This window comes from Vidua chalybeata, chromosome 3, assembly GCF_026979565.1.
Source record: "Vidua chalybeata isolate OUT-0048 chromosome 3, bVidCha1 merged haplotype, whole genome shotgun sequence".
Lineage (NCBI taxonomy): Eukaryota > Metazoa > Chordata > Aves > Passeriformes > Viduidae > Vidua > Vidua chalybeata.
In genome coordinates this window covers 3,104,238-3,337,420 of record NC_071532.1, presented here as the reverse complement: position 1 = coordinate 3,337,420, position 233,183 = coordinate 3,104,238, and the positions used below count along the sequence as shown (strand labels likewise).

General features: G+C 44.8%; 10 protein-coding genes and 1 long non-coding RNA gene across 32 annotated transcripts; 5 read left to right on the top strand and 6 right to left on the bottom strand.

Annotated features, from left to right (window-relative positions):
• Nucleotides 1-399: 399 nt before the first annotated feature.
• Nucleotides 400-1,236, bottom strand: LOC128785815 (uncharacterized). Its single transcript, XR_008430044.1, has 2 exons — nt 1,004-1,236; nt 400-717 (listed from the first exon to the last, which is right to left on the bottom strand). It is a non-coding gene; the product is annotated as an uncharacterized LOC128785815 (long non-coding RNA).
• Nucleotides 1,237-1,476: 240 nt separating this feature from the next.
• Nucleotides 1,477-8,005, top strand: EIF4A3 (eukaryotic translation initiation factor 4A3). Its single transcript, XM_053938973.1, has 12 exons — nt 1,477-1,679; nt 1,889-1,961; nt 2,764-2,830; nt 3,700-3,762; nt 4,203-4,335; nt 5,001-5,081; nt 5,366-5,507; nt 6,276-6,414; nt 6,879-6,994; nt 7,370-7,477; nt 7,564-7,691; nt 7,807-8,005. The coding sequence occupies exons 1-12, from the start codon at nt 1,514-1,516 to the stop codon at nt 7,821-7,823; spliced, it is 1,233 nt and encodes a 410-aa protein (XP_053794948.1). The 5' UTR covers nt 1,477-1,513; the 3' UTR covers nt 7,824-8,005.
• A 2,430-nt stretch (nt 8,006-10,435) lies between these two features.
• Nucleotides 10,436-53,510, bottom strand: ATL2 (atlastin GTPase 2). 4 transcript variants are annotated; one of them, XM_053939244.1, is made up of 15 exons: nt 49,910-53,510; nt 30,230-30,507; nt 25,598-25,732; nt 23,892-23,996; nt 23,104-23,154; nt 20,954-21,010; nt 20,262-20,354; nt 19,862-20,000; nt 18,895-19,022; nt 16,679-16,735; nt 15,825-15,896; nt 13,732-14,163; nt 12,433-12,447; nt 12,206-12,316; nt 11,706-11,796 (listed from the first exon to the last, which is right to left on the bottom strand). In XM_053939244.1, the coding sequence occupies exons 1-14, from the start codon at nt 50,037-50,039 to the stop codon at nt 12,209-12,211; spliced, it is 1,800 nt and encodes a 599-aa protein (XP_053795219.1). In that variant the 5' UTR covers nt 50,040-53,510; the 3' UTR covers nt 11,706-11,796; nt 12,206-12,208. The 4 variants fall into 4 exon arrangements, with proteins under 4 accessions (XP_053795220.1, XP_053795219.1, XP_053795221.1 ...); XM_053939246.1 differs by lacking the exon at nt 12,433-12,447; XM_053939247.1 differs by lacking the exon at nt 11,706-11,796 and having other exon boundaries at nt 12,212-12,316; nt 12,411-12,447; nt 49,910-53,509.
• A 13,884-nt stretch (nt 53,511-67,394) lies between these two features.
• On the bottom strand, nt 67,395-91,751 carry HNRNPLL (heterogeneous nuclear ribonucleoprotein L like). The gene is made up of 13 exons (XM_053939249.1): nt 91,445-91,751; nt 83,064-83,182; nt 82,713-82,950; nt 79,447-79,532; nt 77,494-77,590; nt 77,321-77,393; nt 73,301-73,372; nt 71,589-71,806; nt 71,302-71,423; nt 70,469-70,670; nt 69,537-69,594; nt 69,332-69,430; nt 67,395-68,178 (listed from the first exon to the last, which is right to left on the bottom strand). Exons 1-13 carry the CDS (start codon nt 91,649-91,651, stop codon nt 68,123-68,125), a joined length of 1,647 nt encoding a protein of 548 aa, XP_053795224.1. The 5' UTR covers nt 91,652-91,751; the 3' UTR covers nt 67,395-68,122.
• Nucleotides 91,752-91,906: 155 nt separating this feature from the next.
• On the top strand, nt 91,907-115,499 carry GALM (galactose mutarotase). 7 transcript variants are annotated; one of them, XM_053938181.1, is made up of 15 exons: nt 91,908-92,346; nt 96,323-96,525; nt 97,122-97,217; nt 99,274-99,441; nt 99,785-99,888; nt 103,232-103,390; nt 103,533-103,799; nt 104,187-104,957; nt 105,450-105,604; nt 108,338-108,544; nt 109,905-109,986; nt 110,914-111,055; nt 111,149-111,323; nt 111,801-111,912; nt 114,093-114,158. In XM_053938181.1, the coding sequence occupies exons 8-14, from the start codon at nt 104,762-104,764 to the stop codon at nt 111,876-111,878; spliced, it is 1,035 nt and encodes a 344-aa protein (XP_053794156.1). In that variant the 5' UTR covers nt 91,908-92,346; nt 96,323-96,525; nt 97,122-97,217; nt 99,274-99,441; nt 99,785-99,888; nt 103,232-103,390; nt 103,533-103,799; nt 104,187-104,761; the 3' UTR covers nt 111,879-111,912; nt 114,093-114,158. The 7 variants fall into 7 exon arrangements, with proteins under 7 accessions (XP_053794157.1, XP_053794156.1, XP_053794155.1 ...); XM_053938180.1 differs by lacking the exon at nt 114,093-114,158 and adding an exon at nt 115,073-115,499 and having other exon boundaries at nt 91,909-92,346; nt 104,732-104,957; XM_053938176.1 differs by lacking the exon at nt 114,093-114,158 and adding an exon at nt 115,073-115,499 and having other exon boundaries at nt 91,909-92,346.
• Nucleotides 114,797-121,430, bottom strand: LOC128785511 (serine/arginine-rich splicing factor 7). 2 transcript variants are annotated; one of them, XM_053938174.1, is made up of 9 exons: nt 121,112-121,430; nt 120,599-120,779; nt 120,290-120,466; nt 119,327-119,401; nt 119,142-119,243; nt 118,723-118,776; nt 116,633-116,677; nt 116,018-116,053; nt 114,797-115,110 (listed from the first exon to the last, which is right to left on the bottom strand). In XM_053938174.1, exons 1-9 carry the CDS (start codon nt 121,428-121,430, stop codon nt 115,056-115,058), a joined length of 1,044 nt encoding a protein of 347 aa, XP_053794149.1. In that variant the 3' UTR covers nt 114,797-115,055. The 2 variants fall into 2 exon arrangements, with proteins under 2 accessions (XP_053794149.1, XP_053794150.1); XM_053938175.1 differs by lacking the exons at nt 116,018-116,053; nt 116,633-116,677.
• On the top strand, nt 120,919-126,142 carry GEMIN6 (gem nuclear organelle associated protein 6). Of its 6 annotated transcripts, none has more exons than XM_053938185.1 (3): nt 120,919-121,030; nt 122,877-123,022; nt 124,841-126,142. In XM_053938185.1, the coding sequence occupies exons 1-3, from the start codon at nt 120,947-120,949 to the stop codon at nt 125,217-125,219; spliced, it is 609 nt and encodes a 202-aa protein (XP_053794160.1). In that variant the 5' UTR covers nt 120,919-120,946; the 3' UTR covers nt 125,220-126,142. The 6 variants fall into 6 exon arrangements, with proteins under 6 accessions (XP_053794160.1, XP_053794164.1, XP_053794161.1 ...); XM_053938189.1 differs by lacking the exon at nt 120,919-121,030 and adding an exon at nt 121,272-121,461; XM_053938186.1 differs by lacking the exon at nt 120,919-121,030 and adding an exon at nt 121,404-121,486.
• A 474-nt stretch (nt 126,143-126,616) lies between these two features.
• LOC128785514 (serine/arginine-rich splicing factor 7-like) lies at nt 126,617-132,288 on the top strand. Of its 2 annotated transcripts, XM_053938183.1 has the most exons (9): nt 126,617-126,712; nt 127,043-127,223; nt 127,364-127,540; nt 128,502-128,576; nt 128,699-128,800; nt 129,315-129,368; nt 130,633-130,677; nt 131,302-131,337; nt 131,985-132,288. In XM_053938183.1, exons 1-9 carry the CDS (start codon nt 126,691-126,693, stop codon nt 132,007-132,009), a joined length of 717 nt encoding a protein of 238 aa, XP_053794158.1. In that variant the 5' UTR covers nt 126,617-126,690; the 3' UTR covers nt 132,010-132,288. The 2 variants fall into 2 exon arrangements, with proteins under 2 accessions (XP_053794158.1, XP_053794159.1); XM_053938184.1 differs by lacking the exon at nt 130,633-130,677.
• Nucleotides 132,289-133,283: 995 nt separating this feature from the next.
• On the bottom strand, nt 133,284-150,163 carry DHX57 (DExH-box helicase 57). Its single transcript, XM_053938172.1, has 24 exons — nt 150,148-150,163; nt 148,722-148,920; nt 147,858-148,010; nt 147,414-147,578; nt 146,263-147,065; nt 144,718-144,914; nt 144,465-144,586; nt 144,009-144,204; nt 143,152-143,276; nt 141,901-142,034; nt 140,654-140,708; nt 140,158-140,354; nt 139,593-139,709; nt 139,157-139,253; nt 138,548-138,721; nt 137,817-138,017; nt 137,070-137,346; nt 136,419-136,514; nt 136,236-136,319; nt 136,008-136,145; nt 135,491-135,565; nt 134,953-135,087; nt 134,420-134,620; nt 133,284-134,329 (listed from the first exon to the last, which is right to left on the bottom strand). The coding sequence occupies exons 2-24, from the start codon at nt 148,913-148,915 to the stop codon at nt 134,186-134,188; spliced, it is 4,080 nt and encodes a 1,359-aa protein (XP_053794147.1). The 5' UTR covers nt 148,916-148,920; nt 150,148-150,163; the 3' UTR covers nt 133,284-134,185.
• Nucleotides 150,164-159,614: 9,451 nt separating this feature from the next.
• On the top strand, nt 159,615-185,057 carry ARHGEF33 (Rho guanine nucleotide exchange factor 33). Its single transcript, XM_053939738.1, has 15 exons — nt 159,615-159,636; nt 162,881-162,930; nt 168,365-168,529; nt 170,093-170,214; nt 171,054-171,196; nt 172,219-172,278; nt 172,893-173,108; nt 173,735-173,864; nt 174,585-174,717; nt 175,422-175,505; nt 176,262-176,345; nt 177,083-177,231; nt 178,113-178,271; nt 179,925-180,686; nt 182,297-185,057. The coding sequence occupies exons 1-15, from the start codon at nt 159,615-159,617 to the stop codon at nt 182,433-182,435; spliced, it is 2,418 nt and encodes an 805-aa protein (XP_053795713.1). The 3' UTR covers nt 182,436-185,057.
• A 106-nt stretch (nt 185,058-185,163) lies between these two features.
• On the bottom strand, nt 185,164-231,832 carry SOS1 (SOS Ras/Rac guanine nucleotide exchange factor 1). 6 transcript variants are annotated; one of them, XR_008429703.1, is made up of 24 exons: nt 231,746-231,832; nt 222,907-223,032; nt 220,594-220,725; nt 219,877-220,041; nt 218,243-218,452; nt 217,649-217,792; nt 215,760-215,870; nt 215,552-215,650; nt 204,619-204,746; nt 203,202-203,857; nt 198,788-198,869; nt 198,441-198,563; nt 198,193-198,296; nt 196,830-197,052; nt 196,059-196,178; nt 195,582-195,744; nt 195,126-195,243; nt 193,709-193,881; nt 192,692-192,808; nt 192,263-192,527; nt 191,097-191,215; nt 187,826-187,986; nt 186,051-186,287; nt 185,164-185,374 (listed from the first exon to the last, which is right to left on the bottom strand). XR_008429703.1 is itself a non-coding variant. In XM_053936935.1 (22 exons), exons 1-22 carry the CDS (start codon nt 231,830-231,832, stop codon nt 189,351-189,353), a joined length of 3,969 nt encoding a protein of 1,322 aa, XP_053792910.1. In that variant the 3' UTR covers nt 188,269-189,350. The 6 variants fall into 6 exon arrangements, 1 of the variants encoding a protein (XP_053792910.1); XR_008429702.1 differs by having other exon boundaries at nt 185,164-185,369; XR_008429705.1 differs by lacking the exon at nt 185,164-185,374 and adding an exon at nt 185,531-185,598.
• Nucleotides 231,833-233,183: the final 1,351 nt, after the last annotated feature.

Sequence of the window (233,183 nt, the reverse complement as noted above, 5' to 3'; positions counted from 1 at the left end):
CATGCGCAGTCCCCGTGCAGCGCCCTGGCTGCGTCTCCCTGAATTGGGAAGGGAGGCGGCGGGAGCTGATGCCGCCTCTTTGCTCAGCTCCTTCCGCACCGCTGTGTCCAGCACTGGGCTCCTCAGGGCGACAAAGGCAAGGAGAGGGTCCATGGGAGGGCGACAGAGGTGACGATGGGACTGGCGCACCCCTCATGAGGAAAGGTTGAGGGGGCTGGGCCTGTTTAGTGTGGAGAGGGAAGCTCCTCAGTACATACAAAAACCTCAAAGGCAGGTGCCAAGAGGATGGTGCCGGGCTCTTTCCAGTGGCGCCCAGCCGCAGGACGAGGAGCGGTGGCCATAAACTAAAACACAAAGTCCCACCTTGTGAAAAACGCCAATCACTTGGTTTTTAAATCGTTTAAAGTTTAGTAATAATAAGATGGTTGTAAAAATAGTAATACAATTAGAGTAATAAAAATTTAGAGTTAGGACAATTACAAGACAATAAAAAGCAAAGAATTACGGACGTCCAGATGCTCTTGGGCACTTAAGCCACGACAAGCATGCCTTGTGAACAAAGCAATAACCTTAAAAGCAATAGCCTGTTGCATATACAAAACACTTCATGATTATGCATATATTTTATTTAAAACAAGAAATTCGTCTGGTACTTGTCAAAAAGTTTCTGTTTCCCAGGCGCCTTCGAGTCTAAATCAGGCTTGAAGAATTTCGTTTCTGTTGATAAGGAAAGCCATAAATTCCTCTCCTCTGGAAAATTTAGGGGTTTCTGTAATTGTTATCTTTGTGCAAATAATTCCTTGATTATCCCATCTCTTTCTTGAGCTAGTTAAAAAGTATCTTACATAGCATAGTTTCTATTTTAACATTGTGTTATAACCTAAAAATACATTCAACACACTACTTGAGAGAATTAACACAGCATAACTTTCCAACATTACACATATAATATTCCTTGTAACTACTGCGAAAAGCCAATCATAAAATAGGCATTTTTCACAACCTCAAGCACGCACTTCAAGAACAGCTTCTTTGCCTGGAGCGGGCTGCTCGGGGAAGGGAGGTGAAGGATCCTCCCTCTCCGGAGACGTCCCGGCTCCGGGCCGGGCCGATCCCCACGGGCCCCGCCCGGGCTAATCCCCACAGGGCCCCGCTGGGCCGATCCCCACGGGGCCCCGGGCCGGGCCGATCCCCACGGGGCCCCGGGCCGGGCCGATCCCCACGGGGCCCCGGGCCGGGCCGATCCCCGCCGGTCCCCGGGCCGGGCCGATCCCCACGGGGCCCCGGGCCGGGCCGATCCCCGCCGGTCCCCGGGCCGGGCCGATCCCCACAGGGCCCCGCCGGGCCCCGGCCGTCCCGCGCTGCCGGGCGCGCTCCCCGTGGCCTCGCGCATGCGCCCCGTGGCCCCCCCGCGCCTCTCCCGCGCAGGCGCGCGCCGCTCCCGCGCAGGCGCAGTGGCGCAGCGGGGCGCGCGCGGCGGGCGTTGTGCGGCGGCGGCGGCGGCGGCGCGGCCATGGCGGGGTCCGCGGGGTCCGCGGGCGGCTCGGCGCGGAAGCGCCTCATGAAGGAGGAGGACATGACCAAGGTGGAGTTCGAGACGAGCGAGGAGGTGGACGTGACGCCCACCTTCGACACCATGGGCCTGCGGGAGGACCTGCTGCGCGGCATCTACGCCTACGGTGGGCGGCGGGGACGGAGGGGGAAGGGGCGCGGGGCCAGGGGCGCGGGGCCGGGGGGACAAGCTGAGGGCCGGGGGGACAAGCTGAGGGCCGGGAGGGCTTCGTGGGCCGGGGCAGGGCCCGGATGCGGGCCCAGCCGCGCCTGCGCTCTGCGGGTGCCGCCGGCCGGCGGCGGGGCCTGCCCTGACGGTGTCCCTTGGCCCCCGCAGGGTTCGAGAAGCCGTCGGCCATCCAGCAGCGAGCCATCAAGCAGATCATCAAGGGCAGGGACGTGATCGCCCAGTGAGTGCGGCCGGGCTGGGGCGGGGGATGCCGGGCACGTTCCGTGCCTTGAGGCTGGAAGCGGGATCGGCCACCCGCGGGCCTGGGCTGGTGCCTGGCGGGGCGTGGGGAATGGCCTGAAATTGGTGGGACGCGGGGACAGGTTGGCCAGAGCAGCTGTGGATGTCCCATCCCTGGAAGGGCCCAAGGCCAGAGCACTTCACTTTCTGTGAAGTGCTGGATGGGGCTCTGGGCAACCTGGTCTGGCGGGAGGTGTCCCTTCCCATGGCAGGGTGGTGTACGGAGCTGGATGTTGTTTAATTCCCTTCCAATTCAAACCGTTCTGTGGTTTTATGATGTGACAAGCAAAACAGTGAAATTGCCTAACTTGTTGCGATCCTGTGCCAGTTAATCCCAAAGTTTATTAGGTTTAGTTACTGTAAAAAATATCTCTTAGAGACAAAGAAGGATATGCATCCCACTGAAAAAAAGTCCTTTCTTGGTCACTAGTGCAAGTTACTAGCCTTGCAAATTGCATTGGCTTATCTGTCATTTACTTGTAAAAAAGTGTATGTGTGGCAGATGGCAGAAAGTTAAAATGCTGGTCTGATAAGGAGTGAAGGTGCCAAAGCCGGGGACCCTGGAGTGTTCTGTCCCCTGGTGTTGCAGTTCTCAAAGCTGCCTGACAGCAGGTCACACTCTGATCATAGCAAGCCTTTGTTGGCACCGTTGAGTTCTTTGCAGTGGAGGGGTGGAATGTGCTGAAATTGCCCGTGCTGTTTGTCCACACACGCAGAGTGTTCACCAAACATGTGTTTCTCAGGTCACAGTCGGGAACAGGGAAGACAGCAACATTCTCCATATCTGTTCTACAATGCCTGGATATACAGGTAAGCTCATAGCAGCACATGCTAAAAACAATTCTTACTAGATCACTGGTCTTCATCATGAAAGTGTGTTCTTTAAGAGTGAAGCTTTAAGAATGAAGCTTTACTCTGAAATCTTTTAATTACGGGCAATGAACCTCAGACAGAATTCTGACTGAGAACTTCACTGGACTCTGTAACAATTTAACTGTTAAAGCCAGTCTGGCAAAATAAGTTTAGATGATATCTTGTAATGATAAAGTTGTCTTTATCAGCTGACCTCTTTCAGCTGTTAGGGCTAAGTTAAGCTCTCAGCAAGCAGAATTGTCTTCAGACAGTCCTAACAGCATCATCAGCCTGTCTGGACAAGTGGCACACGTTGCACAGAATCAAACCTAGATTTTTGACTGACAGCTGTTTGTTTTTGTTCTGCTCAGGGGCATCATGTCCATCCAATAGTTTTGGGGTATAAGTTGGATGTACAGATGCAATTGAATAAAAAGGTTTCAGTGGGCTGGGATGGTTACTCATCTGTCACTGTCTGGGGATGTAAGAATTAAGGGTTGCATGTTCTAAGTGGAAAGGACAGCTTTTGCTTTACTTCTGTAAAGTGCTCATAATACTTTTAGGGGTAACACTTCAAAACTTTGTGTTGGAGTCCTTGAGCAGTGCAAAGTGTTTATCTGAACCAAACACACAGAACTGAAGGACTTGACATTGGTTCTATTTTGCAAGAAATGTACACACCTTTTTTTTTTCTTAGCACAAAATTCTGTGCTAAGTCCTTCAGCTGTGACATCTCACAGCTCTTGATTCTGTGAAATCCATCACCTCTTGCATGCCAGGCTCTCTGGCCTGTGATTAACTTCCTTGTGATTCCTTGCTTTAACCAGGTTCGTGAGACCCAAGCCTTGATCCTGGCACCAACTCGGGAGCTGGCTGTGCAGATCCAGAAGGTAGGAGCATTTCCATCCTTGTCTGGAAAGCACTGGCAAGGCCTGGGGCCAGTGCTCTGGTGTTTCTCTAGCAGAGCTCAAAGCACAGCTTCCACTTTTTCTTTCTGTTCCTGAGAGAAATAACAAAGTATCATCTGATACGGGCCGTTTGCTCCTCGGCATTGTATTCATTACTTTTGCAGTCTGAGGTTTTGCACAGCCCTGAGTTTTTAAGGCCAGAGATTCTAAAGCAGCTGTGATCCCTGAGGAACTGAGTTCCCAGTGGTTTAAGGCCTGCTGTTGTGCCGATTTGGGTACCAGACATTACAAAAACCCTTCTAACTCCTTGTGCTGACATCTCTGTAGAAAACCCACAGGGCGGCTGCACAGACCAGCGTCTCCTCACAAGTGCAGCCTGGGGAGAGCCGGGGCAGTGAATCCATTTCTTTGTACCCACACAGGGGCTTCTGGCCCTGGGAGACTACATGAACGTGCAGTGCCACGCCTGCATCGGGGGCACCAACGTGGGCGAGGATATCCGCAAGCTGGATTACGGGCAGCACGTGGTGGCTGGCACGCCAGGCCGCGTGTTCGGTAAGGGAATCCTGACATTTATTGTAACACCGAGGTGAAGTGGAACAAAGTAACAACTTACTGCTGTTGTGCCTGAAAAAAACTGGAGGGGAATCAGTGGGGATGGGATTTTTATTTTCTCTGTTTATGCTTCGCTTTCCATTGTTGAGGTGACTTTTCTCCTTTGGAAAAAGGAGAAAGTGCTACAGTCCCTGAATCTTCAAGGGGATAGGAGCCAGGCCTATGTGAATGCCAAAATTAAGCCCGCATTTTCTGTGTGCTGGTGGTTGCTCCATCTTTGTTAAATCAGGTGCACTTGCAGCTGGTACCTTCTGGTTCCACTGCATGAAGAGTTTAACATTTACTCTTCGTGGCAGTTACCACAGGGGTAATGTTGGCCTTCAAGCTCCCATCTTCTGTGTGTCTGAGAAACACCCAGCACTTACACAAGTCCCTGTCACTGGGAGAACGTGAACTGATCCCCACAAGTGAATAAAAAAACACCAAAAATTGGCAGCTGCCAAACTGGGCTGACTCTCAAAAAGGATTTGTGGATTCTGCTGATATAAAGTTCACCTGGCATTTTGTGTTTCTCACATCTGTCCCTCCTCCACCAAAATGCCCTGACAGTGGTGGGGCTCACTTGCTTTCAGAGCATTCTCATCTCACAAAATGAAATCTTACAGATATGATTCGTCGCAGAAGTCTAAGAACCCGTGCCATCAAAATGCTGGTTTTGGATGAAGCAGATGAAATGCTCAATAAAGGTAAATCATTTGTCTCCCTTCTACTTTTTTTCTCCTTCTTTGAGATTCTAGGGTGTCCCAGCTGGCAGGCCCAGTTCTAAAAAGTTAAAGTTTAAAAAGTCAGACTATTACAGTTAGCTGTAGGCTGTAGTAGGTTAAGCTACACAACATGCCTTGTCTGATGTTACTGATTCACACATTTATGCTCATGACCCAGTACTGAATTCCAGATCAGACTATGGAAGAGGAGGATATTTGGGAGAAGGATGTGCTAACTGTTCTGTCTGGTTTGACTTGCACTGCAGGCTTCAAGGAGCAGATTTATGATGTGTACAGATACCTGCCTCCAGCCACACAGGTGGTTCTGATCAGCGCCACTTTGCCACATGAGATCTTGGAAATGACCAACAAATTCATGACAGACCCCATCCGCATCCTGGTGAAACGGTCAGTGAGTTTCCTTGGAGAGAACAGGGACTCTGAGTTGGTCCATCCCTGGGCAGTTCACAGTGTTAACTGATTTAAATGTACAGAGAGTCTCTTGTGTTCCTTCTCACTGTTCCTGCATGTCTGCAGATGTGCTCATGTCCTGCTTTCCAGCAGGGGCTGACTTATCTCCCTGACTTTATCCTTGTCGAGTTCTGTGTGCTGCTGCTCAGCCTGCCTGTCCCCTCATTCTCCCCATGGATAGCAGTCTCTCCTCGTGGAAATCTATCCTTCACACTTAGCCAATTCCTGGGCTCCCCCAGAGGATTTTTTTAAGCTTCCTGTTAAAATTTCCTATTACATAGCAGGCAAAAAAAAAAACTTTAGCCAACTGATCCTAGGTGTTCCACAGTTTACATCTGGTGGTGTCACGGGTCCTTGTGTGCACTGGGACTTGGGAGGAGTCTCCCTCTTGCCTGAGCTCTTGCACTGCCCCATTTAGTACATTCGAGCTTCTTGAGACTTTCTTCAGGCTCTCTTGTCAAGAAGCTGGAATGTAAAAATGATGAGAACAGAAGTGTTCCCCTTTGGAGCTGGCTGGAGCAGAGCAGTTCCAGTCTGCTGAATGGGTCACGTTCAGGGCCCTTCTTAAAGCTGAGTTTTCCCAGGACTTTTTAGAACAACTCGGACTCCATCTGGACCCAGCAAGCCACAGCACACGGGCAGAGGGATGGTCTCTGGTGAAGCACACCCAGCCCTTCTAACTGCTTGTGGTTTTCTTCCCTGCAGTGATGAGTTGACCCTCGAAGGAATCAAGCAGTTTTTCGTGGCTGTGGAGAGGGAAGAGTGGAAGTTTGACACCCTGTGTGATCTCTACGACACGCTGACCATCACCCAGGCTGTCATCTTTTGTAACACCAAGAGAAAGGTACTGGGGCCATCAGAGGGGCTCGGTGCTTCCTGAGGGTGACTCGAACAATGCTGGGTTAGTTAAGAGGTCTGGTTGCTCCCTCATTTGGAAATAGTTCTGTAGGAACATAGGTTAAACTTTTGGGATGTGTCTAAGTTAAAACAACAGAGGCAGACCTGATACAGCTGACAGGAATTGCTTTTTTAGAGACGTAAGTAAGAATGTGCTCAATCTAACAGCTTATAATTCCTGGAGCAAACCCACACTTCCTGAATAAATGCTCTTAATTTCTTTACTTTCAGGGCTTGTGGAGCCCTGTATCATACAGCTGATGCTTTGTAAGGATTATTTACTTCCCTTAGTCTCAGAATGCTTGTGGAAGTGTCTCTCAGTCCCTACCAGCTCATCTTGGCAAACGTTCAGGAGCTCATCTGCTGTGTTTGGCTGTCTGAGCAAAGAGCTAACCCAGGCTGTGTTCACAGGTCGACTGGCTCACAGAGAAGATGAGGGAAGCCAACTTCACAGTTTCCTCCATGCATGGAGACATGCCCCAAAAGGAGAGAGAGTCCATCATGAAAGAGTTCAGATCTGGTGCAAGGTAAATGCCCCAAATAGCATTGCTTACATCAGTGCTGCCTCAGGGCAGGGAAACCATAATACCTCTGTGTCAAGGCTTTGTTCAGAACTCTGTTTTCCATCTATGTTGGGAGTTGCTGGTTTAAAATTCAAGGAAAAGCTCCATCCTCAGTATTTGAAGCACTTGGGAACATTATTCCTTCTGAAAGACCCAAGCTGTGTTGGTCCTGTCTTGGCTGAAGTTTGGTGATAGTGCAAGGGACAGCTCTCTGTGCAGCAGAAGTGTGGATGCTGCTGGTGTGCTGTGGGCAGGGGGAAGCTTGGAATAGCAGGGGATGCTCTGTGCTGGAGGCTGGGGGTTCCCAGAAGAGTCCTAACTGTGCCCTTCTCTTTGCAGCCGAGTTCTTATTTCCACAGACGTTTGGGCTCGAGGCCTGGATGTGCCTCAGGTGTCGCTGATCATTAACTACGACCTGCCCAACAACAGAGAACTCTACATACACAGGTAGGCTTGGGGCTTGCCACAGCCACTGGGGCTGAGGGAAGTCTTCCCACAGCAGCTCCATTCCCTCTTCCCTCGTGCCTCCGCAGAATCGGCCGCTCGGGCAGGTACGGCCGGAAAGGCGTCGCCATCAACTTTGTGAAGAACGACGACATCCGCATCCTGCGGGACATCGAGCAGTACTACTCCACCCAGATCGACGAGATGCCCATGAACGGTGCGTGCTGCCTGACCCACCTTCTGGGAAGAGCCTGGGAGCAGCAGCCTTGTGCTGTCCCGCTCTCCACACACTCAGGTCTTACTTTTAATTCTTTCATTTTCTCTCGTTTCAGTTGCTGATCTTATCTGAAGGTCTGTGGTGAGCAGGAAGTTGTACCATTTGGTACCCTCCATAATTCGGTTTTGGACCCACATCCTTTTTATCGTATTTTTGGTCATATGTTCTTGAGTTGAGCTACGCTTGGGAACTTGTGTAAATATTGTCTGTACTCCCACCCATGTTTTTCAATTAAAAAGGAAGTTTTACCATAACCTGTGCTTAATTACTTTAACCCACCACAGTAACAGGCAGGGAGTTTTGAGATAACTGCCATACTTGGCTAGCATAATGAAACAGAACACTGGACACTCCCCATATCTGGGTTTGTAGAATACAGGGCTTCCTGTTCTCTACCCTTTTGTTATTGCTGTGCCACGCCACCTGATGTACTTTTAGTTTCCTTAACTTAACCTTCAAGGATCAGACATCTACAGGAAAAATCTGTGGCCTGGCCCTAGCCTGCTGTAGGAAAATTGAGTTATGAGATAGCCAGAAATTTCCTGCTGGTTACGTCTTTCCAGAGCCAGAAATTACCACACATAACTGCTCCAGATGAGGATTTCCCATCCCAAAGAACTTGGGCATGCACTTCCAGAACAGAAGGAGCAAGTATCCTGTCTTGTCACCTTCTCTACCTCTTTCTGCTGCTGTACCTCATTACATCTGCCCTGTCACCTCTCTCTCTGTCACGATGCTGTACTTTGCCAGCTGTAGGATCTTCCATGTAGCTTTCCTACCTCGCTCTGCTGTGTCCCTGTGTGAGGCAGGAGTTGGCCAGGGGTCAGTTACCATCTTCTGCTCCGTGCTTTTCCTGCTATAATTGGCTTTTTGCATGCTCAGGGAGGACAGGGGAAGCAAGGCCTGAGTACACAACCCAGTTTGCACAGAATTGGATCAGCTCTCAGAACTTCTTTCCTGAGTAGTAGTGGAATAGCCCAGGGTGTAGAGGAAGTAGCTGAGTAGTAGTAGGAATAGCCCAGGGTAGAGGAAGTAGCTGCCACCTCCTCTAAAGCCCTGTGAAACTCCTCAGTTCCCTGAGGAACCCACTCTGTGCAGCAACCTGATGTTCTTAACAGCACACAGAAGTTGAGAAATGCTAAGCTTGTTCTACTAGGAATACTAATTTTCAGGAGTTGCCCATGGAGGTGAGGCCACTACAGCTTCACGCCTCCATGTGCCACCAGCAGCAAGGTGGAGCCAGCATTCCCACTGGGCACACACATGGAATGTGCTCACGCCATCCATCCCCTCCAGTGTTCAGCACTGGGATCATCAGTCTGCTCCAGTAACCAGCACAGGGACGTGGCCCAAGCTGCACAGCCCTTGCTGGTTCAGCCCACCCTTGCACATCCCCACTGCCTGCCCTCAGTAGCTGGCCTTGAGACACAAGTCTGTCCTTAATTGGCCCTTGCAGAGCCTCTCTTGCCTCCACAGAGGGAGTCACACATGAAAATGGAACCCCTCACCCTCCAGCCCAGACCTTGTCCCACATCAAAATGGATGTGTCCAGCCCAGACCTAGAATTGCTCCCACACCTGGCTCCCAGGCCCCTTATCCTACTTGCTGGCTAAATCCAGCTCGCTGTCAAGTGACACTACCTCACTCCAGGCTGCTGCCACTCCAAACATGCAGCCCATGGGACCCCAGGTGCCATTCCAGTCCCTGGCACTTTGACCTCTGTGCTCACAGAATGGAAGGGCAGAGCGAGGTGGGGTTAACAAGTCAACACAGCCAAACAAAGGACACAAACCAGCTGCTTCCCACACCTGATTAAAAGTCATCTTGACCCCTCCCCTTCCCTACCTTCGATCCCTCCCACAAGCTGGAGATTTTGCATTCATGCTGCTCCTTCGTGGCGCAGTGTTCAGGAACTCTGCCCCCCACAAACCCAGAAGAGTCCATATGAAGCCTCCCAACTCCTTGTCCACGTGCTGGGCAGAGTTTTGCTTTTGCCATCTCCGCAGGGCACAGCCTCAAATCTGACTTGCACCTTCCTGGAGCCCACGAGCAGCGAGGGCAGGCCCTGGGAGCCCCCGTGTGACTCATTTGGTTAATAAGAGATTAATCACCAAAGCACTGGCTTGTTTGAATAACAGTATTTAATCTGTACAGGTTGAGATATCATAAAATGCGACATTCCTACCTCATCTTTAGCATCATTCCCCTGGAGCTGAGCCCTCACCTGCAGAGGGCAGGTAACCACCACTCCCCAGCAGTTCTTTGCAGTGCAAAAGTCACAGTGCAATTGCTTTAGTCCTAGACAGATGATTTCCCTCACTCAAGAGAGGGGAGATGTTAAAGCTCAAATGTTGATGAAAATTGTTACCATTTAGGAATGCAAAAAACCCAGCTATTGCACACAGCCATTTCCAGCTGAAACTACAGCAGTTAATTGTTTAGCTGCCTTTACACTCCACACAGTTGATACTGTTTTAGCCAAGAATGAAAGTAAAGCCAGTAACAAGATTTCAGAGTGATACAATTGTTGGAGGGCAGAATCTGACAAGCAACTCCACAAGTCAAAAGCGTGCTTAAGAACAGCAGGAGGTTTTCCTATACAGGGAGGGGGTATGAGCTGGACAGAGGTCACCTTCCGGAGACAAGCATGAGAGGAACATCGGCTTCAATAGAAAGCTATGAAGTACAATAGAACAAATCTGTCCATATAATTGTCAGGATAAGTATTTGACATAGTTTATGTAGTAGAATACAATACTTGAACATCTTTTAAAAATAAGCACGGATTTCATTTCATATATACACAACTGATTTTAATCATGTACTGAAAATAAATTACAGGAAATAACTTTAAAATGCAACAGAAGACAAGAGTTTCACAACAAACATTCCCATTGATTTTTCCAAGGGGGTGAGAGATTGCAGTGCTCAAGGCAGGTAAATATCACAAATATATCAAAAAACTTCAAATTGTTGATGCATTCACACATTTACATGAGCCACAAACATTCCTTTACAGGAACTGCACTTAGCTACCACAGAACCAGGTTTTGCCATAAACTACAAAACTTTGATACAAAATCGTATTTATATATTTATATTTCATATACATGCCCTATCTGTGATTTCTTAAAAAATAAAAACTAAACACACTGTACAGACAATCCTAACTCATTGCTTGGTAGCTGTAGGCAACATTTTTGGATGGAATTTCTTCCCCAGTAGAATTAATGGCAATATTATATACACGAAGGCTAAACTGCAGAAAAAGACAGCTCAGTTCCGATATGCACCTCCCTCGGGACCAGGTCTGCGAGTTCAAGGCAAGACACCCTCTGTGCTGAGCCACTGCCTCCCTGACAGCCCAGTTCTGCGTGAGGAACCAGCACATGCACCTGTGTAACACTGGTAAAAGGCAAGAAAGCAAGAGACGCTGCAATGGAGTGGCTGCTCCGATGGCTCCGGCGCACAGAAACACTCGCTGGAGCTGGCGAGGGCGGTGCCGAGCTGGGGACATCGGGTGAGAGCACAGCTGGCGTGGGGCTGATCATGACACTTCCCTGAAGTCAGCTGCTGCAGGGGACAGGCTCCCCCTGTAAGCCAGAGCCTCACGGACTCACAAGGCTGGGGAAGTTCCCCCTCCCTCCCCCAAGCACGGGGCACCAGGACCATGTAAAACTGAGCCACTCCCTCCCACCCCAGCGGGCTCTCCATGGCACCAGTTTGTCTGAGAAGCTGAGCACTGAGAAACTTAACTCTTCCCCGGTGATGGCAGCAATCTGTGAAGCCAATCACACTAAACTACTTCTACAGTTGATTGTAAACTTTGGTTTATTTTTATTTATTTTTTTTTTTATTATTGAGTTCTCATGGTACAGCAAGCATGTCTAGGATGAGAGGGCAGAGTTGAAGAGGAGACGAACTGTCAGTCTGTCTTTAGTCTGGCATGGTGAGCCACCTGCTCGGTCAGGCCTGCTTTGATAGAGTTTTTTACAGACTGCCTCATATGATCCTCCATCAAATTATCACTCATGGGCTTCAACACCTGTGGAATGAGAAATGTGCAAAAGAAACAAGAAAATGAGGTAACCAAGGAAAATAAGATATAAAATCATATAAAGAGATGAGACTTGAAATCATGAAAAAACTTAGAATGATGAAGTCTGACACAAAGTGGCATGAACTGAAAGAGAAATGAATTTTGCTGCTAGAGTAATGAGGTTAAAGCAGTCACATGCTATGGACACAAGTGATACCCCTCCTACACAGCAGTATTTCACTGAATTCAAACCACTTTACAGTTCCTAGAAGATGGATGTGCAATTCCATACCCCATATGCAGCATCAGTCTGGTATGGTTACAGCATTTATGCAGACCGGCCCAGACGGTCCAGCTTATTGTCCTATATGTGTAAGTGTGAACACTTCAGATACAGAAAGAAAGTTAAAAATACTGGCTAGTTTTTCTTCTTGTTATTGTTGGATGAGAGTCGCTGTCGCGGCACTGATGTAAGAGCACGACGAACCGTTCGGCGTCTAAGGACTTCAAAGAGTTTGGAAAACACCTAAAACACGAAGTCAGCTGTTAGGAAAAAGGGCTCTCACAACACAGCAGAAACTCAATCAAGTTCAGAAAAACAAACAAAAAAAAAAAAAAACCTGATTGCCAGTAACTTCTCACCTTCCTGGGATTCCTCTGAAGCAAGGAGGGAAAAGAAAGGCAGAGATTCAGAAAAATCAACAGCAAGAATGAGTATTTAATCAAGAGTGACTCAGACAGCACCTGCAGTGCTTTGCATATTACTGGTGATGTGCAGCTCTAACAGCAACACTACTGATGGCTTCTGGAGACCACCTTCCCCCAGCCCACAAATGGCAAGCTCCTGCCAGCACAAGCCAAGCTCTCCCCCTCGCAGGGAAGGCAGCAGCCAAACCAAGCCTTCAGTACTTCGTATCCTGCAGTAGCAGCTCCAGTAGTACTGGAGAGCCTCAATTTTAATCACTAGCTAGTGGTGCTAACTCAAGATTTAGTTACTGATTTATTTACTGATGCTCATTTCATCTCTATTTTTAAGAACCCACTTTTTCTGCTCCAGTGTAACTCAAAACCTGACTGGGACCCTCAGCAGGTTGTTCAGATAGGCCTAGGTGTACCAGTGCCTAGGATCAGTGCCTAGGATCAGCCTTGAACATGGGAATTTTCCAGCTGTGGAAGCAAGCATGTGGGCAGAAGGCTCCAGTTAGTTACCTGTTCACGCCTCACAGGACACACTTTAATGTCACACCAGATAAGCTCAGTGCACCCTTTATTTCCAGTAACAATAGCAGGAAAGTGCTTCCCTTCTGCTGGCACTGGATAGAGCTAGTCAGAATGCTCCAAAAACTACTGGTCAGGAATTCTCTACATTGACCTTACTGGCACAGCTGTGTCAACTGAGTTCAGGCAGCAAAACCTGTATGCAGAAAGTTTTCTCCTCCACCTCTATTGTCCTTACACTTACATCTTTCCTTTGAGGAATTTGCTGAGTATTCCTTGCAAACAGCAGTTGCACCCACTGAAGCTGTCACAGACAGCACAAGTCTCCTTTGTGCTCCCTTGGACAAAACCTGCTGGGCACCCTCTGGTAGCAGCTGCTGAAAGCCATTGCTCAGCCAGTTCTTGCCACAGACTAATCAGTTCCTTGCTCTGAATAAGGAAAAAGAGTTTTGAAGAGTCCCCTCAACTCTTTACCATCAAAGCACTAAGTAACCTTCTGCACCTTAAGTAGCACTTTGATAATATCCTATGCTTATTTAGCATTCCTTGTGTGCAGCATCTGTTCCTGAAGAGAGCAGTCACACTACTGAGCAGATTTTCCCTTTGGCAGCACGAGCATTCTCTATTAGGTCTAGACCAGCTTTTCCCTCTCAGCACTGAACAGAAACTGTTTGATATGTCTGCTCAAGACAGCAAGATTTTGCAATAAAAACAGATACCAACCTGTTCCCATATAGCTTCAGCGATCTGATCAATGGCTGTTCCAACTTCTCTGAATTCCCCAGAGTACTTAACGTATGCCCAAGTACAAAACGATATAAGAGCCATCCCCAGCACGAGATTACACAGGGCAGCTATGGAGTTCATGCCAAGGAACCCAGTCAGTCCTGAGATTATGTACATGGCAAACATGACTGCAAACAGAGTGGCAGGGGTACGAGCAGCATAAAAGATGTTTTTGCCATCGTTGTGCTTCACGAAGTTTGCATAGATCTCTTCGATTTCCACTTCCAGTTGCTCCTGGTAGCGCCGGCAGAACTCCTCCCCTCCCATCTTCTTGACGGAGCGGAACTGCCGGATGGCGCTCTCTCGGAAATCCTGGTGCTTCCGCTCGAGGTCCGACGGGGCAATGTAAGGCTTATCTCCCCCACACACCTGTGGGAGCAGCAGACATCACACAATCACACCCTGAGCATCTGCTGCTGCACAGAGAGCACCTGCCCCTCGCTGCCCCCCGGGCTCCGTGAGCCCCAGGCCCGTCCAGCAAAGCAGTCAAATATTTTGGATCCTGGCAGGGCAGGAGCCTCACCTGTCCAACCACACAGCACAGGATGAGCTTCATACTTCTCTTCAGGCAAGCCCAGAAGGACAGGACAACAGCCACATGCACATCCCTGCCTTTTCCCAGAATGAAGTCCTCCACACCCTGGAAAATGCCTACCAATCTCATCCTTCCAAACGGTTTTTTCACATTGCCCAGAGCATGTTAAACACCAGGAGCTACTGAGGGACCAAGAGGCCACCACACAAACAACTGCCACTGTTTTCTTACTCTCTGTGACACTGCACCTGTTGTTTCTTACATTTCAAGTCATTAGGGGGACAGTATTTTGGTTGTGCACACTCAGCAAAAGAGGGCTTTGGTTCACGAGGACAACTCAGAAGCTGCAGCAACCTTTACATAATAGAGTTTTAAATCCAAAGAGTTCCCACTTCTGTTCTTAAAAATAGAAGTTTCAGAGCTGTGTCAGATCAAGAACATCATATGAGACATCTGGATAAAAAACTATTCCATAATTTGTGCATATCTCTACAGTGATATAAAAATACACAGTACTGGGGAACATTACTATGGAAACAAAGTCTGTTTAAAAGAACATCTGTTTCTGTTTATTCCCTGCTCCAATCTAGAAACCTTACAGCTACAGTATCTCAACAACCATTGAACATTCAAGTTTGGAAGGCAGCCTTGGCACTTATTATAAACAACACATTTACTATTTCAAGACATTTTCCAAAATGGAAATAGAGGAGTTCCCTTAAACCAGCAGAACATTCTCCAAACAGCCGGCTAACAAATGGAACTGGCTTGTCTGCCACTAGCACTAGGTTTTACTTTAATTTCAAAACAGCTACTTCAGCAATTAAGACCACAATTAGCCTAATTAATGGGGGGCTATGTTTGTAGCATGTTCTCACACCTACTGGTCTTTCTGGTTGTACAGTTTCACAATAAGCACAGTTCTCTTATGCTTTACAAGACATGTAATGGTTTTCAGAATTTCCTATGATAAAACCTTGCATACCACTACATTGAAGTATGAAATCCATCCAGCATTCAGCTTAGAATCATATAAGAGCACTATCTTCAAGAGAAGAAGCAAGTGGGAAATTATAACAGATTTTTCAAAGTAATTCTTGGATTCCAAGGGGTTTCTTTAAATTTTTTAATCACTTCAATCCTTGCATTGTACGGCCACAATTCAGAAGCATGAGACTACAGAACTAGAATTCCACTCCTGTGCAACCCTGACACAACAGATGTCTGCTCACCTGCTTGTGCATTTCATGCCACAGGATTTTGAGATGCCTGTCAAGAGCCATAGAGGGAACTAACAGGTGGCAATCCTGCAAACACACCCATTTTCACACCTCCCCAGCATCACACACCCAAGCTCAGAGCAGAGTTCAGAAAACACACAAGTCCTGGCCCTGAGTTACCTTCCCCCACTGGAGTGCTCACCCACAGAGGACAACATGGAAGCTCAAGGTCTGTATTTGCATGTAGGTGTTTAGGAAAGGTTGTGCCATCATACCTGCTCCATGCCTTTGCTGTACAAGTCTTTTGCTCCTGCCACAGCAGCAAGATTGTTCGCTTCAGCTGTTGCCTAGAAAACATGGAGCATGTGTGTCATTCACAGCATTCCCAGGTTTTACACAGCACTGCACTCCAAACATACCCACAAAACCTCCAGAGCTCCTGACGGCCAGGAAAAGGCCACACAAAAATAAGGGAAGTTTAGCAATATACATAATAAAACATATTGCTGTCTTTCTTCAGCTTTCTAGCACAGCTACAAATAAACCTCAGCCTGCTTGTACAGATGCTTTGCATCATGAGCAATCTCCTCTCAATGCTCTACTGTTAATAAGCACATAAGGGTCACTAAACTATTTTAATTCTGGTACTGGATTACTTCCAGTACCTGAGAGGCAAGAAGGAAGCTGGTATTATTTCTACATCATAGATGAACAGTTTTGCTGTCAATTGTAATTGTCAAGTTTGTTAAGAATTTTAGACTTATTTTCTACCTGTGTCATGTCAGGGACAATTATTGTAGTTATAGCTGCAAGATGTCATTTTCTGGACATCTCTCAGCCAAACAGCAAGTTACAGGATACCAATGCTTAGAGAGTAAAGCAGTTAAAAAACCCAACCAACCAGACAGACCCCAGCTCTATTTGGCTGATTTAATTTCATTTGGTTGATGAAACTGAGGGAAAAGTACCCAACCATCACAGTTCAGGTGGCTTTCAAAGTACACAGATCCTTCAAGAACTACAGCTGTGAAGGGGAGCTTCAGGCCCACAGCAGTCATGATTCTTCAGCTGCAAAGAACTTATAAAGTACCCATCATCTAATCAGATTATTTGAAAGAAAATAAAATACCTGCAGCATAGATTTTGGATGAGGTAGCTCCTCTCCTTGATAGATTTTAATGTAAGCCTAAATGGGAAGGAAAAAACAAAAGGTTTATTTTTCTAAACATTCATGTTTAAGGAGAATAAGAAATGAGGGATGACAAAAAGATAGAGCTGATTATTTCTCTGTAATAGTGCTAAATACTAAATTATGTAATTTTCTTCATAAAAGTCTGGCATTTTTTTCCCCTTCTCTTTCCTATGCTTGAGACTGGGGCCCAGCAGGGCAGCAGAGCACTCTGAGGAGACATCACCACTGCCCCAAGATGTGACAGGTTTTGACAGCAGGTTTCTATTCCCTCAAATGCGTAAGGTCCTGGTTAAACAGGGAATCTTCACCCATAACAAAAGAGTGGAGATGACAATCCCAGCCTTTCTGGCAAGAGTTCTGCCCAAACTTACCCCAGTGCTGGGAGAACCAATACTTACATTTCTCCACATGCCTTGATCTACTGAAGTGTAGGAGTTAAAAAAAAAAAAACAGATCAAGGCACTTACTACACACAGAGCTGAGCAGACAAAACACTTCCAGAAGCTAAGCAGGCACCAATCCCACTGTGCCCCACCCCACTTATCCTCAGGTGTCCTTTCTTTCCCCAGGGTTTCAGGGGGCTGGAAGAGAACACACCCTTCCATTCTTGTCCAGCCCCCACAAGCTGGCCCATGCACAGCTCCTGGGGACAGGGAAGTGGGGCACAGCAGGCAGCAGCAGCCAATTCAGTGCCTTGGACAAGCTGTGCAAGTTACACCAGCAAGGCCACTCTCAGCCCCTTGAGGGGGGTCTGTCCTCACTCTCTGCACACCACTGCTGCCTTCCCTCCCTGCCCTGCCTGCAAGCCTCAGGCCTGAGGATTTTTTGCTCCAAGGGAGGAGAGAACAAGGTTATCAGGGTCCCCATGTACTCAATGCTCTAGGTTGTAGAACAACCTACAAAAACATATAGAGTCATACAGGTCTCCGTTCCCTTGACACCCTCCTTGCTTCTGTAGCTATTTCCTCCAAGTAAAAGCCCTACAGTTTCCAACTCAGGCCTCACAAGCTCAGCTGCAGATGCACAGTCCCAGGGGAGCAGTCCTCTTTAGTTACATAAGCATGGCATTTCTGCAGCACCCCACAGCACTGCACCCTGACTGGATACAGGATGTGAATCAGCTTTCCAGTAGAGCCTTTACACTTGGGTTTTTAGGATGCAGTCCTTTGTAAACTGCTGTTGAACATGCACTCCCCTGCACTGTACTTGAGGGGGTCCTACTAGAGAAAAACTGGAGCAAAAAGCAGCGTGCAACCATGTAAACAGAGAGAGTGAAGCTCTGTGCTCCCGTGCTGGTTTTACACTTGTCAGAACAGCCAACACTTCTGCAGCCCATACTATGTCTTTCCTTCAAAAAGTTACTTTGTTTTACAAGTGAAGTTAAATGAGCTCTAGTCTCAAATTCCTTCATTGCATCGTTTGTTTCTTAACATCAGCCTAACTTTTCTACCCCAAAATTAGCAATGCAAAATTCCTGTCTTCAGGAGACAGTGGCATCATTCCCACCAAACCAACTAAGTTGTTCCAATTCAAAAAAAAAAAAAAAAAAAAAAAAGCTACACACACCAGGCCAATCCCTGGTGATGTAGAGATTATGTTATCACATTTCTGCTGGTGTCACCATGATACCAAAAAAGCTCAAGACTAACAGCTGTGAGTATCATACATAAATATTTCAGAGCACAGTGGTGCTACACATGCAAGTGTTTAGAAAGCACCTTCCTTGCATGTTAAAAATCCAGAGGGGAGTATCTGAAATTTTCACTGCATAGCTAGCAGTTTAAGAGCTGTTTTTCTATCTGTAAAAACTACATAAGACCTACTTTAATTAAAAAAAAAAAAAAAAAACAAACTGGGATTTCAAAGTAGGAAAAAAAAAATCTAATAAAGCTTGAGCTATTTCAGCCTATTCACAGAGAGGAAAACAAAAGCCACCAAACTACAAATTTTGCTATCAGTAGCTTGCCAAGAGCTGTACTGTTAGGAAGTAGTGTGCCAGTTCTGAAAAGTCAGAGTAATGAAATGAAAATAAAAGTGAGCTGATCAGTGAGTGTCAGCCTAGATATCTTATCTTCTCTGGGAACACCATGGCCTAAATTTAGAACACTGTCTTTTAAGCTATTAACAGAAATAATTAGTATGAGTTTGCTTACCTTGAAGTATTCTACAAGATCTCTACAGGTCACCTTGGATCCACTAATCTCTTTTTCTACCAGGTTTTCAGGGGCAAGCAGTAATGGTACCAAATTCCGCAGCTCATTCTTAAAATCCTCGTCTATATCTAGTAAAATTCAATCAATTCCAAGAAAAAGGTGGTTAGTTTTCAATCTTGTATCTCCTAAAGGAACACTGATAGGCCACAATCCTTCTAAATCCACAGCATCACAACTCTGAACTGCATTTTTAAGGTATTTAAAGGCTTACATATATAATTTTAGTAAGTTCTACCCACTCTTAATCTACCAATCTTAACTCCAGACTGGGAGAACAAAGTTCCACTGTCCTTTCAATACTTTAAGTGCATTTCCCCAGTTACACCAATGCACAATGACCTCACAGGTGTGTGTCCTCAGCACAGCAGGGGCTGGCATCCCACCACTGCAACTCACTTTTATAGCTTTTGCCATTCTGATGCATTCCCTCCATCAGGGGACACACGTCCCTGGGAGGAAACCTGACTGCCTCTCCTTCTGCAGTAGCAGAACCCTGTGGCTTCTATTTCAGCCATTTCAGAGCTGACCTGTGGCTCAGCAAGTTCTTAGAGAAAAGCCTTTCCAGAAAGTAAAGTCTTTAATCTTGGGAATTCTGCCCTCTGGAGCCCTTAGTTATCTTTGGAATCGCTATTTAATGACCTTTAAGCATGTCTCAAGTTATCAGATTACAATGAACAGCTAGACACAAAGATATCCATTCCCTCTCCTCCCTGCTTAATTCCTCTACTTTTAAACCACTAAAAAGAGCACACAATGCACATTTCTAAATTCTGCAGCTTCACCTTTTAGCCTTATATTTTCCAGCCAGGCATTTCAATAGCTAACCATTACAGTGCTTAACTTCCATCATATAAGAAAACAAACTCAGTGATCTGAATCAAGAAACACAAAACAAAAAGCTTCCTACCATTCAATCTCCCATCAAAATTTGGATTTGTTGCAACTTTAAGACCAGGGTGGGGCAACAGGAAACACCCAAGATTACTGAAACAGGAGTGAATATGCTTCCTTACATTCTGTAGCTCTTCATGTTGGTTTTGCTTTACCTGAAGGAAAAAAAAGGCATTAAGAACTGCTACCAGTTTTACAGCACTGCAATCAAGATTAACCATCATCTTAGAAGCAGTAAGAGCACAGAAATGTGTTTAAGCTTTTATTCCTGAACCTAATGATGTCAACTTTGCCTATGAGTGGAAACACCACAAATGTATTTTATTAGCACAAGGAGCCAGCTCATGATGCATCATTGTCTTGACAGCAAGGTGTCACTCAGAAGCTCAGAACAGGACTACTGGAGATAAACTTACCTGCAATCTTTTCTCTAGGAACTTTTTTCCTCCCTCCAAGCCATATGCATGCTCATAAGGATAACTCCAATCTCTAATTAAGAACATTAATGTCTGCAACAGGAAGAACAGCAGCAGTGAATGGTTTGCATCATTCCTGAGGTTGAAAATTCGATCACATGTGTAATTATTTTAAGTATTTGGCTGCTCTAAAATGAAATATATTATAGATTACAAGCAAGGATACTATGTAAGTTTTTTGGTATATATGGCTGTTCTAAATGTAGCAGCCTTGTAGTTCTGTGGTGCAAGTGTTTTGCTTGTTAAAAAAAAAAAAAAGACAACTAAACAGAACACCCACCAAACAGAACCTTTTCTCAGAACCATCTACCATCAGCAAAGACCAACCATATCTCAGAGTAATAAAGAAGAAAGCAGCACAATTTTTTTTCCTCCTTAACACATGCACATCACTTGACATTTTGATTCCTTTTATGCCTTATAACTCAAGCACAAAGCTATATTTGCCCAAAATGTTATCCCCTTCAGCATTTTTTTCCATTGGGTTTTTGCAAAGCCATGTGGCAATAGTGAAGGAAAATTAGTCTTGCAAAGAACTGGTTACCTTCAGCTCAACTAATTTATCTGCAGAAATTATCCTGAGCTCATTTTCTACACATTCAACTGCTTAAATCCATTTAACACATAGTTACCTGAAACGGCTTTTGGTAAATTTCTTCCATAGCTAGTCTTCCATACTCTGTAAACAACTGAGAGAAAGAGCAGTGTAAGGATGTGCCACATAGAAAAAAACATCTTTCTGCTGTGAAATATTCTGTCACTAAAAAATAAAGCATTCAATCTTATATTTTACTATAGGTTTCAATCTTATATCTTACTATAGGTTGAGAATGGCACACCAACCTCAATAATGAGTATACCAACCCTCAGTAAGATTCAGGTAGGAGACATGATTCCCACAGGCTTCACAGTGCCATTCCTGAACTGTCAACACACTGCAGTTTTAAGTGGGTGGCTTGTGGGCTATTCTCAGAGAAAAGCTGGCTGCATTTCTCACCAAGCCAGCTTCCAACACTTGCTTCCTAGCCTGTCTAACATTTGCCCCTTACTTCCCACAAAAGGTTTATTCCTGGAAATCCCAGGGAACTTGGCTCTGGCCAGTATATCAGACATTTATATACAAGCCAAGTTCAGCAGCTTCTCAGATCTCTGCTTCAGCTCATGACCTTAACTAACAATTGCTCCTTCCTTGCAGTATAAAGGCAAGTATAAGCTGTCTTCCTCTGACTGCTTTCACCATCTTTAATACCAGCAGCAGCATTATGTGCTGGTCTGAGCAGGCCAAACCACCCACAGGAACAGGAATTGAGGACTGTGCTGGCTAGTTCAGCACAGGTCAATACTGGCAGGGGTCGACCCATGCCAGCCTCCTTACAGATACTGCAGGTCGAGGTGATGGAAGCACACCAGAACTCTCCAGTACCAGGCAATCATTATTCTGCATTAAACTAACTCCTCGAGTGTCTCAGGTAAATGATGGCCCAAAGGACAGTTCTGGTGTTGATCACAAGAGCACCTGGAACTTACAAGACTAATTCAACACAGCTTAATTCCAAGCCCTTGTCACCCTGAGCAAAAGCAGCTGTGAAGCGGCCAAGCACCCACAAGAGTCTGGTTTCTTTGGCCCAAACTCTTTACCTCGTTCACTTCCCTGCTAAATGCAAAAGGCAGTCAGAGACTAACAGTATTTCACAATTACATAAATTCCTGTTAAAACAGAAATTTGGAATTTCCTTCCCTCAGATCATGATTCCCTGCTGCAACTTTAAATGCATGGGTGTCCCCTACCCCTACAAGTGCTTGTATTTATCATCCTTCTCTTCCCTTCCTTCCAATCTCACCCTCCAGTAGAACAGAGATAGATTGTTTCATTTAGATTACACCAAGCCTGTTAAAGGACCAAAGTCTGGAGGGAAGCCTGGCTTTCAAATAATTACCAACAGATTTGTTTTCACTGCTTGGTTGGGTTTTTTTGGGGGTGTGGGGGTTATGGGCCCAGTGATACAACCCTGCTAATTGAGAACAGCTTCATAAGACTACTTTTAGTTAGTGCTCTTCTACTTCCAGCATTGGCAGCCAGTCTGTTGTAGCACTGAAGACACACAGAAGAGTTTTAAGCTGTGACAAGGTCACGGCCTTGGCATTTGGTAATACACAAGCTATTCTCTAAAGCTACAGGTTTTAAGTTAAGGAGATAAGGTTCTTGCACCATTCACATGAAGCCACAACCACGATGCTGCATTAGAGGATAAAAACCCCATGGTGAAGAGAAGACATCCTCCTGCTTTTATTTCTAAGCAGAAATAAAACTCTGCAGAAGTTTCTCAGCTGAAAAAACAGAGATGGCTTCTGGGCAGAAGACTCCTCCTGACCTGGCCCTAACTCCAAGACTTCCTTACAAACTGGTTATGAAATAACATCCATTTTCCTGTTTTAGGAAAAAAGTGCAACACTGGAATTTCACCATTAAGTATTCCCATAAATAATTTTCCTTTCTCTTTTTTTCAGGAATTTCAGAACTTGCAATACAGAGAACAGACTTTAAAAGAATCAGCCAGATGAGAAGCCCATACTATTTTACCTCTTGGCACAGTAGAAGCATCATGGAGTTGATGCAAACACGGTTTTTACAGACTGTACCAGTTTTAGTATCAGGTCAAATTCAGTGTTTTACATGAAGCAGCAAACAGCTCCCAAGTCAGTTAAATGAATAGTAACTTCTAGAACATTGTCAAGACTATCAGCTCAGAAGCAGTTTCACATAAATTCACCATATTCCTACCTGCAAGTGTTGAAGGTCATCTTCCTGAATATTCTGAGACAAGTTGTATACCTGCAAGAGACAGTCAGAGAATTACAGTGTCACATGAAACCACTGTCTTACATTCATGTAGTCTCTTTCACACACTGAGTGTTTTTGCTCCCTCCAGAAAAAGTGTAACTACCCAAAAGTCAGCAAGTAGAAAGGTGTCACAGAACACATCTCAAACAAAAGTCACCTCCTTATTCAAAAATTATTCACCAGAACCAACTCCACAGGACAGAAGTAATGCTCTACATACTCCTGTTCCTTTTAGGTTGTGTCATGTCTGATCTAAAGTCACTTGTCACCCCTCAAAACCTGCTCACTTTTGGCACTTTTAAGGCACAAGCTTAGAAGTAGTTTTGAGTATAGCACAATTCTCAGGAGTTTAAATGACACTTGAACGGAATAAGCAATTTTAAGTTTGGCTGATCTTAGCATAATGTCACCCCAAACTGTATCTACAGCCTTAAAAAAGATTCTGTAATACATCTGTAAAGAAGCAGTTGCTACTCTGACATCTTGGGGGGAGGGGGATTTCCCAGTTCTGTCAGCAATTTAACTCAGCCTGGCCTTGCATAACCTTGATTCCACCAAGCAACTTGGGTAGTTTATGCACTACACTGAAAATAAGACAAAGTATGGAATTTTAAATCAGAGTTGGAGAAAGATACACAGGTGAACTTTCCAAGTGTGGCTCAAGAGAGATTCTTTGCACGTTCAGGATAGAGGGTTCTGCCATTATTTGCCATTGTGGATATTCTCACCTGGACAGAGCTCGTCATGGTGCTCAGGGCAAAAACTGTTGCACAGTCTTTGATAGTGGATTGGCTATCAAAGGCACCTTGGGTATCCATGAGTAGTACAGCAACCTGCAGAGTTGGAAAGAACAGCAGCAGTTAACCAGATCATGGACACTTTCACGCTCCAGGCCACTGGGGTCAGTTCTGTTTCAAGCAGAGCAAGTCTCTGCCCCGTGCCTGTTGATGAAACCTCAGCCAGCTCCCTGCACACTCACCCACAGCTGAGTGAGCAGCAGCCAGAGGGCTCTGCCATCAGCCTCAAGGCTCTGGCCTTGCCTGGCTACCTTCTCCCAGAGAAACAGCCCTCCTGGGCCCAGTGGGACAGTAACTGACAGCTCTCCTTCACTGGAAGAACATCAGCCTCAGCTGCAGATCTAGCATAGTTCTTTAGAGCTAACAGGAAGATGGTTACTTATAAATACATATATATCTCTTAAAATAATCATTTTCAGCAGAAAACAAGATAATTGATACTGTCTGCTGGAACAACAAGGAAGGAAGTGATAGTAATGAAAAAAGTTTATCAGTTCAACTCCCATCTTTGGGATCTACTACACTTCCCTTCTCTTTCCCACTGATAAGCAAGAACAAGTGAGTGGTTTGTTCCCAAAGCATAAGCAGATTCACACAACATAACTGGTTTTTAACCAGAGAAATGTTTGGTTAGCTGTGAAATTTGTTAAACACCACCAAGCCACTATTTTTATAATCTATGTCCCACAGACTGGGCATCAGACGTTTTCTTTGCAAATGCAAAGGGTATGAAATTTAAATAATCTAAAACCGATGGTTCAGAACACAAGTAGTTCAAGATCACCACCACTATTGTGGAGTAAATATTTATTAATGACATTAACACTTCATTTCAGCATAAACACCTTCAAGTAAACTTTGCAGTTAAACTGACTTGAGAGTTAAAAAATAATCAAGTTAGTGCTTTTTCCCCCACTGTCAGACTTAGTCCTCCTTTATAGACTGCTTGCTAAAATTATATGGAATTATACACTTCCAGACCCTGAAGTACTTACAGCTAGGCACTACATTTCACTAGAACACAGCTAGAAGCTACAACATATTCTCACCCTCCAAAGAACAGTGCGTGTTACAGAGCTTTTCCCCCCAGCATTTGTCTGTAGATGGTATTTACAGCCATTACAGCTTTACAACATTCCCAGGATAACCCACCCATCAGCCTGGACGGGGTAGACTTTGCCAAAACAAAGTACTCTCAGAATGAGACTATTGTGGAATTTTTCTGCTGGGTTGTAAGAATCAATCTCCATCCTTACACTGATATATGGTTTCCAGATATGTTACACAGCTGCTCAGTGCAAAGGAAAGCAACCAATGTTCAAACAACCACCATGAAATCCATGACACTAAAAGTGTACACAGAGACCTCTAAGGATCATCTTGTCCCAATCCCTCTGCCAAAGGCAGGGACACCTTCCACTAGACCAGGTTGCTTGGAGCCCACTGAACCTGACCAGGAATATCTCCTGGATGGGGCACCCACAGCCTCTCAGTTTTATTTTTTAAAAAACCCAAAAAATAACAAATCAAAAAAAAAAAAAAAAAAAAAAAAACCAACCCACTATACAACCTAACCAGAAAGCCTACAACTCCTACAAGGGAGACCTTGAGTAAATCAAGGTAAGATAAGCACTCACCTTTGTTCCATTAGGTTTCTCAATTACAAACACTTCACTCCAAATCTGAATGCCAGTGGTTTCCCGTTCACATCCACCTCTCCATGTAAACCCAGTCAATGGCTCGGTGTTTCCACCTATCCAGCAAGGAGAAGTCTACAAAACAAAAGGAAAAACTTATGTAAAACCAAGGAGGCTATCTCTATTTTTTTTTTTAACATGCTATGTTTTAGCAGACTTCCACACTGTTATTACATTTTCCTCAGAGCCAGATGACAACACTACACAAAATATTAAAGCACATTGCTACTCTTCTGTGTTTCAAGATCATCCACAAAGCAACCCCATGGTATTTGAGTGGCTGCACAACTTTTCAGTCACTGAAATGTAAGTGCACAGTTTTTGAGTCTCCACACTCAGAGGTATTGAGAACAGCCCTGTTTTGTCCACCAGTTCCACTCTCACAGTTGAGGAAACTCTGCTCAAACACAATAGCAGATATTTCAACCCAGGAACAGCTGCAGGAACCTCTGCAAGGGACAAAGCACCTGATCTTAACTTAATCCTCTCCCTTCCCCCTCACTAACAGCTGGCTAAGCATTTGAGTCCCTGCACTAACAGAAGCCAATACCAGACTCTCAATGCCATCTTGCAGGAGCCACAGAGAATAGACAACGACCAGTAAATTTACAATCTATACTTGCCAGTTACAGAGAGAAAAGGTCAGTTTAAGAGTTTGATACATGCCAATCAACCCACCCATAATAGAGCTGAGAAGCTATCTGAGAGGTGAGTACAGGTGGCAGCTAACATTCCTGGCTGATGGAATTGTAATGAGGTCTTCAAGGACAGGCAACGTAGAGCAGCAGCTCACCCACAAGAATCCAGCCATTGTATGAGCACATCTAACCCAGAAATGTAACTCATGCACTGGCAAGTAAGGAGGATGAGCAGGCACCCCAAGGAAGTTTCACTTTGATAGGTTTTTCTGTAGCCCCCTCATCAGTTAAACTGTTGTCTGCCTGCCACTTCTTTCATGGAGGATTTCAGAGTATACAAAGCTTTCTTTCACAGGCTAGAGCACAGCAAGCTGGCATAAGAGACATTTAATGAATTGCCTTGAACTACCCAGAGGAGATTACCAGCCAGGGAAGAGTCCATTGAGAAGGTCAAAGTGGAGATTTCTCAATTCACTTCTGGGCTCTACCTTGCTGACTCCACACTGGCAGTTTTCAGAAAAGGGCTCAAGACATCTCTTCACATTTCAGAACACAGCATGAGTACCCAGAGACTGTACAGAATAAAAATACTTGAAACAACTAAGTGAAACTGCTTATTTCTAAAGGGGGATAGGAAAAAAACCTGCACATTTTCCTCATGCCTAGCAGCATGCAGGCAATCCAGCAGTTCTGCACCAGCATTCTCCCAAATACTAACAGTGCAGCACTCAACTCTGCTACCTGGATCAGACAAAGGTGAGATAAGCAGATAGAAATTCACAAAATGAACACAGGTATGCAAGTAAAGAGTTCTACAGGTCTTTACAGATAGGTTGTGTGGGTTTGGTTGGTTGGGGTTTTTTCCCTTCTGGTTTTTTTTTTGATAGACACATACAACTCTATCAGAGACACTACACAAAACCTGAACAGCTTTTCCCTGTAGTTTTTTCTATCCCAGAAGATGCTTATGCTTCTAGAGACCACTCTAGAAATGAAAGCTCCAAGCCTGCTTTGTGCTGCAGCACACTCCAGGATACAGTTTGACAATGCTGTATCATATCTCACAGGTATGTGTCAATGGACTGTAGCTTCTTAATTTTCAAAAAGGATCTGTTATTCAGCATGCTCCATTTTTCTTTCCTACAAGAATACTTTAGCCCATTTTGGTCCAGACATTCCTATTTGTATTCCTCCTATTTGTAACAAATCAGATCAAAACTACACGAACAGTTTGACAAGTCCCTCAATGAGCACTAGATATGACCTCATTTGATTTCACAAGTGATTCATATCACAGGAGACTGTGGTGTTTTAACAGGCTCAACTTCACCTGAAGTTGCTTCATCTTATGCATGATGTATTTCAGCCTGCCTCTGACTGACCTCTGCATCACTCTGAAACACTCCTAGCTTGTTACCTACATCCTTCCTTAGCTCAAGCTCAGTATTTTAAGTATCCATCCATCAAGCTGGCTTGAAGTTGATGGGAGGAGGAAAAAAAGGCTCCTACCTGGAATCAAGCTAGAAGTTGCTCTACAATTTTATCTCAGTCACCTAAAGGGTAATTTCTTTAACTTTACTCCACTCTAAGGAAAAGCCCAATGCAGCTTTATTTGCCTAGTGCATTAATACACAGTACACCTTGAGGATTAATTCAAAATGACAAGGTGACACTCCTGTAAAAAAATAAGCCTTTATAGCTAAACTTACAGATGCTGCTGCACCCAACTCTTACTAAAGCTTAAGACCACAGGATCCTTGCAGCAGCTTGCTGAGTACACACCTGCTGCTGCTCCATTTCAAAAGAGCAATCATAACACTAAGGATCAGTGCTTGAAAGGAGATGTCCACCTCCCTGAAGGCAGTGATCAACCTCTGCCATGCCAAAATCCTACCTGTGACTTCAGCTGGCACCAGTGAGATTTTTTACAATGGCAACTTTCCACACGACCTCTGGCACTCAGCTTAAGACAAGAAAATGAGATTCTCAAGGTTTTATTGGCAAGTCTTTCATTATGCATGTTAATGTCCACATAAAAGGACACTCCAAAATTGCTTGATTGGCACATGATCTGAATGCAGTCGCTTTAGTATTCTGTGCAGTATTTAGTTCACAGAAAATACAGACTTGCAATTGAGCCTGACTAAAGATGGAGGGCTCAGACTAAGTACTACAGAACTATACCAAGATCTCTCCTCCTGTACTAAATTTGGATAAGCAGAGGATATCATTTGACTTCATACAACTCAAGAGTGCTCCAAAGAGGAGGCGTTGCATTTATCCTCCATCACCCCCAGTTCCCATCAATCAGTTTGCAGCACTTCTGATGCTTGTCAAACTCCTTCCCTAAGCCAATTTACGTCACTGAGCTGGCAGAAAAACAATTCAGCAAAGTGCAGTTTCTTCTGATGCATCAGTGAGTTGGATCAGCTCAACTAAGGGTCTGCAAACAATACATCTTCAGAATGGAAATACCTGGCCAGAAGCAGCACATGGAAAGCAAGACTGCTCTTGTTAAGAAACAGTTGTTAGAGTAGATGGCCAAGCTTGCTTTCACCTTCAGTTTAAGAGAAACAAATGCTATTTTGAAGGACATTTATAGAAAACTGACAAAAGTGACTGCACAATAAAGGAAACAGAGAGGCCTGATACAATAAGGCTGAAATAGCATTTCAATCTGTTTTGCTATATGACTGTTTTATTTCACAGTCTGAAAACTAAAAGTATTTGTTTAAAGCCCAGCCCTTCCGTTTTCAAAAGGAACTCACACTACCTCTACCCAGCCCAGCACCTTGCTCAGATCATTGTACGTAGGAGTTTGTGTTTTTCTTTGTTTGCAGGGACTGCTGGGGGTTTAATTGTTTGGTTAATTTTGAACACCATCCATAATAAATGAAACCTTTTTCCTCCCTACATTAAAAGAGTCTCAAGAAGCTAGGAGTACCAGCTTGCTACTCTGTATTCCTCCTACCCTGAGACCCTATCCTCACAGTCTTTCCTCCAGAGCTCTTGCAAAATGAGGGAGAGGAACTCAATAGCAGGCACCACTGGGACTGAGAGAAGGAAGTCTTAATTTGCCAACTATCAGCAGCTTTTCTGCTGTACTCCCATATTTCCTGTAACTGCAGAGTTTATCTTGATTTTCCCTCAAGCCAGCTAGCACAAATTCACTCCAAAGAACAGTGAACAAAAAAGGAATCAGTTCTGGGTTTCTAAGAGCTTCAAAAGGCAACAAAACACTGACCTGTCAATATATTCATAATGCAGACTAAAAGAAACACCTCACAACCTGTGACAGACAGATGTGCATCCGTCACAGAAGACCCTATTCCACCATCTCCATATAAGCCAAGGGTTCAAAACAAGACAACGTTAGCCAAAAGCTAAGGAAGGAATTAAATTTTGGACCAGGCTTTAATCAATCAGTAACTTAAAAGGATTTTAAGAGTTCCTGGACTGCATTCAGAAATGCATTCCAAGCAGCAAAAAGGAAACTTTCTCCTTTTTGCCATACATCATATTTAAGCAGATTTAGCTATCTGGCAAGACTTTTATTTTTACAACAATGGGCAAGTGAGTGCTATAGTATGATTTCAGCAGATAAAGTCAAAGCAAGGCTCCTCCAAGTCACCACCTGGAAAAGCCCTTCCCCAAAGCTCAACTAGAAGGCCATCCCACTTCATCATTCAAGTTCTTCTTGTGTCCACTTACACTGGGACACCAATAAATCCCCTTGATAACTGCAAGATACATTGAAAAACTGTCACTTAAATAGCCTTCTTCACAGTGCAGAAGCAGAGTAGCTGACTTCCCCTCCCCCAATATATCAGAAAATTATGACCTGCTGTATTTATGCTCAATTTAACAAACACAAAGAGAAATTACTAAAATACCAAAGTACTTTTCTCCTGCAGGAAAAATCCAAACTACTCACCCTGTTATACATGTATCTAAGCATGAAGTCCAGCAGAAAAGATTTTCCTTTGCGGAAAGCTCCTGCTACAGACACAACTACTATGTTAAGATCTTTAATATGTTCCTGAAGCAAGATTTTTTCCAATGCTGATTCATCTAATTCAAAGTTATGGTCATCTTCATGAGCAAGGACAATCTGTATGGGGCGCGGCTTATCCAGTTCCACCTCGTCATCCGAGTCCGGCAGGGCATCTGAGTCTGGCAGGGCATCGTCCTCTTCTTCTTCATAAAGCTTACCTGCAAATTGACAGGTGAGAACACATTAGTAAGTCACAGCTTAGGCCAAGAAACACTTTTTCTTTTATTGTGAAGCCTTTAGCTGGGCTTACATCTCCAGCAGCGAGGGTGATGTTCTTGGGAATGCAAAGAGGTCAACAGCAGCTCCCTTGTCCATTTTCATCAGCTTTGTATCTAGCCTATATTTCAGATCTTCTCTCTTTCTGATATTCTTTGTGTATTAAGGAATCACCAAAAAAACCCCAACCCTGATTTTCAGCTTTAAAGCCCCCTTTAAAGGCATTTTAAGTCAAGGGCCTTTTATCTGGAAAAAAAATGAATCGTATCAAACAAGCTCCAAAGAGGACCAAAAAAGGGCATTTTTATATCACCACCTTCTTGTTGTAAGGGTGGCAGGAGAAATGAATGTTTTCTGTCAAAAGGTCTGTTTGCCAACAGGTACAAGCAAGACTATGGATCTAGTATGGAAGCCCAGGATAACAAACACCAGATGAATAAGCTCCTCTCTAATTCCAACACTGTTTCAAGTCTTAGTACAGGACAGACTTTAGAACACCTAGTCCCTGTTTGCAAGACAATAAACTACTGAATGTGTGCATGCCCTAACACTTCTGGGATAAGAAAAGAAAAAAAAAAAACATTGAAGTACTTTCTGGCTTTATATTCTTCCTACAATTCACTATTAAGTAAGATCTAGTAAGTATCAACTCTTTCAAAACAGTTAAGAGACTATTTTATACACAATTTAAGAATCAATACTCTTTCAGGATAAAACAGCAGCTGGAAAAACTATAACTCAGATTAAAGTCCCTAATGAATGACAAGGTAACACAGCCCTTGAGGCACACACTATACCAGTACCAATATCCTATATTCCTGACTTCTAGAATTCAGGAGTTAATTGGATTAGAGGCCTAAAAAAAACCAAACTACCCTATTCAAGGTGAAGTCTCCTCTCTTGTTCAGGCACCACAACACTGAAGTTTGTCCCCCAGCAGAAATCAACTCCACCATTCCTGACTGTACTTTTCCTGGCAAGCATCTGGAAAGCTTCTTTGTGCTTACTGAATTGCCTCCCATTCCCAATTTACATTTTGCCATGTTCTAGTGGAAGCCCATGTGCACAGACCTGACCAAGGCACCTTCCTACCAGTTACTTATTTGGGATTATCACGTCTGATTTTCAGTACACTGTCCCTTCCAGTCATGTTTCCACTTCCAAGACAAGGCAGCAGCCACTCCCAATCCCTTGATGTGCTGCTCACAGAGAGGTTTCCTGTGGAAGCAGCCCAGGAGGAGTGTTCTGCAGGAAGGATCCATGAGGCACCATGGAACACACAGTTTTCATTCATTCATGGCAGAGAACCTGCCAATGCTCACAGGAGTTGCCAAGTCATTCCTGCCAGACTTTGCATGTGAGATACCATTCTCAGCAAAAGATTTATGAACAGGGCTCCCGTTTTGGGGATGTAATGAGACACTGTAGCTATTACCATAAATTTGAAAAACTGGTAACACAGTGATCCTGAAGTTTCTCCAGCAATTTTCTCCTTACCCAGCTCTGACAACACTTCATTTAATTGCAAAATGAGAGGTTGTTTCCACTTCCAAGCATCAAATCTTGTGCTGTTCCAAAGCTGAATGGCATTAAATCTTAAAAAAATTTGAATATATTAGGCTTGCATGGTACTTGGTTTGAACAGGAAGTACACTTAAGTGCTTAAATCCTAAGCAGCTAGAACTAAACACCAACATTACCCAAGTGAGTGTGCAAAACAGTCCCTAGCATCACCCTAACTCAAAGTGATTAACACAGCAGGCCAAAACATTGATTATACTAGCAGGCCTGACAACTGGAAGGAGTAACTTTTAAAAGAAAATCCATCAGCAGGACACCAAACTACATTGACACTGACTGGTCACCACTTCAGAGGAAAGTCTCTCACCTTTGGCCTAAAGCTCTTGTACTCCCAGATATTAAACAAGCCCTCTCCTCTTTTTTTGAAAGAGTTTCTAAACAGGCTTTGCCCCATATAGGCAGGATCCTTTGGAGGCCAGAAAACTTGGGAGGATAGCTCAGGGATGGAGGGATGAAGATTTTGAGTGTCAGAAAGAAAGCTTCCAGCATCACAGCCTAGAAACATAAAGGGAATATTCTATTGATAAAAATATTGAAGTCAGACAGTTCCAAGAAGAGGTGTCTGTGTTTTAGCAAACACATTCACACAATGTTTCAAAGCCTCTGGTTCAAGGTATGTCCCTGGTAATAACTTGGTTACTTGGAACAGCCTCCTATTCTTTTATCTAAATACATACTTCATTTAAATACACAGCTGCAGTAAGGGATTGGGTCTGTAAACTAGGGCAAAAAAAAAAGGTTTGAAGCCACACCTGCAGCTTCTCTTTGTTCACCTGGAGACTGACATTAACCATCCTGTCCTACCTGGAAGTCATCAAAACTCGTCAGACCTCAAGGTGCAGCAGCATCCTTGTGCCAGTGCAGAGCAGAGCCACACAAAACCTCTTCAGGCCAAGGAGATTTCAGAACAAACAAGTGGAATGGTCCTTTATCATTAGTTATTTACAAACAAGCAGATTCTCCCTATCACAAGGAGATAGTATTACCAAGAGCTTACAGAAAATATGCCCATTAAAAGCTTGTATCTTGTTAACAGCATTCTGCACCACTGAAGCTCATTAGTGCCGAGGGAACAGGAGAGAAGATTCATCCTAGACCCTACTCAACTCCTATAGATTTCACTTACCAGCAGAAATTGGAAGTCAAGTCCAGAGCACCAAGTTGAGTTTATTTGGTTGGTTTGGGTCAAGTTGGTTTATTGGCTTTTTTTTTTTTTTTCCTTTGACTAACCAGCTAAATATATCTAAGTTCCCAACCTACCTACAAAAAAGACCATCATGGCCATCAGTCAAGCACTTTAGAGGGTGGAGACCTACAGTGCTGACAGCTGTGAAAGCAACTTGATCCATCCAGAAGAGCTGGTTTGATAACTTTGTGCTTGAGTGGCAGAGAACAGCCCTCCTTTCAAGATTTTGAACTAGTTGGCAATTACCACCACAGAGATTGCACAGGTCAAGCATGTTAACTATAGAACAAGTGCTACTGCTTGTCCCAGCAGCATAATCAGCATATGCTACCCTGTCAGGTGTCCTAGGCAGATGTCACACCCTTTTTTGATCCTTTATCCTGCCTTCTGGCTGCTCACCCTGTCACTCTGGCTAGTCACTGTCTCAGGCAGCACTTAGGGAGCCTTTCTAGAAGGCTTCAGTCTCATGGCCAGAAAGGTCACATTACACTTCCAAGTCTCTGGAAACAAAGGTCAGGACAAGAAGCACGCCCCTTCACAGTCCAGTTTTCTGCAAAAGCACTGCAGAAGTTCTCAAAGTAGCTCATAAAATAAACATGCTGACAGCACTGTCCGGTCAACTCAGGCCAGACGTTTATGCAATTCAGAATTCAAAGCCCTGTCCCTTGGCGGTCCCCCATTCCTCACCTGCTCCAGCACAGTCACAGTGTACTACTTAAAACTCAGAATTTAATCTGATTTGTTCCAAATCCCACAGACTGCTCTAGGTTTTTGCAATAGTCCAGTCCCAGCAAATCAAGTATAAAAGAGAGGAGTACTAACTTTAGAAGAGGTGGCATTTACAGAATGGCCACTTCTACTGCTACACTACTTCTACTTCCTAGCCCCCTGGACAGTGCTTTGGACTTGCAAAGTTCATGGCGGCATCCCTTTGTAGGTCTCTATAACAATAAATTTCAGTACTGCTACAGAGGCAACCAAAACAACAGACTTTTGTTGGTTTGGGGGTTTTGTTTGTTTTTTACAGTGTATTTTAACACTTTGCTATGCCCAGTTTTGTCCCAGTAATGGAGTTACCAACCCAATACATTCACAGGGAGTGGTTGTTTCAGAGGAATGTTCCATGCTCTGCACACACAACAGAGAGGCAATGCTGCCTCCTGCCACAGGATTAAAGACTGATAGATTCAACCAACTCACTCATGGGGTTGGAAATCACAACTATGCTGTTGGAAATTCCCATGTGCACAGAAGATCTGAACCTCAGGCTTTTAGTACATACACAAGAGTTCTCATCTGTCAAACCATAAGGCACTAGACCTTGTAGCACAGTGCTGCAGGCCCAGGAAGTCACAGCTATATTTTTCTTTTTTCAAGATGTTCACCTGACCTTTGAAGTTTCTGTAGTACTGAACAGACTCCAGACTAAGGTCATATGTGCTGTTCTGTCTGGAGCTGATGCAAAAAGATCATCAACTGGACTCGCCCCTGAAATCTGCCATCCATTCACACCTATTACTGTGGCTGTTCACCAACCAGTCCCTACATCATTTTGGCTTCTCCCAACCTGAATTATTCCATTAGAACCTGTGGGCTAATGCACAGTTCTGACTGACACAATCACTTCCTAACCCAGGTCATACAGGCATAAGAGAAGCAACATTGTGCAGCAAGACACAGAAGCAGACAGATTTGAATGGGAGCAAATATAGCCAAGGGAAGATACTACCACTCAGTTTCCCTATAAACTCCTCACTCCACTCAGTAACAACTACAGCAGGGCTGCTATTTATTCTCACCATCTTAAGTACCCAGAACAAGCACCATTTGTTGAAATACTAAGCCAGATTTTGAGAACAGTAGCTTCTTGTATATGCAGACAGTATTTCAACTGAACAAACCCCACTAAATAACCCATTTCTTAAAGCATGAGGTAAAATGAAAAGCCAATTCCTGCTTCCCCTAAGTACACAGCCAGCAGCTGATGACCTACTTGTCCTGCAGTGTAAGAACACGAGAGTGAAAACACTCAGACACCTGCATGCTATGAAAATAAGAGACAGCCTGCTTTAAATGCAAGTTCTTCCCTTTAGGCACATTAATTGACAGAAAATACAAACAGTTACCTTTAAGTTTCAACCTAAATACAACTTTAACTTTTTGAACACATTATCCACATCCTTTCATTTAAAAAAAAAAAGCACATACTAATTGCTAAACTCAGTTTCAGATACAGTAAATGTTTTTATCAACAGGCATTGAATCACAATCAATAACTGCTTCTGTGGACAGTGAGTTGAACACAATTGCCCACAAATGCAGCAGAACATTAAAGTATTTTAAATCCCATTGGCTTTTTAGTTTTAAGTCACTTTCATTAGTGTAGCTGTCCCTCATCAATACTTCCATTTGCTCTAGGAGTTTAAAGAGCATAAAGCCGTAAATCTTCAAGCTGGCAGTCTTAACATCCTGTTTGCACAGAAACCTGCGCTTTGCTGGAAGTCAACTTCATATCAAGACCTCCAGCACCCCTCGACACTTCAGCTTTCAGCATCCCTGAACTCTTTTTCCTGGTGCTCTACAGCACCACACATTTGCCTCCATACGCCAGCAGTTCAAGTCCCCTGCTCACATTTCAGTACAGATGCTTGACAGGCTCCCCCACCATCAACCTGAACGGTGAAAAGCAAACTGAGGTGAGCTACACTAAGCTCAAGCCATCTCACTTGAAATTTTGTTCAACCTCCACACATTGAGGGAGTTTGTGGCTTGAATCGAAAGCTTGAAATAATTTATCATGAGGAAAACTACTGCACTGCACTTCAACGTAAGGCATTCTCTCAGGGCTTCATGTAGGAAATTCTCCTTGCAGAGAAGGGAGACAAAGTGCTTAAACATTTCTTGTTTTGGTGTAGTGAATGAAGGAAAGTGCAGGCATGTGTGAAGTGAGTTCCAGAGCACAGAAAGAAATTATGTTAACCTTCAAACCTTATTTGGACACATCTTCTGGGGGGGGGGGGGGGGGGAATCACTAAATTTAAGCCACAAAATTGTCCTCCCCTTTTTCCAGCAGTCCTACTCCATGCAATAAGCTCACACAAAACTATGGGGCTGCCACAGACCTTAATGCATCGCTGCTTTCCTATTGCTGACTAGTAAACAGTGCCAAGTAGCTCATTTTAAGGCCAGAAATAATTAAATGTTTCAAATATTTCAGCTATAAATAGGACTGCTGAGCTAAGTTCCAAAGACTTGTTAAGACCAATAGTAGGGGCAGGGTAGAGGGGGAAAGACACATTTAACTCTGTGTTCCTTCAGGGCAATGGGATGTTAAAGGAACACATTTAGAACTGTTACATAAACTGCGAGCTTAAGCAAGAAGCACCTGAAGCTACAATTCTGTCAGGAAAGAGGAAAAAGATGATGTTCTGATGACCTAGATACCTCTGAAGCACCACAACTAATCAAACAATAGGCTTGTCTACTCCTAAGTGCTTTAAATTGCTTCTCTGCTGAACGGTCTGCATGCATGCAGGAGCAGACAGCTCTCCCCTACATAAAATACTGATAAGCTGGCATTTTGTGTTCTCCCTTTACGAGGACAAAAAAGCAAGAGGGAAACTTCACATAATGAGAAAGTGTAGCAAAAAAAAGTCAACCCTCAAATTCAGCTCTTCTCAACCAATACAAGTAAGAGAATGTCAATAAGCAAAGACTAAGACAGAAGCAGTACAAACCCAGTAAGTTGAACAAAAAATTAAATGACTGCTTTTTAAAAAGCACATTATGAACTCGGTAAGAAAGATGTTTCTCCATAGCTACAAGAAAAATCGTGCAGGGTAAGGATAGTGGCAAAGCATGCTTCTCATCCTTCTTCACCTCTGCCCAAAAATCACAGCTATTAATAGCACACTCACTGAAGGACCCAACAGGATCTCTACCTACAGTAAGATTCACCAGTACTTTTCCAGCCCCCTCAAAGAAAGCTGTATTAAAACACTAAGAGCAGATTAAAGCATTAAAAGGTCTCTTGCTCACTTTTTCTCCCCTTTCTTACCCATCAGGCAGACTCTTGAGGATGGGAATGAGAGTACTCCAGATCTGACAGTGCCCTAGTTCACCATGAACTCTGGAAATGGCAAGTGACAGCTCCTCATGAACACTGAAAATCAAGTGGATCCGTGCAGGCCACTCACATTTAAACCAGACTTTGGCTTGTATTCCAGGCAGACTTCTGCCTGATTTCAGAGTGATTTTATTTAAGGTTGTTGCTCACTCAAGGAGTCAGTATTTTCTAATTGGTTTAGATCATAACTGTGTATTATGCACCTTGTATGTATCCTCATGTCAACAGCCAGTAATTTAAACAATAAGCAGCTAACCTAAATTGGTATTTTGAGCGAGAATAGGGAGAAAAGAATGAAGTGAGAGATGCCAACTGCAATTACCCCATGTTTGGTCTTTTGATTGCCAGTCAGAGGTGGTTTAGTTACCGAGGTGCATCGGCACCACGGCCACAGAGGGGCTCAGCAGAACGCAAAGCGAGCGCTTCCTTTGGCTCTACAGAAGGTGTGCCAAAGGGTCAGCTTTCCTACTCATTTCCAGCACAAACAAGTTGTCAGTCACAAACACCCATGTAAGGAAACAGTACACCAAAGAGGCTCAAACCTTTCATTTTTTGCTTTCAGCAAGCTGAATGGCAGCAGCAGTGTGACCAGCAGGATGAGGGTGGCAATCAACCTCCTGTACTCAGCACTGGTGAGGCCACACCTCAACTACTGGGTTCAGCTTTGAGCCCCTCGCTGCAAGGAAGACCCCGAGGTGCTGGGGAAGGGTCTGCAGCACAGCTCTGATCAGGAGCAGCTGAGGGAGCTGGGGGAGTCTAGCCTGGAGAAAAGGAGGCACAGGGCAACCTCAGCAGTCTCTACAACTCCCTTGAAGGAGGCTGTAGTGAGGTGAGGGGTGGCCTCTTCTCCCAGGTAACAAGTGACAAGATGAGAAGAAATGGCCTCAAATGGTGCCAAGGAATGTTTAGGTTGGATATTAGGAAACAGTTCTTCATGGGAAGGGTGGTCAGGCATTGGAACAGGCTGACCCAGAAAGTGGTGGAATCACCATACCTGGAAGTGTTCAAAAAACAAGTGGATGTGGCACTTGGGGACATGCTGTTAAGTGGTGAACACGGCAGCACCAGGATAACAGCTGGACTCTGATCTTACAGATATTTTCCAACCTTAACACTTCAATGCAGCTTCCAACTAAAAGTGCTCTTTCAACCCAACCTCAGTTCATACTCAGCTTCCCATCTCTCAGTTCCTGCAGCTAAGAGAGCCTTCTAGCCAGTTTTTCCAGCACTGAACTCCAGAATTCTACATTTCCTTTCAAAGAATAAACGGCAGTACAGAGTGTAGGTTTCTTTAAAAAACTGTCTTCTCTAGATCACACAGTTTGCAAAACTGATACAGTAACTACCTGCAGACAACTCCATGAAGTATTTCAGCTTCTTCTCCTTCTCCCTTCTTAATTGTTCTTAACTTGGTAGGGTCACTGACACCCACCAGATGAAAGGGAAGCATAACAGGGGAAACACAACATGCGTCAGCACAATTAACACCCAGATCAACAATGGGAATCAAAACAGGGAAAAAAGTTAAACACAAGGCACAGTTAAAGAGAATTGAAGCAAAAAAAAAAAAAAAAACTTAAAAATCACATTTTGCAGGTCTTCACTTTATTTTCACTGGAGGAAGAGATTTTTCTCACACAGCTACAACAAAAATAGTTTTTATCAGGGTCCCTTCTGCTAAGCATCTAGAGAAACAGGCCTGGGCTGCCATATCCCTTTCCTGCAATTAACCCATAATAATTTAGTAATTGATACAGTACCTAAGTCCATACACTTCAAAGCCCCACACCTACTGCCACATGTCCTGAGTCTCTGCCAGGCATCATTGCTGCTGCTACACACAAATCCCTTGTTAAGGCAACAGCTCAAAGTACATTAATTCTGCCAACAGGACAGTGCCAGTAACTGCCTCCTCCCCTCTCCCCGTTGCCTCTTCAAGCCTGTTTCAATAGCACAGCTGAGTCTTAACTACCCACTCATAAGGGCTCTCCCACTCTTTCCCATTTCCAGCACCATGCAGCACCACACTGCCTTTCCTGCTAATTCTGCCACATATCCAACACTGCTTAGAGTCAAGTCAGCTACCGAAGCCAAACCAGCAGAAAAAGCAATCCAATACAAGCAGTTTCCTACAAACTGTATCACCTCAAATAGAAATCCAACAAGCACTAGAACTGAAGACAAACAAACAGCAGAGCCACACTGTCTCACTGCAGGGCACAGTTCAGCTGTACTGTTGAACAGTCCAGGGCTGCTGCCCTCTGTGCTGGCACTGCCATCCCAGGTCCAGCACCAATTTATCTTGGACACCAAGCGATGTGCTCTGCACTGTACAGCCTCTGAAACAGCCGCACCAGCACCGCTGAGGGGGAGGCACAGACTGCTTCACTGGGCACTGGTGCCAAAAGAAAAGTTCAGCTCTGTAACTGCAACCCAGCTGGAAAAATCTCTCCAGACTCCCAAAACTCACAAGTACAGTTAAGAAGCATATTCATGTAGGAACTGACTTGGTGATATGTGATAACACTGCAAAGATGGGTAGACAACTGGGCCGTAATGGGATCTGACTGTGTGTTGCCAAAGATTTGTCTCTATCTGAAAGTCCAGATTTAGGCTGGGGTAGCCAACACATTTGTTAACCTTCACTTAAGAACAAGGTTTCCTTCCCTTAAAAATGGAGGCTGCCAGAGGTTTCAGTTTGTCAGTGTTACAGGCCAGGACGTGTGACTGGTGGGAAGAGCTCGAGCTTGGCACAGTCCTTCCTGCACTGGAGCAGCATTCCCTTGAACACACCTACTGACCACTCTGCACCTGCTGAGAGCTGGGCCTACTGCAGAGCAGAGTAGAACAACACTGATTTCAAATCACTAGTTAAGTTGTCCCAAGGACATAACACACACTTCAGCAGCTCAGCTCCATACAAGCACCTTCCTCTGTTCAAAGGGCTCAAGGCTCACCCACTTACATAAGGATTTTTGACATCATTCACAACTCTTGTCACCACAGAAAATCATCAGCCACTGCTACAAAACAAGTCTCAACAACTAGAGAGTTGACTTTTAAACACATTTTGACTTTTAAACTCATTTTCCTGAGACAGGAAATTATCATGTATACACCGATGGGTGCTGGCCAGGCAAGCCTAGAGGCATAGAATTGAAAGAAGTCAGTAATCTCAGATGTAAGGCAAGCCACACTTATCATCCCAACAAGAACAAACACAGAGGGGGCTGCTTACTACTTCTCTTCACATCAAGTTCTCAAACTTGTCTAAATACACCTGGACAGTCGAACTGCTTTTCTGCAGGACTACCCCCTATGTTGAGACCACAATGGTTTAATATACAACTTTCACTTAGGTGAAGACGAAAGAGGCAAATACAACTCTTCAAAGTCTGTATGCTTTAGCACAACCCTCCAACCAACAGTGTAGTCTCTGTAGATCACACTGAATGGCCTCATTTGGTGGATCCATGAAATCTTTCCTTACAGTACACAGAGTAAGCTCTGGGGAGAAAAGGCTAGGATTATAAGATGAACTGAAACAGAGAAAGATAGCAATGTGCTCCTCTTCAAAGCTCACTAAAGCTTAATCTAGTCCTAATGCACCACAGAAATAAATCAACAAAACAATAGACTACAGAACAGTTTGATATTTGATTAATGACACAGTGATATGTCTGCAACTCAAAGTACTTAAAACAAGACTTTAAGAATAATATTCAGTCTTTCACAAGCCAACTCCCAACTTCTTCAAAAGCATCAAATTGCATTTTGAGGGTCTTCTAAAACAAGCAAGATTTCTCATAGCACCTAAAGGTTCTACAAGCATTTAATCACATTTGCTACCCAAATGTTCACAGTAGATACCATGTTCGTTTTTCTATTGAAAAAAAAAAGTTTAAAAGCAGAAGTCATATTTCTGAATATTTGTACCAGCAGTATTTTATTTTGAAAGGTTTTTTGCCTTTTAAATCTCAACACATAACATGTAGGTCTTCAGCAGCTATTTCTATAATACTATCTGCTTTAGAAAATACTCCAGTTCTATGTCCTAACCCTCAAAGTCCTTACTTACTACATTTTTCCAAACAATTTATTAGCAACAAGCCTGACATATCAGCAGTTCAAAAGACTTCCTTTTAAGAATTTTGAACTGCATTCCCTTCCTATCCTAATGACAAGCTGAAGACTTTGCTCCCTGAAAGATAACTGTTAACTGCTTTGAGGGCAGCTTCAAGGCAATGTTTAAAATCTTAAACACAGTTCCTTAGTTAAGGATTACAAAGTATTTAAGAAACTTAATTTTCTTAATTTTCAAGATGACTTCTTGCTTTAAGAAAGTGCTTTGATTATATCAAGAGCCTTAACCTCATTTTCTACAGCCGTTATTTTCACTATTATTTTATGTCTAAGCAACACATTAAAGGAGGCCAAGCTTCTGTCTCCATGCCTAGGAGTTCACATACTTCAAGTGACTGTTCCTCCCCTGAAATCAGGGCTGTGATAATTCCCATATTAGGCAAAGGATTGACAGATTGAATCTTTTATTTCCCAAAAGTTTACAGTTCCCCAAGTAGATCACACCACATGGACCAAGGCAAACGAACACCTACAAGTAAAAGCCACAAGACCCTTTCTTTCATGCAGAAGAGGTCAAGGAGAGGAGGGGAACAAGACAGCAAGTTTGCAGGCAGTATTATCACAGGATTGGGTTTAAAGAAACAACTAAAATAACTGCACTTAGTTTTCCACTCAGCAGTACCACCCTGCTGGAGGAGATAAGAGGTGAGAACAACTTTTCCAAGTATGCACAACATAGGGAAAGCAGTCCTAACACATCAGTACAATCAGTTGACACATGCTCTCCAACAAGCTTCTGTTATTTTCAATCCAAGTGAAGAAAAAAAAAAAGCCACCTTGTTATCCTGGAGGCATTATCCAATACATTGCTCAAAAAGACATTCCAAATATTTTACTGAGACCAATAAGAACTTGTAAATTCAACACACTTATCTCTGAGGTGACAGTGGGAAAATAAATGCATTATAATTTGACACAAACTACAGACTGGAACCTGATTCTGATGTCACTGGAAAAACAACTGCATAAGAGCAAATTAGGTTCTACTCTCAAATATCAATTCACTGGAAATTGCATTCTACATTCCATGTCTACAATCTGTACAACATCTTATCAGTTCACGTCTTCAACATTTTGGCTTCTATTCCAGTCCTTTAAGAGAAACCTGCCATGACCTGCAGTAGCAAATCCCACCTTGCCACGCAAAAATCACCAATATACAGGGCTGGAAATGCAATCATCATTTGCTCATCAACTGCACTGAAAAAAAAGCTGAAAATACACTTAGGAAAAAAAAAACCCAAAACAAACTACATGAGACATCTTCCCTCCTAGTAAAGCATATCAGAATTTCCCTCATACAAAGCATAAATAGAGGCCAAGTAATCAAGCTGTGAACAAAAAATCCTTCCCCAAAAGACACTTTATGAAGTCTTAGACTTTTGCCAGTCCTCTCACCTATTCTTCCATGACAGACAAGAGCAGGGCCACTCTTAAAATAAGCTGTATTTTCATAAATCATTTCTGCAAAGGCCCAAATGGACTTCTTTTTTACCTTACACTTGACTTCCTATCAGTCCTGCTCATAAGTTCATCAAGTGGGCATCAAACAGGAATTCCACCATCCAGCTTAGCTGCATTTACTCATGGAAGTTCCTCTGGACCGCCTTGAATGCTCAGTAGTGCCATCTTTGGTGACAAACATTCTACTTTAAGTTTTTCCAACCTTAAAGAGAAGCCAGCTACTAACTACTAAATCAGCATAGCTTTTCTCTTTTTTTTTTTTTCCCCTGTTTAGTTAATTGAAGGAGATACTCACATAGCTTCCTCAAAGATCACACTCAGCACAAAGATCTATTAGTCTCACACTGAGATATAAAGCACTCCTGTTTCTTCAAGGAGTAACATCCCTGTGGAATGCCAAAAATTCTCAGTGACAGATTCCAGACAAACTGCATAGATACCTTTAGGAGGATGTTCACATGCTTACACATCCTGTAGAGATAATTATGGCCCTAGACCAGGGATGTGGACTCCCTCCCAGACACAAAGGGGGGACAATGAGCTCCTTGCTTTGCTGCAGAGCAAGAACACCAGTTAAACACCAACTTGGGGAGCTGAAGCAGGGAACTTCAAAAGTCTTTCCAACTTTTATATTCAAAGTGTTTCAAAAAGCTTGGCAAACAAACAAAGTCTTGTTTTCCTGGAAATGAACACTACACAGAATATATTATTTCAGAAATAAAGAGAAGCTAAAGGTCAGGCAAGTTAGTTACCAATGCTCTCAGAACATAAGTTTCTATTATGTATTAATTTGCTCCTAGAAATGCCTTGATTACAATTCTTATCCTTAAAGACATAATTTATTTCTTATCAGTCATTTCTTTGCAGCTAACTGAAACAGCAGACATCAATGTGAGCCATAATATTTCACATATATCTTGTTCATTTGCTTGTTCTGGTCTTTCAGACACACATCCCAACCCCAGAAACGTATTCATGTAAATCAGCTCCCTACACAGCACCACGACAGGACGAGATAACAATTTGTATATATCAAGAACAACTTTCCAAAACCAAGGAAAGCTACTTCTATCTTTCCTCCAGGACATCTCAGGAAGTTCAGGTTGCTGAAAATGTTTTTAAAAAAGGAAACTCAGTCATACTTCAGCAAGAGTAAAGTCTAAAGAACCACCATAGAGAAGTATTTCTGATTTTTTTCAGTTGTTGACCAATGGCAAGTACAGCACATGTGTGCTATACATCTGCTATGCAGATGTGCTTAGAACTTAGAAAATATTAAATAGAAAATATTAAATAAAACTTAGAAACTATTTTTATGCCTTGCTCACCTTAGATAGTTGAGGTTAAAGATAAAACCTAAAATACTAACAACTTGTATAGTAAGTTTAAGAAGTAAATGCAGCCTTTAGCAAAAAGTTGAGAAAATGCACTCAGGCAGCTCACAGATCACATTGTAGGCACAGCATGCAGCAACAGTAGAAAAAGAAATTAAGTAAATTAAAAAACAAGGCAACTACTCAGCCTGATTTTAAAGTTTAAAACTTCCCAGTCAAAGACTGCCTTGAATATCAAAAATCATCCTAGGGATGGGGTTTGTTCATAACCACAATACAAGAACAAAAGCAAATTCAAACCTAGCTTACGTAAGGTGGCATTTGACTGAAATTTGGTAGTTTTCCTTATGAATGTCCTTGAAACTCCCATGGACTGTGATAAGATGTACAACAGTCTACCAGCAACAGGCACAAAGTTAAAAGTACTTTCATTACAGCGCTGAAGTGAAGCCTGTGATCGTGCTGGCACTGGAGACCAGCACCACTGTGGTTCACTACCCAACCAACAAGGACACAGAAACCACACCAGCATTTCCATCTGCCTGTTTCATCTGGTTTGGAATTTGGGAAACTCAAAGTTGGGGACGATATGATGAGGCCACCAGGAAATAAGTGCTCCTCTATTACACTGGAGAAAAACCCCCAGCCCTTCTCCCCCCAACAGACCTGCTCCTGTCCAGGCTAGCCAGCATGAGGTGCTGCACCTTCCATGATTAGGGCAGGAAGAGAAAACAACTCCTCATCTATCCCAGCACCTCGCTCCACTCAGTGCTGCTTCATTAGTACCGTCAGTAAGCAAACATTAATCACTGATATTTAAGCAAAGCACGGGGACTGCAGTTGACACAAGGTACCTAAGAAGTATTAGGACTTTTGGCTCAAACATTCCTGTGCATCCAGCACGAACAAGAGCTGCCCAGCCTCCTAAACTAGGACAGACTGTCGTGTTTAAAACAATGCTTTCACAACAATTCAAGTAAAACTGTTCTGTGCTGGAACTATTTCTCTGTTAGGTTTTAAGCTGCAGGCAAGTGAACGTGAAAAGGAAAGAAGACAGTCTTCCTCAACTCCACTCCCTGCTTTCAAAATAATTCCAGCTGAAAAAACAAAAAAACTAGTGCTATTGTTTGAGGAGGTGCTGTAACACGGTTATTGGTTTTAGGGTAAGCTAGGAGGTAACAGCTGTTAAGCAGCACTCAGTAATGGTACAGGAGGAGTTAAAGGCCTCTCCTGTTTCACTGCTGCTCTTGTAACTATTCCAAGCAATCCCTCTGCTTTATTTCACTGTACAGAAAGCTCTTCTGCAGGCAGGCACAGACCATCCACACAGACCCTATCACCTAAGTTGTTCCATGACTGAAGTTCAGGAGCAACTCAGAGTGACATGTGCATGTTTCTACTGCTAATGATGACACAGCTAATTAAAGGCCATTTATTACAGGTGTGCTGGCACTTTTATGACCTTGAGAAAAACTATGCAATAATCTAATGCTTTGAGATTATTAAATGGCACAGTGGCAAAAACACAGAAAACTGAAATCAAAGAAAACTGAGCAGTGCTGGGAGGGAGAGAGACCAGTCCTTGAGCAGCAAAGCAGTATCATATCCTCAACTTCAATCTCTGGGCTCTTTTAAATTATTCAAATTGCAATGCTGCCAAACACAATCAAACTTTTCCTGATGCTCAGAAGCACTGCCTTTTCCTCCCTGTAAATCAAGCCAGGTGAGTTGTCATTCCGTATCTCCCAGTTTACAGTGCAGCGAGATTTCCCTATCTCTAGCTGGCTTGCAAATCAAGCAATTGAAACCAATCGCGGCACATGGCATCTGCTAGGTTTTGTTTAACTGTGCCCAGTCCAATCGTTCTGCTTCCAAATTAAGTGAGAGTTACACAACAAAGATGTTAAAATAGTTCAGTGTTCCAGTGCAGTGCTAAAAACCTCACATGATCCAACTCAGCGTTCGAGGCAGTACAACCCTCACGAGTCCCAGGTGCCCCCTCGCCAAGCGTACGGCAGGGAGACCGCTACGAGCTCCCAGCTTTTAAGCCGCTCCTGAGAAATAACCACACTTTAGGAAGCACACTGCGCAGACTCCAGCACACCCGAGGCTAAACACCCAGCCAAAGCCGTGTCCCATCCCCACCAGGGGATAGATTACAGGCGGCAGCAGCGCTGACAGCGGAGCGCACCCGCTCCATGTGGGGGACGGGCCGACAGGGATCAGTCACCTCCTTCCCCGAGCTGCTCCCTCCGCCAGCGGACGCGGCCCCGGCAAAGTCGGCGCCCTCCGGGCTACCTGGCTCCGGTCCCGGCACTGTGCAACGCTAGCGCCCCGCGGCCCCCGGGCCCCTCGGGGCCGCAGCCCCCGGGGCTGAGGCACACACGGCGAGGCCCGGCCGCACCGCAGCGGGGAATAAGGTCACCGACAGCGGCCCCCGGCCCGCCTCCGCTCCGGCACGGGCCGCCGACCGCAGCGGGGGAGGCCCCGGCAGCAGAGCGGGCAAAGCGGGGCGACCCCGCCGGGGAGCGACCGCGATTTCCCCGCCGCCCCTCGGGGGCGGGCGGCCGCCCACGCCATTTTGAGGAGGGGGGAGACACGGGGGCCTCTCCCCCGGCGCCGCCAGGCCGCCCGGCCCCGCGCTCCGGGCCGACCTCGCGAGCACAGCCCCGCCGCCGCCCCCGGTGCCGCCGCCGGGCCTCGTTACCTGCCGGGGCGGGCCGGTGGCGGGCCGGGCCCGCGCGCCGCGCCGCGTCCCTCGCCGCCATCTTGTCCGGGTTTAAAATTAACTCCCCGTGACGTCAGAGCTCCGCCGCGAGACCTTTATCGCCCGCCGGCGGCGCGCGGGGCGGGGCCTCGCGGCCTCGCGCGCGGAGGGGCGGGGCCGGAGCCCCCGGGGGCTGCGGCGGGAAGCGCTGAGGGGCCGGGCGGCGTGAGGGCAGCGAGACAGACACACGGACAGACACACACACACACACAGAGACAGACACGCACACAGAGACACAGACATACACACAGACACACATGCACAGACCCAGCTGCCCGGCCCGGCCCGGCCCCCGGGCTGAGGTGTGCCGTGAGTGCCTCCCTCACGGCTCCCCGCGTGCGCTGAGATGGAGCAGCGGGGCTCCAGCGGGGCACAGGGTGAGGGAGGCGCCCCCCAGGCCATTCAAAACGCCTCCTCGGGCCGCGCATCCTTCAGGGGTCCCTCCCTCCCTCGGCCACAGCTCGCCCATGTAGAGCTCACAGCCGGACCGTCACCCGTGTGCTGGTGTCCACCTGCAGCCTCACCCTGCTGGGCCCTCGCGTCCCATTTCCACCTCTGCTGGGCCCTGGGGACAGCCAGGAGAGCGACCGGACCGCTCTGCATGTCCAGCCGTAAGTCCAGCTCCTCGCTCCTCGCTTCAGCGCTGCTGCTGCACTGGGGCTGGGAACACGCAGGACAGCTCGCAATCAGAACAAGCCACACAAGTTTCCAAGGAACCAAACGTTCCTGCTGTTTCTGGGGTTTGCAAGAGTCTTGTTTCTCTCCATCCGAACTGACCTTGCTTCATCCTTTTAAAAGGCCAGCTGTGAAAGCAAGCTGCCCTTACTGCATGAAGTTTTTAAGTCTGTGAGGTTTCCTATTGCTAGAGGTTGTGTAAACCGTCACAGGCAAATTGGTCAGTATGACCTTGTCACTTGTTAAAAGAACACAATGTCCAATAGATCATCATGTGAAGTGAGCAACAGGCTTGCAAAACCCCACTTTGCCGTGGCAATGCTCTCTGTAGAAACCATTTTTCTCAGTTTTTAGCTATGCTAACTTACTTAGTCCTGGAGAGGCAGCGTGTGAGTGACAGCAATCTTAAAAGCAAATGGTTTGGTTCTGCCAAACTGGAGGTGGAGGGAAAGCTCAGAAGAGATTTTCAAAGTAAAAACCAGCTATCACAGAAGCACCTACAACTGCTTTCCAAACCTTGTTTTCCTTTACCATCAAAGTAGCCCATAAGGGGTTTCTTAACACAGGGGTTCATGACTCCTCCTGCTGTGCTTACACTGGCAGCCCTTATGTGAGAAAGTTTAATACCTACAACATGTGAAAAAGAAATTAAAATGTCTAAAAGATGCTGCAGTCACAGGAAGTGAGAAGTGCAGAAGGATACAATGATTAAACTATTATCATATATTCAATTCTATTTAGTTCCATTAAAGAACTTTATTATTGTAGATTTACCTCAGCATAAATGGAAGCAGGATTCAACCCCTTTGTACAAAAGTGTTCATATGAAGGCTAGGGAAAAACCCAAAAATGTTGCCATTTGCCTTTTGTGGTTTAATATCCTCTATTAATTTGCTGAAAATGAGCATACCATTGCTTGTCCTTCTGACCTCATACCAAGTGAAGGAAAACCTTTCCATCGGAAGGAAGGCAGAGCACTCTCTGTACACAGAGGTATTGCAGATACCTCAGCAACTGGGTGAAGGGAAATAACTTGAAGTAAAATACATTGAAAGCTAGAAACGCTGTTAGCTGGCAAATTTAAGCTTCAGCAGCTCAATATGCAAACTAAAAAAAAACCAGGGGGAAAAACACCACAGTACTAAAGAAGTTTCCTATTTCTGCTGTTAGTAATCAGCCTTGCTCCTGGTCAAGTCTGGAACAGTTTACGCAGAGAAGAGTTTGAAGTAGTGCGTGTTCATACAGATAGATTTCTGCTTCATGCAACAGGATTTGCTGCTGCTGTAACGTGAGAGCAGAAGTCAAGAACTTGGAGGTCAGAAAGCTCAGCCTTAATTCTGTCTCCTTATATTTGCAGGAAGGAAGGAGACATTTTCTGAGCTGAGGATTTTGCTATCAGCATGTCTTCTCCTGGTTGCAAAGGTCCCCATTTCCACTGCACTCCCAGCTACATTCCTCTGAGCCAGGCTAGAAAAGCAGTTAGGACTGAAGTTAGCAGTTAGGACTGCTTAAGCTGGCTGTGGATGTGGCCTGGAAGGAGCTTGGGAACAACTGTGCAAACCATAGGCAGGCTGTGCTGGGAAGGGATTGCTGGAGCAGAAGGATGCCTGACCCACGAGTGCTGGCTGGGCCAGTAGTCCCTTCAGCCACCAGAGTCACAGTTTGTACTACAGGCAGCATCTTCTGCATTTGGCCATGCTGTTCTGAAAGCTCTGCTGTCCCAAGCTTGTCCCAAACCCACTTTGGGCCAGCCACTAAACACCACCAGTGTCACCCATGCAGAGAAACAAAGGCTGCTTGGAGAGCTGTCCCTGCAGCTGGAAGGGAAACAGAGCCACCACGATGTCTCCTGGCCTTCAGACACCACAGCGTGGCAGGGGACTGGCCAGTTCCTGACCCATGCAGGCAGAGGCACCCACTGGACATTAGGAAAGGCTGAATCACACTTGGGTCCTTTATGCCTTTCCGTATAAAGTGTTCCTCAATCCTCATCAGCCAGCCTGCGCAATGCAGTTGGGTTTGTTTAAAGTAATCCGTATGATGACAAATCCTTAAGCCAAACACCTACCTGAAGCATGCTGAGCACCGCTGCTGGGCTGGGGAACAGAGCCATGTCCCACCTTGGAGGCCTGAGGGTCCTGGGATGAGCTGGAGACGTCTCCATTGGTGCTTCTGCGCTTACCAACCTCTCTCCTCATCTGCTTCAGGCTGTCGAGTCCAAACTAGTGACCAGGTGATTCCCACTCCTCCTTCCAGACTGTGCAGTGCTGCAGGCAGTCAGGAGCTGAGGGCAGACAGCTGTGAGATACAGGTGGCTCTGCTGAAAACCACCCTGTCCACAGCAATAAGGCACCTCCAACCCTCTGGCTGAAGCTGCTAGGACCACTCAGGGCTTCCCGAGGAATAAAACTGGGGAGGCAAGGAGAGGTCAGCTCTGCAGTGGTGAACCAGACCCCACCAAGGGGGCTGTGTCACTCAGGCAAGTCTGAGATGTCCTAACAGACTCCCACTGGGAAATCTGTATGGCTCTCGGGCTTGCTCCTGGAGGCAAACACGTGCCCTCCCAGAGTTTGGAAATGCCCTACAAGGCACCTCGTCTTGCTTTTCTCTGAAAGACACCCAGGCTGCCGTACCACAGCCCTACTACTTATGGACTTCATCTACTCACAGCTTCCCAACTCTTCCAGCTGGAGCGCTCCTCCCTCTGCACCGTGCCAGCAGGCGCTGGAGGATGTGCTGCTCCCCGAGCCTCTGCCCACTCTGCAGCTGGATCCTCCCTTTGGCTCCCTCTTCCCGGCGCCCATTCCTGTGCCCTGCCCACATGCAGGAACAGGCTGCTCGGTCCTGCCCAGGCTGGCTGATGTTTGCCTCACTACCTCGGCAAACATCTCAGCTCCGTAAACAGGCAATCTTGGTTTCCGATGCTTTTTTTTTTTTTTTCTGGTGCTCGCCGTTTCCCAAGGGCATCTCTCTCAGATTCGGGGCTGCCTTCATTTGTCACACAGGTGATCTAAAAGTTGCTGTGCGTCATTAGAGAGTGCTCAGCACAGCCCCGGGCTTGTAACTACCTGTGTGTGTTGGCATAACCTGCGGCTCACCCAAGCAAAGCCAAGGTGAGACACAGCATGAATCCAAGCCTGGTTCTTCTGCAGAGAACTGCGAGAAAGCAGAGGCATTTGGGAGCAGAAAACAAATTGGGAAGGAGGGAAAAAAAAATTTTACTTAATCTCTTCAACCTGAAGCTGTCCCACATGCTGAGAGGAGATGTCTTTTTAGCTGGCTGCAGGACACACGCTCGAGAGAGAAAGCAGCCCCTCCCATACCACTAATTTATAGCAAGCTGAGTGGGAAACATCTTCTTCCCTGATGCTGACCCAGGAGCTGCTCCTCTGGGGAGGAAGGTGGAAATAAAATTGAATTTTAGCTATGAGAGCAGCTCAGAGCAAGTTGCTAGGCACCAGCTGCAAGAATTGCCTGCAGGTGCTCTTGCAGGAGAGGTTGGGCCGGTTGATTGGGCTCTGCCGGTGCTGCCAGAGTGCCAAATACCTTTGAAACGGGCATAATCCGTTCTCAGCCTGAAGGAGCTATTGCACAATCTTCCCAGGATTAAGGGTTTAAATCGAGGGACTGTGTCACAGCGGGGGAAAGGGCAGTGGGCAGGCTCAGGAGCCATGCTGCCTGTGTGGCTCTCTGGGGTGGTGGGACACAGCCTGTCCAGGGAGGTGACAGTCTTGCAGGGGCACGTGAAAGCCATCTCCCTTGTCCTGCCCTGTCTACATCTTATCAGGGTGACTGAAGTCTTCAAAGGATTAAATGGCTACGTGGTTTTCTTCTGCTTCTGGAAGCAAAGCTCCACAGCCAGCTGAGTCTTTCATTGCAAGCATTTGCTCAAGCGGAGTCCTGTCATTTCTGTATAAACACAGTGAGATTTCCATCTCGCTCTTATGCAACAGCACAAGACGAGGTTGTTTTTAAAGTCTGGATAGATACTGACTCCTGTGAAGGCTGCAGTGCTGCTTGGAGTGCCCAGGCTGCCCCACTGCAGAGATGCCCCTGTCTACAGCCAGCACGCTGCTTCCAGCCTCACCTGGGGGCCAGCTCTGCTTACCCACCTGCTGCCTGCTCTGCACCTCTAAAAATGAGAAGCATCTCTCAGGTTTGGATCCCCTTGGTGTCATTTCCCAATGATCCTTTAGGCCATCAAGGACAGCACAGAGAAAGAGCTTTCCCACGCCCCCGGACTCTTATTTTCTAACCTCTCATCCTAGAAAAAGAAGCATTGCTCCGGCTGTCACTGTGGCACCCATCAAATGTCTTGCAGAGACAATCACACCAGCCCCTGAAGTCACACGGCCTCCTTCCAAGGAGCTGCGTCTGTTTTTCTGGTACAAACAGCAAGGCTCAAGGGAGGAGGAGTCCCCATATGATCAGTGACTGTGCTTCAGCCCGTACTACCAGTGCTTTGTCTGCATGGTGCAGAATGCAAAAATCAGGCTACCAGGAACAGTTTGGGATGGAAAGTACTCCACCATCACAGAGGCCTCAGTGGCAGTTCAGAGTCTTATCAGGAAAAATGCTATGTAGACATTCTTTAATGTAATAAAATCAGACTAATTTAGCTCAGCGTGCTGCAGGTATTTACCAGCAAACACTCCTATCAGCACTGGCTGTGGGTTTTAGAAGAGGATATTTGTCCTTGCAGCATGACTGATCTCTCATATCACAAGCCAGCTCCTCCCATAAGGGGCAAAGCATCACCATGTGATCCTGATTTGAGGAAAGCAGTGCAGCTTTACACCTGGGAAGGGTGTTAGGAATTGAGCCCCGTGCAGGCAGACCTGGCTCCTGGTTGCATGTGGGGTTAGGAATGATTGCTCTGGCACACAAAGGGTGCTAATTACACAGCAGAGTTTATTTGCATCCTTTGCAGCTACATGACTGGCTTGCCCGGTGAGACTTACAGGTCCTCAGGAGGAAGTAGGTGATTTATTCCTAGGGTTTCATATGCTTGTTTTCCAGGCAAGTCCAGACTGGCTGCATAGAGATGAGTTGTGCTTAAGAGAGTCCTGCTGAATTCCCACAGCAGAATCTTTCCTGCAGCTCTCATTGTCCTTTTCTGGAAGGCAAATCCCTCCAGCACAGGGTCATGCACACACCCTTGGATGAGGCTCTGTCAGGACAGGATGGGTTTGAATGTAATTAAGCCACATGGTCACAGCTCACTGTACCCAGCTCAGGAGAAGTTTTGGACTAGCACAGGCTGCCTTGCCAAGGACTTGGGTACCTCAAAGACAGGATAGCTGGCAGCAGGAGCTGGCATAAGACCCAGTGATGGCAGCACCCAGGAAAGCCGGGTGAGGTGGGCACCTGAGATTCCCCCAGCAGCACCCTGGGCTTACGAGAGGGCACCTGGGGCAGCAGCACCCTTCAGGGCTGGGATCACTCCTGTGCTCCCAGTCAGGCCTGGATATAGGTTGTGATCCTTTACACACCGATGAAACTGTCTGGATCTAGTCTCTGGTATTGAAGCAAAGTCTGGGTCTGAGTCTAGACATGAAGGGCAAGACCAGTTCTGTGGTCTGTGTTTGTAGGTTCAGTCTGGCCCCTGGGCCAAGCTAAGGACACAAAGTAGAATGTGTCATTTAATCTGGCTGGATTAACGTGTGAATTTAATTAGATCTCATTTTGTCTCAATAAAATCTGGAATATGCTGTTGAAAAAATGTATTTAATCCTCCTCCAAGACTTTATGCATACATTGGAGCAAGAAACTTGCAGCACAGGGCAATTGCAATGGAATGAGAAACCAAGTTTTAGCAAAACCCAGAGGGTGCGGCTGAGATCAGCATCCTGTCATCTTTGGATTTGTGAATCTGATTCAGAGGCTGTCCTGCCCCCTCTCCTCCAGGAAGACTCTAAAACTGATTTAGGTGTTGTCCTGTAGGATCATTCCATGGCAGCTGTTTCTGTACCCTGTCAGCCACAAAAAGCACAGTATTGCACTGGCTATGATCACGTTTAGGTAGTTTGACAAAAAAGGCTCCAGGCACTCATCACAAGGAAAGACATGAAATTGTTTGGAAATATTAATCAGGGGGATATCACCAGTTTTGTTCTTCTCAAGTAATACTAACTTGCAAGAAACAGAGAAACAATGAGAGGAGGAGAAGGGGACAGCAAGCCTGACTGTAGCAGAGGGCTGGAAACCAAAAGGCAAACTCATTTGACATCCAGGGATTAAGATCCAATCATTTGACCTCAGATTAAAAACTGGATAAGCACAACAAAGAACAGCTTAAAACATTTGGGAAAGTGTAAAGGAAAATCAAGTGGCATTAAATAACAAAACAGCTGCATTAAGCCAGAATGGCTCCCTGATCACAGGCAGCAAATCCAAGTAAGGGATACCTAAAGTTTCCTCAGTGTCATCCAGTCATCCCCCAGCATTTCTATTTCACTGCCACCCTCTGAGTTAAATCAAAAAGAACTCACCCTGTTCCACACCCGTTTGTTGCTTGTATTGAGCTGCTCTTCCTCACCCTCAGGGGAGCACAGCCACCTGCCAAAACCCCTTATTAGGAAGAAATTACCCAGCAGAAGTAGGCTAGCTAGCTGTAAATGCATGCTGGAGGACAGGAATCCCAGGACAGCGATGCTCAGGCTCTGAGTGCAGTGTGGCTGCTTCCCAGATTTGCTTTGTGAGCTTCCCCCACCAGCGTGGTTTCTTTTCTGGACCTGGCCTGTATCTCCTTGGGAAAATCATCCAGCTCCCTTGAGTGACTGCTCATTTGCAGCCAACACAGTGCATCAGTAGCCATTCCCACGGGTTCCCTGATGTCCTCCAAGTGTCCAGTTTGGCTACTTTCTTCTGCAGCACCTTTGAAATCATTAACACAGCGCTGTTAAATGGGTGTCAGTCCCAGGTGGGCAGCACAACCTGGCACTGTGGCACTGGCCCAGCCCCTGCGTGCCAGTTGGCAGCTCATGGCAGGCCATGGCTCTGCCCCAGCCTTGGCTCCACTGCAGCTTTAGGAAATGCAGAGAGCAGTCATGGGCTGCGCTGGGTGGATGCTGGGTGTTCCCCCTGCCCAAATTCAGTGGAGAACCAGTGTCCCTGTGACAGGCACAGTTCCCTGCTTGCACACCTCCAGTCACAGCATCCCACGGACAAACACCAGCCTTTCGTCACCGTGGCCACAGCCACCTCCCCACTGCCACCATCCTACAAACAGGCTGTGTCCTTGCGAGCGCCTCTGCCACTGAAAAGCACCTTGGAACCCCAAGGCTGGGAAGGGTCTGAGCATGGGACTGCCCAGAAGTGTGTTACTGCTTTTCCTCCTCCTCCTTGTCCACTGGACAGTGATCCTATTTTTCCAGCAGCCCCACTGCCAGCTGCAGTGGCCTGGCAGGCGCAGTGACCCCGAGTGATTATTTAATAGCGGATTGTATAACAGAGCAGGGCAGACATTACATTTCTGTCTCTGACCTCAGCCCTGGGACATCTCCCACCCATAAAACTTCCAGTCTAATCTTTCAGACCTCAGAGGAGCAGCCTTAGGCATGTGACACCATCCTTCAGAGAGGAGTGACCAGTGGGGACCGGGTAGCTCTGGGCAGGAATGGGGTGCCCAGTACATCTCAGTCCCACAGAAGGGAAAAGAGAAGGGAGCCTAATGCTCCACAAAGGCTCAGGTTTGGAGCCCAGACCCTGCTGAAGCACCCAAGATGACCCTGCAAAGTCCCTCTGCTCCCTGCTATCCATCTAAATGAAGCACTACACTCGCCTCTCCATTCATAGTGAGCTGTTTCAGCAAGGTGAAGATGGATGAGCTGGCCTGGAGCAGGGCAAGCCAGCTCCACCACTCCCCTGGGTTCCAGCCACACAGCCTCTGGAATTTGGGAGCAGCTGAACCCCTTGGATCTACTCCAGTAGGGGTGGACAGTGCCCAGGAGCCAGTGGAGAGGTGCCTGCTGCTCTGAATAGTCCAGAACTCAGGACATGCCAGCCTGGTGCTGATGATATCCCCAGACTCTGTTGCTCTTCCATGGGGCTCAGGAGACAGTTCAAGGCAGTAGCCTGCAGCCCTCAGTGGTCAGGAGGATGCTGTGGTGTTGCAAGGAGACAGGCACAGGCAGGCCTTGCTTATCAGTGCTGGGCACGTGCCAGGTGGCTCAGACCCATCTCATCCAGAAATCCATCAAAACCAGTTTCTCCTGAAGCCTTACTGGAGCAGACACAACAAGGAGCTGGTTTCTGAGCTTGACTTCAGCATGTTCCAGCTCTAAGCATTCCCTTTCAGCAGGACTTGGGGGGTGTGAACAGCCCCTCCAGGATGAGCATGGATCTGCTGGAAGCTGGAGAGGACTAGCAGGGCCACCAGGCTGGTTGAGGTCTGGGAACATTGCCTACAGGGAGAGGTGGAAGCAGCTGGCTTGGTCAGTTGGGTAGGAGGTTGGGGTGGTTTAGCAGAAGCCTACAGTGACTTGGCAGCTAGAAGGGAGGATGAAGCTGAAGCCTTTCCAGGAGGTAAGCAGCCTGGCTGGTTCAGGGTGTTAGGAAAAGCTCCTTCCCTGGAAGGGTGGTGCAGCCCTGGGACATGGACCCAGAGTGGAGGGGTTTCCATCCTTTCAAATTATCCAGCCTTAGCTGCTCTGAGCCAGCTTTGGAAACAATCCTGCTCCAAAGGCTGGCTGAATCTGAGACTGCCACAGGCTCCTTCTCACCAGCACTTTCTCTGAGAGGCAATTCTACACCAAACTGAGCCAAAATCAGCCTCCTGCCTTGAGCCATTTGTGCCAACTTCCATCAGACACTGCTCCTGTACAACTTACCAAAATGTACCTGCTCAGGGGTGCAGCAGTGCAGAGAGGATTTCACAGCAGCCTGAGCTTAGAAGCACACAGTTTACCAACAGCCACAGCAAAAATAAGTCCGAAGGGCAAGATCAGAAAATCCAATATTTAAAATCTCTGACTCGTTCTACAGCTGGGCTGGGGAGACAGCTGCTGCAATGTGGGTCTAACCATTAACTAGGAGCCTAGAGAGGTGAGATGCTCTCTGAAAAACAGGGTGCTGTGCCTGAGGCCTGTGTGTGCCAGCACTGGGAGAGGGTGTGCAGCAAGGCACAGGGATGCTCCTGCAGAGCCCACACTGAGTCTGGAAACTGCTACCACGTCTGACCCCTCTGCACCCTTCAGCAGGAACCAGCTCTCAGAGCTCACCTGAAGCCGTGTCTGACCAGCTCCTTGGCAGGGAAGAAAAGAATAAGAAGGCACATTAATGTATTTTTAACAGGTTACATAAACAGTTAGGTTAAAAGCTGCCTTACAAACAGGTGACACAAGATACCAGTGCTTCCATGGAGAGGTGAGCCGGGCCTTTCATGCAGAAAATATTTTGGCCTTCTCAAAGGCAAATTGTCCTCCCCTTGGAGGAGACAAATATCAGCTGGAAGCAGCAGCTTCCATTTGCTAGGAGTATTTTTATTTTTCAAAGCTAGTCTGTTTCATTTACAGGCAACGGGGAACTGGATGGGAGCAGGTCTGTGGATCTTTAAAGCCTCCTGTGCCTGCCTGGTGCCTGCAGTGGTGCTGCTGGCAGGGACAGCCCTGCCTGGCCCTCAGCCCCCTGGAGTGATGCAAGAAGTGCCTTTGCACTTTGCCTTAGTAGGAAAGCAGAGCTGGCAGCAAACCCGCCCGGGAGGCAGCGCAGGAGGCCAGGGCTGAGGGACCACAGCTCGCTCCCCGTGAGGCAGGGTGGGTGACAGCTCTGGGCAAAGGGCTTGCCCAAGGAGCGTGTCCGGGGGCAAGCGCTCCCTTATCACACACTCACGGGGCTGTGTTTACCAGGCTGCTCCTCCAGCTGCCTGTCAGCTGGAGTTTCTACCCTGCTCAAAGGGCAGGGGCTCACAGTGGCTTTTGCCATCTGATCACATGGATCCAGCAGTGCCCGAGGACAGCCGGCCACGCTGCGTGTTCCCCATGTCACAAGGATCAGGGGTGTCCTGGCATGGAACAGGATGAGATCCCGGGCCCCGGGTCTCTCCCAGGCCAGCAGGACAAGTACCATGGAGTTCACTGCCTGACACAGCTGTGGGAGTGGGAATGCCAGCAGCTGCCCTGCAGTTCAGGCTACTCCTGTCCCCAGCAAGGCAGCAGGGACAGCACAGAGAGCAGCCTGGAGTCTGGAGACCAAGGGCTGCCAGAAATGCCAAACCAAGGCTGGTTCTTCTCCCCACAGGTGTTACAAAATCCATGGCTGAGTTTAAACACTGAATAGACTGGGCCTCTGGCTCTAGGAACCAGACCCTTGGAAACATGTGCCCCAGCCTGAAAGAAAGGAGCATGAACAAAAGGAGAACCCAAAAGGAGGAAATCCAGAAGGAAAGCATGGCAGGAACAAGCCAAGCTGAAGCCAAGAGGGGAGGGCAAAGGAACATCTTTCCAACAGGCACAACTACGCAGCTGCTCTACGACTGTTGCAACATTCCTGTTCTGAAACACCATCTAAAGCCAATTTTTCTTACATGTAATGAGGACAGAAAACAAAAAGAAGGTGGAAAATTCCCAAAATAACCAGCATGGTTAATGTGGTATCAAAACAACTGTTTTGCTCTGGGTAGAAGTGCACCATCTCCAAGTTTGAAGCTGCCCCCACCCTCTCCCAGGAGTGAAGATAACACTAGGGAGTCCAGAGAACAGCCAGAGCTCGACAGCACACAGCTGGCAGGATCAAGACTTTGCCCAGCTCCTGCTCTGGCCCAAGGCAGCCTCCACCAGTGTTAGGGGCTCTCCTTCACCTATGTCTTCCTTCTGCAGCTCATCATTATGGGAATATGTGCCCACAGCCTCTCCCTCCCACCCCAGTCTCCCTTTTCAATCTCCCACTTGTTTTGCCAATGTGTCAGTGGCACCCTCTGGTCTCAGCATCCTTCCAACCCAGCTCTCACCTCCTACTTTGTGCGTGGTGAGAGGGGGTGTCTGTACAGGCTCCTCCTTGAAAAAAGCCACCAGAGAGCTCGTCAGGTAGGCCGGGCTTGCTGCTCCCTGCTGGGGGTGAGCCCCAGACAGAGCCCGCGGGGCATGGCTCAGGAGTGGCACCATGCAGCAGCCAGGCAGGAGCCAGGGAGACAGACACAGCCCCACCTCTGCCATTATTTCCCTGATGCCCCCACTGTGAGAAGTGGGGCAAGCAGAGCCCAAAGGAAAATCAGGAGGAAAGGGACTGGGACCCAGTCCCACCCTCTCCCTGCATCTCTTTTGTGAGCCCTTTGAGGCAGATGTCTCACCCCACAGGGGACCCTCTGAGCTCCACCTCTGCTGCTGGGGCTTTTTCAAGCCTTTCACTGCCTCATTGCATTTATTTAATTACTACTCCTGAGGAGTAGCATTGCTCACATCTTTGGCTGCTGGATCCTTTTGCATTCTGTCCCCAGTGGAAGGAATCACACTTGTCTTGCAAGATCTGTTCTTGCTAAGCCAGGCTGCCATTTATCCATTATTATTGAAGTATCAAAGGCATTTGCACATGTTCAGAAGCACACCAGCTCCCTCAAGGAGGAGGGATGAAATATCACCTCTTGCCTGGTAAACTGCTTACACAAGTGGAACCAAACCCAGGTGTCTGGATTATCCAGTGGGGCTCTTTTGCAATGCTGCTCTTAGGAACAGGGTTGTGGAGATGTCTTAGCTCACACCCCAGAGCTGGTAAGACTGCAGAAGAGATTCAGACATTGAGTTTTCCACCTTGGATGCCTCCTGGTCACCCAGAGGAGATTCCGAAGTCAAGGATGGGTTTCTGCAGAAACAATCTTACATGCTGCCCTCTCCAAAGCACAGCTGTTTTCAGCCACATATGTGCTTGCTGCCCTTGGCTGTGCCCTACACAGTCTCCCTCCTCACTCACAGATAGCTCAGCAAATTCTGGAGTGGCCATTCTGGTGAATGAGAGTCCAAACTCAAGCACCTGGGAGTCTTTCTGCATGTCTTGGCAGGTCCTTGAGGGTGATCCAGTGCAGATGCTGCAGGACAGCATCCCATGACCTCAAACAGCTCCTCGAGCACGTGTCAGATCTACTTCAGAGGGTTTGTCTAAGATTTCACTGTCCCCGGTTCAGCAGAAGCCAGCAGAGGGACGAGTTCAGCAGCTGCCACCTGCTGTCCCCTGTCAGCAGGGCAGGCCCTGCCCTGCTCCCTGCCAGCTCTGCCCCAGAGCCCTGCCTGGATGCAGGGGAGGAATGAGCAGCACCCACTGACCCTGTTCCCCAGCCCCTGTTCCCTGTGAAGCACTAGACAGACCCAAAGCCTGGACATGAACAGAAACACAAAAGCAGTGGTCTCTGTGTCCTGATTCTCCTGGTTACAAGGACACCCCAAAACTACAGTTGTGCCTGATTTTCCCCCTGGAGGACACAGCCCTGGGGACTAGTGGCCCACCTTTGCTGTTAGCCAGGACAGGCCCAGAGGGGAGCTTCCTCCCTGCTAACTCAGCCCATCACAGGGAGGGAGGGAAGGCGACAGCCGCACACATGGAAGAAATAAATAATAATAAGAAGAACATCATCATCTATGCCTGCTGATTTGAGATAGTTTCCTGCTTCAATTGACAGAAAAGTAAGTTGAGTGGATGCCAGGACGCACTTCAGATGATCAGGTGTCTGGTGCAGAGATGCAAATCAGGTGAAATGCTGCAGAAACCTGACAACAGCAGAGCTGCAGGTGCCTGGTCCTGAAGGACCCTGCCCTTTCCTCCATGGCAGCCTTCCATATTTCAGATAAACAGGGCAACCCAGGATTTTATCACCTGGGCTGTGCCTGGCATAAAAGGAATTTGTGACTATACATCATCTAAGGCCATTTTTTTCATTCTTTTTAAAAATATTGTATCATTTATTTCTAGGCAGAACTATAGACCATGAAAGGAACCAGGAGAGGGAGGAGAGGCAGAAGTCTGTTGTGAAAGGTCTGCGGAGACGTAGCTGATCTTTGTGGCAACAGCTGCCTTATGCTTCACTGAGCTCATCTCCTCACTCTCACCAGATTCCTGGCAGACACTGGCACCCCTTGGCCTTACAAAGCCCTCCAGGCAAAACCCAGGCACAGGTAGGTTATTCAGTGTCATCTCCACACGATGCATAACCAGCCTGGTGACATTCCCCAGCAAAGTCTGGACTTGTGGGAGGACAAGGACAGGCAGCTGGCTGTGTACCTGTGAGGACCAATGCAATCTCCAAGGTCAAGCAAGCTGCATGGGCATGCTGCAGGGGCAAGCTGCTCCATTTCATTAGGAAACCAGGAGGCACTGGCAAGCAAAAAGGGAGCTCAAAGATCCTGGGCCTCATGTATTCATCATGTGCAAGCCAGGTGCCACACAGCTATCTTGTACTGAGCCCAAAGCTATCTAAACTGCATAAATAAAATCCATTTTGCCACAATCAATCTACCAGACACCTGTGTTTAAACTCAACCAGCCTGGCTCTGAAAGCTTCTCTGCTTTACAGGCCAGCAGCAGACACTGGTGTCTCTTCTGTGCTGCTGCCACAACCAAGAGCCAAAGGTGTGCTCATGTTCCCCCTGCTCCTTTGCTCAGCTCTTTTCACAGAGCAGATAAAAACAGGATCTCCCAGGTGAACACAGCTCAGCTCCTCCACCCACCCTTCTCCCAGATCTCAGCAGGGGAACTTGGTCTGCGCTTGGAAAGGACACAAAGTAAAATGCAGTTGTTATCAGCTTGGCCTTTGTGTTGCACAGCCCTGGGCACAAGGCTGGTTCAGGGTTATTGGCAGGGTGTTTGGCTAAAGGTAAACAACTCCTCAGCAAGCTGCAGGACAAGTGTGGACAAGTGTCTGAGCTCCCAGTGAAACCAGAAGCAATTTTGCTTTTAGGGTTCTTTTGCCCTAAAAAGTCAGGGCAGTCTCCCAGTCTCCTTGGCTCGGGAGCCAGCCTCACAGCTGGCAGGCCTAAACTCAAACCACACACACAGCTCAAAGCAGCACTCAGGTGAGTGCCTCTTGGCAATACAGATCTACAGAGTCTTTAACAGGAACCAGGCTAATGCAAGGTACAGGCAGTCACACAGTGACTGGGGAAATGGGGAATATCAGCATCTCAAGAGGACTACAAGATAGAAGCAGCTTAAGTGCTTGCAAAATGGCTTAAGAGCAGCTTCACATGGAAAGTGACTGCTGCTTAAGCAGTTTAAAGACGAGCCCCGCTCAAACATTGGTCAGCTATGAGCAGCTTAGTGCAGGAAGGGCTCCTGCCAAGGCTGATGGGGTGGCAGCATGCCACAGGAGAGAAACAAGTGTCCCCTTGGAGCAGGGAGCCTCACCCCACACACATTCTGCCCAGGAACCTGTGCCATCCTGCCTCGGAGCCGCTCTGTCCTCCCCGTGAAAGGAGCCTTGTCCTTGGCCGGATGTTCTCCGGAAAGGTCCACAAAGCAGAGCTCCTGGAAAGCTGGGGCTGCTTGCAGCAAGAAAATAAAATGGAGGCTGTGCTGGCAGTCTCAGGCCAGGAGCTCCGACTCTTTTCTTCCTGCCAGTTTCCAAGAGTAAGATTAGCTTCTGTTGTCCTTGCATCCTTGAATATCCCTGCCCTATTTCTTGGGAATTTTCCAGTTGTGCAGAAGGCAGAAGAACAAGCTTCATTTGGAAGCTATGGGAGATAAGAAGGAAAAACCTCCATTTCCTTTTTTTTTTTTTTTTTCTTTTCCTCTGCAATGCCAGGGTCATCAAAGGTGGGAGCACTGGAGGTAACGGCAGGGGCAGATTGAAGCAGCACTCAAACATGAATGATGTGTTATTTGCCTGTGGTGAAGAAAGCAAGAAGAGAAGGGTTGCACTCAGCTGTGAACCTGGGGTCCATATACTTGAAGTGAAGTGTTATCACCTTTTTTCTCTTCATGAGAGAAAACCTGCCCTTCAGACAACTTCAGGTAGGGTTGTTTTTATTATTATTATTATTACACGAAAGAGCTGAAAAAAGCAAGACTAGAAAACATGTTACTTTGAAATAAAGAAATAGCTCAGTCCTAATCTGGAATCATCTGGTTAGCTCTCATTGCTTCATGTTAAAAGGACACAAAAAGAAGGAATTAGGAGCATATAAAGGATCCCTACGAAGGTACAAACAGGTCTTTGCCCATACAGCAATAAAGAGATGGAAAAAACACCACAGAAATCTTGGGCAAGGGGAACATATTTAAACGTAACTAAAATACTCCAGTTTGAGCTCTATCCTCAGAACTCAGGAGTTTGTTTCAGATTTAAAGTGCACCCCAAGAAGATAAGAGAACTAAAAGTTCAGTAAGTAGGATTCCCACGTTCAGCTACTGAAGTTTTAGGTTACTGTGGTTCAATCAGAAGCCATGCAGCAACTTCAGAAAAAGATTACCAGATCACTGTCTGACCAGGGTATTTCTTAGACACTTCTGAAGCCTTTTGACAGGATGCTTATCTAAAGCTCACTGATTTAATCTGATTTAGCAGTTACAGTGCTGTGGTTAACAGAAGAGAAAATAGAAGTATAATCTATTACATGCAAATCCCTGCATCCATGCCATTCAGTTTAAAATGTCCAGGAGTTTGCACTTTGCTGACAGAGAAAGCATCACCAAAATACAAACTGTGCTTCCCGAAATATCCGAAGTTTATTTTATTAACAGCCTAAGAGACAGAAAATTTAGGATTTTCAGGAAGAAGCACACTAATAACTTCTGAAGGCTTATTTGACTTCTACCCACTTGAATTTTGAATGGAGCACAAGCAATTTAATTTTTTTAGTAGCTTGAAGAAAGATGAAACCACAAATGGAAATAAAAGATGGCAAGAGAAAACAAACAGATAACGGCTTATATGAAATTGAGTAATTACATCCTGCACTGTGCTTCAACTGCCAACCTCAGCCATCCCCCACCCTACAATCCCACTCCAGTGTTTAATTCTGAATACTGCTATACTGCCCTGCCAGGATTAATTTGTTTTCCTGGATCCCAGATGCTTTGGAAAAGAGGGTTAATTATCTTGCCATAGCTGCTGGCTTCCTGGCACATTCCTGCAGGACTCACTCCCTTGCATGAAGACCCACTCAGGCTGCAGCTGCTCCATGAACACCAGAGAAGGAAAAGTTAAATAAATCATGCCAGAAATTAAGCTGCTTCAGCAGCTGCAACAGTGAGGAGGAAGAGCAGGGAACCCATCTGAATTTGTGTATGGCTCCAACCCAGGGAGCTGGCTGGGAAAGGCCAGGACAGGAAGGCTTGGCACAGGGTAGATAATGCTTAGAAAGCTTTATCTGAATACAAGAAAAGGGACTGAGGTTACTTCCTTCAGAGAGCCATGGTCAAAGCACAGAAAAAGTAATTGCATTAGGTTCCTCCACATCCTGTGAGAATTGCAGTCCTTGGAAGAAGAAATCCTCTATTTTTAACAGGGAAAGACTATTAAGCATTAGGAGACTAAACAGAACACAAGTGTGTTCCTCTTTTAACTTGATAATGCAGCTGTCAAGAAATGGATTGACCCTTTATCAAATCAGATGCTTTAGCAGTAGAATTTGGGAGTCTCATCATCCCAAAAACCCTGAACACCTATTTGGTTCAGGTTATTTTTATCTGACTCTGGTTCTAAGGAACTCAAATGGCACCCAAGAAACATCCCATTATCACAGGAGTGAGCACATCTGATCACCCCTCCCCACAAGTGTCAATATTAATGGTGCAACTGAGAAGGTACTTGAATTTCACAACAAATCAGTCATGCAGCATACTTCTCTCTGACTGGTTCGACATAAAAATAGACATAAAGTAGACACAGAACCCTGGAATGGCTAAAAAACCCACCAGTAGCTACAGATGTGGGAATGCAAGGTATTTCCAAAAAAAGGAGCACACAAAAGAATCCCAAATATGTTTAAACACATCCCTGAGATGAAAAAAATAACTGAGCAAAAAGCGTTCATGTTCTCAGACCTCAATGCACTATTTAACAGAAGAGACTGAATGTCTCCTGCTAAGCCACCAGCACATTCAAACAAGTTCAAGAGCTGTTCACAAGAAAACACACAGCAGGAAAAGGAGCAAGTTGCATTTAATAACAACAAAAGGGTTGCAGCCAGTAACAAGCCAGCTTGCCTCAAACATTATCCCTTTCTAAAAGACAGACTTAGTGACACCACGTCCAGTTATATCATTCCTTTCACAAAGCAGAACACCCAAATATGACCTCCATGGTTTCTTTTACCTCTTCTCTTTCCTCACCCTATCAATACACTCTATCTTGCTGTGGTGGTATAGAAAGTCAAAAAACAACTCTTCACACTTCTTGCATATAAGGAAAAATAAATATGAACAAGAATTAAGAGTATCATGAGAAGAGGAGCATAATTCCACCTCAACACGTCTTTACCCCCAATGAAAGGTGATCAATTAGAAAAACAAACAAAACATCACTAACAAACAAAACCCAACAAAACAAACAGTGGGACAGATATGAAGATATTACATTGGGAATGACAGCTGCTTACAAACAGGGAATGTGCACAGCAATGTTCAATGTTTTGCTTGTGTGACTTAGGGAAAAAACCCTACATTAAAAGACCTTGAAGGTTTAATTTTAATCTAACAAGAATGGTAATACCACTGCCAAATGAGTGACAAACTTCACTCCCTCTGGAGCAACTGATTCCCCACTTGCCCCACTGTTTGGGCTCTGTTCTAAAGAGCAAGATTAAAGGTGAACACAGACCTCATGTGTGGAAGAAGACCAACCTCATTCTTTCCCGAGGACAAGCATCCACTCTTGTAGGCCCAAGAGAAAACATTATTTTCTTTTAACAGCAAAAGACCAACAAGAAATCTTTCCTGTTCTCATGAAGACATGAATAAGATGATTATTTTGTGGAGAAAGAAGATTGCACAGTTCTTCAGTCTTCTCTCTTTTCTGCTTTACATGGCACAGGATACTCATTTTGGACATGGGCCTTCCAGCTGCTATCAAGTCCTCTATGACACACCCAGAACCATGCTCCATTTGACCTGGGAAGACACAGGAAAGATGCCTTTCTCCTGAACATCTTAGGCACTGAATGCTGTGATCCACTGAGGACACCAAAACATTAAAGTGCATTTCTTTTCTCTTTTTTTTTGTTTTGTTTTGTTTAATGAAACCAGAATGTTTTACACTCGTCCCACACTGCAATTTGAAAACAGACTGTTTTTAATGCTCAACTACAAACGACTTTTGGAACTACATTAACACAACCAGCAATGGAAATTATGGAAATTGTGACAGAAGAAACAGGCTTCCACAGAACTTTCAAGTTGATTAAAGAGAAATGAGAGGTTGGGAGAGACTTTTTACAGTCAAAACACTAAGCAGCACAGAGCATTTCACCAGCAGCAAGATATGGCATGTGGACTTCTATGCTGGAGCTGTCTGGAAGCAATTTCTGGGGAGAGAGCACTGAGGCTGAAAGAGTCTCAGCAGTGCCCCTTAAATGAAAGTCTCGTTGCCACCTCACAGACAGGAGGCTGGGATTATTCCAAACCCTGTGCTCAAAGACCTGCCAAAGAACAGCTGGTTTTCAGTTCCCAGTTCAGACATATTAAAAGCCTGATGTGAATATCTAAAACACTTGTTACCTGAAGCACTTCTTACTTGAAGCATGAACAAAACGGAGGTAGACAGGGCAAAAATTAATCACTGTTGATGAGAAAACCTGAAGGACATCTGACACGTTTTCCCTTGTATGATGAGGAATATTGGCCTTGAAATTAAAATGGGGAAAATCCAGTCTCTATTGATAAAGATGTGCAATGCCCACAGCCTGTAAACATCCTACAACACAAGCACTCTGCACAAATCATCTTGCTTAAAGGATGGATATTGATAAAATCCATAAAGACAGAACAAAGAACTTGTAGGAGAAAGCATAAAATAGCTGATAAAGTAACTTCTCTGCAATGACTAAGAACAGAACTGAAAGAAGCCCTCAGCAGTGCACTGCAAATTCAGGAAGGGGAACACACACAGAGCCTAGGACAGCTCCCAGGCTCCACTGCTTGGATTCCTCTTTCTGGGGGCTTAGCCCAAACAAGACACAACTCCAGTTCCAGAAGACAGGTTTCAAAGTACTGGGACAGAACAAGTTATCTTCTCCAAAGTGAAAGATTTCTCACCTCATTAATTTCACATCACACAGTCAGTTGCTTTACCTGAATCCCACTGAGATTACCTCAACTTAAGCTACAGACAAGCCAAGACTATTCACTCAATGAATTCTATCATGGTCATAATAGATGTTTAAGATAAATCAGACAGAAGAAAACATTGAATTAACTGCCCAGGTATGAAAGGATATGATGAGGGGGTGCTTTCTTTTTGTTTTAACTATTTTTACCACCTTGGTTTTTATTGTGATCCATGTTGTCACCCCCCCACGACTTTTACCATTTAGTATTTATCATAACCACTGCTTTAAAAAAAGAGTCAAAAGGATATGTTAAACACCAAAGATTTAAGTTTAAATCATGGAAAATGAGGATGAACACATTGATACAGGCTTGCAATTTTAATTTTTAAAAGGCCCCTATGGTGGGACTAGCTGCAGATGGCATCATGCTAATGCAAATGGAAAAGAGGGTTTAAAAAAAAAAAAAAAAACAAAATCACTTTAAATAAGTATGAATTCTTACCATACACATGTACATACTTAATAATTTTCTACGTTAGCTCTGTTTGAAATTATAAATCAATTCTGTACTACTAAAAGTTCAGTATGTGCAACATTAACCCGATCAAAGCATTTTATAAATACAAGCTTCTTTTTAGTATTGCAACATACTTCACTACTTAACATAATGAAAAACAAGTTCTACATTTAAAATTCTGCTGTAATAGTTCTATCTGCCAATTAAGACTACAAATGGAAAAATACTTGCTAATCTTTAATGTTTTGAAAATGCAAATATATTTCATTTTTTGAAAAGAAACAATCTTGTTTATCCTACTGGTGCTTCTTTAGACATTTGAAGATACTACACTAACAAAATACAAACTTTGTAGTAAGCTTACAACATGTACTTCTCAGAGGCAAAAATAAAAAAAAAATCTGGTTTGTATTTATGAAGGAACATCCATTTATTATAAAACAAGATAAAAGATATTAGAATTGAGTTGAAACAAGGCAACATTAGAACAACCACTTTAGAGCTTTGTGAACGAAGTGTAGTTTTTAACTTGCAAATCCGGGTGAACGTAGCTCTTAACATGCTGTCCTCTTCTCTATAAATGGGATGAAGTAGAAAAGCAAAGCTTCAAGGTGTAAGGGTTGGAGCCATCTGTGAGGAGACAACACAGAACACACCGTGGGCACAGCTCTCCTGCTGATCCACCTTCCACAGCCTGGCAGTTCATCAGTTCTGTGTGTTGCACACTCACACCCCCACTGGGGTTTGCCCTTTTTACATTGAAAGGGAAAGCTTTTCTGCTGTTACCAACTCTCCAAACTGAGATAAAGCTGAAACTGTGAACAGTGTGTTATCCTTACTATCTGCAAAAGTACCCTGCCCCTAAGGTCCATTATTAAGAAGGTGGACCAAAGGTGTGGGGGAATAGAAAAGATTTAACCTGTTAACACTTCACAGGGAGACAAACTTGTAACAGTTAGGAAGAGGTAGTTTAAAATAATATTAGACACTGGCCTGGATTCAATATTATGTCTGGGAACACCTGGAAAAATTACATTTAATTCAGTAAACTGTCTTTAATTGTTCAGTGCAGATCTGGCCTATTGTGTACTTGTTTAGCAGGTGAACTCACACCACTCTATTCTTGCTAGTTTGGAGCTAAATTCAGCTTGGCTTCACAATTTCTGGTTTCAAAGGAAATGTGCTACAGCAGCAGTAAATTGAGAGCAATGAGCTGAGTAACTTAAAGAATCTTCTGTTCAAGACATTGCAGATTTCTCTATATTTATTGTGAAAGAATCACAGAAGGGTTTGGTTGGAAGGGATCATCTCATTGGATCATCCAGTTCCCACCTCCTGCCATGGGCAGGGATGCCACACACTAGACCAGGTTGCTCAGAGCCCCATCCAGCCTGGCCTTGAACACTTCCAGGGATGGGGCATCCACAGCTTCTCTGGACAACCTGTGCCAGTGCCTCACCAGCCTCAGGGTCAAGAACATCTTCCTAACATCTAAAGCCTAAATCTCTCTGAGTTTAAAACCCTTACCCCTTCTCCTATCACGATCTGCCCATGTCAAAAGTCACTCTCCCTCTTTTTACAGGCCCACTTTTAAAGCACTGAAAGGCCACCATAAGGTCATCCTGGAGCCTTCTCTTCTCCAACCTGACCAACCCCAGCTCTCTCAGCCTTTCCTCACAGGAGAGGTGCTGCAGCCCTCTGATCATGGTCGTGGCTACCAGAACCCTCAACTTCTCCACAGAAAAAAAAAATTCCAGCAGTAAGATCAGGAAAATTTACTTACTTGGGACTCTTATCTGGTAGTGATTAAGTACAGTGAGAGCTTCCACTGCATCTGTCTTACATTCCCATTCCAGCAGACCAGACAGTGTTTTGGCAGAAGCTGTCAAAATGAGAAATAAAAGGGGATCAGTAATGTCTCCTGACAGTGGATACTCAGATCAAAACTGGAATCAAGGAACTTCCCAAACAGGTCAAGTTTTACTTACGTTTTGGGTCAAACACTTTGTATTTAATAAAGCTGAGAACTTCATGATCCTCACATAACTGTCACAAAAATAAAATAAGAGGTAAAACTCCAGCAAAAGTGCACATAAACAAGTTAGCAAAAATTCCAAGTTCCTGGAAGAGACACACAAAAAGGAAGACTCTGACTTTTTAAGAGAGTTTGTAAGAATTTACAGCAAATCATTTAAAAACATGTTTAGACTGGTAACTCTTTGGAATACCATTCTGTAGTATGTAAAACAAGGCTCCTGTATCTGTGATATCACTGCTATCTCCAGAAATGTATTTAAATAATAACAAGTTCTACTTTTTGACATTGCTACTCCAATACAGTAGCTGTGAAGTTGTTCATACAAGGACACCACTTGGGAACCAGAGTTCACTTTCAGACAGAGTTGGAAAAATATATTTTATTGAACTGAAAAAGAACTCACTGAACTGTCAGCAATCTTGCCCCTGCCTCCACTTAAAAGAGACCCAGTATTGCATGTTTTGAGCATCCAGAGTTCATTTAGGATAAAACTGTGCCAAGGGTCCCAGGTGCATGCTTGTCTCCATTCCAAAACATTCTAGCAGGCATTAGAGGGAGTCAGTAAATCCTTTGTGAGTTGTAGTCCTAACTTTCATGTATTTGGCTTTGTGCCTTTTCCTCCAAAACCCACCCAAATTAAGCTCCTCAACTTTATTTTCAAGATTTTGTTTCTCACATTAAAAAAATATAAACAAATAAAATTGAGACAGGAACTCCAGAATTGTAAACATATCCAGATGGGCTAGAAATATATTTTAAGGAACAGCTCTCTTCCAGTGGCTCTGCTACAAACCTCCCAGTTACTTGTTTTTAAAAGCAGCACCATGAAAAGCCAGGACAGAGCCCAGAGAGCAGTGGATGTCAGTCACTCCAAGTGCTTACCTTTACAAACGTTTCCTCAGTCACACACAGGGGAACATTGTAATAGTGCAGCACACAGGAGGGTGGCTGGATGATGTTCTTGGATGCTTGGCCAGCACTGGTGAAGCGATTGTTCTTACTCATGGCAAAATCCTTGTAACTACTCGTGCCGTCCTCCAGTTCAAATATCTGGCTTGGAACTACTGAGTGCTGCTTGGAAACACTGGAATTTAGGGATAAAGTTTCTAAATAATTACAGCTATCATACTTTGCAGATTATTGTCTAACTAGAAAAGAGCTGATGTTTCTTTATAATAATTTGAAATAAATACAGTAAGAATAGGATGGGTTGGATTTGATACCTTCCTTGAAAAATGCAGAAAGAATGGCTAAGACACATTAGGGAATACAGTTTATCAGTGGCCAATTCATGTAATGCCAATATGCTTTATGAATGCAAATAAATAAAATTAAAAATAATAATAAATCTTAGAGTGGTTGGGGTTGAAAGGGACCTTAACCTTAATCCTTAACTCTTCCAACCTCCCTGCCATGGGCAGGAACAGCTTCTACTAGAGCAGGTTGCTCAAATCCCCATCCAGCCTGGCCTTGAACACTTCCAGGGATGGTGTATCCTCAACTCTCTGGGCAACCTGTGCCAGTGCCTCACCAGCCTCACAGTAAAGAATTTCTTCCTCATATCTAACCTAAATTCACCCTCCTTCAGCTGAAAGCCAAAATAAACAGTTGCAAATTGGAAATCATAAGGATAACAGAGAAATGTGATATTGTCCCTTTGAAATCTCATTCCATCTGCCCACTGGTGGACTATTAATCTGATAAAACATATTTACCAGACATTGAGTCTCTTTCCAAATAGCTTGACATTATTGAGATGTGTGACCGCTCTTTCTACAGCGTATTCATCACCCATTTCAACCAGTGCTGTGCCTGGAATAGTCTTCATAAATTTCACCTAAGACAGATAAGGTAAAAAAAACCATATACATTGCAACAAAGAGCTCAACCAATAGTTTTATAAAACATTAGGATATATTTTTAGACAATCTCAGACAGGCTTTTTCCAAAGCATTTGAAAGAAGTACAGCAGTTTCCAAGTTTCTACTCAGTTATGCCTTACCTTCTCAATGTTTCCATACAAGCAGAACAGGTTGAATACCCTTGAGCAGTTCATCTTGAGCTGATGCAACCCACTAACCATGACAACTGACCCAGAAGGATTCCCACCGTGCATGTAAGAGGAGGATGCCTGAGGCAAGGGATAAGCAACGAGTTCTGGAGTGTCCCGAGATCCCATGCGGTACCGGCTTGGCAAGGGCAACAAAGGACCATGGGAGCCTAAGGAGATGAAAGACCATGTTTTTATGTTGTTTGAAATAATTTTCACTGCTTAATCATGCATCAAAGCCCACATACATCATGTATATTTAAAGGAAGGGTAGAAGGTTACAGCAATTGCTGAAAAGTAGATATTCCAGTATTTACATAAATCATTCTCTTCCCTGCAGTGTGCAAAATATTTGAACAAAAACATATTAGAGGAAATAATTAGAATCAACATTCAGAAATATTCCCATCTAGTTGCAGAGCTACATGACACCAAGAAAGAATATTACAATGTCGGGAAAACAAACCAAAAGGAGTGAGACAGAGGTCAGGAGATGATGCAGCTCTTTTTCCCAGAGACATGAGATTAAGTCAGAAGCCTGCCTTTCTACAAAATGCTCCTTTGGAAGAAACAGGAATACTTAAACCCCCACAGTAATGCAAAATTAAGTGATCCTATTTTCCACTATAGATCAAGTTACAAGTTGAAATAGACAATTTCTTTTTTTTTTTTTTCCTTTCAGTGATGAGACACTACTAGTAAGCAATACCTCTGTTCACAGAAAATGTCAGTATTACAGACCAAGGGGAGGATCCCTGTTTTTCTGAGACAAAAATAATGTGAAACTCACATAGCCAAGTATAAAAGGAACCTTCTGTCTTTTTTTTCCCAGCAAAAAGCAGTAATGACAGGCAAAGAATAGTATAGGAAGAGATGGACACATTACTTAAGGTAGAAAGATGTATCAGAAGAGTGAAAAAAGAATATCACTGAATCAAGATGGGACTTGGAAATGCTGGAGATTTGAAGAACCTTTGGAAGGGGTAGGTAGGATGTTAACCTACATTGTAAAATACCATAAATACCTTTGAAAAGAAAGAGGCAAGACAAATCACATTGCACCTGACAGCTGAGAGAGTAAATAACTAGAAAAGTCACATGTGAGTGGGGACATTTGTTTCTTCACCCTGAGGTCTTCGCTCAGCACATGAAAGTGACAGCAGGTCTTGCCTTACAGAAAGCACTGGTAACAAACACAGTACTTTATAGCACTGATTCCAAAACAACATTCCTCTACAGTCACATAGCTGTACCTTTTCTGAATCACCTAAATCAGAAGTGCAAATGCCAACAATTCATAGCTTTGCACGCAAAAACATCAGAGCTCTCTGTTGTACCAAACCACTGATCACGCTATGTTGCCATCTTCTAGAAGAAAACTGCTTTCCCAATCCAGATATCTTTTTCTACCCATTGCCAGGGTGATGGCCACTGAAAGGAAACTTTCTTCCAAGGAATAAACCAGGTTTATTGGGTGACAGGAAGAGGTGAGGCAATGAGTGCACACGGTTTCACTGAACCAGCAGTGTTTCAGAAGACAGACTGACAGCACTGGAGGTGAACTGCTCATGCTGAAGGGAACCACAGCCAAGCATTGATTAAATATTTAGAATTCCACAGAGCATGTAAGAAATCATTACCAGCTGTCATCCCATGTTACTTACCATAGCCATCATGTCTAAAGGATGATGGGTGCTCTCCCAAAATAGCTTGTCTCTGCCGGCCCTTCCCTCTGTCTAACGTGGGAAGGGAAAGAAATCAGTTTAGTATGCACAACCAGGCACTTGATTTCTCCAGTTAAGACACAAAGCTTCTAGTTAAGAAGTGAAAAAGTAATTTGAGTCCTTGTTAATTTTATAAACGATTTCTCATTCACTCTATGTCTAAAAACACAAGCTGTAGCCCTGGGACACCAAAATTAAAAGACTGCCATCTGTATAACAAATTGCTCTTAAGTTGATTGGGGGCAGTGGCCAATGAGGAGATGCAGACATTTAAAGTTTATGGAGATACCCAATAGTTCTCCTAAACAGACACCACACATTAGTATAGAAAACACCATACAGCAGGATTTACCCATGTGTCTCTTAAAACAAATTTGAAATGCAGTACTTTTGAAAGACAGTACCTGAATCATAATATTAGCTTCAACAGCAACACATTTTCAAAGTGGGCTTCTTTCAAGAAGTTTCAGCATAAGCCAACAACAACCTGTATTACATGGTTTCATAATCAGTAAACAGAGAGCATTACATATGTGTACATATATATTTACAGAACACCTACTGATTTATGGGCATGCTGAAAGGATTGTACATTGTGGCATTATCAGCAGCACATAGCAGTTCAACTGAGGGAAAGTATCACTGAGTAATGCACTTAAACAACAGTCAATCCTTTAAGAAAACCCAGTTCTCTAGGATATAAAGTTAAGCAAGGGGTCTACATTAATGGAGGGAAGCAATGCCTCACAGCCAAAGCTGTATTTTCCAATCAGATCCATGATGCATGACAAAAAAAAAAAAAAATCTAAGCTTCCAGATTTCTTTGTGGTAAGCAATAATTCTTTTCTTACAATTAAAAAAAAAAAAAGCCACATTGAGAAGATGGGGCAAGGCATTTATCAGTTTACAACAATTCTCAGGAAATTTAAGTATGACTGCTGAAAAGAGTAACTCCAGCCCAATGCAGTTGGAGGTATTTTCCCCAAAAAAACAGGAACTATTTGATTACATAACAGTGGTAGATGAAAACACATGTGGCACCTTCTGCTCAGGATTTTGAGGCCAGGTTCCAAGTCAGATATTTACTTTGGCAGTAAAATCTGAAGAGAGAGCAGTCCTGAACGCTTTCAAATATATAGAAGAAAGATTACTGTCAAGTTTACTTTTCCACTCCCTTTTCAGGGTAACAGCTCTGGTTCTTGGCTCTAGAAAGCAAATGAGCAGTCAGATCAAGCATTTTGAGCATTTAAACTGTACACAGTAATCATCTTTCAGAAAAATCAGTTTTGTAATTCCATTCTGTGGAACTAATGCTTTGAAACTGCTCACAGTAAAATATAGTCAAGAATCATGTTCTTCAAATAAAGAATTCTGTGAAAAAAAGTTTGACAAATAAGTTTGACAAAGGAGACTTGCACCACCATGAGGAGGTGCAAGTCTCTCCTTGCCCCATGCTTATTCCTTCCTTGTACAAAGCCCCTGGATTGTGCCAGTACAAATACCTGTGTAAACAAGCACTGAAACACGAGAACAGATCTGTGTTTAAAACAATTCTGAAAGGAAAGGTTCTTTATGATCTTGTTTAAGCTTGGGTTCCTTGATTTTTAGTTTTGTTTGTACATCAGGTCCTTGAGTCACTGAGCAAGCTGGTATTACCACCAAAAGAAATGCTCCAAATGACAGTTTGAAATTTCTGAATACTAAGTCAGGTGGGTTTATTTCATTCAATCTAATGCAATATGAGTTTATAGCAGCAAACACTTGTTAGGAAGTTTACTTTAGTGGAGAAAGACTATGAGCAATTTATTACCATAAAGAACTACAAACAGTTCTTAAAAGAAATCATTAGTAAAATGCATTTCCTTCCTAACATTTGAAGGGCAGGTGTGAAATTCTGAAAGGATTTATTGGCATGTCTGTCCTTGGAATGAAATTCCTCTGGGGTAAGATCGTTGCTGCAGTGAGAGCCCTGCAGCTCAGGTCACGCTCTGTTTAAAACCCAAAGAGTGTTGTTGCAAGAGTGAGTTGAAGGACAAATACATAAACTCTTTCAAAGAAAACCCCAACTCCTGGATTACTTTATGAGCAAAACTGCTCTAGATGCCTGTTTTCTCAAGTACATTTTACTGTTCATTCAACCATTTATATTCCCATTGTCCATATAAATGGATGTGGATGATAGTAAACGAAAAATCATACTACATACAATATGTAATGATTGACATAGATATATATATATATATATAAAATACAAGTCTAATTTTTTCCTCTTATGTGTAGTAGGGTGCTTATGTATAGAGAATAGAGACAGTAATAAAAGAAAAACAAAAGAGCAGAGTTCTTGAAAAGAGCAAGCCACACCTATCCCTAAGTTTTTCATTTTCCACTGTTTGCTCAAGTTTGGGGAAGTTTCTGTTCATACAGTCATACGTATCTTCAGACCAATTACATAATGCATTTAGATGCACAGTGTTACAAGTCAGCCTCCAAACACTGCAATGATCAAAAGATACAAGGGTCAAATTAATCCTTTCCATTTTTCAAATTCAAACCTTTAGATTTTTTTCTTGTCCTTGAGTTTCTTCAGAATCCCTTTTCTTTGACTCAAGAATTTGAGAAAAAAATTGAATCCCAATACAAATAGTCATAATCTACAAGCTGCAACCAATACTGTAGCTCCCTTGTTAACTTTTTACAAGAACTTCATTATGAAAAGCCAAGCCCTAAGTTTTTAGTTGTACAACAGTTTCACAAGCCCAGTGTCTCTGCAGAGTTACTCTGAAAGTGCAAATCTCTTGAAACAGCCAAAGCCCTGGTTCTCACGTAGCCTTTGATAAGTAGATACTCTATCTTGGTCACATTGTCTTCACTTTTCTAACTTTACATTGAACATATTATTGTACATAGGTTACTGAACACTGCACTCAGTAGTTACAGATTTTTGGTTATTTTAAAATAAACGCTTAACAGGAGTTAGGCTAGACAGCAGTTTGACTGTACATATATAATCATCGTTTCCACTGACATGAGTTAAGCTCTGAGAATTTTTACAGCTGAGTACTTAAGAGACAAGTATGCCTGTACCAATTATGAATCTCCCTATTTTATTACTTAAGTATAGCTGAGGGGTATTATTATTATTATTTGTATTGCACTGCTCAGTTCCAACTATCTGCATATAAGGATTGAACTTCCCTACTACTAAACAATATTTACATTGTTAAGTCTGAATGCAACTCTCACATACAGCAAGTAATAAAAAGATTACAAAGTCAATGATATCAACAAGAGGTTCTTAATTTTGTAGGATCTCGATTTTTCGGTGGTAATTTTAAGGGAAATAAAACCAGCATACATACAAACTTGAACAGAATGGGTACAGTCTATCATGTTATTCATCCCACACAAATCTGAAGTACTGAAAATGTCCTCCTTTAAAAACTTGTGGTGGTGGTGCATGCAGTATGCAGACAAGGTAAACTGCAAGTCTGAGGTTTTTCAGAGGGTTTTTTTTTTGTTTGGGGTTTTTTATTTGCTGATGCCGATGTGGTGCATGATGAAGTGTAGAGTCAGCCTGCTGAAGTCCTCTATCCTTCTTAATGCCTTGTCCAACATAGGGGAAAAGAGTCCTTTCGAAGGAGAAGCAGTGTGCAAGTTTGTAGTTTATAAGGAATAGTCTGTGCCAGGTTTCCTCTCCTCCAAAGAGAGAGAGCTGCTTGGAGAAATGCAAGTCCTTGAGAACTGCGAAGGTGCTTGGAGGTGTGGGCTCCTTGTTGCACTAAGTGGCTCAAGCACACGGCAGTAGGGGGCACTAGGGCTCAGGGTTAATTCCCTGCGCTGGCACAGCCTCCAGCAGCACTGGCCTGCTTTGGAAGGACTGCTGCCACACAGCCTGACCACGTGTGAAGGGCTGGCATTAGTACAGTCAAACAGCTACAGTGAGAATGGATCACAACCTACCTCGGCGGCCCAGATATGGCTTAGTGTAGTCCCAGCTATCGTTGTCGTTCCTAATGACATTAAGTCGAGTTGGCTGTTCAAATAAAGTAAAAGTGAAAGAGGTTAAGCCTTGACTATATGCTTTTTTTTTTTTTTTTTTGGAGTAAAATTAAAAGAGAAGGTCCAAGCATTACCCTTGCATATTCAATTTTTAGTGTGCAGCATCCTGCATAGATATCCGCTCCATTGAGTGCAGCCTTCGCCTTCTGGGCACAAAACACTGATTCAAACATACACATCATGTTAAGGATCTTTTTCCCCAGGTGTCTCAATTCACATCCCTTTTATCTGATAGGGCCTTTTTACTTTTGTAGCCTGCAGGTATTTCACTATTGTATGTACTACAAGAACTCCACAGACACTTATCACAGTAGTTACTTTACATCAAAAAGGATTAAGTGTACACCCTTTTTAGCTCATTAGACAAAAAAACCCCACATAACTAAAAGAGAGACTTGGAGTGAACAAATACTCATCTTGCCTCAAAAAAATGCAACAGGCAGATGCATGTACCAGGCTCCAAGTTATTTCATATGCTACTCATACTCCAAGATAAGTTTTGTGATTAGCAGAAAAATGTGCCTGAGCCTTGGCACATCACAACCCATGACCTCACCCATACTCAGTAATATATGGTGTCAGAAAGCCTGAACTTTGCAGCAGAACAGACCTTTTGCACCATGGCTTGATATAATTTCATGACATTTTAGAAGAAGTCCAAAACAACAGAATGTGCCTTGGTTTTACCACATTCCTGCAGCCCAGCCTCTTCCAAAGTGACACAGGTTCACTGTGGAACTTAAAAATTAGAAAAGTTAAGCTTCCCAGACCTATGAGAAACTGACACTGGCCAGAATTGCACAAGTAATGGGTACTTCAAGTAGCATCTAAATATGAGCAAATTTTCAAAGTTTTCAGGTAAGGCTTTTATTGAAGCTCACTTTCCTTACCACCCCCAACTGTTCACATTGCTGCTGCATTACTTCACTCACATTTGTGAGTTTTCTTTCAATTGCTGGCTGGTTTCATTTTCAATAAAAGGCATGCTGCAGAATTTAATTCAAAGGACATAACTATGGTCGTTTCTGAGTGTGTGCAGGACCCTCCCCACAACTTCCCAAATCTCTCATAAGATGAAGAATAATCCCCAATTGTGCAAGTCATCTGATCTGACAATTCCATTTATGACAAACTTAACACATACAGTAAGTCAAATTATTGTCTGTTAGGACACACAGTTTAAGTTTTCTACATAGATAAATAGCAATTTAACTTTAGCAAAGTTCGATTTAATAGAAGTTAGGTAGTTCCCTTTGCCTGGAAAATCATCAAGGCAGCCATCACATTGGCAGCATCTGAAATCACAAAGTAATGCAAAATAATTTGGCAAATTTTGCCCAGATAACAGCTAAAAAAAATTCATGTAAATAAAGCTTTAGAAGAGGGCTGTCAGAGTTTCATTAATTAAGGCCTAATCATATCAGACTTTGGACTTCACAAACCACAGCAACACACAACAATTCTGAACATTCACCCCAAGAACAACTTAAGACTGCAAATAGAGTAAACAGCAGGATAATAGAGCAGGGAATTTCTTCAACACATAACGCCCAAGAATCAAGGTCAAGGATGCCTAAGTTGGTCTTTGCTTTATAAAGTCAAAATAATAAGATAAGCAGAACATACTGGGACTATTTTAGAAGAGTCTGAAGAAGACAAACTGCACCTCTGCAATCCTTTACCCATTTCTTGAGTATCAACACAGGCAGAAGCCATGAGACTTTTGTGTATAAAGGTGCATGTAAGGGGTTGTCAAATCTATGATATAATTCATGTCTGCAATTATTAGGCCTGAGGGACTATAAACATGGCTATCAACCACTCTTGATAATGCCATTTTCCTAATAAGATGAAATGTGCAAGTACTACTTTGTCTTATAGACAAAAATTAGAAGTTACCATGTCTTAGACAGAAATGAAGAAATCATTTGGTCTCAAAATCACACAGACTTTTTCTGACATTTCCATGTTAAACCCATTTGGAGTCAAGAACCTACAGAAAAAAAAATCACACTCAAAAAGGATATTCAACCATGGCTTGTATTCCATTTCTCTTGAATATAACAATGCGCTGAACTTTTCCAACAGGGTTGCACACAGTGTACAAAACATCCTAAGGAAGAAGAAAAAAAAAATTTTAGTCAGATGTGAAATTCCAATCACTTTTGGTCAACAGAACATTTTCTTGCAGTGGCATTTAAATGTCAAAGAGCAAAAACAAAAGGCTTGTTAACTTTCAATTTCTTATTTTCCCCTCTATAATTAATACAGCCATGATTGGATTTTTCAGTCAGATCAGTAATGATGTTGTTTTACAGATCAGGATACTACAGGCAATGAAATCTGAAATACAGGAAAAGACTTCCATAGGAAGTACTCATGCAAATACTGGTTTAACAAGTATCTTCAACTGTGTTAAAACCCAGTAACTGCATCCATGTCTCAAGCTCAGCTACCTTTGAAGCATTGCCCTGCAGCAGTTCAACCACAGCTGAGAGACAAAGTGACACTTGTAACACATTTCATAGGTTTCCAGCAGCTGAGCTCCTGTTCTTAGAGAGACTAACCAGGAATAGTTCAAAATGTAAACTTAGCTTGTCAAAATGAGAATTTCAACAGTTTTCATTCACCTGAAGCAAGTCGGTGCTATGCTCCTTCCTTTCTTTTTATCTAAACCAAATACCTCCAAAATGGTCATTCCAAGATCTTGGTGGACATCCTCAGGTTTATTTGGGGGTCAAGAGGGAGAAGTGGCAAAGGAAGTAGGTATAATATTTATTATACCTACAATACCATCTATAAATATTATGTTTTGCAGAGTGGAGGAGCAATTGGGAGGCAAAGGAGTAGGGGACATGTGGATTTCTTAAAAACTAAAACAGACACAGCCCACACAGCCTGAACCCATAAAAAATAAGACCTGTGAGATTTACAGCACACTTGGCAGCACAAAAGGCTTCCCACATCTCTCCTGTTTCAGAGAAAAGCTTCCTAGAAACTTTCTAGCTCCAGGTAACATTAATTTTCATAGGACTTTCCTTCACAGCGACTTAATTAAAACCAAAAAAACTGTCTTTCAAAATGTAAGGTCTACTCAAAATCCTACCAGTGTCATTAACCAGCAGTCACACACAGAGCTGGTTTTTTTCATTGTCTTTCATAATTCAGCTATTTTATATTACCAAATCAATCAAGTGGTTCCCAGACACAGTAATGAGGGCTATTTATTAAGAATTTAAGGACTTATATTATATACATATTAGAATATCATAATTCAGTTACCAAGGTACACCTCACCTTCCTCATGCATGTGGGAAAGTCTCTTTGAACACACAAATCCCTGAAAAAGTTCTGCCCACAGGTAAGGAAACAAGGAAACTGAACTTCAAAGACCTGTACATGACATCTTGGGCAAAACTTTTCAAAACACCAATGCCCCTATCACATAGGGAAGAAAAGCAATTAGGAATTAAATACAGTTAATTTGCTCTTCTTGCCCTTTGCTGTTACATCCCACAAAAAAGCAAAAAATGTTCTGTGAGAGAAGCTGATCACAACTGTAATTTTAGAACAATTCTGCTTCTGTCACAAGATGCCTTTGAACAGACCAATGTCTCCCCAAAAACTCTTAAAACTTTACAATAGTTTACTGCAGATATTCAGACTTGCCACTTAAAACTGGTTGCAATTTTTCATCTCTTTTTTCTAACTGTAGTTCAAATTTAAGAAGAGTATTGAAGAGGAAGAAGTAGTATTGGGCTTTGTGCCTTTTTTTTTGAGGGGGAAGGATTTTTTTTTTTTTTTTTCCTTTTGTTGGGGGTGGGTTTGTTAAATAATGCAGACTTGGCCTGAGGCATTCTTAAATTAACTGGTTTTTAACCCACAGGACAAGTGCAAAATTTGTATTTTTCTCACCACATTTTTAGCTGTTAAGGGCACAGCTGCTCTCCCCAGTTGCTGTGACCACACTGCCTTCAATGAGCTGTGCTGCTTGCCAGAAATGCTGGAAATGTGCCTGCTCCTAGCACTCATTTGTATATTCTAAAGAAACAGCTGGGGGCAGAGGGAAGGAAGAGGTTAGGGGTGGGTTGTTTGTTTTTAAAAGGGAGCTACTGTGCCAGAGGCTTCATCCTCAGAATTCCCATGGAATTCTCCTAGCCCAGAACCAGGCTTCTGCTCCCACTTTCTTCAAGCATCCACCTTCAACGCAGCAGCTCATGCAAGGCAAATTTAAAATGCATGAATGAAACAGAGTTTCCAAAATATGTATTACAGTCACGTGCAAAGAATACTTTAATTCAGTCAGTGGATTGTTCACACAGCTCAGAGCAGGTTTGTTTTTAAACACTAAAAAGCAACTCATACCATGGCATGCTTTTCTATAAAGAAAACTAACAGGAAAAACAAAATTCATCACTCACTGATGAATCAACAGACAAAAAGCTATCCATACTCTTCAAGACAGTGAAGCAGAAAGCATGATGTGGAACAGACTACTTGAGGTAATTTCAAGAATACTAAGTTGCAGTCAATTTGCTCTCATAATGTACAGAACATTAAATAAAGCTTAATGCTTGCATTAAGTTACTTGGTTCCACACACCCCAAACACTTTGACTGATCCATACCATTCTACATCCCTAAGAAAAGGGACTCATACTTGTATCATAGTCCACAATTTTAGATTTTTTTCCTGAAATAGTTCTGTGCAATTTAACATCTATTATAAAATCTCCTATGAAAAATAAAAGCATTTAATGCATGATAAAACATAAATGCTTAAATAACAACAACAACAAAAAACCCGTGTCTTAAAAAACCATGTATGTGTGCCATTAATAAATGGCAATAAATGAGGATGCAACTGTATAAATGGTACAACTTGAAATACTAAAAAGGAAAATATGTTGGCCCAAATAAAAGTGAGGAAGATTCCGTCAAACTGGAGTTGATCATCAGAAGATAAAGGTTTCACCTTTCCACAAAGGAAATACTTAAGAAGGACTGCAATAAAATAACCCTTCCCTACTGGAAAAAGTCCTTGCTCTTTAAACATACACCACTCAGAGCCTAAAGGCTCAATAACAATCTTGATGTTGTGGCAACACATTTGGAAATACTCCAGAAGCATGCAGCAACTTAAGCATTTCAAAATCCTCACTTCCGAAGTCTCCAAATGTATTGCAAAATATCTGTATGAGACTGAATCATCTTGAAAAACCTTTATTTAAGAACATGTGTGTTACCTACGTGAATATACAAAAAAATAAACAAAAGAAGAAGACGAAACATACCACTGTAATTGGGTAGAGAGGATTCTGAATTGACAACAGGAGAACTTTATTCCCACCGGATGGGTCATCAGTGTTCCCCGGCCGGGTGATCCTCTTGCTTGTGGAGTAGTTGAAGAAGGCCTGCTGCCCAGCAATGTACACAGGTTCATCTGCTGCAAATGTCACACATTTCTTTGCACTCTCCACGTTTTCAAACTCCACCAGAGCCTGGCGCTTGAACGGCATCATCATGACGTAGCTGGTGAGGGAAACGGCACACTAAGGTTTCCTGCTCACTCAAAGCAACACCCAGGGCCCATGATGGTCATTCATGGCGTGTTTTTCTCCAAACAATTCCTAACAAAGACATACCATATGGTTCCAAACTTCTCAAGAGCTTCCACGAGATCTGCTTCCACGACAGATTCACACAGCCCTCGGACGTGGACGACAGGAGAAACGGAGACTTTGTGATGACTTCCCCCAGCATCCTAGCAACAAAATGACATTTTAAAATTCAACACAGAGCAAGGAACACTCCTATCATTAATTAAAATTAAATACTTGGTAGACACTACACTGGATCCAGAAGCAGCCATCTAAATGAACAAGCTAAGCATGTGTTAAATAATTTAACTTTTCTTTCCAAACGGATTGCCAAGTTCAGTTGCTGAAGTCTACTTAAAATAAAAAGCTTTTCAGATTTAATTAATTTGTTTGCACACACAGGATTTTTCTTGTATTAAAAAAAAAAAAAGCAGCCATTTAACACTGATTGAATTGCAGGAGGTCTTACACACACCTAATTCATTAGGAGCATAAAAAAAAATTAGGACATATCCAACAGCTAAAATATTTCTGACACTCTGCTTGCTGATGCCGTTTTTTTTTTTTGAGACAGGCTGGGAGAATAAAAAAGCAAGAACAAATGAGGGCCATCCCTCCTTGTAAACTGAACACAAATTGAGAATTTTTCCAACACTCCACAATGCAAGAAAATGCCAGCTCTGGATTATGGTTGAAATAAACCCAACCTGCCTTCTAATTCTGAACACACATGTTTTTAAAACCTCACAATTTCTGTACATATGGGGCTCTTTTCACCCCAAGGCTGACTACCATTAATGGATCCAGACATCACACATTAGCACACAGAATTCCCACCATATTTTTCAGAGCTACTTTCAGACAGGCTCAATTCTGTGCAACTGAAGAACTGGGATTGGAATCAGCTCATCTTTCCATGAAAACCCTGAAGTAAGGCTGAAATTTACCTTAAATATTCTAGGACATGGAGGGTAAAAAAAAAGAAAAAAAAAGGTAATCCAAAAATGAGAGATGATAAAAAAATATTAGAGATAATAAATAAAGGGCACACTAAAATATACTGCAAATACCCAGCATCCAAATTTCGTATTTGTAACAGCAGTGTGAAGTTGATGTACTCAAATTTAGTGACAACATCAATGTGTTCCATCTAACAGATCAAGTCTTGTTGATTTTTCACTTAAGCAGCAGCACAACATCTTCTGGAACTTGAGAGAGATTCTCATTTGTAGCACAAAGGAGCATTGAGCTCCAATAGTAACCACAATGATTGCTACTACTGTTAGACATTCCTCTCTTCTCTGTCCATTTGAACTACAGATGCCAGGAAAAAACACATTCCAGATAACTACAAATTGAGTCTTGTGTGTTTAACTCCTGTGGTTCCATGTACAGTTCTCACTGAGCAATTACAGATTTTTTTTTTTCTTTACATCAAGGAATTGACCACTGAATCAAAAGCCAGCACTTCAGGCTTCCTCAGATGTCAGAACAATCAGCTGTGTAATATTTTAAGCTTACCTTACATTTTGTGTGTTTGCAGTACAAAAGCATTTTAAGAGGCAACACATTTCTTTGAATAAGAACTGTGGCAATGCTGGGAAAACACCTCTGGTGATATTTGTGTAAGTTACCTTGTATCCTGAATCAATCAGCTCCGGTGTACAGCAGGAGCAGTGATCAAAGTAGTCACAAAAGGTTAATACTTTGAACTGCAAATGCTTAGGCAATTGCAGAAGGAACAGAACTACAGGAAGATTTTATTTTCAGCTTACATGTTATTTTATTTTCAGCTTACATGTTCTTAACCCACATGCACACTTTTCAAAGCTGAAAAAAGCACCTGAGGAAATCTTCAAGAGAAAACTAACTTTTTCCTGCAAACCCTATTACTCTAAGATGTTGAAATAACAGGCACCTTTACTTTATTTACAGTCTACAGAACAATCAAAAATGATTACATCAATTATTCATTGCCCTGCATACTTGCTACTATATTAAGACCCCAGTTAGTGCCACGGGGATGCATTTCCCTTTAGGTTTCTTTAATTCACTCAAGAAATCCTGTCTAATATTATTTCTGTCTAATCTCATGGTGAATACAAGCAATGATTTGCTCACTGAAGCAGACTCACCACAAGGAATAGTTAGTAGCAACTTAGTACTTGCTACTCACTACCTTTTTGAACTAATACCTCCATAAATCACATCAAGCTTTTCAGAGAATGGATACTCAGAAGAATATTTTGCTCTCCCTCCCCTTCCCAGCTCAAACTTCTGGTTTAGTTTCAGTTCATGCTTCTTTGTTATGCACATTCCTTTGTATTTTTATCTACTAGCAGGTACTAGTAGATACAAATCTTTCCAATAGTGCAAATTGTCTCGAAAACTAAGACTTTTGCATCTTCAAATCCGTTATCCATGAGTTACATGAACACATACAGGTGTCTGCAATTCTGCAGAGTATCAACAAATACAAATTTTGATTTCTGTTATCATTAAAGCAATGTTTGGCTTTCCAATCCCAATTTCCTTCTCCCAAAACATCATACAGAAGGTGTTCTTTTAGCAAGACTTAGCAAGAGATTTAGAAAGAACAAAAAATTGCCATTATAGCAACCTGCACAGAAGTTTGAGAAGCATGGAATTAAAAAAAAACCAAAAAACTCCCCTAAAACAAAGACAGAAAAACAACCCACCCACCCCCAAAAAAATCCCAAACACAAACAAGTGATATCTCAGCCACCTGCCATGAAGAACTTAAGGACATACCTACAGAGAATTTCAGAACCACTTTTATTCATATAAAACCACTAATTTTGGTGGCCAAATCAGAGGGTCTCTGCTTTACTCCAAATAGTTTCTGGCCAGCAGCAGTGAATGGTAGCACAAGAACCAAGCACAAATCAGTGCCAAGCCAGGCAGCCTCAAACTGATGCTCACAGAGCACAAGGGTTGGTGAAGGATGGGGACACGTGCCACAGGTAGATATTTGGGTGCAAGGAAAGTCTTCAAAAAGGGCAGACACACATACTATTGTCAAACAAGTTTTGCAGCCACAGAGCTGCAGTATCAAGCAAATCTGGAATGACCCTGGACTTCAGGAGAACTAAAACCATGAGACCACATGAAAAATCAGACGTGTCTGCAGAGTGTAAAGTATGCAGCTAAGGTCAGAACATTCACAGCTCATCCAACTGCTGCTGGAATTTCTCCCCAGACAAGAACAATGCAGGATTTTGACCAAGATCTCACAGCTACTGTATCTTGAAAGCTACATGTGCTACAGTTGGCACGCAGACAAAGGTTACATCAAAGCATCTGCTCACACACTGACTAACAACCACCAGTATTTCTCTGCCTACAAAGGAGTCTTTCAGTAATTCAGCTCCCAGGAGAGCACAAAAGCCCCATGCAAAACTCCAACACCACACTTGCACTCGACCAAAGCCAGGAGAACAGAGTAGCCAATGTACTGTACCATTAATATATATACATATATATATATATGTATATCTTAAGGGGATTTGAAAGCTCAATAATGATTTCTTGAAGAATCACTAGGCTGGACAGAAAATGCAGTTAATTTAAATAGATAATGGAACAGGCTTCCTGCTCAAGACCAGTAACAAGGACAGAAAAGGTTGTCCTCAAGAAAGAAACCAGGAGCATAAAAATCCTTACCCTGAAACAAAGCTGAGGCACAAAGGGAAGCACTGACATATCCAAGCAGATGAAGTACAAACAAGTGACTTCACATACCTAAGACTGCAACAGAAGCAGCTTCAAAGAACAGCTGTGGCATTTTAACATCCATTTTTTGGTGACCTACATACCTCTAGACAACATTTGAAACATATCAATGATTTCTTGCCAACTAATTACAGTTTGCCACTCCAAAGAGAAAGAAAGTCATCATGGGCTGTAGGATGATGCCTGTCTTGCTCATCAACTCCAGATTAGAATTTTCTCACCAACTGTTTGCACAAAAATGTGTCCTTTATCCTTTCTCCAGTCAGACACTTTCCAGTCAGTAAACTCATATTAGACCTATTAATTTGTACTACCTTTTTTTGAGCACCTCTTTCTTTGTCTTTTCACTAATTACCTCCTCCATCTCTCTTTTTCCCCCCCTCACTCTAAAAGGATGGCACCACTTCTTATTCCCTCTGCCAAGTACCTAAATATACTCTTATTTAGCTTCTCACCTTATTCACTCTCAACTTTCTCCTCTCTCTGCATCCCTCTTAACTGGTCTGAAATTTGTTTTACAGATACAACAGGACTGGTGGTGGGTGGGGGGAAGTGTCTCAGAAGAATCAAGCAGACAAGACTAAGTTAAGGATCCACAGCAGTGGAAGAATGTATCAGTTTTGTACAGCCTGGATTTGTGATTTTTTAATTGTTGTTGGTTGGTTTAGGGGCCTGGGGGGCAGGGCTACAAAGAAGAAGGGGGTTAAGATTATTCACACCCCATACTCTGGAAGGTTTTGTATTGGATGAGGACTTTAGGTATCATTTCTCACTGTTTAATGCATCTCTACCACTGTGTCCTTTCAATGATTTCAACTGCTACAGAAAGAAATACCTGCACCATGACCCCTTCTGCTAACCCTGAACTTGACCTGAAATTGTCAGGTATTTGGAACATATCATTGTCCCAAGTCCCTTTCAACTGAAACAGTCTATTCTATTTTCCTCTCTGCTCATGGCAATCTGAATATCCTTAAAAATATGTAAATAAATAAATAAATAAACAAAACCAAGCAAACACCATCCCAAAAGAAAACCCTACACAACACAACATCATCAGATCAGCCTGGGATACTGGAAGGAGAACCAGCCTGAAGGTAATATTTTGGATTTTTTTTTTTTTTTTTTGAAGGAGAACAAAGGAGGGAAGATGATTTACATTTACTCAAAAAACAGCTTCTAGGATGGAGTTCATTTAAAAAATGGACTGCAAAATAGGTGATCTGAACTCGTTGCATTTAGGTGCTGTTACCACACTGCCTGTGTTAGACACGAAGCAACTGAGTTGCAAGGAGAGCTGCTTTCCTTTTAGCACCCAGGAGGTTTCAGCAGGGTGGCTGAGAAGGTGCAAGATCACATCCCTGTTTTACCTTGCAGCAGCTGATAGCTCTGTTTGTGTATTTAGACACCACATCTCACTTCCCCAACTGTAAGAACAGGGATAACAGATCTTCCTGACTTCACAAGAATGCTTAGGAGTAGGTATGTCAGAGACAGCGAGGGAAGTGAATGCTACAGGTGGTATAAATATGACATTAATCCATAAAACCAGCATTTAAGGGAGGGACAGGGGGTGGAGCTGAAAGGCCCTCAAAATTCCCTTAAACACAGCTCTCAGCCCACATTTATCCCAGTGTCCTGACCCTCTGCTACACTGCAATTCTGATTCCTCTGACAGGGCTTCACCACCACTCAACACTGCTTCTGCAAAGGTCATTCTTCCAAATCACACTCTCTCCCACCGAATACTTCTGCAGGAACACATCCTGCTCCTTCCATGGTCAACATCCTGGTCTGTTCCTGGCTCCTCAGCCTGGAGATGAGCCATGAAGGAGAGGATAAACCTCTGGCTTACGAGAAGTGTCCCCACAAGTGGGAAACAGAGGAAAATAAAGAGCAAAATAAATGCTGGATTCCTTCTGGCTCTCACATAGAGATTTCTAGGCACCCTTTTCAAAAAATCAAACTAAAACAAACCCCACAACAACAAAAGACACAAAACAAAAAAATAGAGGCATGAAGGGCTTCTTCAGCCAAATGCAACAATCCCAGAACAGGAAACTGCCACAATAATAAATACAGCCCAGGAGGGTGACCCCACCAACCTGCCAGAGGAGTCCTAGCACAAAAGAGCTTTTTAAACAAGGGCATAAAACCCATATGAGTGTACAGTTCCCTGATATTTCAGTGCATATGTGAAGGAAAAATAAATAAAAATTTTAAATAATTTAAAAATAATTTTAAAAAACCCAAACACCCAACAAATCATAAGAGTGCCAGACTCCTATCACTCTTTACCCTGATCATCCATTTCTTATCATCATGTCACCATCATTTCCCATTTCTCCTCCTAATTACCCATTTGCTATAGTTCCTCCTACTTATTTTTCTGCTCTCTTCTAAGGAATCCAGGACACTTACACTTCTTCCCTCCTCTCAGCCTACCTTCATCTTGTATGTCTCAACCACATACAACTTTTATAAGCTGAGAGCATTTCCCTGCAGAGGAACGAGTAAGATACGTCACAGAATACGTAAGTTTCCTGCACATTTCTGTAGCTGTTAGAGAGAAAAAAACATGAAAATTCACATTAACTAACTCAACAGAAGTGGGCATTTTGCTATTAAAAGCTTCACATAAAATTACTAACAACAGCACTTGTTCATTCACTTTTCATAACCCCTTTGATACTACAGCTTATGCTTAAGAAAGCAGTTTCATTTCCAACATCACGACAACTCCTGCCTCTCCAACACTGAATCTGTGAATAGTTTTACTAATAAATTGTCAATGACACAACCAGGTGCTGAAAACCCCCCATGTTCTGGACTTGCTACACATTTGTTTCAGTTTCTTTACTCACAAGCCTCACCACATGCCATACTTGAGATCCAAAAGGTGAAGTTACGTACGCCATGCTCTCATTACCATGAAGGGTAAACTTGGATAAACTGAGACATCATGAAGACACTCTGAGCCAGAGCCCAGAAAGAAGGAAAAACAGAAATATAATAACTAGTTGATTGCATAAAAGTGCAGAAAAGAGGAAAGGCAAAAGCAGAATCTCCTTTCTACTTGAAACACTCACTGCATGGCGTTCAGCTCTCCTACATGACAGACTTTCCAGATAATTTAAGTAAGTATAAGGATTTCTTTCAGCACTGGCCTTTAAGACAGAGCACATTACTAAGTCTTGACTGCAACAGAGATGCTCTGTCACAAGTAACTTGAGAGTTAAAACAGTTCTCTCTGGAAATTTATTTTGTTACTGTTTATCAGGAAACTTTTGTAATAATGTGCTGCTTTGGGCTGGGGTAAGATTAATTTTCTCCACAGTAGCACGGGCTGTATTTTGGATATGTACTCGAAACAGTGTTGATAATACAGAGGTTTTCCTTGGTGCTGAACAAGAATCAAGGCTTTCTCTGCTTCTCCTGCAGCTCCACACGTGAGCACAGCCAGGACAGTGACCCCAAGTGACCTAAGGGATATCCCAGACCCTATGAAATCCTGCTCAGCATATAAAGTGGGGAAAGAAGAAAGGAGAGGAGGATTTTCCTCACTTGTACCCTTTTGATTCCCTCCCCCATCAGCCCAGGCAGGAGGCAGCTGTGCAGTGCTTGGTTGCTGGAGAGGGTTAAACCACGACAAATTTACCAGGCACCTTCTCTTGCAATAGATTTAACTGATGGAGAAATGGTAACAGCAAATGCTCCCTCATTAACTCATCCCAGTGACAAGCAATTTCATTTTAACAAATCACAAAACGGGTATTCCAAATTTCAAGCTTTGACATGAAATCAATGTTTTCTTGATTTGGCTTGTTCAAGTAAGAAACAGAAAGAGCCATCAAGGAGAAAAATGGTTGCAATCAGATGGACAATTAGTTAGATAAGGAATCAAACAGGAGACAGAAAAGTCTCGTTAGCTCAAATTTATGGGTCAAGGACTACCTTGATACTCAGATGCAAATTCACGAGAAAAAGGTACACAGCAGAAGAAAAAAAAAAAAAAAAAAAGCGAACCATGGTCGTGTGGTCGTGTCCGTGAGGTAGGGAGAAAGCAGAATTAGAAATTAATTTTTAAAGGAGGCAATGGTTAAAGATCAGCCTTATCGCCGTACGGCGCCAGACACAAAGGTAGAAGGGAGGATGAAAGAAACCCTCGGCCGCGGTTCCAGCCCCCGCCGCCGCCCCCCCGCTCGGTGTTTCTATAGTTACGCTCAGCAACAGGGCCGGCACAAAACTTGCAATGGCGACACCCCGAAAGGCACCCAGCTGCCCGCGGAGCAGCGGCGATCCCGGAGCTCCCAAAGCCACATCCCTCACACCCATCCACCCCTCAGGCTGCCGGCTCGGCCCACGCCCGGGGGCGCTGAGGAACGAGCGCACGCCGGCGGCGGGCAGCGCGGAGCGGCGCAGGGACCCGGCCCGGAGCCCCCGCCATCCCCACCCCGCCGGAAGCGCCTCCATGCCTGGGAAGCGGGCAGAGGGCCCCGACCCCGGGAAGGCCGCACGGCCGTGGGCAGCCCCCGACCCTGCCCGCGGGGCAGCGCCGGCGGCGGTCGCGGCCTCGCCCGCGGTAGGGGCGGGGCGGGGCGGGGACGGGTCCCCTCCCCCTGCCGGCAGCCTGAGGGGAGCCGCCCCCTGCCCGCCGGCCCCGCGTCCCTCACCCCGCCCGAGAAGCCTCCGCCGCCGCCGCGCGATGCGGGGGGCTTGTCCCGCCGGCCGTCGCTCTCCTCCGCGCCGCTGTACTCGATCTCGCCTTCCTCGGCAGCGGCGCTGGGCTTCAGCCGCTTGGCCTGGCTCTCGTAGGCGCCGTCTTCCTCCTCCTCCTCCTCTTCCTCCTCGTACCGCTCTCCGGACGACGGCGACGACATGTCCGCGGGAGGGAAGGGGCGGCCGGCGGGGGAGACGACGCGGGGACGGAGCCGGCGGCGGCACCGAGCCCGAGCGATGCTCTGTGTCCCGGCCCCCGCACACGGCCCCGCCTCCCCGCCCGCCGCAGGCGCCGCGATTGGCTCCAAGCCGAGGAGGGAACGGGCGCGCCGCGGCGATTGGTCGGTACGCGTGTCCGTCAGGAAACAGCGCAGTTCGATTGGACAGGGAGCGCGCCCGTCACCGCGCTGTGGGGCCGCCTCGGCCCCGCCCCCTCGCTGCCGTGCCTGAGGGCTCGGTCGGGGGGAGGCGGCGGGAGGCGAACCGAGGGTCCCCCAGTGCCCGCCCTGCGCCCCCGGCCCGGGGCCTCTTCCTTGCCGATCACCGCCTCCGGCTGTCCCCGCCGCCTTTGTCTCCTTCCTAAAGCCACCGGCTGATGGGGCAGCGCGGGACGCGGATCCCGGCGCTGCGGTCCGCCCCGAGCGGCGCGGCCGGTGCGTCCCGGCTGCGAGGGCCACGGCAGCCGGGGGTTAGCAAGGTCACAGAGGCCTCGGTGAGCCGTGAGACCGCTCCTCGCCACCCACACCTGGCCCTCGGCCCCGAGCAAGAAGTTGGTGCTGGTTCGCGTGGGCCGATGGGGTCCGGTGTCCAGCGGGTGAGACACAGCAGCGCCCTTGGCGTGGTCCCTGCGAGCTCGGTGAGCTGGAGACCTGTCTGGGCAGCTGGCCCTGTACTACATGCGGGTCTGCTTGCTGGCAAATGGTGGGGCTGGTCTGGTTCCTTCTTGAGAGCGATGTTGGTGAAGATGGCTACAGGAGCCCCTGCCTGTCTGCACAGAATCATAGAACCATGGAACAGCCCAGGCTGGAAGGGAGCTGGAAATCATTGATCCAATGATCTAGGCTCCCTTTTGTGGGATGGAGCCTAGATGAGATTGTAGAGCACCTTGGCAGCTTGGAAACCTCCCGTGACAGGGACTCTACCCCCACATCCCTGCGTTTCAGCCATTTTTACGTCGTGCCTTGTTTTCTCCACGTGGTCCTTTGTGAGGAGAGCCTCCACCTTCTTTGTAGCACTCTGGTATATTGAGATTAGCCTCCTGCCTCCAAGCCTTCTCTCCTTCAGGGAGATAAGATGTAACTCCTTCTGTCTTTCCTCACAGGGCAGGTTGTCCTCACCACCCCGTTTAGTGGTATCAGGAACCTGGGTGAAGGTGCTTTCAAATCCATCACCCAAGTCCTTGTGAAGATGGACAGCGTGGAGCCCAGTGGCAATCTCAGGGAGACCCCACTTGCAACAGGCTGCCACCCTGAGTTAAAAACATTGGTCAGGACCCTCTGAGTGCAGCCTCTTGGCCCATTTTCTTGCAAACCACCCTGCAAAACACAGTCTGTGTCTCGCCACTTAGTCCAAGAGAAGGCTTCCTCATCGGTGGAAGCAGAGTGAGAAGACTCCCAGTGTAGTAAGTGGCTTACAGGACTTGCTAGCTGAATTTGTTTCTGTGGCTGCCAAACCCAGAGGGATGCAGAGTGCAACCCTGCTGGAAGTAGATCAATGGAGAATGGGTATAGGATTGCTTTTGCAGTTGAGCAGCCAAATAAGAGGGAGGGAAATAATTCAGAAGGCAGCCAAAATAAATATTATTTTCTTCTTCCTTTGCTCCGTGTGTGGGGAAGAAAGTAAACCCTCCCCAGCTGTATCAGACAAAGCGTTGTTCAATCTGAAATGGTGCTTGTAAGCTTTCTGAGCTAGGAAGGAAAGCAAATGGTGTGCTGTTTACTCATTTTCAGTTATCCTGAAACACAGTAATAAAGGCTCTCCTCCAAGAAGTTGGAGGAGGTTCAGTTTCCCAATTCTGCCTGGCATGATGTGAATTTGCATCTCTCAGATAGCTCATCTCCTCTGTGAGCACATACATCTGATTTAACTCAGCTTGCTGTGTTTCTCACCTTCTTGGTTTCTCTTTGGTCTTTGTTTTTTAGTTTGTGTTTTCCTTTCAGTATTTCTTATACTTGTACCTATTTTTATTTTTAACCAAAAAAACCCCAAACAAAATGCTCCCCCTCCCAAAAACAAAAAAAAAAAAAAAAAAAAACCAAAAAAAAAAACCTTGCAACTCTGAGAGCACACAGCCCACAGGGCTGGAGCTGTGCACAGATCTCTTGTGGTTGAAACAGTCAATGAGGAACATGCCATCTGTGAACACCAAGCTTTCTTTTCTTGGCACTTTTTTTCCAAATACACCACTGAAATTTCTGCTATGGACAAATGTCATACTTGCCAGATGACATTTCTAGTAAATTAGTCTTGTGTGATAGGGCCCTGGGATTTTAGCAGACAGTTTCACCATAACACTGCAAAAAATAACAGCCTGAGAAATCACGGAATGTACCAGATTCAGAAAATCGCATTGGAACACTGCAGTAATCAGATTTTCTTTAATAATTAAATTTTCTTTCCTGTGTGTTTTTAGAACTGCCTTTCTGCAAATGTGGAAATGACATACTGTTTGACCAAATTCTTATTTACCACTTTTATTTACTCAGTGTTCCCTGAAACAGAATATTTCACCCTGCTTCTGTGCAGCATATGGGCTCCAGTGTCACCAGGCAGCAGACCCTGCTTTGCTGACTTAGTGCAGTATTTCATTATCACACTGTGGGGATGTTAGGATATTCTAAATATTTAAATTGCAACATTGAGGCTTCCCCTCTCAGCTACTGTGAGCAGCCTTGGAGCAGACATTCCCTCTGTCTGTGCCTCGAGCACAGGAAAGGAGGGAAGGATTATGGAAATACACCCCAATTATGTAAGTTTGAGCAGCAGACTCAGCAGAAGGATTTCACTGTCATGTTGCTTGTCAGACTTGCTTCTTTTGTATAAAAAGAGAGAGAGAAAAAAGATGCTAAAGCTGCCTGAAATAGATCTTTTCATACAATTTTTATTACCTGGAGCTGATAAACAGAATTAATGGTTTCAGTCCACTACCCTCCAATTAGAATAACAATTAGTGTTATTTGCTTACTACCACACAGTCAAAGACAACCACATAATTGCAGAAAGAGGAGAACAATGACATGAAAAAAAAATCCCCAAATCTGGTAGACATTTAAATCACATGATTATGCTCATAGTTTGGAAGAACATGTTGTTACTAGGACATTTTTATCTCCTCTTCCTTTTGTGCCTTGTCTTTCTTACATCCTTTACTGTAATTTACATTGCATTATTAGTTCACTGTGGCAAGGAATGTGTCTTACAATGCTAAAGCGTTACACTTGCAGAGTTTTTGTTCCTTCTTTGGAATTTAGTCTCAGCAGTCAAAGAAAGTAGTGCACTGATCACCCTCCTGTTGGAAGGTAACACTACCTCGGTTGCAGAGGGATGGTGAAAACACCAGCATACCTGGACAAACTGATCTAGATTTTTTTTCTCACTTTTAACTTTTCCTTTATTTTCTTTTCAGTTTGTCCATGCTCTCCTCTAGGCTGGACAGCACTTACTGCCACTTGCTACTTGGGATCAGATTCCAAATAACTCTTGAGTTTAATTTTCTAAGAAAACTTGGTCTAGTGAGTACTTCTGAGAAAAAAAAATCCTTTGATTGCAACTGAAAAACATTTTTAAATGCTCCCATGCCAGGGGAAACCCAACTGCAGTCAGTCCAAATACACAATCCATAAATTCCCAAAACCAGAACCGAGTGCCAAATAAAACTGCATTATCTGTGAAATCAGGTCGTAAGCATTCTAAATGGTCCCTACAAAAGTACACGGCTGGAACATATCTGGCCAAAAGCCGTCTGCACATCACTGCTCTGCCCCTGCAGCACGGCACAGCAGCTGCTCACCTCACATGGCAGCGCTGCACTGTCCCTGAGGCAATGAAAAATACTCAGAAGAAAACAAGGCAGCTTTACCAGAGGAAGGAAGAGCTGAGGAGCTGCTCTGGGCACGGCCTGGGCTCCCTGGCTGAGTGGGAGGAGGGCAGAGCCTGAGCTCCTCTTTGCTACCTGGGCTCAGCCTGCTCACTACACCAAGGGAGGCTGAGGCCCCACGAGAGAATGAATCAATGGCTGTAAAATAAAAGTCCTTAGCACAACAAGTGAGGCACGAGGGGACAAAATCAATCTGCTTTTGCAACTTTCATATTAGCATTTTCCATTATGTATATTTTTTGACTTTGCATACTGTGTTCTTTTTCTTTGTTATATACAGGGTGTATGATTAACCTCTGTTAAAAGGATAAAAGGGCAACCTGAGGGGTTATCCTGTGGGATTTTTCAGATGTGAACGCAGCAGAGATACAGCAGATAAAAGCCACTACACTTGCTTGCACTAGTGCAGCCACAGCAGAGATAAAAGTCCCAGTGTCACAGCTTTTACCCAGGCATGGGCCCCTCGGTGGGTGGTGGTTGTTTTTTTACCTTTATGGTTTCTCTGGTTACCGGCATTCCTGCTTGGATGGACAGTGTAACCACTCCCACCACTCCTTCTACTCAGTACTTCCTCTCTCTGGTTCATACCACTTTTCTCTGCATAAACACTAGACACCATTTGTTGCTCAAGACACTGCAATAGCACTTTCACTTCCCCACCCAGGGATGGCTTTTCTTCTTTGGAGCTGTAGAATAAAATTACTGCAGTTGTGAAATGCCTTCCTTTTGCTGGCAGGTGGCTGAATTGTCGGCATCTTTGTAAGAGCTGGATGCCTCCAGTGACATATGGATGTGCTGCACACGTTGCCTGTGCCCTGTGCAAGGTCAAGTGCTTGGAAAGAAGCCCAGACAGCTTCCTGGCTCAGGAAATGTGGACACAGTGAGCAGGACATTGGGGTGATGGAGAGAAAAGAGGACTGACCCATGCGGTGTGCAGGGGTAAGAGGCCCTGGCTACCTGTCAGTGTAAAGCTCTCAGGACTGCTCACACAAAATAACCCTGGGGCCGCTTGTCTGGCTGAGGAAGCCAAAAGCCTTCCTGTCCCATGGACACAAACCATGCCCTCAGCCACCTCTGACCTTTGCTTACACCCTGAACTGCCATCTGTGGGGACAGTTTTATCCAGACACCCAGACTGTCCTCCCTATCTTAAAATAGCTGCTCCATTTTAATGAGATTTTGGAGGCATTTTTTTGTTCCTGAATGTTGCATTCCCAGAGGAGAAAGGAGTCACAGTTCTGTACTTACATTAGGCAACAGTTCTTAAAAATCATCAGTGCTCAATTAGTGAAGCAGGGGTTGCTTCTCAGAATCACCATTTGGTAAGCACCTGTGAAGAGCTACCAGAAAGAATATGATTGACTAAAATAGTAAAGTAACTGGTGTCTGGTGGTGTGTATTTTGCTCTTGGATGGTGAAAATTTAACTGATGCATAAAGCTCAGTCTCAAAGCAAGATAATTTCTGGGAGCCAGGTGCTTTCCTATGAGTTTTTCCCATTTCTAATCTTGATTTCCTTTGTCTCTTTCCATTCAGGATGAAGCAGCAGCACTGGACTACTTTGCTTGCTGTGGTAGGAATGCAAACTGGTGATGGATTTTGATCTGACTGGTACACTAGGATGTCTGCAGGGTGAGGCTGGGTACAGTACAGAGGTTTCCCCACTTTTGTGCTGGCTGGAGATGCACCACCCCAGAGCACAACTTTGTCTTTGCTTGGGTTCCCAGAGTGGTTTAATGCACATTACACAGCATGAATACTTTCTAAGTATTTTACAGCATGAATACTTTGTAAGACCAAAGCAGCTCTGCTTACTGATGTCCTTGTGCTTGATGTGCTACATGAGGATTGGTTCTATTGATTAGCACTAAAATGTTGTCTCTGCCTATTTTTGCCTATTCCAAAGAAGGTTCTGCTGGCTAAAGCCAAACAAAACATTTGTACCATTCCACCCAGCTAGCTGCAATAGCTGCAATAGCCTTGTGATTTCCCTATGGCATTACTTTTGCCACCTTCCTGAGCCTGACACTAAGCACAAGGATTCTGACTCTAACAAAAGGGGTGAGTTCACCAAATATTGTTTCACAAGAAAAAAAGAGGGAAAGGAAAGGAAAGGAAAGGAAAGGAAAGGAAAGGAAAGGAAAGGAAAGGAAAGGAAAGGAAAGGAAAGGAAAGGAAAGGAAAGGAAAGGAAAGGAAAGGAAAGGAAAGGAAAGGAAAGGAAAGGAAAGGAAAGGAAAGGAAAAGGAAAGGAAAGGAAAAGGAAAGGAAAGGAAAGGAAAAGGAAAGGAAAGGAAAGGAAAGAAAGGAAAGGAAAAGGAAAGGAAAGGAAAGGAAAGGAAAGAAAGGAAAGGAAAGGAAAGGAAAGGAAAGGAAGAAAAGTATAATTCCCACTTGTGCTTTGCCCTAACTGACAGTGTCTAAACCTGTGACAATGACGTGGCTGCTGCTGGCAGCCACAGCTGAGAACGCTGTGGTGGGGGTGGAGGATCAGGCTCAGTGAATTCATGGTAGGTATCTCTGTTCACTCAGCTTTTTCTTGTGCAATTGCAACAAAATTCACCACCTGAGCTATGCAGGACTACTCATTCAGCGGGCACAACCTCCCTGCCTGAGGAAGTGCTGTTTATACAAATAAGGGCTGTGGAGCATCTTTGCTGCCCCTTCAGAGCTCCAGTGACTTGGCTAGGAAGTTGCACTTGAAGGATGTCCCTAAGGTGCCATTGACACACTTTCCTGGGTGACACTTCAGCTTTTCACACTCCAGGAGCGTTCATGCGTTGTCCAGCTGTTGCCACATATTTAGACAGGCTACCTGCCATATGGTGATGTAAGATAAGTCATTTTAATGATACATGGGAGAGCAAACTTTTGAGATTTTATTTATTTTTTCATCTTATGATGTCTTTGCTGGAGAAGAGTTGCTGCTGAGAAGAAATCATTATTATGCCAGCAGGAATACTTGTCTAGCACAAACAGTTTCTCCAGTAGAGAAAAGTTTATGCAGCCTCCGTGAATTTTTAACGTAGCTGCAGCTTTTGCTCTTAATATAACAAGGCTTCCTGAAATACATGCTCTAAGTCACTAGCAGCCCATTGCACATGCCAAATATCAAATAATTAATAACAAAATTGACTCCCAAATTAAAGAAAAATGTAATGGTCCAGAAATACTGTCATTTATCATTCTGTAGACCAGTAGAAATCAAGAGTCATGAATTAGGCCTGTCCTGTTCCTCCCCTAAGGCACAGCTTAAAAATCAGGAGTCATATTTTTGTGGTTAAATCAATCTGAACTATTTTGTTCACTTTGTGGTAACTTGAATCTGTATCTCATAGTTGGATCATGTTTTCAATTACGATTTGAAGTTCCCACAACAGCTGCAGATTTCCTGTTTAAGGAAAGCCAAGATTCTCCCACACCTGACCCATTGTGGGTAAAGAAATGAATTTTGTTACTTTGCTAAAAGTGCAGGTGTTGGCCACTGTGAATACAGGTGGTATGTTTCAAAGACAGACAATAATCTACAGAATCAAGTAATACACTGGACTGATTGTGAAATTTTATCTCCACATGCTTTTGAGTTACTTTTTTGTATCCTAAAGCATTTTGCCAGATAAATACTCTCTTTTCCTCCTTTGCATTTCAAATTTTGCATCTTAAATATTGTTTCTACTGCTGTGTTTCAGGGACAATTTTAAGTCCTTGTATGCCACAATCCACCAGGACTAAAGATGAAGGTAAAATTTCTGATACAAAAGCAGAAAACAGCCTGAGAGGTTCATAAAAAGGCCATAGAAAACCCAACTTTAGTTGCAGCAGTATTGTTGAATTCAAGCCTCAAACAGAAGAAACAGGTGGGCATGGCAAAGGGTCCTTTATCCAGCATTCCCTGGGGGGAGTGAGGATGCTCATGTAGCCTCTGCTGCTTGAGCTCTTTTGGTACAGCACTGTGCTTCAGCTGCAGAGCTGTGCAGGCACAAAATCTGTGTGTATGCTATGCCTAAATTGGGGAGGGGGTGGGGGGTAGATCTGCACATCTGCATGTGGGAAGCAAGTTCTTATCACCTGCTGCCTGCAAGCCAAGCACATCCCCCTCCCACATGAAGGCCCAGTTTTGCCCTGTGGTTTCCCCAGAAACCCTCCTCCCTGCATCTCTATGTAGCTGTTGCTCAAACAGGAACTGTTTTGCCTTTGCAGCCTTTAGCAGATGATGCTTTAATCTCCCTTTGGCATCTCCCTGCCAGTTGCCAATGCAGCCATGTGCACATCTGAGAGCAAATTTTCTAGATCAGCACTGGGAGGTAAAATGCTTTCCCTATTTTTGTTTTCTCTCTGCTTCATCCTAGCTCCTCCTGCTTCCTTCTCTGGCCCCTTTTTATATCCTCCCCACCTTTTGCTGGACTCTGACTGCAAAAGCAAACTGGTTCTTGTTGCTGGTGCTGGGACCCTTATATAGGTCAACCCCTGTGAGCCAAGAGTCTGAGCTGCAGTCAACCTGCAGCTGCTTCATGATGCAGGAGGGTAATCGGGCTGACCACTTCTTGTGCCACTTGCCCCTGCCTCTCTTCTGCTTCCTTGGCAGATCCAGAAGGGCCATGCTGTGCCAGCCCACCTGGCTGCAAGCTGCACAGAAATCCCTGGTTTGTCAGTCCAGGAGCCCAAAGCAACTGAAAGATCTTCCCAGAGCCACGAGCTTGTCCTGCTGCTGGGAAATGCTTCTGTGTCCTTTCAAGCAGACATCCAGAGCTGCAGTTTAAAATGTCACTCAGAAATGTTCTGTGCCTGCAGGTGGAAGGGGGGAGGTGGCATCTGCCAGCTGTTGGGTTGTCCTGAAAGGCTGTTTTGTCCACTGTGAGACCCCCTTGCTCTCTCCAGAGATGCAGGTCCATAGAGGAGTTACCTCACCGGAGAGAAAAACGTTGAATGATGCAGAGCTGCCCTCCTTGTCATGTGTCTGCTTGGCTTGCTTAGGCATTTTTGAAAATCCTCTGAGCCCCCCACCCAGTGTTTTGTAGGGTCCTTAGCACTGAAAATCAGTCTCAGCATGAGCCTCCGTCCCTCTCCTATCAGCTTTCAGTAACAATAAATGGAAAGCAAATCCAAATCTTCGCCCCATCAGAAACCGGAGCTGCAAAGCTGTCCTATTGTTTCATAAGCTACTTTTATTTTTGAGCCTTCAGACCTGTGGCACATCCTCTGCAAAGGTTAAATTCAAAATTTGCTGCATAAGCTAGGGAGGAAAGTCTGTCTCTCAGCACACTTAAGAGTCCCCTAACCCCCTCCAAAACAAAATGGAAGTTCTCTGGTTCAAGGCAGCCTACACGGCAGCGAGCTGCAGGAACTGTAAGCTATTATTTCAGTTCCCAAGAAAAGTAATTACTATAGCAACCAACACATCCGAATGGCTCTTTGGCTGCTGCCGAGACACAAACAACTTGCACACAAAGGCACATCAGAAACATGCTGTGTAAAATGTTCTCGGGAAGCTCTGTGTTTTCCAGAGCTCTATAAAATGTGCGTAACAGGCTTCTGAGAAATGACTGCCAGAATAACAGCAAGCAATTGTGCCATGCCATGATCCCAAAATAACCTAATCAATGGCTCAGTATATTTGCCCATGAAGAGATGAAGAAAAAAAAAAAAAAAAAAAGAGCAGAGGCTCCATTTTAAGCCTACGTGCCGGGAAGTTCCCAGCAGAGCTGAAGATACATTCTACAGACAATAAAATGGTGGGGGAATGTCTCCGCTTTTGTTCTGCCCGCTGATTCCAACTCCCTGCAGGCTTCACGTGCCAGCTCATCCCCTCGGGCTTATACAGAGAGCGTTGGGGAAAGGGATTTAATTACAGCCTTGTAATGCTGGAGGGTGTAAGAAGCAATGTCTGTGTTCTTTTCTGTGTCTGTGCAGCAACCAGCCCCCACAGATCGCATCTCCAGCTGCAGTGCTGGGCACATCACTGCTGCTCTTACTGAACAAGGAAGTTTCTTGAGCAACAGCAAGCTGTGACCATTGGCCATTGCTTAAGTATTACAGCGTTTGGAGTGTCTCTGTCACATTTCAAATCAAAATGCCACTGGTGTGTAACAGCTTGAGAGCTCCTGGCCTCTGCCTGCAAAGCTGCACCACTTGGTGGTGCCAAGAAAAACACCCTGGGTTCCCCCAAAACAAGAGATCTGGTCCAAGCAACCTGGTCCAGGAGTATTGTCCAAAGTTTCCTCACAGGGCACACACCATGTCAGCTGTCTCAAGGATGGTGAGCAGCATTAACATCACTCTCCTGTTCCATTGCAGAAGGCAGCTGTGATGAAAATGGAGTTTATGGATCTGTTCTGGGAACTCAGAACAGAGTTGGATCCTATAAGTGAGCACAACACATCAGAAACTTGAATTGCCCTTTAAAATTATTTTCTTAACCAGCTGAGTCTTCAAGTCTTGCTCTGTGTCCAGAATAAACTGCAAATCACAGCTGGATTTAACATAAAGACAAAATAAAGGAAGGAAATGTAGTGATGTAATTTATTACAGAACTGCCTGCTGACCAAAAAACCAAGATCCTCTCATAGAGACAGAGTTTTGGTTGACTGTTGTCTTTTAAGCAAAGTTACTTTATTTTGGATTAAAGAAAAGCATGGGGAAAAAAGCAAAGTATTTTGAAAAATATATTGAAAAAGTAAAGTATTCCTACAAAAACAGCATAAGCATGTATAATATCCAATGCTTCACTTCTGTTGTGCAAAATTGGTAGCTGCCCTGCAGGCACCTGGAATTTCCAAGCTTCTGATCCCAGGGAAGTAAATTCTCCTCTGTAATTTTTCTCATAACAATTATGTGATAAGAGTTGATCATATGTTAAATGGCTCCCCTAAAACAAACAAACAAACAAACAAATTTCTTTTTCACAGTGTACCTTTTACCAGCTTTGTGGTGGAGGAAAGACAGGACCACTCACAGGCTGACTTTCCAGTTTGCCTTTTGTACTAAACAGAAATGTCTTTCCTGGTGTTGAGGAGCTGGGACCAGTGGGACCAGGCACACAACCTGCCTTCATGTCACACTTTTTCTATACCTGCTGTGATAGAGCAGATAAATCCCTGCTCCTCACCTGCATTTTGGCTTGGGAAAGGCTGCTGCATTTTCCAAATGTGAGAGAGGGCAGATAAGGACTAGAGAGCTGGTGAGCTCTGCCCAGCTGCTCGTGCGGAGCTGCAAGGCAGAGAAGTGAAACCAAAGTCTCAGAGACAATAGCGAGCTCTTCTGAGCTGTGGAAGTGCCCTGCTGCCAATGCCAGGTGTGTTCAGGTCCAGTACTGCAGTTTTCTTCTGGAAAGAAAGAGGAGAACATGAAAGGAGCTTGCATTTGACCATCAGTCTAAGTAAAACTCAGTGCCACAGTGAACAAGGCCCCAAAACCCCACTTTCTTAAAAATAGGAATGACTAAAAAGAAAATCCATTGTGGTGAGATGCTGATCATGACTTGCTTGTATCCTGCCCTCCCCCTTGTTCACCTCCCCCATTCACCAACGGCAGAGGAGCAGGATGCATTCAAAGGTGAGCCATGAGTAATCCTCAAAGTCATGAAGCAGGATTCTTAGAATAGCTTGCTCAGATCCTGAAGCTGACATTGCTCCTTACTGTTCCCTACAGGATTCAGGCTTGTGCAATCTGGTTTCTTCTCTAGTTTATCTGCCTGCTTGAAAATCACGTGGCTGGTTCATGAACAGATTTGTCTCTGGTATTGCTTTTGCAAGCACACAGCCTTAGATGGCCACTGGGGCTCGAGTGGTCTTGCATCTGCAAAGGGAGGTGAGAAAATCAGTGTTCATGACTTACATCTGACTGAGAGTTGGATCTGGACCTTTTCTGGTGTGAATCAGAAAAGTAAATCAAAATGGCAGCTCCTCTTACGTTAAAAACCCCACAGCTTAATGAAATCTTGTCTTTGCAGAGCAGAAATGCTTCCTGTGTCTGGAGAAGTACATGAAGAGAGAGGTGTTGAGGGAGCTGAAGTGCTAAGGAGCAAACTTCTGGGAATGCTCTGCACATGAAAACACTCCATGAATCAGTTATAAATGAGACTGACCTCTCATCCATCCGTCCGTCCATCCATCCATCCATCCATCCATCCATCCATCCATTGCCTTCCTTATTCCAAAAATTGGGCTGCTCCCTATCCTGTCTCACGTGGGAGGTGATACTGATGAGCAGAAAAAAGGTATGTTTGCTTCAAATGTTGTTTGTGGATAGAGAGCACGGGTTGTGAAGGTGCAGAAGGAAACACAGGAACTGCCGTCGCTAACAAAGAAATGCAGATTTCCAAACCATCTCTGCCCAGCCCCAGGTGGGAGGTTTGGTTTCTGTGTTCACTTGGAATTTGTAGTTGGTCTCGTCAAAAGATGATGGATGTGTTGGAAATTAATATTTAGCAACCTCTGGTTGACCGATTCAGGTTTTTTGATGGTAGTTATTGGTTCTTTGAACAAATTTTGAAAATGGGCCCTCATAGAAATACAAATTGCAGTGAGGTGCTCTTGTGCTTTGCGCTAGAGAGGTCAAAAATGTGCACATACATACTTAAATGTTGCCGGGGTTTTCCCCACAGACTGAAAATACCTGCAAAGACAGGCAGAAATCGGTATTTCAGAAGATGACGACTTTTAATGGAGTCTGTGTCAGAGCCACAGCTTTGATGATAACAGCACCCCGGCCAGCAAATGCTCTGAGCCTGATTTACAGCACCATCAGCAAGGCGCTGCCTTGTGCCGCTTGTGGAGGGGCTAAGGGAGGGCACAAGGGGAGCAAACAGCATTTTGCCATGCCACGCTTTGCACGGGCCGTGAGAGTCGCGTCGGTGTGATGGAAGTGGGCGAGAGGAGCTGCTGGAGGCGATGCTTCGGCCCCCGGAACGGGCCGGGCAGCGCAGCCGCCGCCTCGCTCCCTCCCCTCGGCATCCTTCCCGCTGCCCCCCGGGCACCTCCCGGAGGCTGCTGCCCCTCGGTGACAGCCCCGGGATGCCCGGCGGGCGCGGCGCGGCTCCGCCCCGCGCGGGAGGCGAACGAGGGTTGTTCTGGCTGCCCTTTGGAGCTGGGAGTGCTCCGCTCCCGCCGCCATTGCTTCTTCCTCCCCAGCGTCCTTCCTTCCCGGCAGGAGGTGCCGGTGGCCGGGTTTTAGGGAGCGATGACAGCGGTGCGGAGAGAGGCGTTCGGGCGGATGCCCCCGGAGGAGGGAGGCGGAGAGGTGGAGAAGTTCGTCTTACAGTCGGACAGCGTGAGAGTGGAGATCCTGTCTTTTGGGTGCATCATCGCCACTCTGGAGACAAAAGACAGGGATGGGCAGTTTTCAGATGTTGTCCTAGGATTTGACACTTTAGAAGGTGGGTCTTAATACGTTTCTTAAAAAAGAAAAAAAATTAAAAGCCCACAATCGGGCAGTTTAACCAGCACTTACTGGTTTATTGCCACACTGCGTGATCTGCTTGTAAGGCCCCCTCCCCCCCAAAATTATGGGCTGAAGAGATACAGTTAGATACAGTTCCTGCTGCCTCTCCTGGGCTCTGTGGTGGATGTGGACCAGGGACACCGGTGGCAGCGTGCCTCTCTGTTGTGGCAGCTCTGAGTCATTCCTTAACTGGCAGTGACGGAGGCCTTTTCTTCAAATCTGCAAATACAAGATCCCATCAGGCTGTGTTAATCAAAGATGCAGGACTAATGAGCTGTGTGTCCTGTGAAACGCTGGGATTGCAGTCACCTATTTAGCCCTGGAGGGAAGCAGGGAGAGACACCTCTGAGTCCATAAGCACTTCTGGAGACTGCCCATCCTGTTCCAATGGTTCTATTTAACAACTGTGTGCTGTTTCTCTGGCCAGGTTACACGAGGAAGCACCCGTTCTTCGGTGCTGTCGTGGGCCGTGTTGCCAACAGGATTGCAAACGGGAGGTTCAGCCTGGACGGGAAGGAGTATCAGCTGTTCCTCAACAACGGGCCCAACAGCCTGCACGGAGGAGCCAAGGGGTTTGACAAGGTGAAAATCCCAGTGTCCTGTCAGCATGCAACCTGTGGGGTTGTGGCAAGAGCGTGTGATGTCTACACCCCTGAACCCTGTAGCATTTTCTGGTGGTTACTGAGTTGAAACAGCTCAGAAAGTGCTGTGAGTGCACAAACGGGGAAGTGAGACAGATCCTGCAAGCTGCTGGGTTGGCTTGTCTTTGCCTGAGTTTGCAGGGCTCACTTATGTCATCCTTGGATGCCGAGCAGAGGGTTGCTGTGCTTCCTCTGTGTGACTGCAGCCCTGAGCCTCATGAGCCCCTGAGTTCTGACAGGGTTGCTCTGGGCAAGGGTTGTTCTGGGCTGCTTCTGCACAGCCTAGGTTGGGACATGGCAGTGAGGACCCAGCCTCAGGAGCAATGGAGGCTCCCCAGGCACCAGCTGCACCACCCTGGAGTGTGACATGGAGTTGTGCAAGTGCCCAAAGAAAACCTCCTGGGGAACAGTGGTCTGTCCGTGGAGACTCATTTCCACCGGCAGTCTCACGGCTGCTACCTGCCCATAGCTCCTCCCAGAGTCAGAAGGACATGAGTTTGCAAACTTATCATTGTTGCTTGCCTGTGACAGCACTCCCCAGTAAGGGAAGAGCAGGGTGGTGCTGCAGGTTCAGTCATTGCATTGCCCCCTTTGGTGCAGCTTCCATCCTGCAACAGCATCCCCCAGGCTCTCACTCTGACTCACAGCAGAGGGGGATTAGATCAGGCCTGCAGAATGCCCCAGTGTTCAGGATCACTGTCTCTCCTTCCTAGCCCTCCCCTATGACCTCCTGAGATGAAACACCCTTTCCCTGGCCCCAGGGCACGCAGCTTTTTCTCTCTCCTCCCAAGAGCTGCTGCTCAAGCCAGGTATTTGTGTACTGATGGTAAGAGCAGTGGAGGACCCTTCTCTTGAAAGCCTTGCTGATAACCCTGCTCCATTGCAGAGCAGGCTCAGAAGTCTCTGCTTTCCTGAAGCCTTGGGGTTTTTTTGATCAAGTGCATTTGCAACCAGCAAGTAACTGATCCACCATTTCCCCCAAAGAGCACATGAATGTGCAGGTGCAGCTGCTTTCATGGGGTTAATGCAGTTTTTTTGTGAAAGGAATCCAGGCTGATGGGAAAAAAACAGGGTGCCTGAAAAAAAAAATCACAGTGCAAACTGGCATGAGGTTGGGATGAAATGCTCCTCAGCAGCCTTAGAAAAAAGGGAATACTGGGGATAGCTTGGCTGTTGTACCTCCAAAGAGGACAGTTTGGTTGGTTTAAAGTCTCTTTATACACCCTGACACCTGTGATCTGCAGCTGAAAACATGCATTTCTTCACACCCAGGGCTTCCAGGCTGTTTTTTGCAGGCAGGGGATGTGGTCTCTTCTTCTGCTTCTTTACCTCTCTTGCTTGCTGATGTCTCACCAGTTTGCTGGGGACAAGATAGTGACATCTCCCAGCCAGAGCTTTGTGTCTGGCCCACAGGGCACGCTTGGACACTTGCCCAAGACCCCCTCCAGCCAGGAAACAGTCACTGTTCAGAGACAGTGAGCCCTAACTGGTCAACCCTAACAAAAAACACACATTAGCATTTGGCTGTGATTATCTTGGTCATCTTCTGAGCTTTTCCTGATTTTGCAGACATCAGTGCTGCGGTCAGCGTGTGGTCTGATGAGAGCATCTTGCAGCTGCACTTACAAGGCTGCCGTGTGTGACTACACTGCTGGGGGATTTTTGAAAATAACTCTCTTATCTTAGGAAAAAATAGTGATACCTGTACGTTTCCTGGACTTTAATAGTTTTTTTTTTCAAAGAACTTAAATAGAAACTCATATTTAAAAGCCGCAGCATCCTTACTGTAGCTGTGGGAGCTGCAGTCAAACTGCACACTGTGTAGGATGGCCTACTCTGCAGCCAGTGTATTTGTCACCCTCAGGTTCTGTGTTTGGTGAAAATGCTGGCTTTTGACCATGCCCCATGTTGGTGATCTCTGTGTAGGTCACGAGAGGGGTCAACTCAACAGCGCTACCTGGCCCTTGTTCCTAAATCTGTTCACTTTGGTTAGACAGTAACTATTCCTCAGGGAAATGTGAAGCTTCAGAGAGCCTCTTGTTGCACATCCATTCTCCCAGCATGAGGCCCATGGCCAGGGCCAAACAGGCTGTCAGGGCAGCAGTGTGCTGGCTTGCTTCCCTTGCCAGCATGTTTGGCTCCAAGCTGAGTACTGGTGCTGGTCTCTGGCAGGGACAAGAACCGGAGAGGTCCCAGCTCTCTGGATGTGTCTGACAGCACATCTGGTACCATTTAACCCAACCCCAGCCCCTGGGCAGGAGCCCCCGCTGTGTTCTTACACTGTCCTAGAAGCCAGTGCCTGGGTGGCAGCTTGTTGAAGAGGTGTTGCACATGAGAAAATCCATGGAAAGGGGGTAAGTCCAGCTGCAGGGCAAAAATCAAACGTGTGGACTCTCAGGCATGGCATAACACAGGCTGGAACAGACCCTTGTCACACTGCCAAATTGCCTCCTTTCTTTGGCTGCTCAGTGGAAACCTTGTTCCCTGCTGGCGGTCCTGGCTGACCAAGAGCAGGCTGGTGCTTGTGTTTTCCTTGGAAAGGTGTTTGTAAAAGCCTTTGTTTCAGTGTAACATCCCTTGTGTGCCTTTTGTCCCTATTTTTAGCCCAGCCTGGGGCAGGAGGGAAGGGCACTGTGTTCCCATTCCTGTCCCACCAAGGCCGTGCTCCGTGCAGGTTCTCTGGAGTGCCCAGGTGCTCCCAAATGGCGTCCGCTTCTTCCGGCTCAGCCCCGATGGCGAGGAAGGCTACCCTGGTGACCTGAAGGTCTGGGTGACCTACACCCTTAGTGGCAGGGAGCTGGCCATCAACTACCAGGCCCAGACCAGCAAGACAACCCCCATCAGCCTGACAAACCACGCGTACTTCAACCTGGCGGGGCAGGTAAGTGTGGGCAGATGGGCCCCGTGGAGACACACTGTGCAGGGGAGGAAAGCCTGGGGACCCGTGGGATGGTCATTGGCACCAACGTGCTGGTCTGGGGACACATCATGGTTTTGGGGACACAGCAGTGAAAATTGTCTCTGTGCATCATGGGCTGCATGCAGGAACAGGACTGAATCATGTGGGTCTCAGCTGAGGACACGTTGTCTGCATCCAGCTGAGCATGATGGTTCTCCTTTTGTGTGTAACTGGGGAGTTTCACTCTCTCCCGGTCCTTTGGGAAGATTAAGGAGGAGGTGCAGAGCTGGCATGCCCTGGTGGTGGCCTGGCATTTCTTAGTTGTATTCTGTTGGCATTTCTGAGAGGGTGATGCAGGTTGAAATCAGGGCCTGGAGTGGCAGCACCAAAACGCCCAGGTCAAAATGGGCAGAAGAGACATCCCAGAAAGGGGATGTGAGATAGCCAGGATTGCAGATTAGCAAGGTTGCAGCAGCAGGATGCAGAGGGCTCCTACACACCTGTACAGGGTCTTGTCAACCACATGGACAGTGAATTGCAGCTGTGTCTTAATCTCACAGTTTATAACTGTGCTTGGAGGAAAAGGATCTGAGAAATAAAGTGTTGCTGGGCAGAGCCATAGGATAATACAGTGCAGTCACATTTGGATATGAGACAAAGGCCCTTAAAAGTGTTTGTGAGAGACAGCCCAGCCCCTCTGAGCAGGAGCTGTGCCCAGGCTGCTGCCCTGAGAATGGCTGTGCAGTTGTTGGTGCTGGTGCTCCCAGAGGTGAATAATACCAGCACCTGCAGCGTGCAACTCAGGTGTGCTCCAGAGGAACAGGAGACCTTTGGGCATGAAATTGCTGCTCAGATTAGATAGTGACCTGAAGGCTCAGCTTTGAGCCTGCTCCCCGTCCAGCCCAGCAGGTTCCCTGCCCACATTCCTGAGGCTGTGGAAGAGGAGGAGGAACACACCCCCGCAGCGATGCAGATGAGACAAGAGGATGGGTTGCATTTCCCCTTGCTTGCTTCCTTCCCCTTCTTCCCTGCTGCTGTGTGCTCAGTACCCAGCATGTTTTGGCTAGTCAGTCTGCAGGGTGGTAGCCCTCAGTGAGGTACCAGTACAGACTGATGGCCCCATCCCTGTGGGATTTACAGCTCCTATGGCCCATGAAAGTTTTTGCCCGGGCTAGTACCTTTGTCCTGTGCCCAAGATCAAGGTGGAATGAGGGCCAGGAGGTGCTCCAGGCACTACCAAATCATCTGGGGCAGCACTGTGGACTATGATTTCACAACTCTGCTTAGGGCTGCTTGAACAGTGGCTGCAACAGGAATCCCAGCATTTCCCATCCTCCTGCAGGGCTCCCGGGATGTCTATGACCACGAGGTCTCCATTGAAGCAGATTCCTACCTGCCTGTGGACGACACCAAGATCCCTACGGGTAGGCGGTGCCAGGCTTGCGCCACCAGGTGGAAGTGATTTTTCTGAGCAATGTTGGTGGGTGTGGGCAGCAGCACTGCCTGGCAAGGGGGACACACCAGCACCCAGGAGACCCCAGGCACAGCGGGGCCCTCACCTTTGGGTGCAGTGCCACTGCACATGAGCAGGGTGGGCAGCACCAGGTGCTGGTCACCAGCCCCAGGGAGCAGGCAGGAGCAGCAGGAGATGGGGCCAGAGGCACATGGGATGTGAGGTTGTTATGTGAGTCCATCCAGGAGACAAGCTCCCTGTGGCACCTGGAGGAGTGGACTCTTTGGTCCAGGTGGCTTCTGCTCAGCTTGGTGTGCCATGCTTGTGGACAAATAGGGGAAGAGCTTAAGGCCATATCCAATCCAGTGCCCCACTTCTCCCTTATTCTTTCACCGTGGAGCTGTTTCACATCTTAATTGTGGCCAGCTTGCTACCCCTGCCTTTTGCAGTTCCTTCTTGTGTGGGTAGTCTTAGTCTTGGGGTGAAAATAAGATTTGTGCAATTATTAAAGACAGACCCCTTGTGTGCAATGCCTGCTGTATTTTATGTAAGTGCCTGAATTGGAGCAGTTTCATTTTTTTTTTCAAGGCATTTACTCTGCCCCCCCCATGCAAAACCCCTCACCTTTGGGTTGGGGTGACTGTGTTTAGTATGTTCTGGGGTTGTTTGTGCTGCTTTATCACAGGACACTGTATGTCCACAGCAGTCTTAAAAAGGCAAGGGAGAAAATGCTGGGTTTGTACATATACAATCTTTCATGTGTTTTCTTGCTCCTTGTCTGTGCTTTGTCCCTGCTAAGAACAGCAGTGTCCCCAGGAGCTGCCAGCTGTGCTGGGGGACAAGGTAGGGTTTGCTGGCATGCAGCTGAGTGGCTGAGCCTGCTGTTCCCCTTGCTTAGGGGAGGTGGCCGCCGTGCAGGGCACTGGCTTTGATCTCCGGCAGCCTGTGGAGCTGGGCAAGCACTTGCAGAAGTTTCACCTGGATGGCTTTGACCACAACTTCTGCCTGCATCAGGGGCAGGATCGACGCCTTGTGGCCAGGTAGGCTGGGACCTTGGCAGGAGTCTCCACCCCTGGAGCCAGGGGGTGCCCGTTCAGCCAGGCCCACGTCATCCTCCACTGGCATCTCTGCAGGGTTTTCCACCCGCCCACCGGCAGGACCATGGAGGTTCACACCACCCAGCCTGGCATCCAGTTTTACACCGGGGACAACCTGGATGGCTCCCTGAAGGGCAAAGGTGCTGCCATGTACCCCAAGCACTCGGCTTTCTGCCTGGAAACCCAGAACTGGCCTGATGCCATTAACAAGGTGAGCTGTCCATTCCCCTCCCATGGGTTACTTGGGTCCTGTGGCAGGGGACATACCCCCACCACCCTCCATGCCTCTGGGGCACTAAATGGAGGAACAGAGTCTGCTTGACAAGGGGACACTGCAGGCGCCAGAAGTGAGGCAGGCACAGGTCACAGTGGCTTTAGACAGGGGTCAGTCAGCGCAGCAGGGACTGGCCCTGTGCAGCCCAACTTCCCAAAGGTGTGGGACCTAGAGCAGACGGCCCCACTGGGGCCTTGCCACATTCCTCTCATATCTGAATTGTTCCTCATGGCCTGGATTCAACCAGCGGTGGGACGCACCCACTCAGCCCACTGGTTACACAGTGCTGCTGGAAATGGCTGGGGGGAGCTGTGGGAATATGCCTTGGGAAGAACAAAGGCATGCAGCCATGCTTTCTGGTCCCACGGAATGGAATGTGTTCACAGTCACTGATGTGCTGCTGCTTCTCCCCAGCCTCACTTCCCCAATGTCCTGCTCCATCCGGGTGAGGAATACAACCACACCACGTGGCTCGTGTTCAGCACTGCTTGAGGAGAAGGGCTGCTGACTCCCAGCACTGAGAGGGGTAAGTGCCTCCAGCAGCTGAGCCAGAAATCCTGCCAGGTGCCAAACAGAGCTTTCCAACTACCCTGGGTGATGCACCTGATCTGGGAGCCTTTATCTTCTGTGGTTTTCACATGTGGTTTCTGCTGGCTTTAGCTCCTGTCACCACCTCTGCTGCTGTCTGGTCTGTGCAAAAGTCTCACGCTCTGTCCAGCCTCTCACCCTGGGCATTGGGTTTTGTTTTGCAGTAAAAATGCACTGAAAACACTTTGTTTAGGGGCATGACATCACAGCTCCAACTACAGCAGGGGCAATATCCAGTAATATTAATGTGGAGCATGTGGGAAGGCTGATGCAGTTGTGGTTGTTTGTTACATCATCTGCTCCTTCTGTCAAAGTGCTCTAAGTGGTGTGCAGTGCTCATGCAGGACAGCTTTGAGGAGGACAGTGTGCTGGGATTATCCCAGCTGGCTGCCCTGGATGCTCTGGTTAAACTCCTATGCTCTGTCTTGGCTGCTGAAGTGAACTGGGCACACCCATTTAGTCCTGAATGTACAACTGCAGGAGAAAACCCATCACATCCTAACACTGTTTCCACGTGAAATCTCCAAATCCCTGTATCAGGGAACTATCTGAGGAAAACCTCCATGTTTCTGAGGGTTCAGAAAAATTGGCACAAGCCAGGGGATAACAGCACCATCCTATGAGGGAGCTGGTAGCCCACTCTGCAGGGAAACAGGCTGACAGTCCTTGCATTAGGCACGGGGTCCCACCTTCTCCTGCCATGCTGCTGCACCCAGGGCCTGCAGCACTTCACCATGCTTCCTCAGCTGCAGAGATGCAGGGGAAGTGCCTGGCCACTGGGCTTGCAAATGGGGCAGCTCTGTCACACTCAGTTCTGCCACCCTGACAGCCCCACTCCTCTCCTGCTGTGCACAGCAGTGGTCATATCGTCTGTGAGGGCTGGTACCCCTTGGAGAACAAAGCCCACCCATAGGGAACACCAGGTTGGAAACCAGGGGAACCCCATTTTCCCTGAGAGTGGGGTTTGCCCACCACACTGGAGACCTCAGATACACTTTCCTTGCCCCCCCCAGCCCCAGCCAGCCTGTGTGGGGTGTGCACATCCTGCCCAGAGGCACAGGGCCACAGCAGCACCAATCCCACAACGCACCCCTGTGTCTTTTCCAACTGCTCAAAAACACTGCATGGAAGTTGTGGTGAAATCCTACCAAACTCAGGCCAGAGCTGAATTTTGGACAGCACAGCTGCACAAAAGCACAGATGTCACATTTGTCACTGCTCCCTTTCTGCACTTTACAAAGTGCTGGCTGTCCTTTGGAGTGACTGTCTGCACCACCACAGCCCCACTCCTTGCTCAGGTTCTCATGTCTGGGTTTAGAGGAACCCCAGCCCCCCTAGAGACACCCCAGGCTCTTCTGCTCGGTCTTCCAGTGTCTCTGGGTACTGAAAAACAGGTACCAGTAGAGCTGTCGTGTCAGTCTGCAGGTTTATTGTGGAGCAGAGCAGGTTTGCCTTGAGAGTACAGAAAAGAAAAGGTGATGAAATTCCAGAGCAGTGGCGTACGTGTGCCTCTCACCAGGTACACAATGCACAACCAGTAAAATATTCCAAACACGTTATCACAGGCTTCAGGCATTTGGGCTGCAGGGAACATTTGTGTCAGCCCTGCCACAGTGGGATTTGGTATGGCAAGAATCCACCTGGAACACCAATGGCCATGGTGAGCCCCAGAGAGGATCCAGGCACAGCCAGGACCAGGAATAAAGGCCAGAGGATGCTGCAGCAAACAGCACCTTTAGGATCTGGACTGTTGAGTCATCCACCAGAAAAGCTCCATGCAGTCATTATTAACAGGAAATCTGTTTCTTGGAAACCACGCGTTACCCCAGGTGTAACAAATTCATCTTGTAACTTTATTTAAGCTGTTCTGCTGTGGTTTACACAGTGGAAGCAAACTGCTATGATAGATTTCATTGGAAGCCCAAACAGGCCTGGCTTTCCATTTCAGTGCTTACTTGCTGCTGAAACTGGCCTTTATTTCTGCTAGGTAGCCAATCCCAGCAAAAAGATGGTTTTCACCCCTCTGCCTACCAGGTTTTTGTTCACAGTCCAACATTGTTGCCAGACCCTTGCTGTGATCTGTATTGAAGTGCTGTATCATGCAATTCCTTCATACAGAATGAGGACAACTGGACACACCTATACACAAATAATGGCTCCTGCAGGTTGTGTATTTGCTGTAAGAAATTGGGATCATTCAACAAAGCCATCTCCAGGATATGGGCTGCTTGACAACCATACCAGTTTCTGTGAAGCCAGTTAGAACTCCTGAGGGCAGCTGAGAATCTTTCATTTTAAGGACCTTCCCTCAAAAAAGGAAAACACACCTTGAGATATTTTAAAAAGTTTTCTTTACATCAATTACTAAAAAATGCAACAAGTGAAAGTAGCAATTGTCAAGTTATTAATTATTTCTATTACCTTTAGAGGTTTCTGCTTAAAATATGTGTTTTGGAGGAAAGTTTATCCTTAGATTTTTGGGCCATGTGGTATCAACAGTCAAACACCAGAGAATTAACTTTGCAGAATAAGCAGATCAGGCAGAAAAATGAATGCCCTCTAAATATCAAGGAATGAAAAGGGCATATGCAAATTTTTATCCATCTGCAGACAGAGATGGATTCTAAATTCCATTTCAAAGAGAATAGGAATCCTTTCACCAAAGACCATTCAACAGTAGATGTGAATGAAAAGTGACTACCTTGAGAAGACACCAGCTGGGATTAGTGATTCCCATGTTTGACATTTTTCATCCACGTTACATGGCACACAGCTAAAATTACCCAAACGTTAACAGAAGCAGCAGGGTTACTACAGAGAAGTTTTAGTTAAAAATACACATTTTATTTCAATGTGCCAATAAAAAAGTCCCATATTTTTGTATCACAGGAAGTTAATTCATACAATAAAAAGAGACCTGTGCTAGTCTATTGGTGTGACTAACTCAGAAGACCCAGATCATGCCAAATTTTAGTTGATATACTCTTCTATCTACATTCTTACATTTACAAAGACACCACAAAATCCCTTATAATAATGTAAGCAAAATAACTTTCTTCCTAAAAGATTAACTTCATAACTTTAATCCATTCTTTCAGGACTTGCACTTCGTTGAGGGCTTCCTGATGGTGAACGGCTGAAAGGAAAACAATCCACAATTAACATTTCATTACTTGGGAATCACAAATACAGGAAAAAGCAACAGGAGTATACCAGACTCTGGCTCTCTTTAAGAACTTTTTAAACAAAATAACCAATCACTACCGACAAAAGCTGACAGGTTGATAATCTGGAGATAACACTTTTTTTCTTTACTGTTATTTTTAAAATGAGATCATTGTAAGGCCATCTAAAGGGTATTACTTATAGTGATCTCCAAAGGAGCAAGATACTTCTTCACTGTTCTGATACAGCAGCTTGTCAAAACCTATCACGGTGATCACTCAGCATTTATGAGTATTCTTTGATGCCCTTGTGATTGTTTGACACTGACGTTGTAAAAATGATCTATTAAAGAATTCTAATTAGGGAAAAAAATGCTGCTGATTCTATCACTCCACATATTCTACACATTAGTCTGTGCATATACACAGAGAGAGAAAACTATTTACTGACTTAATTAACAGCAGTGAACGTAACAGGCCTGATCTTCCATTCCTGGCTGATGTGCCAGGGTACTCCACTCTACCTTCCCCAATGTCAGTGTAGCTTTTAATGAGACTGAAAGCTGATTTCCTACATTTATTCTATGCTTTAAGCTCATCAGTCTCTGTGCAATAAAACTATCAGTTTTATTGGAACAAAGCAGAACAAAAGGAACAGGGGAGCAGACAAGACACTGCTACATAACCCTGAGCATTTATTACATATACATATTGCCATATAGAAAGCCACAACCACAACATTATTGCTGTGAAAGAGATCTCAGCAAAATACCTTTCCAGTACTTTCCTACAAGCAGCAAACTCTTCAGCAGAGATCAGTGCAGACACTAAAATGCCAGCTCTATGGAGTCTATGCTATTAGTAGGGAGACCAACGTACCTTCTCTTTGGAGACGGTGACCGGGACTTCGACCGGCTGCCAAAACAAAACAGCATCAATGCAGCTTCAGTGTCAAAAGCAACTGTTATGTTTAAAAAAAACCCAACCTATCAGAAAGCAAATCATAAGGAATCTAGCCAGAAGGTCTTTCCCATGGTAGTTTTCAGATCAACTTTTACTCTGACAGGGATTCTCCATTTATTTAGTGTGGAGATGCATTTTAAGCAACTTTCTTCAGCAGACAAACAGAAAAACAAGGGGTGGTACTAAGGTGAGGCTTTGAGAAAAGCAACATCACCAGATTGCTGTTTTAAGAGAAGCATTAACACAGCTCAAGCTCTTTGTCTGATGGATAGAAAAATTTAACAGGACTGAGCACAAAGGCACAAAAAATTAGTACTGTGTTGGAAACCACAAAGAGTTAAAGAAAACCCAGAGACAGGTAAGGAACACATTCCCAAGAGCTGCAGAGGAAATGCTGTAATTTCTGTCATATCATGAAGATATTAGCTGGGGACCCATGCTAGGGGGATATTTTTCTAAAGGACCAGGCTCTGTTAATCATGCAAACCTAAATTTGAGATGCTGCTTCAGGCTCTATGTGTGTGTGCTCACCTCTTGGCTGGCGAGCCAGACTTTGATCTGCCATGAGACCTAGACCTGCAAGAAAAAAACCAGAGCTCAGCAGGGAAACAGAGCCTGCAAGTTCCCACATTTAGGACAGCAGGATTCACACTCAGTGGATAAGCACTGTCATGCTGAATACACAGAATCCTGCAAGTTTCCAGGGTTTTGCCTGTTAAGTTTCCAAAGAAGTCTTTTTACATGGATGCTGCACATGCTGCTCTGTACTTTGGTCCCTAGCTGATGACCCCTGTTTGCTGATGCAGGTGGCAGGAACACAGGAACAACCCAATTCCTGACCAGTATTTTCAGAAAGCTAATAAAAAGCCATGCTCTAAACTTGCAGGTTTTATTAGACTTGAGTGGCACCTGCCACTGCAGTTGCAGACAGCTCATTCCTAGAAGTATCTTCTCTGTGAAGTTCATCTTATATATCCACTTACTTCAAGTATTTTTTTTAAATGTTTGAACTTAATCCTTATGAAAAAAATGTGGGAAATGTCCACCTTTGAGGCTGCTGCACCAGAGGAACACTAATACTGCCTGAAAGCCTCAATGAAATTTTGAGGTCGCCCAAGAAGTGCTCTACATTCCACATCCAAGGCTTTCCACAACAATTTCCAGATGTGTGTTGTGACACTGTCAAACCAGCCAATGTAATTACTCATTTAGTCAGTCTCCCTCATGAACCCAGAGCCTGTCTCTAAGTGCAATGCATTCCTTGGACTCTTCTGTAAAGAAATAATCTTTCAATTATATAAACACAATTCTTTTGCCACTTCTGTCTAGTTGTACATCTGTAACTTCCTATGCCTCAGTCGCTTAATCCCTACTTACAATGCCAAGTGTCACACAATAGTCCAGAAGTGTCACTACAAGTATCCTTCACCCTGCAGAAAACCAGCATGGTACCAAAAAGAGAAAACAGTGGTGGTAAAATCAAGATGTTTTCCTCTTTGAGAGTCTGCTGATTGTATCTGTTTCTGGCTCACCCTTGACAGTGGACAGTGATAAGCCATGATTAAGTCACGGTGGAACAATCAGCACTAAGATTGAACGTGGTTTAGCCACAGGTGTACCCAGCCAGAGAAATGCACTGCTCTACTGCTTTGGGCAACCTTCTCTCTCTTTACCAGCTTCTGGACTGTGTGAGTTTCTGCACTTAATGAAGCCATCTGGTCTTCATCTTTCCCTTAAAACTCCCATCATTGCTTGCTGTCCATCCTCAGAAAATGCCACCTTCAGCTGTGGGCTTTTCCACCTGCTCCCTTTAGCTGAAGCCATCCTGTATTTTCCTGTGTTTCCTCATGGTTGACTGTTCCCTGTTTCCAAGAGCAGCCATTAAAACCAGCACAGCGGGCACAGGGATAGGTTGGGCCATAAGCAATTCCATATCCAGAGCAGAATTTCCATTTACTCTTGTTCTTGTCTAGGGCACCCAGTCAGCCCTGCTGCCAGGACAAAGCTCCATGAAGCACAGGCTGCACTTACTTACTATCAAGTAAAGTTTAAGGGAACAAATAGCATCCTGTGTTCCTTTAAAGTATGACTGTTACTCTTGTGACACATTTATCGGTACACAGTAATTCTGACAGGTGTTTATCTCAAATCAAAATCAGCTCCTGCAGACTGACACTGATATTCAACAGAGCTGGAACTGCAGCTGTAACACTCAGGACACCAGCAAGCCCTTCAAGACTTGCCTGGCTGCAGACAATAAAGCATTAACACACTACTGGAAGGGCATCCCGCTTTCTTGGAAAAATAATGGGAAGAATCCACAATCTTCTGTGTGCTACACAAAGAAAAATAAACTTTTGAGATTAATTCTACATTTGTTAGCTGTTAATGCAACCTGATCAAACCAGTATTTCTGATGACTGTGGTGACCTAGAAGTTACTGGTGTGCAAAAGAAAAAAAAGAAGGAAGAACAATCTTCTACACTGCATTTTAAAACTACAGACTCCTAGATTAGTAGTGGAGGGAGAACACATCTTTTCCTGGAAAAAAACCTTAACAGTTGTTAGAGAGCCTAACGAGACTTTTAAGCAACTTTTACCAACTACCTATAGTCACATACCTGCTTCGGGGCCATGTAACAGATCTGGATCTAGATCTCGATCGTGATCTAGACCTGAAATTAAAACATTGAGATAAATTAAAATTAAACCAACTCAAGAAGAAGTGATGACAATTACAGCACTATATAAATTGTCTACTTGTGAACTTAAGACTTACATGATCATACACCTACATGATCATTAGACATTTTAGACAAAGAAATTCAGTCATGGGAGATGCCACTGTCTCAAGGTAAGGTCTCAAAACTCATTAGTACGCCTGTAAATTTAACTAGGATTATCAGAAACTTTTTAAAGCATGCTGACTTCTAGAGGTCAGCATCTTTTGAAATCTATTATTCAATACCTTTTGGAGTCTGATTAAAACAAGAAAACACCAACAAAAATAAACCACACAGTAAAAATTAGTCCTAATTACCTTGATCTCTTCAAGGAAGCCGACCGCGACCGGCGGGGAGACACAGACCTGGACCTACGAGGAGACACGGACCTGGACCTACGATAGGAAGCTGACCTGGACCTGCAAAGAAACCAGAGTTGCTCAAGTGTAGGCTTTTCTGGGCAGAAGAAGGCAACAGGAATAAAAGACAAACTCAAACACACCTCCTACCACGGCTGCGGCTGCGTGACCGGGAATATCTTCTTCCTCGGGACCTCGAGCGGGATCTGGACCGGGACCTGGGTTTAGGTTAGAAAAAACAGGTATCAGCAGACAGCTGCAGCAACCCGCACGTGTGAGGCCCTGCTGAAGTCAAAACTTTTTTCAGACAACTAAAGAACTAGCATCTGTCAGTTGGAAAAATGTCTGGGCCTACTTGTCTTGAGCATTTTTACTACCTAGAAAAATGTTAAAAGCTGAATTACATTGCAGAATTACATTAGAATAGAAAACACTGTAATGCGTATTTAAAATAAACCTTGCAAGTTTGCAGGTCGACCCTCTTTGGCCCAAGGTCTAGCAGATCTAGACGATCTAGAAGTATCTATAGGCGAGCGCTGCATCTAGGTAGGTGTTCTCTTCAATCTAACGACGATCAAACTGACAGCCCAATGAGCCAGGGTGAGGCTTGATTGACGCAAGAAGATTTTTCTAGGTGGGAATGTGGTCAATCTGGTGTTCCTCTTTCTAAACCGGAGGGGGGCCCCAATTGAAAGCCAAATTTACTGTTACGGCGGTCACCGTCTCAAATTTTCTGCCCTTAAAGAATAAGGTGAAGCTACGTGTAGATGGCTCGAGGGGATCTGGCCTCTTATGCTGATCACCTCAAGGTCTAGGAGGATCTTAAGTGTCGGATTTGCAAGGCGCCTCAGCATGAAATCTTAAGGCTCGTGACATTCTGAATCAAGGCGACTGACTCAAACGAAGAAACCTGAAAGGTTTTGACCAGGTTGATTATTAAGATATTAACATTTGATAGAAATAGCAACAAATTGTAATATACACCTATACATTTATTCTAGCGTTAAAGTTTAAAGAAAACTGGTGTAACATTGTGTTCTTTGCTAACAAGAACTACACAAAAGCGAGCTGGCGAAGCAACGCGGCCGCCCCGGCCCCGCACGTACCTGCTCCTCCTTCGCCGGCTATAGCGGTGACAGTCATAGGCATAGTGGCCTTTCTCACCACACTCGTAGCATCTGTCGTTGGGGTCGAAGGGGCGCCGGGCAGGCGGCCGGTCGTAGCGGGAGCGGCGCGGCATCCCTGTGGATACTTCCACTCGGACCCTGGAGCCGCAGATCACCCTGGAACGAGTCCACGAAGGGTCTGGGTTAAACCTTTCAGTCCGTGACAGAGCTACAAGAGCACGGGGACCAGCGTGACAAACCCCGATTCTCTGTCAGCTGCCTCGGCAAACACGCGAAACGGACACGTACTTCCCGTCAAGTCCGCGGACAGCATCTTCAGCATCCCGGGGGTCTTCGAACTCCACGAAGGCGAACCCCGGCGGGTTCCTGGCGATCCACACGGTTCTCAGCGGTCCGTAGTAGCTGAAGGCTCTCTCCAGCTCGCCTTTGCCGGCGCCCGTGCCCAGGTTCCCCACGTACACCTTGGTCTCTGCGGGAGCGGACCGGGGCTCAGCGCGGGGCCGGGAGCGGGCGCGGCCTCAGCCCCTCCCCGCCCTCCCCCGGCCGCCGCCATCTTGTCCGCGCGGCCCCTTCCCGCCTTCACCGCGAGCGCCGCGCGCCCGGCCGCGCGCCCTCCCCCACGGCCGCTGACGCAAAATGGCGGCGGCGACAACGGCGGCGGCGGCCGCATCGCCTTCCTCCCCTCCCCGCCGGCGCCCGCCGGCCGCCGAGCTCCCCGCGGTAATCGCCTCTCTCCCAGAGCCCTCTCCCCTTCCCGCCCGCGCAGCCGCCCGCCGCCCGCGGCCCCCGGGGAGTCCTCACCGCCTCCATAGCGGCCGTAACGCGACATCCCGACGGCTCCGCCGCCCGCGCGCACGCGCCGCCGCACGCGCCTGCCCCCTGGCCGGCTCCCCCGCCCCTCCCGCGCCGCGCGGAGGCGCGCATGCGCGCGGGGGCGGGCTCCCGAACGGGAACTGGGGCCTGAAATAGGAATTGGGGGAGTCAGCGGGAACGGGAGAGCCTTTCCCTGGGAAAGCGGGCTCCCCGTCCTGCTGCTGGTGGTCATCTGCCCGATGGGAGTAAAGGCAGCAGGGCCTTTCTGTCCTGGCATCTCCTGAGTGGGAGCGATCCTTGGACGCATCCCGTATTGGAGGTGATATCCCCATCAGCTGGTGCGGAGCCGCCTCTGGAGTGCAGGCCAGTGCTTGTTCTTAGAGCGAAAACAATTAGATTTGCTCTCCCCGCTTTCTAATAGATGAGATGTGGCTGAAAGGAGGCAGTAGCAGTGGCACAAGCCATTCATACACAATCCCTGTAGTGCTGGAGAGGCTGAATTGAGACTCTCAAAGGGAAAAAAAGGAAATAGCTCCTTTAAGCCTGCAAAATATGACGGTCTCATTTTATACCCTTTATATTTTTCTGTGTTAGCGCTTTCAAAACCGTTGCATGCTCTTGTTCACAAATTCCTAACGAATCGCCGAATCAAGGGCCAGCAGCTTGTTCGGTGCATCCACAGGAAACTCTGTGTGAGTGCTGCTGGAACAGAGCAGGTGTGGGCTGGGAGTGGGTTTTGGAATCAAGCTTCTCACCTTCACGGCAGAGCTTGCTAAACGCGACTCAACAACCAGGCAGCAAAAATACCTTATTTTTACGTAGCAGATGCACAGAGCGCGCATCTACCCCTATTAACGCACACGGACGAGGCACGGCCCGGCATGCGCCAGCAGGAGCATCCCAGGAGCAAATCCGGCTCCAGAGGGGCAGAAGGCAGCGGCATTGAAATGCCACACGGCCCCCGACTCCCTGTTTTGCGACCTGGCCCGAGGCGTGCAAACCTCTGTGTCATTGATGTGCCCCCCTCCCCGCAGCTGTAAAACTCCCCACGGGAGCATTTGGTGCGGAACCCGGGCCGGGGGAAGGCGCTCGGTGCCGCCCGGGGCAGCTCCAGGGGCCCGCAGCGGCAACGGGAACCGGGGCCGGTGAGCGGGAAAGCGGGATGGGGAACGGGGGGCCCGCGGCTCCCAGCTGGGCTGTGCAGGCTCTTCCTGCCGGGAAGGCATTCCCGAGGAACAAAGCGCCCTCCCAGCCATCGCTCTGCGGCCCCGCTCGCGGGGGAGTGCTGGGCTGGGAATGCTGGACGGGGGAAAAGAGTGGAACAGCAGCTGCTGGTGCTCCAGCGGGGGGGATGAGGAGAGAGCCGGGTGGATAACGCTTATCCACAGGCGGTGGAAGGGCTCGGGCACCCGTGATGCGCCAGGGCACAAAACAAAGGCGCTGAACTTCCACCTCCAAGGTTTTGTAAGAAGGCACAGCGATAGGTGGAGTGTTGGATGCAACGGGAAAGCGTAAGGTTACCACAACAGTGGGGTTTGAGGCTTTGCTGTGTGCCTTTAAAAACAAGTGGACTCCGTGGGGAATTACAGAAGTGCAGCTTTATGCAAACTGCTTGTGTGAATGTCTGCTTTAAAAAAAAAAAGGGCAAATTTTGCTAAAGACAAATCTTTACACGGAGACAAACACAGTTCTGACGTGAAGAGCAAAGCAAAAAGATTGACTGCATCTGCTGATTGATCTGGTTGTTTTCTAGGTCCTGGATGTAGGAAATATGAATGACTGGCAGAGAAAAAGCCCTCTAGATTGGGAAACATATGTGAACAAATTGGTGAAAGTTGTTGCAGTTGAGAAACATGAATATGAAGGATGGGTTTTAACAGTTGACCCAGTTTCTGCCACGTAAGTACCAAAGCTTTTATGAAAACAAGATTTTTAGGAGGAGAAAAGATTCCAAGGCTGAAGCAAACTTATTTGGAGCAAAAATGGCATGTTATCTTGTTAAGTTGCAGCTTCTGCTGATGGCTGCAGCAACCTCCTTATCTTCTGTTTTGTACTTCCTGTGCACCTCATCTCTGGCTGAGCATGGCAAACTAAAAAGTCCTTGATTTAGAATAAGCACTGCTTAGCAACAACCAAAATATCAGTGTGCTAGGAATGTTATTCTCACTGTAAATTCAAAACTCAGCACTGTGCCAGCTTGTAGGAGAATTGCTAAAAAATCAGCTCTCTACCAGCTGATGTGTTCTGCATGTGTTCAAGGTGAAGGTTCACAGCTTGCAGCCAAGGCTTCAGCAAACCCAGCTCCTCATGCTAAGCAAGTAAAGCTAAGTGAGCAGCATATTAAATCACACAGGATTATAATTCCAAGTGACTTACTCTCTTATTTAAAACTTACACTATTACCTCTCAGCAATCCGTGTGCTAAAGATTGCTTTTGGTAATATACCAAACCCTGCTTTACGAAGAGTGCTGGAGTGCTTTCAGTGCTTTAGGTGTTGAAATCCTTAGCCTTTGTCCAGAGTTCTTGCATTGGTGCCTGGCTTTCCACTCCAGCCAGACACCCAGGAAGGTGTCAAGGCTTCTTTGGAGAGCAAGCAGGGAAAATCAGGGGCACTGGACAGAAAGTGGTACCACACATCTCTGGTATCCCAAGTGAGTAACTTGAAAAGAGGGTTTGAAAGGCAAAATGCACCAGGGAATGAGCAGAAATCTGTCTCCTTGCTGCCAGAGCTCTTTCATACCTTACTGGATGTGAGCTTGTCCCACATGAACACAGGCTGGAGGCTGAAAACTAAAACAGTCAGCTTCTGATGTGTTTCAGAAGAATTGGTTGTTGCTTCAGCTCTGAAGTAGCTCCAGTAATCTCCTGAAGTTTCCTATCATTTTGGTAAGGAAGGAGCATGCAGCTGTGAGTGACTCTGGTGATGCTCCAGGCTGAAATCAAGGCACCTCTCACTGGACACATCCCAAAAAGTCATTACTTCCACTAATAGTGACAATAATAGGCTAGCGAAGTGCTGGCATCAGTTTCTGGAATTTTGCTTCCCACAAGAGGAATAACATGGTTTCTGATGCTGTTTATTGATATATGAGGGAGAGATCCTAGAAATATAACCAGCTGTCTTCCTACTTGCATTTAGGGACTTCTGGGATGCAAATGCCCCTGGGAGAACACCAGGCTTCTACAATGTGAGCCTGAGCCTTCTGTGGTGTGTTCTGTTGTATTTTCATTTCATAAACTGGCAACAGGCATTTAAAAAAGTATTATTTTGGCAATGATCAATAAATATTACTGTTTTTTCATTAAAAGGTTCTGGTGTTGTTAGCTGTCTTCAGCATTCAAAGTGCTGTATGTATGAAGGTATCACTGTTTCTGAATGTTGAAACGTTTTAGGTTCTTCAGCAGTGTTGGGAAAGCTGCACAAAAATATTTAGATTTCCAGACTTCATTTTTTCGAAGCAAAGTGTACATTAATATTCTGCTTGATAGTATCTAGAGTAGTTTCAAATTCAAGACCAGCAATTCCCTGCAGAGCCCCACATTTTTAGTATTTTGAGGGTATAGCAGCATGCTTTTGAAAGGAAAATGCTGGGTGCTGGGTATTGCCTAAATACCTGGGGTTAGGCTGATGCTAATGAGCTCTTAATCTCCAAAACCTTGGAGGCTGCTTCTCAGTCTTAAGAACAGGAATTCACAGAATCTTCTTTCCTGGACAGCATTGTCCTCGCAACATTCCCAGAGAACGAGACAGGATCCATATCATTCGTCATGGGCCACGCCGTCCGAGAGGTCGAGGTCCTGCAGGAAGGGGACAGCGACACGAAGCAGCGCCTCGCTCGCATCCTCGCGCCCGAGGAAAGCCAGGCCTACAGCCCGGAGGAGCTGGAGAAGAGGAAGAACGCCTTGAAGACGTGGCTGGAGACAAACCACATCCCCGTGGGCGAGCAGGGGGAGCTGGGCAGGACGCTGAGCGTGGCGGGGGTGCTGACCATCGAGCCGCCGTACGGCCCCGAGCAGTGCAGCAGCGCCAACGAGATCATCCTGTCCCGCGTGCAGGGCCTGCTGCAGGGCTACCTGCAGCAGCAGCAGCGCTGAGGCTGCTGCTGAAGCCTTTCTCTCTAGGAGCCCTCCTGTTTCAGGAACTCTCCTGGGTGTCAATGGTCACTGTTTGCAGAAAAAGCTGCGTTTCGGGTACTTTTTGTCTTTTTTTTTTTTTTTTTTTAATGTAAAGGAAGGAATAAAACAAGAAGTATAAACTCAAAGCACAGGCGGGTTTTTTCATGTGCTGTTGTACTAAACTGATTTATCAGTTTAATTTCTCGGTTTAGAGTTCTTGTAATGGTATTGTAAAAGGTGATATATAATACATTTAAACTGTTTTCCCTTTAAAACTAGTTTAATTATCTAGTGCTGAATCTGTTTAGCAGATTCTTCTTTATTTTTTTATAGAATTATGACATCTGGACTTCCCAAACCAAATGAAAAAAAATGTTCAGAAAGCTGTTTTGTTGTTTTCATTGCTGTTTGTTTGTTTTTCCTATTACTGTTCTCCTAGTGTAGAACACAAATTACAATGCACGTCTGAGTTTGTAAAATTATTAGGGAAGGTTAGCAGGCAAATAGCAGGTTTAAAAACCTATCTATATTTGTTGTTTTTGAGCAGCAGTGCTTGGGAAACCAGTGTTCTGTAAAAGGAAAACGTGTTGCAATTCAGTAAGTTTGTGTTTCTTAATGCTCTGTTTCTAGTTTATGCCAATACATGATGCAGGAATCATTATGTGATTATTCCTGAGATTATTAATGCAGTGAGGAACATTTAGAACCCTCATTTATCTCAGTATATTTGTTCTGCCCTATTACGAGATAAGCACATTGGTGTGCTCAAATGCAGCTGGAAAGTCTGCCTAACCCTTGTTCTTAAAAGGCTCTCCCCATTTGTGCTGGCATTTACCTACAATTACTTTTCATCTGTCAGGTTTGTGTTGATTTTTTCTTAAAAAATGTCTGCTGCACATCCATTACTGTGTGTGTCTCCCTGGAAAGGTTGGGAGATGCCAACACAAAGCAGCTCCTTCAGATCCAAGGGGATAAACCAGGCCTGAACTCCCAAGGTTGGTTGGGATGGACCCGAGGTGTGAGCCAGCCATCACAAGAGATTTGGAGCAACTTGGGGATGCCTTGTTCCAAGGAGGGCACCACTCCTGGCCGTGGAATGAGGAGCGTCAGCTCCTTCACCCTCAGCACAGGCAGCAGCCATGATGGGTCACGCATGAGGGGTGCAAAACGCAATTAGTGGCTCCCTACTCGTCCGCTCCATTAGAGCCGGACAGGAGCTCTCACTGGGGGCTGGCGGGGGCGATGGTGTGCCAGGAGGAGCTCGGGGAGCGGCCGTGCCTCCTCACGTCCCCTCAGGCCCGCCGGGCCGCCATGGCCGCCGCGCGGGAACCGCCTCTCGCGAGCCCCGCGCGGGCCCGCCCCGCCCCGCCCCGCGCGCGGCGCGCAGGCGCAGCGGCTGCTCCTCTATATAAGGGTCGCGCCTGCCCGGGCTCGCCCTGTCATCGGGAGGATGTCGCGATACGGGCGATACGGTGCGCACGGCGGCGAGCCTGGGGAGCCTCAGAGTCGCGTGGGGGCTCCTGCTGTGGGCGGGGGGGATGAGGGGAAAGGTGGCGGGAATGGCGGCGTTCGTGCCGCTCCGGCGGTGGGAGAAGGCGATCGTTCCCTCAGGGCGGCCGCTGAGAGGGACGGGAATGGCGGGGAGGGGGCCGAGCCCGCCGCGGCCGCGGGGTCTATGGAGGGCGGGCGCGGCCCGGCGGGAGCGCTCTAAGATGGACGCGGTGTCAAAGATGGCGGCAGGGAGGGAGCGGGGGAGGGGCGGCCGCGTGCGGCACTGACATGGCGGCCGCTTGTCCCCTCAGAGACCAAGGTGTACGTGGGGAACCTGGGCACGGGCGCCGGCAAAGGCGAGCTGGAGAGAGCCTTCAGCTACTACGGACCGCTGAGAACCGTGTGGATCGCCAGGAACCCGCCGGGGTTCGCCTTCGTGGAGTTCGAAGACCCCCGGGATGCTGAAGATGCTGTGCTTGGCCTCGATGGGAAGTACGTGCACGTCTGGAGCTTCTGTGAGGGCCGCAGCCCTCGATCTCCATACGCCACACCAATCGTGGATTTCTCATGCTCGTTGCTTGAGCGCATCAGAGGAGGCTATTCCTTTGGCTAATAGCTGCTGTGTCTTACAGGATAATATGCGGCTCCAGAGTCCGAGTGGAAGTATCCACAGGGATGCCGCGCCGCTCCCGCTACGACCGGCCGCCTGCCCGGCGCCCCTTCGACCCCAACGACAGATGCTACGAGTGTGGTGAGAAAGGCCACTATGCCTATGACTGTCACCGCTATAGCCGGCGAAGGAGGAGCAGGTACGTGCGGGGCCGGGGCGGCCGCGTTGCTTCGCCAGCTCGCTTTTGTGTAGTTCTTGTTAGCAAAGAACACAATGTTACACCAGTTTTAACTCTAACTGTCGTAAGTCAACAGGTGTATATCACAAATTTTTTTTTTTTTTTGCTAATACATAAAAAATGTTAATATCTTAATAATCAACCTGGTCAAAACCTTTCAGGTTTCTTCGTTTGAGTCAGTCGCCTTGATTCAGAATGTCACGAGCCTTAAGATTTCATGCTGAGGCGCCTTGCAAATCCGACACTTAAGATCCTCCTAGACCTTGAGGTGATCAGCATAAGAGGCCAGATCCCCTCGAGCCATCTACACGTAGCTTCACCTTATTCTTTAAGGGCAGAAAATTTGAGACGGTGACCGCCGTAACAGTAAATTTGGCTTTCAATTGGGGCCCCCCTCCGGTTTAGAAAGAGGAACACCAGATTGACCACATTCCCACCTAGAAAAATCTTCTTGCGTCAATCAAGCCTCACCCTGGCTCATTGGGCTGTCAGTTTGATCGTCGTTAGATTGAAGAGAACACCTACCTAGATGCAGCGCTCGCCTATAGATACTTCTAGATCGTCTAGATCTGCTAGACCTTGGGCCAAAGAGGGTCGACCTGCAAACTTGCAAGGTTTATTTTAAATACGCATTACAGTGTTTTCTATTCTAATGTAATTCTGCAATGTAATTCAGCTTTTAACATTTTTCTAGGTAGTAAAAATGCTCAAGACAAGTAGGCCCAGACATTTTTCCAACTGACAGATGCTAGTGGTGTGTTTTTGTTGTTTTGTTTGGTTTGGTTTTTGGTTTTTCTTTTTTTGTTTTATTTTTAAATCTTCTTTTTAGTTGTCTGAAAAAAGTTTTGACTTCAGCAGGGCCTCACACGTGCGGGTTGCTGCAGCTGTCTGCTGATACCTGTTTTTTCTAACCTAAACCCAGGTCCCGGTCCAGATCCCGCTCGAGGTCCCGAGGAAGAAGATATTCCCGGTCACGCAGCCGCAGCCGTGGTAGGAGGTAGGGCTCTGCCTTCTCTGTTTTCATTCCCACTCCTTCCTCTGCGGGCCCCTCCTCCCTTTTCTGTAGCTGTTGTGAAAAGTACCTTGCAGTGATGGGTTGGTTTTTGCTTTGTTTCGTAGATCCAGGTCAGCTTCCTACCGCAGGTCCCGGTCGATGTCTCCTCGGAGATACAGATCATTCTCACCCCGCAGGTCCCGCTCTGGGTCTCTAAGAAGGTCAAGGTACGTGGTTGCTGTTAAACCCACAACCCTGTTGAAGGACTCGCTGAAATACCAAGTATCTGTCTATACATTTATGTATAGCATTTATAATGTAATCAGTAAGTTTGTTTTGCAGTCCACAGGTTGGTAGGAACCTTTGTGGTGTTACATGCGTAAGAGTTACTCTGAATATTTTGTTTAAAATTTAACCCTATAATTTTGGAACCGCTGTTTCTGAGATGTTGTTTTTTTTTTCAAACATTGTACCAAAGTTACAGCCTTGCTCCATGGTTAAGGTTTCCAAATTCAGCCTGTAGTGTACAGGGTGTAATTGCTTAGTCCAGTAAGACAGTGAGATTCATTTTACCTGCACGGCAGTACTGACCAAAAGTAGTACAGCCTTCTAATAATAATTATTTCTGCAAAACAAGCAGATCAGTAAAGTTCTCAGTCTTCTGGGACATTTAAAATAACTGGTTTCTGTCTCACCTGTATGAAGCATGTGGTAGTAGAGCTTCCATTGTTCTTTTTGCAGATCTAGGTCCAGGTCACGCTCCAGGTCCCGGTCTGTTGTATGGCCTCGAAGCAGGTGAGACACTCGTTTTAATTCAAACCAGTAAGGGTTTTGGTGTGTTGTTTGGTTGTGGTGGTGTGTTTCTTTTTTTTTTTTTTTTTTTTTTTTTTTTTTTTTTTTCTTCCCTGGGGGAATTTGTCTGGAAGCACTTAGAAGGCTGTTCAGCAGAGCAATATTTGTACTTTAGTAATTTATGCTTTTTCACAGACAGAAGTAGTGGTGAATAATTTAAGCTCTGTGGAGAGAATTTTAAAAAATAAGTTAATTCTTAGGTATGTAGTAAATTGAGGATGGTTTAATGTGCTGTGCTGCCTTCTGCTTAGCAGTGGAAGAGATGCTCATGCCGAGTACCAGTTCTGGGTGGTTGTGAGCATTCCCATCTTCAGTAACTGTAATCCAGTAAAAAGTTACTTGTTAGGAGGGGGGAAATGGGACAGACAGTGGCTCAGGATAGTGACCAGGAAGGTTTCAAAGCAGTGGCACGTAACATTTTGTTTAACATGTGCCAGCACTGTCTTTGTAGTATTTCTGTGTGTTAATAGACCAGGTAAAGGTGCATTTTGATTACCCTTCAAAAATAATTCTGAGCAGAAATAGAGTAAAAGTATTTTGCTTTTTTGGCCAAGCATGTTGAATGGAGCATTCTGATGTTGAATGATAGCTTGAATTTTGACACTCTAGGAAGACAATTTTAAGTAACAGCAGATACTTGAGTTGATGAAGTAACATAATAAATGTGGGAGGAAAGTTTCACTGTTGAAGTAGATTTAATTCCTGAGATAAATTTGGAATAGTTTACTCATTAGTAGCCAGATATTGGTGCAAAATCTATATTATGCTTGAATAAAATTGCCATTGCTGAAGAATGCATCAGCTTTTCAGCACACACACTTACTTGTGGCTGATTCCAGGCTCTTAATGTGCTCTTAAAATACTTTCTAAGATGACACTTGAAACTATTCTTCCCTTGCTAGAAGGGATACTTGCAGGTAGGAAGGAAGTGTGGGAGTCTGGTCTGGTGTTTTGTGGAACTGGCAGCTGAAGCTTTGCTGGGGAGCTTCCTGTGCTTGCACTCTGCCTTCTGATGGGTGGGGTCTCTGCACTCAGAGCTGAAGGATTCCCTTGGAAGGCCCTGGGGAAGGCCTGCAGCACCAGAGGCTTCCCTCTGTGGTTGGTGCTGCTGCGTGGGGTGAATTTGCTGTTGCTGGTGTAGCTAACTCTCCGTGTGTTTGCATGCCCACTGGCTGCTTTGCTGAGCTTTATTTTTCTCCTGTTATAGGTCTGAGTCTCATGGTAGATCTAAATCTGGCTTACCTGCTAAAAGGTGAGCGTTCAAATACAAGTACCACTCAGTTGGTTTTTGTTTTGGTTGGTGGGGTTTTTTGTGGGGTTCTTTGGTTTTTTTCCTCATGATTCAAAATCTGTTTGGACTGGTATTCAGTTGCAGGGTTGTTGTTTTTACTTTTCATAGCTGATTTCAAAAACATTTTTCATACATTATTGGGTTTTTTGAACAGCTGATTTTTTTTTGTGGGACAGCAGGTAGTTCTTCCAGGATTTTGCATACTGATGTTTTACACTCATTTATAAAAAAATACTTGTGACAGGAATTGGGGCATGTTTTCTCCTGCCTTTGTTCCTAGGTGTCTGTAGTTCTCCCTCTCCCTAACTTGCTCGATTCACTGCTCCTGCTTTGCAGGGTTACTGTGATTTACAGCAGCTTTGAAGCTGTGTGTTGCTCTTTTCCCGAGGGTTCCAGCTTCCAGCATTTTCCCTTCTCACCTGCAGCTTCTTGCTTAAAATACCCGAGTACACTTGATACCAGCAGTGTGAATGCATTGAACAACATCAAATTGTTCTGGTTTAAAATGGTCAGAAGTGGGTACTGAGAGCACCCAGGTGTACCAACCACACTGATTGGTCTGTCTGTCTGTTTGTTTTTAAACAGCCGCTCAAAGTCCAGATCACCATCTCCAAAGAGAAGGTAGGAATGTCTTAAAACTGGAGTCTGTCCTATGGTTCAACAGCACTTGAGCTGGAGCTAGAGAAGTTAACTTGGGCAAGGATAAAAGCTCAGGGTATTTACTTGCCTAAATCTGAACTATGAGAAGATGAATTGTTCATAGGCATTTCCTGCTGCTGGCAGTCAGAATGTCATGACATAGCTAAGGAATAAGAACAGCTGCTAAGGAAACCTTTAATGAAATCTTTCTGAGGAATTTAGAATCTAGGGAACAAGTGAGTAATGTAAGCTGTGGAGCAAGCCAATAAAGTGGTGTAAGATTCAATTCCTGCTGGTGCCTCCCGCAGGCTCAGGAGTTGCACAGCTGCCAAGCTGTGCTGTGCTCCATGAAGGAAGAAGGTTTCCTGTGTTACCAGAGAGAAGTATGTGCTGGAATTGAGGTTTCTGAGCAGGCTCGATGTCTCAGCTCTCTTAATTAGTCTTCAGCTTTCAAGCTTAAAGCAGTTTTTAAGTTGAAGTGTAAAATACAACACTTCTTTCATTATTTGAGAACTGTAAATGAAAATAGGGGCAGAACTCCAGAGAAAGCCTGGGGTAGCATGCAGTTTCTGTTGGTTTTCCTGTAGGAGTTGTTCTTAATGGTTTGTTGTCTTTTTTTTTCCTTTCAGTCACTCACCATCAGGAAGCCCTTGAAGGAATGAAAGTCCTAAAAGAATGGGTTCAGATTTAAGAAGTTTAGTAAAAAAATTATTTTGTTTACATTATAAGGGATTTTGTGATGTAAGGGCTTAGTCCTAGAAGGCAGTTTCTATTGACTAGCAATTGGCATGAATCTCTATCTTCTAAAAGTCTTGTTAGCAGACTAATACAAAACTCTTCTGTTGTGTTTGTGTTCTGTGATCTGAAAATGTTGGGCTTTTTTTTTTTTTTATTATTGGTGCATTGAAATAAACTGCATTTCTAACTAAGAAATCAATTGTGATAACCCTGCTGTTCATAGTTGGGACGGGGAAGCAGGCAGTGTGCCCTGGGGCTGAAAAACAGCAGAGAAGGTTGCAAGAGGCACATGTGTGCCTCAGGTGTCTCTTGTGTGTTATACTCTATGTCTGTATACCTTTTTTAGTAAGTTGGAGGGGTTTTGTGGAGATCACAGGTCCTAAGGACAACCTGCAGGTTGTGTGCAAGTAGCAGGATCTGTGGGGAATTGAGAGCTCAAGTTCCTCCTGTCTGCCTGGTTCCATCCTGGCAGTGAAGTGGACCCAGGGAAGGGCCTTGCTGCTGTGCTGATCTGTGGTTGCGTTGGGAAACCAGACTAACTCCATCTCAGGTTACTGAATTAATAAAACAGTGAACGATTTTTGCCAATTTGCTTTTATCTTTGCAGCTGATAATGGCTGTTACCAGAATAGCAAGGAAATCTTGGAGTACCAGGTAATTTTAGGAATGGTAGGAAGTACAACATGCTGCTGTCCTGGAGAGGCTGAACACCTGCCTGCCCAAGGGAAGTGGGGAATACATTCCTCACTTTGCAGTGCCTGTGTGTGACTTTTGCTTTTGTTGTATTAAACTGTATCCCAGTCTGTGAATTTCTCACATCCCATCCTCCCAGCCGTAGAGGAGGGAGTGGAGCCAGCTAGGGCTAATCCATCCCAGCAGAGCTGCAGTGGCCATTCTCTGCACAGGGATGTTGTCTTGATACTCCTGTCATCTTCCTCACAGGAGGGTGTGTTGGTGTGAAACTCCTACAAACAATTCATGTGTATTTTTTTAAAAAACCAAACTCTTCTCCAAACAAGGTCTCTCCCTCCAGTCACATTCCTCAGGCTGAAGGTTGTAGATCAGACTGTGCTGGAGGCAGTGTTCACTCTGGTGACTCTGAAAGGTGACAGCCCAATCCTGAAGGCACTTGGTATTTGTGCAGCTTGGCTGCAGCAATGCTCAGCACTGCAATTAAAAGCAAGGCCAAAGGGAGGAAATAATAGTTCATTATTGCTACAGCATTTTACCCCACACTGGAGCAGCCCAAGAGCCCAGTCCTCAGCAGGAGTTTGTCTGAAAGCTTCCAGGAGTGGGGCTTTGTTCCAGCTGTGTAGGGTGGCAGGAGGACTACCCCATACCAGAACACGTTAGCAATTAGCAATGGCATCTGCCCAAGTGTTTGTTTTAATGCACTACAGCAGTCCCATCTCAGCTGTTTTACTTATTCCCAGTGCAGGAAGGGCTGGAACAGCCTCTCTTTCAAGGGAAAATGTCCACCCTGTCTTGGAATTTTATCTTGTCACCAGAGCAACCTGCACTGATCCAAAACCACCCTGACTGATCCAGTACATCTCACCACAGGACATTGTCTGAATTTCAGAACCTCTTGCCACAGATCTAAAGGTGCTCACTTGTACAAGAGCTTTGGGTTGAACTGTAAACAGGATCCCTGTTTACAGGTCAGCCAAAACTACCGCAGTAAAGTCTTAGTCAAAATGTAGAAGTGAGTTTAAACCAATTTGGGAGCAGCTCCCTGTGTCACATGCTGCCTCCAGCCATGACTATTACAAGAAACAGCTGGCTAGCAGGTGTTTGTGTGACCAGAAAACACTACCACCAGGGCATAGTCCCATTAAAAACACTCAGAGGTTTCTATTCCTTCTGGAAGAATTGCCATTTTCCCATTTCCCGGAGTCTACTGTAAACCACCTTAATTTGAACAAGCAAGCAAACAAAAAAACCCCCAAAACTCAACAGTACAGTTGCCAACTTGTTCTTCCAGTGGTCCATGCCACATTTTGGACCAATAAATACGTCAGGACACTGATGTTACTTGGTCTGTTCTCCAGCAGCAGCCGTCGGTGATGCTTTACAGAAAGCTGTTCTGATGTCACTGCGTGGTCACAAGCTTGACAATCATCCCAATGATCCGAGAGCCTCGGGGGCACACGCACAAATCCATGCTGGGATTCTTGATTTTATCCTGCAGCAGCTGGTCCAGCTCGCAGCGCAGCTCCTTCACCAGCTCAGCCACCTGACACACGTGCAAAAACAGAGGCAAGGCTGAGGCTCAGCTGCAGCTCAGCTCTGCAGCTCTCCCAGGACAGCCCCTCCTCCTCCTCACCTGGTGAGAGGCAGCCACAAAGCGTATCCAGCCGTCGTCCAGGGAGATGACAAAGTCCCCCTTGAGCAGCTGCATGTGCACCTGGCCGCCGCCAAGCAGCACCAGCGGGTACACGGACACCATGCTGCAGTCCCGGATGAACACTCGGCTCGTCTTGATCTTCTCGTGGTACACCAGGTATGGGCTCTCAAAGTGCCTGGTCTGGGACAGGGACACAACAGCCTGGTCAGAATGGTGGTGCTCTTCCTCTTCTGCAGCAGCAGAGAGCAGCAACTGTGCCTGAAGTGCACCTGCAGCACTAGCAGACCCTCCTGGACCCAAAACAACTGTTGGCTCCAGGGGCTGCAGTTTAACTCTGCCCAGGAGGACATTCCTAACTCAGGAATGCACCATTATTTACAATCCTAACACAGGACTGTTCAATCATTTATTTTAAACGTCAATAGGGATCCTCAGTGTAATTTTAAACACTCAAGCAAAAGTGATTTCTTTTATAAAAAGAGAGCATGCTTTGCAGAAAAAAGCATCCTGACCTGATAATTCACAGACGAAGGATGAATATGAACATAACCATCATTTTTAGTAACAAACTTCAGCTCTTCTGCTTTTGGTTGCATTTTGACTGCTCCTGTACTGGTCTTCTGGTATTTACCCTCCGGCTTTTTCACCTGTATGGTAAGAAAAAAGGTGCTGCACCAGAAAACCTTTTAACTTCATGTTTTAAATTTTTGCAAAACCAGAAATTCTGTAGTAGCAACATGTCAAGTCACTGGAGACAGGTATTACACTCCAGGTGCTGTCCAACCCTGACTTCCTTTGTAACCTCAGCCTTCTAAAAAGGTGTAATTTTACGTGGCTTCTTCACATTTGCTGCTGGCTTCTGTGTGACACTGTAATCAGCCTGTCGGAACAGCAGCAGTCTCAGGCAGTACAAACTGGAGCTCTGACACCACAAGCAGCAAACTTCAGCAACCTAAGCCAGGCTCAAGGCTGCCACACTGAGCCCAAATGAAAGCAGGCTATGTGGATATGCTAGACCAAAAAAGGGAAAATGAAAAACCATTCTTTTACCTGGACAACATTGGGATACAGTGCAGCACACAGCATAGCTGAGATCAGCTTGATGTTCTCTGCATTCGAATTTGCCTGTTAAATCAATAGGGGATCATTAGGCATCCTACAGTTCAGTGTGTAAAGGTAAAACCCTACTCCAGGAATGACTGAATTCCTGAAACTGGTTCACTTTTACAGCTGCACTCCTGTGCTTTACAGAGGAGGACAAGTCACTGCTCCTGCGGCCTCAGGCTGGACCTGAGCTGTGTTTCCCCCCACTATCAATGGAACAAATTGGCCACCACTATCCTGGTGTCCAGCTGAATTGTTCTTTGACATCTGGCTACAAAGTGGCTTGTACCCTTGAGAAAGCAAGCACAAGTTGTCCCAAAGCACAGGAATCCTACAACTACCAAACCCTGATCACCCTGATCATCGTGTAACCCCAGGACATCTCTGGCCCATCTTTCTGAAGACAGCCCACATGAAAAACTGCAGCAGCATTCTGAAGCATTGATGAAATGCTGTGAATTACCTCCTCTCCTGTGGCATCCAACACGCCATCGCCTCCTTGGGACCACTTCTTCTCAATATCCCTGGCTCTCAATCCCTCCTTCACAAAGCCAATGTCAGAAAGCAGCTCTGCAAACTGCCTCTTCAGACTGGCAATTTCCTACAACAGACAGAGCAGCAGCAGGGAGAGTCACCCCCAGTGGCTTATTTATGTCACTGGGATTCTGCCAGGCCACCCACACTGACCTACCTGAAGAACTCTTCCTGACAGAAAGTTCTCCCTGCAGTAGTTGTAGCTTGCTTGAGAGCCCTCTTTGATACTTAAACGCCATCCCTGAGTGAGAGGATGGGAGGAAGCCTTTAATAAAACATTTCTGCTTGCATTTCAAACACATCACAAAACCCCAAGAGAGGCTACTGAGTCTTAACTCACCTTATAGGCCTGGAGAAGAGCCAGGTAGTCACTGTTTCCTACGGCAAACTCCAGCTTCTTTTTGTTTGCTTCTTCCCTTTTATCCCATGGTGACACCTAGACAGGCAGTAGTAACAGGTTAGTGTGTTCTTCTCCTCACCACTTGGACGAGCCATTCTAGAGCTACATGGCACATTCTCTTTGGGATTTTCACAGCAGCTCACAGGTCAGAATGCAAATTCTCCCTGAGGGTAACAGAAAATATGAGGCATTCAAAAGAGCACCTGATTCAAAAAGCCAAAGTGACAGTGAAGACACAGATCCAAACTGACCTCTGCATTCACAGCTCAGTTGTGTCAGCTCCACCATTATCACTGTTTCACAATTTATATTACCAGTAATTTTCACACCAAATTCAGACAAAATGTATGCACTTCTTAGCTAAAAATCAAAAATATTATTCACTGTTTATACTGTATATAAATACCACTCTTGCTGCTACCACCTGGTTTTGAACTTCTGCTCATAACTGGACTGTTTTAACAAGCACTGCATTAACATAAACAATTTACAGTAAAAAGAAGAATTAAAATATCAAGTGTAGTGTGCTGCAAGTCACAGCAGCATTTTGCTGCTGCACAAAACCACAGCCCTCGGGTTAAGAATACTTACAAAAGGTGACTTAAAGGCCAGGCTGGCTGCTATGGTCAGCGCAGGATCCAGGCAGCGGAAAATGGTGCCAAACAGCATGAGCTTGCCAATCCTGACATCCACAGGCAGAGAAGCCAAGTGGTATCCCAGAGGAGTGAGCTTCTCCTCCGGAGTTAACGCTCCCAGGTCCCGCAGTCGCACCTTTGATGCCTGCAAGGACTCAGTCCTGGGGGGCTCGATCAGTCGTGATAAGACAGAGTGAAGACTCTGCTCAGAAAACATCTCCAGGATCTTAATTCTTAAGAGGAGGGGAGAGAAAGGTAAAAAGAAAAAACAAACAAAGAAAAAAAACCAGCTTAGTTACATATACAGGATTAAAAAAGCAAGCTTTTGTAAAAAAAGAATGAAAAAAAGCAAGCAGAAAACGTGCGTTGAAGAGCACGCTCCCTAGAAGAGGGCTGGTAACACAAAGCTGAAATCAGGGAGCAATGTGTAGTAGTGAGTCTATAAGAACAGATTTCTATATAGTACCCTGAGGTTTGAAATAAAGTTTTTACTGTAATTTGTGCAACTGCAAAACTACTGTAATTTGTGCTGCTTTGTTTCCTTTCAGTACAAAGGGGTGCACAGTGTGCAGCAGGGACAGGAAGGCCTCTTGCTTTAACGTTTGCACGATGATGATGCTCGCTGCGGGTTGTGGCAAGTGCTCCCTGCAGCAAAGGAAGGATATTCTGCACGCTGGCTTTTTCTACAAACACAACAGCTCACCTTAGACAGAGCTGCTCTAAGGGCACTCTCTGTATTTCTGGCAGCTGTTGTTTTACAAGCTGATGGTTGTAGTGGTGGCTGCTGAAGAGATGGAAGCAGACGCCTGAGGCCACACGTCCTGCCCGCCCTTTCCTTTGCAGAGCATTGGCCTTGGACACAAAAGTGTCCTCCAGACTTTCCATTCCTTTGCCTGGGTCGTATCTACAGGAGAGCAAGAGACAGGCTTGTACTCACAGAGCCACAGAATGGTTTGTCTTGGAAGGGAACTTAAAGATCATCCAATTCCAACTTCCTCTGCCACATGCACAGACAGTTTCCACTAGAGCAGGTTGCTCAGAGCCCTGTCCAGCCTGGCCTTGAACCTTCCAGGGATGGAGCAGCCACAGCTTCTCTGGAAAACCTGTGGCAGTGCCTCCCCACAGTGAAGAATTTCTTCCTAACATCCAATCTAAACCTGCCCTCTTTCAATCTGAAGCCATTTTACCCCTTGTCCTGTCACCTGCCCTTGTAAGGAGTGCACAGAGAACAGGCTGGAGGCTGAGCAGGCAGATGCTGCCAACTTCTGTATGGATACAATTCCCACCCCTGCACTTGGATCTGAGTTTACACTGGCTTTCTCCACCCCGCAGCAGCTTTCTAAAGACCAGGTTTCCTTCCACTTTTTCCCAGCTCTTTGGAAAGCTCAAGGCTTGAAACAGTTTACAACCCACCCGAGGAATGAATGCCAGTACCTTTTCTCTTTCATTTTTCCAGAGTCAATCACATAGACCACGTCATCAATGGTGACAGATGTCTCTGCAATGTTGGTAGAGATGATGATTTTGGTAACTCCTGCAGGAGGCCTGAGAAACACAGACTGCTGGTCTTCACTGGACAGTGAGGAATGAAGTGGATAAACCACACACCTGCAAGGACAACAGGACAAGATGCTCAGGGCATCTCCAGCCTCTTCCTTCTTGGGAACAACCTGCCTGCACACACTTTTGCCTCACTAGATACTGTCCAGAGTGTCACTTCTCCTTGTAACCATCCAAGGCCAAACCCAACCACAACTAAACATAGCTCAGCAAACATTCTGAAATGTCAGCAGCCTGGATCATGCAGAGCACAGAATGGAAACCACTCCACACTAGGGTCTCTGAGAGCTTCAACAACTGACCCTCCTGAGCTGAGGAGAAAAACAAAAGGAGAGAGCCAACAAGACAGAAAAGGAATTACCCTGACTGGAGTCAGCTCACACATGTAATCAAGCTAATTTATCCCTGGATAAAGGCAGGCTTTGTGCAGGAAATGACTCTTTATGGGTAAAGACTGACAGTTTTGGAGCTTTCCTGCCTTACCTCTTGCTGTGCCTGTTATTAAAAAGAGCATTAGTCTGAAGCTGCTCATAAAGCATCTTGATTTCTGCTAGGCCAGGCAAAAATATCAACACAGCACCTATATATGTAGATAAAAAAAAATTAAAAATCACTCAACAAAAAGAACAGCACAATATTTTATTAATGTGCAATTATTGTACTAAAAAAGCACACAGGCTGTAACAGGCCTTCACAAAAGACTTCTCAAAGGAGACAATTTTCTCACCTTCCCCCTCCCATGTATATCACAAGCTTTGTAACTCAACTAGAAATTTTTTTTTTTTTTTTTTTAAAATAGTCAGTAGCTACAGAAACTCTGCATGCAAATCATTAGCTTTGGGCTGTCCAAGAAACTTCCAAGAATCTTCTTTCATTTACCTCCCAAGGACACTGAAATTACCTGGGGGTAATGAATTACCTGGGGGGTATGAATGTCTGCCAGCAACTATCCATTCCAGCAAGGCTTCAATTAATTCTAGATTAACTTTGTCCAAGTCCATGACAGACATTGTTTTCAACACTGCCTTGCTAACCCCTGGGAAAAAAAAAAGAAACAAAAGATGCAGTAAATCCATGTCTTGTAAAAAACATCTGTGGATGCATGGGACCAGTTACAGTTTGTTTAAAGAGCACCTAGCTTAGACCTGAAGAGGCAGATCCATGCTGTGCCTCAAGCAAAGCTGCTTCAGCAAGTACAGATCCAGAGAGCAAAGTGGAACTAACAAGGCATCTGAAAAGGGATGGAAAGAGACAGTGGCTGAAAATTGTCCATTTTCAGATGCTAAAAACTAGTTTCAGCCAAGACCTTTGCCTGTACTTTAAGAGAACAATGGGTTCTCTTTTATTTTTTTAAAGTGGCAGAAAGTCTCTCATCTTGAACTTCACAAGTACAAAACTCCGAATTATAGATAAGAATTCAGCTTACAGTGATAACACCCCATGTTGTCTGTGTGCCAATTTATTAAATTTATGAAGGAGCTCACCTTTATATCGTGTAAGGAGCTGCTTCAGAGTTAATTTCTGGTCTGGGTCTGAATCTCTGACCACGGTGTCAGTGGTTTCCAGAAGGCCAGCACGCCTCAGGTCTTCCTCTACTTCTTCAAATGCAGTTCTTTTGTGTCTCCCATTCTGTTCGTGCTTTACCTTCTTCCTGTAGGGACTGCTGTCCTCTAAAACATACCTGGACAGCAGAAGAACATTTGGTAGTGTAGAAAGGAGCCTAACAGTCTCCTTCTAATAACTAACTACAGAGATAGGATATCTAAAATATTTTTTTTTAAGTCTGAGAGGAACTTTGTATAAACCATAGATAATATGAAGGTCAAGGTGCTTTAGTAGAGCTCCAAGAGTGCAGGTGATTAAGGAGATTTGAGAGGATTTACTTTTTAAATAAATGCCAGAACTACTGCAGTCTCAAGGTCAAAAGTGCAACCTCAACCTCACCACCCAAATACATCTGAGATTGTGTGAATTTCACACCTTGTCATTGCAATCACATCTTCCAGAAAAAACTGGTCCACAGGAAACGTTCGACCTGAAATAAAACATCAGAATAAATCTATCTACACATGCCACAACAGCATGGAGAAAAGAGGAAAAAGACCAAAGACTATTGTAGCTTTATACAGGTTTATTATGACATACACTGGCTTCACAGCTCTCATCTACACTGCACTCTTCAACACAATTTCTGACTAGGACAAACAGTGGGTGTCTTCCAAGCATGAAGTGTTCAAGGCCAGGTTGGATGGGGCTTTGAGCAACCTGGTCTAGTGATAGGGCATCCCTGCCCATGGCAGGGGGTGAAACTAGAGGACCTCTAAGGTCCCTTCCATCCCAAACCAATCTAGGATTCCATGGTAACATGTACAATGCACTCACACAGGCAGAGAAGGGCAGACACACTTAGGGGAACACACCCATGTTCCTCTGCTGCTCCACATCATAACTCAGCAATTTAAAAGGCACGTTGGGCTAAACGTGTCCACATCCAGCTGGATCCTCTCACTGATCCTTTTCTCACAAGAATTGTAAAATGCAGGTGAACCCAATGGGAAGAAATGCTGATGTCCAACTCCAGTTCAGGAGGCTGAATGATTTCTTTATTATAACTATGCTATAATACATTAATATACTATAGAAAGGAAGATACTAAAACTACAAACCTACTATTCTGACTACCATATCTCACTAACTAACAACTCGTGACCCTGTTTGGAGAGTCCAGCCACAGGTGGGCTGGATTGGCCATCAGGCTCAAACAATCCTCACCAGAATCCAATCAAGCAATCACCCCAGGTAAACAATTCTCCAAGCACATTCCACATGAGAAAAACAAGGAGCAGAAATAGAAATTGTTTTCTCTTTCTTTCTCTCTGTGCACCTCTATGAAAAATCCTGAGAGAGAGAGAAATGTGGTTGCCATTTCTCAGGATACAGGAGAGTCCTCAGATGTGGTGAAACTAACCCAGGGAACCATGTCATGCACACACCATGTAATGATTTCCTTCTGAGAAGGGAAATTCTGCTGGTATACAGACAGCACAAAAATGACAACATTTCCAAGTCCCTTCTCTCCTGAATCTCATCAGTCTCTCCCTCTAAGTCTTCAGCATTGAATTTCTGGTATACATCCTCATCTTGAATTGAGAAACACTTTGCAAGAAGAAATAGTGAAAACAAATCTCTAAAACAATGAATGGCAATAAAAAATGAAAGGTTTTCACCTGGTATGTTAATGATTGGACAGGAGTGGAAGTACTGAGAGAAAAGCTCAGCATTTAGGGTGGCACTCATCAGTATAATGCGTAGGTCTGGCCTCTGAACCATTATATCCTTCAAAACCAGCAGCAGGAAGTCACTGAAGAGAACAGGCAAAAGAACATTTGAATGTCTTCAGCATTAACTTTCAGACTGTTTTTCTCCCCCTTCTGTCCATCTTCCTAATGTTTTCCAACAGCACAGCAACACCATCAGAGAATCATGAGCTTGTTGGAATGGCCTAGTCAAAAGCAATCTGCAAATCTGACTCTTTTCTGGTTGTCCCTTACTGGAGTGTCAGGATTACTTAGCAAAACATTTAAACAAGAAGTTTTATAAATTACTTACATTAATGACAACACAAGAATATCAGATAAGAAATTAACTCAAAGTAACAGATGAGTCCTTTTTGCTCCTGTTCTTCACTGGAAGAGTTACTCAGACTTACCCACCCTTCTCTGCTCACTGTATTTTCCCCTATATATTTATAGCTTTTGTAGCATGACTAGAAGACTGGCTTGAAGTGATTTTAAATAAGAAAGAAGAGGAACCCTTGAGAGACACAAGCCCTTTTAAGTGGCTAAAATACCACCTGAGCTGCAGAATAATGGGTAAGAGACAAGGCCTCTTAGAAACCCACTGCACTGCAGTGTTTGACAAGGAAAACAAAGAAAAGGATGCTTGCCACTTAATTTACAGAGATACTGACAGACATTATCTTTTGCCTGTGATCAGCAGGCAAGTGGGGTAAAACTGCAGGAGGCTAGAGCAGGATAGGATGAGACTGTCTAGTAAAATCTACAGACTGAAGAAAATGTGAGCATTTGTCCCTTGCTCTGCTGAAGTCTGCATCAGGAAAAAAAAAAAAAACAAACGCAAAAGGCATGTGATAAACTATGGCATTCGATAAAAGCTTAAACAAGGAAACTGTAAGAAACAAACAGCTCTGGTTAAAAAGTTACTTAACCCTCCAGCCCCACCCAAAACCTCTCTGCAACAGTGCTGCAATGTGAGGGCGCTTTGGAGGCACAGCAATTTCTGAGAGATGTGCTTTTCTCACAAGCTGCTGCAGCACAATTTCCTACTGCCCAAAGACAAGAACCTAAACCCAGACTCCTTCCACCATCCCATATTACTGCCACAGGATCACCTACTTGCACCTGAGCTACCTTTGACTATGTTTCTTCATTTTGCTTACAGGATAAGAGATTATTTACCTTTCTTCTGTTCTTTCGTGAACTTCATCAACAATAACATGAGTGACTCCCTGCAAAGTCAGATCTCCTTCCAGCCTTCTCAACAGCACACCAGTAGTGCAGTACAAAAGCCTGGTAGCTGAGGACTTGAAGGGTAAGACAAAGCATTCAGTTGACTCTGGGCAAATTAACACAGTGCAAAGAGAGTATGTGCTGCTGCAAAGCATTTGGTTTCAGCTCAGCACCAGGTTTGACTGAGAGGGAAGAAGCAAGGCCTGCTGGAGGTGGATTTTAATTTCTTGACTGACACTGAAAACACCTGCTTATTACCAAGGGACATTGCTACCTATCAAACAGTATGAACTGCTTTTCCTGTGGATATTGTTTTCTGATAAACAACTCAGATCTCTCTTTCTAGGAAGATCTGGTGAGTCTCTTTTTTTAGCACACTTCTTGGAAAAAGCAATCAGCTGCAACACAGACAAAAATTCACTTCCAACACAGCAATTTCTGCCTGGCTGTAGCTGCACCCTTCAGTCTCCACTTGGGAGACACATGGGAATGGCAACAGGCAGAAAAGCAGCCAGTAGCCTTCCAAAGGACAGCAGGATTACTCACACTCTAAAACCCCTTCACCTCCCTCAACAGAAAGCAAACCTGCAAGACACAGCACTGCACTCTTGTTTTGCAAAGTGAACTGTGCAACTTGAGGTGAAATAAAATACAGAACGTGTTTCATAACATTTTATAAATATAGATGATACAAACTTGCTTATCTCACTGCATGGCAGGTATAGGGCAGAGATTCTGTACACTAGAGAAGCACTAAGCACATTTCAATAGGACTAAATGAAAACAAGCAAGCAAAGCATAGGTACCTTTACACTTTCCAGGCGGATCTGATATCCAACAGTGAGTCCAATCCTTTCTGTTCTTTCCTTGGCTACGCGTTCAGCCACAGAAATGGCAGAGATCCTCCGAGGCTGAGTGCAGATGATGTTTGCAACTCTGCTTGGAGAGCCTTGCAAAGAAGCATCCAAGATAAACTGAGGAATCTGAGTGGTTTTCCCACATCTGCACAACAAAATCAGGAATTAATTAAAAACCCCACAAATCCAACACCTTCCACCCACATAAATCGACTGTGTTCCAGTGGAAATTTGCTTTGTTTCATTAGTGTGATCCTTCACATGAAGTTCACTAGGACTGCTGTCACTGGTCACACTGGTCACAGATGAGCCACCACCCCAGCCTTCCCAGAACATGGATCATATTTCATGTTATTCAGTGTATACTTTAATACATAAAGTCTGTATGTGCAATCACACTCTTACCCTGTCATGCCACTCACAACAAGAACTTGGTGACTCTCAAGCAAACCCAGAATGTTTTCCCTCTCTTGCCATGCAGGGAGCTTCTGTCTTTCATACAGCATGGACTGAAAGTGCCTGGAAGACTGATGGACAGAAACAGCACAGCAGTAAGAACACTACTGGGATGGAATAGAACCATCTCAAACAACAGCTTGTCTCTTAAAATATTTATTTCTCTAAAGTAAGCAACAAAACTATGCTCTGCACATTGTACCTTTTTCTGCCGAAACTGCGCGCAGATTTTAACATTTTCATTATACAGAGACTTTGCCTGCACATCATACTTCTTGGAAAGCTTCTTCTTCAAGTTCACATAACTCTCATTCTCCACAACAATTTGTTCAGGCTCTTCCTCCTCCTCCTCCTCTTCTGCCACCACCTCTTCTTCCTGAGGCTCTGACACAGTTGAGGCTTGAGACAGAGTGTACAGTTAAATATTGTTATTACTAAGGAATGGGCAATGAAGGAAAGAGACATGTTCCAGCAGCATTCCCAACAAAGAACTTTGTTAGACTGGGCCTGGGGGTCTGCAGGACTGTTTCTGACATGAATTTAGTTCAACACCACCAGCAAACCTCCCCTCATCTCACCAAATCACCCACAGCTTCTCCAGCCCCATCCCACTTATCCCTACCCCCGCACCAGGGTCTGGGTGGCCACACAGGGAGCCAGCATGGTTAAGTGGTTTGCCTTCCTGCACGTTTTCCATGTGCCTCAGCTCACTTCTCCAATACACAACGACCTCTGTGCAGCACAAAATGCTTACATGTTAGGGTAGTTTTAATTAATTAAGTGTTAAGTCACTGCCAAGTACTTTTAAACCAAAGCTGAAATGGACCAGGTACTTCAGTGCCTTTGCCTGTCAACTGAAGCAGGATTTGCTCAAACTGTCAGCCAGCCCTTGAAAGTTTTAAGGCTACTTCTACCAAAAAAAAAGGTATTTTATAGCATAAGGAATATTTTATAGCTAAAGAAAATTATTTGGAATCTCAGTTTCTGGAACAAAGCTGTCTTTCTGCAGAGGTGTTCAAAAAATGGAATACTTGGTCTTACTGTAGCAAAAGCACAATTTGTCACTATTTAAGAACTCTACAATTCAATGCAGTTGTTCTTGAACCCTGTCTTGAAAAAAGCTTGCCTTAGATAAAAGTAGTTCTGGAATTGAGAGCTCAATAGTCACCCTGCCACAAGTGACACAGACTCAACTCTCCTGTGAAATCAACCTGTCTGCACCAGCACAAATAGAAAGGGATGATACCTTGAACAACATTCTATAACCACTTTCCACGTTTGCTCAGCCTTAAATCCACCTTTGTAAGTTAACTTTGAAGAACTGCTGGTAATTTTAAGTAATCTAAAAAAAGAGGTTTCTGAATTGATGAGTCGCAGATGCAACAGAGCTTGCAAACAACCTTCCCTGCTCCCTTCCAAGCACACTCCTCTGGTCCATTCTGGTGAGCTCACATCTCTCAGTGCTTTCCATGGATTGTGTGGCAATGGGCATCACTCACTCTGCCAAACTCTGTGCTCCTTGAACTCAGTTCTGGGCAGCACAAAACCTCTCTGTTGCAGCTTGACTACAGAAGGAACTTCCTGAGACACAGACAGATCACAGATCTGGCTCACCACATGACTTCAATCTCCAGAAATAGATTTGGAACAGATGGCTGAACTAGGGGCTCTGCCTTGTCTCTCTTTTTTCCTTTTAAATCTTTCTGACTGTTCTCAGCCCAGAAACCATAAAGGAGATTTGCTGTACCTTCAGCTTGTTGATTTGAAGCAGGTGCACTCTCTGTCTGTGGCTTTGCAGGAGGTGCTGCCAGCAGGGAGACAGGAGGAACACTGAACTTGTGGTGAGTATTGCTCAGGAGCTCACTGATCTCCTGTTCATCTTCTAAGCAAGTCACCAAGGTGTACACCACTGGCTCATGAGACTCTGCAGCTGCCAAGGCCTTTCCAAAGAGGAATTCAGCAATGTGCAGGCGACAAGCAAGAGGCAGATTCTCGTCAGTGGAGTAAAATGCCACGAGAGGTGCCTGAAGAGGATACTTGTTCTCGTCAGGGAACCTTACTTCAAGTTCATATATGGGACCATCACTATGTCTGAGGTGAGCATCATCTGCAGAGTTCTTGGATGTGTTTAGTGGATGGTTTGGAGGGAATTCATGTCTAAATCTGCATTTTGAACCAAACCTACAGCCTCCTTGGAGGTAAAATTTACATATTTCCTTTGAAGTCTGTTTTGCTGTGTCCCTTGTACTTTTTTGTTTAGATTTACTGAACCTGTGTGCTAGGTAGTCCAATTCCAAACTGAAAGTCCAAACACGATTTTTAATCCTTTCTATAAATTTTTCTCCATAAATGGACCGGAGGGCAAAAGCTTCTTCTTGTCTCTGCTCTAAACATTCCTCTTGACTGGCTTCAGCAGCTGCTGCAGAAACCTGCATCTTCTCTCCATACCTTTCAGAGAAGCACTGCAACAGCAAATACTCCAATGATGCCCCAATATTACCATTGCAGGATCTCAGCACTGCCCTACAACGCTCACAGTCAAAACCATACCTGCACCAAAACAGAGAAAACAGGGCAAAGAGTGAGTGAGAGGCTCACATGAAGCAAAATAACCACAGACCTGCTTGATCAGGCTCACAGTAAGGGAGCACGCTTGGCACTGCCTCACACCTCAGAATGTAGCACTTAATAGTTTCAGGGTTAGATTTCCCCACTCAACTACAGAAATTAAACTCTTCAGAAAAAGCTGTCACATATAAAATGCTCCCAAACAAAGCAAAAGTACTGAACAATTATTAATGTCTGAGCAAAACGGATGAAGGACACAAGGAGGCCTTACAGAGTATTGAGGCCAGGGATCTACCTCTTCATGATACAAATTATTCAATAAGGCATCACCTGGAGAGTTTGTGCACAGCAAATGAAGACACTTCACTGTCTACAATTCTGTGCTCAGCTGGCTCAGCAGACAACCTTGGCATTACATCAGAAGCTTCCTGTTCTGTTGACCAGCACTGTTCATCATCGAGGTAATCAGGCTCGTCATCATCTTCTCCAGCTACACTGATTAAAAGAGTTACCAAGTTAAAATGAAACAAAATTAAAATGTTGAGCAGACATAAAACTCTGCCTCTGCAGTTTTAAATCCTTCATTTAAATGGAAGATTTGGCTAACCCTTTCCCAGAGTTATTACTGTAGAAGAACAAAGCAGAGTCAAAACCGTAAGATTTGAGATATACTTAAAAGTTAAGGGAAAAAATACAGTTTCCATTTCTAACAGTATGCCTGCTAAAACATGCTCATGTAGAGAAGCTGGAAGTAGTGCCTCCATTTAAACTAACTCTGATTCAGGTGCCAGCTCCTGTCCTTGCAGCTCTTGAAGGAGTTCTTTCACTCTTCTCTGGTTCTCTGATGTCATGTGTATGGTCTGCAGAGGCATTTTTGCTTCAGGTCTCTGCTTCATTTGCCCTCCTCTTCTGGCAGGGGCACTTGATCTGAAAATTAAAGTAGGACATAACCATGAGTTATCTGCCTGGCTCAAATGTTCTTGACTGAATTGGGATGCTGGGGCTCAAACTTGTAATTCAAAACAGGAAAATCAAAATAAGAGAAATCCATCACCTAAGGATTATTCAGCTGGACTCACCCTTATGTGACCAAGATTTGTGTGCCTTTATCTACACACACGTGCATAAATGTATTGTATCCTATGTCAAATCCAAAATTATTTACTGAACACTTTGCTAGGTAAAGCTGTTCTTAGACTACAATACAACCATATATTTCTAAGCTAGATGGGTCAGAACACACACAGGATACTAAAATAATTCTAAACTGCTGATTTTTCACGGCCCAGCTTCTGTCTTGTAATACACAAATATTAATATCCTGTGTTTATTAATGTGTTCTGACCAGAAGTGTCCTGAAATTACTTTATCACCAAAGAAGAAAATCAGAGGTTATAATCTTTAAAAAATAAAACACTTTCCTTAGGTATCAAATCCATAAAACATTAATCAAAATAGACATGTAAAAATTGCTTTCAATACCCTTTCACTCTATATTCAAACACATCCAAAAACCAGCCCCAAATGTCTATGTATGTCAACATCCAAAAAATATCTCAAATGGCCCAAAGTATCCCAAACGACCCCCATGTATCCCAGCACCTCTATTGCCAATCCCCCCCAAACCAACAGAAATACCTGGATTCTAGCCTTGGTTCCTCAAAGAGACAAAAATCATCTCCATCATCCCAAATTTTGCTTGAACATTTCCTACTTCCACCAAGCTGAGGCCTGTTTGAATGGCCACTGCTGCCTCCTCGTTTTCCACTGCCTCCTCTGCCTCGTCCTCCTCCTTTGTTGGGCTTTCCTCTTTTCCTCCCCAACCAACTCATCTTTCCTTGGGGAAGAAGAGGAAAAAACAGTCCTTAGCTGTGAAGGTGATACAGCCCATTGTGTATGTCTGAGCACACATTATTTGTTTTTCTATGCGACAGGGCACCCCCTCAAACCACTGTTGATTATCTGCATGTTGGTGTGTCTGTATGCACCTGGAGCAAGAAATATTCTTCTGGAACATTGTTTAGTGAGTTCTGTGGCTTTAGAAAATAAAAGTAATATTCCTCAGGCAAAAGCTGCAAATTTGACAAAACTCTGTGGCAAAAGCATGAGCCTACCAGCAGTGCTGCCTAACCTGGGAACCCCAGTTCTGCCACTCTGCTGGAACCTTCCTGGGCACGGAAGCCCACAGGACAAACCTTCAAGGGAAATTTCACAGAAGAAAGCAGCCTCTGCCCCGTCACTTCTTAACTCGGCAGCTTGCAGGGCTGAGACTAAAAGGTGGAAGGGGAGCTAAAGCCCAAGATACAATGTTTTTTTTTATATTATCCCACACAGGGCTCCCCTCCGCAGGGAGCTGCCCAGGCTGCTGGAGTGAGTGGATGTGTCCTGGCGAACAGGCGGGCTCCTCCCGTTCTCTCAGCAGGGTCTTCCCAGCGCTGACAGCCCATCAGGACTGCCCAACACTAACACATCCTCCTCCCGCACCTCCTGCTAATGGGAAGCTGCTGCAGGGGACAGGTGAGCAGCTGCGGGCAGTCCGGCAGGAATTCACTCCCTGGATCTTCGCACTGGCACCTCCACAGCCAGGACAAGCCCTGATGTGGCCGCGCACAAGTAATAACCCAAAGGAGGGCTTGGGAAAGAAGCAAATCCCTCTTTGTGTGGCCGCTCCACTGGGGCTGGACAGGAGCTCACAGCCAAGCTGTCCCCGCCCGGGCCAGCTTGGCAGACGTGAGGGAGGGAGAAGGGAGCCCACGGCAGGTGCCCCGAGGCCTCTGTCACACAGCGTTCTGTCTCCTTCCCCTCAGCTCAGTGCACAGAGCCCCGGGCACGGAGCAGCTCCGCCGGCTCGTCCCGCCCTTCCCCACGGCACCTTCCCCTCAACGGGTGTCTGGGGACCCTCAATCCTGTCCCAGCCCCGCGCTCCCCGGACCCCATCCCCTGCCCACCTCCCCTCAGCCGCCCTCGCAGAGCCCCCGCGCACCCCCTTCCCCTCCACCCCCGCTCTCCGCGGAATCGTGACGCCCCCGGCAGCTCCACCACTGCTCTTCCCCAGCGTTCCCACCTCTCTGCCCGGCACCTCCCCGACCCGGATCCGCGGCGTTTCCCTTCCGGGCCGCGGCACCTCCGCCCGCCCCGCCCCGCTCCCCTCACACCGCGCCCGGCGCTGGGGATCGCGTGTGGCTTTAAGCTGCCGTGCGTTTGAATGTCTCTCTCTGTGTGTGGCTGTAACAGTGACACCGGCTGTTTGTTTCTTCAGCAGGCATGGTGGTATTTGAAGTGTTATAGGTAAACATTGACCCAGCCAAATTAAAAAGAAAAAAACTAATTTTTATTATAGCGATCAAATTCTATCTGAGCCAGCCACAAAGAAGAGGAGAGTGCCGAGCCCGGGATCGGCGCTGGGTGAGACACAGGTCCGTCCGCTCTAGCAGAGGGTCTCTCCTATGCTTTACACCACCCGTCCTGCATGAGCAGTTTTTATACAGTTTATTTTGCTTGAGGCCGGGATTTCGGCGATCAGCCTTTCCTTTCCATTCAAAGTCCCACGTATTCATAAAGTCTCTTCTCTGCGCCGGGTTGAACAATCCGAGGTCCGGGAAGCGATGTACATCGGTGATAGAGTTACGGGAACCCGGCACTGAGATGCATATTCCAGAGGTTCCAGTGATCCCAATCTCGAGTAGTTGTCGGGACGATCATCGCTTGGGAGTTCCTAGATTATCTCAGAAAACAGAGCGAGCCACATGTATTAATTTGCAAATGAAGCCTTACCGGCAATGATTTCAACATACATGAGGCAACCCCCTTGCCCTGGCTCGCCTGTGTTATGTCTATATTTTAATCATATCAAACTTCTACCCATATATCACTTTATAGGCGCGAATTATACATACTACACATAACAGAAGTCTCTCTCATATTCCCGAGTAAAGACGAGAACGATGCTTGAAAACCCACAAGTTACTGAGGGAGCTGGGGGGGCTCAGCCTGGAGAAAAGGAGGCTCAAGGGGATCTTTGTCACTCTGCAATTCCCCGACAGGAGTAGCCAGGTGGGAATCGGCCTCTCTTCCCAGGTTACAAGTGACAGGACGAGAGGAAACGGCCTCAAATTGTGCCAGGGAAGGTTTAGATTGTGTATTAGCAAACGTGTTCGCGGAAAGGGTGGCCAGGCATTGGGACAGGCAGCGCTGGGAAGCACCATCCTTGGAAGTGTTAACCCTGGGATGTGGCACTTGGGGCCTGGCAGTGTTGGGTTAATGGCTGTGCTCAGTGATCGTGGAGGTCTTCTCCAAGCTGCACTACAAAACTCAGTGTGTGGGACTAAAGGGGAGGAAAGTTGTTATGAATGAAGTTCTACATGTCTAATTTGATAAACAACAAAATTGAATTTAGCAGCAATTTTAATTGAACAGCAATTTTGTATAAATGAATACAATCAAGTATATTAAATATAATCAAGCATATACAAAAATTTGGCAGTGATTAATTAAGTATGATTAAGGTTCGTTTAAAGCATAAGCAAAACCGACTGGGGTTCGGGGAGGGTTTCTCACCCTGCCTCACGTACGAAACAAAGGAATCCAAACTAAACCTTATGTACTGCATGCAAATACATATTCATCAATAATTTTCCATAAATCTCCTCCTATTTTCAATTCTTGAAATCTACATCACTCTACTGCATAGCACATGCTCCACTTGTTGCTAGGGAGTCTCCTGGATTTTCAGTGGTCTTTTCAGAGGTCTTCCTTGCTGCCCTCTGAATAACCTGGCAGGTTGTGCATGTGCATTAAGTTTTAAGCATTATGTTCCAAATAAGCCTTATTATTTCATAGATAAGACCACTACTTTAGATTCCATACCTGGAATTGTCCCAACTTTGCTCATCCCAAGGCCAGTTCTGCTTTGGGAGTCATCCCAATTTTGTTTGTCCCAAGGCTGATTCTGTTTTAGGATCCTGCTTATCTCAATAATACATCCTGCATCCTGTTTTTCACATGTAACATCTGCAAAGAAACCCATCTGCTTTGTAACACTGATCACATATACTTTTTATTTTATAACATTTCTTCTCTAAAATATTGATACAGTTACAATTTAGTTAGCATGAATCATATCCATTTATTACAAAGTGATACCAGTTTCAGAGTGAGGGTGACATAGGTGACAAGAGACCCCAAAGCTGTGTCACTGAGGTGGGGAAGGCCTCTCTGCAGATCCCTGCACGCACAGGGTCACCCATGACAGCTGCCCCCCAGCACATCCTGTCGGGTCCTGACTCTATGGATGGACACTCCACAACCCCTCCAGCCAACCTGTGCCAGGTTGGAGTTTAAAGAAAAAAAAAAAACTACCAGAGAAATAAAAAAGAAAATTTACACACTGGTTTGGCTGTATAAGACCCACCGCAGCCCCCAACCCAGAGACAACACCTGCCATGAGGGTGTTTCCTCAGGGTCCTTCTGCAGATGGTGGCCACAGCCACCACTCTGATGGTCCATTTGGGTCTGCTGTGCCCCATAAAGGCTCCCCACCACCCCCAGAAGGGCAAGAATGGTTCACAGGAATGCTGCTGACTCACATGGTGCCTGCTCCAGCAGGGCTTATGTGCTCCATGGACCCACCTCTGGGAACAGCCTGTCCACAGGAGATGGAGAGTCAGCTCTGGGAGAAGTGGCTCTCTTCAGCCGAATAAATGCATTGCATGGTCTCATGGGGGTTTGCCTCTCAGATGCCTTCTTGTCCTGAAGTGAAAATACTTCTATTCTCATATCTATATATACACCATTCTCATTTTTCTAGAGGGGGACTGCAAAAGGGCACCTGAGATTGTGCTTGAGGGGAACAGTAAATTTTGTTCAATTTTCTTGTTTTTTGCTTCTGTAATAGCCAGATAAAAAAAAAAAAAAAACCAAAAAAAAAAACCAAAACCAAAAACAAAACCAAAACAAAAAAAAAAAAAAAAACAAAAAACAAAAACAAAACAAAAAAAAAAAACCAAAAAAAAACACCCCCAAAAAACAAAAAAACAAATGAACAAAAAAAGAAATACTGTGTCCTCTGTCCCTAGTGCTTGACTTCATAGGTAGCAGCATCTTCCAGAGAGCTTCTGTTAATTTAGGAGCCTGTCCCTTCAGCTCCTTTGCTAGGGCTCCACATTTATCTACGCCGCACAGCAATTATACTGATTTAGGCTGTGCAGTTTCACATTTCACATTTTCTGCCTGGAGGACACATTTCACATTAGTCTGCCTTTTGTTACTGTGCCTCCTCCTTTATGTCTCCCTGTTCTTACGCTTCAGAGTAACTCGTGGACTGGCCCAAGCACTGCCCTGACAGCCCTGCCCTTGGGTTACTTGCATCCTCCACATGCTCCCTTTGGAGCAAAGAGCCCTCCAGTGAAGGGCTGATGCTCCTTGGGGAAGAAATGGAGCAGGTGTGGAGGGTTGCTGCTCCCCACCCTCCAAGCCCTTATTTATTTTTACTCGAAAGAAAATTGTTCGTCATTGAGAAGAAACAGAAAATACTCAAGTGCTGGTTCGTGTTGCTGCTCCCCTGCCGTGGCTACTTTGGCAACCTTGCCCTTGGCCCCTGCGCCTTCTTGGCCCTGGCATCCCTAGGGAAGCCAGGGTGTCAGCAGGTAGGGAGGAGCTGGTCCCGTTTCCCTGTCCCCAGCTGGAGGTTGTCTTTTTTGGATGCCACAGGAGGTACTTAAGATCCTCTGAGCCTGGCAAAGCAGCAGGGCCACAGCAGCCAGCGCACGGCCCCACATGGCCCCCGCTGCCGTCACTTCCCAGGGCTCCTCGCCCTCCCTCCCCAGCCCTGTGCAATGCTAATTAGAAAGTCAGAAATTCTGCATCGCCTTCTTCCAACTGTACAGTCCTGGTTTTTGCATGGGCACGGCGAGGATGTGACCCGACGATTATATAATTAGAAGGCTTTTGTTATGCTTGCATTTCAAATCAGTGATTAGCATGTGACAGTCCTGTCCTGGGAAACTGTCAAGCCACCATTGCTCTGCTCCTCTCTCTCTCTCCTTTCTTGCACAGTGCTAATTCCCAACTCTAGCAACCACCAGTGCTGAAGGATCTTCAACTAGCCTGGGGTAAGTTTAAAATGTATTCAGCTTGGGATGAAGAGTGGGGTTAATTATGCCATTTCTCATATTATTGGATAAAGCTAGAGCCATAACTAATTATATTGTGTGTGCAGCACATAAAATTATATTTAAAGTGTTTTGCATCTTCAGTGCTCACAGGTATTTTCAGCTGATTTCTTCTAAGACTCTGAATGGAGATCTTGCTTCTTAGTGTGCTGGACAATCTTGTTAGGCTGCATTTATAGTGAGGTTTCTAAAATACTTTAAAAAGGCCTTTTTTTTGCTCTTGCCATTTACAAGCTAAAATGAAGTGTCATGCTGAATTGACTTATTTGGGTGACAGCTGCATTAGAGTTAGTTGGGGACAAAGTGCAAGAGTGATGAGAGTAAATAACTGATTTTTCGATCTCTTTAGAGGACTGGGGGTTGTTCTCCAAGTGAGATAAATATTTAAAACAGCCAGGAATCTCAGCCAGCAGCATTGAAACAGTCACCAGGAAGATCCCAAGCATTTAGATAGGAAAACTGTGGATGCCTAATAACTGAAGAGCAAAAGTGCACATGGATTCCTGCACTGTTACCCATGTCATGATTTCAGAAGGAGAATGGGACAGGAAGCCAGACAAATAGTAACAGTTCTGCTCCAAGGCTAGGCTGTGAACGCTTTACTGAGCCCTGCCTGCTTGCATGCTGAAGCTTGGTGTAGTCCCTCAGTCTTTTTGATCTGTGATCCTCTGCACAGCTGAGGATCCTCTGCACAGCTGATCCTCTCCCCCAGTTGTGCCATTCCATGTGGGGGGAGCGCTGGGAGGGGGAGCACGGTCACACATTTGCAGTTCAGGCTGCAGGACCTGCCTCTCCTCTCTGCACCGTGCATGGCTTTGTACAGGAACCCCACTGCTGTGCTGCCTCAAGGGCACAACTCACTGGGACCTCATCCATCCATCCATCCATCCATCCATCCATCCATCCATCCATCCATCCATCCATCCATCCATCCATCCATCATCCATCCATCCATCCATCATCCATCCATCCATCCATCCATCATCCATCCATCCATCCATCCATCCATCCATCCATCCATCATCCATCCATCCATCCATCCATCCATCATCCATCCATCCATCCATCCATCCATCATCCATCCATCCATCCATCCATCCATCATCATCCATCCATCCATCCATCCATCCATCCATCCATCCATCCATCCATTCCTCTATTCCTCCCTTCTCCCTCAGGGATCTCATGGGAAGTGGGTGCTGGCCCAGGCTCTGTTAGCAGGTTGGTTGCTGTGCTGGGCAGGAGTGGTTGCAGTGCCAGCTGCCCATGCAAGGCACCAGGGCAGGATTCTTTGCTGGCCACCAGTGGCCAGCAGCATGGCAATCACTAACAGCAGAAGCTCTTTGGTTCCAGCAGATTTGGCTGCTGGAGGGGAGATAGAAACAAAAGGGGAAAAGACATCTTTTTGCCATGATGGAGGAATCTGGTGGCTTTAACACCTTTGAATTATTCTCTGGGGTTTGCTCTGAAGATATTATTCTGACTAGATGAGAACTGCAGGAGTGTAAATTAATTTACTGCTCAGCTCTCAAGAAACAAGCATTTCTTGTCCCTAAAGCAGGGGACCTGGGCTTGAATGGCAGGCCAAGACAGCCTGGGGATGGCTCCATGTGACTGGGTACTGGGCCTGGCCAGTGGGGAGCTTCCAGAGGAGCAATAACATCTCCTTGATGGTCAGGGAACTACCCTGTGGTGGCTGGCATGTCAGGCAAACCTTGGATTTGCCACAGGTGGAGGCCTGGTAGTGGTTTAGGAAAGGAGCTTCATGGAGGGCTTGCACTTGCTGCTGATGTGCACATGGATGGATGCATGGGTATACAGGGAGGGACTTGCTCAGGACTGAGACAAAAACATGAAGGGGGGAATCCTCTCCAGCTTTTAACTGCCTCAGGGGGGCTGTAAAGAATTGATGGAGTCCAGAATCTTCCCAGAGGTGCACAGTGAAAGGCACTGCCTACAAGCTGCAGCTAAAGGAAACCCTGACTGGATGTAAGAAAAAATCTTCTTTGGGTACTGGAGGGCCCAGAGTGGCTGTGAAGACTCCAGTGTGGGAACTATCCAGACCAGAGCTGGACTGAGCCCTGAGGAAGTTTGATATTACTCTTGATTTGAGCAGGAAGTTGAACTAGAGCCATACAAGGGCTCCTGCTCACCTTGACTCTGCTGTGAGTTTAGGACTTGTCCGCTGCCAGCAGAGGCATGGTATGACCAAGCAGTCCCCATCCAGGGTCTTAGGGCCAAATACCAATCTTAGTCTCCAACCCATTTTTTGTACCCTTTAGGCACAAGCCAGACACTGTTCAGCCAGCTCAGGCTTCCTGAAATCCTGGTTCCTGGTGAGGACAAGGTTAACAGCTGGGAGGAACAGAGGACAAATCTTCACTCCAAACCAGGGCAAGGCTCATGTTCTGTTCCAGTGATGAGGAAGGGCTGATTAGTTTTGCTTCTTACATTCAGCAATTCAGGAGAACTAGGGAGAGAGAGGCAATGTTACATGTTCACCAAGTACAGCAGTGAGCCCCAAATTCTGGATAGTAGCCAATGTTAATGCAATTATTTAACACAACAAAGAACCAAGGGGTAACTCAGGAAATTGCAAGCTGCAGACAGAGGACACACAAAGACAGTTACTCTGGTAAAACAGGTAAGGTTTTCTGGACCCACTTAACCAAGGTCAACCTACTTTGCAGTGCAGTCAGATAACAAAACTCCTGCTTTGCCTGGAGCAGGAGGGGATGGTGGCATCCCCGGTGCCCCAGTTTCAAAGACTCTCTCCTGAGCTCTGCAGAGGACACAGACTTGTGCTTAAACATGTCCTTAGTAGAATAGGCAAAAAAAAGTGAAAATGAAATCAATTAATTTCCAGCAAAATGCTGTTTTCTTTGTTGTCAGTGAAAACACAGGAGGTTCATGTTTCTTTCATATCTATTTTGTCTTTCCTACTTGTTCCTCTTCCCCCAGCATTGCAAAAGCAATTCTGAATTTTAAAACCAGTTCTCTGTTAAGCACACTAGTCCTAGTTCAACAGCCCAATAACAACAGTCTCAGGATTTTTCTGTGGTGCTGACTAATTTAAATTGGGAGCAAAGTTTTAACAACGTTGCGAGTGAAGTTGAATTTATAAGTCTGTTTTGCTCAGAAACACACACTTAAATACCTTGTCCTCAAAACTTCCAGAGAAGTTTAGCTACTTTAAAAACAACTCACATTCTTGTCATTCTCTGGAATCCCTAATACCAAAAAAGATTTTTTTTCTCTTTTTTTTTTTTTTTTTTTTTTTTTTTTTTTTTCTGGAGAGGGCTAGAGCACAGAGCATAGGGTGAGAGTCTGAGTGAGCTGAGTTTGTCCAACTTGGGGAAAGGAAGGCTGGGAGACTTCTATAGCCACCTGCAACTACTTAATAGGCTTTTCTCACAGAAACAATGAAAGGACAAATGGCCATGGGCACAAACTCCAACAAAAGAAACCTTGATTGGCCATAAGGAAAAAATTCTTCCTCATAGAAGCAGTGTAGCCCCAGTATGCAGGAGCAGAAAGGTTGAGAATTCTCTAACCTGGGACATACTTAGACCTTGACTAGGTGTGGCCCTGAGCAACCTGGTCTGGCTTTGGGATTAGCCCTGGTTTGAGTCAGATAACTCCAGAGGTCCCTGCCCATCTAAACTCTGTAATGACTCTAAGAGTCTTTAGAAAAAAAAAAAAAAAAGCCAACAAACAAACAAAACCTGTTATACTATCAGCTGATCGAAAAAAGATGTAACAAACTCTAAGATTTATCTCACTGTGGGAGCTTTCCCAGCCTATTTGTACAAATCCCACTTCAAAGGTCCCTCCACCTTTGCTCAGGTTTTCCACATGCCTCACCAAGGGATCCTCTGTCCCGAGAAGTCAGTGGATCTTCTTAGCAAGTGATCTTACAAACAGCTCTCTTACAAATAAGTTTATCTTTTCATTAACCCTCAATCTTAAGATAATGCTTAACCCCAAGTCCCTCCAGTGCTGTGCTGGAAGCCTTTCAATCCACACCATAACCTGCAGCAAGAGGCCAGCTGGGTATTCTGTAGCATTCTGTAGTATTCTGTGCCACCACCCTCCTCTCCTGGGAATTCCACACTCAAAAGCTCTCAGGTTTAATGTGTGGGGCCAAAGCTACACTGCTGACGGCACCAGAATCACCTGCTTCTGCTCTGATTTCCAGTAGCCACGCAGGACTCTTGCATATTTTGCAGTTCTCCCATCTATTTAATGCTCTGTGCCTTTCTCTGTGCCTGCTCCCCTGAACACATCACCCCAGACTTCTCTGAACCACTTTGGCAGAGCTGTGCCAGCAGAGCTCTGTGCCACAATTATGCTGGCCACTCCAGTCCTGTTAGCAAAGCTGACTCACATCAGCCTTCTGCACAGCTGTGTCCCACAGGAATGGAGGTAGGAGGTTATTCTAGAGTCCTAAATCACATCTGGTTTCCTAGTAAGGCTGGACAAAAGCAGACTTGAATCAAACCTGGGAAGGGGAAGTGTGGATCTGGGCAGGGCCCACGTTGATACGAGACCTGTGAGCTGGTACAATCCATTTTTCTGTGTCTCTGCACATGTCATTAATCAGGCATCAGGGTCCTAATCCCAATACCAGGTGAGTGATGAGGTGCATTACCACGGGATTGGCTTGGGCACAGCATCGTGCCCTGGCGTCCCTCTGCACCTCTGCACATCCAGCTGCCCTGCAGCACTCCTGTGTCTCCCAGTCAGGGAGGCAGTGGACAGGGAAAGCAGGTACAGCAGGACAAGTGCCTCCTAAAGTGCTGGCAGAATTGTGCAGCAGCATTCTGAAGGCACTATTTCAGTGGCCCAAACACAGGTCTGAAGCACATTTTGGGTGACTGGTTGCATAGCAAAAAGCTGACTCTTGCATGCAGAACACCTGTGCAAGGTGTTCATGTGCCGTTCAAACTACAGCATATTTTGATTCAGTGTTCATAGAGAAAGTATCTTGCTGAGAAAACAGTCTCTGTGGGATTACATAGAACCTTTCAGTCACCTGTCCATGGAAGCACAAATGGCCTTGGGCTGGGAGGGAAGTGTTTGTACCAGCATCCACTCTGTGGAGGCACTGTGAACCCAAACAGATCTTTAGGATGCTTCATTCTCTCTCAAATCCCTCCTCCTTTCTCTGTTGTCTGAACTTCGAGCAGCTCTGCTCAATAAACCCTTTCTGCATCTTTCTGCACTCAGGGTTCAGATCAGCTGACCCACCCCAGGGCTCACATGTGGGCAGCTCTAAGCCATGAGATGTTCCCAGTGACCAGCCAGAACCCTCCAGAGTGAGGACAGGAGTCCCTGCGAGGACGCACACCCCATAGCAGCCATGGACACAAACAAACACGAAGGTAAAGCATCCTCTTATTTCACTTCTTGCTAGTATGAAAGACAGCAAGAGAGAAACATGCTCTCATAGGAACTGTCTGCTGGCCACCAGCCAGGCCCCTGAGAGCACCTCTCAACCATGGCAGCTGTGGGCAAATGTTCAGTACTTTCAGTTTCTTAGAAATACCTGGGGGTTGACATTGTTATTTCTTATTTTAGAACTACCTCCCTCTCCTCTCTGGAAAATACTCCTGTGGCATATGTGATGTCCAATGTGGGAAATGATTCCTTTTCTTGCCTCGTACCCCACTTCTGCCTTAGGATGTAGAGACTTCTGACTGTCCAAAGATGTGTTTTACATGAGGGTGCTGTGATGAGGATCTGCTTCTCTCCCCCATGTGCTTTGTAGAGAGGGGTTCTTGTTTGTATCGGTGCCACAACACAGAAATCTGCACCAATCCCAATCTTGCAAGCACCAAGACGTATCCAGGCCACATTGCTTGCATGCAATCAGTCCTTGCTAAGGTTGGCTGCATTCCAGAAAGTATGCAAAGCTCAGATCCAGGGTTTTAGTGGTTACTGACTTCTTTCAGATGAATGTGGTACTTGCTTTCCACCCCAAACCCCTTGCATTGTGCTTTGCCTTGCCACCTCAGAGGCACTGTGTCCATATGGTGAGGAACTCTTGGAACTATGAGCAGGGGGAGCAGCTCTAGGAGTGTCCATAGCTGTCAGCTCAGGAGAGAGACTGGACCACCTCTTTCCCTCTTCACAGATGCTTGGTGGTGCCACTATTCATGGCATAGTTAACAGAAAAGTTAATTTCTCTATTAGTATTATGATTAATCTGATGAAACTAGGTCTGTGTACCTAGGCCCTTACACTACAGCAGGCTGAAAAGGAAATTAACTCAGGGATTTTTTCCAATTAATTGTTATGCCCTCATGGGCTGCAGATGCTACACTGCAGAAATTGAGAGATAACCATGAGGTCCCTTGTTTCCCACAGTGAGACTGCGAGAAGCCTCCTCTGCTTCAGCTCTTTGCAGTGACTTTATAGAAATGATCTGGGTTTTGGCTGGGTACATTCAGAGAGTGCTCATGGCAAAGGTGGCAGTAAAGTCACAGTGGCAGTGATCCTCTCCCCCGTTCTGGTCTCGCTCAGGAGCAGTTCCTCACTTTTAGTATATCCAAGGACGCTACAGACTGATCCACAATCAAATCCACAGGAAAGATCCCTACAGGTCTCTGCAGACTGTCAGGCCCTCTGTCTTATGTATCAGATTGAAAGACACCCAAAGAAAATTTGGGGGAGGCTCTTCCTTGCTGTGCTATGCTTCTACCTGACACCTCCAGGCCTTCACAGAGCTCAGCACTCAAAATACCCACCCAGCATCTCCTTGTCCTCCCATTAATTCAGAATGTATGTAATGTACTATTAATTCAGAAACTATTAATTCATGTCCTCTTGCTCTCTTTGAGCCAGTCCTTACTATCCCCCAGCATGAGCCCAACAGAACTGGCATGGGCCTCAGTTTCCATGATTCAGGAGAGCCACTGTACACACAGCCCCAGCTCCAGGCATCATGAGAAAGCTTCAGGCCAAAGGTTGGTTCCTAATTCATGTGGTTGCAGAGCAAATCTGGATAAAAAGAACCAGAAAGGCCAAAGCTGAAGATGAAAACAACCTGTAATTTAAAAGTTGAAATGCAGGACTTGGTGCAGGCTGGCTGATGAGTTCTGACCCCAAGCAGCTGGCAGTTTGGAGTCATAGTCACCTCTCCCAGTCACCTGCTGCTTCTTGTTTTCCCTAGGAGAAGCATGGGAGGATATTCCCCAGAGGGTCAGTGTCTGACCCAGCTACTCAACCCCACAGCTGAGAGAGCCACTAGCACAGGCAGGAAGTGGCACATGGGCAGAGAGGAGCACACAGCCTCTGTGCCTCTCCCTTCTGCAAGTCATTGGGGAATTTGCTCAAGTTCCTCTGAATCAGGACAAATCCTAGAGACCAGAACCGGGCCATTTCATAGGTGTCCTTGCTGGTAACCCACATTCCCCCTCAGGGGTAAAGAAAATCAGAATGGAGCTATGCCTTGTATAGCTCTGACTTCCAGGCTTCAACTTTCCCCTGGCTGACTGTGCAGAGTCCTCCCTGCGTGCTTTTCCAGCCTCTGCAGGACTGAATTTCTGTGTTCTTAAAGGCCCAGGTTGGAGAAGCAGCAAGCATCTGCAGCCAGCATGGAAAGGAGGAGCTTGGCTTCCCCTGGAGTTGGGCACAGGGTTTCTGGTCGTGTCTGTGACTTAACAGCAGAGATGAGTGAGGCAAATCCTTGGAGGCAAGAGAAAACCCATCTTGTGAAGTGGCATTCCCAAGGGGAGGCAATCCAGATGAGGAATGGTGTTTTCTGGCAGTGAGATCCAGCCAATGGCAGTGGCCATTGGACTGCAATTGTCTCAAAGGGCAACGGCAGCACAACCAGCAGTGATTTCTGCTGGACAGCTGAAGGTTTCTGCACAAGACAGTTGGACTACATGACCTTAAAAAGGTCCCTTCCAACTCAAATGATTCCATGATTCTAGGATTAATGCCTAGAGATAATGTCTCTGCAGTGTCCAAAATACTTCTGCAAAACAGGTATAACCTCCATCAGCTAAGTCTGTTTCAGCAATGTTAAGTTGTACAAGATCAAGTGGGATCACCATACCACAAACCCCCAGGAATGACAAAACCAATGAAAAGTTGTAATTTTGGGAGGTTAGAAAAGACATTATTACTGCTTGGATCGCATTGTGACAAAATAAAACTTGTAAAATATACAGATAAAGTATTTTGCCTTTTGTGGAGGTAATAGAAATATGTACAGATATAGTAGAGGATAAAATGGAGTGTTTCAGTAGAGAAACAGATCAGTAATGCTTTAGGACAAAAACCCTGTTACCTAAGGCTGGTACACAAAACTAAACTTCACAGGGAGCAATTTAGTCCTCAGTGCACATAGAAGCTTTCTCACTTCCTTGCATGGATCAGCTCTGGCCAGACAAAGGACAGCAAATGAGGTGAATTTAACATCTGAATTTAGGTGAGTCATTCCTATTTTATAATTGCAGTTTATTTTACAAGCTATAGAGTGTTCAGACCTCCTAAAGTGAGACTTGAGTCCTTTAAAACTGATTTGTTCCTCAAGAGGGACTTCAAACCCTCTGTTCCAGTTATTTATAGCAGCCATTATAAGTCATTTTAATTGACTGAAGTTCTTTATTCCCACAGGAGGGACTGAAAGTGTGCCTGTGAGTACCCCTGCAACACAGATTTCGCAGGTAAAGATGAGCAAAATGCTCTAAATAACTCCAAGAGTTTAAAGAGTTACTAATATATAAACAGTAGTTTAAAAAGCTAAATTAATTTGAAGGAAAACTGTAGGCATTTACAAGGAACATGGCAACCAAAACATGCACACTGCATGAATAAATATCACACATCTTGGGCCTCATCTTAAAAGACCTTTCAGTAAAATTTCTCTGCTCACAACCAGTTGTATTTAGACAGGTGATTTGTGAGCTCAGCTAATTAAGCAACCGACATCACTAGCACCAAGCAGAGAATGTCAATTCACTGGGCTGGGGGGAGATTTCATGACTGAGCTTTGATGAGCTTTCAGCAAACCTGATGAACTGTCCCAGGAGCAAGGATCTGTTGACTGACAAGGGGCAGGGGTGTCTTATGCAGCAGGGGCCCAAGTCTTCTGTGGCCCTTTGGGTTATCCTGGCAGCCTCCCAGCTCCTCAGACCATGGGGTGCTCTTGCCTGATAACCCAGAGCAGCCAGAGTGTTGAGTCTTTCTGCATGTCTTTGTCTGGCCTCCCACCCAGAAGCTTGGAAACCCTGGTGATCAGCTCCTCCTGAGCTCTGTGCCTTGTCTTTGGGCTAACATTTTTGCTGCAATTGGACACCACAGATGCTGTAAGGTTGTCCATTACCACAGATCAGGGAGTATCTGTCCTGTAAGATGCAGTTTTAGCCTTTCCATAGTGATGTTTCCTACGCATTTCCAGCCTGCAGGAAATGTGACAGAGTTTCGAGCACTTTAATCCTTGGTCTGGTTCAATGTGGAACCATAATCTGAGAGAGGAAACATAGCCCTGAAGTAGAAATCCAGACTATTTGAGACCTCCTTTGTCACCATTGCAACACTAATGTCTGTAATTGCTTGCAAGTGCACCATGGCAAGTGGAGAAGGCACTGCTTTCCATGAACTACCCAGCACTTCTGTCATCTCATCCTCTTTTCCCATCCATCCAGCTCCAAGGGTCCAGCACAGTCCATCCAACATGCACACATGTTGCTTTCCAGCTGACACGTGGGTACCTTAGTGAATCCTTAAATGTCAGTCACCAGCTGGCTCTTCCCTTCTGCTTCAGCAAGGGCCCTGTGGATGATGCAGTTACCAAAAGGGCCTGCACAGATGTGGAACAAGGGCTGATGAGTACTTGGAGCTCCCCTTAAGTCATTGTTCTCTTCTGTAGCTCACTTACTCTGCTGCTCTGTTTTCCTGCCATCCTTGCCTAGGAATATATATGCTGGATATACTCCTACGGCCAGCTTCTTTACCACTGTAAATCACTGCTGCTTTCCTGCTATGAGGCACTGCAAGCCTTCCTAATGCTTGGCTGCAGGAGCGCTGCCCTTAAGCACAGGAGTTAGTAGCTGTTCTAAAAATTAGTTGTTTCCTGGTAAAAGCATGTATCAGGCAACTGAGAAATATCAGATCCAGGGCTTGTGTCAAATGCTGGACTTTGTGCCAGATTGGTTTCAAGCAGCCCTCCTTTGAGAGATACAATGTCTATTTACTTCTTCAGACCAGCCCCAAAAAGATGTGCAGTGATGGACAGTAGATAAGCTGGGGGAAGCACCACAGACAGTACTCCTTCATGCCACAGAAGGTTTTGCTCTTTTCAAGGATATATTTATAATAGCAGAATTGTTCTGTGCAGTATTTCCTTATCATGAGCCTGTTTTCTACTGGTTTTGACAGGCTTCAGCCCAAGGTCCCAGACAGCAGGTCCTGTTCTAGTGTAAGGACTTAGGCAGCTGCCAAGGGTGCAGATGCAAATGGCAATCCCTGTGGAGACAGAGCCCTGGACAGCCTGGCCAGTGCTGGGGGAAACCTGTAGGGACACAGCTACTCAGAGAAGCAAGGGCTCCCTCTCAACCTTTCAGTGGCAGCCAGGACACTGACCCACCTCACCAAGGCTCTGCTGCCCTCTTTCCATCCCACTCCTTCCTTCCATAAACCATCCCCATCTGCTGTCCACAACCATCTTCCCTGGGCTGCCTCAAAGCCTGAACAAAGCTTTAGGCTGCAAGGACCATTGTTATCATTGTTACAAATGTCTCAAATTCCTGGCACCCACCAAGAGAGAGGGGGGAGACACTGCAGTTTTGCTGCCTCAGCTTCAGGAAGCAGCATCAGTCCTCTGCAGCCTTTGTGAACAGCATGGTTTTTCCACACAGAGCTGAAAAACATCAGGGCAGCAGGTGAAATAGGAGTCATGGGGCCCAAGAAAGACATAAGCTACTACAGACCCATGGCACTGGATGCCTCACTGCTTTGCTTTGTCAGGTTTGAGGGCCACAGTCCAAAGGCACTGAAATCTGTACCTGGTACTAAATTATTTAGATGCCTAAATGCTTTTTTTGAACAGTTGTTGGACAGGTTCGAAGAACTCCCTATGACTGTTGCAGATTCATTTATCCTCTAGGCATTAGTTCAATTTAAGTTATTGTTTCTTAAATTCCACAACCTAAGTGTTAAATTACATCTTTACTCCCGTGAATAAGCGAGCCAGGGCAACACATTACAGTTTAACTGTTGCTGTGTTACACAATCTGTCTTTTTTGGTATGTGTTGCACTTAGAAACTTTAGAAGCTTTAGAAACACAGAGTTGGCTTGACTTTCCAGAGGGTCACAAACCTGTGAAGTTGCTCTCTGGTCCTATAGGCATAGGCCATCCCTGTGGAGACAGAGCCCTGTCACTTGGGCAAGGCATGGGCAGGGCCCGATACCTCAATGGCTTCCATCTGTTTTAACAGCTTATGGGATTTAAAGTATAGTTTTCTACAGCTTGCTTTTAGAAATGAGCTCAAACTAAAATCCATAGTTACACCATGCTTGGCAAGAGTTTAAAGATAGCATGCTGTTCCTGTACCACTTCACTTGATTTTGGATCAACTCTGCATCCAATGCAACAAGAATGTATTTCCTCTCTATGCTAACCCTGACCTGCTTGTGGTTTCAGCACTTCTTGTTCCATCATACGAGCTCTGTGGCTGGTTGGTGTTTCTGGCTGCATTCATCCCTCAAGCAGCAACACCAGGATGCATTTCAGTGTCTGAAACAGCCACTGCAAGCTGCATGGGGCTGAGGAAGGATATAGGGGCAGGACAGACTCAGGCTGGGCTCTGGAGCGCTGAGATGGATACACAAAGAAACTAAGCTAGCACTGTCACCACAAAAGCAGAGATTGGCCAAAAGCAAAAATAGGTCACTGTCTGCTCTTAGATGCAGAGGATATTTTGTCCAGGCTCTAATCCAAGTCTTTCCTTATGTTGGCTGAACTCTGCTTTCACAGAGTGCTTCAGTGCACATGGACACCAAAGTCTCTGCAGTGGTCCATTTTTGCTGATGCTTTGCAGTTTCTTACTCTGAAACCACAAGATCAGCAATGATTCCCATCCCTATACCCTTCAAAGGATCTGTGTAGTTTACCCCCTTTCTGGAAGCATCTGAGGAGGAAATGGCCAGGCTTGTGGGAAGAAACATTTCATTTTCAGCTTATTCTCCCCAGATCATGTTATCTCCAGGGCCAGCTCCAGTACTGCTCCACTGCTAGCAAGACTTGAGGCTGTGATATCTCCATCCTGAAGCAGATCTCTAAAATGGATAGCATAGGTTAGAATGGAATAGCATATTGCAGTTGGAAGGGACAGCTCTAGGAAATCAATCCTCTTCACTTGGAGGGCAGTGTGTGATGCCCAGCCCTGATGTGGGCTGGCAGACAGGCTGTGCCTTGGCCACGTCAGCTCAGGGGGAAAGTGTGTCAAGCACCTGTGAGCAGGGATGGGAACATTAACATTTTGCACAGTCACAGTACTTTATAACCCTCCCTCCCCCTTCTCCAGGCACATATGTTAGGGTGTCTGATGATGCCATGACCGTCTGGGCTGAGATATCAGAAGCAATGTGCTCACTGTCTGCCCTGAGCAGCTCCTCTAACCCTTCAGGCTACATTCACAGGTCACAGGGTGACACTGTGGCCAGGAGGGGTGGGGGAAAGGGTTTAGCCAAGGAGTCTGGAGCTCCAGCTGGCTTGGAGACTCAGGGTTGTCATCCTGATGAAGGAAGATGTCCTCAGCCTCCTGCTCCCCTCTGCACTGCCCCGGTGCCTGCGGTTCCTGTCAGTCCTGCTCCTCCTACCCAGGCACTCTGGAAATGTGTGTCCAGGCAGACCAGAGTGGGGGCTGTGGGGTGAGCGCTGGGGTAGGAGCGGGGATGGCAGGCAGACATCCTCTGTAAAGACACTGCCAGTCTTGACCAGAGGAGGCTGGTGCACGCCATTGCCCCGAGGTATCGGAAGCCATCTCTGCTCCATTTGCAGGACTCAAGCGCCTGAGTTCCCGGGGTGGCTCTCCGCTTACCACCAGTGCTCCCGTTTTGGACTCAGTTTATAACCAGATGTTAGGCCGAATTTCTGTTGTAAAGGTAAAAAACCTCTGTGCCGAAGCGCCTTGGGCCGCGACCTCGCCGTGGGCTTTGCGCAGGCAGGACGAGCGCCTCGCTCACAGCCCTGGGGGCAGAGGCCAGGGTCACCAGCCCGAGCTGCTCCCAGGAGGGGGTTCCCTGCTTAGCTCTCTGCCAGCTGCTGATCCCCCCCTCACTGCCCACCTCCACACCTGCCTCGTCTGCTTGCTCTGCCAGCCTGGCTTGCCCCAGTCCATCTCCTGCTTCACCCGGCTGTCACTGGCTGCCTCCAGCTTAGGTGGTGAGCTCTTCCAGCAGCACCAGGGCCTCTAGGGACAGAAAATAAGAGTGGGCACAGCGTCACTGTATGCCAGGGAAAAACCTCCTGTTCCCTCCTCAGCACAAGTTAGAGCTGCCTCCTTCCATGGAAGGGACAGAAAATAAGACAGAAAATAAGAGTGGGCACAGCGTCACTGTATGCCAGGGAAAAACCTCCTGTTCCCTCCCCAGCACAAGTTAGAGCTGCCTCCTTCCATGGAAGGGGCCTGTGGCAAAGGACAGAGCTTCTCCACAGCCCTTGGAGAGCGAGGGGTTAGACCTGTGTGGGGAGAGCACGTGTGGGAGGAGGACTTGCTCAAAACCGGACACGTTCTTGATTGCTCAGCTGCTTTGGAGATTAATAATCTGGCTGCTGTTATTGCAAACCTTCTTGGCATGTTTCAGGCTGTCCTCTCCTACTACAGGCTGCAAACTGCCTGGAAAAACTCAAAAAAGTTTTTTAAAAAAGACTAAAAAGGGGGCACATTCATTGCCCAAGACAAGCACCTCCTACTCTGTACTGAGGCTGCAGCAGGGGCCAAACCTCTCCCCATGTTTCCCAGCCATGAAAGGAGGAGGAGAAAGAGCACAGCACCTTACAGGACAGGTTACACCCAGCCTTTGTGACCCTCGGGGACACAAACACCTGAGCCTGGGAGGAGGGACTGGACCCACCGTGTTTGTGGTTGCTGTAGTTGCAGGCGTTAGCCTCTGAGCTGAAGGCAGGTTTCACAGAAGCAATGCAGGAGCTGTCACGCATCCAGCATGGAGAGTATGCCCTGGAAGAGAAGGTCAAGAGCTGCCGCTGTGCCATGGAAGAGAAGGTGGCTGAGATGAAGAATTCCCTCAACACTTTCAAGGTAGGAGTGTGACCTGTGGGGAGGCTGCATGCTTTCCACATGAGCTTGACTGGCAGAGGGAAGCATTCCCCTGCCTCCATCAATGCTCCCTGTTTGCAAAGAAAATGAGTGAGCAATTGTTTTGGATACAGCTGGGGTACTTCCTTTGGCTTTGAGTCTCCCCTGACTGCTCAGACTCACAAGTCACCCATACTCTGGCCTATTTAGCCTTCTTGGCTGGCCATGAGGCAGTGCTGAGAGTTACCTGGGCACAGAGCAGCCCTTGCTCTGGGCTGCACATGCCATGGGTTTATGGCCTGTTCATAGGCTACTGCTGGGCCACTGCCCCACAGCTCTCCCTGGGTCAGGTCTCCTGCATTTCCTGCAGGAACCAAAGCCACTGGAGAGCAGCAAATCAACACAAAACCCTAAAGCCTTTTGAAGTCACATTTCCACATGGCTGGGAGGAAGTGCTGCCTGGTTTATCTGGCCCAAGAGGATAAAGACAAAGGGCTGGAGAGACAGCCTAGCAAGAAGGCTTGAAGTACCCTTTAGACCAGCCAACGTCTCCATGCAGAAACTGGATGACCAGGCAGGCAGAGGAACTCTTTTATTGTTTTTATTGCAAATTTTCCCCAGGGGGTTTTGCTGAGTCAATAATACCTTGTGAAGCTAAAGAGGGCTGCTTACTGAAAAAGCCCATTACTAACTCTGTGACAGGGAGACAGATGGCACCAGGCAAAAGGAGCCCTCGGTGCCAGATGAGCAAGGAAGACAAACAAAAAGGGCAGATGGGAGAGGTTTCAGAGCAACCAGACACAGACCAGGACATTGTCATAGGGGAAAAGGGGATTTAAAATGCAGAGATGAAGAATTATGCAAGCAACAAAAGGGGCAAAGGCTGCTCTCCCTCTGCCTCATGCCCATGTTGGCTATTCAAACACTGAGCTCCCAGTGAAGTCACCTCCTTGCCTGGGGGAAATCCTTTGGTTTACATGAAACTTTTGAGTATTTATCCTCATAGTCCTGCTGCTCAGATTCATGGAACCTGCAGGAACTTCATGCATCAGAGCTCTACATCTGAGTAAGGCTTGGCTGAAACTGCTTGAGGGAGGATGGACAGGGAGGATATGGAGGGCCTCATTTCCTTAGGAAACCAGGCTAAGAGGGCAGATCCATGGCCTGATTGGCAAAAACTTATACATGTGAGTGCTCACACTGGGATCTGAACCAAGTGCAACATGTGAATACACATGCTGGAGCACGGCAGGGGGAAATGTGCTCCCTAAGGCCCACCTCCAAATGCCATTAGGGGCAGGAGCCCTCCCAGCACTTTCAGCTGGTGGTGGATGAAGTCTCATCTCCCACCAGTGCCTTGATCACGTGGCACCACGCTGCCTTGGGTGAGCTGCCTGTAGAATTAAGGATCCCCACGTTGTCACACACCCTGGACTCGCAAGGGAAGTGTCTAACCACAGAGCCTCTCCCTGCAGCACCTCTTGTGCACACCAGCCAGCATTCAGAGCTGTGCCACGTAAGGCTGACAGGCAGCCTGGGAATGTTGTGCTTTTGCCTGTTTCTCAGGAGGAGCTCAGCGATGCAAAGTCAATGATTGAAGAAATCAGTGCCAAGCAGGAGGAAATGCAACAGAAAATTGAGCAGCTGCAGCAAGAGAAGCGGCGGGAATCACGGAAAATGAAAGCTAAGTAAGGGCCCAAACTCCAGGGTCCTGAAAATGCTAATTAGCAGTGGTGTCCATTTTGTTCCTTTTTGTATAGCATAATTTCTTAATTTTTTTCCTGGCTGGACGCATGTATCAACCCTGTTTATGACCAGAAATGCTTCAGTTCACCCCAGGCTCTTACACCCCACAGAGCAAAGAGAGAAGAAAAATGCTAACACCTCACTGTGATTCCAGCAGCAAAACAGCCCCCAGCAGCTCCCTGGACAACCAGGGCCTGGTGGAACAGAGACCCACTAAAGATATGCTGGGGCTGTTGAAAGTCAGAGGCCTCCACCACTCAGACAACTGCACTGCAATTTCCCCTTCAAGCTTGCAGGACTCAATGGGCTCCTGATGATGCAGTCATGCTCTGCTTTCCTGTCACCAGCCTTTTCTCCTCTGAGCAGAGTCAGAGAATGTTTGCACACTGCTGGGCCACACTGATGCTGTGATGAAGCAGATGGTTGCCCAGCTTGGTCCTAATTAGCCTCCTTCTGAAAACAGAGTTTTGAACATGAGTCTATACAGCTGCCTTGATGCAAACACTTTGCAGATCTAGGCTAGCCCCTCAGCTAATTAAGCTATTTAATTAGATGAAATATGCTCTGCAAAAGAATAGATCTGAAATAACCTTCTCCTATAGCCCGTGGAAGTTATTTCCAGAACATTGTTCATGAACTGCCAGTTCCATCAAAGCCAGCTCCTTTCCTGGTCTCTGCTAGAGTTGTCCTATTTCTGACAGTGTTGGCCACAAATGTAGTGTAGGAGCTTCACCTGTAGCATTCAGACTTTCCAACCACCTCGTTCTTTGTGTTTGTACAGAAGAGCACAGAAGGATGACCACGGGTCACAGACAGTGCCAACACCCCTCCAGGGCAGCCCATTTCGATCCATCAACCTCCCAGAACCTGTGCTGATTAATGAAGATTTCACAAGTCTTTTACACAACGTGACTTATGAAAAAGGTAGGAAACAGAATAGGCAAATGCAGTGCCTTCCTCAGGAAAAAAAAAAAAAAAATCAGAAAAAGATCACTGGGCTAACCTGGATTCAGGAAGTATTTGCTTTGCAAACACTGTCTCAACAGCCATTTCTTGCCTCCTGCAAGGGATACAGGCTGGATCTTCATTCCTGTAGTGCCAGTGGCACAGATACAGAACCAAATGAGGGCTCTTGATAAAAATCCTGGTTTTGTTTCTGTGTGAGGGAGCAGGGCACAGGAAGGAAGAATCACACCTTGATGAGGAAAACACTATCAACTGCCAACACTTGGAAGTTGGAATCAAAGAAAAGGAGATGGACCAGACCCTTTCATTCTATAAATTTCTTTCATTCTATTTCATTGTCTGGGGGTCTAAGCTGGTCTATCACTCTCTTACTTTTCAGATAGGAAGATAATAAAAACATATTCATTAAAAATGTCAACAAAGGCAGAGATTAGATGAAAACCACGTGCTGTTTTCTACTCTGTTTTGCTCAGAACCTGCCAGTCATGGCCCTCCTCTGCCCTATGCTCTGAGGTGGCACATCAGCCCTCTCCCTCACATCCCTCTTGCACAGCCACCTTTCTCACCCACTTCTCCCACTGCTCCTTTCTTTCCAGTCTCATCCCTCTGCTCTTCAATAAGCTCCTTTCCACTCAAAATACCAGCCCCTACTCTGTGTCTGGTCTCCATCCTTGTTGTTCTGTGTGGAGTACCTTCTACCCAACATGCACCTGCATGCCAGGAGAAGCCAAGACTGCTCACATTTCTCTGCAGTCACACAGCACTGAGCACAGCAGGGACCTCACATTATCTGTCTGCAAGTGCTACTGAAACACAGAGCCCAGCAGAAAAGATTCTCCTTACTGGAGAGTCCAACAGGGGTGTTTTCATAGCAAAACTGTGAAAGACTGGAGGATTTAACCCTACTGACAGGGCTTGGCAGGAAGAAGCAAGCTCCACAGTTGCTTTCAGTTGCTAAAGTTCCCTTTGTTCTTCAACAGTGTCTGACACCAGGATCATGCCCATGGGAGAAGGAGGTGTGAAAGTCATAGCAGGCCCAGGTAAGAAAATAGCAAGCATCCAATGACAGCAGGACAATGATTCAATTAGAGTGCTTGCTTTACTGCTCTGAAGAAATGCTTTCAGGGAAGGCATTTCACAGGGCTGTCTTTCACTCTGCTCTGTACCTCCGTTTTCCTGCTTGCAGTTGAGATATGAGGGCAAACCTGTGTCCCTGAAGTGCCTCTAATGGTCAGTGCCAAGGGTTTGGCAGAAAAAACCTTTCTGCTGTTGCTTTCTTAGATTCTAAGTGCTTTTGCAGAAAGGAGGAGTTGAAGCTTCCTGATGTGACAAAGAATAGTGAGAGCACCACTTTTCCCACTTGGGAAGAGAAGGTGTTTCTGCTTCTCTAACATATGTCTAATTTTGGATCCTACTTGGCTTGAAAATAAACGCTGCAAGAGTGCAAACCTTGTTCTGCTGAAGAGCTCACCAACTGCACTTCCTTTGTAAATTAACTCTACAAGGCTACAGCCCATGTGAAGCACAAAGAATGCTCCAAATCCACCTTCCAGTGCTTCAAATGGATGGAAACACAGCTTAGCTGCCTGCTGCAGCATAACCTGTCAGAGAGATGCTGAGATGTCAGAGTCCATACACCTCTCTGTCATTGCAGGGGCAGCCATAGAGACAGATGACAGCCTCAAGCCTTCCCTGGCAACAGAGGGGCAGTCGAAAATGCATCTGCCATCAACAGTATGGAAGCAGCCCAAGGACACCAAGGACTGGGGAGATGAATACATTTCCAAAGAGCAACCAGAGAGAGGGAAAGACATGGGCCAAAGCAGATACAGCTCAGCAGACAACATAATATGTGAACCCTCTTTGGCTGGTAAGGAGTAGAAAACTCTGGCTAGAGAGGCTCAAAGCTGGTGTGAGCTGGCTGGTTGTCAGCATCCACGGAGGGAGACACACAGACCAGTTTCTGCTGCTGGGGGGAATCTCTCAGGGCCTCACACTCCACTGCAAGACCTCTGGCCTTTGTATTTGTTGGGCTGTGTGACTGACAGAACCACTCTGTACCCAGGACAGCCCTTCTCCTTTCCAAGACCTGTCAGGTTCAGAGTACTGATGGGATTGCAGCAGAGTAGTTGCTTAAGTGGGTGAAAAATACAACTTCTCATTCTGCAGGGTTTCTTCAGGATGGGAAACCCTGATATGAGTTGTTTTGCCTTTGATTGCTTGTTTTGTTATTCTTAGAAAAATTTTGTAACCATAGGGGGAAACACATCTGCTTTGGAGCTTTCTTAGCAAACCGAGGCACTGGTCGTGTCTGGGGCATGCTGTAGCATCAGGGTGGAGTTTTACATTTTGGGTAAAGAAGACACAAAAACATGAGGCATTGCTACAATTTTTAAACAAGTTTCTCCTTTCATGATCACTTCGCCAGTCTAACATGCAGCTGTCCTTGAGGTCAGTATTTCCTTATTTTAAAACTTAACCATTATCTTCTGGAAGCCAAAAGGCAGAACATCGCCTTGGAGCTGCTGGAGTCAGAAAGGAAGTATGTCATCAACCTTTCCCTAATCCTGAAGATCAAAGCCACACTGCAAGGGCCAGATGTGAAAAGAAGCACCAAAGAGAGAAGGTATTTGATGTAACGTGCTCTTTGTCTTTTGGGGAGCTTTCTTCAGTCAATATTACTTCTGCATTATCCCCTCACACACTTTTTTTATATCCACATGGAGATCTTTGAACACTTTATTTCTAGTTGAAAACTGGAGGCACTGGGAGGTTTTTGCAGTCATTAAAGACGTTCCTGCCTGTCCCTTGCATCTTGTTCACCATCTCCATTCTCATTCTGGGTGAAATCAACGTGAAGTGGCAGAAAGGCACTAACACATTTTGACCAGCTCTGCATCAGTGGGTTGTCTTGTGAAAGGGTCTGAAAAATGGGACAACACAGAAAGCTGGGGAGCTCTCCTCCAAGCTCTCAGTGGCATGGCTCAGGGCCATGGTCCTGCATCATCAGACACAGCAGCACTGTCTGGGGCTGCCTGTGCTGCTAATTCTGGTCAGCTACTCAATGCACTGCAAGGAAAGCCTAAGGAGCTTTCAAAACACTTCATTAATAGCCAGCTGGAGAGGGCACTTGCATGTACACAGCAGCCAAAACAGGACCCCCAGGCAGCCAGGGCTCCAACCACAGGAGTCAGTAACACCTGTGCTGCAGTAGCAATAATAGGTGCAGTCAATGTTGCATGTGCAAGGCTGTGCTGACCACTCAGGAATGCCCACTTCAGCAGTATTCACTTACTGGGGATGAGGGTTTGCTCTGTGTAACCAGTCTGACTTGGTCTCCTGTCAGCTTTTTCCCCAACTCTCTGCGGTTCCTGGTGCAGCAGCACGTGGATTTACTGCACGCTCTCCAGGAGAGAGTCCTGAGCTGGCCACGACAAGGGATCCTAGGAGACATCTTCCTGAAGCTGACAAATGATGAGGTATGTTAAAGACCTCTCCAGAATCTTCTGTCACGTTTCATGACATTTTGTTGAGGCACAGGTAGAGTACACACCTTGAACAGAGGGGCTCTGCTGTGCAGCTGTGGCCTGAAGGGCAAGGCTCTCAGCAAGCCCCCCTGGGATCCCACATGCCAGACCCACCTGTGGGCAAGCAGCTCCATAAACTACATGAGACCCAGACCTGCTTGCAGGAGCCAGACTTGAGCCTTGACAGCTTGAATGGCTGTAATTCCAGTGAGGGTGTGACAAGAGAGGAGTTCTGATGCTCCCCTGCCCCAATACACCTTGCTCAGAGTTCTGACAAGCAGGTGGGCAAGGCACAGGCCTGCATGGTTTGTTGCACCCACTTCTGTTGCCCTGGTGAGCAGCAAGGATTGTAAAAACTCATCTAATACTTTAAAAATTTTAAGAGTCTTAGATAAGAAGAGCTTCTTACTGTCCAGCCTCTCTACCCCTCCCCACCTGCATTAAAGGTGCATTAAAAACACACTGTGCTCAACAGCTGAACACATTTTATAAAACAGACTTTCCTGAGAAGTTCCAAGCCCTGAAGGAGTGAAACAGCAGCTCTGGTGCATTGGTGACCTTCCAGCAGTGATGGTGGGGAATTAACAGTTTGGCTGGCTCTGTGACCAAAAATCTCTGTTAAGTTTGGGTGTTCTTTTCTCTTTCTCTTTTGTAAGAATAATTTTCTGGACTACTACGTCGCTTACCTGAGGGACCTGCCAGAATGCATCTCTCTGATCCACGTGGTGATCCTGAAGGAGGTAAACTTCCTGCCTGCTTCCCAGCACATAACATGGCAACATGCAAGCCTGGATCTCTTCCTGTTATGGGTACCCATGGCAGGACTCTCCTGCCAATCCACTTGTTCTGTTTCCTGGAAATTGCTGTGGCTGACTGGCACCTACAAAAGGCAGCTTTAACACCTTCCTCACTGTCTGAAACCAAAGCAGTTTTTCTGCTGTGCCATGAAACAATGTCTCAGATTAAACCTCCCAAAAGCTTGCCTATGCACATGCTATCCAGACCTTTTCTAGGAACTGCCCCTTGGAAAATGGAGGACTCATCCAAACAGAGGGATTGAGTCCTTTATAGAGAAAAGAGTCTTCACTTTCAGCTTCAGCTATTTGGTTCTGGATTCTTGGTTTACACTTGGAAAGTTAAATATAAAGGTAGTTTAGAGTGCAGTAACTGAACCCCATTTGCTTGCTTCCAAGATATTTTAATTTAGAAGTCAATCTCATTTTGTTCAATTAATTCGAGCCTAAACTAAGAACTTCATTCTGAGCAACAGTGTCTTCTTGGGGTTTCACTGAAACTTAACTAGTGCACTTTCAACATGCCCCCCTACTTTGTTAGGCTGAGTGTTCCTACTAGATAATCCCCAACCTAAATGCCTGCTGTGCCCCTGTGAATTGTTCTAGCTCTTTACAGCATAACTACTCATTAAACCACAGAACCATCTGGAAGGAGATGTGCTTTATGGGGAAAAGACCCTTAAGTCACTTTCTCTATTTCAGGTAGAAGAAGAAATCAAGTCTGATCTCTACATTCTGTTCTTTCATATAGTCCAGCGAATTCCTGAATACCTTATTCATCTACAGGTAGGGCCCCAGGCTGGAAACTGCATTGTTGAACTCTAATCACATCAGGTGACTTTTAACTGAGAACTGGTATTTGGGTCTGTACAGGTACAGGGTCCTGACAAACCCAGTGGGTTCTTTGAAGAAAAAAAACAAAAAAAATAAAAAAACAACCTTTTTAAAGGGAAAGCCAATTAACAATAGGTTAAGTTTAATCTTTTTCATGAGGCTTGCCAGTTTCTCCAATTGGCCTGACAGAAACAGCTTTTGTTCCCAGGAAAGCCAAAGGCTCTGCTGTCTGCTGCTCTGGGAAAACAGGAGGCCAGAGATGGGACACATCTGAGAGGGCTCCTAGGGCCCAACAACCTGTCCTACAGAGAGATGGCTGATAAAAAGAGTTTTGGTTCACAGAAGGCTTATCTGAATTGTACAGAAACATTTCAGACAAGGCAAATACACAGAAAGCAAGCCCTAGAAAATCAAAACATTGGTTTATTCACCCTAAACATTGGTTTATTCAACCAGTGCATCACCCACACCTCCTGTGATTACATTTACAGTGGTTCCTCGTGCATTTGCACTGGACTAGTGGGAGAAAGGCCCCATTCAAGTCCCTCAGAAACTCATGGTGCCTAGCAAAGCTCCCCCAGGGCAGAGCCATGAACACCCCACAGCCCTAACCCATGGTTCCAATAGTGCCTTCTCCCCAGAAAGGGTCAGGACAGCCTCCAAACAGCCTGCTCTCCTCTGTGCCTCAGAATGTCCTGAAGTTCACCGAGCAAGAGCACCCTGACTATTACCTGCTGCTGGTGTGCGTGCAGCGCCTCCGGGTTTTCATCTCACACTACAGCCTCCTCTTCCAGTGCAATGAAGACCTGCTGATACAGAAGAGGAAAAAGCTGAAGAAGTAAGCACAACATCAGCTCATTCTCTCTGTCACCAGGGAAGGGAGGGCTGGGGGAAGCCTGGCAAACAGGGGTTTTAGGTCCAGGCACATTGCTCTGTTGAATAAAACAAAGCCCTTTGCATCTGAATGCTGGAGAAGAACCACTATTGGCATTTGCCCTCCATACTGAGGTCAGATTTGGAGTGGGCCCTTCTGCCTAACTCTGAGAGCAAAAGAAAAATCACTTCTAAATCCTTCTAAATAAAGCAGCCACACGTTTCATGGAATCATTTGATTCCTTAGGCTGGTGGCAAAGTCACTCCCCAATGGGAAAACACACGGGGATTTAGCTCTGGCAGCTCCAGGCCCTGCTGAGGCAGAGGACTGTTTCCCTTATGGGCTGAGACTCCAAAAGAACTGTGTCATCTTATTTTACTGGGGGAGGAGGTAGGAGAAACAAAAGCCTCAAAAACCTATTTGAGTTGAACTAGGACAGAAATTACCCTGAATGTAGATTCTCAAGTTGCAGTTCAGAACAATTCCTTGAAATCAAGGCTTTTTTACTAAAATCAGAATCTGGTTGCCTTTGCTCCTTGTGATGATCTTCCTGAGAAGTAGGACAAGATCAAATTTCAAGGGAAGCTTCCAAGTATGGAGGGTGGTAAAGGGCTGGAGCAGATTGCTGGGGAGGGACTGCAATCAGTAGAGGTGTTAAGAACACCACAGAAAGCAGGATGCTCTGCTGGCTGGAGCAGACTAGGTGGAACAGGCTCTTCCTTGGGGTGGGCAGAGGTGAACAGGAATATTAAGGTCCCTCCCAGTCCTGTTTTCTGTGATTCTACACGCTCGTGCTCATTCCCTGCCTTATTTCTTAGCCCGACGATGGATTTCTCCTCCCTCAGGTCATCCCTGGTGAAGCTGTACAAAGGTCTCACCTCCCAGTGTACAAGCCAGGAGGTTTCTCCAACACCCAGTGCAGCATCAATGCGGGACAGTGGGATCCACACCGAAGAGGCCATACAGTCATTCCCAGCAGCACCTTCCTCTGGCACAACCACCCCGTAAGCCTGTTGTCCTTGTGGGCAGCTTTCAAAGTAGGCTGAAAACTCTCTCCTCACCCACACCATGCCAGTGACACCAGGCAGCTAGAGGCTGTCATTTCCAAAACCACTCCCTGTATATGGATAGAGAGATGAAGGGCTGGCTCCATCCTGCTGTCCCCTGCCGTGTGGTTTACAAACAGGGGATGTTTCAGAGCTCTGCCCGCTAGGGCAGTACATCAGGTGGATTTGTTTAGGCCTGACAGTGGTGTGCACAATAACACTCTACATTATTCACTGTCAACATTACAAGAGCTGGGAAACAGGACCAAGGTCTCAGAGCAGGGGAAAAAAAAATACTTTTCCACACAGCACATAACTGAATGATGTGGTTCGCTGTCAGAAGAAACAAGTACAAAATGGGTTCAAAAAGTCACAAGGCTAAGTCAAGAGTGACAGGGCTACTGGTAACACATGGAAATCTTCAGAGAATCACAAAATATTCTGAGTTGGAAAGGTGGAAAGGACAAGAGTCATTGAGTCCAACTCCTGGCTCTGCACAGAACCATCCTCAAGAGTCACACCATGTGCCTGAGAACTTTGTGCAAACACCTCTTGAACTCTGTCAGGCTGGTGCTGTGACCACTGCTCTGGGGAGCCTGTTCAGTGCCCAACCACTCCCTGGGAGAAGAAACTTTTCCTAATATTCAACCTAAACCTCCCCTGAGACAACTTCACGCCATTCCCTCAGGTCCTGTCACCGGTCACCAGAGAGAAGAGATCAGTGCCTGCCCCTCTGCTGTCCCTCATGAGGAAGCTGCAAACTGCAATGAGGTCTCCCCTCAGTGTCCTCCAGGCTGAACAGGCCAAGTGCCCTCAGCCACTCCTCATATGGTTCCCCTTTAGCCATTTCCAGCCTGACAGGTGCCAAATGAGATGATCAGAGAGGCATGCTAGACTTACCTTTATTCTTATGCCAGAAATTTGTGGCTAATCTCGTTTGATACTAACAAGAGTTTGGCTGCATCATTGCCAGTCCCCCTCTGTTAGCAGTGTTACAGATCAGTCCTTAGCCTCCTTCTCCCCAGACTGCCCAAGCCCATCTTCCTCCTCTCACAGACCAGAGTTGCTGAGTTTTGCTCCAGGCTTCCACCCTGGTAGCCTCAGCTGGCACCACCCCCACATTCATCATGAACTGAAGACTCAGCTGGAACACAAGGAGGGTAGGAGCCCTCCAAGTACTCCTGACACATTTTGGGGACAGAGTCACTTTACCCACCTGAAACCACAGGAAAGTGAGACACAGCTCCTACATTACAGAGAGAGAAGGAAAGTTAGAAACTAAAATGCAGATGAGCAGGAGAGAGATGGAGCAGTTGGCTCCTCATCTCAGTTTCTATTCATTTCATGCTGTAGAATACAAAAGTCAGACAAAGCTACTGGATAAGCAGTTCTGTCTCTCCAAGTTTGGTCCTCATAACCAGCCAGGCCATTTCTGCAAGAGACACCTCTGTTACTGTTCTCCAAGACAGAAGAGTACCTTTTGGCCATAAAATCAACACAATAGGGCTGGGGGAGTGAAGGGGTGGGGGGAATTTGTCATGCTGCCTCTGTCATCCTTTAGTATTCCACTTCTGTCTGTTTCTTTGTTTTGTTTTGGTTTTTATTTCTAAGGCATTTGATGCCGCAGATGAAGAAACCCCAGCCGACGGTGATGGAGAACATCCAGGCTGTAAAGTCCCCTGACTGGGAGATGGAAAGCAGAAAACACGAGAGGCCAGAGAACATCCTTGCCTCCTCTCAGCTGACAGAGCAGGAACTCAAGGCCTTGACAGCCCCCTTGCAATCCATCCCCGAAATGGAGTACGAAGCGCCACCGGCTGACGCGGTGGGGAACACCGAGAGAGCCATCAGGAGCTCTGTGGAACTGCTGCAGGATGCCAGGAACTTTGCACCAAGCTACGAAGAGTTTGACTACCCCGGGGAGGTTTTCACCATGCCAGGCCCCTACGAAGATGACACCTTCCAAAACCTTGCTCTCTTTGAGAACTGTTCCCCGGCCTCTTCCGAGTCCAGCTTGGATATTTGCTTCCTCAGGCCTGTGAACTTCACCTCAGAACCGGAGAGGACAGACCATGCCTTGCAGCCACTGCCTAAGAGCTGCACTCCCGTGAGCAGCAGCACCTACAAGCGTGAGATGTTCCACAGCAAAGGGAAGCAGCTGAGCAGGTCCCTGAAGGAGCTGCCGCGGAGCGCGGAGGGCGTGAGCACCAGACTCTACAGCACACGGAGCAGCAGTGGGAGCCGCCTGCAGCAGAAGCAGGACAGGAATGTTCAGCCTCACATGATCTCAGCCTCATCTCGAAGCTCCCAAAGGAGCTACTTCCCCCCACAGAGAGGAGCGGGTGAAAAACCGAGCTTTTTGGAAGTAAGGAGGCTTAAATAGGAGGAGGAAAAAAAAAAAAAAAAAAAAAAAAAAGGCACATGGTGGTGCAGCAGCAGGAGAAAGATCTGAGATACAGTTAGAGTAGAACACGCCAAAACAGCTTTCAAGCCCACACATTCCAAGACCTCAACTGCATGTACATGCCTAAGGGAGGGACAAGACAGCTCTTTTTCACACACATCATCCCCAGGGAAAAGCACAGGTTGAGGTGCACAGCTGGCTGAGCTAGAACACCTTTGAGACAAGGTAGCCTCTTGTGTGTCTCCACCTGTCACTGAGCTTCCGCCCCAGCTGAATGTTCTGAGCAGGTCACAAAGTTTACACAAAGCTGTTCAAAATTAGTGCTGTGGCTGGCACCCAGTTAAACAGGTGCCTTTCCACCTGCTGTGAGAAGTGCTGGGTAAGTCATGCCAGTGTAACCCAGCATGGCTTGGCCAAGCTCAGCCCATTTACACCAGCAGGGATATGGTCCATAGGTTTTGTTCCACCTGTATTTGTTGCCTGGATTGTACATACCCATGCCAAACTCTGTGTGAGAACAGTCAGAGCCCAGCAACTGTGTCCTTGAGATGGGACATGGCAAACAGCACTGTAAGCCTCCAGGGACACCAGGTCCTGCAGGAGCAATGCTTCTGTGGTTTGCAGTGACTGTTCAGAGTCAGCTTTGGGCTGTCACAGCCAAGGAAGTAGAGGCCAAGGGTGCTCTGAGGTGCTTAGATAGGAGGCTGTAGATGCAGATGATGATGGGAGATAGGTTCCAACAGCCTGACTTGAAAAGGCAGCAAGGAAACTTCAAATGAAAAGGAAAAATATAAAAAAGCCTAGTGAGTGAAGGAGGTGGTAGATGGTTGAACAGGGGAGATGAGGCAGAGGGAGAAGAGCCATGGGGACACAGGCACCCCAGAGAAAGGGACCGATGAGCTCTTTGGCACTCACCTGCACAGAACTATGGCCCACAGTAGGGTGCAGATGTGGAGCTTGTCCAGAACTGCAAGACATGTTCTCCCCCACAGGGGGAAATCACCACGGCAATAGTGGGAAGAATTGGAGTAAAGGGTCTTGTCCAGAGTCCTGCTGAGAGGAGCTTGGCACTCTCCTGAAGGAGGGACACATCTTTTAGTGGCACATTCACCATAAGGTGTGTGTGCTAATGAAGCTTTTTGCCCCACAGATATAAAACCATGCAGCAGCAGAGCCAGTGGAAGAGTCTTTCACACCTTATCACAGCTCCAAAGCCTGATGCCTCCCTGCCCTAGGAGAGGGAGAAAGGAGAGGGTGGGAAGTTCTTCCAGCTGCCCAAGCTGGCTTGCTCCCTCACTGGCAAAAGAAGCTAACAAGTTTCCCCTAAACAAAAAGCTTAGCAAGAAAGGCTCCAGTTCCCTCTAACAATGCTTATCCTTCTATTCCTCTGTCACTGTCTCAGCCCCAGAGCCAGCAACAAGCTCTCTGCAGAGGTACCAGTGTTGCTTCCCAGCCTTGTCAGCGCCTCCTCACCCACCAGGTCCCTCCTAGCAGAGAGAGAGAGAGAGAAATAGAAAGAGAGAGAAGGGAACAAGAATGTGAGGTTGCAAATGCTGGTTAAATTGTCTTTTCCCTTTTAGGAGCTCCATGCAGAAGACAACACCAGGTTCTGCCAGAAGGATGACAATGAGCAAACATCCTTCAGCGACCACAACCCGCGGCACGAGCCCAAGGGGGGGTTCCGGAGCTCCTTCCGCAAGCTCTTCAAAAAGAAATAAGCAGCCCCAAGAAAGGCAGGCCACAGCCAAAGCACAGCAGTGCTTCCCCAGGCCCCCGAGGGTGGAGACAGACAGCAAGGCCCCAGGATCCCCCTGACCAACACAGAGGGTGGAGGGTGGGGGAGAGGAGACTCTCACAACTGCCTTACAAATGCATCCTGCTCTTTCTAGCACAGGGCAGGGCCAGGCTTTGGGTTGCAGTGGAGCTCAACCAGCAGGTCCAATAAGCACAGGAACTTGCTAGCTTTCATCTCTACCTGACTGAATTCCCCTCGGTTTTGGAAAGCTTTGGCCAAACCCTGGTATCTTCTCCTCCCCCTCATCCCCTGAAACAGCTTGATTTGCCATACATCTTTGCTCTTCCAAACTCAAGGCAGGTCTTATTTGGGCTCACCCACAACAGAAAGGTTACCTTTGCAGCCCTGGCATCCTGGCCAGAAGTCTAAAATTCCCTTCTTTTTCCTCTACTTTCCAAAAAAAAAGCCACCATCAAATATGCATTCCAGGAGGCCAGCTCGCATTACCCAGGTGGTTTGAGAAGGTGTAAGAAGCATCAGCTGAAGCACCTGAGCATTGCACTGCCCAATCAGCAACATCCTTTCTTTTGGACTTCCATCATTCACCAAAATCCTATTTCACCTCTTACGTGAACGCTGTTTTCCTGAATTGTGTCCTGCTGTAGGAATCACTGCTTCTGCTCTCAGACTCGCCCACGTCTCCAGGCAGGTGATGCAGGCTGGGCCCAGGGCCTGCCACAAGAGAGACTCCTCTCCACCTTATCCCCAGTGTGGATCAATGCAGACACTGGTAGTGCCAAACTGTCCTGGCTCCTGGTCCATAACACATCTGGAATACACTCTGCTGGCTCTTTGGCCTGACACCCTCACGAGCAGCTTTGGAAAGGTCCTTCCAGCTAAAAAATGCAGGAAAGTTGATGGTGCACCATGTTCAGAGGCATAGCCCTCCTTCTTGTGCAAGGACAGATCAACGAGGCCACACACAGGCCACCCTCCTCACAGCTGGACGTGGCAAACCCTCAGTGACTGATCTCTGGAGGAGACTCAGAGCAGCTCTGCTGTGACACCCGAGTCACACCAGCAGCGAGAGCACCACTGGCACAGTGGTTACCAGGGCAGCACTGGTGAGCTCTGGTGTCACCTGAAGCTGGGACGTCCCGAGGGCAGTTTCAGGAGCAACTGTGGTTTTATCACCTTGTTTTGACTCGCCTGGGACACCCGGTCTGGCTAAAGGACAGCTTCACCTTAAAAAGCTGTGAACTGTCTCCATACGGCCAACAGCAATGCCTTGGGGGAAATACTGTGAGACTGGGGGCTTGGGATCCCTGCATCAGCACAAGGGTGGCTGGTTTTGGGGCCAAGAGAAGAGCACCCACCATGCTGCATGGCTCTCCTGCTGTGGCAGCAGGACAGGGGAGCCCAGAGCAGGTGTCTGTGGGGGCAGTGGCCAATATCTGCTGCAGATGCAGGGCCCAGAGCTCTCCAGTGTTGACTGACCTGCACCTACCACCTGATTTTCCTCCTCTGCTGGAGGCAAAGGGGTGTGTGTGAAAAGGGCTATCCAGACAGACAAAACCCATCCTTTACTGCAATCGAGGTTTTCCCAACATTTCAAGAATGTGACCAAGCAAAACCCCAAAGATTAAAATGTTTTAGCTGGTCCCACTCCCATAGATTTTAATTAAACAAATATCCACTTCTCCTTACAAAAAGGAAAGAAGTAACATACTTTCCTGCCCTAGCTTTTGGAAACTACTCTGGGAAGATTTTTTTTTTTTTTTTAATGTAAGGCTTTTAATGGCAAAAAAACTCCCCTTCCATCTCCTTCCCTTTCCCTGACATCCTCATAAAATTACAAATTCCATGTCCCTTTCCAGTCAGGACTGCTTCATGCTGACCAGCCACTGAATCACAAAGACAGCGCCTAGGACTTGGCAGCTTCTAGTCAGACTGTGCAGGGCCAGGATAGAAATTATGTAGGAAGAGCCAGATACTTGTAACTGAAGCATCAGCAAAGCCTGTTTGTTCTGCACAGGAATCAGCCACAGACAGAACAGTTTGTCTGTCCATGGAACCAGAGCTGTATCATTATGGACAAGTGTCCATTGTAATGCACTGATGCTGTCAAGGGCTTTGATTCTTGTGGTTTTGGTCTCATGTATGTAATGACACTTTTATCCTTCACAAAACAATCCTGCTTTTCATATTTGCCAAGCAGAATACCAGGACAGAAACAGGACAAAGGAAAAAAACCTACCTGCTAACATCTCCTGGGTGAGGAGATCCTTCCAAAGTGGCAGACCCTTGCTTGTAAAATGCATGTGGATTTCAGCTTCTATTTTAGTGATTTAAGGCACAGTCAGAACTGATGGTTATTTCTTTTTGATTCTCTAGGAGTTCTTACTTCCAGGCCTATACTTATCACTTGAGATGTCCTTGTACCTGCTCAGAATCTGCAAATGTAAATAGTATGAATGAATGATGCTCAGCACCACACACACACACACAACCTGTTGCAGGATCCATTTCAAATCCATCTTCAGTGTACATGTGTGCTCTGGATTATTTTTCTTCCTTTGCCAAATAAACGTTGCCTTTAAATAACGCTGTTGCTTCTTGCACTGAATCAGCCAGAAGGTTGCATCCATTAAAAGAAGAAACAGGTGTTTCTCTGGTCCCTTTCCAAGGCAATATTACTTAAACAATCCTGCATCCCTACAAGTCCAGCCATGCAAGCAGACTGTTCTCTACATGAGGTTCTCAGACTCATTCAGAACCCAGCTGAGTCACTCTCCAGGCTTCTGGTCAAGATCCTGTTGTTGGTGTAGCTCTAATCTACATCTTAGATCTTCATCTCCTTAAGACTCTTCCAGACCACACCTCTCCATAGCTACACTCCTTGTTTAAGTCAGCCATCCTAGACTCAAAACAAAAAAAGGCTTACTCTCAAATAGATGCAACAAACTCGTCCAAAGCAATTCCAATAACATGTGCCCTTGATCACCTACCTTTGGTTACCTTTTTTTAAGAAATATTACAGATGATCTGCACATTTGGCAGCTAAATTGTCATGCATCTGGCAAAAGGGTTTTTATTTTTCCCTTTCAACTTTTCAGCCACCCAGTATGGGATTTCACACTTGCTGGCTAGAAAGTAAGGAAAAAACCCTTACTCTTTATTTCATTTCCCTCATAATGCACTATTTTCCACTGAACACAAAAGGTAAATTTGCTCTCAGTGGACAGAAAAATGCATTTAAGGGTGGTTTTTTTTTTTTTTTCCAATGGAAAATAAGGAATGGAATTTACAAAATAAGTTAAGAGCATTTTTGTCTTTACACCTGTATTAGGCCACAGGTTTGTCTCCCAAAGAAAGACTTCACCTATGCATTGTCTGGATTTAGAAATGACAGTTCAACAATCTTTTCAACGAAGCACAATAATCTACTATGCTCAACAGTGGTACCTCCAGTGATATCACTGAGAAAATCTAATTTAAAACACACACAAAGGAAAGATAATTAAATATCCCACAATGTCACTCTGAAACTTAAAGGCTCTAAAATTCAGTGTATTAGCATGCTCTTACTGAGACAGACCTCCTCCTCCCTGATTTAAGAGAGGCCTAGTAGAGCAGCAGGTTAGCCCACACTGAAATGGTTTCTCGAGGATGGAGCACTCCAGTGCTCCCATGGTATCAACCCTGAAGGAGGACAATATTCCCCATGAGCAGAGAAGCTTGTTGCAGGGGCTGCTGAATGCCATGACAGTAACGTGTCACCATGGGGTCACCAGGCAGCACAACAGCAACTTCCCACACAGCAGCTGGACAGGACCTGCAAAATCACCACAGAATCATGGAACAGTCTGGGTTGGAAAAGAACCTTTAAAGGCCATCTAGTCCAACCCCCTGCAATGAGCAGGGACATCTTCACCTAGGGCTGGCTGCTGAGAGCTCTTCCAGCCTGACCCTGAATGTTGCCAGGGATGGGGCATCTTCCACCTCTGGGCTACCTGTTCCAGTGCTTCATCACACCCATTGTAAAAAACTTCTTCCTTATACTTTGTCTAAATCTACCCTCCTGTAGTTTAAAGCCATTGCTCTCTGTCCTACTGCAAGAGGCCCTGCCAAAAAGGTTGTCCCCATCTTTCTTAAAAACCTATGAAGTTCTGCTACATAACCCTGCCTGCACAGTTTGCAGTGCTTCTGGCTGACTTTTAGCCATGTATTAGCTCTCTACAGTAATACAGCAACTCTCCAGGCCTCCACACAAACACATTTCATTGTCCAGGCCACACCAGACCAAATCAGGGTCATTTTACCAAGGAGACAGAGAGCATCATTACAATTATTTAATTTTCTATGTGAAAAGTATTGCCACTAATGCAAACATGATCCAAGTAAGAAGCCATTCTAGATCAGAAGTTATTAACACAGAGCTGCCATGACAGAAACCAGTGGCTTAGCAGTTGTATTCAACTCCTAAATGCTACAGGTTTGATTCTGCCCCTGTCCTTCCTGCTTGCAGCTGAGTCAACACCATGATTTGTGCACTGTGACTGACCCCTGGGCTCCAAAGAATGTCTACTCTAGGTTCTTGCACGGTGACCATTGTCACCTGTTGTCCGAGTATCTCACCAGGAAAGCACTTTTATCCTCCACCACAAACAGGGAACAGCATTCCCCATTTCACAAAGGAAAGCAGAAACCTACAGACATTTAAGAAATCTGCTGATTAGCAGGAACCATGAGAGGTCCCTCCTGACTGAGCATCCTGACCCCTGGGTGGCCTGCTCTGCCTTGGCTGCACAACAGCACAGACAAAAACATGCTGAAGAAGAAATACAGATCAGAAAATCTCAATTTATGGAGTTTTCCTGGTAACCCACTGGGGAGCTAATAATTTAGGTAACACTGCCAACAGTATATTCACCAAAGAATCCATAACCTAAACTACACCTCCTGAGGCTTGACAGTTTTTATAAAGCTCCCATGTAACGCTGTCCCCTGAAGCCAAGGTTTTGAGATCTTCACCTTGCTTTTTCTTTTGCCAGAAAAAAATGTTTCAAAACAACATTGCTAAAGACGTCTAAGAAGGAATACAATGGACAATTTGAAGATCTGACTTTGGTGAAAACTGCCATTCCTGTTGATGAAATGCTTTCCCAAAGTAACGACCAAACCAAAGGATCAAAGGGATCAATGGCCTTGCAGGTGATTTCTGCCATCATTCAACTGACACCATCTTTAAGAGACACGGGATTTTTCCAGGATCCTGAGATGTGTTCTTCTTCCAAAGAGGGTATGTGAGGGAATTTTACTTGCCCCATGAGCCATGTGAACTGAAGATGAGACACTTTATGCTTCACATACCTACTGGACATGACAGAGCTCCTTTTCTTCAACAACTGTCATCCATTACCGTCCCAGTCTGGTCTGGACTCGAAGAGCAGCATGCAGGTTTATGGATAAACCATGTCAGAATTCTTACAACATACATGTTTTGTCATGTGTATTTTGGACAGAGAAAATCACTGTAAAAATTAGCATAAGTTTGATTTTTTTCTAACATGTGTCATACAGGATGTGGGAAACATTTCATAAGGTATAATAATTCACTTTGGGAGTAATCCAGCCTCTCAAATATTACTGAATTATTATTTTCTAATATGCCAAAAGCACCTCTTTAGTCTCTCCTTACTAAAATACATACACTGAACTAGGAAAAATACGTACCACAAGATGGGCTTTTATCCCCCTCAGTGCTTAACTGAAAAGCTAAGTTGAGCATTTGTCCATTAATAATTTAACATATGTCAGCCAAACATATCTTTATCTTTATTTCAATTAAATTAAAAACAATCTGCAAGTATATTTATGCAACATTCACTATATACACACGATTTATGCAACTGCAAGGCAATCCTATGTATGCTGATTAATCTATTGTTAGTAAAACATGACAATAGCTATGGAAGTTGACAAGTGACTGTTTTCATGGCATGACTGAAAAGGAATAGCTACTAGCCATGAAATGGATTATCAGTAAACCTTAAAAAGAACATGACATAACCTAGCAGAGATTAACAGTCTTCTAAATGTAGTATATTTGCTTCAGATGATAGTGCTGCTTTAAAAAAAAAATTCGCTGTCACCTTAATGATGTAAGACTTTCATCAGCTCTATCTAAAGAAAGCAATAATTAGACATTATGCTTCCTGGCAAAAATTTATTTTTGAACTGGCACCACAGTATTTCAGAAAATAATAATAAAGTACCTCTTTGGTGAAGCCTAGGTACCCCCTACTACTCATTGTAACGACTTGTAAACAGGACCGCAATACAGTGCTTTGCCTTAATTCTAGCTCGGTTAGGTACCACAGATCTTCCTCACAGTCCTTCTCTTAATTTTAGGAAGGTATTTTAAAGCAGGGAGTAAGTAAAGCAAAGGAAAATTAAGAAGGATATAAAGTTCCCTGTTTGAGATTTAAAAAAAGTGCATAATGTTTTCATTCCGAAAACTGTGCCACTGTATGGAACTGATGGATACAAGACTGTTTTTCCTTCCTGTACTGGACATTATTGATCATTACACAAACACAGTCTCTGCTCATTGGCCAAAGAAGTCTCTCCAGACTGTTTTCTGGTACAATCAGCTGTCCAATTACTTTAGAACAAAGTCCTGCATACTAAAACGAGAATAGCAAGTTAACCGGGTTTTCCACTAGAAAGTCTGTTTTTGCAATTCCATTTCTGTACACTACATTTCCAACGCATTGGAGAGTTCTTAGTGTTTGGCATACACATCCCAACTCCTTGACACCACCAGGTTCAGTGCATCCATTGCCAGCAACAGACATAGCACCAGGAAAATGCGACTCCCAGCGCGAGGGACAGTTCAGGAGGAGGGGGCGTTCTCCAGCAAGGGTGGCCCATCCCGATGCATCGATGGGTGCGTGTGCTCCCTTTTGTAAGTTTTTGGAGGAAGCTTTGGGATATGTTGAGAAGTGCTTTGTCGTGGAGGAACGGGTGGTCCAGCAACAGAAGGGAGTTCCACATCCTGCGGTATCAAAGGCGGCGACGGCAGGTGCCTCCGTGCTACATGTGGAGAAGGTGTCTGGGGGGGAGGGGGCGTGAACGGAGAGGGGCTGTTTGGGAAAAAGGTGTTACCAAGTTCGCTTTTTCTCCCCAGGGGTGGAGGCTGGAGGTGTAGTGGTGAGCTAGAGAAAACATCTGGAGTTCGCACAGGCTCCCGTGGCGGTAACTCGGGGGGGTTTGCAGTGGTAACACAGGAGTCAGAGATGCAGGTCCGATCAGGCACCGAGTACCTTGGAGAATACACTTTAGAGGTTGGTTGCCTGGGAGGGATTGCTGGTGGGTTGTCCAGGTGTGCAGAAGTAATCTGAGGTACACAAACACTTGAGTCAGTAAAATCCCGCAGTGGCAGCAAAGCACAGGACCCTGCTGTGAAACAGGAGCCTCCTCCTGCAGTGCAGATTGCTCTTAGCAGGGCTGCAGCAACATATGAGTGAACAGCCAAGGATGGAAGGAATGAAGATGCACAGAGAGGGAGAAGGGCAAGGCAAAGAATGGTCAAAGGAACAATTTCCATGCTAGTTCCAGGTCTGCTTGCTGGGGAGGTTTGGATATCTTCCACCACCTCCCCAGTAAGCACTCGGAGCGGGTTAACACACGGGAATTTCTTCAAGAGAACTAGAAAAAGGGAGAGGCCGATGATGCTGAACAGGGCAAAAAAATAAACTATGCTCAGAAGATGGAGTTAAGTAGTCAGAATTATGGAAGTGAACAGTTCCCAAGCTGCAGACCATAGTGACAGGATAACTGATCTCCAACACCCTATCATGTACACAATGTTTTCAAATACATTTCGGTAGGATTTCAGATACATTTTGGTGATGTGTCAAGTTCTGCTGACTGGCAAAACAGTTGCCTGTAGTCTGAAAATAACTGCTGAAGGGCCACTTATAAGCTCTCTTCAAAGACTTATCTGCTCTGAAGTAATTTTGAGTGGGATTTTCAACTCTGAAGTCACAAACAAGCTTCCACTGAAATCAGGTGAAATTTGACAGTGTCTGCAACAAAGGTTGGATCAGATCCCAGCTGCCAGACAAATGCAAAAGGAAAATGTAGCAATGGCTTAAGCAGGCAGGCAGACAGGATGGGTAAGCAAGAGAGGAAAGCAAACACTTGAGCTCCAAAGCATGAGGATCAAATATTCTGGTGAAACTTTCCAGAGGACTGAGCTGTGCACAGCAGTTTCCACCATTACTGTTCATCAGTTCTTACTCTTATTCATATATCCTAAAACGATACTCTGGAACAATTAATCCCAGATGGAAACACCTGCCTGAAACCTCAAGTTCTCACAGGCAATGCAAGGGCCTGAGCACAGCACATCAGTAGATGAGACATTTCTAACTCTAAATTTAGGTCCCATCTGGTTTCATTTGTTTGAGGTCAAGACATAGTGAGGCAGAGCTGTGAAGGCTTGAAATACAAGGCTGCTTACTCTTTCACATGCAGTTCTTCAAAAAATAAATGTACTGTCTTTGAGATTTACTTTTCTGTCATACCCACCCCTCTTCTCCCAGAAAAACAAATGACCTTTTTCCTGCTTACTTACTTTTGATGGGGAGGATTCAGCTGGGGCAGATTCTGGTCTTCTTCGTGGAGGAACAGGAGGAGGGACAGGAGCATCATCTGAAGTTTTGGTAAAGTTTATGGATGACACAGAAGCAGATCCTAAGGGACAGAAAAAAAACCATTGATAACGATGAACTTTTGGCTCAATATTGCTGCCAATAGAGGTGCCATAAATAATAAAGCAATTGCTCATAAAAAGCATCATGAATCAAGGAAGTGGTAAATAAAGACAATGAAACAAGCCTCTAACTTGCAGCTGCCAGAGAAGCTGCTTTTCTGAGCTGCAAAGATCTCTGTGCCATCAGCTCCTGAACTTTCTTAAGTAATCCTTGAGACCAAAACCACACCACAAACTTGTTCTTATGTCACAACAGCACTAAAACAATATCCTGAACCTGCAACCAATGGACCAAACAACAAAGAAATGCTTTCTCCAGAGGCTTTCCAAAGACCTGGCTTGGACACTCAGCAATGGCACAGCTCTGCTAAGGAACTTCTGCCTTTAGGAAGTCATTTCACCTCCTTGTGGCAACCAGCTGAACACAGGAGTATCCTCTGAAAACCCTCATATGTGAAAGGAGCCTACATCCATTATTAAATACTGAGGGCACACCATAAAATATGAGCTTCCTTCTATGTTGGGAAAGGCAGAAGAAAAAGAGGTGTGGATAGGTCCTGATGGATTTAAAGCAAGTAAATACTGATTTTAAGTTCTGCAGGAAAACCGTCCATGTACACTGAAATGAGTTCTGAATTGCAGGCAGCAGAATAAGGCACCTACAAACAACCCATTTTTTATTCTCAGTGTTCACCATCAGATACTCACCAAATACATTCATGCACACACATCTCACGAGTTTGTTTGGGACACATACGGGCCCTAGAGATTACCTCTGCCTTCAGTTCTGACAGGTCCTCCAAAGACTTGTAACAGTCCCTATATAATACACCTAATTCTGTTCAGTTTTCTCCTTTACAACAAAAACTTTTTAAAGGAAAAAGAGAGTAAGAAATACTGAAAGCCTTTGATCTGCAAGGAGACAAAAGCAATGATTTTTACAGCCGCTGAAGAAGGCTAAACCTGATTTCCCCTGCCTAACACCACAAAATAGTGGTGAGTGGCACGTGCTGTCTGTGAGCACCTACTTGTGTGGAAAGGGCTGGAGGGGTCCGAGTCGAAGACGCTGCAGGCGTCGGTGGTGCTGGAAGTGGCAGAAGCCGGGGGTGGGGTCAGCGGGGTGCGCGGCGAGTTCGGCGCAGACGCCGTGGCTTCCGTCTCGCTCTCCGGGATGCGGCTGTAGCTGATTTTCCTTGGCTCCTGCTGCAGGGGGGTGGGATGTCTCATGGTACCTGGCCTTGGGTTAGAGGGACGAACACCCGGGGACTTGAGAGGGTAGCTGTACTTCTTGGGCTGAAAGGACAGAAAATATCAACCAAAATCAAAAGGCTTAAATGGGGATCGCTTAAAATGTTGCTTTGCAGTCATGAAGTCAGAGATCTGAAATCACTTCTGCCATCTCTGAAAGACAAATGCAAGCACTTTTTGAAAAAGAAACACAAAAATCAAATACTAACAAATCTTGGAGGAGGCTTGACATTTCGTGGCTCTATCTCCAGTGACTTGTTGAACAGATAATCTGTAAATTCTGTCTCCACGCTGTTTCCCATTGGATTCAGGTTTTCAAAAAATCTCTGCAATACAAGAAGGCAGACAACTTGTCAGCTAAGATGCTTCTTAATACTGCTTGTTTCTACAGCACAAATGATCCCAACTGTTCAAGAGAAGAGCGAAAATGCTGGAGTCAGAGGTAATGACAGACTTAAGCTATTAAATCTGCTTGTTGCCACGCCTTTTTTGGACATTGCTACTGCTGTGCTTGGCCTGAAAACCAGCTGTGCAAGTACCCTAAATGCTTTCTGCAGTGCAAAATCAGACCAGGTTTGCTCAAACACTTCCAGAAGAGGCTGCAAACAATCCATCTTTACACTGATGCAGGGAAGACTGCTACCACAATGCATTCTATCAAACCCTGAGAAGAGCAAATTAAAAAAAAAACCTTGCAGAATCTCTTAAGATAACCTATCCTGTGACTCTCTGAAAGCACACAGCTCAAAAGATGGTAAGAAAAAAAGGAAGAAAGGAAAGCAACCAGAGAGGATACTGCTTAGACAACACCTCAGACCAAGGAAAACAAACACCAGGAGAAAGAAAGAAGCATCATCTCCATCAACAGATGATGTAAGCACAGTGCTATCAGGTAAACATAAAAGCAGTGTAACAGAGGAGGAAAAGACAGCTGGGCTCACTGGACAAATAATTGCAACTGAGTGAAGGACAATGAGAATCTGCCAGTTTCAGTTCCTGTCTAACACTGATCAATAAGAAGATCTACCAATGTCCCAACAGCTGAGAAAAAAAATGAAACAAACCCAAGAAACTGCAAGCATGGAGCTTTCTGCCCTTTCTGAGAGGTTTTATGACAGATGTGCTGCTCATCTCTGGTTCAGTCAGACTGAATCTATGTGAATTCAGTGTGTCCTCATGGTCTGTCAGCTGGCAGAATCACCACAGAAGGAAACTGTGTCACTCACCCTGATGTCAAATTCCACTCTTAAACAATATGGCTGGTTCTGGTACTGCTGGATCTCCCCTGTTATCTCAGCTACCTTCCTTCTCTTGCTGAAGTTTATAAGGTCTTTCCCATGGCGCTTGAGAAATTCAGGATTGCCTTCTTCTGTTTTCAAAATGTTGGTTAAGTAAATCCCTAAACAGCACAGAAGAGGTTTTCAACACAGAGTACAAAACAAGGAGGAAGTCACAACTGGAATACAAGGAATTCTTAAAAAAATTTAATTTGTGCACTGCAATTATTTAGAAAATGCCTCTGTTAGGGTCAATAAGAGAATTGCACCTCACCTTCCAATAAGGGCAACAATTTAAATATTTTAACATGCCTTTTCCAGAAAAATGCCTTTTTGCATCAATGTCCCCAAAGCCTGTGCATCTTTTTAGGAAGCTTACACAACTGAACACAAAAAGAGGACACTGAACAGGAGTGCTTTCCCTTAACTCCTCTTCTCCATTAGACACCCCAGCTAAACTCCAAAACTTATTTTCAAGTTTTATCCTGGCTTCATAAGTGCATCAAATCATTTGATTAGGAAGCAAAAAGTGCTCTCCACTCCACAGATCATGGGGTCTGGAATTGTCATTATGACTTGACATAAATAACTGAAGCTATTCACATGTGACCCTGCTAACCTCTACTCATCTCTGAAGCAGGACAGAAGGTTTCTTAGTTGATCTTATCTTTCTTTGCAGAGCTCTGGAGTATATCTTTCCCCAATCTGTAAAAGGCCAAAAAAGCCATCAACACTATTTTCTTTCAGTTTTGGCTTGAAGCCTATGTTGGACAAGTGCACTGTCCAGACTTGGAACTGATCTGTAGCAAACATTTAAGTGGCTTGCTTAAGAACAGGAGTGACATGTACTTAACATCACAATCTGCTAAATGTCAGCAATCTACTTCAAAGAAGAACTGTTAAATCTGATGATAAAGAGGATGCTTGCTTTCCAAACTCTGTTTCTACAGAAATAAGTCTTTTTAATAGAAATGAGACTGTAGTTGTATTTCTTGGAACACTTGATGAGGAAGAGGATCTTTCTTTTTCTCCCAGACAATGGCAATAATATTTCTAATGTGACTGCCTTCTATTGAGAGTATTTCTGGTTGTAACAGTTCAAACCACACTCAAAGAAAAAATCAGCAAATATGGAAATAGGATATTGCAGATATACTCATTTTTACTGCAAATAACATCTTCAATGAATAGTCACTTCAGGGTTTTTTTTTTTCACATATTCGTGTCTGGGCACCTGAAATTCCAACCCACCTGTCCTGTTAAAATCGACTTTTCTCTCTGTTGTTCACACTCTGTTTAGTCCCTAAGCTCAATACTTTCCAAAGGTTAATGTGGGACATGGCTCATCCAAACCACATGTACTCACCAAAAAAAGGCACACAAGGAGGATTAATGGACCTGAGTTTTGCCAAGTATTTCTTATAATGGTCCTCACTCAGCTCATAAGCTTCTTCTAAGATCTTCTTCTGGCGACTTGGAATTTGCTTAAAAGAGAGATCAAACAGGAGGTTTGGAAAAAGAAGATAAAGGCATGGCCCAGCAACAATACTGAGAGTAATGGTCTCCCACTGGTACTTGAATCAGGGACCACGAGGACAGTGCCCCACCATCCTGAGATGTCTTTCTTAAGTGGGGATGGATTTCTTGCTTCTGAAAACAAGGAAAAAACCCTCTCTCTTACACCCTGGTTGATTAATTTCTTGAGGGATTTACTTTCCTTGCTCCTTGGAAGCAGGTGCTTACTGACAAGACAGGCTTTCAGTGTAGCCAAGGTACCCTGCATGACACTGCCATAGCAAAAGTGGAAAACATTTCACTGTACCTCAAATGTGTGATCCAACCTATAAACTGCTGCGGAGTTCATAGCACTGACAATCTCAAGGACACCATTAAAGTTGTTTAGCTCTTGAAAAACTTGCAGGATCTCAATTATCCGGCTCACTACAATTACTCTTTCCTCTAGGTTTTCTGTTTCTACAATGCATCTAAATACACAAGAACATTGGGGTTTGTATTAAAGAGCTGATGAGGTTTCCAAAGTCAAATACTAAGTTGTAACACAAACAAACACGATTTTATCAAATTACTTGAGGTAGTTCTGAAAATGTCTTAGAGATTTGAAAATATTCTAAGAATAAAAAGCTTGAGACCACTCTGTTAAATTTCTCACAGGGACCAGTTTTAGCATCTAAACACCAAAACAGGAATTCTCCCAGAACAGAATTTTTCACAGTACACTTGTGAATGGACTGTAAATGTCCAGATATGGAATAGGTGCAGATTCAGGAAAGTCACTTACTTCTCAAACCACAGAGTTAGGTTAGTTGTATGCCTTATCATTTTGAGAAGGTTGGGAGAATTAATTTCTTTATCTTCCTTTGTCCACACACTTCCAACTAGTTCTGATGGCTGCACAGCTCTGGAAAAGTAGATGTTTTATCAACAAATGTAACTAAAAGCAGGAAAGAAGGTATTATTTTTCCAAACTCTCTTGATTTTCACTGAATTTGGAATTCATATTTAGAAATAAATTCATATACAATGTTAGGCTGCCCTCATGACTAAACGACTGATATTCTTCTTTAGACTGTAGATATTTCTTAATCTGTGTGACTCTTAAGCATCTCTGTTCATCTAAATGAAGAATGAAATCTCCATCCCATTCACTATAATAAAATGTGAGTTTCCAATGCCTGAATAATTTCTTACAGAGAGCTGATGAGATCTGACACAGTCCTTCATTTGCTACACAAACCAGGATGTGAAGAAAACTGATTTAATAATTGTTCATACTTCTCAAAGGTTGATCTACTCAGAAAATACCAAGAGAAAGCTGGAGCACAAGACAATTAACAGTATGCAACAGTCACACATACTGCACATTAACTTGGGGAGGATAAAACAAATATTATATTTAAGAGAGCTTCCTCTGAAAAATGGAAATGAATACACACCTCTGGTAAAGTCCCTTAATTTCTGTGGGGCTTTACATCAGAGGCCCACAGAAACAATTTCAGGCACGGGGAATATTTGGATTTGTGCCACGTGTTTCTCAGTGGAGGAAAGTTACCTGTAAAAATCTGACTCCAGTAAAGTGAGCTGCCGAGCGATTTCTATGGGATGCAGAGTGAGCAAGTCAAAAGTCTCTGTGTGGCCTGGTTTGCTGATGTGCCACTCAATTGCTGGAGGGGGGCTCTCAAAAGTGATGTTGTGGCTCGGCCCAATGGCTTGTGCCTGCTTTTTCCTGTTGATTATCTTTGTGATGGATTCAACCCACTTCTTCATGGCTTTGCCTGGCACACAGAGAAAATTATTATTTAGTTAATACTGTTTTTTTCCTAAGATATCAGTATAATTCAGGAATCTTTGGATGTAACCCCAAAACCTACTAAACTAAAGCAATCATATATTCCTGAAGATTGGCATTCTCTACACAAGTGTAGAAGTATTCAAAGATAAAAGGAATTCCTCAACAGCCAATGCTAAGCACAACTTTGCCCCAGCACAAATCAGAATACCCAAATTAGACTCCTGCTCTGATTTAGGTGCCTTTCTTTTCTGAGTTTACAGTGAGTTTTTGGGAACAAACCTTGTTTTGCCCAAAATGCACTTCTGCAAACACCTTGAACTTTCTAGTATGGGCAAGAGCACATGATTGCCTCAGATAACCTAGAAAGTCAAAATAACAAACAGGGAGAAGCTTCTTCCTGTACAGCATTTACCATCAAAGAGAATGAAATCGAAAGGCCAAATGCCTTTTTAGCTCTGCACCATAAGAATTTCATGCACCAGTCCATTGAAAATTTCACAGTAACACCCACTGAATTAGCTGCCTCATTCTCCCCTCTTTTTAGTGGCTAAATAACCACTAAGTACTTCTCTGACATAGTCTTTTCCTACAAATTGCTCCTGTGTCTGTCTTGGCTTTCTTTAAAAGGAAACAGGAAAAGTCTGTACAATCACAACGGCAAGGTGTCCTACAGTTCTCATATGCACTGTGAAGTAGCTGGAAACTCTTGTTTCAAGGAAATAATGGTTTCCACCATCCAACTTCACCGTGTAAAGTTTAAAATGACAATCAAAGCAATTACTCTGTCCTGATCATGACTCTGTTCTTATTATTTTTCATTATTTCAGTCCCTCTATGACAAAACTCATTTATGTAATTAACATATTTAACATAATGTAAATTTAATTTCAGTCCCTCTACAACAAAACTCAATTTATGTAAATAACAATCATTATTCTGAACAAGAGCTAGATTTTGAATAATAGCATGTGTGTGGGCTTAAGGGAAGTTTATTTTACACTCTTTATGAAGTATTTAATAAGCAGTCTGTCCTGTTTTTCCTGAAAGCAAAATTGATCACGCTCCATGTCTTTGAAACGGGATGCTTTAGGATAAATGTCAGCACTTAAGGAACTGTAAATACCTCTTACTGTTCCAATGAACTCCTCCAAACGTTTCAGAAGGTCAGCATCTCTCTCAAAGTCATAGAAATGGTGCTCTACCCAGTGTCGACACACATTTAACACTCTGCAAAAGCAAAGCATAAATAAACACTCTACAGCTCAGCCTCTCTTCCCTGTCAGAGCAGCTGCAGGAAAGGCAGCACCAAGAGCAGCCAAAAAGTGGCACTTGAGGAGGACTTTGGGCTGGCTGCAGGGATGCAGCACTCACCGCAGCTGCACAGGTTGAATGTACTCCTTCCTAAACCGTTTCAGCTCTGCGCTAAGGGGCTGGTCTCCGTTCTCCATGGCTATACGGTCGGCTTCCGTGGGCTCAGGCTCTGGAATTTCAAATCTAGCACACAAGATGGGTGTAAGCACTAAGCCTCTGTTACACCAGCCTCGGGCACAAGCTTCTCGATATAAACTTGTACATTTTACTGGCAATCCTTGAATTGGACAACTTTTTAAAAGGTGTTTGAAGCGACTCAAAACCAACTGGAAAGCCAGAATCTTACACAGTCCAAGTAAAAAGAAAAAATGCACTTCATAAGAACAGTATTTTTAACAGTGGCATACCTTTCTATTAGCAAACTCAGCAACTCTTGAGGTCTACAGAAGGATCTATATGTTGTGAGAAAAGTCCGAACAAAGTTGGGATCTAAGACAAAGAATAATTTTACACTTATGTCAGCAATTACCTGGTTTTTTTTTTTCTTTACAATAACTTCAATTATCCATTAAAATTAAGGATGTCACCCTATCAATTTACAGAGAAGATGATGCAAACCGAAATGGCTTTGGTAACAATTCAAAACCTCCTAAAATAGGAGAACTTAAGCAGAATTTAAAAACAATTTTCATTCTGTTGAAGGTTCACAACAATGACTTTCCCCCCGCCCCTTCGATTTTTAAAAGACAAGATTCTTTTCCAATGACTTTGAAATTAATGAATAGATGATTTTATTTATAAGTAAACAACCTTGGTTTTGACAGTGATTGGGACAAGAGAACTCAAAAAACACATCAAGTAACTTTGCAGTGGATAGTAAAGGCCTCTTCCAGGGAAGAATATTTCCCCTAAACTGGCACAACAGATAACCAGGCATGGTTAAGGCAGCCTAGATATTTTTTCACCTGACAGCTATGTTATTTATTTCACTTCTAGAAAATCAACTGATTCCATTTAAATTGACTAATTACATATCAATTAATTTAAAATATGAAAATGTGTCTTAAAAACAATCAAAACAACCAGAAAACCAAAGTGTCTCTCATAATTACAAAAGCAAACCCATTTGTTTTCAAATATGAGGAAATGCAGTGACAGCTCACTGGCACTGCATAGAGCTGACTAGAAACAAGGCTAACACTGTTATCACTGAACAGAATTAATGAGCAGATTGCAACAGCTTTGCATATTAAATCCATATCCAGATTTGAAAACCAAACCCCAGCTGGTAATTGTCCTAACACAGAGTGGCTGAAGAGGAGCTCACAGGACTTGAAGCAAGAATTCCTGTAGGCTGTAACATGTAGGACAAAAAGGCTGCATTATTTGACCTAATGCTCTACTGGTTTTGTTTCCTGGAATATGGATTTTTAGGAGGTGCATTAAAATCCTCCTTAACTCTTTACCAGCATGTTGTACATTTGAATGAACATTCCAACTTCCTGAGATCCTACTGAGTTGTTCATTTGGGCAACAGTTTACTGTGATGTGCTGCACACCTTAACTGTGCCATGTAACACAGCATTTCCTTGGAATTTTGTTGCATGATAATTCTCATTCTTAAACAACTGGCTGTTCTGCTTCTCACATGTCCTTCATTACTCCATTTTTCTAATCATAATCCCTCTCCCACCAGTCCTTGAAACTGTACAGTCCAAAATTATTTTCAAAGGCAGAACTCCAATACTTTTTGCAGAAAAAGAAGGTCATCCCTGTTCACATCATCTTCATCATGAAAATACACAAATTCTGCTGTGCTAAAGAAGCACAGTAACTCATGCTTTCACAGCTTGCAATCTGTACACAGCATCTGCTCTAATTAAGAGATTTTGTCTACATGAAAAATAGAATTTCCATAGCAATTAAGATTTTCCGATCACTGCAAGCTCTGAGTCGTAGCTATTGTTATTTACAGGTAGGGTCAGCATATAAATCCACAATACATATTGAATTTCAAACGACGTAGATCAGAAAATCAAATCTAACTTTGTTATCTTACTAGCAAGGACTGTGACTCAAAATAGTGTACAATATATGAGTAAGTGTTAAAAAAATACAGACAACACCAGTTAGCCAGGATGTCTGCTCATGTGATAATTCTCTCTTCAATGCAGCCAATTTGAAAGCTAAAAAAGAACAATAACTGTTCTACGAGGATTTATAAATAATCACCCTTGAATTCCTTAAGAAAGGAAACGGACACTATGATGACGCACAAGCACTCGACATATCAAAGCTTTAAAAATAGAAGAGTGCTGCCCTATAGATAAAAAAAAAAAAAGCCAAGACTTTAAAATGTTGGTACCACCTAATCCAGCTGCTCTTAAACAAGAATTGGGCAAGAGGAGATAATGAATGCAGAAACACATTAAAACAAAGAAAACCCACCAGAATATGCAAATAGGGTCAGAACCTGAACTTCTAATTGCAGGGCAGTTTCTCTCATGTAAAAATACAAGGAAAGCTGCTTTTGCAGAGGAGATTTCTCTCTGTTTTGCTGCTCCACCACAGGATAGTTTGGACAGTCTGCCACACCTCATGACCAGGTGGCCATCAGGGCTGTCTCCCTGTCTGAGCTGCTGTAGAAGCTGGATGCCTCCCACCCTTGGCAGAATTGTTTCCTTAGAGCTGTCCCTGTTGCACAGCAAAGAAATACTGGCTGATAAAATGGTTTCTCATTTGTCAAGGGGGTGAGGGATGGCAAATAATAAGTCCAACACCTGTATCTACAAATGAGGTGGACTGTGTGGCTCATCATATATTACAAAAAATTGAGACCTGATTTGACTACAGCAACTAACTAAACTGCAACAAATTTGTTTTTGCACCTTTGCAAAGTGCACCTGTAATTATTCCTTACACCACTTGACCTACAAAGATAAAAACCCTAGAGAAAAGCCACAGCTATAGTAAGTACTGTCTTTAGACTGGCAGATCAAGGGCTGACACAACCAGCCACACTGAATTTCAGAAAAATTGCCTCAGAAAGGTAAATACTTGCTGTTCTGGCATCTGAATATAAAGCCAATAAAGACTTTTAAGATTACCATCACACATACCCAACCCTGTGTGGGGCAAGAAAAGCACTTCTACAGTCTGTAGCTGTTTGGTTACATACCAGCAAGGCACTCATCTTCCCAGGTCTCCAAGCAGAGGAGAAGCCTTGAACTCAGCTGATACACTTGTGAAAGAGCTAACCTGGTACTCTGCAGAGCTGCTGCCCTACTCACTGCATCTCACAAGATGCAACAAAACCCTGAATGATTTACATCACAAGTGGACCACGTTTCCTGTACAACAGAGCATTTTTGGTTGAGTCACTCTATCTTTTACTTCTTTGCTGCCCTGGGAAAGACTGCACAGAATGGTGAGAACAATGATGTTTTTCCTCACAGATAACCAATTATAAAACAGAAGGAATAGAAGATAAGAAATTATGCACAATGTAGCAATGCAGCATCACATCAACTAAGATGTTTAAGGCTACAAAGACAAGCTGCATACATTATAAGACAACGATTTTTATCCTTTTGGTCAAAGTCTTTCAGGCCACCTCTCAGTACCCATATTCTCAGTTTTCTCATACAATAGTTTTTGCTAATTCTTTGGCAAAAACAATGGCAGATTTAAAAGTAATAATAGAAAAGTGTCTTCCTTTCTCTAAGGCTGAGTTGTTTGATTTTAACTTTTAACACTTATGACATAAAATGATGTTGATTTTACAATAAATCATGCTTATAAAAATCAAAGTCAAGAGCTAGAAGTTTATAAAGTTACAAGAAAATGAAGAGAGGTATAAAACTGCTCAGGTAAAAACTGCCAGCACAATATTGCATTTGGCTTTCTAGTAAATGTTAGGAAAACTCAAGAAAATTAAAGAAGAGCAAGAATAGTAACGGAGTGAAGAAATATAAGTATTTAAAAAAAGTAAACATAGTACTAAACTATAGGAATTAAATTCTGCTTACTCCTCACTTCTTTCAAACAAATATTCCTGATCTATCTAGGACTGAGCTGCAGAACAACCTACAACAATTAAGACTGTAAAAAGGAAGGAAAAAAATAATTGAAAATTAAAAGCACCAAGATGCATGAAGTTTCAGAATAACTGAGACACAGACAGAATCAGGAAAAAAAATTCAAACCCCAAACACAAGCCCATGCTTTGCAGCACAGCTTATGAAAATCCTGGGCTGCTATCAAGAAGAACCACACACACTGAGGTCAGCCTGGATAACCACATAAATGTCTTTAACATGACTTCAACACAGATAGAAACCCCAAGTCAAAAGTCCTTAAATCAAATCCTCACTGAAGTTCTGATTAAGGCAAAGTGCTGAGGCCAAAGGATGCAAGTGACTGCACCTATCCAGTTGATATTGGTCTTTCCATGATATGTCAGCATGGACACAGGTAATAGCTGATAGAGCACAACCCTGAACTGGAAACACTGGGCCCACAATTCTCTCCCACAGTGCTGGCCCTTCCTGTGTCACCCAGCTTTAGAAGTCTGGAGGGAAGGCAGTTCTTGTAGCTTGGGGCACAAAGGAAAAAGTATTGTCTAGAGCTCAATTGCTGCAGGCCCCCACCCCCATCCCTTGCATGGGAACAATCTTGTGCACATGCAACATCCCATGTGAACTGCCAAGCATATTCACTTCTCACTCACTTTATGCATTTTGCTGTGTGTATTTAACACAGGAAGAGAAGCATGAACAAGTTACTACCTTGAGTTTTGGCTGCACAAACCAAGTGCCTCACCTGCATACATGTGGTATGTCAGCCTCTCGATGAGCTTCACAACAGTTCCTGCCTTGATGATGGGGATTCCAGATTTGGGCTGCATGTTCTCTTCAAACACAATATTCTCTTCAGAGTCGGGTTCTGCAAATCTATAAAGCTCAGGATTTGGAAATCTCATCTGCTCCTCTTTTTCTTCCTGTAACATTGTTACATCCAACATCCTTTCCAGCGTGCTTCTATATTGCAAAGATATCAATGCTGCCATCCAGTTGTTTTTCTCTTCAGCTGATTTAGCAGCAAAAATAACACTGTTCTCATCTTTTAAGATGATTTCAAAAGCATGTCTATACTCATTAGTGTCATCTTTATCATTGATTTGTACCTTTCGCATGAAGAACTTCTCCTTGAGTCGATATTCTGCATTGCTAGCACCAGGAAGTCTTGGCTGGCCATGATTTGACTTACAGCAAATCATCAAGCCATCAAACAGGAATATGTGTCTCTCGTGCTTTGCTCCTACACGTGTGAGTGTTCCTTCCATGATGAACTCGTTACAGCACTGTCCAATGTCTTTACCCTCCCAACCATCAATGTTTTTCTGGATTTCATTCATTTTCTTAATTGCTAGCTGCTTCCCCTTCATCTGCTGAGTATAGAACCGGCATGCGGATTCACTTCAGTGGAGGATGGGAAAAAGGCAGCCTATTAGTACACATGTATTTAAAAAAGCACAACCACCACATCATCCTTCTGAGACATGAGTATTCCACTGAGAATGCAATTTCATCATTCAATATCAGCACCATTGCAAAGTCTTAACTAAAGCATCTCATCTGATAGATTTTCTACTTATCTTCAGCAATAGATGTTTTACCTAAACACAAACAACCAGAGGCAGGCAAGCTGTGAGTGCTTCTTAGCCCAACAAGCCACTCACTTCCATAACCAACAGAACAATTCTAGATGGCATTAATTTGAAACAAGTACATTCAGAAAAAAAACCAAGCTGTTAAATGCATTCATGTTCAAGCCTAAAGGTTACCCTTGACAGCACAAAAATTGTCTGGCAACAAAAATATTGAAACAATTTTAAGAGTAGTTTCAAATTCAAGAACATTCCCTTCTAACTATACAGAAAGGTACTTTTAGAATATTTTTTTATTTATTATCTGAGCCCAATTAATCCACCAATGCCGTAACTTTCTACTTACCAGTGAATTCTCAGAACGTCTCAACTACCAGTTTGCAAGGACACATAGAAATTAGAACTGTTTTAAAACAATAACAAATTATCCTGGCTTTGATGTCACTTCCTCTGAAAAAGCAGGCTTGTCACAAACTATTTTGTTCATTGTTTACTAAAAGAGGAAACCGGGAGCCCTGGATTTATAGCAAAGCATTAAGAGCAGAGAGCAGAAAAACCGGAAACGTTTACCTAAGCCTTCGTTTTGCAAGGCTTTTGGAGCATATCCGTTCCATACTGCTTTGAAGATTTAGCAGGGCAGTTATTGCTTGCTTCAAGCACTCCTTATCCTCTTCATCCTCACTTTTTTCTTCCAATTGCTGTGAACATTGAAAGTCAAAGACAGGAAGTGTTACAAGCATTTTGGTATGTGCAAATCCAGAAGTTTGACCCAGGAAGAAGAAATCTAACCATCTGCTGATTTTCCGTGCTCCTGCTTGTTATAAAAGTTAATGGTAATAATCAGGTGTGCTACTGACACAGGTGAGAGACAACTCCCTGCTAAGAGCCTAATCTCACTAAAATACACACTCAGACACGCAGTATTTATCTCAAACTGGTTGGATTTACCTTACAGCTCCTTAATGGAACCCATTTCAGGTGTTAAATCTTAAGAAGAACAAGCAAGGGAGGAGATCCCCATACACACCATACTATGGAACAAGATCAAATCAGTCTGTAACACATCAACATCCTGGAACAGGCAAGCTGGACCCAAAGCTTAGCAGAATTCCTTCATCACATTTAAAAAAAAGAGGCTTACAAGGACTCTCACCTCACGAATAACAGTCTAATTAATAAATCAGGTGGAAGGGGACCTTGGAAATTATCTCAAGCCAACCTCCAGCACAACTGCAGAGCCAACACAAATCAAGTTGCCCAGAGCCACAATGAGTTTTAAATCTAAAAACTAAACTAAAACTGGGTAAGAAGGATTAACACTTAATATTTTGTGTCTAACTATTGTTATGACAGGTAAATTTTTAAAACAAGATTTGCCATGTTTAAGATCGCTTAAATTGAAGATTTGCATCTCAAATCTTCATTTAAGCACTAAAACGTTTCACATGAGGGAAAAAATAGGTGACTACAGTTGTGGTTTAGATGTCAAACTGAAATAACACCTGCAGAATTATTAATAGACAAGCATTTTGGACACACCAAGAATTAGCTCCACACAATTGAAGGGTTTGTTTTGGTGGTAGAAGTGAAACGAAGGCCAGCATGAACCAGAATGAGACACCCTTGGAAAAAGCAAAATTGTGCCGTTTGATTCCAGTGTAAAATATAAGCATTGTTCTCCAAAATCCAACAGAGTACAACAGTCATCTTTGATATTTTAATGGGTCAGAAAACAGCACTAATTTTTCCCTAACTAGAGTTAATCATTCAATGCAACAGCCCTTAATGCCAAAGACTACTTTATTTGTTTTCAGTCATAGGGATGACCACAAAGTTTATTTTAGGCAGCTTTGGTTCATGTATTGTCATCTGTTGTACTCTCAACCTAAGCAGCATTAGGTGGGAGAGCCTACTTGAGTAACAACCACTGAAATAAGTCTGAGAATGCACCACAACAAGCATTACTCCCCAAAAGATCTCAGGGACATGATATCATCCAAGAAGGAACAGACTACCATCTTCATAATTCCCCTACTCTCCAGATTTCGTGGAGGTATCATCTCCCCTTTGCTTCAGTTTTGCAGATCTGGGTTCAGAGAGGACTTCAGACCAATGAGGCAGGTACAGCACCACTGCCAGAAGTCTTGAAAGAAAGCTTTGAAAAAGCTGTAACTACCTCTAAGATTTTGCATCTTTCCTGCACAAGCATTCAGAGAAGGCTCTTTGCCTTGTGTGCTGCCTTTTTACAAACTTCCATCCAAACAGTCTGGCTGGATTTCCTATAGTTTCTGGGTTGCTACTCTTGAGCAGTGGAAGAGATTGTTTAAGCGTGGTCTCCTTGAAAATAAGCCTTACTAGGTCCTACAATATTCTGTACATTCTCTTCAGAAACAAAACTCATAAAGATTATCATTAACATTCATTACTGCAAAGCATTCTGCTCTTATGTTGCTTTTTACAGCAATCTCTCTCCAGTTGCAAAAATGTAGGTATTTATCCATGTCCCAAAGCAAAATACATACTTGCATATGGAGAAAGCAGTTAATACTTTCCCAACAGGACCCATTGGGAGTAATCCTATTTCCAATGGTAAACAGAAATGAAATCAAAATCCAGTGAGTGTAATTATGCTCCAGGTTTAACATTTAGAAAGTGCTGTGCAGAAATGTGTGTTGTCTTCTACATAACACCAACACAAATGGCAAATCACGCAGTACTCTGAACCACTATGGGGACACTTCTCTGGACATAGGAATTTGGAAGTTTATATTTCAGCATGGTACTGTACAATTACCAAAACCAGACTTAACCAGAATTCAGTGTAAATTACAGCAATGATTTCATCTTACACTGCCCCTGGATAGTTTAGAAAAGGTGGAAAGTGAAATGGCATCACTGAAAAGCACCTAGAAAATATCTCTGCAAATCCTACTCATTCTTCTATAGCTGTGCAGTGCCCCCTAATGAAGAAACCAGGGAGATGCTGAGTAAGTGGTGAGGGGGGTTTTGTTTGGGGGTTGTTTGCTTTTGTTTGGTTTTATACAGGAAGTGCACTGTATACTACAAAATGTATTATAATATTAAGTGAAGGAAGTGCAGACTTCTGATTATCAGTAGTATTACAGAGATTGTGGGTTTTAACAATCTTATGAGAAAATATTGGCTTATCATTCATATGATTCACAATACTACAGGTACAAGACCCTGTTCATTCAAGGAAAACAAACCTGGAAAATAGACTGCTAGGGAAGTCTCCAAAAAAAAGAAAGTACTCTACATTCTAGGCCATAATTTCTGAAGAGACATCAACAAGTGGAAGACAAGGTATTTTGTTCTACCTGTTGCATACCACAAGGATTACATATTTATAAATTCCAAAGAGATAAAAAAGAAATCCTTCTCATGCAGTGCACAGTTAAGACTGTGGTAGTCAACCTCTTACACTGTCAGAGAAGCATCTCTCTGGAAATACAGGGATAGAAAATACATATGAGAACATGCAGATACAACCATTCCAGCAGGCGTCATGACAGATGTGAAGTCTTGTATTTTAGGGTTTGCATCACAACCTAGACTTCTGTCTTCCCAGAAGATTAAGTCTAAGCACTGAAATTTGTGAACTGCAAGTTCCCCAATTCCTCTGGGAATCAAGACCACAGCTTCAATACACAGAAGACAGACCTATTTTGTTCTCAACAATAAAAACCAACAGGGTTTCTTCTCTGACCAAGGCAGGCAGGTCTGCTGGCACTTTGCCACAAACCAATCCTGGAAGGTGGCTCAACAGCATAGAGATACCTGAGAGCACTCTCTGACTTTTTGTAATTCCTAAAAAAACCAAAAAACACCTCAGCCCAAAGCAGCAGTGTACTGGGGACAAAAGAAAGTGTTCTCATATCTAGAAACTTTAATTTTTAGCAAGCATCAGGAAATCATCTGGGACAGTAAATGGGGATAACTGCAGGGAACACTATGCACTTCTGAGAAATGCTAGAAGATTAAAAAGCATCTCGCACTTGAACTTTGAAAAGTCATTTTGCTTTCATATAAACTCAGATAATCTTGAGCACAGTGCAGTAAAAATACTCATACAGTTATTTGTTTATTTACATCTACATTACAGCAGGAGTGTTAGTTGCACTGACAGTGGAACAGAACTTAAATCTTACTGAAGCAATGATAAAAACCTTTTCTCCACTCAAACTTTAATTATGCCTTCTCAGTTTAATTTTAAAAAGTTACATAAAATAGCATATGTCAAATATCAAACCCCAGATATCAGATAATTATTTACAAAAAGCCTTTAGCATTCTCTTGGAAGTACATTTTAAAAGACACAGAAGCTAAAAGGCCCTCGTCTTTTATTTCATGTTATGTTTAACTCAAAGTGGACAAGTGGACAAGTAAACCATCAAAACAGAGGAAAACAAAAAGCATTTCAACTTTTAGTACAAGATTCCTTGTTCCTTCACCTCATAAAATAGACTTAAATACATCTTAAATAGACTTAAAATAGATGCTAAATATATGTTGAAAATTCAAGTACATCAAATGTCATCCAAGCCCAAAAAATGTAAAAACATTTGGGTTGAAGAAACATGTGAATTTAAGGAACTGATACTTTGATTACTCAATGTGAATGTTCTTATTTGGGAAGGTTGTGTGTGTGTATGTGTGAAATCAAAATAATTACATTTCAGAGTTCAATTGCATTACTCTGAAGTGCCATTTTGAAAATCAGGATGGACACTGAGGAAAAGCCAGGAAAAGCCAGGGAGAATTATTATTATTTAATATAATTATTATTATCATTGAGAACTATGTACTACACAAGTCTGTCAGCTGATGTTTCACCAGTTTAACAGTTCAAAGTTCTCTACAACAGGTTCCTTATGTGGCCAATTTGCCACTAGCATTCCCATGAAGAGGTACAGCTTGTCAAAAGACCATATTCCAGATTTGCTCCAGAGCTATGGCACCCTGCTAAGTGTTTCACCTGGTGTCTGCTCAACAGGAAGAGGTGCAATTTTGCTCTCAGTTTTTGCAATTTTGCTCTCAGTTTCTGCAGCTGGGAAGGGATTCATGTACACAATCGATGTTAGGTTACACACTCAGCCTCTCCTTCACCAAGGAAGGGATGAAAAAGCAAAGCCTTTTTTCCAAATGCCTTCTCTGAGGTTCTCACAAAACTATTTCCTAAACATTCAGACTTTTTGTAGGCCACTAGTAGCCATTTATGCATTTTACATTCCATTACTGGGAATGGCTACTTTGCTTATAGGAGGCCTTGACTTCTCCAAGTACAGAAAACCCATTTGCTCTGCATTTTTCAGAAATAATGGGGTTTGGTTTTTTTTTTTTTTTTTTGCATGTGCTGATGTCTCTTCCACAGCAGCATCATTACCTTTCTGCAACAAATGTACAAGTTCACACAGATCCTTCCAGAGCCTTCATGCTCTGAAACTCTCTTCTCTTTTACTGTCACTTTGGTTTGTCTCATCACTATTAGCAGACCTGCAGAATACATTAGAAATTTAAAACTCATAATTTAGTTTATAACATTTAGTTAGATCAGTATTTGAAATATCACAGAATATTTACCTACGTCCTTCCACACTTGTAATTGAGGTCTTCCCTTTTCTTTCCCCAAATTTTCCATCAAAGTAAAGACAATGCAATTTGAAAACATCTTCCCTTTCTTTTTTAATTCCAAAATGGATTAAAATCCACTTTTTCTGCTTTGAAACAATTCAACTCTGATCTCTGCCAGAAAATTTTGCAAGGCTGTAAGCAAAACTGGATGACACCTCTATGTTGGGACAGAAATGTATGAATGTTTGAACAGAAATGTATGAATGGTTGAATGCTATGTAAGGCGAATGCACAATTTCAGAGACCATTCTGGGAACCAAGGGTAGAACCCTGTTGATTTTAAGAGGAACCCCGGTGGTTAAGTAAAAAAACACAGCAGGTGAAATGAAATGAAACAGCAAGTGACAAGAAGAAACCAGAGTTTCCATTCCAAGAAGAATGGAGTTTGTTGTTCCACTTGTGTTTGTTATTTCCTTCATATATCCATCAGTTTCCATTGAATATCTTGAAGTATTGACAGAAAACATAAACCTCCACTGTTACAAGAGAAAGAAAGAAAGTGGGACTAAATCCACAGCTCCACATCCAGAAGTATTTCCAGTGAAGAGATGCAAGCATATGGAAGTCTTAACCATGGCACTACCTCTCTCCAAGGAACTGTCTTTTGTACACAAGGTGGGAGAAGAAGAGGACAGGGAAATACACGACAGTTTTTAAAAGATTATGCAACAATACAAGTGTAGCAGAGACTGTATCATGACTGCCACAGTCACAAAAACTAGGGAGTTGAAAATCCCAGCTAAAATAAGCTTCTTAATATGCAGTCCTCGATGGATTTTGTCAAAGGTTTTATTTAGCAGGGGAAAAAAAATCAAAATTTGTGCAAGTTGCTGTAACACCCATCCATTTTCATGGGAGCTTGGCCTTGGGTGTTCAGCACAAGCTGCTGCCATGGAAGTTGAAAAGCTCTCTACCATCACTAACAGCAGCCACTGAAAAGTGGGAACAAATCAGTTAATACAGCTCTTCTACCTCCCACAGGACTACAGAGCCTTTGCCATGCAGGTGGTTCTGGAAAATTGATTGGAAAACAGGAATTGGAACCCTACGGTTAAACACGTAAGCGAAGTCGTAAGTCTGGAGTTCAGGACGTGCTTCATTTGATTTCCCAAAGAAGTCTGGCCCTGTGACATCCTCCCCCTGCCTCAAGGGATCAAAGCACAGCATTTGTTGTTTCAGGTCCTGCAGGATTGATTGACACAGCTCAAGTGCCACTGAGGACTGTAAGGCAAAGGGTCACAAGGAATATTTTATGCTCACTTTTGTTATATTTTTTCCAGTTTTTGCAGAAAAGCAATTTTAGAGGGATAATAGAAAAAATATTCTCAGAGGTACCTATTTAGAAAGGAAAGGAGATTATTAGAAATTATTAGAAAATTTCCTGGAAAGAGATATCTGCTTCTCAAAATCCCAGATACATCCTGTATATAAGGAAAAAAACCTATGAAGCAAAACATACAGCCCCATTACAACTCCTCAACAGATTACATAAATCACTGCCAAATCAAGTGACAGCCATGTGCACAGATTCATCTGATACAAACACAGGAAACACATCAACGAGTACCACAGCTACAAAGAAAATTAAGGACCAATTCCTTTGATTAACAATAACCAAGTTTCTGGGAAAAGTGCACACACACCCACAAATGTGCGACAAAGTTTTATTTTCCACTATCAACTTCTCCCTTTTGGCTAAAGAACAGACAACTAACTTAAGGCATAAACCCACCAGCACTTAAAGGAGAAAAGAAATAGAAATATTGTCAATTAAACCCCACAAGCACAAAATAAATACAGAATCTCATTTCCTCATTTCACCTGGCTTCTACCACAGGACACAACTCCTGTACCTTTACAACATTCCAGCTGTAATACAAGTCTTAGCTCAACAATATGAAGATTCTTACATTTTTAACCTACTGTCACATTCTAGAAAACCTCTTCTTAGACTTCAGTCCAAATTTTACATCACCCCTTTTTTTTCTCCTAAGAAAAACCCAAATACACTGCATAATCCTTATCACACACTAGCAACACTTTGGCCAAGCTACACTTTCTTTAACACACAGACCTCCAGCTGTCACAGAGACCTAGAACTGCACATTATCTCCAGTGGATCTAATAAGTCATCCACATCTGCAGCTACATACAAGGTATGTAAAATAGTCATATTTCTGCTTTTTATTTATTTAAAATAGTATTGTGCATACAAGTTACTGTCTTTGGAAAGAAGCACTGAACAAAAAGTGATTTCAGAAAGTAAAATCTTGCGCTGGTATTAAGTGAATAATTTCTTGAAATAATTCACAGCTAGTTCAAATCCATTATTTACTGGTTTTAACAGTAATTTAAAGATACTTTGCAAATAGACTAAAGCAGCAGAACGTGTTAATCACAGTGCTCATACTGAAGACAAGCAGTCCAGACAGTGTTGTGAGACAATGATCTATAATTGCAGATATTGTAAAACCTTTGCAGACTGACAAAGTTCAACTAATTAAGACTTTGATTCTCCACCCTGGGCTGGGTTACACCACTTAGAGATGGGATTGCAAACTGAATTCACTCAATTTGTTACACTCTGGAACATGACACTGTTTGGTGATACAAGGCTGAGAAGCAAAGTGAAGTCAAAGCCCAAAATACTTTGGGATGTGCTGCCCAATAAAACACAGCAAGAAACTTAGGGGATCAAGCTCAAGATACTCTAGTCCTAACCTAACATTGTACTACCTTGTGCCTTCTTCAGCAACATGTAACAAATTTAATACCAACAGCTTGGGAAAAGGAGAGGTTATCATCTTGAAAGACCATGCCAAACCAGAATTATTATTTTTACTATTATTATTATTTTTATTATTATTTACTATTAGCATGGTGAAAGAGGAAGACAAAAAGTTCAACTGAGGAGTATTTCTACTTGAGCTGAATTGCCAGTCAGTAAAACCTGAAAAGTTACTTATCATCTAAGAACAAAGTTTGAAAAAAAATAAATACCACATAATAGATGCTGCTGTGAAATGAAAGCATCCTGAGATTTTTAGTATATAATAGATAGAATTCCAATTAAAATATAAATATTAAAAATATCAGCATTAATTTAAAATATTAAAATATATTAGCAAAGAGATGATAGTTACCATTCCTAAGTCATGGGACTCAAGTCTGCACTTGGCTTAAAAAAAATCCCAACCACACAAAATCCCTACCAAGTTCTCCTGTTGCCTAGAATATATTGTTTTACCTAAGCAATGTTTATATATGCTTTGCAGCATTTCTACCTGGAAAAAAAAAAGAACTTTAAAGTAATCTATTCACCCAATGAAAGAGTATCATACATCCATACAAATATGCAGCATTTAGAACAGTGCCCAATTCAAAGATCTTGAAAACCTGTTTCTTCAATTACTAAATATTATAATGATTTAGAAAAGCTCATTTATTATGTGAACATCTGCAGAAAAGTGCAGTTTCACACAAAGCTGCTCCTATATGGTTCCTATATAAAAGTTTGAGGACTTTCAGGTTGGTTGAAGGAAAACACAGCCCTTAGTCTTATGCTAATTACCCAAAAATGTAACAGCAAGAAGATTCAGCTAAAAACAGAATATGCATTTGTGCATTCCTGGTGTCCTGGACAACTTCAGGAGGGCTTTAGTTTCTAAATAGGATAACCTTTAGTGAATGGAAATTTTCTTTTGTTTGTAGTCTGGATAGTTAGAAGTTAACTGAAATAGATTGCATTTTAAATAGATTACTTACAAATATACAACATTATACAAAACAGCTCAAAGATAAATGCTAACTTCTCTATCCTTAAGTATATCTATATTCAAGAGAAATCAAATGTTTTTCCACATGCTACTTTGCCAACATTTTGTCTCTTCATTACCAGAGGTCCATTTTCATTGCATTTTTAACTTGATTATTCATAGACATGCCTGCAATCACTAACTCAGGCCTCTTACCACACAAGAGAATTCAATATCTCCTATCAGTGGAACTGTCAGGATGATATAATTGCACAAATATCCTTCTGTGGCAGATAAAAATCAAGCTGGAATCTGTTCAGAGATTCCAGATATAAGGAAGAAAATGTTACTGCTAGCAAAGGCTATTTGAGGCAGGATTTGTATTGAATTGCACATTGATGTACTCATTGACAGCTGAAGAAGCTGCCACCAGAGATGATATCTCTCTCTTCATGTGCACCTATTATCCATCACTGCCTATTTTGTGTACATGATATGTGTGTGCTGACAGACCACAGTGACAGGTGTCCAACTAAAACGTGACAGGAGCAACATGGTGGGAAGAAAACCCGGGAGGTTATTATCAGATACAGAATAAAATCCAGCACAACAGTATCAGACTGACAGGGTAGAGGAGTTATGTGTGTTTCTGTGTGCAGAGCATGAATGTGAGAAGAAGAATTTTTCACAAAGCAGAGGTCATGAGTTGCAAAAAGACTGATAAACTTTGGAGGGGGTGGGAGGGTGTCAGCTTAGACTCCAGCCTGCCCTAGAAAAGGCAAACACGGCCTGCTCCCTGTTCCATAGGCACACGTGCTCTCCCTTCCCCCCTAAAACTGCCAGTGGCAAGAAGCAAGGCAGGATGGCTGGGTGTCAGACAACAGTAATCCCTCATGCTTTGTCCATTAGGTAATACAGTGCCATGCTCACATGGAAGTATGCAAAACCTTCAGTACTGCATTTTGAGACTGTGTGATAACAGCGTGAGCAGAGAAACCTTATGTCTGTGCAGGTCTTTATTGTACAAAATGCAAACAAGCTGTGTCAAAGCTCCCTTCCAATGGACTGCCATGAAAGGAAATGCTTCGTATTTTAAAGATTTCTGAAGTCAAACCAAACCCATGAATGAGACAAACAAGTCAGGCACACATCCTAAAATTTTTCAAAAAACATGTTATACAAGACGTGCTACGTGCCAAAAGTGTACATGTAGCTAAATCAGTAAAAATGGAGTTACAACTGCAGACACTTATACTCAAAGATGAACTACTGGCTTATCCAAAGACAACCAACCAAACATTCAAGGAAACACAACAGATTTCTTAAAAATTGTTTTGGTTTTTCACTTGTTTGGTTTTTTTTTTTTTTTTTTTTTTGGTTTTACTTCTGATCCAAATTTTCATAAATAGTTGTTTGAAACACTGTATACCTTATGAATTTCCATTAAGCCCAAAAGATAATCCTACTGGAACATTTTCCTCAAAATGCTTTATACTCCCTAAAGATCATTATGCAATACTGATACGTGACCCAGAGAAACGTTCTGCAGCTATTATATATTATTGTTACCCTATCAATGCAAGGTCTAATTACAAATAGCCCAAGTATAAATATTAACCAAGCCTTCCCTTTGAAGGAAAGATATCACTTTACAATTCCTTGGGATGCACATGGGAAGAACACTGAAGCTTTTATTAAAATAAAATGAAGTCTGAAGGGAATCTTGCTGTGATTTCAAATTTACAAAGTAACAGCTTGAGAAAGCTTGGACATTTCTTGTAACACAGCCATGTGCCATCACCTCCTAGCACTGTTGAAACAATCATTCCAAGAATATGAGTGTGTAGATCTCTACTGCTTTCTAGATTGATAGACTATTCAACAGAAATCATTATCAGCTGATATCAAATTAATTATAGCATCCACCTGCAGAGCACACAGCCTGCTTTTCTCTCAACACAGCACTTTTGTTATTCACATTCTAGTAAAAGATTTTACACCTAACTGAGCACACAAAGCTCTCACCTAACACTGAGAACCATGAAAAAAAAAAAACCCAAACCCCCAAACATATCAGATTTACACAATATTCTTACTTTTAGCAGTTCAAAATAATGAAGACAGTGGTAAACAGGGGCGAGGAGGAGCCGGGGTAGAACATACTGAACAGCTTCTTTAAAGCCTTCACCTATTGACTAGAAACAAAATAAGTTTCAGTCTTAAACCAATACATGTACCGAAGCAATAAGACAATGTAATTAACATGGTAATATCAACAGCATGTCTTATTTAAAGGCAAGTTACCTGTAAATAAAATGCTGCTCCTGGCTTTGATAATTGACTTAGAAAGTGATCGTGAAACCCAGGTCGTAAAATATCTTGTGCATATGATTCATATGGATCAAATGCTAGTTCCTAAAAAGAGATACAGAATAATTTTACAATCATAGAATCCCAGAATGGCTTGGGTTGGAAGGGACTTTAAAGATCTTCTAGTTCCAATCCCCCTGCCATGGGCAGGCAAGCCATCAATTTACAAAATTGATTTAACATCTAAACTTCCACATTTCTTATAGAAAATACATATCCTACATAGGAGAGACTTTTCTGTATACTTTTTCTGCATACTTTTCCCAATACATTCTGCAGACTTTTCCCATACTTTTCACTTACAGAGAAGAATCCATACTTTTACATGCACAGACTCATGGATTAAATCAGTCTAAAAGAGATCTCAGGAAATCAACTGGTCCAATTCTTTGTTCAAAGCAGTGCCCACCTCAGGGCTAAAGACAGATGCATCATTCAAGCTGGCTGAGAATGCTCAGGGTCTCTCATCCTGTTGAGCTCTAACTCTAAGAACAGAGGCACCAAAACGTCTCTGGGCAGCCTATCCCAATGTTCAATTGTTTCCATTGTAAATTTCCTCCTCTCCCCCCAGTATCTAATCAGGATTCATCTTTTTGTCATTTTCATGTCTTCTCACTCTTCTCACAGTTCTCAACTGAGAATCTGCCTTGGCCATCTTCACACCTTCCCTTCAGGTAACTAAAGACAGCAGTAAGATCTCCTGCTTCAGCCTTACCAAGAATCAACAAAACCAGCAGTCTCAACCCTCTTTGTGCATCGTGGGCCCCAACTCTTTAATCATCATGGCAACCTTCACTACAAGCCTATCTTGCCTCTCCTGTAGCAGAAAGCCCAAAACCAGAGACAGTACACCAGATTTGGTCCCAAGTTCTACACAGAACTGCCAGCTACACGTTCCCTAATACGATCCAGGAGCTAGTTAGCCTTCACATCCCATCTCCAAGGATCTCCCAGCCCTGGCAAGCAGTGCTGCTCCTCAGCTGAGATATTGCATGGGGTTGTCTGCTCCCAGGTGCAGAATTTCATGTTTGCCTTAACTTTAGGAGGCTCCCATAGGTCCATGTCTCCAGCCTGTCAGGTGCCACAAGCAGCAGCTCTGTCCTCCTGTGTGTTCTCCCACAATTTGGCAGCACCTACCAACCAGATGAGGCAGACCTCCTTCCACAACACCAATACAGACATTAAACAGTATCAAACTGAGGAGTGCTGGCAACCATTGGCCTCCAGGTGACCTTTGTGCTGCTGATAACAATCCTTCAAAAGCCTGACAGCTCAGCCAACTGCCCATGTTCTACAATTTAACCAGCTAGGCTGCACCTCACCCATGCTATGACAGACTGCTGAAGGCCCTGCTTAGTTCAGATAAGAGATAGTAACTGCTCTTCCCTTTGTCCACGGACACAGCCATCACTCTGAAAGCAATCAAGCTGGACAGCTACAGTTTGTCCTTTGGAAATCTGTGCTGGCTTTTGCCAAGGACCATCTAGTCCTTCACATGGCTGGAAGTGAAGTCCAGGAAGATTTGCTGATCTCTGGGACTAAGGAGAGGCTGACCAGCTCCTAGTTTTACAGGAACCCCCTCTTAGTGTTGTTGAGTTTTTTTCACCTCCACTCTCTGAACTTTAAACAGCCACTCTAAAAGCTGAGATTTAGACACTAAAAAGATAAGAGCACTTTAAAAAATGGACAGTCCCTTCATCACAGTGGGGTTGGAAGAAGAGATCTGAAACTGAAGAAAGCCAGATGGAACAGAGATCTAATTGCAAGGATTAAAATATGAATAGCAAAAAAAACCACCAAAACCCACAACAACATTCTCTTACCTCTGCCATATCTTCAAAACAGCTGCCTACTAGTGGGTGAGGACTACCTTCATCTGTCATTTCAACAGTGTCCTCTATATGACCCAGTAACTTCACACTAAGTTCATGGATGTCTGATATACGACTAAATATATTTTCCACATCCTGCAACAAAACAAGACAGAAGTCAAACGTGCAAAGCTACTCTGTTCCAATGTGAAAGTCAAGAACTTCCTTAAATAGAACAAGAGTTTACAATCATTCTATAATATACTTTTTCTGTCAATTATGTAAGATCATAAAATGTATTTTAAAAATAACTAATATATAGAAACATATAAAATGTACATTATTGAAACTTGGCAAAGAACACTGACAGATATTAAAATTACAGGCCTGTAAGTGAACATAAGTAAATGAGAAGGTTTCTTCCACAGTCCTACAAGTGGAACCTGCAAGTTCTCTTTTACTATTTCCTTATCAGAACTCAAGAAAAGTGCTTTTTCTATTACTGATACATTAAACTCAACAAGAGTTAGGTTTGGGAAGTATCCATCTATATTTATAGATATTATAGTAGGTGCCTTTTGTGCTTGTGGTTTGTACAATACTTACATGAGATGAAAACAGTTTGGAGTTGGAGGCATATGGCTCTCTAAAAACTCTGATAATGAGATTCAGTTCCCTTATATATTGTCGAACTTCTGCCATAAATGACTTCACTAGGTCATAATAGGTTTGCTCCCCTGAGGTGGAGGGTTCTTCATCAGATAATGTTAGTGCACTTAAATCTTCTACATCTTGATGGAACATATCCATTAATACCTAGGCAGCAAAGAGAGGGAAATCCACAAAATGAGAACCCCTTTTTGAGACTGACTAGTAAGTTACCAATACAGAAAGCCTATTATTCCCATGAAATCAGACTGATAATCAATAAGATTTATGTATTATCATTCTGCAATCAGGTGAGCATTACAAAACCAACATCCATTGCTATGAATTTGCAAGTCATTATTTGCATGGCAATTTCTGAAGACTCCCAGTCACTTAGACCAATCCAGGCATCTCTCCAAGAATGTGGTCTTAAAATCAATTACAATTTTAAAAGGTGAAGTACACAAAAACAATTAGCATTTAGCTGTGTTCTATTGCTCTGAATCAGCAGTACACAACTTAAGTTTCTGAAGATACTGTCTGAAGTTAAAAGGTGTGTGTATTTTGGCTTTTCAGCTTTAGCTTTACCAGGAACTCACACATGATCATGCTCAGAACCCTGTGATCTACCTAAAATGAAGACTGGCCTGTCCACATGCTACACATGGCCCAGTTTCTGTCCTTAACTGCTGAACTCTCTTGTTAAAATGAGCCCTTGAGGAAGGGCAGCAGCTTCAGAAACCAGTCCTGTTGCTGAACTACACACACAACAGGAACTCTAAACATTCTGACTACCAGAGGTCGCAGTTCATACCCAAGCAAGATTTACCAAACACAAGTAATCAGTAATTTAAAGTTCTCAACAAAAGTGGATCACTGAACACTTCTTCCAAATGTGGTGTGTAAGCCAGGAGTCATTACAATGACTCTCTAAAAGCAGAAAAATGCAGGACATTTTGCATGAAGCCTGACTTCTGAAGGTCTAAGACCAGAAGGTGATTCGTGCTTCAGAGTCATTGACTGTACAAAAGAACTTGGGTTAAAATGAGAATCCTAACTAATTCTGGGGAATGGGACATTACAGCATCACTACTGTAGGAAGTCACATGGAATAATCCAAGTATTCGAGGAGACCACACCATTTCTAACTTTCCTTCACAGATACAGTTCTAGCACACTGCTAGGGGATTCCAGGCTGTATTCACCAGGCCCATGGCTCACCACTAAGGAAAATTGGGCTGAGATGCTAAGGAGATGGGGTTTTGTTTGACCCATTGAAACACTACTTTTTACGTGCAATACAGTCTTAAGTTAATGCTGCTTCACAGTAATTTTTAAAGTATTCACATGTTCCTGACATTAGGCAGGTACAATCAAGAGAAAAAAAGATTTAATCAGCACAAGCAAGAGCTTTATAAGCTCAATGAGCTTCCTGGTAGTTTTGTTCCATTACTGGAACTGTATTTTATGACACTAATTTCTTCTTAGAAGATATACTATTCCATGTACTCACTAAGTAAAAGACATCATCCTCTCAGAATTACCTACAGATTTAGTTGTTTGTTAACTTGACAAACCAGAGCTGGGCTTACCTTATCAGCACACATTGCTACTTTAATATCTTGTTTTGTAATCTCATAATGTCTTATATTCCGCACATAATTCCCAACCAGTTTTAAGATGTCTGCAGAAATGTATTCTAATACTGCTACTATGTAAACAGACACTTGGTGGTCAATTTTGTAGCCTAGAACTTCCTGAAAAGGAAAAAAAAAAAAAAGAAAACAAAAAAGCATTCCACTGTTACTCAGTTGATGAAACAGACAATGTAGATTACAACTCAAACCAGTTAATAAGCTTAAGACCCTGCTCAATAAAGATTCACCACATATCCACAGCCTATTTTAGGAATAGAAACAAAGGAGTGTGTAGGCCTAGAGAAGAAACAGTGACATTGGAGATGCTGCTCTATTAAATGTGGAAGTGCCAAGAGCCAACTGACTGTCCCAAAAACCTCACATAAACATTTAGGGCTATTTCCACGAGATTCTTGAGTGTTTTCTTGGTCATGGAAAATGAAACACAAACTTATACAATGGGTTCTCGGCCTTGCTCGTCCAAGAGAGAATTGAGTGACTTCTAACTCAGAAATAAGTATATTCCATTAACTGGAACACTTAGAACTATGCAACAAACACAAGATATTCTTAACTCTTTTAGTTCACAGTTCAGGCAGCACACAGACATTACATGAAACAAAGGGGTTGACCTCTAACTGTGTTCTGAAAGCAAAATTCATCACTGCTTACCTTTAACAAGGGATGGATTTTTTCTACCGGAAGAGATAACGGATTCCTTCGTTTCCTCTTCTCAATAGCAGACTGGGCATCAGCTATTGCCCACTTATCAATAGGATGGGGGAAGCTTTTTTGAACACGATCCTTAAGACAAGAAAACATGACCAAGGAGTAAATGCATCATCTGAATGATCTCAGCAATACTGTGTTAGCAAACTGCTTTCTATTATTTAACAAAGAAATGGTTGCTAATATTTGTATTTCAACTATAAAAGCTTATAAGATGTGTAAATGTTATCATCTTGATACATGCTGCTCACTACATTCATAAGGATGTTTCAGGGTATTGTTATCAGAGAATTATCTACTGCTCAAAATTTAAGAATTAAGCTGCAGCTGAAGGCACAGTTTGATCCCCTTGTGCCCATGCCTGCTAACTTGGTATTTGAATACATGACTACGTACCTGACACTTTATTCCCTGCACAGGATGGTCACTGAATGAAATAACAAGCTTTCTGTTTTGCCTTTACTGATCAGCACACGGTCCACTCTGAACACATGAGAGCAAACTGCTCTGATGATGACAATGAACATAAGAGGAGAAGAAAATGTCCAACAGCACCCACATATTCTAAACCAGTTTCAGGCTACAGGTGGGCCAGACATGGCCCAGTTTATTTGCTCCTTCCAGCAGTGCCTGAGGACATCTGCACACTCCCATGCATTGAACAACTCTCCTGCTGGAACTCACAAACAGGTCCCTGGAGGTTCTATTTTGTAGCCCTAGTATCCACAGATACCAGAAATTTATTTTCTCACATAACTTCACATTTTATTTTCAGACCAGAGTTCACACTGACTGTTTCAGTTGTGAGTGCTCACTTACGTAAATATGGCTCCTGTTTGAGTAACCATGAAATGAGGAAGACAAAGTCAATGACCACTTACAGAGAGCTGGCACAGGAAAAAGTACACAAACAAAAATTTCTAACAAAAAAAAAGTGACAGAATACTAATCTATAGAGGTAATACACAACTTTTTGAAGTGCAGGCTTTTTTTTTCCCCTCATAACACTTTGGCAAAAGGAAAGCAGGAGTCCTACCAAAAAAAGTCTGATTCACTGTCTAATACCAATTCACACTCCTAGTCTGCTGACTGAACAATGAAGGTGTCCCAGGGGAAAAAGGAATGTGTTTGACCATGTAATTAAAAACAGCATCATTGTGCATGAACACCAAGGGGGTAAATGGTGGTTGCTTGATCATCTCTATTTTTTGCATTTCTCCTGCCTTCACAGCCATAAGACTCAAAATACAACACTTTGTGTCAAGGTTTTTGTCAGTGTTGTTTAAAACAGCATTAAACCACCTTCCCCAAAGCTCTTGTCTCTGGAGCTGCCAGACCAGAATGATGTTGCAAAACAGGTCAGCCATTAAAGGGGACAGTGGAACAACACTGGAGGTGTCAGTGTTCAAAAGGGAAGAGGAAGGATGAAAGTCATCAATCTTGAGCTCTAAGACAGCCACATTTTTAAGGGTTTTTTGTAAGTGAGGTTTTATTTGCCATTAGTCCACTTTCTTCAGAACGTGAGGAAGTCACTTGGACAGGCCCTGGCACCAAGCACTGGAAACCAACAGGCACACAGACTCTGCAGCCTGGCACCAAAATCTTTAAATCATGGTTACGCACCAAGTGCTACCAAGGTACTCATGGTCCTACAAATTTAAGTGATACAGCTTCACTTATTTGTTCCTCAGATGGAAAAAACTCCTCAGCTCAACCTCTCAAACATTAAGCTGCTCTGCTGAGCAGCAGAGGTTGTAGATCTTTGAAGGGGCAGTGGTAAGAGACGAGGTCTCTACAGAGGAAAGAAGTGTTCTAAACTCTTTCTGAAAAAGTGACTGAACTATTTTTGTTTTACTTTCTGGCATAGCAGGGCATATATCAGCCTAAATCACCATGCTGATAAAGCAGCACAGAGCCTCAGACTAAGCAGCTGTAATTTGCATACAATATCAGTGGGGGGAAAAGGGTCTTTTGAAAGGAAACAGTCAGCTAAATATACAAAACTTACACTCACCACCTATTGAAAAATAATACAGCTCACAGATAGTTTTGCTGTGCATGGAACAACAAATTCAATTGATAGGAAAATGAGCTATTAGGGAACTCAGTAGGCTTTATGCAGAAGGCTGTGCTACATAAAGATACATAATTACTGCTTTTTTTTTTTTTTTTGCATTGTGAAATAGTTACTATAGTAGCTTTTATGTAATAGTTCAAATTATTTGCAGTAACATTTGTAATAAGTGTTCTCTATACCTCTACATCCAGAAAACTTCTTGGTTGAGCTTGACACAACATATTTAACAATTGAAGAATTAACTCCTCCACATACTGCAATGCATCTTCAGTAGAGGAAAGCTTAGGATGGACTTGCACCTGAACCTAAAGGAAAGAAGAATTCAAGATTTGAGTTTTGTTCTTCCCCAAACCACATGCTTTACTTGCAGAAAAAAAAAAGATGACAAAACCCAAGGCAAACAGCCCAGAAAAATACAATAATGTAGCTCTGTTAAGGTCCATCAGACCTTAACATGAGTGAAACCCTCGCACCTTACAGAACTATAAATCTCAAATGTTTTATGTACTCAAATCACTATAAATTGTATTTAATGTCAAGAAAATGGTTAATTAATAACTGTGCTTAGCAGTGCAATTAGGAAAACTTTTAAAGCCATTGCATATACTTATCTCTCTCCACTAGCTCTTTAACCACTGGTTTTGCAAGAAGCTTCACCAGTGAGGGTTTTCTCCCTTTCACACAATCCATAACAATGAAATACAGAATATTTTTCACAGAGTACACTACAGAAACAACGATTTCAGTAGCATTTATTATTTCAAATTATTGAATCCATTCTCAGTTGGCACTCATAAGACTTACTTAGAAGTTTGTTTCCATAGTGTTTTTTTTAAATATGTCAGCCTCTACAGTAGGGAAAAAAAAAAAACCACTGCAAAAAAGGCCACAGTGTTGTCCTGGCATTAAGTGGCAGCTGAGAGATTTTGAAAATCTGGTCCCATTATGTTTACCTGTGTGTCATAAGTGTGCAAATTCAACAAGGAACAATCCCCCTTGCTCATTCCATTTTCTTTCCAGACAGTCACGTAACTTCTGAAACCTGAAGTATACTTTTCCTTTGCACTTCTGTTCACAAATGAGCACAGTTTTAACCACCCTAAATTTCAGGTACACAAAGCTCAGTGCTTCAGAGCTTAAACAGACAGTTTAATCTCAGTTCTACACCGATGGCAAATATTATGCCAGAGCAAGCTGACTTTCGCAATGCATCTGTCAAGCCCCAATTTCATCATTTTACTGTTCCCCTGCACACAACTCAAAATGCCTTCAGTTCTCTCAATCACCAACACGAGAGCCTAACAACTCTGAAGCAAAACCCAACAGTCTGCCTCATCCAAATGTTAAACCCATGCCTATATTCAAATAATGCTGCCATAATTGTTTAATTTCACACCTGAGTCTTCATTCCTGTTTGCAGTTATAGCAAGAACTAAATGTTATGAAGTTCAAACACACAACAGCCTCAAACAGAAATCCACCTGCCTGCTAAGGCACTCATTAGTCTGAAAGCTTCATGTCTGGGCATAGTCCTGGTGCTCACTTAACTGCTGCTGAGATTCAAATACGCTGGATCATGCATTTGGCTTCTTGCAGACTGCACACCCTTATTCAGCAGGTCTTAAAAAACACCTCCAGAAGTCACTGCTTTTTAAACTTAAAAGCAGTCTGGCAAAAATAGAACAGAAGAACTACTCTCCATTTGACTAGCTAACACAACTATTTTGATTATGCCAACAGTTTCACTTTTCCTAAGAACTTCACTATGCACAGCTAGAGTGTGTTTGTGGAGCTACACAAATAACAGCATGCCAGGCAGTCCCAAACATTATTTACAATTCAAACACTGACATCTGAAATACTGTACCAGCTTGGAACACCTTAACACCAGAAATTACAGACTTGCCAAAGTGTTCTCTTAAAGAGCAGAGCTGATCTGAGCTGTCTGGATGATGCTGCCTTTAATGTGTGCTTTTTTTAAAGCAGAACTGAACAGATTTGTATCACAGTGTCCCTATATTATACTCCAGCACTCTGTACTTCAAGAAGTGTTAAATTACCAAGCCAATTCAACAAAAATACTCTGTAAAAATACAGAGCATGATGAACTGGAGTGATGAAGAGCAGCTCTATTTTCTCCTTTACTTAGAAAACAAACCAGACTTTAATCACCTCATTACAACTCCTTTGGTCTGTAACACACAGCCTATAAGAATAAGAACAAACAAACAAAAATACCACATCAGGCCATAACCTGAAACATTATCCACAGTCAGCCAAAACAGAGTCAACAATGATAACCTACTCGGAGTTCAGGAGATAAAAGTTTCATTTTCCCTAAGCATTTCTGTCTGGGGACAGTGACAACATCCTTCTCAAAGGCCACTGCCCAGCTCCACTTTAACAGAACATCCACCTTGGCAAAAGAAAACATCATGAGTTGCCACTGGCTTGCCAGCACAGCTTATCTATATTAAGTAGACGGTAAATAACCTTCATTGCTACGTGACACTTAGTATCAGTTAGGGTTCAAAGTCATACAAGTGAACAAAAGAAAACAAGCAGACTAACAAGGAAAAGTACAGCATGCTTTGGTGCACAGTTATCACAGAAATGTGTAATTTCAGGATCTGCACTACTGTAGTACCCAAAGGCACAGACTGAGAATGACAGAGTGTTATTTGAGGGTACTCAGTGCAAGTCCCAAGTCCATTTTTTAAGACATGATGCAAGAGTGGGTAAGATGCAAGATTTAGTAAAAGAAGACAAGAAATGGGAACATCTGTTAGCATAAACCATCACATGATTAGTTTAAAAAAAAAAGAGAAGATCGAATTACCAGGGGCTTTCCATCTTTCTCATAAGTCATCTCAGATTTTAAATTAAAAAGCCTGGGCCACCCTGCCTTATCACCCTTGAAAAGGGGGAGTATGGCTTGAATCCCACCAGATCCTTCAATCCTACTTAGGAAAACACATGATAAAAACAGACTAACAACTTCTGAAGTGTTGTGATGTTTAGACCAGATTCTTATCTAAACATTTAACCTCTCCCTTAAATAATGACAGAACCATTCCCTTCCCTCCTACACACACAATAAAATGTCTATCTTATGATAATTACTAAAAAAGCAGTTTAGAAACTTTTAAAAGAAGCTTCCAATCTTCAAAACACCCCATGAATTCCAAAGGGCAAATACAACCTACATCAGCTACAAATCCCTGCCACCATGGCTGTTTTCACTCAACTCATGTATTCACTTTTTTGAATATCCAATCTTCTCAATCTTTCCTAATTCTTAGAAGAGAAATGGCCAGAGTTTTCTTTATTTAAAGATAAGCAGAGCCAGCATTTCTTGAACAGCTTTTCAGGATATGCTTAAGAACATCAGCAGAGACAAACAGTGCCTGCTTAAAAAAAAATTAAAAAAAAAACACACTTAAAGAAAATTTTACAATATGAACACTTGGCTTCTTTACCCCCTGCCTTTTTTGTCCTCTTCCCTTAAAATCCACAAAAGCAAGGAACTTCGATCAGGAACAGCAAGAGCTTAAAAATTAGGCAGCCATAAATCTAAACTGGCAGAAATAGTCAATGAAATCAACAACAATGAAGTGATTAATGTATAATACATATACAGCTGATCTTTACTTAATAACCCATAGCAGCTTATTTTACATAAAGTCTTCTCAAACCATTTTTTTGCAAACTCTCCATAATAAATTAGAATATAAACATTCCCACAAGCCTCACAGGGAGCAGTAGGAACTTTAAACCAAACCCTGAGAAACGTTTCATTTAAAGGACTGCAGATCTAACAGCTCCAGGTTAGATAAAGGCTTGGTCCCCCAACAGTTCCAACACAACTCCTAAGTTGGTCACAAGATGACCCAAACCCCAGTCTAGAGTGACACTCAACAGCTTATTCTGCACTAGAAAGAGGTGTTTGATAATAGAGGAGGAAGGAAGACACAGTGAATTTAACACTCTGAGTGATACATCCTCAACAACAGTTTTCAGTTACCTCTTCCTCAGTGGCCATGAGAAAAAGCCTAACAGGTTGCTTGTAAGCTGAAAAAACCTGGCTCCAGAGACTTCTTAAAGCAACTTCACCTTACATAAACACCAGCTTTATGCTCCCAAATCATCATTAACAATCACCACAATCAGGCTCACAGGTGTTCTGTTAAGTACAGAACACACCAGGCAAGTCCTGCAGCTTCAGAGAACAATACCAGACCTGAGCCCGTCAGGAGCAGCAGAAGCTCCAGCAGCTTCAGAAAACAGCAAAACAAAAGGAAACAACTCTAAAAGAATTCTAAAGGAAATAATTCTAAAGCTACATAACAAACTGAAGTAAAAATGCAGCATCAACTGCAGGTTACAGATAATCTTTTCATAACTTGGCAAGACTACCCCTGTACTGCAAGAAATCAAATTACAAACCAAAAAACAACTCCTGCTAAAGAACAACTGCACTTCACTGCTGAGCATGGGCTGTGCTGCCAGTCTGCCCTGGTGGCAGCTGAAGGGTTTGTAAAAAAGGGTCTAAAGGGAAAAAAGCATCGTATTTACCACATCATAATGATCATGGAAGGAGTTCTGTAATGAGACAACATGCCAAGCCACCCTCCAAAGCATTATCAGAGAAGATAACACTTTACTGACTGTAAGTAGTTTTCTAAACTGACAATTTTCTAAACCTTTGGAAATGAATTATTAGTAGAAATAATGCATTGTAGAAACTAATTTGGCAACAGAGGAGATCATGCTGGCAAGAATTTTCTTCAATTCAGCGCCTTTGAAAGTCTTCACTAATGCTGTAACTTTCATTTTTACTCAACACATCCTTTCTTTATTTTCCCTCAATGATTAAAAAACCACTGACAAGCTTACCACTAAACACTCCAGGACAAAGTACTTTATGTACACCTTGCATGGATGAGTGTTCTTATAGAGTCAGCACTCCTTAAAAAGCTTTTTCTTCTATTCTTGTACATCTCTGCTAATATTTGGTAACCCTGACCATGTTTTGTTACATTGATCAATTAAAAAATACAGGAAATTAGATCAAATACAAATGTCTTAGATGCACTCTTCAGCAACAATTCACCAAGGATGCAGGACTCGGATTTTTGCTAATGTTTCTGCTGATGTCTCAAAAGGGCACCAGTATTACACTGCTCCACTGAGCAGGTGAAAAAAGTCATGCAGTGAAGACTTCAGCTGTAGGAGGCTCTTAGTTTTATCCTCCACAGCCATCAGAAGAACAGACGACCCAAAGTGACCACAAATTAAGAAAGCTCAACATCTTGTGTGAAGCACTGTTAAGAGTAAGGAGTGCCATTCTGAGTAGCAAGTGGCAACCGGTTTGTCACCAATTTCAAGAGCCAGGTAATTAAAAATCAGGTAGAAATATCTTTGTCAACAGCAGTTTCCTGAGAACTCTTTAGTGACTGAAGCAGCTTTTCCCATGTCTTTTGCTCCACGAGAAGTCCAGATGACACATGGAGTCTCTGGAAGTATGCTGTCAGGAACAGTTTCCTTAACTGAGGAAGCAAATCCCTTCAGCTGCCAAGCCACACCAGTCCAATCATTCTGACCACAACAAATTCCAGCAGTAACCCTGGTTAATTGCTCAACTGATTCAAAACAACTTGAGGTATGCAAAGAGCAGAACATTCTTTTGTTTTTCTCCATCAAAAGGCTTAAGGTATCCATCAGTAAGGATGGCATGCTTCCTACTGCAAAACCAATGGACCAGGGAACAAGTGCATCACACATGTGCAGAGAAACTCTGACTCCATGAACAGGTTGTACCCACATGATGAAGCCATAAGGAATGATGTTCAAGAAAAGCTATCCAAAGGGTTATGACCAGAATAAAGTGTGTAAATTCACTAGCAGAGGAACACCAGTGCTGGAAGAGGCATCACATGGCAGGTGTCACTCCTGAGTCTGTTTTCCAAGGTACATTAAAAGCTGTGTATCTCTGTCTCCAGGTACCCGAGACCTCTGGTGTTTCACATGTCTTGGATCCTTCATCTTCAGCATCTCACCTTCTGTCCATCCTTGCAACTACAATTTCAGACACCTGTTGTTATTCTTTCTTCCTTTTCTTGTACCTCATCACCATGATTATTGCCTTTCGCCTGCAAACAAAGATCCCTGCAACACTCCTCTTTTGCAGCTTCAAAATAACTGTGACCAGGCAGAGAAGAATCTCAGTTGACATCATTTTCTTCCTAATTTGAGTGCACTGGAGTCTATCTTGACAGCATCTGAAGAAGAATCAGAAGAAAAGGGATTACATTATGATCTCAGTGGTACAAGAGCTGCAAATGCAGCTGTTCAAAGCAAATGCAGCTCTACTCTTAAGGTTCACGTCTAATGAAACACAAGGCATGGTCTCCTCTAAGAATTGCCTGATGTGGGAAGAGATTTATTCTTACTCTATACTCTTGGGTTTGCTGCTTGATAAAAAATAGAATCAAAATAATCCACTGGGAGAAAGAAAGCTATCTGCAATGATTCAACAACACCCATTTTTTAAGAAAGTGATCCCGAGGCTGTAGCTTGAGCACTGCATTAGAAGCCAACTCACAGTTACAAAAGGGCAATGGCATTTTAATGATTCAGTCCACGTGTGGCAGCTTTCCCTGAGAGCTGCAAACACTCCATCCTGGTATATGTGCTCTTACAACCTTAACTTAAATGCCACTCTCCTCAATGGACCTATTAATTCAACACAGGTCTCCACAAACTGTTAAGTCTAATTTCCAGCTGCGCAGGAAATCATCACAATTCTCCCTCTACAACCACCTGGCTTCAGGTGGGGTTCAGCTGCTGTCACTACCTGAGAATGAGTGTCAGCTTCTGGTCAGCTAAGGGAGAAGTGAAGGAAAGGTTCTCCTCTAGCTTCCAAACATCTGACTCCTACTGAGACAGCAATGCTCTGGCAATTCAGCAAAGTCACAAGGCACCAGTTTCCCTCCAGGACAGTCCTGCCCTTTGACCCCACTGGGAAATGCTGCCACCCTCTCCACTTTACCCACGTGCTGGCCTGTAGGTGCAGCTCAGGGCTCTGGTGAGCTGCCCCAGGGGTCACTGACTGCAAAGCTGCAGTGCTGCACCTGCCTTGTGAACCACGACAGACAACTGAACCCCTCAAGGCAAGTTCATGGGTTTACCTGCCACCCGTGACAGGTTCACTACTTGAGGGGCCTTTATCAGGGCAAAACACCCTACTCAAAACTATCTGTACCTCTCTCTCGTTAGGAAAATACACAATATGGTCTGTCCATTAATGAAAAAGACAATAAGATAATAATTTAAAATTTTCATCTGCGGTTTAGTTTTGCTGTAACTCAAGTATTTGGCTCCTCAGTAAAGCTGGTGACAATCCAGACAGATTCTTTATTTCCATCTTTACAAGTAAAAAGTAAGCAGCAGCAGCCCGAGAGAAGGTAAGAAACAGCTGGTGATTTCATGAAAAGCTGAGGTCAAAAGAGCAAACACCTGCCAGACAGTTACAAGTTTCAGTGTGAAGCCTTCAGAACTAACTCCACCTGCCTCCTGTCACCCCTCTACGCACAAAGAGAAACAGAGCAGACAAAAGCAAGACAACTATACCTTGTAGGGCCAGCTTGTCATCCTTGGTAGCTTGTCCTCGCTGGCCTTCTCCTCAGATTCCAGAATTCCTTTTCCCGCTGCAGACTTCATCCAGCTCCTTCAGGAATCATCTTTAAAGCAGGGTGACTTCACGAATGGCTTGTCCGCCAGGAGGAAATCTGGCACTTCAGATGTCACAAGTTATCCCAGAGTTTTAATGCTTGCTTGCTTTGAATCCTCACTCTGTGTACTCCAGTTGTCAGCACTGAGACTCCTTCCAAATCTGACAGACATTTGCTGCACCGTGGAATAAACCACCCTCCAAAGGAACAAGCTCTCTGTGGCTGGGACCTCGGGTAGCTCCAGTTTCCAAGCAGGCTTCAGTTGGATGGGTGTCCAAGTGCTCACAAGCACCACAAGTGAGCCGTGCTGAAGTTTCAAGGAAGCAACTATCCAGGGATAAGACATTAACAGCACGTGCTACGGATGAGACAAGCAAAAAGACTTCCAAGAACTGGACAAAGCCACACAATGCTGGAGACCTCAAAGAGCATGCCCGGAGAAGAGAGGCAGTACATTGCAAGGGGAAATTAGGAAGAAATACTGCATGGTACAACTGCAGCGCCTGAGAACCTCTCAACCGGCCCAAGGAAGGAGCCTTTCAGGCAAAAGTTGCAGTTAATCGCTGTAACTAGACAGTAACTCAGAAAGTGTTGCCGTGCAGGACTAAACCACGTGAAGTTCTGCAATCTGAAGCCAGTTCAAGCAACAGTGTCAGAAAACTTGTTTCTTAAGCCTTCTACTTTCTGGGCTCAGGATGGAAGAGGAGCCCTGACCGTTTTTCCTCTCTTCCGAATAAATTCTTTCCATGCCACAGGCACAAGCCTCACCGTCCTGAGGGAGCAAGACTTGCTAGTTTGTCCTGATTAAGCCTTCTCAGCAAAAAGGTATTTAAACTACGAGAAGGTTAACTAAAAGCCATTAGACACGAACACTAATTAACAAAAACTCTCTCAGGAGCTGCTCACAACTCCTGTCCCCAGTCGTGTCAGCAAGGAAGACCAGCAGAAACCCGCAGCAGCGGTCCTATCCCGCCCTGTTCCCAGTCCCGTCAGTAAGGAAGAGACCAGCAGAAACCCGCAGCAGCACCGCTTGCGTCCCTCGGGGCCGAGCGGGGACCGGGCTCGCGTGTCCATCACGGTACGGTTTGTATCTACACGGCTCGCTCTGTCAGAGCATCGCCCCTCACCGAGGCAGCCGCCTGCGCCGCGGGACGGCGCCGACCGACCGACCGACCCCCGGCAGCCCCGGGGCCGCTTCCGGAGCGCGGGGAGCCCCGCGGCCCGCCCGGCCCGATCCCGCGGCCGCCGGGCCCCCCGGGGCGCGGGCAACCCGGCCGCCCCTCACCTTCTTGAGGGCGGGCACCAGCAGCCCCCGCCACTTGGGCGCGTTCTCCTCGCTGAAGAACTCGTAGAGCAGCGGCTGCGCCTGCATGGTGCCGCCGGGGCGGGCCGGGCGGGCCGGGAGCCGCGCGGGAGGGCCGGCGGCGCTCAGCGGGAGCCGCGGCGCTCCCCCGCCGCCGGCGGGGGCGGCAGGCCCGCAGCGGCGGGGGGGGGCGGCGGCGGCTGCCGCATTCCCCGCCGCGCCTCGCGGGGATGGGGCGGGGGGGGGGGGGGGGAGCGGCGGCGGGGGCGGCGGGACGGGGGTCGCGCGCGGGGCCGCGAGGGGCGGGGTCGGAGCGCGAGCGCCGCCGCCGCCTCCCCGGTCCCGTCCTCGCCCGCTCCGTCGGCGGCCGCGGCGCATGCGCGGAGCGGCGGTGCCCCGCGCCCCCCGCGCCTGCGCCCCGCCACGCGCGGCCGCGGCCTTCCCGGAGGAAGTGACGCCGGCGGCGGGGCGGCCGCGAGCGCCCCCGGCCGGCGGGAGGGCGAATGGCCGCTCCCGGGGACCCGGGGGGACGGATCGGGCTGTGTGGGACACGCAGGGATGGATCGGTGTGGGACACGCGGGATGGATCGGGCTGGGACACACAGGGATGGATCGGGCTGTGTGGGACACACGGGATGGATCGGTGTGGGACACACAGGGATGGATCGGGCTGTGTGGGACACACGGGATGGATCGGTGTGGGACACGCAGGGATGGATCGGTGTGGGACACACAGGGATGGATCGGTGTGGGACACGCGGGATGGATCGGGCTGTGTGGGACACGCAGGGATGGATCGGTGTGGGACACACAGGATGGATCGGTGTGGGACACACAGGGATGGATCGGTGTGGGACACACAGGGATGGATCGGGCTGTGTGGGACACACAGGATGGATCGGTGTGGGAAACACGGGATGGATCGGGCTGGGACACACAGGGATGGATCGGGCTGTGTGGGACACACGGGATGGATCGGTGTGGGACACACAGGGATGGATCGGGCTGTGTGGGACACACAGGATGGATCGGTGTGGGACACACGGGATGGATCGGGCTGTGTGGGACACACAGGATGGATCGGTGTGGGACACACGGGATGGATCGGGCTGTGTGGGACACGCGGGATGGATCAGTGTGGGACACACAGGGATGGATCGGGCTGGGACACACAGGGATGGATCGGGCTGTGTGGGACAAGCGGGATGGATCGGTGTGGGACACACAGGGATGGATCGGTGTGGGACACACGGGATGGATCGGGCTGTGTGGGACATGCGGGATGGATTCCGCTGACACAAGAAGTTGGACAAATATTCCAGGAGGCCTTATGTGGATGGACGAGGTCCTGGAGCTCCAGGAGCTCCTGGACAAGCTCAGACACTAAAAGGAGGCCTGTGGAAGGTGGAAGCAGGAGCTG

Bases quoted from the DNA above. Each gene is read 5' to 3' on its own strand.
- LOC128785514 (XM_053938183.1), top strand. From the start codon at position 126,691: ATGTCGCGATACGGGCGATACG. The intron at 128,801-129,314 runs GTACGTGGTTGC...TTCTTTTTGCAG, and splicing joins GGGTCTCTAAGAAGGTCAAG to ATCTAGGTCCAGGTCACGCT. The intron at 130,678-131,301 runs GTGAGCGTTCAA...GTTTTTAAACAG, and splicing joins TCTGGCTTACCTGCTAAAAG to CCGCTCAAAGTCCAGATCAC.
- ARHGEF33 (XM_053939738.1), top strand. From the start codon at position 159,615: ATGGACACAAACAAACACGAAG. The intron at 175,506-176,261 runs GTAAACTTCCTG...TCTCTATTTCAG, and splicing joins ACGTGGTGATCCTGAAGGAG to GTAGAAGAAGAAATCAAGTC. The intron at 178,272-179,924 runs GTAAGCCTGTTG...TTTATTTCTAAG, and splicing joins TCCTCTGGCACAACCACCCC to GCATTTGATGCCGCAGATGA.
- GALM (XM_053938178.1), top strand. From the start codon at position 104,762: ATGACAGCGGTGCGGAGAGAGGCGTTCGGGCGGATGCCCCCGGAGGAG. The intron at 105,605-108,337 runs GTGAAAATCCCA...TGCTCCGTGCAG, and splicing joins GAGCCAAGGGGTTTGACAAG to GTTCTCTGGAGTGCCCAGGT. The intron at 109,987-110,913 runs GTAGGCGGTGCC...CCCCTTGCTTAG, and splicing joins CGACACCAAGATCCCTACGG to GGGAGGTGGCCGCCGTGCAG.
- EIF4A3 (XM_053938973.1), top strand. From the start codon at position 1,514: ATGGCGGGGTCCGCGGGGTCCGCGGGCGGCTCGGCGCGGAAGCGCCTC. The intron at 1,962-2,763 runs GTGAGTGCGGCC...TGTGTTTCTCAG, and splicing joins GGCAGGGACGTGATCGCCCA to GTCACAGTCGGGAACAGGGA. The intron at 5,082-5,365 runs GTAAATCATTTG...CTTGCACTGCAG, and splicing joins AGATGAAATGCTCAATAAAG to GCTTCAAGGAGCAGATTTAT.
- SOS1 (XM_053936935.1), bottom strand. From the start codon at position 231,832: ATGCAGGCGCAGCCGCTGCTCTACGAGTTCTTCAGCGAGGAGAACGCG. The intron at 215,651-215,759 runs GTAACTTGCCTT...TTTTGTTTCTAG, and splicing joins GAGCAGCATTTTATTTACAG to TCAATAGGTGAAGGCTTTAA. The intron at 192,528-192,691 runs GTTAGTATTTGA...CTGTCCTTTCAG, and splicing joins TCAAGCCTCCTCCAAGATTT to CCCAAGAAGTACAGCTACCC.
- HNRNPLL (XM_053939249.1), bottom strand. From the start codon at position 91,651: ATGTCGTCGCCGTCGTCCGGAGAGCGGTACGAGGAGGAAGAGGAGGAG. The intron at 82,951-83,063 runs GTATGTCTTTGT...TTCCCTCACCAG, and splicing joins GAGAAGTTTGGAACCATATG to CTACGTCATGATGATGCCGT. The intron at 70,671-71,301 runs GTAAATATGTTT...CCTAAATTCCAG, and splicing joins GGAAAGAGACTCAATGTCTG to TGTTTCCAAGCAGCACTCAG.
- GEMIN6 (XM_053938185.1), top strand. From the start codon at position 120,947: ATGGCGGCGGCGACAACGGCGGCGGCGGCCGCATCGCCTTCCTCCCCT. The intron at 121,031-122,876 runs GTAATCGCCTCT...GTTGTTTTCTAG, and splicing joins CGGCCGCCGAGCTCCCCGCG to GTCCTGGATGTAGGAAATAT. The intron at 123,023-124,840 runs GTAAGTACCAAA...TTTCCTGGACAG, and splicing joins GTTGACCCAGTTTCTGCCAC to CATTGTCCTCGCAACATTCC.
- LOC128785511 (XM_053938174.1), bottom strand. From the start codon at position 121,430: ATGCGTCCAAGGATCGCTCCCACTCAGGAGATGCCAGGACAGAAAGGC. The intron at 120,780-121,111 runs GTGAGGACTCCC...CCGCTCCCGCAG, and splicing joins TTACGGCCGCTATGGAGGCG to AGACCAAGGTGTACGTGGGG. The intron at 119,402-120,289 runs GTACGTGCGGGG...ACCTAAACCCAG, and splicing joins AGCCGGCGAAGGAGGAGCAG to GTCCCGGTCCAGATCCCGCT.
- ATL2 (XM_053939244.1), bottom strand. From the start codon at position 50,039: ATGAGGAGAGAGGTTGGTAAGCGCAGAAGCACCAATGGAGACGTCTCC. The intron at 23,155-23,891 runs GTGAGAATATCC...TGTCTCTTGCAG, and splicing joins CCATGACGAGCTCTGTCCAG to GTATACAACTTGTCTCAGAA. The intron at 16,736-18,894 runs GTAAGCAAACTC...CTTCCCATTTAG, and splicing joins ATCTTGTAGAATACTTCAAG to GCTTACATTAAAATCTATCA.
- DHX57 (XM_053938172.1), bottom strand. From the start codon at position 148,915: ATGAGTTGGTTGGGGAGGAAAAGAGGAAAGCCCAACAAAGGAGGAGGA. The intron at 136,320-136,418 runs GTGAGTTAAGAC...CCTCTCACTCAG, and splicing joins CTCTTCTCCAGGCCTATAAG to GGATGGCGTTTAAGTATCAA. The intron at 135,088-135,490 runs GTAAAAGAATGG...CTTACCATACAG, and splicing joins TGTATCCCAATGTTGTCCAG to GTGAAAAAGCCGGAGGGTAA.